Raw genomic sequence first — 211,925 nt, 5'->3', positions numbered from 1 at the left:
ATTAACTTAATCTAAAATACGCTTCTAGCTATCTGCAACTACAGTCAACGCTTGCCTAAAAAAAATGTGTGCCCCCCCTTCCCGCAAAAAACAGCTGGAGAGCTGAAAAATTAAGTTGAAGCTTCTGTGAGTTTGGAAACAAGAACACTTCAAACCAAGTGATTTGGGAAGCGCTGCTGGCCTAACTGAATGCAAAATGCTTTTGGTCAAAAGGCTTTTACAAAACAGCAACATCTCTCTCTCAACACCACGGAATGGATTCCCACCATGCTGAAAATTGCTATTTTAGTTTTGGTAAGAGTTGGCAATCAATTTTTCAAGCGACATTCAAGCCACCCAGAAGTCGTATTTTGGTCTTATCAAAACCTTTTACTAAATATCCAACACCCAGTAGAAAAAAAAATGACATGCTGAATTCCCAGAACGGGCTTTATTTTATACAGTTACTACATCAAGCTGCAAAGAAGAGAACCAGTCCAGAATAGTTAAGCTCAAGGGCAACACCCTTTACAAATCACAGCTCCTAGGCTTCAAGATGGAAACTCCTGAAGACAGGCAAGGAGTCTTCTGACAGTAGCATCAAATAGCAGGCCTTGTCTGGAAGTCGCCTTCCCAAGCTCCACCATTCCATGCTCTGTTCTGCAGCTTCAGTAGCACTGCAGGCGATGTCTACTTGGACCGCTGCCTCATCTTTCTCCTTTTGCGCTTCAGCCTACAAGATAACAGTATTTACTGTCAGTCTTACATATAAAATTGCTCCTATGTGCCAGTTTGATGGATGCTCTGGCCACTTTCACAAAAACGTGTGCAGTGTACATTCATTCACCCCCCCAGCAAATTCACCCCATCTACTTGTACACACCCCAGTCTTCATTTGAAGTGTACGAAGTTTGAGATACACAACAGCCAAATATCCACCAGTAAAAGAGAGGTGTCTATGATAAAAAACGGTAGTTCAAGAGGAAGCTATACGCCCTTTCTCATTCCTGCTATCCCACCCGCATTCTGCTCACCACCTCAATCGCTCTAATTTATAACTGGGGAAAGTTACATACAGTTGGAGACTTTTTGAAGGAAGGGAAACAAGGAGGGAACAGCAGTGATTTAATCCTCACTGAAATGTTCTACCACTGACAGTTTGGGATGGGGAAGGAACCACGAGCGCTGTTTAAACATAACAAGCCAGCTGGATCAGACCAGAGTCCATCTAGTCCAGCCCTCTGCTACTCACAGTGGCCCACCAGGTGCCTTTGGAAGCTCACATGCAGGATGTGAAAGCAATGGCTTTCTGCTGCTGCTGCTCCCAAGCACCTGGTCTGCTAAGGCATTTGCAATCTCAGATCAAGGAGGATCAAGATTGGTAGCCATAAATGTTGAAAGGTCCCATGGGAACAAATCTTTCCCCAAAGTTGCAGTTTCTTCCTTAGTTGGTGCCGTTGCTAATATCCAATGTGATGGGGTTCACGTGGCTTGCACTGAGCCACATCTGCACTTACCCTCAACCAAAAGAGCTACATTCATTTTCATCCCTGGCGGAGGCCTGTATCTGAGGGAGGCTCTCAGTTTACCTGTTCTTCCAGCAGCAGTTGTTTCAAGGTGGAAACTAACACCAGGTAAGAGCCTTGCCCACTTTCTTGAAACATGGGGCAGGTGCCACATGTGTCCCGAGCCACTGAGTGAACATCTCTGACCTAATGTTTCAACTACAGATGTCTGTGATCACATTTGATGCTTTGGAATCTATGACTCTTAAAAGTGCACAAAAACATGACCCTGTATGGAGCAAAAAGCTGTGGAAAATATGTCTAAAATTAGCAGAGAATCACAATTAAAGATGAAAATATTAAATGAATGCTTACTTGTTACTTGCTAGGGTATAATACTACCCTAGCTTACTTGCTAGGGTAGTATTCATACATTACAAGAGAGTATTCAGTGAGACTGCTCACTAGTATTCTTGTGCTTTGAATTTCTAAAGTCTTGCATAACTATCACTATTTTACATCCAAGATTTCACAAGCTCTTTACATTATTCAATGGAGTGGTCTGTTTTGCGCCAATGCAAGGTAGCATCAAACTGCCTTTTTATCTTGACCCCTCCAATCTTTGATTGGACTGTAGTCCACAGGGTTTACTACTATATAATTTCAAGATAGAGTCACAGTAGGGCAAAATTAGCACCATTTAAAAAGTTGGTTACTCTTAAGTGCACCACATTTTAGATATCACTGCAAAGCAAAACAAGCCCATATCCACATACCTGCGCATACGCTTCTTTCGCCACTGGGAAAGAAAGGGAAAGAAAGGGAAAGTCAGCATTTTTGGCAGCACCAATTCACATAAATCCAATTCCAGTCCCGATATGTTAAATTTAAAAAATACAAGGCACAAGCTACCCAATGGTCGGTTTTCTGAACTTCCTCAGTACGTATTGCCTGGAGAGCCAGCGTAATGTGCCTGGAGAGTCACCCGCCTCTATGATTGGCATTTTCAGAGGCATGTCGCAGTTTTGGACTGCGTGGCCATGCTCCCAACATTTCCCCTGGATCTTCAGAGGCAGGAAGAATGCATGACATTTCTGCAGCACCTTTACAACATTCACCCATGAAAAGTGAAAAAGAGGGAACACTGCCATTTCTGATGCGCAACACAATTCCTCTGAAGATGCGAGCCAAATTTGAGGAGCAAAAGCTACTAGAGCCTGGGAAACCCACAACAGCTCCTCAGTTTACCTAGCAAATTTCAGAGCGACCCCAAACAGACATAAACGTCAATTTTCCAGGGCAGTTTCGCCATTTGCACTGCCTCCATAACTCAAACTATTTGACCACCCATCCTTCAGCATCCCCAGTGCCCAACCTGGGCCTCTTGGAGAGGCTCCCTGCACGCCACGGGCCTTTGCGCACCGCTTCTTCCCAGAATCTCCATCCAGCCCTCGCAGCTCAACAGGCACACCCAACAACAGCTAGTAGGCCTACGCGACCAACGTTCACACCGAACCGCAACAACCGGCCCAATTGCCCGCTCACCTTGGCTCTCATCTCGGGCTAATCCCTCCCGGCTCAGTCCCCAAGCAAAGGGAGCAGAGCTGCAGTCGGATGGCCGCGGATGGATGAGGCCGCGCCGCACCACCCTCCACTCAAAATGGCGGTGGCAGCGAGAGTGGAAAGGCTCAGGAGGGCCGTTGGTCGGTATTTATAGGCTTCTTTGTGCGCGGGGAAATTACGTCACTGCCGGCCGCATTGAATTATGGGAGGTGTAGTTTATGGCTGCGGCGGAACGCCTACTTTTAGACGCCGCCGCCATTTTCAATGTTAAACTGGAGTGATCGGGGCGGTGCTTTTGCAACTTTTTGCCCAAAGTATAGGATACTGGCACGACATTCCTTACCAATTGTGTGTGTGGCTCCCAATATTCGCTAGATCTAGAAGTTGTTTTACTTTCAAACTCAATAGAGCCGTAAAGCTTTCCCCTGAACACACGTTCATGCGTAAAGCGGTTTACAAATATGCAAATACAGCCGTGTGTTTGCATATAGAAAACTAGGGATTAAAACGCCTAAATTCATCTGGGAGGTCACTTTTTACACATTGCAACGCCATTCTCTTTTGCATGCTAACCATTGCTCCTGATTTGTACAAAACAAATATAGGGCGGGGAATAATGAAATCAGAAAGAAATACTTTAATCATGATCCATTAAGGTGCAGAGAATTTACTTCCAATTGCCAGAAGGGCAGATAGATACTTTAGCATGCTGCAGCCAAAACAAAACCATTTTGACTGGATTAAAGACATTAGCACGCTGCAGCCAAAACAAAACCATTTTGACACTGGATTAAAGTCATACCACAAGATTCCAACAGCTAGCTGGAAAGTGGGATCGGAACATGGAGTTTCCTTAAGGAAAGGAAACCCTTTTCGGACTACCTGATGCAAACATATCCGAATAGAGAAATAATGGCATGATTTGAGATTTGAATGAAAACAACTGATTGAACTAAAGTAATTTTATAAGGATGAGAGTGAAAAAAATGTAGATATTAATCATAAGCATGAAACTAGATTTGCGTTTGGATCCATAATGAGATAGCTGGAATTCACCATATATATATGTACGGATGTGTATGTGTGTATGTTTTCTTTTTCTTTTATTACCATAGGTAGGGTGACCATCCGTCCCGATTTTCGCGGGACACTCACGCTTTTGCGTAGAGTGTCCCGCGTCCCGCTGGGCTTATGCCATTGTCCTGATTACGGACAATGGCCCGCAGCAGCACACTACCTTTTGCGGCGGCGCTCCCCAGTCAGGAAACAGGGAAGCGCCCCAGAAAGCACTGCGGCTGCCACAGTGCCTTCTGGGGCGCTTCCCTCCTGACCGGGGAGCGCCGCGCAAAAGGCTGCCTTTTGCTCCTGCGGCCTTTTGCTCCTGCGGCCGCCCGCGCGGGCTTCTGAAGCTTGCCGTTTACCGCCCTGTCACGCACACGGCCGCTTCCCCGTCCCGGGCCGGAAAGGTGACCATCTGGTCACCTTAACTATAGGGGAGAAGGGAGATCAGATTTGGGCTTTTTCTCTTAATGTATATGTTGTCTAGATGTGCAAAATAAATAAATTTTTATTTTAAAAAGTTGGATCAGATTGTCGGGCTACAGGAACAATCCAGATTTGCATTATTCTTGCTGTACCTTGTATTATGTACACCTCTGCACATCTTATTGTGCCACAAGTGCAGCATGATCAAGGATTATTAGGAAGTAACGGGGCACCGACCATTTCTAATACTTCCAGGGGAGAAAATAATTCAATGCCAATTTGAGAATGCCCAGTTTCTCAAAATCCAACACGACAATGGATACAAAAATAGCTGACTGGGTCGTATGTTAGTTCCTATATTCAAAGAGGTCAAATAAACTGAATAATCTACTTCTGTTGATAGTTATCTGACCATTGCACACAGCACAGGGACACAAATCCCAACGTTTTCCATCATCAAAGAACCGGATGGCTTTATTCATGCCTGGAAAGTTGAGTTCTCTACTTTTTGGAGGAAAACATGGGATTGACAGGTGGGAGGAGTGCTACAGGGAAAAGCAACATAGCGGGCAAGGTTTCAGATTTTATTTTGGGCTTCTAAAAACCTCAAAGACTCATGCTTATAAATTAATGCACTTTTCAGCACAGACCTGGCCCTAGCTTCATGGAAAAAAGTCCATGAGATTTCACAGACTATGCAATGATAAAACTGAGAATCTCCATTTAGGGCTGTGCTTCAAACCTCTAATGATATTCAAGTAATCACTTTCAACCCAAGGGCTTTTGAAAGAGAAGGTAAAGCTTTACTGGTACCTAAATCAACTCATGTGAGAATCTTGAAAATCATAGTTCAAGAAGAAGAGTTTGGATTTATATCCCTCCTTTCTCTCCTGTAGGAGACTCAAAGGGGCTTACAATCTCCTTGCCCTTCCCCCCTCACAACAAACACCCTGTGAGGTAGGTGAGGCTGAGAGAGCTCCGAAAAGCTGTGACTAGCCCAAGGTCACCCAGCTGGCATGTGTGGGAGTACAGGCTAATCTGAATTCCCCAGATAAGCCTCCACAGCTCAGGAGGTTGTGGCATAAGAAAACCCTGGAGTTAGTGTGGGTCTAATTTTCTTCACAAATTGGCTTAAAATGTGTTTGATATCTGAAATCATCAGGCAGTGAATACAGATAACCAACAGGCAACTTACCAATGAATGAATGAATGTGTATACATACACACACACACACACACACACACACACACATCCACCTAGGGCAGGGGTCAGCAACCTTTACCACCCAAAGAGCCATTTGGACCCGTTTTCCACGGCCCCGAAGATCTACTGAGCTGGAGAGGTTTGGCCGCTCCACTCACCTTTCCTTCCAGTGCTGGGAGTCAGCGGCACCGGGCAGGGAAACCCCCTCTGCCCGACAGAGCAGGCAGCCGCCTGCTCCATGGGGCAGAAGGGGGATGGTGGCAGGGGGATGGCGGCTGCGGCAGGAGGATGGAGGAATACGCCCACACTACCCTCCGACCTCCAGGGGTTGGTGGGCAGCATGGGCGTGTCCCTCCAGAGCAGCGCTGGAAGGAGAGGTGAGTGGAGGGGACGCGAAAAGTAGCACACTCAGGCATGGAGCTGCCTCGAGTTCGGCCCCTCCACTCACCTTTCCTTCCAACACTGCTCTGGAGGGACATGCCCACGCTACCCTCGGTCCTCCAGGCCATGCGGAGCCACAGTACAAAGCTGAAAGAGCCGCATGCGGCTCCGGAGCCGTGGGTTGCAGACCCCTGACCTAGGGTTACCAACTTAATCCTGGCAAAATAGCGGCAATTCTGGTGGGGGAAGGGAGGTTTGACCTGGGTGATGAGTTACCCCCTGCTCTGCATGGGGTTCTATAACCCTGAAGGCACAGGTTCATAGTTTGGGGAGCTCCTGTATCCCAATCTTTGTTGAATAAACAGGTGACAGTGATGGCCAGGGGTACCTGACACCGGTTTCAGATTACGAGCCAGCTGCAGCCCCTTCTAAACTCAAGAATGTTTTTTTTAACCTGTTTCAGGAGCTGTGGGGAAAGGGACTAAAAATTTTCCAAATGAACCAAAGTACTTGTTACCAAAAAAGATCTTGCCAGTCTGCTGAATGCCCCAGGTAACATTGAGATCAGATTACTGCAACGAACTCTACGTTGTGCTGACCTTGAAGCCTGTCCAGTAGTCACACAGTTGGTACCAAATACTATCGGTGTCTTTCATCAGCAGGTGAAGACCTTTTGGTTTCATCTGGCATAACTAAAAAAATTGTATTGGTCCTCCTCCATTTTTAACTGTATTTAATAGTTCAACATTAATATTTGCCGCCTTGTGGTCCTTGACTGGGTGGCACATGCTTTCAATAAATGAAAATAAATGCTGGACTAGAAATTTTCCTGGAATGACAGCTGTTCCCCAGGCTACGGAGGTCAGCTTTCCTACAGGAAATAGCAACTTCAGAAGGCAGACTATGACATCATATCCCCAGAGCTCCCTCCCAATCCCCAGCTCTAAATTTCCCAGGCTGAAATTGGCAATCGTACATCAACCTCTGAACTGAAATCGGGGAAGGTGAGTGCAGATTCTTCTTATTTCACCTACAGGCTGAATGTTACATAGTATTACTAACTAGTTCAACAGAAACCTATGCTTACAGGTTCACTACAGTCTCTGTCAAAACTTGCAAAGATAAGCATAAGAACATAAGAACAAGCCAGCTGGATCAGACCAAAGTCCATCTAGTCCAGCTCTCTGCTACTCGCAGTGGCCCACCAAGTGCCTTTGGGAGCTCACATGTAGGATGTGAACGCAATGGCCTTCTGCGGCTGTTGCTCCCGATCACCTGGTCTGTTAAGGCATTTGCAATCTCAGATCAAAGAGGATCAAGATTGGTAGCCATAAATCGACTTCTCCTCCATAAATCTGTCCAAGCCCCTTTTAAAGCTATCCAGGTTAGTGGCCATCACCACCTCCTGTGGCAGCATATTCCAAACACCAATCACACGTTGCGCGAAGAAGTGTTTCCTTTTATTAGTCCTAATTCTTCCCCCCAGCATTTTCAATGAATGCCCCCTGGTTCTAGTAGTATTGTGAGAAAGAGAGAAAATTCTCTCTGTCAACATTTTCTACCCCATGCATAATTTTGTAGACTTCAATCATATCCCCCCTCAGCCTCCTCTCCAAACTAAAGAGTCCCAAACGCTGCAGCCTCTCCTCATAGGAAGGTGCTCCAGTCCCCTCAATCATCCTTTTGTTGCCCTTCTCTGCACTTTTTTCTATCTCCTCAATATCCTTTTTTTTTGAGATGCGGCGACCAGAACTGGACACAGTACTCCAAGTGTGGTCGCACCACTGCTTTATATAAGGGCATGACAATCTTTGCAGTTTTATTATCAATTCCTTTTCTAATGATCCCCAGCATAGAGTTTGCCTTTTTCACAGCTGCCATGCATTGAGTTGACATTCCCATGGAACTATCAACTAAGACGCCTAAATCCCTTTCCTGGTCTGTGACTGATAGCACTGACCCCTGTAGCGTGTATGTGAAGTTTGGATTTTTTGCCCCTATGTGCATCACTTTACATTTTGCTACATTGAACTGCATTTGCCATTTCTGAGCCCACTCACCTAATTTATCAAGGTCCGCTTGGAGCTCTTCGCAATCCTTTGTGGTTCTCACCACCCTACATAATTTGGTATCATCTGCAAACTTGGCCACCACGCTACCCACCCCTACTTCCAGGTCATTTATGAATAGGTTGAAGAGCACTGGTCCCAAAACGGATCCTTGGGGGACACCACTCCCGACATCTCTCCATTGTGAGAACTTCCCAAGCAGAACTATTCCCCCTCCCCCCCCCACCCAATACAACTATCATCAATTTCACCGGGCCCTATGTAAGGAGGTGGTCCTCGTGGTTAGAAGAGAAACAGAGCAAGATGTTTCTGAACAGAAGTGTCAAGAAATAATACTAGAGCAGGAAAAATGTGAAGAGGGTTTCAGTTTCTAAAAGATGGTAAAGAGAACTCTCCAGCGTTTTGATAAGTACTGGGCTCATCCATGCTGAGGGATATTAATGAACAGGGTATTTTCTGTTAAAGTAGGAACTATAACTCAAAGTTCCTCATTATGGAAGACATACGAGGGACTCTTAGCAGAAAAGCAGCACTTCTGGAGAGGCGTAGCTCCAGGGGGGTGCACCCCCTGTGGGGTGTGGCAAGGGCATTCGGAGGCAGGGGCATAGGACGCACTGGTGCACTAGGCGCTTTCCCCCCTCACTACGCCTCTGCTTCCAGCTAGTATTAAAACCTTTTGTGATTCTCAGTGGGACTATTACATGCATATTACATGTACAGATTTCTTCACGCATACCAAGCTTCATATAAAAACATGTTAGACCTTCAGATCCCTCCACCTCCTTAACACAACAGACCCATTCATCTGTCCAGAGTTGTCACTAATCAATTTTTATTTGGAAAAAAAAATCAAATTACAGAACAGTTTGTGGGAATTTTGTTCCAAAATTTCCAACTGCCATTTTTTTTTAACCAAGAGATACAATTGCCTTAAAATTCCAAATAAAGATAGAAAAATTAAATAAACCGCCAGCAAGTCTTAGTGGTTTATAAACTGGTTAAGGTGGCTGAACTCAGCCTTCCCTTTATGGAAGGGCAATAAGAAAATGTATTACTTATAAATGCTAAAATGTTCCTTGGCAGGAACAAAGTATCCTTATCTCTCCCCCACCCTCTACCTTTCTCCCTTAAGTTCGCGGTTAACAATTGGGAGCCTTTAAAACTAAACTGGCAGTTAATTGCAGGTCTTGTGCATGATCTTTGAGCAAGCTCACTGTTTCTATGTGATTCAGCCTGTTCAACAGTCTTCATTTTACCTCCTAGACTCAGCACTGAAAGCAATCCTTACAAAAGAGCAAGAGAAATTAGAAATCAAAACAGAAAGTTTACAAAGAGTGATGGAAAAGTAGTTAAGAAAAAAAGAGATTCTGTTTTTAGTTTCTTTTAGAGGATTTAAACTTTGGTAGTAACTATATGCTTTTTTAAAATATTAAACTCCAGATATATTGGTCAAAAAGGACTTTTGCCTGCCAGAGCGCACGGGCAGTCCACCTCCACACAGGGCAGCTTTACAAGCATATATCTTTCCATTCGGCTACAATGAGTGCCTATACAGGACCTGGTTTGGAAAAAGGTAGAAAAAAACCCATACAATCATATACAATTCAGCTGGACAATTTAAAAAGACATACTATAGAAAAGAGATTTCCACAAATGGAGTCTATTCCAGGTCCAACCACTTCTGTAGCACTGCATTCATTCATGTAGAAAAGCCGTATAGAGGGAACTCCTCCGAAAAATCCTGCTTCACGCAACGTTAGGGCAGCAACAAGTTTCAGTACTTGGAAAAGCAAGTGCATGCAGGACAGGTGAAAGCAAAGGACCAGCTCCCTTGGGACTTGCAGGAAGCCTTAACCAAGAGCTGGTAGGCTCCTGTAGGTATGTGTCTCGGGAAGAGTTTTCAAAGGAAAGAAACGCATCGTTCGTGCTAGGATGATAATCAAAAGCCAACAAGTGACATGAACAGATTTTTAAAAATTAAAATGTCTATAGACACAAAGTGACAGAAAAAAATGAGCTTACAGCAATTTTGGGACAATGTTAAAAACAGAAATCAGGGTTCAAGACAAATGTGTGTATGTTCAAGGGGTAGGGGGATTAAAAAAATTTAAGCTGGGAAAAAAACAACTGAAGTTCAGAATAGAAAGGAGGCATGCAAGTTATACTAACTGCCAGTAATGTAGTTCTAAACTCAAGAATGTTTTTTTTACCTGTTTCAGGAGCTGTGGGGAAAGGGACTAAAGATTTTCCAAATGAACCAAAGTACTTGTTACAAAAAAAAAAAAAAAGACGGGGAAGGGGAAGCGAAAGAGCTAAAGGAAAGCTCACTCTCTTGCTCAAAACTGCATTCGTTCACCTCTAATGAGCACAAGTAGTATCAAATGTTAGAAAGATTGGATATGGACTAGTTTTGACTCCTGATTTTATTATTTCATACTTAGACTCCTCCCTCAGTGGCAAAGTCAGTCACAGCTGGCTGCACGCTGTGGGAAGTCCAGGCTGTTTGTCATTTGGTCCTATGAGACAAACAGCCGTTAAGGGATATTTGTTTCTCTTGTTTTGGGCAGAGGCATGTGAGAGAAAGAATCAGGTGCTAGGCAAAGGAAGTCAGAGTCAGTCGCCGGTTTCGTTCTCTTCTGCTGTATCTCCTGTTGTGGCGTTCTCGACGTTCTTAGAGGCCTGGAGAAATAAAAAAATTCCGCAACCTCACTTAGGCATCTGAAACTGTGGTTAAACATTTTAGCACAGAGGAAAACATATCACTTGTGGAACATGTGACCCTTTTTAGTCCCAACTCAAAAAACTTTTGAGCTATTAGGAGTTTTAAAAGGAGAACATTACCTAATGGCGTCCTAAACCTGATCCAGGATTGAAAAGTTAAATGGGATTTTTCCTTGTACGTCTACTAAACTTTGCAGATCAGCATCTGTTAAAGTTTTACCAGGATAACTCCACCCAAGATCACAAGGAAGTTTCTTTTTGGAGCAAAGACTCCAGAATCTAAAAGCGTTACATGTTCTTCCTTTAGCCCAATGACAACATGCCAGATGAGATCGCTCATCTACCCTACAGTGGCGAAGCTCCCAGCAGGCGGGGGTGCGCCACGCACCGGGCACATGGATTTGGGTCATGTGGGGGGGGGGCAAAATCCCCCCCACTTACTTTAGGAAACTGAGCAGGCTGGAGAACAGGCCTTGCTGTTCTGGTGGGAATTACATTTCCCAGGGTCTCCTGGGAAATGTAGTTCCCACACAGGCAGGCCTGTTTTGCAGCCTGCTCGGTTTCCTAAAGTAAGTGTGAGGGGGGCAGGGGGAGGGAGGCGGGCATGATTCCCCCCCTACAGCGCCCCCCCCCCCCACTTACTTTAGGAAACCAAGCAGGCTGGAGAACAGGCCTGGCTGTGTGGGAACTACATTTCCCAGAATACCCTGGGAAATGTAGATCCCACCAGAACAGGCCTCCAGCCTGCTCAGTTTCCTAAAGTAAGTGGTGGTGGTGGGGCGAAACTCTGGCCCAGCTACGCCTCTGCCTATGCATTAAATGATCTTGTCTAAGAGGCTGTTGAGATCAATGAAGGATTACATAGCACATTCATACACCTTTAGAACCCATATCCAAAAACTGCACCCAGTTTAGGGACACTATGAATATTAGTAATTTAGGGTCACACAGCCTTCAAAAGACATGCATTATGGTTTCACACTTCACATCCAAATTACCTTCTTTTTCTTCTTTTTCTGGGCCTTACGGCTTGCTGAGCTCTGTAAGAGTGCCTGAAAGAGAAGAAAAACATCAAGGACTAAGACATACCTAGAATGCAGTTTGACTGCCAGCCATTAAAAAACACAGCCAATCCTTGAATGCTTGGCACATATTGGAGCTAACACTTGGACTCACACAGAGCTGAGTTAGGCATTTTTAGAGCCAAACTACTTTGATTTTCACCTAATTGTACAAAATAACTTGACAGAGGAACCTCACAGTGCCTGCAGAGAGCTGTTCACAACCCAGTTATAAAATTGCATAACCTAACCCTGCCTACCTCCAAAAGTTGCTTTCTTATAACTGCTCTTTAAGTGGCCATCCATGCAATTACGTATGGGCTCTGCACAAGGTCCAAAGAAAACTCCAAAACAGTTTGCCCAAGAATTAGTGCTCAAATCCTCTCTTTGCAAGAACAGATTATCCTTCTAAAGGGGAAGAGTTGGGGGCCTTCTTGTTCAGTTCCTGGAGAAAAAAGGTGGGCAGGTTGTGTGACTATGTACATGTTCTCTCAAAGATCATCCATTTCTGGCAACCAGGTTTTCCTTATGTCTCTGGAACACATCCTGTCCCAATATTGTCATCTAAGCTACAACTTTGTACACCTCAATCATAGGTATACCTCTGAGAGAGGATAATGCAGAAAGGACTGGTGGGGGGCAGGGGAGGGCAGGGCGGGGGAGTCTGCCATCCCCAGCCTTGGAGAGCTTTTATAAGCGCTACGCCGGGGCGGGGCTTGGGGAGGCGTGGCCATGCCCTAGGGGTGGGTGGGGGCGTGGCCCCACCCGAACCCCCCCATAAAAAATCTATACCTATGTTTCTGCATGCTGGTTCCAGAGACTGAACTAAAGACTGACTGACTCACCTCTCAGCAGCCCCACCTCTCAGCAGCCCAGGACAAAGAGGAACAAGAGATAAACTCTGTTAACCCCTGTTAAGCCCCACTTCTCAGCAGCCTCAGCAGCCTCACCTCTCAGCAGCCTTACAAGGAGAAAAAGAGATAACCCCTGCTAACCCCTGTTAAAATACACTGTTTTAAAAGATGTGGCTTTGAGAAAAGCCCTCCAAAATGAACACCAGAGCTCACTCTGCTCTTCCTGGCCCAGTCCTCTTCTCCACTGCTACTCCTCTCTGCTGGTTCCAGAGACTGAACCAATGTTCAACTGTAGAAGCTGAGTGAACCAAGGTTGTCTTGACACTACAAGGGTTCATTGTATAGCTTGTTTCTCTTTAATACCTGGAAATAGAGGATGTAACTGTGGGGTAGATCCAGCTGCTATCCAACCTAAGCAGCCATTTCAATTGGAGGAAATTTTGCTGAGACAAGCGGCTGAATCAACTCCAGCATGCCTTATCTCAGACTAGGAGGATGTGTCATGTAGCTGGTGGAAGCTTGAAACAGGCTGTTCTGCCAAAAGGAGGCATGCATTTCTCATACTTGCCTATCGAGAAGTAGAGGGCTGGGATGCTGTGAAACATGATATTGGTAGTGAGACATGTGGGCTAAGTGTGTGGCAATCCATACAGCTATAGTTAGCATTTCCTACCCATGATGCTTAGTATTCTGTCTTCTATCAGTGACCTGCTGAATCTTTGTGGGGCAAATATGATGGGCATTACAACAAAAATAATGCCTTCTGTTTCCCTAGCTGAAATATATGTCATACAAGTTTCATCAGTGAGAATTGTTCAGCCATTCTCAGGGATAACAAAGATAGATTCTGAAGCAAGGACTTAAGCTTGAAAAAGCAATTTCCTCAACACTATCTGGTCAATTTAGCAGTGGGAGCAGGAATAAAGCTTTATGGTTTTCCCTTAAATACAGAGGATGTGGCGGCTGAAGACTGGCAGTTTCTCCACTGCCATTGCAGCACTTTCTAAAACTAGGATGATTTCCATATGTCCAAAAGATTGGGTGGAAGGAGAGGCTGAACACTGAGTTGCCGTCTGTGCCAGCATAGAACCTAATGGTGGGACTATATCAGACATTGCTAACAACAACAACTTGCCTTACCCAGATAAATGTTACTACTACCAGAATGTATATGTAATGCCCTCAAAATTACAGTTGGCTTGAATTCAGAACTACTTCTTTAAATTAATTCAGATTGTTCTACCAGATCATTACAAGTTTCAACTGAATAAAAACCTTCACTAACCCTGCAAGAAAGCTAGCCCTCACTACAGGAAGGAACAGCAAATAGCTAGAATTTGACATTCAATTTAATTAAGTTACTTCAAATATTTTTTTTAAATAAAAAGTTGTTCTCACTGTGAGAGGCGTGCACAAGCGTTTCCCAGAGATCAGGCCTTCCCCAAGTATCTCTTGATTGAGCCAAACAAAAGGAATACAGCTACATCAGTTCCTTTGCCCATCTAATGTAATATGCGGAGCTATTTATAGATTCTATATTTTTCCTAGCAGAGTCCAATTTTTAATAAGATTTTCTGGGCCATCCTCCAAACACCTTAGAGCATACCTTGGGTCCAAAACAGGGCCCAGCTCTCTATCTGCTTTCACAGGTTTCAAAGACACTTGGCCTCACACCGCAAGAAACTATTTTAATGGGACTTTTAAAATAGGGAAAGGATCCATAAAAGTTGTCATCACACTGACCTTCAGGTCTGCATCTTGCACCTCAAATTCAGATTTGTAGAGTTCAGGCTCAAAGGGGCCACTGGTTAGCCTCATGGGACCGTTGGGCATTAAAAGCACCGTAAACTTAAACTGGGCAACAAACTCTCCTGGAAAAGTCCAGCACAACATGAACATGTTAGGGGAATGGATAGAGAGACACACATGAAAATAAACAGCCTACAAAGTTAAGCAGCTTTGCTTCGGAGGCATTTGCTCCAAGAGGAAGTGCCCAGATATAACAGCACGCCCGACACATCACATTCTCAATTGATGCAAACCAAGATGTCGCGCCCTCCCTCTATCTTCCTTCAGCCCATCTAAATGTTTTGAGGCAGCATGACTGCGCAGGATCTCATCCAGGGAAAAGACGGCTACATACTTTGGCCCTTTCCGCACGGGCGAAATACGGCAGCCCAGGGATGGCAAAAACGCTGTCCTGGCTGCCCAGGAGGGGCATGAAGGCGCAGCTTTAAACCTCGCTCAACGAGTGAGGTTGTTGCAAAGCGGCGTCTGCCCGTCAGCGCGGTGCGAACCGCACCGCTGGGAAGACGCTGCTTTCCCCGTCGCCTCCACTGACCTTCATATCCAGCATCACTCTGGAGGGCTGCAGAGACCCACCCATGCTGCCCTCCAACCCCTGGAAGTTGGAGGACAGCCCTCCAGTTGCGATGCTGCCCTCCAACCCCTGGAAGTTGGAGCGACACTGCAGCCCTCCAGAGCGATGCTGGACATGAAGGTCAGTGGAGGGGGCTGACCGAGAGGCGGCTCCGTGCAAAGCCGCCTCTCCGGCTGGGGGTGAAGTGGGGGCTGCTCGTACGCTAGCGTGCGAACGTTCCCCGAGCCTCCACCGGCATAAATTATGCCGGTGGAGGCTCGTTTCCGCGTGTGTGCGGAAAGGGCCTTTCTCTTGCATTGCTGCAAATTTAAGCTGACCCCAGTAGCCATCAAGTCTGCTAAACCACACATTCTCCTTCTCGCCTCAGAGGCACTCCGAACAGTTTTATTTACTAGATTTATACCTTACCTTTCTCCCCAATAGGGCCCCAGAGTGGTTTACACCTTCCTCCTCAGCTCCATTTTATCCTAGCAGCAACCTTGTGAAGTATGGTTAATGTGTGCCATTGACCCAAAGTCATCCAGCAAGCTCCCGCGGCCAAGTGGAAATCTCAACATGGATCTCTCGGATCCTAGCCCAGCAATCTAACCATGACACCACAGTGCTGCTGCTCCAGAAAGCGGTCTCCTAAGCCCAGCGTGAGATCAGAGATGCACCCATCCTATGCTGTTTTTGCCACATTAAAAGATGCTCTCCCCCCTCGCTACAGGACCGCAGAGATCTAAGCAGCACAGCTAACCATTATGTTGTACATACATACAGTACGGTATTTTGTGTTGACATTTTGCACATTCATTTAAAACAGAAATACCAACACTCACATCTATGATATCTACCACAACTGGGTAGAGATATAAATTATAGAATACAATTTATAAAGGCTGAACATTATTTTGGATCAAAAAGCAGGATAAAAATACTGTGTTAATGATTTGCGCAATTCTGTTCTGAAATTCAGATAAGAGCTCCTGTAACCCAGGAGCCTTTTGGGCCAATCAGAAAGTGTATTAATGCTTTTTCTGTAATGGTAAGATAGAACTTGGCAAAGTAGTTCCTGGAACTACCAGGACAAACCGTGCTCTGACATTCAGTCACAGGCACTCACCTTCCTTCTCATAGAGGACATTGAAAGGCTGGAGCAGCTCATGTTTGGCGCATTCTACCACCCCCATCCTGGCCTTCTTTTCATCTTCAAATGCCCTGCATGGAAAACGACAGGAGATGAAGAACCAGAAAATACAATCTGGGAGAAAACTGTGACTTGCTACACTCACAGTATGTGCAAAACTACTTATGACTTATAATGGAGGGCCAGGAATTTATTTATTTATTTTTGGTTTTATATACCGCCCTATCCCCGAAGGGCTCCAGGTGGTGCACAACATAAAATTTCATCACAAATACAACCAAAACAAGGGGAGCAAGAACTAAATACAGATAGATAAAATAGAAATTACACAAGCTCCACTAGTTATAACATATAATTACTAAAATCCCTTTAAAAACAGCAATAAAATGGTGTCCAGCGAAAACCCTTTTTTAAAAAACCCTCCCCAAGAGGGAGGAACAGCGGGTCCCATCAATGTTAAGGGACCCCTGATGTAAGGGGATCAGAAGGGGTCCTTTCACTCAGCGGCTGGTCTCGCCAAAGGCCCGGTGGAACAACTCAGTCTTATAGGCCCTGCGGAATTCACCAAGATCCTGCAGGGCCCAGACAGTTGGAGGGAGAGTGTTCCATCAGGCCGGGGCCAGAATCTTTAAACAAGTACAGTAAGGCTATTTGGAACATACATAGTACACACCATTTCAACAGAAAGAATCTTGTAAGTAAACATCTCTCCTAGCAAAGGCAGAAGAGCTTAGAGAGCAAATGCACTGGGAGAAAAACAGAAAATACCTGAGAGTGAATGGCATAGCATCAAATCGTCTCTCCACCTCACTGAAAAAGGCACGGGAAGTTTTCATTTTCAAGCCATACTGCTTGGAAGGGTCCCTTTTGTAAATTGTAGTCCTCTGCCCAGCATCCTTGGCCTAAAGGCATACAATTATTCATGTTATTCATTTGCAGACCTTTCCCCTTTGAACTTGAGGTGGATTACACAGAGCGAGGCAAATAAATTAACAGGATGGGGTTCTCAATAAACAAGAAGTACAGTGAATGTATATTCTGGTTTTGTGTCTGTATACCGTACCCGTGTGGCTTTTTTATCCTTCAGATTAGACTGCACCTTTTGGATGCCACATATTTATGGAACAACTTACCAAAAAAGCACACTTACTTTTCCTTCCCCTGTGCTGATGAGAACATCAATGGCATAAACTTCATGGACCTCAAACTCTGCTTTTTCATGGTCCTTCCTAGACAGAGAAATGAAGCAGAAATCTACATCTGCTTGGAAACTGTAAGAAAGCCTACATGAAGCTAGCTAATTCGGAGACATGGTTTCCACTTCACAAGAGTCACATAGGGTGCTGTGTGGTTTCCAGGCTGTATGGCCGTGTTCTAGCAGCATTCTCTTCTGACGTTTCACCTGCATTCTGTGGCTGGCATCCTCTGAAGATCCTCTGAAGATGCCAGCCACAGATGCAGGCGGAATGTCAGGAGAGAATGCTGCTAGAACACGGCCATACAGCCCGGAAACCACACAGCACCCCAGTGATTCCGGCCGTGAAAGCCTTTGACAATATAAGAGTCACATACCTTTGCTGGTCTGTGGGATTCTGGATGATGGTCTTCTCACCATCTATCACATGCTGCTTCAGCTGGTGTGACAGCATTCCTACCGAGATAAAGACACCTATTAGCGCTTACCCCACACAGGGCCACGCTTGTTACTGACATTCCATAATTCCATATTTTGAAAAAAGAAGCCCTAATTTTTTTTAAATTGTCCTTTGCGAAATGGTTCCACATAAGCAGATAGTTTTGATGCTGTGGTTTCTGTTTGAATAATGAGGGGAAGAGGGATGTCACAGCAACTGAGCTTCTTCAAGAATTTCAGGGGTCGTCTTTAGACTTCAGAGGCCTGGAATGAAATTCAAATCCTCCTCCTGAAGGTCAATTTTATTCTAACTCCAAGCAGAAATATTACTGCATTAATTTTGGGAGAGTGCTGTGTCACATTTTTAACTCGGTACTTTTTTAGCTGACTGTTAACCCTGTTATTGTTTTGCACTCAGCAGCATACCATATATACTCATGTATAAGTCGACCCGCATATAAGTTGAGGCACCTAATTTTACCACAAAAAGCTGGGAAAACTTATTGACTAACGTATAAATTGAGGGTGGGAAATGCAGCGGCTACTGGTAAATTTCAAAAATAAAAATAGAAACCAATAAAATTACATTAATTGAGGCATCAGTAGGTTAAATTTTTTTGAATATTTATTTCAAAGAAAAACAGTAAACTAGCTCTGTAAGCCCTGAGCCCCCTACAAAGGGTCTTGTTCCTGGCCGACAAAGTAAAAACCCAAAAATATTTTTTAAAATACACCTCACTCGCATATAAGTCGAGAGGGGCTTTTTCAGCGCAAAAAATGTGCTGAAACTTTCGACTTATATGCGAGTATATATGGTGCTTGCCAATTTCTGCATTAGCACAAGCCACTGCACTCTCATTGCTGTTTTATTATCTGCAGCCTCATTTCGCATCCCTTTCCTTCCTTCAGTTCTTTTGTGTGTGTGTGTGTGTGTGTGTGTGTGTGCATGCGCGCTTTTGTGTGCTTGGTGTCTGCAGCCCTTCTACCTTGTTTTTTTTTCCACTCCTTCCTGCCGTTAGCAAAATCACACCAAAGGTCTACTGGGCAGTCCTAAGCAGTTATACCCTTCTAAATGCATCGAAGTCAACAGACTCAGAAGGGTGCTTAGGCTGGCATAGTAATTTCCCAACAGTTCACATTAAGGGCCTACCAACCAATTACACAGCACCATGGATTAGCTACTGAACGTATTCTTGACAGCAAGTTTCAGCTATGTTTTGCACTCCAATAAGAAGAAAAAGAAGAGTTCGATTTATATCCCCCCTTTCTCTCCTATAGGAGACTCAAAGGGGCTTACAAACTCCATTCCTTTCCCCCTTCACAACAGACACCCTGTGAGGTTGGTGAGAGCTCAGAAGAACTGTGACTAGCCTGAGGCCACCCAGCTGGCATGAGTTGGAGTGTGCAGGCTAATCTGAATTCCCCAGATAAGCCTCCGCAGCTCAGGTGGCAGAGCGGGGAATCAAACCCGGTTCCTCCAGATTAGAGTACACCTGCTCTTAAGGATACTAACATGCCATTATTCAGTAGCGTTTAAACTTTTTGATGTGGGAGACACTTCTAACCTTACTGAACATTTCAGGATCTATTCATAAAGTACTATTTTCCCCCTCCTCAACATAACAAGTTTATACTTTGTTTTTTCATGTGCTATCTCGGTTCACCCTCTAACTCTTTCTCCCTCTTTTCCTTGCAATCCCCTTCAGGTCCTGACACAGTTTAGTGAAGCTTTGCTCAACCACAGCATTAAAAAAAAAACCTTACATATGCACCTTAAAATGTAATGAGTAAATCAGCTCCAAGAATCTCATTCACAAAAAAAGCTGTGTAGCCCAGGGAGAGTTTAAGAGGCTAATCCCCAACTCTACAGCATGCTTCTAAATCCAAGGAGAAAAGCAGCAGAGAATGCAGCCATTCTTCCCACTGCTGACAGGCCTGTAGGAGTTGCACATATTTCTTCAGAGGTATGAATGGATTGCAATTATTAGTGGTATGGAATTCCCCCAGATTCAGAAAAAAGACCAGCAAGCTGCCCAAAGGCTTGAAACTGAAGAAACCTTTCTTAAAACCTAATTACGTCTGAAATTCAGACCCCAACAGTTGTGTTCAAGGATGCCTAGCACTCAGCGTCACTACACAAGACATTCTTTAACGTCACTACAGGAAAACCCCTCTCGATTTGAGCAGGTTTTCCCAGCTGTCCGTTCTCCTTCTCATACCACGCTCCGTGACACAGTCTAGTTCTATGCACAGTCAATCCCTTTTGCTCTGCTGCATATTTCCATTTTAAGATTCAATCCCAGAAAAGCCATTTTTTCATCTGCCCTTCAAATCACAAACGGGGAGTGACGAATCCACACCTTTCTGCTTGAGGGAGAGCAACTACTCATGCAGCACACACACAAAAAAAGGCTTGATACACAAAGAAAAGATCCCAGTTTAGTCTTATAAGCTGAGCTCTTATTCTGCTGTCAGCAACTGGATGATTGTGGCACTTGTGTGTTTTCAAAACAGTAGCTGCTTAGATTCACTGTACTGCTGCAATTTTTCCTCTATAGAAAGGAAAGCATCAAGTCTACAAAAGCATCACATTGGTACAAGAGCTTAGCCCTGAAACTTCAGTTCTTTGCAGTGAGCTGACAGGGTTGTCCAATGAACTTATATATGACAGTATGACTGGAGGCTAAGCACATTATAGTGAGACAGTCACATCCCTGAAGGAGCATATTTCTTTTATGTTGACATCACCACTACAGAATGGATGCCAAGATACATTCCCATGATCCCTTTTCAACACACATCTCCTCCTTGGCCTTGTTTGGCTGAATTAGTCCCTAAGGTGACTTACTGTTCCTCAGGGCCACAGCTAGGAAGGAAAACGATTCACAGTATCACTATACTTTATCTATTGCTGCTTCTGGCAAAGGTTCTCAACAGCATTTTATAAACGTCTCCAGCTCCAAAACTGTGATTCCCACACTAAACCATTTGCCCTCCTATCCAAGCGGGAAAGTTCCAAGCAGAGACATTTTGTGCTATGATTAAAAGAAGGCATCGTAAGAACTTAGAAGCAGGTGCGCCAAAAGCAGTTTGGGCGGTAGTTTACACTTCCAATCATTCAAGCTGCACAGGCCAAGGATCACTGCTTATGACTAAAGCTCTTCTATTACTGCTCTGGGTCGATTCATCCTTCAGTCAGCCAAACCCTACCTTCGATCGGTGTGCAGTTAAATGAATGAGCAATCTTGTTCCAAGCATCTGTCACTTGTGAGTTCTGTTGAAAGAGACAAAAGGCAGAACGTTTAACTTGAGCATATTCTACAGCAAAAACACCAAACCCTGTTTCTGTTTTAATGGATGTCACATCGGTTGTTATGGAGAACTGAAACAGTCACATGTTCTCCCCCACCCAACTATCAATGTTAAGGCTGTAAGAAAAAGTTATTCTGCATCACGAGTACTCAAAGGAAAAGCAACACAGGAGGCGGCTCTTTTCATACAGGACAGCAAAAGGCTAGTCAGGAATCAATTGGCTACCAAAAGAAAATCCTCAGTATGTTGGCATAAATGATACTGATTACATTGGGAGAAATAAATATACTTGGAAAGGCATGCTGTTTCACACAACCTGACACTTTACCATGGAAGCTTGGTGGGTGGCCCTGGGCCAGTCACACACATTCAGCTTGACCTACCTCACAAAGCTGTTGTGAGGATGAAGAGAATTATGCAGGCTGCTTTGGGGTCCACATTGTAAAGAAAGATAAGGTATACATTTAGTAAATAACTAATAGAACTGAAGATGGAAGGGCAGATACAATGTAGATTTGTAGGAAGGTGAGAAAGAAGCAGGGAGAGATGAGGATATGAGAGTTATCAGAATGAGGAAAAGAGAAAATGTGTGAGGGGTATGCAGGGGATAGTAAGGTGTGCGCCCCCCCCCCCCTCCATCATGCAACTGGGCCCAGACTGTCAGCCAGCACCATGCAACTAGGCCACAATTTTCCCAGGTAGATGCTCTCAGGGGCAAGGAAGAAGAGACAGCTGAAGACAGCAGGTGGGCAGATAAAGGTATGCCAGTTGGTAGGTTGGAAGGATAGAAGAAAGCAGGAAAAGGGGAGAGGCTAATAGGGCTTTTAGGCTACAGAAGCAGGTAACAATGAAGGAGGGGAAATTGAAATGCCCACCACAAGACCTTGTGGGACTTTGGCTTATTTATACTACTTCTGAAGAAACAAAGTAAGACGCATGGTAGCACTGGGCTCTCAACAGCGACCATCTTTTCACAAGTGAGACTGAGAGAATTCTGGGTAGCTAAAACCTGTTATAGTATAAAAGCCACAGCCAAACACTCCAACTGAAGGCTGCACTCATCCCAGAGAGCTTGCTTGGTCCAGCCATCCACAGATTCCTGGCATAATTTAATAGCTCCTCACAGAGCACAAATATGCATGTTTCTACATTCAGAACAAGAGGCTCATGGTCCTTGCCTGCCTCCAGCAACCTGATGAAAGAAAACACCTGTGAAGACTAGCCATGTAATCTCACCTGGTTTCCAGGCTTGACCAAACGCAGGGCAGCTTCAGCACAGAGGTGAGCAGCTTTAATGACATCAGCTTTGCGGCCGGCCACTGGAGTTTCCTAACGGTTTGGGAGGAAATTAGCTATTAATAGCTATACAATCACTGCCGGGAAGAAAAAAAGAACCCTAACCAGTCTCTGCACTGACCAACTTTAGGACACTGTACAGAACAATGAGGCCACAATTAGCTAAATCACCCTGTGCCATGAATTCCAATTAAATAGTTCAGCTAGTACTCTTTTCTTCCAAAGTTAATAAGACTTAAAAGCATCTTATTCTGGCCGGATTATACACTAAGTATTTTGCCTTGCTTTTAATTGAAAGGTGATTTAAAAGAAATGCCCACATAACTTCATCCTAACTGCTCAATTAGCACCAGCCGTGGTTGAAAAAGCCCAAGAGTCAAGTAGGAGAAACAGCAAACCATGCTGTCGTTTACTGGCACCAGATAGTGTGAGATACTAGGGCCGTTTCCGCACGGCCAAAAGCAGCGACGCGATGACGTCGCAAATTGCGACGCATCCCAAAAAAAGCGTTCACACAGACAGGCGGAGCTGCGGGCGTCCGCAGCCCCGCAGAAATGTGACGGTTCGCACGGAAGCGCTGCGGAAGCGGCGTCTCGCGATGTTGCGCCTGCGCACTTGCGAAGCCGTGCAGGCCCGACGCCATTTGTGACGACAGCTCCGTGGCGGCTGTTCGCGACGAAAAGGCAAGCGCCGATGCGGCCACATGGGGAAAAAAGAGTGGTTTTAAGCGCTTTCTGAATACACCGTCTTCGGCGCCGGTTTAGCGTTTTCACGGGCGCTGATCTGCGCAAGACCTCCGCCGCTGCGCGTGCGAACGCTCTCGCTCTGACGCTTCTTTTTCCGTTGCGACGACGTCATATTTTGCCCGTGCGGAAACGGCCTGAGTGAACTCAAAAAAAATAATCACTTGCCAGAAATACCACCTGAGTACAAATCCACAAAAACAGCTTAAAACAGGAACTACTTAGAATTTAATCTTCAATTTTGCTTACCTGACAACTTTGGACAAATTTAAGGGGACATGCCCTTTATACATTAACAGACAGCATCCACTCAAGTGTCTGATCAGCAGGGCTATCTACCATTCTTGGCAATAGTATTGCTGTTAATATCAGTAAACGCAGTCATTTACTGATATGGATATGGCAAATGTACCCAGGAAAAACATCTTCCGGACAAAGTAACATACAAGCATTCTGCTGCAGAAAATGACCTCAAATGGATACAAGAATTTGGCAAATCCAAATTGGAAGTCATTATTGAAATGCCCAGAAGAGTATTAACTTACTCACAGCAGCGTGACAGACGTCTGATTGATTTTGAACATGTTGTTTGCTCACATTTACCAATACGAAATGATATTTTTCAGAAAGAGCTAAATGATTCTTATGCACAAGAAAGAGCCAGTCTCTCAGGCATCGATCTTCCAATGGACACGCAGATGAAATAAAATATCCAAACATCATTCCTGCATTAAGTAGTCTTAAAAGGTTTGTGCACCCTCTTTTCTTTTAAAAGGTGCTCCTTTAAGACTTTATCGTCTCTTATACAGCTCCCTTAGCACTGACTCAATGTGATTTGTGCTACCAAGAATCATTCTCCAACTGTTTCTATGCAAGCAGGCAGCTCACATGAACAACTTCTACAGGCTTAGACCTAACTTGAAAGCGGCATATGCATATGATTTATTTTCAGAGAGACACAAAGGAGATTTACCTTTGAAGCATCAATGACAAAACTATGTGCTACATTTGCTATGAAGCCATCAACATGAACTCCCAGGTCACTGCAATGCACAAGAAGGAAAACCAGGTTGAAGCCTCATAAAGGACCAGAAAGTCTGTTTGACACCTCCGTCTTTAAACGCTTTGCTTACAAGCCACTTGACTGCAACTGGCCAACCTTATAAATCTACTTTATGGGCTATGCACAAGCATCAATTTGTGCTATGAAAGCGAAGGGACAATCTCTATTTGGCAGCTGAGACAGTATCACCCAGCTTTGTGCTGTTTGCAAAAAAAAATAAATCCATAACATAATGAAATAATTACCCCTGTGCAAACAGTGCAACTCTTAGCTGTGCGAAAGATTTTGGGAATGCCCGCATGCAGGACTACTGCTGGAGGCACTCCTCCCCAGGCTGCGGAAGGCACATTTTGACACACTTACTCCTAACTACATGGGTGTCAGTGGCTTCTGCAGAAGCAGCTTCTCTACCACTTGTTCACCAATGAGGACCACCACAAAAATATGTCAAGTCAACCTTTACAGACAGATCAGCATAAAAGACAGGCACTCCCCACCCCCCCTTTATATGACATAATAAATCTTGAGAATTGGCTACGGCACTATAAAAGTCTTACTCTACTTTTGTGGACGTGTCTCGATAGCGAGATACAGGAATTTGCCTGTTATCTCGGCTATATTTTCAACCTCATCTTGATGCCTAATAAAGGTCTTTGAATTGAATTGAAAATATTTTCAACCTCATCATTTAACAGGTATAAGATTTTTTGTTGTTGGTCCGAGAGAACCGGATGCAAAAGATTTAGTCTAGCTGTCTCACAGAGAGGGCAGCACAAAAGCACATGGTCAAGCGATTTGACACAGTTCATGGTACATATGCAAATTCTCTCGTGATGGGGAATTTTCAACTGCCCGCCTTGCAACGAAGCTGATGGCAGTACGTTTACATCTCGAACATGTAAAGGCTCGGCTCTGATTGGACTCTGTTAGTTGGCATAAGTATTTTGCCACATAAGCTACCTTGGGATAGATTCCAAAGGAGAGCAGGGAACAGAACTTGCTGCCTTCTCTGGTTAGATTCGGATAGGAGTTGGAGAGCTAGTTAGATGCACCACTGTAGTTTTATATGCTATCAACGTTTTCTTTATTTGATCATTCAGTTTATAACCCACCTACTTGCTGAAGCCCTCAAGGCAGCGTTGATGTAAAACCAGTACATCAAAAATAGTAAGACAAAACAATGCAAACCAATAAAAGCAAATACCAAAACAATTCAAGGACAGGTGGAGGGGATGGAGGAGACCCACAACTAAAACAGAGCTAGATAATAAAGCAGCTTCACAGTTTTCTCTCAAAGTCTGTAGGGAAGGCTTAGGTGGCTCTCTGGAATGCCCTACTTACTAGTTCAAAATGTGATGAAGAAATGTGATCAACTCTCTGCATTTTGTTTCACATATCAGCAATAAAAGGTGCGACAGAATGAAGCTGTGGTTTTTGATGGCTATTTTATTTTCATTCATTCAAACATTTGTGAATATCAATCCAAATTTATCTCAGCAACTTAGGATTCTTTTTGTTTTAAAATGAAGGCTCCCAATCTCAGCATTAATCAGAATTCTCAAGCCTCATGGACTGCACTCTATGAAAAGCTCTCTGCACTCTTACAGTAAGGCAGCTTAGAGCACACAGCTGCAAGCAATTCAGCAAGCCAAGAGATAACCCAAGGAAGTGAACTTAGATGCTTACATTTTGACCAAGTCACCATCTTTGAGGACATAATCCTGGTCACTCTTCAAAGGGGAGAAGTGACAGACACAGTTATTTACCGATATACTTGTGGGGAAGGCAATACCTATACAAAAAAGGGAGCAGCAGTGAGGTCATACCATTTACACAAGCCCCGAACACTTACCCACACTCACGTCAAATAAAATATGGGTTTTTAAAGCCGTTTTCTTTACCCCGTGTTACAAAAGCTGCAGTTTAGGCTGGGAGCGTGAGTAATTTAAACATTAGATATCATAACTACCAATCTGAATTTCTATCTCTTTTTTTTCTGCTGACACTGAGAGTGGTACAAGAACCACTACAGCTGAACCAACCTGTCTTGTAGCTTTAGTAGCTTCCCCAGGTTAAAATGAGATGGGTTTGGTTAATACTCAGGAGGAGACACCTAAGATGTCATCTAAAACAGCTGATGGGGGGGGGGGGGGGGAGTCACTTTTCCAGACAGCAATACGCTGTCTTTTCAAAAGACAGTTTTCAAAATATCACAATGCTGCAATATTTTGAAGGAGCCCATCCACCTTTTCAGTGACAAGGCAAAAAGCAAAATCACTTGAAAGAACTACAGAATACTGTGCGTCCAGAAAATTGTATCCAGCCATTAGAAACTCTACTTGCACTGGCAAAATATGCTACAGTGATAGAATTTATTACCAGCCTTTAACTACCATGACTACCAATAGGGCACAATGAGATCTTTTGGAACATTTTAAGAGAAACTTATAGCCTTAATTCAATCCCACAGCATTGTAAAAAACCAGAATTTCACTACTTCTGTAACCAGGATAACATTTAAAGTAATTTTGACCTTTTACAGCTTGACTATAATCCTGTCGGTTCATCAACTTTGTAAAGTATGAACCTGCACTACTTAACGGTAATATTGCTAAGCAAAATGAGAATGCACTCTTCTTTTCAAAATACTAACATAGATTCAGATGAGCCAACTATTGCTAATGACAAGAATTCATCCAAGGTGCCAGCAAGAGCCAAGAATTCTTGGATTCCATTTCCGCTTTCTACTAAATATTTAAGAACATACTACAAGACTCTAAACACCAATTTCCTTATGTCTTCCCAGAGACAGTAAGTCTAAGGCAATATTGTATACTTGCACTCTATTTTGAAATTCTAAGATAGGCTTCATTTTAGGCTGTGGGGGTCAGACTAATTTTTTTTAATTCTGCAAAAAATTATGGGTTGCCCAGCATCAGACCAGGTATACTGAGAATAAAACAACCTCAGTCTTCTCTGTCCAAGTTTGCCAGGTGCCACGAGCCCCAAGAAACACAAGCAGTATTTTATGTGACTCTTTCATGAAAGACAAGAGTTGCATAAAAATTCCAGTTCGGTAAAATTATGCCCTGAACCCTGAAATATAATCCCTCTGAATGAATAGAAGTTGTAAATTCAGCTCTGGAACACAAACTAACTGGTACAGAACAAGAAAAAGCTAGTGAGAACTTACACCAAGTAAAGTTAGGAGAACTGAATAAGGACAATAATGAATGCTACTTAAAAGAATTTCTGCTGTGCAAAGTCAAGTTTAAAAACTGTACGTTACCTTTCTTCATCTCTTTCTCCTTCTTAAAGATTTTGCCGGTCTCTTCCATGATCATGGCATCCCCTTTGTCGCATAAGCTGAGGACAGACACCCCTGATTTTGCTGCTTCTACCACGGTACGTAAGACCCCTATGGTTCAACATAAATATGTTCAGTACACTTTAAACCTGTGCAAAATTATACAACTCTATGAAACATAGAAAAGTGTACTATCAGCACAACAACATTAATTGTACCCCAGATTCTACTAACTTAAGAGACACATCCAATGAGGGGGGAGTGCTTTAGGGAGTAATGCGGCCGTGCACCACCACATTTGCCCTCCCTGAGGCACTTACCCTGGCAGAGGTGGCACCAGTGGCTATCCACCCCTCAGCCCCAAAAAACAACACCCGGAAGTCTGGGCTGTGGGGTGGGGGTGGCTAGTGTGTTCCTGAAGCAGAGCCGACCTTAGATGGCCCCCTCCCAGGGTTTAGGACTGGGAGTGCTATGCCCCGGCCCTTGGGCTTAAGCCACCTTTTTGTATCCCTATGGGGTTTTCGGCAGCGGGGGAGTTTTGGAGCTTTCTCTTGCTCCCCATGCCATCAGGAAGCCTCCTTGGAAGCGGCAGGCCAGCATGGCCACAGCCAGGTGGCCTGGTCTGTTAGATGGGGTTGTTAGTTTTCAACTACAGGCACAAGAAAGATCAACTTGAAGCAGTTCCTGCAATGTCAACCACCTGTCAAACATTTCCTCTTTCTTCACACATACTGAAGAGTCTGTTTAATAAAAAAATCACAGGTAGGTGAAGTTCCCCTCCTATCTGAAGGCCACAGATGTGCAGTAACACAAAGGATGCAATGTTAAGCATGCATGCTGGAAAGCACATCTTAATGAAATCAGCAGGACTTTCTTCTGAGCAAACATGGTGAAGAATTATCTGAATATTTTTTTAAAATTAACTGAAGGGAATAGCGGGACACTATAATTGATTTTAAACATTATAATGTATAATAAACTTATCTGGACAGAAGTTCATTGGAACTACGGTTTACATCAGTGTCAACTAAGGTATCACAACTGGAGTTTGTTTCTATGCTGTTCTATAGTTCTTCAAAATTAGTTCTTGGGTTCCTTCCACTGAAGGTAATGTAGTTTAACAAACAGAGCTTGCTTTTTTTTTAACTGTACTTGTTATTGTGCCATTCTAGAGTTTAGGAAATAGAATGTTCTGTATTTACAAAACTCAACAAATCTATTGGGATGAACTATAGCCAATGACAAACGTTAGGGTGCTAGAGAAATCGGAAGATATAAAATGTATTCTTTCTTCTATAAGTTGGTTTAAAGTTGAAATAACCACACAGTCTGAATTTGGGAACAATTTTTGGAGTATTTGAACAACAAAGATAAGCAGAATTTAGCCATCAACCAGCTGTTGAGGAATAGCTGGGGCTCAGTTTCAAAGGTTCAATTCCCAGATCTACTGCCTCTGTAATGTACATTTACTCTATAGATAAGCTGGTGATTGTCAAATAGGGACACTTTTACTGATCTCATCTAGGCATTATGACATAAATTCCTGAAATATCTATTTAAACTGCTTTATCACTTGGACTCAAAGCAAGTTACAGTAGCTTTGCAAAACGACACCTGTCTACAAGGTGGTCATGATCTAAAAAAATCATAGTCCGCCCATTAGAACATTCCTGAATGTCAAATACTCTCATATTTTTAAAAACTGAACATTTAAATAATCTATTAAATCACAGGTCCAACTCCATGACAAAATCAACTCTTCCTCCATAATGTGAAGAAAAACAAATAAAGTCACTTAACTCAGGAAAGTTTCATGACAGCTTAAAACTTTTATGCACAACTAAGGGGTTGTCCAACTACAAGCCCCATAAACTGTACATTCGACCATTCTTACATCTTACTTCACATAAAAACATAAATTCTGCTACTGCCTGTCTTATGCTTGCTATAAATTATTCATATGGGAACACCAAGGATTTTGTTTCATCTAATTATGGTGTCTTCCTTAGGACTATGGAAGTGCTGTGTCTGGAAAGCCATCCAAGCCAGAGAGTTTTGCAGACCTTTTCCTCTTCTGCTAGAAATATCCCATCCAAGTTACTTTCAGTTGCAAGCAAATTTGATTCCATTAACTTCACAAACAAGATGCAAACTGAGTTACAGACATAGTGCATGGATCTTCACCCAGATGATGGCCATATACACATTTTGTGTTCATTACTCTGTAACAGCCGTTTTGTTGGTTCTTAAGGGTATCAGTTTAACAATTCCATTGAAATTGGCATAGCAGGAAACAGCAATTTATTTTTATTTCACAGCTTCACTCCAAGTTCGCCATGTGAGTTCACGGTTAGGCCAGGATGTACACCTAAGTTCCCTGCATCTTCAAACTGTCGAATTTCACCAGGAAAAGACTTGATCCGAAAACTGTAAACGACCCTGCGCTGAATCCAAAACCTGGGCTTCAAAATTTAACCCTGAAACAACCTTAGGATTTCTCAATCCTGAAGCCTCCCATTACATCAACCCGCTCCAACAAGGGTTGTTTTCAGCAGGCCACTGGGCCTGCTTACCTTTAAACAAGCTGCCTTCTGGTGAAGCTCCCAGTCATCATAAGAACTTGAAAATTGTTAAGCCTGATGCAGGTTTTTGTCACCTGATACTGTGAGCCAAGGTGTTTGTTTTACTCAACCAGTAAGCTGTGTTTGCCCACTCTTGGTAACTTCTCGAGCCTGTAAGTCAGCTGGGCTATATATATACACACACACACCCAGGAAGGGGGTTTGCTAAAAGGAAAGCACGTGCGTACACACATGCACACCACACAAACACAGGCAAACAGAGCCTGAACTGTGAAAGAGGATTCCTATTACCCCTTTTTTCATTCTTCCTTGCATGCCTCATTATCCTGCAAGGAGGAGCATGCGTGAGTTCTGCTCTGGAGCAGAACTCGACGTTAAACAAAAGGGGAAACCTGGGAGGAAGCCAGGATGTAGGAAGCCAGTGAACGAGAGAGATCGAGAGCGCCAGCAGCACATGGCAAGTCGCAGACCATGTGCCTTTTTACCAGATCCCGGAGGAGGACGGCTCCATTCCCGGGAGGGGAGGGGAGGGGAGGGGAGGGGAGGGGAAAGACCCTGCAAAACCAGCTGACACCCCCTCCCTATGAGCGAACACGCGTTTAAAAACAAAAAGACGCGTATCTAGGAAGGGGCAATCAAGTTGGTCCTGAGTTCCTTCGCGCCACCCAAAATCTGGGGCAGAAACTGACGGGTCGGGTTAACACCAAGTTAAAAAGAACAGAGGAAAAGAAACCCATCGGGGGGGGGGGGGTCAGACTCCTGCATCGAGGCTCCCTCCCTCCGCAAGAATTGGAGGCAGGAAAAGAAAGTGGAATTTCGTTCTTCTGGCGCCAACCAGACCCCCTCTCCTCCTCCTCCTCCCCCCGCTCAAGCTACTACCCCCCCCCCCAAACCACCGCCGCCGGCCACCTGCCCTCACAGGGCTCTTGTTCAACGGCGGAATAGAGCCCTGACAGGTCGCCTCCCACGCCGGGCGGGCAAGACAGGCGGCCTCCTCCCCGCCCCCCCCCCCGGGCCCGGGCCCGGCCCCCACCACTGGGCCACACTCACGGTTGGCGATCTCTCCCCCCATCTTGTACTTGTTCACCACCACGTCTTCCGCGATCGTCAGCTCGGCCGTCTCCTCCTCGCCCGACATGGTCGGACTCAGCCGCCTCGCTCAAACCCTCGCCCTTCGCCCGTGCGCGCCCGGGCTGTGGTCGCTGCCCTGGCTGCCGCCGCCGCCGCCTCGCTGAGGAGACCGACTACGAGGCAGGCTGGCGAAGAGAGCGAGCGCGCGGGCTTTGCGCGCGGCACGCTGGGGAAGCGAGGCGGCCGCCCTCAGCCAACGGCGAACTACGACTCCCGGCAGGCGTCGGGAGGAGCCAGACCGCGGCGGGGCGTGAAGGACGACGGGAAAAAACGGGAGGGAGGCAGGGGGGCGGGGCCGGCACGGGTCCCATGCTTCCTTAACCAGTGTCGTCTAATGGCCCGCAGTTGAAATCGCAAGCGCGTGATACTGTGCGGATTTCTGGTGGGTCAGGCTTGTTGGGAGCAGAGGCGTTCCTCCCATTGGACAAAGTGGGCAGTTGCCCAGGGCGCCACCTGGGGGTGGGGGGGGGGGGACTGCAGGTTCGTTTGTGGGATTTTTTGTATTTTCAATGTTTTTCCATTTTCTGCCTGCAGAAGGTGCAGTTTATAGGCTAGCAGCACCAAAATTTCAGGGATGTTTTGGGAGACTCTCCTGATGCTATCACCCAGGTTTGGTGAGGTTTGGTTCAGAGAGTCCAAAGTTATGGACTCCCAAAGGGGGTGCCCCATCCCCCATTGTTTCCAATGGGAGCTAATAGGAGATGGGTCTACACCTTTGAGGGTCCATAACTTTGGACCCCCTGAACCAAGCTTCACCAAATCTGGGAGGTATCATCAGGAGAGTCTCTTACTGATACCACCTAGCCTTTGTGAAGGTACCTAATTCTAGTTTGTAGGGTTAAATCCAAACTCATCTTTAAAAAGACCAACAAAAGGAGCAAATACCATGGAACACTTGTTGGTGTTTTAGATGCTACTGGGTTTGAATTTTGCTGTTTTGCTGCTGACCAAGACAGGTACCCATTTGATATTGTTTATTTCTATACAACCTTTTGTGAATCACACTTTCTTCTTTAGATGTCTGGTTTGATCTCTGTCTGAAAAAGTGAGCGATTCAACTGATAGAAATAGATGTTTGCTAGGCGTCAAGGTGTTACTGGACTTCTGTTTTATTTTGCTACAAGAGGCTAACATTTGCTGTCCTTCATTCCAACATGTGCTTTTGTGAGTCAGAGCTTTGAGTGACAAAAGCTCATGTTGGAATAAATGTTAAAGTGACAACTGCATGCATGTTGCAAGTTGCTGCAATAGATTTAACCCAGCTACTTCTCTGCTCATATGTGGCCTTCTTGGTTCATGTGTTGGTGGCAAGTGGCAAATGTATATGTGCATAACCTAAAGTAAATGTCAGACTAGCAAAAATAACCCTTTTGCAGTATAGCTAGCTATCAACACAAAGATGACTTTTACTCAACAATCCCGAAGCTGGAATAACTGAAACCGTAGCCCAATTTTTGCTGCGTGTTTTGAACTAGAAGAAGAAGAGTTTGGATTTATATCCCCCCTTTCTCTCCTGCAGGAGACTCAAAGGGGCTGACAATCTCCATGCCCTTCCCCCCTCACAACAAACACCCTGTGAGGTGGGTGGGGCTGAGAGAGCTCCGAGAAGCTGTGATTAGCCCAAGGTCACCCAGCTGGCGTGTGTGGGAGTGCACAGGCTAATCTGAATTCCCCAGATAAGCCTCCACAGCTCAGGCGGCAGAGCGGGGAATCAAACCCGGTTCCTCCAGATTAGATACATGAGCTCTTAACCTCCTACGCCACTGCTGCTCCTAGGTTCCCTTGGCTTCTGTTCACATTATTTTCACTGTTATTTACTGGGTTTACTCTTCTTCTTTGTTCCTTTGTTGTATGTGCCTAATACAGGTCTCTGAATCTAATCAGTATAGCTAGATCAGGAATAACAGTTGCAGTCTGCTTCCATGCTTGCAAAATTCAGTAATGCAAGGCTGGAAGACACACCTAGCGACTAAACAGGTCTGAATCTGGGCAAGTGCCTGTTAGGGTTGCCAATCTCCAGGTAGTGGCTGGAGGGCTACCAGGAGTACAACTGATCTCCAGCCAACCGAGAGCAGTTCACCTGGAGAAAATGGTCATCTTGGAAAGGGGACTCTGTGGCATTATAAACCAAGCCCCACTTTTGTCAGGCTTCCTTGCCAAAATCTCCAGGTATTTCCCACACCTGCAACCCTAATGGAAGACTTCCTGGGAATCCTGGGTAAGAAGACTTGCAATACGTGATGGAAGAACACTGGAATAGGGGTCATAAATGAACATGAACGCTGACTAAAATCCTCAGGGAAGCTCAAAACATGAGAACAGGGACGTCCATTCCATTCTACTCTTTTACTTTAATTTATGAGTACATTCTTGGTGGTTAAAAAAGGTCAAAGAGAGGACAATTAAAATTATTTTCCAACGCTGAATAGTGGGTTCCAGTTGTAAATTATCTTAAACCTGTATCCTTTATGCTTTAAATGCATATTTGATGTTATAAATGTGTTAAGGGCATTGAATGAAAAATAAAACTTCTTTTTTGGGGTTGCCATGTCCTCTCCCTGGGCACTACTGGGGGCTAGAGGCAATAGTGGGATTCAGCAGGTACGGCAGAACCGGTTGTTAAAATGGTGCTTGTAAACAACCAGTTGTTAAATTATTTGAATCCCACCACTGGTTGGAGGGATAGGGTTGCCAGATCCAAGCTGGGAAATTCCTGGAGATTTTGGGATGGAGTCTGGGGAGGACAAGAACAAGAAGAAGAGTTTGGATTTATATCCCCCTTTTCTCTCCTGTAAGGAGACTCAAAGGGGTTTACAATCTCCTTCCCCCCCCCCCCCACAACAAACACTCTGTGAGGTGGGTGGGGCTGAGAGAGCTCTGAAGAACTGTGACTAGCCCAAAGTCACCCTGCTGGCGTGTGTGTTGAAGTGCACAAGCTAATCTGGTTCCCCAGATAAGCCTCCACAGCTCAGGCGGCAGAGCGGGGAATCAAACCTGGTTCTCCAGATTAGAGTGCACCTCCTCTTAACCACTACACCTCAGTGGGGTACAATACCACAGAATCCACTCTTCGAGGCATCCATTTTGTCCAGGGAAACTGGTCAATGTAGTCTGGAGATTAGTTGTAATTCCATGGTGTCCCTTGGTCCCACCCGGAAGCTGTTATCCCTACTTTTAAAGGAGGCTTAAGGGCTAATAAATCCATGTTGTGACTTTGAAGACACACCTCTGATGAGTCAGAAAGCTGCAAAAGCAAGTGGCAAGAGTCTGAGTTCTGCAAATCTGTTTAGACACATCAAACATGTATACAGTTGTTTCTTTGGATGGTATATTGTTTTTGCTAATCATGGGCAGGAGGAGAAAAGAACTATGCCTCTGTACTATTAACATCCTCCTCAAATGTATTGTTTGCTCTGTGGCAAGGTCCTTCCAAGTGTTGAGATGGACAGACCCCATGAAGCTGCCTGATGCCAAGTCCAGCCAGTGGTATACAAAATTCAGTGTGGTCTGCTCTGTCTGGGAGCTGCTCTCCAGCACCTCCAGTAAAGATCTTTCACATCACCCAGTCCCTGTTCCTTCTAATTGGGAGAAGCTGGGGGCTGAGCCTGGACATTTTCACATAGAAGCCATGTGTTTGACTACTGAGACACAGCCCCTTGTGTCCATAATTCTACACCTGTAAACACAGAGAAGGGTTGACCCTTCAGCATACAGCCCCCTGAATCTATCTTCTTGCACAGCCGTGGCCCTGGTACAGGGAAACATATGAATCTGTACCACCAGGGCCCCCAAATCTTGCACTGCTCCTTGGCTATAAGGGGTTGTGTGACAAGCAAGTGCTCCACATGCTTAGGGATGGAGGAAGCCTGCCAAGTTAGTACTGAAGAATCAGATCCTCTTGTCGATAGAACTCTGTATTTAAGCCATGTCTCCAACCTATATCAGCGTAAGGTCAGCTAACATCTAACTTTACAATACTGCTCAGATAACATTATGTAATGGGCACTAAGTATCTGAAACATGGCATATAAATGGTCTAAGCCTTATGTGGTATGAATTCCCTCACATATCCCTGCTAGGGTTGCCCTCTAACAGCAGATCTCCTGCCCCTGCCACTGATGTCCATTCAGAGAGGTAGGTGGTGGAAAGGAAATGGAGGGAAAAATCTGGGCCATGATTGACCTCTTGGTGTGATGATGCAAATTCCAGTTCTACACAGAAATGACATCATCACATCAGATTAAATCATAGAGCAGCAGTTCTCAACCTGTGGGTCGTGACCCCTTTGGGGGTCAAACGACCCTTTCACAGGGGTCACCTAAGACCATCGGAAAACAGTAGCAAAATTACAGTTATGAAGTAGCAATGAAAATAATTTTATGGTTGGGGGGTCACCACAACATGAGGAACTGTATTAAAGGGTCATGGCATTAGGAAGGTTGAGAACCACTGTCATAGAGTTTGGAGCAAATATTAGAGCATCAGCCCTAGCATGCTAAGGACACTTCTGGGCAATAAAGGAAGTTGCATATCATGCCACAAACGCTAACTGAAAACACACGGGCTTTCTAGGCCTCCCACTATAGCAGGAGAAATCCTGCTGGCAAGCTCAGTTGCAGGAGAAAATGTTTTCAAAAGAGCAATGTTGCTGCCATCACTACAAGGTTTAACCTGGAAGTGACAAAGGGTAGCTCTAGGAATAGCCAGAAACTCTGTGGTTTTTCCCAACCCTCCCACCAGCTGCTAGGCTCAGCTAAACAACTCTACGCACACTCCCCTCCACCCAACAATTCCCAGGTTGTGGCTGGCCACCGTAACCCCAGTCAAACCATCATTAGCCAAGATGACAAGGATATAAACACTGTTCTTTAATAACGTCACTTTTTATTTTGTTTTCAAAACACACACACTTTTTGAGGGCCTCGGCAACAAGGAGGCCCGTCAGTAAAAACTAGATTACCCTTACTTAGAAAGTAGTTCACAGCCTGTGCCTCTCCTGCAAGCAATTTCACCCTTTCCCTCAAAACATCCATGTGGTCATATTTTTGTGAGAAAGTACCTCGTTGACTTGCATATTAAGTTGAAGAAATTAACAGCCTAATCACACCGCCGGCACAAATCTGGTTTGACAATCATTTCCTTTTCCCGAGGAACCTGCAGTTCTGTTCAAAAGGAACTAGACATTTCAGACAATTTGTGTTCGTGCCACTCCAATCTACTGTTCTTTGGGATTCCTTAGGGTGAATAACACCCACGGGACTCTGTAGCGTAGCTAGCAAGGTTGCCAGTTTGCAGATGGGACCTAAAGATCAGATGTCACTGATCTCAAGATGACAGAGTTCAGTTCTCCTGAAGAAAATGACTGCTACATTTGAAATAACAAATTACTTGCCACAGAGCTTGTGTGTTAGCTGACCAGTAGCTATTTCTTATTTGTTCTAAGGAAGAGTTCTGAGTTACTTGAAAGCTTCCTTGTTTTAGCAGCAGAGGTGTCCCCATAACACATAAACTGATTTTGTTCCCTTTTATTGCGTCATAGAGCTTTATAATAATATTTAAGCACAGAATTATAGTTCTCCATGTGTTTTTTTAAACTTACTGTTCCTGTGTCTTTAACAACACCCACAGTCAGCAGAGAAAATGATGAGAAACTTATCTCCATGTGCTCAACAGGTATGCCTTAAAATGCTCGTAAAGGTATAGGACAGTGGTGGCGAACCTTTGGCACTCCAGATGTTATGGACTACAATTCCCATCAGCCCCTGCCAGCATGGCCAATTGACAGGGGCTGATGGGAATTGTAGTCCATAACATCTGGAGTGCCAAAGGTTCGCCACCACAGGTATAGGACTTGGTCCAAAGAAAGCCAGGTCTCCAGCCACAGTAAGGGACTATGGCCTAACCCAGTGGTTCTCAACCTGTGGGTCGTGACCCCTTTGGGGGTTGAACAACCCTTTCACAGGGGTCGCCTAAGACTCTCTGCATCAGTGTTCTCCATCTGTAAAATGGATAAATGTTAGGGTTGGGGGTCACCACAACATGAGGAACTGTATTAAAGGGTCGCGGCATTAGGAAGGTTGAGAACCACTGACCCTAACCCTACCCCATTCCCTACTGTCACTCAACAGGGGAAGGGGGGGTTCACTGTCACACCAACATGCAACATCATTTCTAGGATGTGAGTCCTAGAGCATCACATCACTTCCGGTTTTGTGCCCGAATTGACATCATGTATTAGTGTAACATCAAATCACAGTTCCTCCCCACCCCCAGGGTGCCAGCTAGGGCGGGCAACACGGAGCCTGAACCAGAACAGGCAGGTATCTTTTGTCTTCCCCATGAGAATTTAGTGACTGCTAGATTCTGCTTTCTTAACAAGAACGTCTCTTTGATTTGAGCCCCTAGGGGCAGTATTGATTGCATCTGTCCAAATACATCTCCTTACAAGACAAAGCTCCGTCATCTCATGCCCTAGGATAAGAGTACTCTCTTGTCTTAGCTAACGACAGGAGCGGCATCTCATTTTTGGTTTTTAAACACAACTATTTTTCTATGTTACACTGTAGCTAGAGTATCATACAAGGCAATTAAAAAATGTGTAAACATTTGGATTCCTTCCAGTCCAGATTTTTTTTAAAAAGATAAAAAGCCTTCATTTCACCAGTTTCAAAGCATGGCAAGAAAAAAAAATTGACAGTTAAAAGTAATATATACATCCAGTTTTGGGAGAACATATTCAATGTGACATCTTTAACCACCCAAAAAGAATCCCAGAGCTAAGCTGGTCAAATGAGGTTGTTTCCTGCTTTTTTGTTCAATTCGGTTGCTAACACTGGAGAATCATTAATTGCATCCAAATTTAATTAAAACAGATCTGATGTTTCTTAGTTGACATCCTCAGACCACTTACACAAAAGTGAGTCCAAACAGATGACCTCAGCAACAGTAATTGGAAATGAAATAAGAACAAAGAGGGAGCTTAGAAAAGTACCTTTCCATAATCTTATGAGTAAAGATCAATTTCCTTTTGCTTTCATCCTGAATTTTCACCTGTCCCACCTCCTCAGACTCTGGCTCAAGCATCTTTCCTAGAACTGAGGCTGTTTCCCCACTTTTCCTTCTACCACCTTCACTGCGCGCTACTCACGGCGCGCGTAATTTCTGGCGCGCTTCCGGGCTTCCCCACGACCCCCGCGCAGAAGTCATCAAAAGGCGCCGTTTTGAAGAGCGCCAGGAATGATGCGCGCTGAGGGGGCGCGAGAGCGGCAGCGGCAGGGCGGCTGCGTTGTCGCCGCCCCTGTAGTGGGGAGTCCCGCTGGACCCCGCGCTACTTGGCCAGAGTAGCGCGCAGCAGAAGGTAAGTGGGGAAAGGCCCTGAGTTAGGTTTATGTTGTTTTTCTGGGCCATTGGCAACCCTAAACTGGACTAATTTCCAGCAAGAGTATGGATTGCACCATTGTGAGACTTAGTCCAGATAACATCAGGCCTGCTGAAGCCCCACTCAAATGTGCATGGTTGCAACCAACCATTCTCCAGAATGTACCCATGGTATTCTGAAGTATTTTCTAGACATCTTGGACAATCAACTTGATGAAGAAAGTCTCGACACCACGCTAAACTTTGCTTGGGACAGATTTCGGTTCTATTTTATGGAACGGTGATGTTCTCAAGGTATGGGAAGAGACATCTTGGGAACTGGATTAGATTAAATGTTCCGGTTCTAAATTTAAACTAAGAACCATTTGAGTTTATTCCAATTTTAACCCAACTTTAGTTTAAGAACCGGACAGTTTTCCACCTACACAGGCTTTCTTAGCACTGTATTAAAATGATGCAGCAATTTAACTATGGTTGGCTTCCTCTGTGCCAAAAGATAACCAGCTCTTCTCTCCTTTTTCTGAAAGCTCTTTTCAGTCAATTTACCTTTGGTTGTTGCCTTGATGCTTTTTTTCCTGCAGGGGGCAGTAGAATAGCTCTAATCTCTAATATCCTTCTCACGTATTAGCCAAGGCCTCTCTGGCTGAAATTCTGCTCAACCTGTGCTGCTGAAAGGAACTAGGTAAATTTGGTTGCTTTTCAACTACACCCTGTGGAAGTCTGATCCAGGAAGGGAGATAATTTGCCACAGTATGAAAGGAGGGAGGCAGTACTCTGTGGCTAGAATATGTTCTAAACACAGAACCAAATAACTTGTCATTCTACATCTGATAGTTCCTTTATAGTACAATCCTGTGCAGTTATTCCAGTCTACATCCATTGGACTTAGAATGGAGGCAGCAGTGGCAAACCACCTCTTAACATCTCTCGCCTTGAAAATGTTACAGAGTTGCCATAAATCATCCATGACTTGACAGCCAGCAAGCCAGAAAGAAAAAGAACGAAAAAGAAAGAAGTAACTGCACATAGGAATGCACCATTCAGCACATGCAGAATAATGCACTTTCAATCCACTTTCACCATGGTTTGTAAGGGGATTTCGCTATCCTACACAGTAAAATTCAGCGGCAAAGTGCATTAAAAGTGGATTGAAAGTGCATTATTCTGCATGTGCGGAAGGGGCTTCAGTTGGCTTTTAAGCCGATTTCTAGTCCTTTCTCTTAAGGATTAAATTACCAGGCTGCAGCACCAACATTTAAACATTCAAAGGGGAGCCAGCGTAGTGTAGTGTTGGACTAGAATACGATAGATCCCGGTTCGAATCCTTACTCTGCCATGGAAACTGGGCGATTTTGGGCCAGTCACTCTCTTAGCCTAACATACCTCACAGGGTTATTGTTGTGATGATCAGGACGAGGGAAGAACACTGCTCTAAGCCATCCTGGGTCCATTTTAGGGAAAGCAGTGGGATACGTGTATCTAAACAGGCTATAAAGACTAACAGCATTTATTCCAACCTAAGATTTTGCCTATCAAAAATTGGGAGCAGTCTTTCCTCCAAGTGGATCGATAACACTTTTGACTGGCTCCTATCTGAAACTTGTCTCTCTCCTTATGTCTTCCCTCTTCCACCTTTCTGCTCTTTGTAGCTTTAAGTGTGGCATAAATATGGTATTAAGTTGCGCCAGAAGTGCTCTCCCTTTCCCCGTGGAAAATGAGAAGCGTGCACAGGGCAAGATGAAGCACGTCTGGACAAGAAATCTTGCCCCGACATGCCTCCTCTCTTGTCACACCACAAGGAGGAAGTGTGTCGGGACAAGATTTCTCGCCCCGATGCGCTTCCGGTCCCACAGCGTGCCAGAGCGCAAGTGGGTAACTGGCCTATGAGTCTGAGAAAGTGAGCTCTGAACCACAAAAGTGCCACTGGATTCTTGTTTGAGAGAGGAGGGAGGGAAATACAATTATATTTCATACAAATCTTGCTCTTTGCAGAACAATCGCTTTGCCTGTTGAGTACATGAACAGCGAAAACAAAAGATGCATTAATTTAAACACACACACACACACAAAACCCTCCATTTAAAATTCAGTCACATTTCCATAGCTGAAAGAAAAGGCTGGAGAACAATAGAAAGAGACCTCAGAATAATGTGGATTATTTTGCCACCATAACAGGGCTTGAAAACTAAAATTATGATCCAATCCAAGATGCAGATCCCGTTATGGAGGGATGTTTTTACAGAACTATAAACAAAATGAGGTCAAATGCAGAGATGCGGCATGAGAACAAACTTCTCTCCTTCTGATCAGATTTTATTTTCTTTCCCCACTCTCTATTTGATGCAAAGCAAAACTTGTGGGAACAAAATCAAGTAACGTTCGGTACTACTGGCCTTCAAAGTGGGGTGGTGAAAGGAAGACATTTGTTCCCAAATCATATTCTCCTGCAAATGAGACTGACTCAAGAGAATCATGAATAAAAAAGCCCAAGATGCAATTCTGCCCCTTTCAAACAGCAGCAGATGACTCCAAGTTTAATTTAATCAAAACAACCAGTGACTCCTGTATTGTTCGTGTATCACAGTGGGGGACTCCGTGACCAGGGTCCTCTTCAGTTGGCTTACATACTGAAAAGAATCCCGTATTACTTTTCATTGCTAAAGTGAATTTGGGGGATACGGCCTTTCATAAAGGTCAGTCGATCCCAACTCTTTCTGTACTAGAGGACTAAACAAGTTATTCGGTCCCTCAGGAGACTCTGTAGCCTCTCTACCATTCTTTCCATTCGGATGCTTGAAATTGCTACTGGATCTTAACGTTTAGCAGTACAATCAAAGCTGATTTCCTTCCCCTTTAGTCCCTTGGCTCCCAAAGGTGTTAACTCTGCTTAGGTTGGCGCTAGAAATTGTCTGCAACACTGGGTACAGGGGGATAGAAGTCTAGCTAGTTCATATCTACAGCACCTTCTGGCCTTTTGTTCTTAGCCACTTCCTCATTCTTGAGGGCGTCCGTTCAGATATGGAAACTACAAGGCACTATAATGAAGGAAAACTGAGCAACAGATGGGAAGCAAAACCCAGGAATTTTGAGTTCCGGTACCTGTTTTGTTTTTTACCCAATATCATTCTGAGAGGATTCAAAACCCACACAGTTGTCTCAGGGCAACACATTATCTCCCTAAATGAGGCTTTCTTGGGGTGGGAAGCACCATTTTCCTTCATATGTACCCATAAGTCCTGTCCTCCCCGCATTACAGATGTCAGAACCTGACACCAGCAGACAAGGTCCTCACTGCCTCTCTAGAGGAAGCCTGTTTTTCAGTCTTATGGCCTCATGCTCAAGCCCCCAATGCTATTGAAAGGCAAAGGGCTGTCTTTACAAGGGCTGTCAGAGACACCCCAAGACCCTCTGGCTGTTGCTGAGGGTTCTGGGCAGGGCCCAGAAGGATCAGTTTGGCCCAGACATAGAGGATTCTACCTTGTTTTCTCAACAAAAAAAACCCCGCTTCCTGAAGAAATTAGGTCCTCCACTGGACTGCAAGGCCCTCTGGCCCACAGAAACGGCCAGCACGTCTCCCGCAACTTCAGGCCCCGTGTCCCCGAAGTCTAGACAGCATCTTCCAACATGCGTCCGTGTTGCCCTCTAAGTTCAAGGGCACTTGAACTGACGAGACCAGATATGTAACAGGTCAAACTGCAGTGCAAGGTGTGGGGCTGAGATGCAGCCCATTGTTGGTGGTTGCCGTTGTGCCTGCCCGTCTTGGTCAACATCAGAGAGGATTAGGAGTTTCACAGAAGTTCCGCCTTTCAGTCCACAATCACAGGGTGTTTGTGGCTAAAATACAAGTGTTCGTTCCCCCTCCTGCTAAAGGGAAAATGAGACTGCCCGCCCCCAGCTAAGTCCTCTGGACGTTGGCCTTGGTGAACAACCGACTGTGCCAATAATCAGGGTTGTCGAAAGCACAGTCTGAGGCTTCCAGCGTGCGTAGGGGCTTCATGAACCCATTTTGGGGGCAGGGGGGACTCTGGCAGCCAGGACACTGGACAGGGGGCAAGACGGCGTCCATTTCCTCATAACCCTGCTCATCTGGGGAGCCCTGCGTGATGCCAGAGTCCATATCAGTATAGTCTCCCCGTGAACTGCGGATGCTGCTTAGGGACTTGCTGAGCTTGGGCTGTTTGTTCATGTACTCATAGTCTTCTTCCTCGTCTTCCTCGTCTCGACAGGGTGTGGTTAACTGGGAGCTCGGCACACTGCCAAGCGATGCACTCAGCTCAGAGCCCAGATCCATGTACTCATAGCCGAGCTCTTCCAGAGAGGCTGGCCGGGGCTGTGGGGTTTGCGGAGCGCGCCGGTTCATGTACTCGTACTCTTCATCCACTTGTGACACAAGGTGCGAGCCGCGGAGTAGGGAGGTGGCCGTGCGAGCAGCACGCTCTGTAGATGAGAGGAGAACAAGAGGGTCTTAGGGCCAAACTGCACAATACTTTTTGACACGAGTTTTGTTCAGATACCTCCAGAAGGGGGAGCTGCTCGTGCAGCTCCAAAATGAGGCATGTAACTCTCACATCAGGGCTGCTTCAACTCGGGAAACCAGCATGGGGAGGAAGACAGAAGCCCCCATGCGGTGGTCCTGGCTCACACTGGGCTTTAAAAACAATGTTCTCTACAGGTTCTGGTGGGTTTTCCGGGCTGTGTGGCTGTGGTCTGGTGGATCTTGTTCCTAACGTTTTGCCTGCATCTGTGGCTGGCATCTTCAGAGGTGTATCACATCCTGTGACTTCCCTCTGTGATACACCTCTGAAGATGCCAGCCACAGATGCAGGCGAAACGTTAGGAACAAGATCCACCAGACCACGGCCACACAGCTCAGAAAACCCTCCAGAACTAGTTGAATCCGGCCGTGAAAGCCTTCGACAATACAATGTTCTCTAATATTACTGTGTGGCTGCAGGGAAAGTGAGTTGGGTCCTGGGAACCCGTATCCAAAAACTTATCACATAGTTTGGCCTTCAGAGTCTTCTGACTTTGTGCTCATCTAGGGTGAGTAAGCAGGGTTGCCACTGGTTAGTATTTGGCTGGGAGACCACCAAGGAAGTCCAGGGTTGCTACGTGGAGGTAGGCAATGGCAAACTACCTCTGAAAGTCTCTTGCCTTGAAAACCCTCTGGGATCGTCATAACTCAGATGTGACTTGATGGCAAAAAAAGGGGGGGTGATTATTAATCTCCTCCAGGTGACCAGGACCCCCCCCCCCATACATTCTGGGACAGGAACTGAGCCAAACATCTGACGTAGCTAACTGAGCCATAAATTCTGAGCCCCCGGTTCAGATTTCAGCTCTGCCTTCAACTCGGTACACGATGCTGAGCTGAAATTGTTCTACCCTGGTTCTTCCACTCAGAGCCCCCTAAGCCTTCAGAACTTTTGGCTGGAGTTCTTCGCTGGCTAGTTCTATAAACAGCCTTTAGACTTCCTCCTAATGGTCGAATCAGGATGCAGTTCAGTTTACACCAGATCCTAGATTCCCTTTTCGACTTCAGAAGGGAGGGATCTCACTGAAGAAGTCAGTTGTCAGCATAACTAAGCCTGACAAAGAACTCACAGCTGCAGACACAAAGGCCAAAGAAGTGGAACAGGTGATGGTCAAGAAACAGTCAGAGCCAAGCTGCTATCTTCGCTTCTGTGAGCGGATTCGTTTCTACACAGCATTTTCCAATCTGGTGTTGGACCAACTAACCCAAGTAAAAAGAATGTGAGATGCACCTCACTCCCCCTGAGGGACTCAACTCTTACCTCTGCTGTTTCGATCCGGCATGACATAGCCATTGGCATCTTCTTCCCCATCAGCACTTCCAACTGGCAGCATCAGGCTGTCTCGCTGAGAGAGGTAGGCGCTATCTCTGCGGGATCGGTGGCTGCGGCACAGGCTCCCGGACAAAGACATATCCTCGGTGAGCTCGTAGTCAGAGGCCGTGCCCCGTCCCTCTGATGACTCTGACACTGTGCGGCCCAAGGATTCCTGCCGGATGCGCAAAGTCTGCCGAGAGCCTAGTCCAGTGCTCTGGATCACAAAGAGGCAAAGATGAAATGGTGGCAAGGTTTGGCTAGACCTGCATTTTAGGCAGAAGTCTGTCCCAAAGCTGCCTCCCCAAGGTCATTTAAGGACTGAGCATGCAATTCACGAGAGACCATGTTCGAATCCTCACTCAGCCATAACATTTATGTAGAACGTCATGGGTCGGTCACACATTCTCAGCCCAACCTACCTCACAGAGCTTCTGTGAGTATAAAACAGAGGACGGGGAAACAACGTAAGCTACCCTGAGCTCCTGAGAGGATGGGTGGGATAAAAATGTGATGGGCAGATGGAAGAAGCTCTACCACTCAATGCTTCCTCTCAGTATCAAACTCTCAACTAACAGGTCAGATGGACTACAACTGCGAACCCTGTTCCCACCCCAGCCCTAGCTGAGTTACCTGAATGGCCTGCGGTTAATCCTCATGAAGTGATCAACTTAATTAATGGTCTAAAAAGAGGTAAAGCTCCTGGCCCTGACGATATAATACCTGAAATTTTCAAATCCTCTCAAGAATGGTGGGTGGCCTCATTATTCACTTATGTTAACAACACAGGCCTTATACCAAGCGAGTGGTTAACTGCTATAATTGTCCCTATGTATAAAAAGGGTGACACTACCAAACCTTCAAATTACCGTCCCATCAGTCTCCTTTCAGTCACAGGTAAATTATATGCCAAATTTCTATGCCTGAAACTTGAGGAATGGATTAGACAAACAGGAACAATTGGTCCGGAGCAAATTGCCTTTACTAAAAATAAATCAACACTTGACCATTTATCACAAATCAACACTTGACCATTGACCAACACTTGATCACACCTTGCCAACAAATATGCAACTCATGCCAATCATAAACTTTTTGTTGCCTTCCTAGATTTAAAAGGGGCATTTGATTCAGTTTCAAGAGAATTACTTAGGAACAAACTTTCTATCCTGAATATTGACCCCAGATTACTGTTTTTAATTAAACAATTGCATACTGGCACCAGCTGCAAAATCAGAGGTGCCCCGAATGGGCCCCTTACACCTAATATCCCCACCACTAGGGGAGTCAAACAAGGCTGTATACTGGCCCACATTTTGTTTAACATCTTTCTCAGCGACTTAGTGCCAACTCTTTTAAAAGTCAACGGACATGCACCCAAACTGTGCCCTATACATGTCCCTGCTCTGCTCTATGCAGACGATACTGCTCTTCTCTCCTGCACCAAGGTTGGCCTTACCCGCCTTCTGAATCGCTGTGCGGAATACTGTAAGTCAAATGAACTGGAAATTAACTATGAGAAATCTACAATTTTGGTGTTCGCCAGACGATTCTCTAGACATGTATGGATTATCAATAAGAAACCTATAGAACAAGTCAAACAGTTTCAATATCTCGGCATTACCCTTACAAGCAATCTTAATTGGGCAGTACACAGGAAACCGCCACTTGCTGCAGCTAATAACAGCGCTTCAGCAATTTTGCGCTTTTTCCACAAATCGGGCCATCAATACATACCATCAGCGTTGAAAGTTTTCAATGCCAAATGTGGATCCAAGCTCCTTTATGGAGCACCTATTTGGATCGAAGCGGCCAACAAAATCTTAAATAGATCCCAGTCCTGTTTTTTTTATAAAATCATGGGCCTACCCTATTGTGCCCCATATGCAGCCCTATGCTTAAAACTTGAGCAAATATCCCATGCCACAATGGCCTGGCTGAGAACTGTCAAATATTGGCTCCGCATCCATTTTTCACAAGATCATTCTAGTTTAATTCACTTGATGCTCTCTGATTCGGTAATACCCAGATGGATGACATTGGTGGAAGAAAAAAATTAGCACCATCGGCCTCCCACTAGAGTCACTACACTCTCTCACTCTATTGGAGGCCTACAATTGCCTGAAAATCAAGCTGCTAGAACATGAGTATTGCAACATGATAGTTGAAGCGAGGAAAACGTGTTCTCCTCTAAACCTGCTTATTCCTCTTGAACGAAGACATACAGCCAACTATCTTTTCTGGCTTACTAATCCAAGGCAAAGAAGAGCAATAACCTTGGCCCATTTCAGTTTAATGCCCTCTATGCTCCTCAAAGGTAGATACCAATGTATAGATAAACAAAAGAGACTATGCCCATGCAACTCGGGCCAAGTTGAGACATTGCAGCACACTTTGTTTCATTGTGCAAGATCTGCCAAGATGAGAATGACCCAATCCACCATTACTCCACTTCTATACAATCGTTTCACTGACGCCCTTAGGATTCCCTTAATCTTAGATAATCTTGACCCTTATCTTTGCGAAAGCGTAGCAAAATACCTCTTAAAGATTATAGATGTAACCCTAGATGGGTACTAAGCATTAGATTGCTAGCCTTGTAATGACAATAATGTTGGTTTCACTAACCATTTGATACTGATATATAGTGCCTACCTCTGCCTGTGGGTGACTTATAGAAAAATATCATAGTTCTACTATTGGTTGACAGTTGGTATAATAATTGAATGCAGTGGCAACCTATTAGAGCCAGACCAACTATCCATCCATTTCCTTGTCCCCTTTCCTTTACCTTTTACCTGATGTCACCTCAATAATCCCTGTGTTTTATAGTAAAACTTTTAACATTGTATGTTATTATGATACCTAGGCTCTGTCGATAAGTCTTCTGTCTGGTCTGCAAAGAAGTATGTAGGAATGGCACCTTTGATGAGTCCGTTTGGACTATACTATTGATAAGAGTCTGAACTGCAAACGTTACACACGGGACTATCACTATGTGTATATGTTTGACGTATTTGTTTTTTATGGACAATTGTTTTATTGTAATATGGAATGCCAATAAAGGCCTAAATTATTATTATTATAGGTCAGATGGACTCCACAGTCTCTTTTAACCAGACACCTGTACCATCCTTTTGATACAACTTTTGATCTCCATAAAAATATAAGAATTTTGAGTAACTCAAATACCTGATGACTTCCGCTGAGGCTGCTTTGGTTCATGGGTATGTATCCAGCTGAGGGGCTCAAAAGTGTCGGGCTCTGAAGAATTTACAAAAACACAAATGCATTCATTGCTGTGAGTAGAGGCAAAGCTGTTTTGATGCTCTAGGCCAGAGATTCCCCAAAACATGCCCGGCTGATTTGTTTCCTGTTGCCCTCTTCCCATTTCCCCCAAAGCAAAGAGCCAGCCATGGCTTTCTTCTATCTCACTGGAGTAAGAGGTCCTTCAGAACCCAAAGGATTTTTGCAAGGAGCCCCATTTGGAAACCTCCATCCCAGGTTGACCCTTGGCTTGGAACCTCCCAACAGTTTGTGATTGGCCGTCCCTCATAGGACTCATTTGGTGGTGGACATCTGCTACCTGTTTTCAAACTTTGGGAAGTACCTGCAAGTTTAACAAGGGTGGGGACTTGGCAAATACTGAAATGGTGCAGCCCCTGACTGGCCCAAGCATCTTGGTATTCCTTAGCTCCTCTTCGTGTCCTGTGATGTCACTCTGCAGTGAAACTTCATTCTAATTCAGTGGTTCTCAACCTTCCTAATGCCGCGACCCTTTAATACAGTTCCTCATGTTGTGGTGACCCCCAACCCTAACATTTATCCATTTTACAGATGGAGAACACTGATGCAGAGAGTCTTAGGCGACCCCTGTGAAAGGGTCGTTCAACCCCCAAAGGGGTCGCGACCCCCAGGTTGAGAGCCGCTGTTCTAATGGATCCACAGACCGCCAGCCACTGTCCTATGGTTTCACCCTCTACATCACAAGAAGCAGCTGCCTCAGGCATTCATTCATTGCTCATCTTTGGCACTCTGCTCTGTTCTTTGTTTTGCTGTCTGGATCAGGGGACCCCAATATTTTTGAGCCTATGAGCACACCTGGGATTCCGGTAAGCTAGACATGGTGAGCGTGGCAACAAAATGGTGTCTGCAAGATGGCTGCCTCAGGAGGCAGAGCCAGCCACAAAGCGTAAAAATTGGAAAGTGGAAAAAGTTCCATCCAGAGAATCAATCTAGTGCATCTCCTATGGATGGAGATGCAGACGCTAGGCTAGGAGCTCAGAACAGTGAACTCATTCACCGTTAGTCCAAGGATCACTCCATCATTGCTTTGTGACCCGCCTGAGACTTTCGAGTATAGGACAGGCTAAAAATACATATGAATGAATAAATTAATGAATGAAATGACTGCCACAGCTTAACATCAACAACACAGTGCTGATCTTTGTGTGGTGGAGGCAGCTGCTGCCAGAGCAACATTTTTTTAATCTGCACAGCCAATCAAATCTCTAATAGCCAATCAGAAAGTTTTGTGAGGCAAAAGCCCTTCCTGACCTCACCCACTTCCTAGAAAAAAACTTGGTGGGGCCAAAAAAGATGCTGGTGAGCATTGGCATCTCGTTGGGGACCCCTGTTCTAGACCTTCCTTTAACAGTAGGGTCTTCATCGTCCCTTCATTCCTTTATCTTTCTTGAGCAGCAAAAACGCACGTGAAAAAAGAAAGTCCCATCTATCCACTGCAGCTGCAGAAATGCTGTCTGTCATGATATATACAATAAAGGTTCACAAAAGGTTCATCTTCTAGTCAGCAGAGGTTTGCCCAACACCGAGGCCAGAGACAGTCAGTCTAGGGCGAAGTATCTACAGTTAACCTTGCCGGGGCGGGGGAAAAGTATCCTGCTTGTTGGATGTATAAGATGCAATGCATTGTATCTGCTAAATTCAGAGTGTTAAGTTCAGTGTGTGTTCACTGTGTTCTTGCTGAAGAGTTCTGTATAGCTTTATAGACTTGTAATAGCATAGACTTGTGTAACCTTGCAACTGCTAAAGTAAAACCTTTCTATGGAAAGAACATCTTGCGTGGAGAGTATTCTTTTCCAAGTATGGTACCGTTAGGAGGCTGCAGTGAGTGCAAGAAGGCTCCATTTTAAACTCTGCTGATAGTCTTGTGGGTCACCTACAAAGCAAATCCGTAGCAATACTGCAAGTGGAAAAAATTCCATCCAGAGAAGGGATCCAGTGACTCCCCTCTAGATGGAGACACGCACGCTAGGATGGCAGCTCAGAATTGTGAATTCATTCACCGTTAGTCCAAGGGTAATTCCATCTTTCTGCAGGGACCAGGAAGCTTCCCATACTCAGTGGGCTGGGAGAGGAGGAGTCTCTTACCCGCGTGGAGTCCATCCACTGCCTGGAGGAAAAGAGGTTATTTAGTTCCTCCTCCTCCAGCTCCGTCTCCATTTCCAGTGTTTCCATCTCATCCAACTCCTTTTCGCTGATGGTCGGTGGCTCCATAAGGGGGAGCGTCCCACTCTCTCTCTGTGAGAAAGGAAGAGCACGAACACAATAAGATCATGTTTGTATATCACAGCTGCAAAGGTTGAGCACTGCCAAGTCATAATGGGAGTGTCTTAACAAGAGCAAATACTCTAGTTTCAAGGTGCGTCAGTCCTTTGGGCAGTGCCTGGTTTAGGAGGAGGAGAGACATCAGGCCTCAGGCCTTTCTGGAAGTTTAACAACACAGTCCTAGATATTTAGAGTCTGGCAATAGTGAGAGAAAAAGCCCAGTGCTCAGTGATATTCTTTTCAACTAGGCGGCATGTACACAAAAAAGTAACCCCACCTTACATAGTTTTAGACACTTGGGAGCCGACCAAAGGAAAGCAGCGCAATTAGTAAAAACGAGAAGGCAGGGCTGGGCTCATCAAAAACAGTTTCGGGGCCTGCCTCAGCATCTCTGATCTTAGTCCAATTACGCTCTCAGCGTAACCCACCTTGCAGGGTTGTTGTGAGGCTAAAATGCAGGAAATGAGACCAATGTACACCACACTGAGGAAGAAAGGGTGGGGAAAATGCACATAATAGCAACACACTTTTTTTAATAACCTGTCCAATATTCTGAAATTTAATCTTTTTTTAAAAGCCATGAATAAGATCTACAACAAGAAGAAGAGTTTGGATTTATATCCCCCCCTTTTTCTCCTGTAGGACACTCAAAGGGGCTTACAATCTCCTTGGCCTTCCCCCCTCACAACAAACACCCTATGAGGTGGGTGGGGCTGAGAGAGCTCCGAGAAGCTGTGACTAGCCCAAGGTCACCCAGCTGGCGTGTGTGGGAGCACACAGGCTAATCTGAATTCCCCAAATAAGCCTCCACAGCTCAAGCAGCAGAGCGGGGAATCAAACCCAGTTCCTCCAGATTAGAATGCACCTGCTCTTAACCACTACGGCACTACAAGTGACTGGCCAAATGGGAATGGCACGTAGCATCAGGGTTAGGGGTGATGGCACTGAGGAAGAGCATCATCAGTGGCCGCACTATGAAGTGCTTAGCATCTTCAGGGTCTCTGTAGAAGAGCCAGATCAAGCAGCACTAACCTTAATCACCAAGTAGCGAGGGGGATCGCGGGCCATGCGTGTGAACTCATTGGCTAGCTCTTTGAAGGTGGGACGAATGTTCTCGTCGATCATCCAGCCTGCAGGACGAGAAAAGGCAAAATGCTTAGCAGACAGACACCAACCCCAAGACCCTCTGTGGCCCAGGGTGAACACCCCAGTCTGTGCATTCGCTTGTATCCGGTTTGGAGAAACTTTACATTTTTGAAATACCTGCCCACTGTGCAAGGCCAACAGCGTTGCCAAAGGGTATCGAGGGGCAGGCTAGTTAAGTGGGAAAATGACTCAGGTCACTTACATTTTACCATCACCATGTAAACATCGATAGTGCAGATCTGGGGTTGTGAGAGGCGCTCCCCTTTCTCCAGGAGGTCGGGCACTTCTGAAAGATGGATACCTGTGTAGGGTTCACTTCCAAAGGTCATCATCTCCCACAAAGTTACCCCTGCACAGAAACATGGAGTGAATGGAATGGGTAAGACTTAGCATGCGTGGCTCATGAAAGAGCATGATGAAAAAAGTATGGATATGCGTACCCCCCCACAATAACAAGAGACAGAGGCGTAGCTAGGGAAAGTGGAGCCCAATGCAAAATCTGAGTTATGCTGCCCCCCTCCCACATGTTTGTGTATTTTGTATTTTTTAGTGTTTTTTCAGTTTTTGGCCTGCAGGGGGCGCAGCTTTTAGGCTAGCAGCATCAAAATTTCAGGGTTTCTTTAGGAGACTCTCCTGATGACACCAGCCAGGTTTGGTGAAGTTTGGTTCAGGGGGTCCAAAGTTATGGACTCTCAAAGGTGTAGACCCCATCTCCTATTAGCTCCCATTGGAAACAATGGGGAATGGAGGCACCCCCTTTGGGAGTCCATAACTTTGGACCCCCCGAACCAAACCTCACCTAACTTGGGTGGTATCATCAGGAGAGTCCCCCGAAAACTCCCTGAAATTTTGGTGCTGCTAGCCTAAAAACTGCGCTCCTGCAGGCCAAAAACTGAAAAACACTAAAAAAATACAAAAAACAAACCTGAAATTTTTGCTGCCCCCCCCCCCACGTGCGTGCCCAGTGCAACGCACACCCCCTGGCCCCCTTGTAGCTCCACCTCTGACAAGAGAAGAAGGAGCTTTGCACAGACATGGTGGCTGGCATTGGGGGGGGGAAGGTTGAGAGAACTAATAACTATCCATTAATATATATTAAATATATATTTTATTGCACTGTGCTATATTCTTAACAATAAAACACTATACATAAAAATCTCAATAGAAAACACACATTCATCTCTAAAAGCAGGTAGAATGTCACAATATCACAAAACATATCATAAGCAACTGCAAAGCCTCAATTGTAAAGATCAAAGACACAGTATCTCAGAATGTAACACAAAGCAGACCCAAAAAGACCAAACGTGATTCTATCCTACTGGATACTGAAAGATCCATTTGAATTTATTATTTTTAACATCTTGTTGTTTTTGTTTTTGTAGGACCTATATAAAACATACTGAGCTCAGCTGTAAATAAGATCGCATGGATTGATAGCAGTTCTATATATGTGTGAATTGTTTACTGACCTCTAAAGAAGATTCAGTAGGATCAAAACACGTCAGGTCTTTTAAGGCCTTCTTGTGTTGCATTCTGAGACACTGCGTATTTGATCTTTACAATTAAGGCTTTGTGGCTGTTTGTGATATTGTGATACTGTCAGGAGGCCTGTTGTTTAAGGGGTTTGCTTATGCTGCTTTCTGGATGTTGGGGGTGGAGGAATGGGTTAATTGCATTTCTAACTGACTTTTCTCTGTCTTCTGTATGATGTTATACTGTACCAGGTGCTGCCCAAGGTCAGTGCCTGGCCATCTTCACTGTTATCTTTTTTGCAGTTCTTTTGGGCGTGCATTCCCACGATGGGGGTGAGGGTGGGGTGCACTCTGCTTTAACTATAGGGGTTTGCCCGGGCAAACCCCAGTTCTGGCATTGACCAGAGAAGATCTCAATACTCAATAAACTACTGTTCTTTTACATGAGTTTGTTTCAGTTTTTGGGATTCTGACAGATACTCTGTGTGTTTTTAGGAGACCCTGGGAAATGTAGTTCCCACCTGGAAGGGAACAGGCAGGCCTGTTCTCCAGCCTGTTCAATTTGCTAAAGTAAGTGTGGGGGATGCCGTGGGAAGGGGGAGCTGTGTGTGTGTGTGTGTGTGGGGGCACATTGGGGGGGGGGGGCAAAAGGGCGCACTCTGGCCCAGCTACGCCTCTGATACCATGCTACCTTTCCCTCCCATCTCCCCTTTTTGGGACATGCTTATTACTAGGTTGATGACAAGAGCAAGGGCTCTAAAGGAAACTGTCTTACTCTTATGTCAGAGACACCTGGGGAGGGTTGAGCAGAAGTTCTCTGGACTTGTGGAGACTTGCTGTGATACCTACCGTAACTCCACACGTCACTTTGGTGTGTATATTTTCCGAAATGTATGCTCTCCAAAGCCATCCATTTTATTGGTGTCTGAAAAACAAGTCAGGACAGGGATGAAGCATCACCCACATTCACACAGACAAACACACGTGCAAACAAAAAGTGGGGAGCAGGACCTACCAGGCCTGTTTCAGAACAGTGTTCTGAATTTGATTCGACTCCCCTGGGATTCTTGGATTCAAATTTGATGTCTAGTGGCTTTTAGAAGCAAAGGTAATCTAGCGTGAAGTTTGCTCTCCTTTGCCACTAAAGGAGAACTCATCGAAGCTTCTATGTACATATGAGCTGCAAGTCCCAAGCAACTCATGGTGAGCGCAGCAAGGGGCTGTCAACACAAGTGAGAAGCAGAGGTGGTTTGCCATGGTCTTCTTCTGCAGTTTCCCGTCCTAGCATCAGCCCTGGTTATTTTCCAAAATCCAATGAGATCTATACCAGTGTGGAGAGCCAGCGTGGTGTAGTGGTTAAGAGCAGCTGGATTCTAATCTAGAGAACCTGGTTTGATTCCCCACTCCTCCCCATGAGTGGCAGAAGCTTATCTGCTTCCGCACTCCTACATTCCTGCTGGGTGACCTTGGGCTAGTCACAGTTCCTTCCGAACTCTCTCAGTCCCACCTACCTCACAAGGTGCCTGTTGTAGGGAGAGGAAGGGAAAGAAGCTTATAAGCCACCTTGAGTCTCCTTACAGGAGAGAAAGGTGGGGTATAAATCCAAACTCTTCTTCTTATTCAATGATGGCTCTACCATGCCACTTTCCCTTCACACCAAAGCGTGTACAAGAAAGTTCCCTCCTCAAAAATATATGTAGATGTCCATCATCTCTTGGTCCCAGTCTTCACCTCATCTCTTCCCCCTTCTAAAACCCTCAAGTGGTTTTCTTCTAGAATTGCCTCTGCAGCATCTCTTTCTCTCACACCTTGTTCCCTTGTCCACATGAACTGTAGTTTCCTTCTTTGTGTTCTACTAGCTGACATTTTGAATGCAGTAAGAGTCTTGCCATGTAGGCACGAGGAAGTGTCACTCACCACAAGGAAAAGTTAGAGGAGATGAACCATAAGCTGAGAGCCAGCATGGTGTAGTGGTTAAGAGCAGGTGGACTCCAATCTGGAGAACCGGGTTTGATTCCCAGTTCCTCCTCATGAAAGGCGGACTCTGATTTGGTGAACAAGATTTGTTTCCCCACTCCTACATTCCTGCTGATGACCTTCGGCTAGTCACAGTTTTCTTTGAACTCTCATCCCCACCTATCTCTCAAGGTGTTTGCTGTAGGGAGAGGAAGGGAAAGGAGCCTGGAAGCTCTTTGAGTCTCCTTACAGGAGAGAAAAGGGGAGCGGGTATAAATCCAAACTATCACCCACTTGAACTGTCTCAATCCAGAATCCACCAACCTTAATCTCATTGTAGAAGTATTTCTTATCATCTGGATACAGCAGGTCAGCAACGCCAAAATCTGCCACCTGTACCTGGCTGGGGGATTTCACCAAAACATTGCGGGCAGCAAGGTTGCGATGGACCATGCGATGCTCCTCCAGGTAGTACATACCCTGAACGTTGGAGAGATGGAAGGGATGAACTACCATTCAAAGCAGAATCCGCTTACTGGATTTATCTCCTTTTCAAACACCGTATTTACAAATGCAGCCAGAACATCCTTCTAAGACCCTCCCAGCAATAAGAGTTCTTCAGGACTATTGCAGAACACAGTTCTGTTCTCTGTCATTTTCTTTATTTTGTTTAGACTCTGGTACAACATGATTTTTACCCCTTCATTACTTAATATCTCTCTCTCTCTCTACTCCAACATAATTTAACTGCACTGTTTGCAGGTTTTTTAAAATCAGGACTCTTCAGCCTTTCTAACTATTCACTGTTGCAGTCAATTGCTTAGAGAATTCACATTTGGAATGATTTATGACAGGATTTACGTTCTCCAATCACAGAGAAGGAACAATTTTCCCTCCTTTTTTTATTTTCCTCACAGAAAATGAAGCGTCAATAAATGGCAGTTTGAAATAACTACATATGTCATGTCATTGTCTACATAAAAGTTTCAATCCAGCTCAGCCATGAAATCTTGGCCCAGCAGGCTCCCTCAGGCTAACCTACCTAGCAGGGCTGTTGGTGTGAGAGGAAAAACAGTGGTCACTGCCTTTGAGAAAAGATGAAAATATAATTAATGGATAGAGAAAATGGGGGAGAATGTTCCCTAGCCTACATTATCTGCTCAAAAGATTTACTTCTTGTCTCCCTACCTAAAGAGTAGGATACAGCTAATAGGGTTGATAACTCCAGGGTGAGAAATTCCTGTAGATTCGACGTGGGGACTGAATCTTAGCAGACAGGATTTACATCTTTTTGCCTCAATTCTTTCCTTTTCCCTTTACATAGAGAATTTACACTTAAAAGACTTGTGACAATTTCATACCAGCCCCTAGTGCTGATTGGAGGAGCATGACAAATGATTAATGGGGCACCACCCCATTTTGTCCCACCGTGGCTATGGGCCTGCCTCTCACACATGGACGTTTCTCCCACCATAATAAGAACCAAGTGTCTTTGGATCCTCCAAGAGACAAGTACCGGGTATCTCTAAAAGTAGTACTTATCCTGCATTCCTAGGAGGTGGGGAGGAACCAACACTAGCAGTACAGAAATAACATGTTGGGAAAGAGCAAAGCAGATGATGGTTGTTTAATGTAGTTAGCATTTGTCAGCTCAATAATGAGTTTGTGTTATCGGAATGTGGGCAACCCCAGTTCTAGACCAATGTTCTTCAGACATTCTGCCATCACAAAACATTTTGCATTTTCTAAGGAATAATCATACATCTGTTATGGAACTAGAGCATGCAACAGAAAACAGTAAAACATGGGTCATTTTGGGACTTAGACAGACCTACTGAACTACGCTGTTTGCCTTGCATACCCAATACTCTCCTCTGCTGTTCGCTGCAGAAGACCAGTCACATAAGACAAGGTGTCTTGGGCCTCTTCCGCACATGCTGAATAACGTACTTTCAATGCACTTTCAATGCACTTTGCAGCTGGATATTACTGTGCGAAGTAGCAAAATCCACTTGCAAAACAATTGTGAAAGTGGATTGAAAGTGCATTATGGGCGGAAGGGGCCTTGGTCTACTTCTACAGATCTTCATGTGAAGACTTGTGAATAAGTTTTATTAAGTCAGGCCACACTTCCACAGAACTTGAAAACCCCCATTCGAGACCCAATTCTAATGGTGATCTTCTCAAGGAAGGGCCGACTCCCCACATTCTTCTATGAGATGTTAAGCATTTGTTGCGTTGCCTTTTACATCAGTCGAGTTCTTATGTACATGAATAAGTAGACACCATGCCAAAAGCGAAAATGGTTTCTGGAACAAGCAACAATGATATATTACAAAACTAAATTAGCTGATCTAGATTGTTGCAATTATAATCATTTATATTAATCTAGAGGTTTATCCTAAAAACTCAGCTGCTGGTGCCAGCCACTGACTTGGCAGTCGAGAGCCTGCAACGTTCCCTTGACTTTTCTTAGGGGCAGAGGCGGAGCTACCAGGGGACCGGAGGAGGGTGCGTGTTGCACCAGGGCATGCCTGGGGGGATCGTCCCCCTCCCCACGGCACCCCACTCCTCCGCGGCATCCCCCTGCCCCCACACTTACCTTATTAAAACAGTGCAGGCTGGAGAAGCGACCTGTTCCATTCCGGCTGAAAACGGCCTGGACGTTTCCCAGGAGACCTTGCGAGCCCAAGGTCTCATGGGAAGTATAGTTCCCACCAGGCCGTTTTCAGCCTGAAGGGAACAGGCCGCTTTTCCAGGCTGAAGTAAAGTAAGTGGGGGGTGTGGGGAGGCGGGGTAGGGTGCCGTGGGGGGGGGGCGGGGGCAGAAAACACAGAGTTGTTCGCGACACCGGGCGCGCTCTGATCCATCTACGCCTCTGCTTAAGGGTCACAGAGCCATCATGGCACCCTGAAGCAAGGTCTGGAAATTGTAGATTCTACATACAAGAGGAGAGCATGGGGGAGAAAGTTCCTGGAAGGGGTGGGGTGGGGCATTATTTCAAGTCATCCAAACAAGCAGATTGTCGCCTCTTCAATCCTCCCTTGAACACATAAGAAATATTGTATGAGAGAAAAAGAAGAAAAGCATTGAAGCGTGGGTGTGTTAGTCTTAATATTAAGATAATCCAATTGGACTTTTTAAACTAACTGTCATTTTTATTACTATTTACAGAGCATGAGAGACCTGGATAGAGAACCCTCCCAAAAACCCAATCTGGGATAGATGATCTCTAGTTTCAGATGTTTTTGGAAAGGGCAATTCCTGTTCCTCTGAGCAAAGAGTGTACTTACTTACCCCTTTTGGCACCTCCCCCAGGCTACACACCTCAGCTTCAGTGCCACCTTCAGCGCTGCCGGACCATCCGGATAGCATCCTTGTTTTTACGGATGTACTCTAACAGCGAGCCCATTGGTAGAAGCTGGGTCACCAACTGGAGCTGGGTTCCAGGACAGATGCCAAGGAGCCGGACGATGTAAGCATGATCCAGGCTACCTATCGCCAACATGTGCTGCAAGTAGTCAAAACACGCAAGCAAAGGAATTACAATAATAATTACAATTGAAAGTCACGGAAAACAAGAAAGTCACAGAAAACAAAATCTTGTCGGACTTTTGAATTCAAACAGAAAAAGGATTGGCGTATAACACACCGGACATCACAGTGATTGAGCATAAGAAAGTGACCATCATCAACATAGCAATACCTGGGAACAGCAGAGTCAATGAAAAAGAACATGAGAAAGTCACTCAATATCATGATTTGAAAATCATGATTCAGCAACTATGGCACAAATGCACCCTGGGCGCCATTCCAAAAACACTAGGGCATTACTTGAAACATCTTCAAATCACAAGATTCAAATCACAAATCACAAAACTTGGGCTGCTGGGGCCGTCCGGGAATCAGATTCAAAAGTTAGCCCTGCTAGGATCTGCACGAATACTATGTCAATACAGTACAACATCCTAGGCCTCTGGGTAAGGCTTTAATTGTAATAAAAAGTCAATAACCAGTTAAAGAACTGGCAGCTATGATACCAAACAAAATAACAATAATAATCGCGGAGAAAAAAAATTGCCCAGACTGAGTATAAGCAGAAGCACAACTCAGTGGCCAAGATGATCCACTGGAACTTACTGGAATCCACTGGCAAGAATTACAACACTGGGACAGCTTAAAACTGGTGGGAATATTGTGCAGAGAAAGTCACAGAAAACAAGAGGGTCAAGATCTTGTGGGACTTTCAAACCAAACAGTGTTGGCATATAGCACAACTGACACAGCAGTGATCAAGGATAAGAAAGTGACTGTCATCAACATAGCAATACCTGGTGACAGCAGGGTTGATGAAAAAGAACATGAGAAGGTCACTAAATACCACGATTTGAAAACCGAGATCCAGCAGCTATGGCACAAGCCAGCTGAGGTCATCCCAGTGGTAATCAGCACCCTGGGTGCCATTCCCAAAACACTAGGGTGGCACTTGAAATATTTTCAAATTGACAAAATCAACATCTACCAGATTCAAAAGCCAACAGCCAGCTAGAGAACTTGCAGATGTGATATCAAACAAAATTAAATAATAATAATGTATGTATTTATTTATTAGTTCGATTTAATATACCGCCCTATCCCCTAGGGGCTCTGTTCTGTTCTGGATTTGTGTAATAATGTTATCAGGCCAAAAGTCACCCTTAACACTAAGTTATACCCAAAAGAGAAGGTACAGGCAGGCCCCCAAGAAAAGTACCATGGATTGCTGAGCATGGGCAGTGTCAGCTGTGATGCCAGTTAGGGATAGCGCCCGTTCAGGATAAAGAGGCAAGACCACCGTGGTAAAATGGATAAGGTAAAGAGACCAAGACAGGGAGGCTTGATTTCCCAAGACAGGGAGGCTTGACAGGGCTAGTGCACTATCCTTGGTCAACAGATGGCCACGATTTGAAAATAGGGGACCACTGTTTTCCCTGAGAAGGGAAGTTGGAGGAGCATAGGGTTTGGAAGGGCACTTACATCAGTGACTGCATGGAACGTCTGCCGACCGCTTGGATCCTGGATAACTTTGATACTGACAGGGATCTTGATGGAATCTCCATCCGGGATCCAGACACCCTGGTGGAAAAGAAAGCCAAAAGGAGATGAATCATATTCTTGCTGCAGTGAGCCATTAATAAATCCTGAGCTGATGAGGAAAGACCGGGAATCATGCTCTTCCAAGTCTCTACTCAAACTCTAGTGAAGCTATTTTGCATCCCCCTGTGTGGGAGCGATCTCTCTTACCAGCTTGTCCTTGCAGCTGGAGAAGGCAGTGGTTCTCCCTCATCACAAAAAGATGAAGGAAGATGGCAAAAGTTCACATTTGCTGAATTCATAACCATCCAGCAGTGACGGTCAACCAATGGTTCATATTTGGCCACCTTTCCAAAGGTGCAGACCCAGCATTGTTCCTTGTATAGTTACATTCAAGGGGTAGTGCTGGCGTGGAAAGGTCAAGTCAAGCTTCCAGACAAGTCAGCAGTCCTCCTAGCACAGTGGTTCTCAACCTTCCTAATGCCGCGACCCTTTAATACAGTTCCTCATGTTGTGGCGACTCCCAACCCTCATGTTGTGGTGATTCCCAACCCTAACATTTATCCATTTTACAGATGAAGAACCCTGATGCAGAGAGTCTTAGGCGACCCCTGTGAAAGGGTTGTTCGACCCCCAAAGGGGTTGCGACCCACAGGTTGAGAACCGCTGTCCTAGCACAAAATGGACGGTACCACAAAAGCTTATACAAGGGTATGGATCAATTGCTGTGTCTGTAAAATATACAGCAGTGCCTGAGATGCTATCTCTGACCCATCATGCAACTTGCATGAAAGATCAGACCCCCCCAGCATATTAGCGGAGGAGGATCTGGCCCTCCCGACTGAAGGAACTGTTTATCCCTATCTTAGAAAAATCAATTGGGGTGAAACAGACCAAATTCCCCTAGTCCAATATCATCACGCTCAAAAGACAAGGTCATCAATTTCACCAGTTTTCCCATCCTAGAGCCATCCATACTAGATCCTTACTCAGGCTCTGAGCCCATTTCCACTGATATCACATGGTTCTCTGCCACTGATTCCTGCTGTTTGAGATTATCAGATGTACAATTAAGGAAAGATACAATTTTCTTCCAGGTCTCAGACTTACTTTGTGCACCGTTCCGAACACTCCTGATCCCAGAACTTTCAATTTCTTCAACTCTGTCTCCTTGAAGATTCGAGCCAGAACTTTATTGGCTTTCTCGCTGGGATCCAGGGGCTCCAGACTCTACAGGAACAAATCAAAGAGAGGCAGATTTAATGCTCACCTCTGAAGAATCCCTATCCCTATGACAGGAGCTTCACATTCTACCTGCTTCTCAATGCCTTTTTCTTGATCTTTTCCCTCATGTTCCTGTTCTGAATTTGTTTACAGTTGTGTCCAGCGGCTACAAAGGGACCAGCATGGTGTCAACACCTGTCAAACCAACCTCACCATAGTTAAGAATGTCACACAGAAGAAACTTTCCGGTTCTATGAAGCTCCTTTGGAACAGGCGCTGTTGAACTCCCAAAGACGCTAAGGCCCAGTCCCTGATAATTATCTCTTCATTGTATATAATGTGATGGCACTTCAAAGTACTTCAAAATGTTTCACTAAGACCCAGGCAAACTATTTCACTCCCACTCACCATTTAACAACCTTAAGCCATGGTCTCCACTTTTGTAAAAAAGACCCAAAATAGCCAAACACACCCCATTTCAGACATTCAGTTGTCCCACCCTCTGCACTGGTGGGTCATGTGAACAAATGAAGCTGTCTTACACTGACTCTGACTATTGGTCCATCAGTGCCAATGTTGCGTATTCTGACTAGCTGTGACTCTCCAGGGTTTCAGGCAGAGATCTCTCACACAGTGGCGTACCGCCCATTGGGCAAAGTGAGCAGTTACCCAAGGTGCAGAAATTTTTCATCAAGTGGGGGTGTCTGATTTCCAAGCCCCGCCCACTCTGGCTAAGCCCCGCCCACTCTGTACAGTGGCCCACAAGCCACCAGAGGCAGAGCAGGAGGACGGGGAGCTCCGCCTCCGGTGAACTTGGGCTGCTGGGGCCGTCCGGGAAGGGTGAGTGCCGCAGCTGGGCTGCTCAGCCCATGGGGGGCATCAAACCAGTTTGCCTAGGTACGCCACTGATTTCACATCATCCACTGCCTGGTCCTTTTAATCTGGGATGCTGAAGATGGAATCCAGAACCTTCTGACTGTAAGCAGATGTTGTCCCGTGAAGCCACGGTCTCCTTATTCCTGGGACACATAATCAGGACAGACTAATGGCCTCAGCCTGCCCACCGCCCTGTTCCCTACATGAAGGCCAAGACTTGCCAAGACTCACCTCCCCTCTCTCCAAGTATCTGCGCATGGCTCGCTTCTTCTGAATCTTCTTGCCTCGGCAGTACAGGAAAGTCAGCAAGACAGAGGAGCAGAAGATGAAGAGGAAGCCCACGACCATCACAGCGATCAACGTTGGTGCTTTCCTGGCAGGCAAATGACAGGGGTTAAGTCAGGGCTGCCTGAAGGGCACAGCTTTGCTCAAGGTCAGAAAAGACATTGATTTCAGCACAGAATTCAGCATCTTGCGAATCTCAGCTTTACATTTTTAAACAGGACATTGATGGCCCTTGTGGTTAAAAACACTGGCTGGATTTGGGAAGGTGGAATCTCAGAAGCTGGGAAAAGGAGACAGGACTGAACAAGATTTTCGCAGGCCAGAAGGAGGACCATCAATAACTTGCATAGTTCTATGGCCCCTCCCATGACTAGAAGAGGCAGAACAAACAGTAAAAGTTGCTTATTTCACATAGATAGATAACCACGCTGGCCTGCCTTGCAGGGTCGATGCAAGGTTTATTGGAACAATGCCACAGAATAACTATGTACATTGCAAAATATTCTGCACACTGCTAAGTATTATCACTACTATACATATATATGGGTGACAGACCAGTATGGAAAGTATGGTGGTAGTGAAAATACAGACGGTATTTTCTTGGTATGAGAGCCAGCATGGTGCAATGGTTAAAGGGTCAGACTAGGATCTGGGAAACCCAGGTTCGAATCCCTGCTCTGCCATGGAAGCTTGCTGGGTGACCCTAGGTCAGTCACACACTCTCAGCCCTTACCCTGGCAAGTATTTGAAGGAGAGACCTCCAAGGAATACCAGGCAAAGGCAAAGCCACCTGTGAACATCTCTTGCCTTGAAAACCCTAAAGGGTTCCCATAAGTCATAAGTGCATCACTTTACATGTAAAATGTAAAGTGATGCACATAGGGGCAAAAAATCCAAACTTCACATACACGCTACAGGGGTCAGTGCTATCAGTCACAGACCAGGAAAGGGATTTGGGCATTTTAGTTGATAGTTCCATGGGAATGTCAACTCAATGCATGGCAGCTGTGAAAAAGGCAAACTCTATGCTGGGGATAATTAGGAAAGGAGTTGATAATAAAACTGCAAGGATTGTAATGCCCTTATATAAAGCCGTGGTGCGACTGCACTTGGAGTACTGTGTTCAGTTCTGGTCGCCACATCTCAAAAAGGATATCGAAGAGATAGAAAAAAGCAGAGAAGGGCAACGAGGATGATTGAAGGATTGGAGCACCTTCCTTATGAGGAGAGGCTGCAGCCGTGCTTGGGACTCTTTAGCCTGGGAGAGGCACGCCTGAGCCGGGATATGATTTGAAGTCTATGTACCATGCATGGGGTAGAAAATGTGGACAGAGATAAATTTCTCTCTCTTTCTCACAATACTAGAACCAGGGGGCATTCATTGAAAATGCTGGGGGGAAGAATTAGGACTAATAAAAGGAAACACTTCTTCACACAACATGTGATTGGTGTTTGGAATATGCTGCCACAGGAGGTGGTGATGGCCACTCACCTGGATAGCTTTAAAAAGGGCTTGGACAGATTTATGGAAGAGGTCAATCTATGGCTCCCAATCTTGATCCTCCTTGACCTGAGATTGCAAATGCCTTAGCAGACCAGGTGATCGGGAGCGGGAGCAGCAGCAGAAGGCCATTGCTTTCACATCCTGCATGTGAGCTCCCAAAGGCACCTGGTGGGCCACTGCGAGTAGCAGAGTGCTGGACTAGATGGACTCTGGTCTGATCCAGCAGGCTAGTTCTTATGTTCTTAAGTCCGCAGGGGCTTGATGGCAAAAAAAATTTCTTGGTGCAGAATCAGTATCCCTTTTTCAAAATTGTTCTGGTACAGAGTGCATGCAGCTCCTGTGTTGGGCAGGTGCCGAAAGAGGGAATCACCTTCATCTTTTCTTAACATATTGCAAAAATGTTGTTCACTAATCGGCAGGGTAGAGGTCTCGGCAGAGGTGGAGCTACCAGGCGGTGGGGGAGTGCATATTGCACCAGGTTCCACCCCTCCCCCTCAAACTTACCATAGTTCAACCTGAAAGTGCAGGCTGGAAAAGCGGCCTGTTCACTTGATGCTGAAAACTGCCTGGTGGGAACTACACTTCCCAGGAGAACTTGCAAGGCTCACGGTCTCCTGGGAACTGTGGTTCACATCAGGTCATTTTCAGCATCAAGTGAACAGGCCGCTTTTCCAGTCTGCACTTTCAGGTTGGACTAAGGTGGGGGTGGGGGAGAGACACAGAGTGCACACTGGGCGCAGAACGGCCCAGCTATGCCTCTGGGTCTCTGTTAGTGCACGCTCTTTAGAACCAGCTCTCCTCCAAGGGCTTCATGATCCTCACCTATTTCTGTGTTGCAGCCAACAAGCCTGGCTGTGTGATCTGTCCTTTTTAACAGAGGCTTAATGTGGGAGGCTGCCGGTTTCCAAATGATATTTAATTGCCTTGTGCCTTTAATCTCTACACATTAAGCCTCTATTAAAGGACTTTTTTTTTTCTCCAGGCCCGTTGGCAAGCCTAGTTGAATTCACAGGCCCAAAAATAAACCAGTATACTACAAATCAATCAGCATGGTGCAGTGGTTAAGAGTGGTGGGCTCCAGCCTGGAGAACTGGGTTTGATCAGGGTGTAACGAGGCAAACTGGAGCCCCCGGGCAAAACCGGAATTGGATGCCCCCCAATGGGCGGCCACCCCACCAGGACCAAAAATTTTTTTTTTTTGCACCAGGTCATTGGTGCCTGCAGGGGGTGCGTTTTTAAACGTATCGGCACCAAAATTTCAGCGTATCATCAGGAGACTGTCCTGACGCTACCCCTCAAGTTTGGTGTAGTTTGGTTCAGAGGGGCCAAAGTTATGGACCCTCAAGAGGGTAGCCCCCATCTCCTTAGCTCCCATTGGAAAGAATGGGGGATGTTGAGGGTCCATAACTTTGGCCCCTCTGACCCAAACTGCACCAAACCTGGGGGGTATCATCAGGGCAGTCTCCTGATGAGACCCTGAAACTTTTGAGACTGTGCCTTCATAAATGTGCCCCCCCCAGCCTACATCTCCCATTGACAGCAATGCAGAAAACTCAATGCAGAACAAAGATTCTTGGGCAAATTTCTGGGATGTTCCTGCAGGGGGCTGTATTTTTGAACGTATCTGAGACAAAATTTTAGCGTATCATCTGGAGACTGTCCTCAAGTGTGGTGCAGTTTGGTTCGGGGGGCCAAAGTTATGGACCCTCAAAAGGGTAGCCCCCATCTCCTTAGCTCCCATTGGAAAGAATGTGGGACGGGAGAACCCCCTTTGAGGATCCATAACTTTGGCCCCTCTGACAATCTCCTGATGATACCCTGAAATTTTGGTGCCGATACGTCCAAAAATGCACCCCCTGAAGGCCAAAATGTGAAAAAACAACAAAAAACAAAAACGGATTGCTCACATGCCCCCACGTGACTCAAAATTCTGATGCCCTGGGCAATGGCCCAAACTGCCCAATGGATGTTACGCCCCTGGGTTTGATTCCTGGCTCCTCCACATGAGAGCTAGACTCTAATCTGGAGAACCTGGTTAGTTTCCCCACTCCTCCACCTGCAGCCTGCCAGTTGACTTTGGGCCAGTCACAGTTCTCTCAGAGCTCTCTCAGCCCCACCTACCTCACAAGTTGTTTGTTGTGGGGAAGGGAAGGTGATTATAAGGCACTTTGAGCCTCCTTGAAACTTAGACAAAAGCAGGGAATAAAAACCAACTCTTCTTCTTCTTCATTTGGAGCAAATCCTTTCGCAGCCTTATAAAAATCTACTCTTTCCTACCTATCTTGCCCATGGAAATGCCAGCCAAGCTAAATCTGCCTGCTGGCCTAGTTGGGGAGCCCCCATAACTAAGGGACTTACTTCCCAAGCACGTGTCAAAAGCCCAGCATGACTATCCCTGAACATCCTTCACCTTCTGCCTGCCGTGCCTGTTAAAGATGCCTGCCGTTGTTTGCACTAAAACAGCATTAGGGTAGAGCGGGGTGGGGAATTAACTCTCTACATGTTGGTGGGAACATCCTGTAAGGGAGAAAACGAGGGTGGCAAGGAGATCAAAGTGTAATTACCCACTCCCTCCGGCGACAAGCAAGGGCCTGCAGTGACTCTGCCCTCCTTTCATGCCGCCTACGAGGACCTAAAGGCAAACTGGCATGGGTGCGAAAGAGCGGGCGGGAGTGAGATTTTCTGAATGGAATGGAAAAGAACACTGGGTCGAATTGGGGGGAGGGGGCAGGGGTTGGAAGGGTCAGGAGCAGGCCTCTATTCTACAGTTACCTTTTTTTGTCCTCTCAAGACCGGGTCTGGAAAAAGCGTGAGACCCTTTGTTGGCACGAGGGCTCGCTTTGAAGCAGCAAGGCAATTAAAAAAAAAAAACGCAACAAGATGCAACAAGCTTGTAGTGTGTAAAGGGAGAACGAGGAAGGTTTGTGAGCTGGGCCGTTTGCCCGGCCTCAGCCTGCAGAGGCTTTGGCAGGCAGGATCCTAAAAAAGCCAGCGCCTGAAGCAGGAAAAAGGCTGGAGAGGGCTCAAGCCCCAAGCGCAGTTAAAGGCTCGGAAGAGCAACGAGAAACAGGTGCCCCTTGGCTGGGAACTCGGAGGGGAGGAACAAGAGCAATCGTGCTGCGATTAAATCCCTCCATTTACCGGATGCAGATCTTAATTATTTTATTATTATTGTTATTATTTATTGCGTTTCTACGGCGCCCCTCCCCTTTTCAGTTCAGGGCGGCTCACATCATGGAAAAACAAACATGAATCTCTAAAAGCAATGCAAACCTTTAACATAACAAACAGCAACAAATACATCTAGTAATAACAACAAGATTAACAGTGAGGAGAGGGGAAGGGCTTTAACCCTTAGAACAGTGGTGGCGAACCTATGGCACGGGTGCCAGAGGTGGCACTCAGAGTCCGCTCTGTGGGCACACGCAAACAGAGTTCGTCATGGGGGGGGGGAATCATGCCCCCCCCCCCCCCACATCTAGGCTGGCCTGGGCCACTGGGCTCTATTATTAGCATTAAACCTAAGAGCTAGTTTTGGGGAAGCAGTGCAGGTAACCCTGTTAAGTGCTGTTACACCCCACTGATTTTCTTGTGAAGAACTAAAGCGCTATCCTTTACCTGGGAGTAAGCTCGGTTGCTGGCAATGGGGCTTGCTTCTGAGTAAACCCTCCTAGGGTCGTGATTCACCCGTTGGAAGAGTTGCACGGTTGCTTCAAAGCAAAGCCACCGACTACCACCTGCTTACTCTCTGAAAGTAAGTAACGCATTTTGCCCTCGGTTTCAACTTCGTTTTCCCTAAACTAAAACCTCAGTATTCAGGGCACCTTGCCGTGGTTGGCAATTTCTGGTGGATAAATATGTGGGTTCTTTGATTGCGGGTTTCAAGCACTCCAGTCCTTTAAAAAGGTTCGCCATCACTACCTTAGAAGAATTTTGCAGTCCCCCCGTAACTGGACACTAGCACATTGGCAGCTGTGCAGATCATCCATTAGATCACAGGTGTCAAACTTGTGGCCCTCCAGATGTTATGGACTACAGTTCCCATCATCCCTGCCAGCATCATGCTGGCAGGGGATGATGGGAACTGTAGTCCATAACATCTGGAAGGCTGCGAGTTTGACACCTGTGCATTAGATACTAGAGTACGGATGCCAGCCTCCAGGTGGGACCTGGGGATTCCCTGAAATTACTCCAGAGAAGTACATTGCACAGCACTGTAAAAGACTGAATGAGAGACATACTTTCCCATCTGAACAAAGGAATTAGTTTATAGTGAGGACATTTGAATCTCATTGAAAAAGCCACATGCCTTCACAAATATATTCGAAGCCAGGGACAATACCGTAAACTGGCCAGCTTGTGGATTTTCTATGTCATATTAGAGACTCTATGTTACACTAAGTCTTATTCGTATTGTACTGATGTAAGCACAGATTTGGTTCTTGGAACATGCAACCAGTCTAAGAGAATTGTGACTATGGAATTTGAACGAAGCTCCGATATGGAGCCCTATTGCACATGTTGTAAATACTAGTATACTCTGTCTCAAGGAAAGATGGCAGGAGAACGTGAATCAAAGTGCCACATCTTCCTGTATTGAAATGTTCCGGGAGGTCCTAGTGCCTACCAAGTTCTGTTCCCCCCACCCTTCAGATTCTTTTTCAGAACCTTATTTAAGTTTAAGGAGCAGCAGTGGCGTAGTGGTTAAGAGCAGGAGTACTCTAATCTGGATGAACCAGGTTTGATTCCCCGCTCTGCTGCCTGAGCTGTGGTGGCTTATCTGGGGAATTCAGATTAGCCTGTGCACTCCCACACACGCCAGCTGGGTGACCTTGGGCTAGTCACAGTTCTTCTGAGCTCTCTCAGCCCCACCTACCTCACAGGGAGTTTGTTGTGAGGTGGGAAGGGAAAGGAGTTTGTTAGCCCCTTTGAGTCTCCTTACAGGAGAGAAAGGGGGGATATAAATCCAACTCTTCTTCTTCTCTTCTTAAGCGCCACCTTCATGAAAACCATTATGGTGTGTAGTATCAAACACTGAACTTTGATAAAGGAGCATTTATATTGCTCCAGACAGCTAGCGGCAAGACTTGCCTTTTGGTAAAGTTGCGCCCACCCTTTTCTTCCCCGCGGCACTGAACTGTTTTTGACTGAAACACTTCATTTGTCCATGCAATGTGGACAAAAAAAGCAAAATGGTTCTTTTAAAAATATCTGCAAGATGTTTTACTTGTGTTGTGGGGTAAAAGCTGGATGAGAAGGCAGTAAGAAAGAGGCAGTAGACGCTGAATCCCTTCTCACTTCTGGTAAACACGTTTTGTAGGGCTGTGTATTATCTCAAAAATTAGTATAACCCATTTCAGGTTTTTTTAAATTTTATTTAAATGGTGTGCTTCCAGCTTCAGGTTACAACCATTTCCCATTCTCAACAAACCTTCTGGGGACAAGGCCTCTTTCTGGTATTTGTAATTTGGAAAAGCAAACTATCCGAGGAAGGGCCTTCCATTCGTAAGGAATTCTTTAAAAGGACTCTTCTACACTCAGACCTGTGACCTGGGCATTATATCGTACCCACGGGCCACATCCGGCCCGCCGGACGACCCTGACTGGCCCCCCTGCCTTGCTGGGGAGCGAGGCGCCTTTGAAAGCCCCGCAGAAGCTGGCAACCAAGGCAACTGGCTTCTGTGGGGCTTTCAAAAGCACCAGTCGATGAAAAAAGTAGGTCAAGGGACTTAAGTCTCCCCACTTGCTTGATTGTCACAGTGGACAACTATGAAGGTAGGTTAAGCCTGTGATTCTCTTTGTGCCAAATAGTGTTGTATGCAGAACTGTTGCCACTGGTTCCAAGTTGATCTGTGCACCTGTCTGTCACTTATCAGCCCCTATTATGCAGAATTGAGTTCAGCCTTTTGGCCCGGCCCTCCACAATATTTTCTGTTTCTTATGCGGCCCCATGGAAAAAATAATTGCCCACCCCTGCACTAGACGGATCCTGGCATATACCTGGCAACAGGCAGATGCTCCATGAAGCAGTCTTCAAGATGTGGACCATCACACCTATAGGGAAAAGAACCAGACAATTACCTTGGGAGATAGAGAAAACCCATTTCTTGTGTGGCTCCCAGAAGCCCTGAGAGATAATGACATCCTAAACAGAGTGAGACCCACCTTAACTTCAGGGCTTCAGTGACTTAAAAAGGTGGGGGTCTATGTAGGATGGGACTACAAGTTATCTCTTAGGCTCATTCCGCACATGCAGAATAATGCACTTTCAAACTGCTTTCAGTGCTCTTTGAAGCTGTGCGGAATAGCAAAATCCACTTGCAAACCGTTGTGAAAGTGGTTTGAAAACGCATCATTTTGTGTGTGCGGAAGGGGCCTTAGGGAATTTTGCAGGAAGGAGAAAAGCGACAGCCACAAGTACTAGTTTTCAACTGCTTCAGATAGACTGAATACTATAAAATTGACCCACAATTGGCAGCCACTTGTGATTTAGGCAGATGCGTAAACATTCAGTGTTGGAATTCAACTCCTTTAGCCCCAGAAGGCAACTACAACAGCAACTGCTTTCTTTGAATCTATAGAAACACAAATATACACACAACAACACAACAGATAAAGGGTGGGGGTGGGGGTTGAAAGGAAGGCAAAAAGACAAGAACTGGGCCCAGAGAAATCTCTTTTTCCCAAGTGTTCTTATCTCTAGAAAGTCCAACCAGATATACATTAGGCATGATCCAGCTGACAATATGGTGAGGCCCAATCTATTTTATATGTTTGGACAAGAACTTGGGTCCCATGATCACTGTGCCAATGCTCATTTCTGGCATTTAAAATCGCTTTTTGACATTTAGACTAGGTAGCTCCAAATCCTGTGGGTGGATTCTAGCGATTTCCTCCACCAATCTTTTGACCCATTCAGCAAAGTCCCCCTGAGAGTCCCATTTACCAGGCAGCAAAAAGCCGAACGTAGCTAAGGAAAATGGAGCCCAGTGCAAAATCTGAGGCATGGCTAAGGAAAATGGAGCACAGTGCAAAATCTTAGTTTTGCAACCCCCCACCCCGCCCCTGCATGGGCAGCCGCTGTGATGCTGAAATCTTCCCTCAAACAGCATCACTTTCAATGGTGATTAAACTAGGGAGCCCAGATTCTCCTTTTAAATCCACCTTAAAGGGAGAATCTGGGGTCCCCAGTTAAAACAACATTGAAAGTGATGCTGTTTTGGGGTGAATTCTCCCCCACCCTGAAACAGCATCACTTTCAATGTTTAAACTGGGGACATCAGATTCTGCCTTTAAGTCCATGCCGAAGGGGGTGGATTTAAAAGGAGAAACTGGGGAAATTTTGGGGGGTGCCTGCTGTCAAGCGTGCAATTGTTAAGCTAGCAGCACCAAAATTTCAGGGTTTCTTTAGGAGACTCGCCTGATGATACCACCCAGGTTTGGTGAAGTTTGGTTCAGGGGGTCCAAAGTTATGGAGCCTCAAAGGTGTGGCCCCCATCTCCTATTAGCTCCCATTGGAAACAATGGGGTAATCCATGTTCTACATGATATATAACAATGATCCTGTTTTTGTACTTGGAATGTATGGTACTTCTGGTTTATGCCTAATAAAGGTTTTTGGATTGGATTGGATTGGAAACAATGGGGGATGGGGCACCCCCTTTCGGAGTCCATAACTTTGGACTCCCTGAACCAAACCTCACCCAACTTGGGTGGTATCATCAGGAAAGTACTCTGAAAAATCCCTGAAATGTTGGTGCTGCTAGCCTAAAAACCGCTCCCCCTGCAGGCCAAAAACTGAAAAATACACTTTAAAATACCTAAAAAACCCCTACAAATGAACCTGCAAATTTTGCAGTCCCCCCCACAAGGGGGCGCTCAGTGCAACACGCACACCCTGGTCCCCTGGTAGATCCGCCTCTGCCAGTCATAACTGGAAGGGGGTGACTCTAAGCATGGGTTTGGTTCCCCTGAGGAACATTAGAATAATGGGAGATGTTCATCCCAGTTTTTCCTTGAGGCATTGCCTGAGAGCTTCCAGGATTGTTCCGTTTGTAAGTTCTACAAGGCCAGAGGACTGTGAACAACAGAAGCTGTACAACTGCTGAGACTGCTCCTTCATGACCTTTCCCATAATGTGGCCACCTGTATCCCGGAAGATTGCTTTAGCTATTCTGTGCCTTGTGAACACAATACCAAACGGTGGCTTCGTTGCAACTGCTGCGGCGTCGGTTTTGGTCATTATGGCTGATTTTGAACCTTACCCTCGCGTACAATTCTCGTGGCATGGCCAGCATTCCCTGCTGACGTCTGGGAACTTGAAGATGAGCCCCTTCTCCCCTAGGATGCCATCGGGACAGCTCTCCACACAGTGTGGTCCATCCTTGTAGTTAGCACACCTTACGCAGGCATCAGCGCCCTGAGGAGGGAAACAAGAGGCAGCTCAACCAGGAGTCCATGGCACTCCGTACAACATGTGACACTGGAGGAGAAAGGCCTAGGAGAAAATTCCTGGGATTCCATGAGCTTCTGGGATGATGTCTCCTCCGTGGTGTAGTAGTTTGGAGCAGTGGACTCTGATCTGGAGAACCAGGTTTGATTTCCCCACTCCTTCACATCAGCAGTGGACTCTTACCTGGTGAACTGGATTTGTTTCCCTGCTGCTACACACTCCTGATATCTCTTGATGTTGTGGCCAGCTTATCTCATGCTGTGGTCTCCAGCTGAACATCTGGCAACTGGAGTACTTCCAACTTTTGATATTTATTTAGGCTTATGCATGGCCAATTTATCTCTTTACATGGTGTCCAGGTGAGATCTGGCAACTGGAGCCCTTCAAGCCTCTATTATCAGAGCAACAAGCAGCCTGCTATTTGGATATCCCAATGTTTTGATGGAAGGACAAACATGCTTTTCATTTAAGTGGATTTGATTACTGGAGGTCTACATGATGCTTACAATTGAATTGCAAGGTTCTCACTGAAGGGATATTATTTATACAGAGACCCATTATCTTGTGTGTCTATTTTGGGCTCCCTTTTCTGTCTGTCAGTGTTGTTCATGAATTGCGTTATTGTTTCCATTGTTGATGTTTGGGTTATTGGATATAGTGTTTTTAATCATTTCTATTAAAGTTTATGGTTTTATTGTTGTCTGTTTGAGCCAGGCAGGTAACTGGCTCAAGTCGACCCAGCAAGCTTCCGTAGCAGAGTGAGGGATTCAAATCTGCGTCTCCTGGATCTTGAGCCAACACTTTTACTGCTACACCACATGTTTTCTCCCGTGGGGCAACTGCAGACATCAGAAACTTAAAACAGAATAAAAAGGTGACGCCCAAAAAGCCATGGCATGTGCCTGAGCTCTCATTGTGCCTGTTTGTGAGATTGCTTTTGCCAATGCAGTAATGGTCCACCAACATTTGCATTTGCCATGTGACTGGGAGCAGTGGGATTGCAGTGGGAAAGGCAGCACTATGTAAAATCAAGTACTATGTAGAAATCCCATTATAATTCCACTTCCAACTTACTGTGGAACAACCAGAGGCGCACCATGGGTAAATGGCTCCCGGAGACAAATTGTCTCCAGGATGCCCCCCCAGGCTCTGCCCCACCGCCCCCCGGCTCCGCCCCCTGATGCCCCCAGGGTCCACCCCCACTGACCTTGACCCCGCCCATGTCACCATGGACATGGGCAAGGTCTAGGGTGCCCACCTCCCCTCCCCCTGCCAGCTGGGCTCCTAGCCGGCAGCCTTGCAGTCTCTTCTGACTGGGGAGGGGAGGGAGGGAGGGGAGTCCAGCCGAGAAGGAGGTTGAGGATGCTGCTGGAGGCAGCAGGAAGTCCTGCACTGCCTCATGCGACCCTGGCGCACTGCCTCGACTGACACGGATAGGTTGAGGCACGCGAAAACGATGAGGCAGCAGGACTTCCTGGTCACATGGGGGGGGCCAATTTTGCGCCCCCATGTGACCAGAAGCGTGGCGCCCGGGGACAAGGGGTACCCCTTGTCCCTAGGTAGATACGCCACTGGGAACAACAAAGCTTCAGTCCTGACAAAGGGACAAAGTATGGAAGCAGTCAGAATCGGCCTTGCTTCAATGGCCTGGGACTTACACAGAAATGTGCAACACAGGCCCTGTTCTGTGTACCATTGCTACAGAGGCAAGACTGCATATTAAATACAAGGAGCTGGGCCTCTACTGCTATGTCCCCAGCGCTAGGGAATAGCCTCTCAGAGTGGATTCATTTGTTATCACATCTTTATTCTGCCGTCCCTCCAGCGAGATCTGAGTGTTGTACGTGATTCTCTCTTTCTCCACTTTTTCCTCACAACAACCCTGTTGTGTAGTTTAACAGAGCATGAGTGGTTGGCCCCAAGGGATCTGAACTCAGGCCTTCCCAGTTCCAATCTGAAACTCGGGAAAAGTGATAAGCTACATACCTTATATACTCGCGTATAAGTCTACTTTTTCAGCAGCTCCCAGGTAAGCCTTGGGCTGTCGCTTCGCTGCACTACAGGTGGCCAGTAGCTTCATTCACAGTGAATATTTAGTGAATAGGTGTGAATATCAATATTAAATTTATATGTTACAGAATTTTTGTTCAGGCCAGGAAGCTCCATGAATGCTAGGGAGCCATACTCATTGGGAAATCCGCACCATTGGAGCCCATGGTGGCAGGAATCCACCCCCCCCTCCCCACACACACACAGGGTGCCCTGGGGTGCAGCCACTGCCAGCACCTTTCTTGGCCCCCACCCAGTATTTTTGGAAAGCAGGTGGGACTTCTGTCCAGCTGAGCTTGCAGACCTGCAAAAAAGACTTGCTTTGGGGCAGCGGCTGCCATCACCACGCAAGCATCTTCACTGTGTCATGATAAGCTATCCGTGTTGAAGGAGAACCTGTAGGGACTTTTTAAAAGGGGGATCTTGTTGAGCCTCTTCCCTATGAAACTCTGAAGAGATACTGTCTGTGAGAGTTATATATTCCACCTCAGAACTTTTAAAGTTATTGTTGATATATTTAAAAAGCAAACCATATATTTAAAAAACAATTTTTATTGGTATTTATTTTTATTTTTGAAATTTACCAGTAGCTGCTGCATTTCCCACCCTAGACTTATACACGTCAAATGCTGCTGCATTTCCCTAGACTTATACACGTCCCAACTCGGCCCCTGCTCTCAGCAGAGGCCAATTTGCTGGAGGTCCCTGGCCCCTCCATGATGCGGCTGGCTTCCACCCGGGCCAGGGCTTTTTCGGCCCTGGCCCCTGCCTGGTGGAATGCTCTCCCTCCAGCTGTCTGGGCCCTGCGGGACCTTGGTGATTTCCGTAGGGCCTGCCAGACTGAGCTGTTCCGCCGGGCTTTTGGGGTTGCCAGCCGCTGATATGTGCACCCCTTTAAACATCGAGGCCTCTGCTGTTCCTCCTTTAGGGGAATTTTAAATTACGGGACGTCATTTGTATTTTTATCTACATTTTACTGTATTTAATGGAAAGGTTATAAATTGAGCGCTGCTTTTAAATTAAGGACCAGTACTATAAGTATGGAATTATCATGGTTTATTGTTTGTATTTCTGTTGTGAACCGCCCTGAGCCCTCCAGGGGAGGGCGGTATATAAACTGAATAAACAAACAAACAGACAGACAGGCAGACAGACAGACAGACAGACAGACAGACAGACAGACAGACAGACAGACAGACAGACAGACAGACAGACAGACAGACAGACAGACAGACAGACAGATAAGTTTTCCCAGTTTTTTGTAGTAAAATTAGATGCCTCGACTTATATGCGGGTCGACTTATACACGAGTATATACAGTAGCTGTTCTTTTGTCTCATTTTGGATGTTTATCACTATGAGTCTATGCAGAAGTGAGATATACAATATTTTTAAAAACACACAGAAAAAGTGATTGCCAAACCCCATCCCGCCCCAAGCTCCTTAGCACTGCCATACCGATCCGCTGCAGGTTAGGTTACGGTCGATCTTCTGGCACTGTGGATGGCAGGGGAAACAGGCACCATCTTGCAGAAATTCTCGAACATCCCTAAACAGAAGGGAGGAGACATGAAAACCCGGAGAACAGGATGGCACTGGAGGGAGAAGGAGATGTGAGCGCCCATGAAAGAGAGTCATTACCCTTCGTGGAAGCTACAGGAATCAACACAGGTTCCTTCACGACTGTAGTTACGGCAAGAGACACATTGGTCTGGGCCAGGCCCCCAACAGCCATCATCAGAGCAAAGAGGATCACAGATTTTTCCTTCTTGTACTAGTAGAAAAAGAGAGAATGGATCACAGTTGGGCCCCATTCTATATTGAAAACATTACTTCTTAGAAGCCTTACGCACATCCCCTGACCCATCTTCGGCAAAGTCACAAAAAGGGAAAAGTTCTTAGATTAAGTATTTTTATTCCCACAATTCCTTGGGAGCAGCAGGAATCCAGTTTCCTAGAATCACCTGCCCACTATCATATTTGTCGTAAATGACACTATTACCAATACTAATAAGAGAATGCACATAGTCTGCACGAATCATATAGGAACTGGTGAAACATCTGCTCTGAGTTCATTGTTGGGAAAGACAGATATGACATCCCCTTTGGTTTCTATTTGCTTCGTTGCTCTGATGTCACAGCAGGCAGCTTAGGCCAAGGCAACTGACTGGAGAGGAGAATTTGCATTCTAAACCAAGCTGGACATAGGATCTTATTGGAACACACAGAAATTCTTGGTAACTCTGACAGTTGCTATGTCAGACTACACAGGGAAGCCAGTGAAACCCAGGACAGTTTCAACAAAAAGGAAGAGAGTCTGCAAATCAACAAAACCTGAATACCAGCTCTAAAAAACACCAAAGCCAAAAACCAGAGACATTCAAAGGCAACTGCAAATGAACTCCACTGTTTTAGACACATGCTAATACAATTGCTAGTGCAATTGCAATTGCAAGTGCAAATACAGTTGTGAATGTGATTACAAATGCAACCGCAAATGCAATTGTAAATGAACTCCATTCAGACACATGAAAATGTGCCTCACCCCCCGCCCCAAGATGGAGAAAATACATACCCCATCAAACAATCACTCCACACAGTGCCACAGAGAGAAATACATCTCACCTCTTGACATACCTCTGAAAATGCCAGCTGTAGATGCGGGCAAAACATTAGGAGCAAAAACTACCAGACCACGGCCACACAGTCCAGAAAATCCACAACAGCCATAAAAGTACTGTCTAAATGCGACAGCATTTCAAGCAACATCTAGTTGGGGCTTAAGGGAAGGGCGCCAGTTGAATGGGGCTGGACTGGCCCACAAGGTTGGAACATTCATATACACTCTGCATTGCACCAAGGGAAATTATTCCTACACCATCTAATGTATTTGTGTTTGCACATGTGCACGGGGCAGACAGGAGTTCAAGCATGCAGGAAGAAACACCATGTGCCCCGAACAGTTTATGTGAACGTTATTAGATTAGGGTTCACTTTGCACCTTCCCTTAGTGATCCTGCTCTAGAAGGATCATTTTAATACCCAAGCATGAGTCGTCCTGTAAGGAAAAAAGGAGAATTCACTCCTTCAATGTCTTTGTGTGATGAATGCAGGAATTAACCATTCTCCCTAACAGCCTCTATGGAAACCCAAAAGCAATTCCCCTGAGAGGTAGAACTTTATGTGTGTGAATGTAATGGAGAACCAGGAAGCACCAAACTGCTGTTTCCCAGTATCCATCCCTTCCAACTGCCTCCACACTCACTGCATTCTGTGTGAGGTTTATTACTCCTGATGTCAAGGTCCAAGCGCCGGCGTGAGAGAACATCCCAATTGATGGTGTAGTGATAGCAAAGCTGCGGGTTCTCAGTGATGTAGACCTTGCCGGCGCTGATCCGTCGAAGGGAGCGGAAGCGCAACGAGGTCACATTCATGTTCTTCATGATCAGCAGTGAAAAACCACGACTAGGAAAAAACACAAGCGAAAGTCAGCCTCAGAAAAGAGAAACAAGGTTATACTGCATGGCTGGGAAGCAACACTTGTTTCTGCAGTTAAGAAGACTTTAGCAGTGCAAACCTCCCTGCCTCCGCAATTGGAATGGGCAGCTGCCAGACCAAGGCCAAGAACTGGTTCTGAAGCCCAATCCACATACAACGTATAAGAAAACTTCCATGCACGTGGGTGAGAAGCTAGATTTCAGATCACCCATTACTGCCCCTGTGGCTTTTCAGACCTCCATGGGACTTTGTGGCTCGCGTGCTGCTCTGCCGAAGGTGTTCTGAGTGAACAGGCCGTAGACATCACTAGGGAAACAGAAGGGACCACAAGGCCTTCCCTGACTTAAGAGCAAGGCAAAAGAGGCAGGACAAGGGTGAGACCCTTACTTGTAGAGGCTACGGCCGCCGATGGTGACCAGATTTGAAAAGATGCTGAAATCGTTCATGTGCTTGGGCCACGACTGGATGTTCAGGTAGCCTAGAAGCAAGAAAAGAAGGGCAACAGTTGAGGCAGCGCTGGTTTTAGTAGATCAGCCGACTTCCCTTCCTTTCTTCTCCTCCCCTCCCTCCTTTGCTCCCCTTTCAGCCCCTTTCCCTTTCCTTGTCTCTTTCTCTCCTGTGGGTTCCCTTTTTCCTGGTTTTTGCTTCCAGTCTCAACTCCTGGCAGACCTGAAAATTTTGGATCACTGTGGTCACCGGTCTATGAGCATTTACAAACCAACTCACCATTAAGGCCCCTTCCGCACATGCAGAATAAGGCACTTTCAATCCACTTTCACAATAGTTTGCAAGGGGATTTTGCTATTCCACACAGTAAAATCCAGCTGCAAAATGAATTGAAAGAGGACTGAAAGTGCATTATTCTGCATGTGTGGAAGGCGCCTAAGCAACATCAGTATTATATAGAGTGCCATCTTCCTAACTGAAGTTAGTGATTATAGTTTCAATTCTATGGTTTAACCAACATTATATATTTTTGTATGTATTGTCTGTTGGAAGCCTCCCTGAGCTAGAATTGCTGATGGGAACAAACATCTGGAGCACCATAGGTTGGCAGGCCCACTCAGCTATGAAACTGGGTGAACTTCAGGCCAGTCTCCCTTGGTCATCCTACCATGCAAGGTTGTTGTGAGAGTAAAATTGAATGGAGAACCATCTGCATGCAGTGCGGTCCTTGGGAGGCAGGATAGGGTAGGTATATGCCCTTTATTCATTTAAGTAAAAATGAATTCCACATTTTGTGGTTTTTCTCCCCACTGTGCTTGCACAGGATTATCAAATAAACACAATCCTGGGTTTCAGGAAGCCCTTCTATGGGCCATTTTGAAGACAGAAGTTGCTCGCATGAGGGACCCCACAGTGCAAGCCATAATGGGAAGACAATCTTAAGCAACAACTGTAGTTCTCTCTACCTCTCGAGGGAACTGCCCTATCAACGAGAAGATTCTAATCTCACACGCTGTTATTCAACACTCTCAGACCCACAAATCAGGTTTTACAGAGCAGCATCCCAAATGTATTGTCGAAGGCTTTCACGGCTGGAATCACTGGGGTGCTGTGTGGTTTCCGGGCTGTTTGGCCGTGTTCTAGCAGCATTCTCTCCTGGCGTTTCGCCTGCATCTGTGGCTGGCATCTTCAGAGGATCTGATGGATTGGCCATGCTGGCAGGGGCTGATGAGAATTGTAGTCCATGAACATCTGGAGAGCCACAGGTTGCAGACCCCTGCGCAATTGGCCATGCTGGCAGGGGCTGATGGGATCTGTAGTCCATCAGATCTGTAGTCCATCAGATCCTCTGAAGATGCCAGCCACAGATGCAGGCGAAAAGTCAGGAAAGAATGCTGCTAGAACACAGCCATACAGCCCGGAAACCACACGGCACCCCAGCACCCCAAATTTTCTGTTACACCGAGCTCCGCGTGTCCCAAGCTCACCTGTGATCTCTCGCACTGTCCGGAAGATGTTGAGCTTTTCTGGATCCAGTGCAGTTATATTATGCCACGGGTCTCTGTAGGTAGAAGGACAGAGCCAGGGAACTGGATTAAGACTGATCAACCCACGGAGGAGTCTGCCAGTGTTATTGCTCACATGACTAGCGGTGGGCACTTGGTAAAGCTGAGCTAAAAAAGCAGGGATTCAAACAACTGCCAGCAAATCCTGATTGGACTTCCCAGACCCAGTCTTCACCAAGCCGGCTGTCAATCCCTGTGAAGAGTGGGAGGGGGACCATCTCCCCCCAATCCTCGCAGAAATCAACAGCCAGCATCCCCCCCCAGCATCCAAAAAAAACCCCAATGAGAGCAGCTGGCACAATATCGATAAAAGGAATATTGTTAACACATCTAAAGGGCTTTAAAAAGGCTGGCAATCTTCAATCTTGTGTTGGGCGGGGCAGGCAGTTGGGGCCTCTCCTCCCGTGTAAACAAAGAAACACGAGAAGATTCTACTGCAAAGGCACCGCGAAGCAAAGAGTGTTGCAGGAAGAGCTCCATGCGTAACGGGCCTGGCTTTCTTTTGGCTATAGGGAAATACCGACTCCCATCTGGTGGGTACTTCAGCGTAGAGGGAGTACCATTGAGGCAAAAGAGACTTCTGGAGCATCGCTGCTTCATCAGCTAAATGGTAATCAAGGAGGGATAGAGGATGACGTGGCTGACAGCGGCGGAAAGAGAGTGAAATCAGTGGAGGGCCCAAGCAACTGACCTTACTGGCTTTCAAAAGGCTAACAGAGCCCTTCGGGGATGGGGCGGTATAGAAGCTCAAACTATAAAGAGTTGGCTATGAAGAAGAAGAAGAAGAAGAAGAAGAAGAGGAGGAGGAGGAGGAGGAGGAGGAGGAGGAGGAGGAGTTTGGATTTATATCCCCCCTATCTGTCCTGTAGGAGACTCAAAGGGGCTGACAATCTCCTTGCCCTTCCCCCCCTGGCAGCTTCCATGTGAGGGTGGGTGAGGAGCTGAGAGAGCTCACAGAAGAACTGGCAATGGCCCAAGGTCACCCAGCTGGCGTGTGTGGGAGTGCACAGGCTAATCTGAATTCCCCAGATAAGCCTCCACAGCTCAAGCGGCAGAGCAGGGAATCAAACGCGGTTCTTCCAGATTAGAATGCATTAGAAACCTGCTCTTAACCACTACGCCACCCTAACCCTAACCTTAACCTGGAGCAGGTTAACACCTGCTCCAGGGAGTGAACAGGGAGGATGTCCAAAAGAGCAGGACTTGGGGGGCAGATGATCTGAGGCCAGAGAAGATGATCAAGGGCTGGCCAAACTGGCAACCAAAAGGAATCTGGAACCTACTTGAGGTCTATGGGGATAGTAATCCTGCCCACTTCGTGGCTGCCGGCCACTAATCATACTTTCCCCCAGGGATATCCGCATCACAGCTGCATGAGGAATCCTACGTAGGGCTGACCTCTATGTGGCTGCCACCCAACTTTTCTGTCCTAGAGCACAAATAATTGCATTTTAATACCAGCCATCTCATTACTGCATGCCTACCCTTCCAGGCCAGTGATAAGAAAGTCCAAGTTGCCCAGGATCTTGGTGCAGTTGATAAAGCGGTCAATGTTGCTGGAATCCACGGTCTGAAACTTGCTCCCGGTTCCAGTTCCTTCACAGGCTGAAGAAGCGGGGCAAGAGGGTGAGTTCTTACGAGATGAATTATACCAGCTTATCCCCCCCCGCCCCCGAAAAAAATTCCCTAGGTTAATGTGAGAAGCAACAGTGACTATTCAATGCTCTGCTCTAGACAACTGGGATCAGCCCCCGGGTTGGAAGAAAAACAAGTTTCTAGCAAATTACAGTCTTTTCTCATTGAGGCTTGAATGATGTCTATAATTACCTTGGGTACAACGAAGGAGAACAAATTTTTGCCAGTTCCCCACTCCGGGCTATTGCTATGGGTCTGCTGTCCCTGAGGAACAGCATTTGGGGGGTATTTTGGAATGCTGCAGGAGAAGAGAATCTTTGAAGATTGCGCCCCCTGCTTCTTACATCTGCAGAATTTCTGGGTGGGATCCAAGCCATAGGAGGCATTCCCAAGTACAAAAAATTTATGAGAGCCCTGCGAAGCTTCAGTGTGAAATTTTGTAAAATTATAAAACTGTCTCTTTAAGAAAATTCAGAAGCAAGGGCCTAATACTCTCCCAGTCAACCTCAATGGAAGCCTTCCAGCAAAGACTGGGCTTCCATCCCTTGAGGATGTGTCAGTATGGATTTTGTGCACTGACGTGGGATAGAGGTGGCCTAGAGAGCCTTGTTGAGCCTTTGAGAACAGATACTGGTCACCACAAACAAAATGGCTGCTAGGGGGTAGGGCTGGGTCCCATCACTTAATGTTGGGAAACTCCACAACATGGGCAACTCGTTCAAAATTGGTGCTTCCCGCAGACACAATGGGACTACCTCCTGGGCTGTACGAAAGCACTTCCCACTCGAACAAAGTGGAGAAAAGCCAGGACTGGCTCTTAGCTTTAGGGAAGAGACGCATTAGGGAAGAAGCAAGTGGGCACCAGCAAACCCATCAGCAGATGCCACAACACACAAGGGACCATGTTGGGAACCACTGAGACTGCCTATAATGCCCCTTTCCAGCTACGTAATTCTATGAGCTTTTCTAAGATTGTTGGAAGTAACCAGTTTGATACGAATAAGTTCCTCACACCTAACAGGCACATGTGTTCTGTACTCAGGAATCAATATATATTAAAAAATCCAAAGCAAGAGTGATGCTCTCAGCCCAAGGAAATTTGTAGCATCATTTCCACTCATGGGTGGTTTTCCATTTCAGTTGCCAGACCAGGCCACGTTGAGTGTCACCCTTGCGGCTGTTTATTATCCGACGTACCTTTTGGACAGAGTCCCACACAGGGCTCGCATATCCTCAGGTCATTTTTTTCCACTTCCATTTTGTCGTTAGGGCACGTTCGGACACACGAGCTCTGATCCACCACAAAATTATCTGCAGAGAAAATGGAAACGAAGGAAGGGCAAGAAGATGAGAAACCAGGAGTGGCAAAGCCTTTGACTCCGCCTCCAGATTTGACAGAAAAGGAGCAGGAGAAATCTAAGGACAGGCTAGGAGCTAGGGTTGCTCTTCATGTTCCTGGACCCGAGTCCGAATATTCTGCATGGTAGCTCCTCCTGTGTACACTACTAGCCCATACATTGGGTTGCCTCTACCAGAGAGCCATAATGGCTGAACCTCCCCATGGGAAAACAGCAGACCGATCCACTGAACAGCTCCTATTTCAGTGTACATCTTGTCCCTTATTGCCATAAGCCCCCACCTGGTGGAATGAGCTCCTATCTAAGATCAGGGCCCTGCGATACACTGGGGAGTGCCACAGGGCCTGTAAGACCGAGATCTTCCACCAGGCCTTTTAGATCTTGCCAGGCGGCCTGATTGGAACATCGTGCCCTCCGATGGGTGTCTTTGAAGGGTTTTATTGCCATCTGTTTATCTTATTGCTTTTATTATTGTAAGTTTTAATTGCTGCGGCTGAATGTTTATATTGTTTTTATTGCACTGTTTTATCTGATCATGTCGTTCGCCGCCCTGAGCCCTGTTGGGAAAAGCGGGATATAAATTTTAAAATAAATTTAAAAATACGAAAAATAAATGCTATCTATGACTCACGTGGGCAGTTTTTCACACAGATGCCACCATACTGGTATTTGGTGTCAGGGTTGGGCTCCAGCTGGAATGTACGCTTATTGTAGATCAGTGGAAGGGGGCAGAGCGTTTCACAGGCCCCGCTGTCATTGAAGTTCCGGCAAGCCTGGGATTGAAGAAAGGGTGTTGGAGAAAGATGGACAAGACTTAGACCCCCAGCGTTCCAGGCCAAGATCCCAAAACACTCAATCCTGATCACAGGTTTCCTCTGATCATGACAGCGCATACAAAACGAGGTCGGATTGTAGAAATGTGAAGGACAGTTTAATATTAGGAATATATTATCGTCCCCCTGACCAAAGTGCACAAGAGGATTCTGAGATGGAAAAAGAAATTAGAGAGGCCAACAAAAACAAAAATGTAGTGGTAATGGGTGATTTTAACTATCCCCATATAAACTGGAAAAACGCATGTTCAGGTCATAGTAAGGAGAGAGCATTCCTGGATATGCTAAATGACTGTGGCTTAGAGCAGATGGTTGTGGAACCAACCAGGGGAGAGGTGATCCTAGATCTAATTCTATGTGGGACCCAGGACCTGGTGCAGGAAGTCAGTGTTGTTGAGCCGATAGGGAACAGCGACCACAATGCTGTCAGATTCAGTATCTCAGCATGCGAACAAGTGGCAACTACTAATGTAGTTACATTCGCCTTCAGAAAGGGAAATTTATCAAAGATGAGGGGGATAGTGCGCAAAAAGCTGAAAGGGAAAATCAAGAGAGTCAAAACTATCCAGGATGCTTGGAGGTTATTTAAAAACACAGTAATAAAAGCTCAGCTGGAATGTGTTCCACAGGTTAGAAAAGGCAGGACCCAGTCCAAAAGAAAGCCACCATGGTTAACAAGAGAGGGTTAGAGGAAATTATCAGAAAAAAAAGAAAATGTCTTTTAGAAAGGAAATGGAAGTCCAGTTTGGCTGAGTAGAAGAAGAAGGGAATATGAGAGGGAACACAAATGGTGGCAAAAGAGAAGCAAGTTAGCTTTTCGTAAAAGGGGAGGCAAAAAAAAAAAAGGATTAGCAGAGGAACGCGATGGCTATGAACCATCAAGACCAGCAACAAACAAGTTCTCCTTCTCAAGTACATCAAAAGCAGGGGAAGCCAGCAAGAGAAGCGGTAGGCCCCAAGTTAGATTGATCAAAGGAACAAAGGGTGTGCTAAAAGATGGCGGTGAGATTGCAGAGAAGCTGAATGAATCTCTTTTGCATCTGTCTTCACCCAAGAGGAGGTGAGGAACACTTCCTGCAGACCTGAACCAAGCTTCTTAGGAGGCCGAATCCGAGTGAACTAAAGCGAAGATAGTGGTAGACAAGGAGCTAGAAGTTCTTGGCAGCCATTGATAAACTAAATGTTACCAAATCCCCTGGCCCAGATTGCATTCACCCAAGAGTTCTTAAAGAGCTCAAGCATGAAATTGCTGATCTTCTCACTTTAATATGCAACTTATCCCACTGAAATCAGGCTCCATCCCTGAAGACTGGAAGATGGCCAATGTCACAACCAATCTTTAAGAAAGGATCTAGGGGGGACCCGAGGGAAATTACAGGCCAGTCAGTTTGACATCTGTTCCTGGTAGAAATTAGTAGAATCTATCATTAAAGATAAAAAAATTATTAAACATGTAGAAAAGCAAGACCTGCTGAGAAAGAGTCAGCATGGCTTTTGCAGAGGCAAATCCTGTCTTACAAACTTACTAGAATTCTTTGAGGGTGTAAACAGGCATGTGGACAGCAGGGTGAACCGGTGGACATTGTCTGCTTGGATTTCCAAAAGGCTTTTGACAAAGTTCCTCACCAGAGACTGTTGAGAAAACTCAGCAATGAAGGAATAAGAGGGGAAGTCCTCCTATGGATTAAAAACTGGTTGAGAAACAGGAAACAAAGAGTGGGTGTAAAATAGGAAGTTCTCACAATGGAGAGATGTAGCCGAGGAATTGGTGTCCCCCAAGGATCCGTTTTGGGACCAGTGCTCTTTAACCCTATTCATAAATGACCTGGAAGTAGGGGTGGGTAGCTGATGGTAGCCAAGTTTGCAGATGATACCAAATTAGGTAGGGTGGTGAGAACCACAAAGGGGATTGCGAAAGAGCTCCAAAACGGACCTTGATAAATTATATGAGTGGGCTCCAGAAATGGCAAATGCAGTTCAATGTAGCAAAATGTAAAGTGATGCACATAGGGGCAAAAAATCCAAACTTCACATACCACGCTACAGGGGTCAGTGCTATCAGTCACAGACCAGGAAAGGGATTTAAGGCGTCTTAGTTGATAGTTCCATGGGAATGTCAACTCAATGCATGACAGCTGTGAAAAAGGCAAACTCTATGCTGGGGATCATTAGGAAAGGAATTGATAATAAAACTGCAAAGATTGTCATGCCCTTATATAAAGCAGTGGGTCGCGACCGCGCCAGTACTGTGTCCAGTTCTGGTCGCCGCATCTCAAAAAGGATATTGAGAGGAGATAGAAAAAAGTGCAAGAGAAGGGGCAACAAGGATGATTGAGGGTTTGGAGCACCTTCCTTATGAGGAGAGGCTGCAGCGTTTGGGACTCTTTAGTTTGGAGAGGAGGCTGACTGAGGGGGGATATGATTGAAGTCTACAAAATTATGCATGGGGTAGAAAATGTTGACAGAGAGACATTTTTCTCTCTTTCTCACAATACGAGAACCAGGGGGCATTCATTGAAAATGCTGGGGGGAAGAATTAGGACTAATAAAAGGAAACACTTCTTCACGCAACGTGTGATTGGTGTTTGGAATATGCTGCCACAGGAGGTGGTGATGGCCACAAACCTTTATAGCTTTAAAAGGGGCTTGGACAGATTTATGGAGGAGAAGTCGATTTATGGCTACCAATCTTGATCCTCTTTGATCTTAGATTGCAAATGCCTTAACAGACCAGGTGATCGGGAGCAACAGCCGCAGAAGGCCATTGCTTTCACATCCTACATGTGAGCTCCCAAAGGTACCTGGTGGGCCACTGCGAGTAGCAGAGAGCTGGACTAGATGGACTTTGGTCTGATCCAGCTGGCTTGTTCTTATGTTCTTATGTTCTTAAATCTATTCCACAAAAGATAGAGCCTTTCTCCAGCACAAGGTCCCTTGTTCCAGTAGACAAGGCTCACCCATTGGAAACAGGCACCTCATGGCAGGGGAAAGCTCTGTCATCAACAGAATAGATACAAAGGATTCCAGTCCCTGCACTAATTCCATGAAGACACTCTTAGCAGGCTCAGCGGGAAAACAATGTTCTCATCACCATCTCTGTACTTGGAGATGACCTATTGAATAGCCATGACTCTTGAGAAGATGACATTGTAGCCGGATGCGGGAAGAAGTCAGCACAGGACGACAAGAAGAAGAAGAAGAAGAAGAAGAAGAAGAAGAAGAAGAAGAAGAAGAAGAAGAAGAAGAAGAAGAAGAAGAAGAAGAAGAAGAAGAAGAAGAAGAGGAGGAGGAGGAGGAGGAGGAGGAGGAGGAGGAGGAGGAGGAGTTTGGATTTATATCCCCCCTTTCTCTCCTGCAGGAGACTCAAAGGGGCTTACAAAGGGCCTTCCCCCCTCACAACAAACACCCTGTGAGGTAGGTGGGGCTGAGAGAGCTCCAAGAAGCTGCGACTTGCCCAAGGTCACCCAGCTGGCATGTGTGGGAGTGTACAGGCTAATCTGAATTCCCCAGATAAGCCTCCACAGCTCAGGTGGCAAAGCTGGGAATCAAACCCAGTTCCTCCAGATTAGATACACGAGCTCTTAACCTCCTATGCCACTGCTGCTCCTGCTGAGATAATGGTACACTTTGTTCTACAGAAAGGAAAGGTTAGGTAGTGGATGGACAGCATGACTGTACTGAAGGGTTCCAAAACATTTGGGGAATAGTATTATTATGCCAGCTGGCAGACAATCGGGGCTAATGAAAAACAGATTAAATATACAATTATCCCTTCCACATTGCTGGGGTCAGGGGCGCAATGCACTCCGCAATCTGGAAATCTATGTAAAAAAATTTGGCCCTCCCCTCTTACCAGAGAATGAGCCTAAATTTTGTCTTTTATGTTAACTTCAAAAAAAGAATGTGTGTATATTTATGGTATTAAAATATGTTTATACCATACATATACATATACTATACTTGTACTATATACTTGTACTATACTTGTACTATACTTGTACTATACTATACATATACTTGTACTATACTATACATATATTTTAGGAATTTCTGAGTTTCTAAACTTTTTTCTGTGTCATTTGCTGGCCTTCACATGTCATCTACACTTCTGCAAAACTCCCCCCCAAATTCCCATTTAATTTCTTATGGTGACCTGCGATGTATTAAAACTGCGATGGGGAAAGTTGCGATATGGAAGGGACAACTGGACAGGAAATAGTACAAAAGCAACCTGTCTTTAAAAATGCAAACATTGAGGTGCTGGGGAATTACAGGGAACACTGTGAGATTTGTGTAGAACAGTGTTGAGAAACGCAAGGCTCAGTACAGCAACTGTTTCCCTGCACAAACCTTGTGCATCTCTCCATTCAAGTACATCTCCTTTACGCTCCAACCCTTTCTTTGACCCATCCCGAACCCGCAACATTGTCCCCACAGAAAGCCAGACAAGGAGATAAGTTACATACAAAGCACTGTGTCTTGCTTGGCCCGGTGCATCCTCCTGCACATTCGCCGTGGCAACACTCATTGGGGTTAGGGCCAAAGCAACGTCCGTTACACTGAGGGGCGCAGATGCTCTTGGTCACTGTGGCAGAAGGAAAAATAAATTATTGGTGAGAAGGTGTTTGAGTCAGAATCTGGTCCTCCCTGCTGAAAAGGGCAGCTAACCCCCTCCCCACTTCCACCCTGGAAACTCCGGGCAAGTATATGACGTTCGGTACCCTGTTACATAGGCCCTATCCATTTATTGTGTAGACAGAGCCTGTATTATGGGATACTGAATGCCGTATACTTGCCCAGAGTTGAGTGTGTAAGTTGAGGCCATTTGATCAGGGATTTAGCTTTACTGAACGGTGCTCAAGGCTCACCCTGGGCACTACACCCCCCTCCCCCCGCAGCTACACCCTGACTCTCTCCTGGAGGTCAGGATCGAAGCACAGTTGAACACGGGTGAGCAGGGCTTGCCCTGACTCCAATATCCATATGGAGATCAGGAGGGCCAACCAGGTTCACCCCCTCTCCAATTTTCATGTGGAGATTGAGGGCGGGGTGAGCTGCCATCTCCTCCTCCTCCTCCTCCTCCTCCTAAACTGCACACAGAGTTCGGATCAGGAGCAGTTGCAAGAGGAAGCGTGGCCCTGCAATGCACTTCCAGGAACTGGAGCCCGGGGCTCCAGCCCCCCCCCCCCCCATTCCCCTAGCTATCCCACTGCATTTGATCCCTATCATGATCACCATTCCAACCCTATTCCAAGCGCAAGCCGCATTATGAATTCCACATAATTCTACAATTCATAATTCTAGAATTCACAATTGTGAATTCTACAATTCACAATTTTTGTTTTCAAGGGAAACCAGTTGAGGACTTCTGCACTCAGTTAACGCCAATCAGAACGTTGAAGATAGCAAATAAATATGCAACAAAAAAAATTTACAGTCAAGGAGACGTTCCTGGCATGCCAATATGGCACATGTATGTGTAGCTTTCTGACACTGGGTGAGAACTGTGGCATTGGGTACAGCAAGAAAGGATATTTAAACACAGGAAAGAGGCTGTGAGCCCTAACCTGGATGGCCCAGACTAGCCTCATTTCATGAGACCTCAGAAGCTAAGCAGGGTCCGCTCTGGTTAGTATTTGGATGGGAGACCTCCAAGGAATTCCAGCGTCGTTATGCAGGTGAAGGCATTGGCAAACCACAACTGAAGGTCTCTCGCCTTGAAAACCCTACTCGGTTGCCGTATGTTGGCTGAGCCTTGACAGCACTTTACACCCACACAAGAACATGAGAACTAGCCTGCTGGATCAGACCAGAGTCCATCTAGTCCAGCATTCTGCTACTCGCAGTGGCCCACCAGGTGCCTTTGGGAGCTCACAAGAGGCAGTGAGGAGTTATGCTGTCCTTCACAAATGAAGAACAGAAGGCAGACAAGTTTGCCCTTAATTCTCCTCCAACCACATTCCATGTAGCAATCAAAAATGCAGTGGAGCTGATATATGGGGGAAGAACCGCATGTCCCCGGAAACAAAATGCAGCAATAACTAATACTGGGAAAACGGGATCTCTCAGCAGCAGAGGAATTGGCTCAAAGAAAGATGCCTGAATCATGAGTCACCGAATGAGTAAGAACGGTGTGCCTAGATGGGATGGTACAATTCACAATTGTACCTATGTCTATCCATTCGTGTGTACAGCTGTGATCTACCTTCCATTTTTAACAAAAATAAAGCAGATGGGTAAAGGGAAGCCAGCCTGTATTTGCTCTGTTCTTCTGCTTTATTGATTTTTGTCTCCCAGCTTGGCTGCAATACGGGAAGTGGGTTAGGCTAGAACAGGGGTGGCTCTCCAGTTGTTCATGGACTACAATTCCCTTCAGGGATTTGTAGTCCATGAACATCTGGAGAGCCACAGGTTGCAGACCCCTGGGGTGGAAGGAAAGAACTGAAAATAAATGATGCACAGTGAGGTAAAGCCCAGAAGAGGACAGTTTAGGTCCCTTAACCCTAACCCCACCCCTGCCCTGAGATGTAAACAGGACAATCCCTCAATGCATTTCTCTCACTGCCAGCCAGACATATTTAATATGTCCAAAACTGTGCCATCATAAGCAAAAATTACATCCTTCTCAGTCCATTGATGTAATGGATTAAGAAAGGTGTGCAAGTCTGCTTTAGGATAGCAGCATAATTATGCTAAACGTTCGTAATGAGGAAGGTTTAACAGCAGGGGGAAAGCCACCTTCCCTTCCTATATACTTCCATTTAGGGCTGACATCTGGGAGACTTTTGGATGCAGGAGCATTTGGGGGGACAGAGATAGGTGGAAATGAAGGCACATGACACTCTGACGTCACTTCTAGAAGTGATGTCACAGTATCATGCAGCACCAAGGAAACCTCCGACCCTCCACGGTTTTTACTAGAGAGATGGGAAGCATTTTTAGAGCAGTGTGATGCCATGACATCACTCATCCAGAAGTGATATCACAGGATCATACAACATGACCCCTCCCTGGGTTTGCTCCCAATGCTCCACTGAGGTGGGAGGTTACTATGGCAAGTATGTCTGTTTCCAATGCATGTGTGGAGTAAAGATATAGTTGCCACCCTCCTTGTGAGGCCTGGAGTTCCCCTGGCATTACAAATTATCTCCGCACTAGAGGTCAGTCCCACTAAAGGAAATGGTCACTTCAGAGAACAGACTTTATGGCATACATCTCCAGTGAGTTACTACCCCAGACTCTGCCCTCCACAAGTACTACCCCCAAATCTGCAGGAATTTCCCCGGCCAGAACTGGCAACCCGACTTGAATGTCATAACTAAATTAATGATTCTGAGCAAAGGAGGTAAGATAATCTGGGAACTTGTGAACGAAGGTCTTGAATTTGAGGGGAAATCTTGATTTTGAAATGGTCTTATTTACAGCACAAACAATTCAGCTCCTGAGTCTCATTTCATCCCACTGGAGTTCTTTCTGCTCTACTGACCTCTGCACCACCACTTTGGCTGTTAAACGGGTAGTTACTTATTAACACACTACAATATCTAGTATCACCATGCAGACAGAACCACTAAAACAGGCACCACCCTTTTTTCTTTTCAATTTCTGAATTCTGGCCATTTAATACATGAAGACTTAGCTAGGGAAAACGGAGCCCAGCGCAAAATCTCAGTTTTGCTGCCCTCCAATGTTTGTTTTTGTTTTTTGTATTTTTTAGTGTTTTTTACCGTTTTCAGCCTGACAAGGGCGCAGTTTTTAGGCTAGCAGCATCACAATTTCAGGGTATCTTTAGGAGACTCTCCTGATGATACCAGCCAGGTGAAGTTTGGTTCAGGGGGTCCAAAGTTATGGACCCTCAAAGGTGTAGGCCCCCCATCTCCTATAAGCTCCCATTGGAAACAATGGGGATGGGGCACCCCCTTTGGGAGTCCATAACTTTGGACCCTCAGAACCAAAACTCAGCTAACTTGGGTGGCATCATCAGAGTCCCCTGAAAACTCCCTGAAATTCTGGTGCAGGCCAAAAACTGAAAAACACTAAAAAATACAAAAAACAAACCTGAAATTTTTGCGCCCCCCCCCCAGGCGCGAGCCCAGTGTGACGCGCACCCCCCATCCCTCTTGTAGCTACGCCTCTGAACACATGCCAAGTGTCAGATGATTCAGGCCCTTCTGAACTCTTTCCAGGGCCTTTTGACTCATAGACCACACACAAGATCACTGCGATGCTCACATTTTTGACAGTCATCAGGACCAGGACCCCAGCAGCGCCCATTGCAGTTCTCATGACAGGGAGGGCCTGTTGATGTGGGAAAAGAACAGTGCATTAGGCAGAGGTAACGAGTGCATTAGGTCAAAGTAAGCTTACCACGCATGACACCCTATTTGCTCTGTGATCTTCCCGTTTCTTAAAATGTCTCTCTGTCGCTCCACGCAAATACCATTTTAGAAAGTTTAGGTGTTGTTCAGTTTGAATTTGTGTGACCTTGTGGATAGAATATTGGAATTTTACAGAGAAGTCCTGGATTCTCATCGCTCCACAATGATGAAATTCTCTGAGTGGGCTTGGGCAAGTCATGCCTCCACTTAAGGTGATGTCCCTGGAATCCGCTCAAGCCCATGCCTTTTCCAACGTAGCTCCCACTTTGTGCTTTCTGCGGCACTGCTAGACCCGCAGTCCCTTCACAGTGGGTCTCCCTGCATTTCCCTGCTTAAACAAGAGGAAGAGCCCCACTGTCTGCCGTGCAGCCACTATCGTGGCTGACTGCCCCCATTCAAAAGGCAAGATGTTACCTTTTAAAGGTAATAATGATATTGCTGCTTTTCATTGCTTTTGCATTTTTTAGGGAGAAGTCAGCCGTGGATCCCTAAGGGAGGGGAAGGTTCCCCCTTCCCACTTCTCTCAGGAATTCATTGCCGACTTCTCCTTAAAAATGCAAACGTAATGAAAAGCAGCCTCAATAATATCAACATAATCAATATCGATATTAAAGAAATAAAACAGGCCGCCTTCACCTTGCTTTTTGACTGCAGCATCCCAGAAGGAGCTAAACACAACATTCACAAACTGCAGGGAGCCTAAGATGTCCGGTGATGCAGCTCTAATGGCATCAGAACAATATGTTCACTGTGGGGCAGAATGCCAACGTCTAATCAGTGAAGGTCTCTGAGGAGGGAACAGGAGTGCCAGCATTAGAAATCTTTGGGAGGCACCCATTCAGAAAGAGCGGCCTGCATCATCGGGGAAATTCTTGGTTTGCAGCCTCCCAATACTTGCTGACTGACCCCAGCAACCCCATGGTAGCCATTTTATGGTAGTACTGACTCCTTATTCTCAAAATTCCTGAAGAGTCTAAGCAGTGGTGGCCACCCTGTGGCACTCCAGATGTTCATGGACTGCAATTCCCATCAGCCCCTGCTAGCATGGCCAATTGGCCATGCTGGCAGGGGCTGATGGGAATTGCAGTCCATGAACATCTGGAGCGCCATAGGTTGGCCACCCCTGGTCTAAAGGCTCAACAAGACTGACAGAAGAAGCCACAAATTCGAGGCTCTTGAAGTGAGGTGGGATTGTCTAAAAGGGAAAAGAGATAAAGATTGGGAGGACATATATAGTCCCATTCGGCCTTTCCATGTCGCCAAAGGGACTGTCTCCCAAGCAAACTCCAAGCACAAAACCCACAGTCGTAAAAGCCGAAAACGCCGGAAGAGACCAGGCCAGTTTAAGCTTGTTGGGCACTGAAAGGTAAGTATTTTAGGCTGATTCTGCATGGGACAAAAACAGCGGTGTGAAAACGGTATAAACCCTTTTACACCGTTTTAAACCCTTTTACACCGTTTTCACACCGTTTTCACACTGCTGTTTTTGGCCCATGCGGAATCAGCCTTAGATTGCCAGCCTTCAGGTAGTGCCGACAGATGTCTGGGAATTACAACTGATCTACAAACCACAGCGATCAGTTCCCCTGGAGAAAATGGATGATTTGAAGGTGAACTCTATGATGTCGTATTCTGCTGAGGTCTCTCCTTTCTCCAAATTCAACTCTCCCCAGACTCTACCCCCAAATCTCCAGGAATTCCCCAACCTGGAGTTGGCAACATTATAGCCATGCAAACACACGCACACATGTCAGCACTCACAATAGTCCCCATTGTCTTTGACATCTGGCTCAAAAGCCGGGTCCCGGATGATGTCTCTCCAATTGATTGTATCCACATAGCAAAGCTGCTTGTTCCTCTCAATGTAGACACTCCCGGAAAGGATTTCTGAAAAGCAAAACAGGCAGCCACGATCACGTTCCAATATTTATGAGACACAAAATCATGTACCCGAAAAAGTGGGCTGTGCGCCTCATAAAAGCTTAAACTGAAATTCACTTATGAACCTGCCTTAACCCTTCCACGCTGTGACTTTATCACGGTTTTGATATACTGTGGGTTGGAGCAGCAGTGGCGTAGGAGGTTAAGAGCTCGTGTATCTAATCTGGAGGAACCGGGTTTGATTCCCAGCTCTGCCGCCTGAGCTGTGGAGGCTTATCTGGGGAATTCAGAGTAGCCTGTACACTCCCACACACGCCAGCTGGGTGACCTTGGGCTAGTCACAGCTTCTCGGAGCTCTCTCAGCCCCACCAACCTCACAGGGTGTTTGTTGTGAGAGGGGAAGGGCAAGGAGATTGTCAGCCCCTTTGAGTCTCCTGCAGGAGAGAAAGGGGGGATATAAATCCAAACTCTTCTTCTTCTTCTTCTTCTTCTTCTCCTTCTTAAGAAATTAAATGGGAATTTGGGGGAAGTTTTGCAGAAAATACAGACAACAGGGGAAAAGTTAAGAAACTCTGAAATGCACAAAATATATGTATAGCATTGTCAAAGGTTTTCTCGGCTGGAATCACTGGGGTGCTGTGTGGTTTCCAGGCTGTATGGCCGTGTTCTGGCAGCATTCTCTCCTGACGTTTTGCCTGCATCTGTGGCTGGCATCTTCAGAGGATCTCTGAAGATGCCAAAGCCACAGGCTCCCAAGCCGAAATGTTGAGGAGAAAATGCTACTATACTTCTGGCACCATACAATGTTCCACAGCACCCTATATGTATAGTATTGTATAACATTGACATATTTCTATCTTTTTAAACACCATAAATATACACCATTTCTTTTCAAAAGTTAAAAGGAAAGAAAAAGGAAATATTCAGACATATTCTCTGATACGGAGGGCCAATTTCTTTAACGCAGATTTCCAGTTTGCAGAGGGCACTGTGCCCCTAACCCCAGCAAAGTAGAAGGGGTAACTACTGAATCACATTAGTGGTCCATTAAGGTCTATACCCGTGGTGGCAAACCTTTGGCACTCCAGATGTTATGGATTACAATTCCCATCAGCCCCTGCCAGCAAAGGTTCGCCACCACTGGTCTATACTGTCTACTTAGACTGGTAGTGGCTGTGTAGGGTATCAAGCATAGATCATCACCTGCTGCCTGATTCTTTTAACTGGAGTGGCTATGGCTTGAAACTGGGACCAATAACAAAAAACCACCCAATGCACTCCAGCTGCAATGATCTAAAGTAGGTGATCATTCACAAACTCACAAACATACAATATGTTCTTTTTTGTCAATTCGCATTTCATAAATATCCATCCATAATAACAACTTCTTTGTTCATTCAACTTTTTGTTCCAAAGTCCATGCAAACGTAAATGTGAAAACCCTGTTGTATCTATTTTACATCCGTTCTGGTAAGTCAGTCAATATCAAATCAAATTATTTATAGCCCAAATTATTTATATCCCAAAGGTATAAACAAAGGTTTAGTGGACGCTGCACTCAATTGCTTTGTATATTGAAACTGGGACCAGCCACACTCCGCTCCTTAGGCACAGCAGTATCATAAAAGACCCATTTAACAACTTCCAAGGTCTTGTTTTCAAGTCTTTCTGTGGAATCATGAGAAGGAACAGGTATGCCTTCTTTGTGAAAACCAATGAACTCTCCTACAGATCGGATATATATTCCTCCCCACCATGAGGCTACTATTTATCCTCTTATTCATTCCCTCCCCCCTCCAACGTTAACACCCTATCTTCTCTTGTCCCACGGTCATTTCTGCGCCTTTATCAAGCAATCTTCTGCTTCTTTAATCTTCTCCACCAAATTCTGCCGCAAGAGGTACAGTGGAACCTCGGTTTTCGTTGGTAATCCGTCCGAAAAGAATCGATGAAAACCAAAACCGATGAAAACCGAGGCAAACTTTTCCATAGGAATCAATGTCAATCCAATTAATCTATTCTAGGCACTCCCAAAAACATACCAAAACTCATTTTTTTGGTGAATAAACATAGTGTTTAATGCTGAAAACAGTAACAAACAATAACACTAGGACCAGCTTCAGAGCCAGTGGACCAATGTCGCGCCAGAAAGCTGTCCAAAGAGGCCTGTTTCTGACGCCTCTTTAAGATTTGTCTGAAAGGGGGCAAGACATTGTCATTAAACAAGTGTTGCGAACCGCGATACTCACCACAGCTTTAATCCGGGTGAGTTTTTCTCCACACAAACCCCTGCACCTTACTGCAAAATCTGAGTGAAAACTTCCAGGCAACCGTCGATGAAAACTGAGACAAATTTCTCACTGAAAAAATCGATGAAAACCGAAACCGATGAAAACCGAAGGCAATAAAAACCGAGGTTCCACTGTATATTGAACCTGCTGCACGAGCAGGCTGCTTAGCCGTCAGAGTTAGAAGAACTTGCGAGTCTTCACCAGCAGAGGGCTTATTCTCATGGACTCATGGAGCCCCACTGAATTATCTGGGTCGTAAGGTCAGGTCTCTTAACCCTCTTCAAGAACAGAACAAGCCCAGGGACGATGTCAGTGTCTATAAATAGCAGATGCTAGGAAATCTCTAGTTTGGTCAGGCCAGGTATACATACTAGAAGCCTAGTCTTCTGACCTTGTAGGATCAACAAAGTAAAATCTTCCAGCCCTACTGCGGCCTCCACCCCACGCAACTAAGACTGGAAAACACTTGTCGTAAATCTAGGGGTGCAAACCTCCAAGTGTGACCTAGAGGCTCCTCAGAATGATAACTGATCAGCAAGCTACAGACATAAGTTCTATGCGTGAACCACAGACTCTAGAACTGGAAACCCTAGAGTGGCTAGAGAGAGTCCAGGCTCTGGTGTACCATGGAGAAATGATTGACAGTCACTAAAGGCTAGAAGCTGGCTGGGAGCTGGAGAGGATGAGACTGGTGTCGGCTGGCATCCTGCTATGGATCTTCAGACTGGACTTTTCACCTTGGCGTTGAGAAAAACCTGAATACAAGTCTGAGATGGATTTTTTTTTTTGGTTGAGTGATATGAGGCAGGAAATTGAAATATAAAAATAGAATTTTGGTGAGAGGAAAGAGATGGGGAAAGCGGACTTTTGATTCGAATATGACATCATATCCATGTGCCTTCCTCAAATGACATCACATCCCCAGCGCCTTCCTCGAACTCCATCAGCACTGCTCCCAAATCGCCAGAGATTTTCCCAGCCACTGTTGGCAATCCTAGATCTCGATTCAGGTATGACTGTCCCATTAGTTGGCCCTTACCTTTAGTTCCTCCTTGCTCCCCACTTCCTGCTCCCAGATCTGCTAGATCCGGGGGCTGCAACCTGCGGCTCCGGAGCCGCATGCGGCTCTTTCAGCCTTATACTGCGGCTCTGCGTGGCTGGAGGTTGGAGGGTAGAGTGGGCATGTCCCTCCAGCCCTCCAGAGCAGTGCTGGAAGGAAAGGTGAGTGGAGGGGCCGAACCGGAGGTGGCTCCATGCATGAGAGTGCCACTTTTCGTGTCCCCTCCACTCACCTCTCCTTCCAACACTGCTCTGGAGGGCTGGAGGGACACGCTCACGCTGCCCTCTGACCCCTGGAGGTCCTTCCAGAGCAGCCGCCATCCCCCCTCTGCCATCCCCTCAGCAGCCATCCCCCCTCTGCCCCACGGAGCAGGTGGCTGCCTGCTCCATCAGGCAGAGGGGGTTTCTCTGCCTGGTGTCTCCGCCTCCCAGCACTGGAAGGAAAGGTGAGTGGAGGGGCCGAACTGGAGGCGGCTCCGTTCGGAGCCACCTCTCCGGCTCGGTAGATCTTCGGGGCCGTGGAAAACAGGTCCAAATGGCAATTTGGGTGGTAAAGGTTGCCGCCCCCTGTGCTAGCTATTCTATAGGGGACTGGCAGTCAGTCTTGTATGCTGAGCAAAATATCCAGGGGCACTGCTATTTGGCCCTCCTCTTTTTTACTACTTGTTGTCAGTCCCTAACTTCTTCCCACAGTAGACTGGAAATCCTTCAGGCAAGGAGCTCAGCACGTCTGCATTCCAGCGCAGTATTTAACATACCACTAATGGCACGAAGCGCATTCCGAGTTCGAGGACGAGCAACGAGATGCCAAAGGCACGTTCACGTGGCGGGGGGTGTCACTCAGGCAATTCCGAAAAACCATTTCTCCCCAGCCAAGGATTGTTCTGTCAGCCAAAACAAAGATCAAGCGATAGGAAAGCTGATAAACAGGTGTTGTCTTTTGAGACCAGAGCAGTGCAACAACAACAGTGCTAGCAACCAAACAGGTTGGATGAGGCAGGAACCTGCGACGTGCTCAAACTTGACTCACGGGCTGGTTGCCTGCCTCCATTTTTACTCCACTGACAAGATCCTCGGGAACTCTAATCTACAAACATCCTTCAGGTCTCCTACCCATCACTCAGGAAGACTTCAGGCTTGATCCTGTGGCAATGCTGGCTAGGACAGTGAATACATGCCATGAATGGTTGTAAAGGGATAGAGGGTGGAGCCCGCTGGCCTCACTGTTAAGCTCCACACATTCAATGGAAAGTCTGCGCCGAGTAGCACGCGAGTCTTTGTAAACTTCCCGGAAAACAGGAATGCTGCAAAAAGCGGGGTCCTCAATTGCACATGCAGAAGAAGAAGAAGAGTTTGGATTTATATCCCACCTTTTTCTCCTGCAAGGAGACTCAAGGTGGCTTACCCACTCCTTTCCCTTCCTCTCCCCACAACAGACCCCTTGTGAGGTAGGTGGGGTTGAGAGAGTTCTGACAGAACTCTGACTAGCCGAAGGTCACCCAGCAGGAATGTAGGAGTGCGGAAACACATCTGGTTCACCAGATAAGCCTCTGCCACTCAGGTGGAGGAGTGGAGAATCAAAACCCGGTTCTCCAGATTAGAATCCACCTGTTCTTAACCACTATACCACACAGAACATATGCGCTGTAGATTTCCCTGTGGATGTTCTCTGAATGCACAAAGGTCACCACATCTCAAAAAGGATATAGAAGAGATAGAAAAAGTGCAGAGAAGGGCAACGAGTATGATTGAGGGATTGGAGCACCTTCCTTATTTATTTATTTATTTATATTTATTAGATTTTTATACCGCCCTATCCCCGAGGGGCTCCGGGCGGTGTACAACAATAAACATAATATAACATAAAATGGCTAAATCTTTAAAAGCAGTGATAAAACAGTAAAAGCTAAATCTTATAAATACAATACAATAAAATACAATAAAAATACAATAATAAATATAAATGGCGTCCAGCAGCTCCATATTCAAAATCCTCTCCCCAAGAGGGAGGAATGGCAGGTCCCAGATGTAGAGGGCCATGAGGTGAGGCCAGCCATGAAGGGGAAAGGGGCACCATCAGCGGCCGGTTCCTCAAAGGCCCGAAGTGGAGGACAGCGCTCCGTCTTACAGGCCCTGCGGAACTCACCAAGGTCCCGCAGGGCCCGGACAGTTGGAGGAAGAGCGTTCCACCAGGCCGGAGCCAGAGCTGTGAAGGCCCTGGCCCGTGTGGAGGCCAGCCGCATCACCGAGGGGCCAGGGACCACTAGTAGATTGGCCTCAACTGATCGAAGAGGCCGTACAGGGACATATGGGGTGATGCGGTCTCGAAGATACGATGGTCCCAGGCCGCGTAAGGCCTTAAAGGCGTAGCAGTGGCGTAGTGGCTAAGAGCAGTGGCTAAGAGCAGGTGCACTCTGACCTGGAGGAACTGGGTTTGATTCCCAGCTCTGCCGCTTGAGTTGTGGAGGCTTATCTGGGGAATTCAGATGAGCCTGTACACTCCTACACACGCCAGCTGGGTGACCTTGGGCTAGTCACAGCCCTACGGAGCTCTCTCAGCCCCACCCACCTCACAGGGTGTTTGTTGTGAAGGGGGAAGGGCAAGGAGATTGTAAGCCCCTTTGAGTCTCCTACAGGAGAGAAAGGGGGGATATAAATCCAAACTCCTCCTCCTCCTCCTCCATCATCATCATCATCATCATCATCATCATCATCATCATCATCATCATCATCATCATCATCATCATCATCACAAGGCCACACCATTCCCTGAAGTCCACTGGAGCATTCTACAGTTCTGGTCCAAAGAAAGGAATAGGATTTGGACCCAAGTCTGGCCTTGCTCTAATGTAAGGTTTCAGGTTGGGACTTGAGCTGAAATGCCGCCCAATTCAGGCCCGGTACTTTACGACCTGAACCTCAGTGCCAGCAACGACTGCATATAAAACAAGATCCAAGGAGCCAATCAGTAAGGTCAATTTGCCAGATAAGCCTTTATGTCTCGTAACTGCAACTGATCTCCAGACAACAGAGATCAATTTCCCTGGATGAAACGGCAGCTTCGGAGATTAACTCCAAAGGGGCCCCCGACATTGTACCTATGGGCTCTGTTGCACCCAAGTGTTTTCAGAAGAGTGGGCACTACCGTGCCCCAGTGTTTTCATTTAATAAGGCACCCTGTCCAAAGTGGAGCTTCTGCCTTAAAGGTTGAAGAGTTACTGTTATCCGTGCCATGGAGAGCAATACATCCTACCGTGACATGTGTCTGAAGATGCCAGCCATAGATGCGGATGAGACTTTTAGCGGCAAAAGTTACCAGACCATGGCCACACAGCCCGGAAAACCCACAACAGCCAGTAACTATTAAGGTTACGCTCTCTATGCTGTCACCCAGAGAGATTTTCCGAACCTTAAAAAGCAGACTTTTAGAACAGGAATACCATACCTTGTTGAGGCAAGCAAATAAATCATGTTCACCCCTCTGTCGGAATAATACCGGAACAGGGGCACATAGCCAAATATTTTGAATTATTAACGGAACCCCAACAGAGATGGATTATCACAAGGGCCAGATCCAATACTTTCCATCGGCCATTACAAAGGGTCGTTGCTTATCCATCCCTCTCCAGGATCGGGTTGGTCCACACTGTAAAAACCAAGTGGAGACTCTTGCTCACTTTATACTCGGTTGTCTGAGATATGTGGATATTAAGAATTTCTCTCCTTGGCTGGCCCTAGACAAATCTGAAAGAGACTCTGACTGTTCTGTTGTGGAGCTTCTGTTAAACAACACAGATGTCATGCTCTTGGAAAAAGTAGCAAAATTTCTTTTACAAGTGACAGAACTGTCTAAGTAATGTATACTGCTATATACAGTCTTTCTGTCTGAGTTTTGAATGTACTCTTGATTTGTACTTTATAAATGTCTGGTAACGCTCTATTTCAAATGCCTAATAAAGGTTGTGTGGTGATATTAAAGTTAAGCATAATCTCCCTCCCTTACATTTCGTTTTTTAAAATAATTTTTATTGTATCATTTGAATTTTACAGTTTATAGTAATTTCCTTCTTCATACATTTTCAAACAATACTTTCCCCCCCTTTTCTCCCTCCCCCCATTTCTTCTTCATAGTTTTGTCATACAAACAGCAGTAAGTTCATTCTCTGTAGCCTCTTCTCCCATATTTCTTCATTGACTCGACCTCCCTTACATTTCGTGGTCGGCCTGGCCTCCTGCAGCAGCAACTCTGTAGTTGTGCACACTGCCCACCACCCTGTGTCAGAAGTCCAACAGTGCGCACAGACTCAAAACGTTTGGGGAGCCAAGGGCACCACATCTTCAACAAACTCTCTTACCTCACCGCCTCAAGCTTTGCCCCCTGATCTCCTGGAATTTCCCCAACCCACCTGACGTACTTGACAGAAGCCATATGAGAGGTGGAAGACGCAATACCACTGTGACTCCCAGCTAAAGTTCCCAAGTCGTTTGAGAAACTCCTAAAGATTTTTGAGTGAAGCCCAGAAGGTCAGTGTTTGGCTGTGATTCCATAGAGTCCACTCTCCAGAGCAGCCTCATGGTAACTGATTTCTGGGGTTTGGACGCCAGTTAGAATTCTGGGAAAATTTCAGCTTCCTTCGGGAGGCTGGCAGCCTCAGAGATCAGTCTCAGAGGATTTAGTTGATGTTGGTTCTGCTGACAGCCCTATTTCATGTAGTCCAGAACTACAGGGTCCTCTCAGCTAATCCCGTTCTCCCCCTGGAAGCTGGATTTGACCTTGAACTAGAACCCCACCCCACACTGTTTACTAGCCTCTGCCCTGTCCTGCAACTTCAGACCCAGCCAATTACAGCGCAGAACGATATGACAGCCCATAAATCTGCTTCTTGGAACTGATAAAGTGGCAGTTAGAGAAATCATGAGGTCTAATTGGCTGAGGAGATCCATAAACTCTTTGTGTCGATTAGACTTTCACCGACAGATCTCTAGATCAAAGAGCAAAGATGTTCTCTCTGATACAGAGGGTCAGCAATAGCAGAAACAAAGCTGGGGAATGCCATTTGTAATCCCTGGCCCTTGAGTTTTATGCGAAACAGCTCACTATCAGCTAATTATTTTTGTTATAAGTGTACAGATATCCCAAGTTGTGTGACACATATATATTTAAATGCAGATTTGCATTCCTCACATACAGTTGGGAAGGACCAAAGCAGCATATAAAAGAAATGGGGGGATATTTTGTTGTCATTGTTAGATTGCATTATTAGATCATCTGTGGCCCAGTGATAGATGAACAACCATATACTGTGTCTTTGTTGAGATGCCTCATTTTTTACAACAGCCGTCATTCTGAATAGCCTCAACAAACATCCCCTCTCTAGATGCTGTGGACTGTGCTAGCTGGGCGACAGAGTCCTCTTCTAATTCTGTAACACTGAAAACTGCTTCTTGTGGGTTTTCTGTAATTCTGTACAAATAAGGAAATACGGCCACATGGTACTGGGTACTGAAGTTGGGGTGCCTTGACACAGTATTTCAAATTATAGTATACAAAGTCTGCACAGGGCATCTGTACCCATGGCCTCTTGGGGCTTTTCTACATGGGTTTTTTTTGTGGTCAGTTCGGACCCCAAACTGCTCCAGTTTATCTCCAGACTTCCACATGCAATTTTGTAGCTTAAGTTTACACTTGGTTTCTTAGGGGTGTTTTGTCTGTCTGTCTGTCTGTCCCACCCACCCCCCACCTCCATTTCCCCCCCCTGGTTCTTTTGAGACCTCTTTTACACAATGTTTTTCTGGAAGCCCATTCTCAGTCAGCTTTTTGGCTAGTGCATAATATGTACATTGGTTTTCACACACACACCGCCACCTCCAGCCCAGTTTTCAATTATTGGACTCTCGTCATTGTTAAATCACTCCCTCTTCCCCCCACCCCCCAGACGACTGCTTTCAATTTTTTAATGACCCTAAAATATTGATGTAACATTGCAGTGTTGTAATGATAGTTTAAGCAGGTTCTCTGAATTTCCAGGGTTCGTGTACAGAAAAAAAAAATTCTAGACTTTCCCCTCCAAGAGATTTGCCTTTTTCCTTACATCTCCATGACAAAAAAAGACTAGAGACTCACTTTTTTTGCAAATGAAAGCTAGGGGTTCAGAGAACCTGCTTAACTAACACTGCAACACTGCAGCATTATATTAAAATTTTAAGGCCTTTTAAAATATAAGGAGGTTCTCTGACGCCACTGATAATGCCACTGAAGGCGACAGCATGCTCCCTTTAAAAACTTCATTGTTTAAGTCAAGTGCAAAAGAAAATAAACTGAATTCACAACTGTAAAAATATACAGAGGATATACAGAGGATACACCAGAGGTGTACCGGGGGTAAATGGCGCCCACAGACAAATTGTCTCCGGGCACACACACACCCCCGTGCCTGGGGTGGGGCTCTGTCCCCCTCGCTGCCGCCCCCTTGCTGCCGCCCCACCCCTGCACCTGGGGCGGGGCTCCGACCCACTCCCAGCTAGCAGTCCTGGGGAGGCCAGAAGAGACTGCGGTCCCTGGCCTCGGAGAGCTGCTTTTATAAGCACTGAGGCCGGGGGGAGGGCCTCAGGGGGCGAAACCACGCCGCCACCCTGCCCCTGGGGGCATGGGCATGCCTCCCCAAGCCCCACCCCCCGGTCTCAGTGCTTATAAAAGCAGCTCTCAGAGGCCGGGGACCACCTCCCCACCCTGCCCAGCTCCCCACGCCCTACATATGGGAGTCAACAGGGAGGGCAGGGCTCAGGAGCAGCTCAGATGGGCACCGCAGAGGCAGAACGGCTTGCCCGCTACAGCACCCCGCCTTCCTTGCCTGCAGGGAAGGCAGGACAGCACAGTGGGCAGCCCAGGCAGGTGCTGCAGTTGACCACTGCCGAGTCCCACTCCCCCCCTACTTGCAGGGTGGCTCCCTCCCAAGGGCCTGGGGAGGGCAGGAGCCTGCCTGCAGGAATGCCAGGAGGGGGGCTGGGCTTTGCGGCAGGTGGCTCGGGCACATGCCGTTTTATCGTGGGGGTGCCCCCATGTGACAAAACGGCATGCATTTGGGGACATGGGATACCCCATGTCCCCATGAGCAGTACACTACTGGCTTTAGGTTACACTGGTCCTTATCCATCTTCCTTACTAACAAGGGCAACTCCAGGGCCAGCACAGGCTACACAGGTTGCAGGACTGAATGGCTGCCCAGGGTAAGTGAAAGAGACCTTTTCTGCACCTCTTGTCTCAAGCCAGTTTTACCACTGGCCAGGAGGAAGAGTAGCATATCCTGATGCTTATCAAAGGCAGCAAGTGGTCAATTATTCCTTCTATCAGTACTAGAGGGAGGGGGATTTTAGACCACACTCTAACCCAGGGGTCTGCAACCTGCGGCTCTCCAGATGTTCATGGACTACAGTTCCCATCAGCTCCTGCCAGCATGGCCAATTGGTCGTGCTGGGGCAGGGGCTGATGGAATTTGTAGTCCATGAACATCTGGAGAGCCGCAGGTTGCAGACCCCTGCTCTAACCCAAAGTAAGCTAGAAACAGACAACTGTGAAGTACCTCTGCCCAAAGAACAAATGCCTTGACATTTAAAATCAAAATTCTTGTGCCCAGACTTTGCACCAAGGTCAGCTGCAATCTGTGTAATTTATGCACACCAGACATGCATGGCTTATTTTGCACAACTATTTATCTAGCTAACCACGGAGAAAGAGAAAGAGTTAAAGCCTGACAATGAAGCTCGGCCACCTGGGAATCCGATCTTTCTTGTCATCGCCTGGATACTGGGACAATTCCTATATCTCCATGCTATGAGATGTCTTTATGGATGGCTTAGACAGCTCTCCTCTGAGGCTTTGCTCTCACTTTCAACGCTATCTCCTGCCACCTTAAAACTTTAATCCTGCTTGCTTGCTTGCTTAGGAGAAAAGACAGCTACAGTAACTCAGGATGCTACACTTTGTGCCTTGTTCCATGTTCTGCCCTTTCACTGTACATTTGCAGAAGATACAGAGCTCAGCCAGCCAGACTCATTCACCAGGAATATTGGATTGTCTCTTCTCTGACCAGAGGCATGTAAGCTGGGGCCAGAAGGCGGGCCCACAGTCGCGCACTCTGCCCCAGCCCTTACTTTAGGAAACCGAGCAGGCTGGAGGCCTGTTCTGGTGGGAACTACATTTCCCAGGGTAGTCTGGGAAATGTAGTTCCCACACAGGCAGGCCTGTTCTCCAGCCTGCTCGGTTTCCTGAAGTAAGTGTGGGGGGGCGCCGCAGGGGGGGGCACTGTGGGGGGGAATCACGCCTGCCCGCCTGCCCCCCGTGGCACCCCTCCCACACTTACTTTAGGAAACCGAGCAGGCTGCAGAACAGGCCTGCCTATGTGGGAACTACATTTCCCAGGGTCTCCTGGGAAATGTAGTTCCCACCAGAACAGGTAGGCCTGTTCTCCAGCCTGCTCGGTTTCCTAAAGTAAGTGTGTGGAGGGGGGGGGCGCCACGGGGGGGCATGGGGGGAAGGAGGAGGGCCCGGGGGATTTTGCGCCCCCCACGTGACCCAAATCCGAGCTCCTGGTGTGTGACGCACCCGCCTTCCCCCTGGGAGCTTCACCACTGTCTCTGACCTACTAAGAATTCCCACATCAGCAAGATAATGCAAATGTAATAGATGGTGGAGATGCAGCTGAGCAAGAGTCGTCTGTTTTACATAGAGGCAGCCACACTGACATCACCACTTGAGGAATCTCTAGCAAGGCAGAGAGAAATTTATTCAAGACTCAAAAGGGGCTGGGATTGAAACTAGACAGTCATAGAGTAGACAATATGGCTAAAGAGCAACTCAGCAGATTCCAGTTTGATATGGTGCGCTGCGGCTCGACACATGCTCTGTGTAGGATATCACTAAATCTAAAGTTCAATAAACAGCATTTTGATGCCTAATGCACATGTTTTGTACCTGTTTCATTTTCTGTTGTTCGAGATTTTAAACAATGATGATCAAGGATAAGGAATTTGAGCTGAGCTAACAAGTGAAGGTACCTCACACTCAATGTCAGGAGCCGCTGCCAAGCCTTTTTCTGGTTGTAACAGCCCACAGATTTAAATTTCAAATCCCGAGGGATAGAAACTTTTTTTTTTAAAAAAAAGATGCAAGTCTCAGAATTGTGAAGGAGCTACAAGGTTTTTGTTAGAAGACAAATTCCAAGTTTCAAGAGATCACAGCCAGGCGGGCTCCTAGACATTCTGCCCAAAGGGCTAATTGTATTTTGCAGTTCCAGTAAACTCAAATTGTTAAGTATGGAGATTAACAATGTGAAATCTGGTTTGGTCTGTATTTAATAGCAGGATTTTGTTATTGAAGGATAAAAGAGCAAACTTTAGAGAGCAGGATTCTGTGCACAACATATCAAACCCATAGATCTTTACACTACAACTGAAAGAGATCACTAGTACTTTTAATATGTTCTTTTAACTATAGGCGCTGCAAAATCCACCATGTCTGCCATTCTATTCCAGGCACTTACATTAAGCCTCCTGTCTCCTCGCCCTACAGAATATAATTTTGCTGGAAGGTCTAGAAATAGCTATGGATGCCAAGACAGACATTTAAAAAGTCATAAATAAGGGCACATCTACATGGCAAATTAATGTTATGTAATCGATACGGCTTCTCACAATGGAGTTAGGGAACTGTAGGTGGGAGTGCTGAGTTCTTTCTTAATAAGCATCCATATTTCCCTTGCAGAATTGTGACTCTAGGGAGGAAACAACTGATGGAATGTCAGCTGGTGCAAGCTTATAGTGTGGATATCACCTTAGTACAGGATAGCTAGTATAAGGATAATAGGGAAAATACTGGGGTGCTGTGTGGTTTCCGGGCTGTATGGCCGTGTTCTAGCAGCATTCTCTCCTGATGTTTCACCTGCATCTGTGGCTGCACAGATTCAGCAAAACATCAGGAGAGAATGCTGCTAGAACACGGCCATACAGCCCGGAAACCACACAGCACCCCAGGGGTTCTGGCTGTGAAAGCCTTCGATAATACAGGGAAAATACTGTTCCACAATCTTGCTTTAAGATCTTGAAGCGTGAAAAAAGCTCAGGAATCAGGAATGAAGGGACCCTACCAGATCATATGCAAAACTTTTTTTCATTAGTCTGAATCTCCTGCAGATGTTGTGCTACTGTGCCATTCCCATGAAAGTGGAGCCCACCAGCTGTGTGTCCTGGGAGCACATGATTATCGGCCATTCACCCAATTTGTCTGACCACCCCATGGGGTGAACTGGTCAACGTATGCATTCTCCACACAGGTGGAGCTTCCATTCATACCCAGGGTTCTGATCTGCATGAACGGAACTTCTAACCACACAGAAAATCCGTGTGTTTCCCAACTCATGTGTCACATGAGCATAAGAACCACATTCCTGAAGTAGCTGCCATGTATGAAACTCCAGAATACAGTGGAACCTTGGTTTTTGTTGGTAATCCATCCAAAAAGAATCGATGAAAACTGAAACAGATGAAAACCAAAGCAAATTTTTCCATAGGAATCAATGTAAATCCAATTAATCCGTTCTAGGCACTCCAAAAAACATACCAAAAACACATTTTTGGGTGAATAAACATAGTGCTTAATTCTGAAAACAGTAACAAACAATAACACTAGGACCAGCTTCACAGCCAGTGGACCAATGTCACACCAGAAAGCTGTCCAAAGTGGTCTGTTTTCTGACGCCTCTTTAAGATTGGTCTGAAATGGGGCAAGACATTGTCATTATACAAGTTGCAGAGACGGCTCGCAACAGCTTTGTCCGGGTGATTTTTCTCCACAAACCCCTGCACCTTACTGCAAATCGATGAAAACTGAGGCAAAGCGATGAAAACCGAGACAAATTTCTCACTGAAAAAATCGATGAAAACCGAAACCAGTGAAAACTGAAGGCAATGAAAACCGAGGTTCCACTGTTTTGTCTACAGGGGGCTGTAGGCTTTTGTTTACCTCATTTGTGTTAATCTTCCCAAAGGTCTCAGGGGTCACCTCATTTTATCCTTGCAGTAATCCTGTGAGGCAGGTTAGACTGAGTTATGACTAGCCCAAGGTCAACCCGTGAGCTTCATTGCTTAGCTGGGATTTGAACTTACATCCCCTTGGTTCAACATTATATACTAAACTGAGCTAGATTCCATCCCCACTCCTCCACATGAGTGGCAGACGCTTGTCTGGTGAACTGGATTTGTTTCCACATGAATCCTGCTACCCTGTTTCCCCGAATATAAGACATCCCTGGAAAATAAGATGTAGCAGAGGTTTTGCTAAAGTGTGAAATATAAGGCATCCCCCAAAAGTAAGACGTAGCAAAGTTTTTGTATTGTCGAAGGCTTTCACGGCCAGAATCACTGGGGTGCTGTGTGGTTTCCGGGCTGTATGGCCGTGTTCTAGCAGCATTCTCTCCTGACGTTTCGCCTGCATCTATGGCTGGCATCTTCAGAGGATCTGAGATGCCAGCCACAGATGCAGGCGAAACGTCAGGAGAGAATGCTGCTAGAACACGGCCATACAGCCCGGAAACCACACAGCACCCCAGCAAAGTTTTTGTTTGGAAGCATGTCTGACGAACAGAACACAGAAAAATAAGACATCCCCTGAAAATTAGCGCATCTTTGGGAGCAAAAATTAATATAAGACACTGTCTTATTTTCGGGGAAACACGGTAGGTGACCCTGGGCTAGTCAGAACTCTCTCAACCTCCCCAACTTCACAAGGTATCTGTTGTGGGGAGGGGAAGGGAAAAGAGTTTGTATGCCACCTCGAGTCTCCTTACAGGAGAGAAAAGCAGGTATAAATCCAAACTCTTCTCTTCTTCACTTAGCCATCACCGTTCGCAGAATCACACATGATACTTCTGAGGGCTCTTCCTCATAATTGTGGCTTTATTATGGTCTATAATCCAGTACTTTCATGATGAGCAACCTTTATATTTACTGGGTTATTTAATCTAGGGAAGAGAACTACACACAAAACAAACCCTGTACAGGGAAGTGAAAATTAGACAAATATAAATTAGGTAAAGGCATATTTTTGTTTGTTTTTAAAGGGAAGTTGATCAGCTAGTTCAGATCAAATTGCTGGGCATGCTTTTGAACAAAATTACAAGGTCACCTGTCCTATAAACTGAAGTCACTGTATTATCCAAAGAGCAATCATGCTTCCAACCAGTAACCAGTGACTCACATTCACCAACTCCCAGCCAACATGTAGCCCAGTCTTCCCTTCAGGAGATGAAACAAAATAATAGTCCTCAAGGATCAACTGTCCAGCCCCATAAATTGTCTGTAGACCAAACAAGTCATGACCCAGGAAAGCCCTGTCTTCCACTCCCAGAAACTTTTAGGAACTTAAAATAAGAGGGACAATCTGAACCATTACTGAACTGGCAGTGTGGAAAGATGCCCTACCTCTGAACCCTGACCAGTAGGGCGGAGTAGCAGTTTCCATGCAATGAGCTAAAGGCATCTGGGAAATAATCAAAGGCATCTTCTCTTGCATCCCTTCAAACAGTCCAGGAAGTGGTGGCGGCTTATAAGTCACAGCTGGCTTGTGGAGACCCAGTAGAGTTTTCAAGGCATGAGACAAACAGAGGTGGTTTGCCATTGTTTGCCTCTGCTTATTAACCGTGGACCTTCTTGGTGGCCTCCTGTCCCAATATCTCACCAGGGCCAACATTGATTAGCTTCTAAGATCTTACAAGAGCTGGCTCGCCTGGGCTACCTAGATCAATGCAGGTCCCGGACTCAGAAATAAATACAGGGCTGGATTGAGTCTATATCAGCAGGTTCCACTGATACTTCCTACCTGTTGCAGACCCCTCCCCCCTTCAAATTCTTCCTGTAGGTCCAGGACCCTGTGTCCCAGGAGCACCATTTCGTGGAGATTAGAAAGCTGCAGTAGAAAGGGGGACGAAGGAAAGTTCCATTCCACCTACAGAAAGTTTATTCTGAATCCAACCAACAGTATAGATGCTAACAAGCAGGGTTTTTTTTCACTGCATGCAAAAGTAGTAAGCACGTGCTGGCAAGGCACAGCCAACAGGGACCTCCCAGTGCATAGATACCCAACAACAAACACAACCACGCTTTTGAAAAAAGGAAAACCCTGCCTGAAACTGACACTCTCCCTTCTGAAATGACTTCCCCCCCCCCCAAATCTCAGGTGTGTGGCTGCTAGCTAGGATTAGTCGGGAGTGAAATAAGGCATTTTTGCACATGCTCAATTGTTTGTATGCCCCAAAGCTGAACCTCAGCACTGAAAACAGCTGCTAGGGCTGAATCCTAGAGGAAAGTGGCCAGCGTTGAATCTGGAAGAAGGCAGGAAATGACGACTGGGTTTGGGTGGCATGGCCAGGTCAGCAGAAGGAGAAAGGAGTGGGAGCTGTGGCACAGCCCAGAACCTGAGGGTTTGCAGTAAGAAAAACACATCCAGGTGTTCAAGACAAATTCTAGCAGCCTGACTTAAAGAAGAGGAGTTTGAATTCATATCCCGGTCTTCTCTATTGTAAAGTAAAAGGTAAAGTTTCCCCTTCAGTCGTGTCCAACCCTGGGGTACCACCAAGAAGTGATTTCATAGGCAAGCCATTGCTTTCCTCTGCTATTCTTTACCCCCTAGCTGTGTGCTAGTGTAACCCCCATGCTCAGAATGGGTTGACCCAGTAAGGGGTGGAGACTCAAAGCAGCAAGAGGCTGCAGCAGACCTCATGTAGTTTGGAGGAGACAAGGCTACCAGACTCGGACCTTGATTTCTATAAGACCTTAACACCTTGTTAAGGTAACTGCAATGTTGTTGGGAACTACTGGGAAGGTAGTTGTTTGTTTTTGCTATGTTGTAAATGTTGGAGTTTATTGTTTCAGGGATTCTTTTTGTGGTTGTAATGGGTGAGAGTTCTCTTGGAAACCTTCATCATGTTGAATCCTGTTCATCAAGCCCTTGGAGTCTTCAGGAGCCAACCCACTTGCAAAGAAGAATTGGACTTGGCAGTATCAGTAGACTGTAAATTAAGGACTTGAAAATGCAACCTGAACAGGACCTTGAAGTGTGATGTTAAATGTTGATGTTATATTTTATATGTTAAGAAAGTAAACCATTTTGTTTTTAAAAATTTGTTGTTGCAAACTCATTCCAAGTTCTGCCCCACAGAACCCACAAGCTGAGGTTACATAGGTACTCATCTACCGACCAAGGAATGGATGGATGGCTGAGTTGACCATGAGCCAGCTGCCAGGATATCTGATCCACAGGGGGCTTGAACTCCTCGCCATGTGAGTGGCAGTGCAAGAACTTAACCACTACGCCACGTGGCTCCTCTTCTCTATTGTAAGGAGTCTCAAAGCAGCTTACAAACTCCTTCCCTTCCCCTCCCCACAACAGACACCTTGTGAGGTAGGTGGGGCTGAGAGAGTTCAGGCAGAATCGTGACTAGCCCAAGGTCACCTCAGCAGCCTACATGTATAGGAACGGAGAAACAAATCCACTTCAGCAGATAAGAATCCATAGTGGGGAATCAAATCCAGTTCTCCAGATTAGAGTCCACCTGCTCTTAACCAATCCACCACACTGGCTCTCAAATTAACATAGTGCCCTTAATATAGCTGCCATTTCTGATTCAGGAGCCATGTTAATTTGAGTCATGGAGTGCTCTAAGAGACTTGCTGAGCTGTACTGAGGCTGTTTTACACAAGGAAGAAGGAAGCATTAAGCACTGGCTCTGTAAGACACTGGCAACACGGGAAGACCTGCGCTCCTTGTGCCATCCACTCACCTGTGAGCTGATTGAAGCCCACTTGGCGCAGGGCATGCGTGGCGTTTGCATAGTTGAGGAGGACGAAGAGAGCATACTTGTCTTCATAAAACTGGGTCCCTCGCACCATGCGTAGATTTTGCAGCGGCAGGTAGGTGAAGACATTCATGGCAATCAAAACATAGCCAGTCACTTCTCGGATAGTCTGGGAAGAGGAAAGTTGGAGACGCCGTCACATCCACCCATTCATTACCAAGTTGCATAGCAAGTCATTTGGTTAATGGTTAATCTCACAGTTCAAAACAGACTATAGGTCACAGAACTGTGGGACCAGAGGCAGAACGTTCACGGGGACATGTGGGGGTCACATGTCCACGGGAGCACACCAGCTGGTCATGTGGGGGCCGAGAATCGCCCCCCCCACACACACACACGCCCTCGAACCTGGCCTACCAGACTGCCCTTCAGCTGATGGAGCCTCCGCCGGCTGAAAGAGCAACCTGGCAGGGTCGAGGGGTGCCCGACAGCAGCCCAGCCAGGTAAGTGGGGCGCGGGGGGGGGGGGCTTGGGGGGCGCCCGGAGCAGATTTTACCCTGGGTGCCATTTTCTCCCCCTACACCTCTGTACGGGACTTAGTGCAAGAAGTGAACCAGAGCTCCTTTCGTGTAATGACTAGTTTTCTGCCTAGCCTCTTCCTCATTTAGTTGCAGATCCTGTTACTAGAATTCCCCAGAACTGCATCCCTGATACCGCTCCTTGTAGAGCACTTTGCTTCCTGCCTGTCACTACCACACAAATATTGCAGATATACTGAGACTACTTCAGTTAAGGGGTTGTGGGAGAAATGATTATGACAAACACCAATAAGGAACTGAATCCTAGAGGAGAGCAGCCATTTTTCTGTTCTCAGCCCTCAAAAGTTCATGCTACTAAGTGGTGGGATCCAGCAGGTTCTCACAGCTTCCCGAGAGTAGGTTACTAATTATTTGTGTGTGCCAAGAGGGGGTTACTAATTGGTGATTTTGCCACGTGATTTTTGCCTTAATTACGCCCCTTCTCCGCTCCTCAGCAGTAGCGCGCAGAACTTGAAACAGTCTAGCAGGAGGTGCACCGGCGTGCCTGCGCCTGCGTGCGTTCGTTTCCCACCCAAGGACCGGCGCAGTGGCTGCGTCCTTGCCACCGCCCCGCCCAGGAATGCCCCACCCCCGGAATGCCTGGACACGCCCGTCGTGCCCCGCCCTGCCCCATTGGCGCTACACCACAGTTTGAATCCCACCACCATGGGAACCTGTTACTAAAATTTTTGGATCCCACCACTGATGCTACTATAAAACTCAGTTTTGCATCAAGATGTTAGTAGATTGTATATTCCTCCACCACAGAACAAAGCATGTCTTCTTTGTTGTGGAATATTCTACCTGGGTTCTAGTGTCTACCTAGCCTGCTTCCCCCCCACCCCCTATCCATTTGAAAGTTTGAAATTAAAAACACATTTTGGCATAAATAGTCTTATATCAAACTACCATGTTCAACAAAGCACAAAATAATGGTTTTGACCAAGGCAGTGCATAAATATTCGTTCGGGACTATACTCTGATGCAAAGCACACCATTTTCTCAACTGCTGTACCTCAGCTGACCGAACTAACATGTTTATGTGAAACAGAGTATACAAATGTGTTGTTTTAAGGTGCTACAGGAATCCCCTCTTGTTTTTGCTTCAACAGACTGACGCAGCTAATACACCAGATGACGTTTATTTAATCCTTCTTTTTTTTACTACCTGACTAGAGGCAACACCCTGCAGTCACCGTGGGGTTTATGGGTTAATTATGTATCAGTATTTGAATCATGTAAGTTCTCCAGGGACAAGAGTTTAGCCCACAAGACACTTCCACTGATGTCAGGACTACAACTCCCAGCAGCCTTCAGCTCCCGCCATTTCGGCTGGAGGAGCGGGAACTAGAGCAGGGGCTGCAGCTAATAGGAACCACGCCACTCTGAAGGCACCAATGAGACAAGAGGGCCAGGGGGACACGAGAGAGCTGATTGGCTATTGGTCGTCTTAGACCTAGAAATAAATACTGGAACTGAGGACAAGAATCCTCAGTTCCAGCACCCTGTAGCTAGGGCGACAAAAATCATTAAAGTTTGTTCTTCTGATAAATTGACTTTGTTTGAGTGTGGTCAGCCTTACAACTACCCCTCTTGAATGAGAAAGCATGTAAATCTCCCAGAGTTTCACTACTATTTCAACTGTTTGAGGGTTGTGGAAAAACTCCACATGGCTACTGCCCACAGAGGGTAAATGTTACACACTCTCAAACTGAACAGAAATTATTCTAGAGGGAGTGTGAGTGGGCAGGGGAAAGGGCCAGCATGACTTCAGAGGTCATTCAATGAGGCATTTGTATAACGGAAGCCAAAAAAAGAGTCAATTCTGGGTCTGATGAGTTGGCCCCATTGGCACGAATCCCATCACAAAGAACCCTTCTTACTCATGATGGCATGGCTCCCATGTGCCGTGGGCAGGTTTGATCGAGGCTAATGCATCACATGGCAATTTGGCGCTGCTGTTCCCTTCTCTTTTGAGAGAGGGGAACAGTGGTAGCCTCCACTGCCTTCAGCTGTGAATTTAAGGAAGCTACCCTCAGCTCACCAGCGCTTGACAACATACAAGGGGAAGTTAATAGGCTCTACTCCTTCCCACAGGGCAAACTCCCTCCTCGGATTCCAACATGCCAATGGAAGCATCATTCTGTAAACTGCAGACTTGGCATGGAGTGTCTGCTCCCCACCTTCACATACAGGAAGCTGACAATGCACATTTCTGAACCTTGGCTGTTTGACAGGGCAGAGGCTAGGTGCCATAGGTACAGTCTACCTGCCTGCTTCCACAGAAGGCAAGTTGAGGCATAGCCCTGTCTGGCAGGAAACCTGGAAGCAGGTGAAATAAGAGGGGAGATGAAGTTTCCAACACAGTTCAGTGCTCTGGTGAAATATAGCAAGATTCAAGGGATCAGAGAGCACCTTAAATCCTGGCAATGTTGTCCGCTTACGGCCTCCAATACCCACTCACTGAGGGAGCTGGGATTCTCTGCCCTACCCTTTGCCACCTTGGAATACTGGGTGCATTTTGTATTGCTACCACCAATATTGCAGCCAAGTAACTCAGATCCTCCACTCAAACTAAGTGATGAAAGTCGTAGCTACAAGCCTACACAAGCGTAGTAGGTAATAAGGCGCATTGAGTTCAGTCAGGTTGGACTAAAAGATCCACGAGCACCAGTACTATGATTTGCAAACTGACTTCAGAGCAGTGCCATGGAGGGGACTGGTGTCTGGGGCAAAATGGTGCCTGCACCCCACCCCCCGTGCCCCTACCCCCCCAACACGCCCCACTTACCTTTAAAAGTTAAAAGAGCAGCCTGCTCCAGGAAGTGACGTACTGCCCATTGGGCAAAGTGGGCAGTTGCCCAAGGCGCAGAAATTTTTAGTCATGTGGGGGCGCCTGATTAGCAATCCCCGCCCACTCTGGATAAGCCCTGTCCCCTCTGGATAAGCCCTGCCCACAAGCCACCAGAGGCAGAGCAGGAGGACAGGGGAGCTCCACCTCCGGTGAACTTGGGCTACTGGGGCCGTCTGGGAAGGGTGATTGCCGCGGCTGGGCTGCTCCATCCATGATGGGGCATCAAATTCAGGTTTTGCCCAGGGCTCCAGTTTGCCTAGGTACACCACTGGATCCAGGCCACAGGCGCTGCTCCAGGCCGTGGGGGTGACCTGAGGGGAAGAGTGGGGGGAGCGATTCTCCACCCCCCACACCTGCACCCAGAGCATTTGTCCCCCCTGCCACGGTAGCTCCATCTATGCTTCAGAGCACAGTTTAAGGATAGAACCAGTTTGCAAAATTATGTTTAGCTTCGTAAAAGGAAGGCATGGAGGACACTGTTCCATGCAAGGAGCGCACATTCACAAAACTATACTTTGCAAATTTGTAAACTCAAGTTTGCAGGAAGACAGATTGGTAGGCACTAGGTATACCATTATCTATTTTGTCCAGCATCAATTTCCATTCCCTTCTCTATGCTGAGCACCCTGCTCCTTTCTTCTTTTTGCTCCAAAAATCAGGCAGAGAGTCTCAGCTATTCTGGGGTTCAGGGCAAATATTGAAGCTAGGACCCCAAAATCACAAAGCGGGCAGGCATACATGGCAGTAGCTATCAGTGTGGTCAGTTGAGGTGCAGCACTGCATGCTTCCACATTAGAATATAGTCCTGAACAAATATGAGGATTATAATTCATTTTGACATGCTGCCTTTGCCAAAATCACTATTTGTGCATTATTGAACATGGTACTTTGATATAAGAGCAGTTATAGTTCATTGAATGACTATCATCAAACTTTCAAATGGATGGGGGCCGCAGGACTAGGTAGGCACTTGGACCCAGGCAGAGCATTCTACAACAAAGAAGGTCCAGCATGTTGAGTTCCACGGCAGAGGACTATACAATCTACTAGCATCTTCTTGAGAGACAGAGTATAGTGAAAGTGGCAGCCACCCTAAGGGGGCCACAGCATGCACGCTTATCTTCTTATTTTCCCCTCTGTTGTGTGGGATGGTTGGGTCTTCCCAGCCCAGGGAAACTTCCCAGGATGCCCTATGGCTCAATCCACCCCAACTGCATCTGATGGACCATCATAACCTTGCTCCAGTTTCTTTCCCGCCCCCACCCTATACAAAACAATTCATCCCTTTCCTTTGCCTTGTTACCTGTAAGAACGAGAGGTCCTGATTTTGTTCAATAAGCACAATCTCAAGATTGCCCATGACAATTTCACAGTTGTTGTACATTTTATGCAGCGTCTGGTAGCGTTGCTGGTCATCACCGGTCACACTGAGCCCATTGAGAGTACCTGCACAGACTGGAACAAGAGACAGAAAAGAGGCCCATGAATATTTTAGAAAGGCATGTCAGTGGCCAGGTCTCAACAGAAAAAGTCTGCCTCGTGGACTTTGTCGGGGGGAGCTGGGGAGGGAAGGGTAAAAAAAATTAGTAAGTCAATCTCTCAAGTGAGATCATTTATATGTCATGCCATGGACCAACTCATTAAATCCTTTTTTATTATTTGCTTGTTGTTTCTTTGATTCATAAGCGTTGGACTTGTGCTCCATATTGATCTGCTGTTTTAAATTAGCCAGGCACTGCTATCAAAGGGGAGAAATAGTCCTCTACAATTCCTCAGAAGGGTAGCAACTATGACAGGAATTCATACACTCAGCCAATTCAGCTCAAACAGTTTTCCCACGCTGCTGGCTGAAAAGCCCAAACTTCCCTTTGTATAAGGTGACCAGATTTTCACCTTTTTAAACCGGGATCCGGGCGCGTGCGCATGCGGCCGCAGGAGCGCACTGCCTTTTGGGGCACTCCCCGGTTTCCCGCCCTGTCACAGGGGAGCGCCCCAAAAGGCAGTGCGCTCCTGCGGCCGCATGCGCAGGAGGCTGCCGCACTGCCTTCTGGGGCGCTCCCCTGTTTTCCACCCTGTGACAGGGCAGGGGCAGGGGAAGCGCCCCAAAGGCAATCGCGGCTCCTAGCGGCAAATCTTGCTTGGATAATACGCACAGCCTTCTGGGGTGCTCCCTGGCGGGAAAAGGGGAGCACCCCAGAAGGCAGTGCAACAGCCTTCCAAAAATCGGGACAGTTAAAAAACCCAGCGGGGCGCGGGACAAATTGGTTTAAGGTGGGACTGTCCCGCCAAAAGCGGGACGTCTGGTCACCTTGCCTTTGTATCAAGATCTGCAAATATCATCCACTAAAAATCTAGAAAGAGCTCTGTTATCACTCACCAAGAATCTGTTTTACAATAAAACTCAAAGTGTTGTAATCTGAATTTCACGGAAAACTGATAACCCTACAGTAAAATTACAAGAGCCAGGTTTTTACAGAGAACATGTTTTAAAAGTTTTAAAAATCAAATATTGTATAGTGAAATAACAAGGCTGGTTTTTTTAACAAAATGCTACTGAACAATTCAAACACAAACTAAGCGGCCTGTAATTGCTCTACTGGCAGATAAGCGGGCAGTTCTTCACTGTGGCACGTCTCTCGGCAGAGAGGAAGTTAGGATGAAAAACATAGTCGCTATGGTGCCCTGTTCTCTGGCTGCTTGCCACTGGCTAATCTTACCCAGCCCTGGGTGGCATTTTGCCAGGCAAATGACGGGCAACCACAAACACCACCTGCACACCCTTTACTCTGAAAGTAAATAAGCAATCAGCTTCTCCCCAAAGTCATAGTGGATCATAACAACATCTTTGTAACAGGAAACAGCTTGCTCAATAAACCTTTGAGGGTGGCTGTCTAAGTTCTGGACCATCCCTCCTATTGTGCTGTATCCTCCTTAAAGAAGATGACCAATCTAGCGTGGATGCGCTAGCCATTTAACACCTATCAACAATAGTGAATACGATATCGTACTGATTCCCATGCTAACAACTTTAGCTTCCATGCTGTTCATTCTTGTATTTTGTCATCCTAGGCAGAGTTACACCTTTCCAAACCAATGGGCTTAGAAGGGTATAACTCTGATTAAGATGGCCCTGGTGCTGTCTATCTTGATAGGAAGCATTCCCATCAGACAGCTAAAAGATGATAAATGAAATAAGCACTAGAAAAGAAGAAGAAGAAGAAGAAGAAGAAGAAGAAGAAGAAGAAGAAGAAGAAGAAGAAGAAGAAGAAGAAGAAGAAGAAGAAGAAGAAGAAGAAGAAGACGAGTTGGATTTATATCCCCCCTTTCTCTCCTGCAGGAGACTCAAAGGGACTTACAATCTCCTTGCCCTTCCCCCCTCACAACAAACACCCTGTGAGGTAGGTGGGGCTGAGAGAGCACTGAGAAGCTGTGACTAGCCCAAGGTCACCCAGCTGGCGGGTGTGGGAGTATACAGGCTAATCTGAATTCCCCAGATAAACCTCCACAGCTCAGGTGGCAGAGCTGGGAATCAAACCCGGTTCCTCCAGATTAGATACACGAGCTCTTAACCTCCAATGCCACTGCTGTACCAGGAGAGAGAAAAGGGACTCTTGACCATACCCACGCATGGAAATTTGCTGAATCTGGCAATGAGAGCAGCAGCATGAGAACTTAAGAGCCATAAAGGCCTATCAGGTCCAGAATTCTGTTTGTACAGCGCCCTATGGCTAAGTCCACCCCAACTGCACCTGATGGACCATCATAAGCTCCAGTTTCTTTCCCCCCACCCCCTAAACAAAACAATTAACCCCTTTCCTTTGCCTTGCTGCCTGTAAGAACGAGAGGTCCTGATTTTGTTCAATGAGCACTAGCCGTTTAACTCCTATCAACAATAGTGAGGACTGCGATGTCGTACTAATTTCCATGCTAACAACTTCATCCTGCTTCCTAGAAACAGTATCATCTCCTCTTTGCTCCCCAGCAACTCATATGTAAACAGGAACACACTATCTGGTATGGGAGGGACTAGATATCCAACAAGACAAGCAGTCATTGATAGCCCTGCCTCCCATTAATTTGTCCAGTGCCCTTCTAAAGACTTCCAATTTGGCAGCCATCAATACATCCCTTGGCAATTATTTTTCAGTTTAGCTATGTGTGAAGAACTATGTCCATTTTGTCTATCCTGAATCTCTCACCTTCAGAATTAGTGGTTGACTCTGGGCCATAATATTATGGGTGAGACCCTCTTCACCCCTCGCACAATATTATAGACCTTTATCATGACTCCTCTTATTTGCCTTTGTTTCTAAGCCAAACAGCTGATCCTCATAGAACAGTTGCTGTTTTCTGCACCTTTTAAAGCAGGGGTGTCCAACTCATGGCCTTCCAGATGTTCATGAACTACAATTTCCATGAGTCCCTCCCAACATCAGCATTGGCTATACTGGCAAGAGCTGATGGGAATTGTAGTTCGCTAACATCTGGAGGGCCACAAGTTTGACACTTGTGTTTTAAAGCTACAATATCCTTTTGAAGTGCAGTGCCCTGAACTGTACGCAGTATTCCTAGAGCGGTCTCACCATAGATTTCTACAATGGCAGTATGATAGGAACAGATGTATTCTTTATTCCTGTTCTAACTGCGACCAGCATAGAATTTATGTTTTTTCACAGCAGCCACACAGGGAGACCACATTTTCATGCTACCCACTACTGCTCCAAGTTACTTCTCAGTTAAACATCATGTAATAAAATTAGGAGAGTTCAGCTCACTTTCACAAGCAGATTCAAATTCAAGTTAGCAACTATGAGTGTGGAACATCCTTGACCAGTCTCACATATAGGGGTGTGATCTTCAGTATCTGGTATTTGCATAGCAAGTCTTGTTCACAAATCACAGTTCAGGGATACTCTGTTATTTGACCTGTGTGTAAACACTTAGCATAGCAAGCCTTTATTGGCATAGACAACAGTACAACAATAATAAAAAAAACGGATTAAAAAGCATATACAATACAGGAGATAAATGTTAGGTCAAAGGAAATCTACTGGCGTTTAGTAATTTCAAGGAGAAAGTCTGCCACTATCATACAGAGAGAAGGATCAGGATTTATTTATTTATTTTATTCGATTTTTATACCGCCCCATCCCCGGTGTGTGCAAACACTTGGTGAAGTAGGATTTATAAGTGAGAACCAGAAGAGGGTGCACCGCAAAGTTAGAACCACAATCAGTTTTTTAAATTTTTTATTTTGGATTAAATAACACAGAATAAACCACCATCTCATTGTTCCGTGAAGAATTGCAGGTGTGGGAAGGGACTGCGACTTTACTGCGGAGAAACTGAGGACATGAATGCTTAACCCTTTCCCTACAGGAAATTATTGTGATCAAAGTTCCCCTCTGCTATTTTTCCACTAGAGTCACTATTCTGGGGGTCCTTGTCAGGTTATGGACCCCATCTCCTATTAGCTCTCATTGGAAACAATGGGGGATGGAAGCACCCCCTTTGGGAGTCCATAACTTTGGACCTCCTGAACCAAACCTCACCAAACCTGGGTGGTATCATCAGGAGAGTCTCCTAAAGATACCCTGCAATTTTGGTGTTGCTAGCCTAAAATCTGCGCCCCCTGAAGGCCAAAAACTGAAAAAACACTAAAAATACAAAATACACCAACCTGAATTTTTGCCCCCCCCCCGGCATATGCTTGGTGCAACATGCACCCCCTGGCCTCCTTGTAGCTTCACCTCTGACAGAAACACACCTTTCCCTACTTTTTCCTTTCTCCCAGCAGCCTTAATGATCCTTAAGAGGGCATTTTCAGAGGTCAGAAGACCTTTGTAAACAAAAGCCACACAGTTCAAGGGGCTGCAGCGAGAAGGGTAATCGAGCAACACCACCCCGCTTCAATGTATTTATTTTTACCTTTTTATTTATGCAATTTTTATACCACCCTTCCCTTTCAGCTCAGGGCTGTTTCCAACATGCATAAAACATCAATAAGCAATATAAATAATTAAAATCTCATTTAAACTATAAAAAACTAGCAGTACATTCAATCTCGTCTCATCTAAATTCAGTAAGGAATACAGAGAAGGGAGGGAAATGGGAATGGAAAGGGGGACGGAAGTAGGAAGAAAAGGGGGAAGGCAGAGGCTTACAGGGAGGGAATGGGCCCAGGGGCAAGGCCTTGTTTTTGTGCCACCCACCTCTGGTAGAGGTGGGTGGGCGCAAAAACAAGCCCTTGCCCACAGTCGGCTACCGACCTAGTGCCCGCTGCTGCCCCCCCTCTTCCGGTGGCTGTGCCTGCTCGCGGTCTCCAATAGAGGTGGGAGGTGGCGGCAGCCGGCACTGGGCCAGGAGCCTGCTGCAGTCCCATTGGGTTAAGGTGACCAGATGGTCACCTTTGTGATCCGGGACGGGGGAGGCGGCCGCGCATGCGCATGCAGCCGCAGGAGCGCACAGCCTCCTGGGGCTTGCCGTTTGCCGCCCTGTCACAGGGCGGCAAACAGCAAGCCCCAGAAAGGCAATTACGCGTGACGCAGGGAGCATGCGGCCTTTTGGCACTTAAGCCGCTGTCCCTGCCACAGAGCGGCAAACGGCAAGCCCCAGAAGGCAGTGCGCTCCTGTGGCCGGGCGTGCGGGAGGCTGCCGCACTGCCTTGCACCCCAGAAGGCAGTGAGGCAGCCTCCCCAAAATCGGGACAATTTGAAGAACCCGCGGGACGAGGGACAAATTGTTTAAAGGCTTGGCGGTCCCGCCAAAAGCGGGACGTCTGGTCAGCCTACGCTGGGTGCTCCGATAGAGGTGGGTGGGAGCCCCTGGCAGCTTGACCATGTGATCAAATGGGTGGCGCCCAGGGTCATGGGGTACCCCATGTCTCCATGGGGAAAGGGAGAGGGGACAGTCATGTGGCGGGGGGGAGATGCATATTATCCCTGCCTCAGACAATGCTGAGGAAAGTAGCAATGCTACTGTTGGGCTAACAGAGGGCTAGTCACCTGCCATACTATAGCAACCATTTTGAAGCACTAGTAAGACCCGTGGCGCAGAGTGGTAAGCTGCAGTACTGCAGTCAGTGCTTTGCTCACAACCTGAGTTTGATCCCAACGGAAGCCAGTTTTGGGTTGACTCAGCCTTCTATCCTTCCGAGATTGGTGAAATGAGCAGGGGCGAATCTAGGCAAACTGGAGCCCAGGGACAAAATCTGAGTTTGGTGCCCCCCACCCCCACCCCAGGTATGGACGACCACCCTCCCCCACAACGACCAAACAATGATTTTTTTGCACCAGCTCACAAAACACCTCCCACCACCAGCAAAACATACATGGCTTTCTCCCCACCAACTCTCTTTCCTAATTGTGTCCTCACACCAACCCTATGAGGTAGGTTGTTAGCCTCAGAAAGAGCTCCAAGCCAGTGCAAGTGGGAATTAACTTTTAAGCATGAAAACCTCTCACAAATCCAAAGGTTTACCAAGCAAACCTTAGCATCATCGGCTCACAAATCAACCTCCTACCCCAGCAAAAGTATTGCCATGGCTCCTCCCCCATTCACTTTCCTGGTGTGTCCTCACACCTCAGTAGCCCTGTGAGGTAGGCTGCTAGCCTGAGAAACAGCCTCCAAAGAAGCCAGTGCAAGAGGGGAATTAACTTCTTTAAGCATGTAAATCTCTCACAAGTCACCCCCCCCCATCTGAAGGTTTACCAAGCCAAACATCAGCATCATCTCTCACAAATCACCTCCTTACCCCCCCAGCAAAGAGCAGGCCATGGCTCCCTCCCTCCACTTTCCTAATTGTAATATCCCTCACACCAACCCTGTGAGGTAGGCTGCTGGGGCCTAAGAAACAGCTCCAAGCCAGTGCAAGGGGAATTAACTTTTAAGCATGTAAAATCTCTCACAAGTCACCCCCCCATCTGAAGGTTTTACTTCAAGCAAACGCCAGCATCATCTCACAAAACTACCTCCTACCCCCAGCAAAGGCATATCAGGCATGGCTCTCTCCCCACCACTTTCCTAATTGTGTCCTCACACCAACCCTGTGAGGTAGGCTGCTAGCCTAAGAAACAGCTCCAAGCCAGTGCAAGGGGAATTAACTTTTAAGCATGTAAATCTCTCACAAGTCACCCCCCATCTGAAGGTTTACCAAGCAAACGTCAGCATCATCTCTCACAAAACACCTCCTACCCCCAGCAAAACAGGCATGGCTCCCTCCCCTCCACTTTCCTAATTGTGTCCTCACACCAACCCTGTGAGGTAGGCTGCTAGCCTAAGAAACAGCTCCAAGCCAGTGCAAGGGGAATTAACTTTTAAGCATGTAAATCTCTCACAAGTCACCCCATCTGAGAAGGTTTACCAAGCAAACGTCAGCATCATCTTCAGTTCTGCTCCTGCTTCTGGGCTCCCTGCTCAGCTTGCCTTTTCCTGTGCCTGCCGGCGGCCGGCTGCCGGGGAGAAGGCTTCTGAGTAATGCCACACTTAATTTAAAGGCTTAATAAGGCATGCTGGGTTAGAGGGAGGGGAGGCGGAGCTCCCCAGTCCTGCTCCTGGGAGCCCAGTGGGACCTCTCCCCCGCCCCCTGGACACTCCAGGCCACCTTACAGAGTGGGCGGGGCTACGACAGGCACTGGGAGCAGTCCACTGCTTCAGTGCCTGCTTTCTAGGGCTTGCTCAATCCCTCCCTGTGTAGGAGGATGTTTTGGCGCCCCCCACATGACCTCAATCGATGCGCCCGGGGACAAGGGGTACCCCATGTCCCTAGGCAGGAACGCCAGTGGAAATGAGTACTCAGTTTGCGCGGGATAAAGTGCAGACGACTGGGGAAGACAATGGCAAACCACCCCATGAACATAGTCTGCCTAGTAAACATCATGATGCAATATTGCCCCATAGGTCAGTGAGGACCTGGTGCTTACACAGAGAACTAATTTTACCTTTAGTAAACCAGTAGGTAGATTTCAAATGCAGAGAGAAACAATGCCAGTTATGGGCACTGGCGTAGTGCCAACAGGGTGGGAGGGCGTGATGCCTCAGGGGCACACTGCAGCGGGGGCGTGGTGGGGGCATTCTGGGGTGTGGGTGGACAGCACTGCAGCAGGGGCGCAGGGGGTGCTGGCGCCTCGGGCGCAGTTTCCCCTCACTCCACCCCTGGTTATGGGGATAGAGAAGGGGGGTGTTTCTTTGAACAAGCAGAGTGTTCCTCTTCCTGGTCACTGCATAATCATAGCCAGGCCCTTCAAAAATCTAGACAAAATTATAGAGTTGGATTTCTGGGTGAGAAAATGCAGCTTAGAGTTGCCAATTCCAGGTTCAGAAATATCTGGAGAATTGAGCCTGGGAGGGTGAGGTTTAGGGAAGGGAAGGAACTCTGTAGGGTATAATACCATACAGTCCACCTTCCAAAGAAGTTTATTTTCTCCAGAAGTGGAATTAATTTATTAATGGACAATCTATGTAGCCAGCAGATCAGCTGTAATTCCAGGAGAGCTCCAGTCCCTTCCTGGAGGTTGGCAACCTTAAATACAGCACCCATTTCACCTTTGTAGTTATTTCTCATCATTTCGTTGCAGAAACTCACTGCTGCATACATGGGATCACGCCATTTTTACTCCTCAGTCAAAAGATCGCATAGGGCTAGCAGGTTTCCTCAGTCCAGGGCCACCAAGTACACAACAAAAACTTTGTGTACCAGAACCAGCAGAACCAGCAGAAGAAGAAGAAGAAGAAGAAGAAGAAGAAGAAGAAGAAGAAGAAGAAGAAGAAGAAGAAGAAGAAGAAGAAGAAGAAGAAGAAGAAGAGAGAGAGAGAGAGGAGGGGAGGAGGAGGAGGAGGAGGAGGAGGAGGAGGAGTTTGGATTTATATCCCCCCTTTCTCTCCTGCAGGAGACTCAAAGGGGCTTACAATCTCCTTGCCCTTCCCCCCTCACAACAAACACCCTGTGAGGTGGGTGGGGCTGAGAGAGCTCCGAAGAACTGTGACTAGCCCAAGGTCACCCAGCTGGCGTGTGTGGGAGTGTGCAGGCTAATCTGAACAGGAGGAAAGAACGGTAGGTTGCAAGCCGTTTTCACCATGTCCACACCTTGCCGTCTAGGAGGCCCCATCTTGGGTGTGTACACTTCCTTCAAATACGTAAAGTTTACAGGGGTTAAACATGAAACTTCCTAAGCCCACAAACCTCCTACAATTGCCTCAGAAGAACTAACACACCAGCAAACTGGCTCGGCAGCTTCTTTTGCCAAATATGTAACAAACAAACAACCCAATCAACCAACAGTCTTAGCCAACCATCAGGCCCGAGGGATAAAGACACTCAAGGGTTTTTGGACCTGGAATACAGAAAGACGTTGGCTTTGCAAATGTACACGTTGCCGTGGTGTATAGCTGGGGTACAGGAGAAGGGAGTGACTGGGTTGAGTGAAGCATTTGTGGCTGGATGAGGAGACTCAAGGCTCCCAAATGTCCCAAGGACACAACTTCCAAAAGATATTCCCAGCGAAGCGGAGAGAGAGACCGTTCTCCTGGCACATCTGATAAAGTTCCAATCTTGTAACTCCCAACAGTCGACTTAAGTGTCCCAGCAGCCACAGAGGAATTCATTCTTTTGGGTGTGGAGATGGAAGACCCGGCCAGCTCTGAAGGGGAGGGGAGTCTGGACACAGGGACCTCATTGTGCCAAGACAGGGTTGCTCTGGCCCCCATGCCCCTTTGTGCCGAGATGGCCCTAGGCAATGTCCTGGCTGGACAACAATGGGGCGATTATCCATGGGGAAGCAAAGGAAATCGAGGCCTGGTTGGCTTCTCCACCCTAGCAGAGACATAAAAAGATTCGGCCACAAGAGGAGAGAGAACAAGAGCAGGCTTGCTGTTAGGACTGCTTGAGCCCTTGCAGTGGTGACTTGGCCTCCTCCTCCTTCCCTCATGCCTCGACTTCTGGAACATTCCATCCCTTTATCATATCCACCGAGGCAGCCAACAAAACACAAAAAATCCTACTTTATTGTTTCCGTTGTTTAAGACAGCACCTTTTAAACTTCAAGGAACCCTTGAGTTAGCTTTCAGTTGGGGACACACATATCCTACGGTACCTCTGCAATCATAACCAACCAGATGTGCTTAGAAAGAGCACTCGATTTGCAACGCCAGAGTATGCATCACTTCTCAGTCCAGGCAGTTGGCCATTTGCTCCCCAGAGAAAACCCACTTCTGCCCGTTTGAGCCAGGATCAGAACCAAAACCCTAGCTGCCAACCTCCATCTTACTCTAACTCTGATATTTGATTTCTTCTTTCCATTCAGCTCTGTTATCATACTTTGTACTGTGAAATTAAGTCAATGAGAACGCTGCTCTTTATTTTGCAGCGGACAGAAGTCGATGCCTCCATTCCAGCTGCAGGTTTGGCAACTTTTTTGCTCAGTGGTCAGAGGCAGGGGGCGAAGGGGGTGTTGACAGTCTGGCCTACTCCTCAGTCCAGACAGTGGCTCCAGCCCAGGAGGCCGGCTACAGCCAGACACATCAAGGCCTTTCCTGAAGAGATAGGAACGTGTGTGTTGGGGGGCGGGGACGACATGAAATGGTGGAAAAAAAGTCTCTACCTCCTCTCAGTCGTCGCCCTTGTCAGACTACAATTCCCCTCTCATTTTCCTGTAGTTCTGGGTCCTTGGAGCCTGGGGGTATCAATACAGATTGCAGCATACCAAGGGGGAAACTTTGATCACGGATTCTGGGCCCCCAGCTTGCTCAGCATGGGTGGCAAAGAGAAGGGTGGGGGAAGTGACAACCAGTGGGCTGGAAGAAGGAGAGGGCTATGAGCCAGGACCACTGGGCTTTGTCCCCCTGTCACAGTGACAAGTCTTTTGCGGAGCTGCTATTCAAGACCCAGACATGACTCAGAACTGAGAAGCTGAGGGGGTGGGGTGGGGGGGGAGACCTCTTTTGTCTCTGGCTGAGCTAAGAACCATTTCCCGCCTCCCCATAATCACATCCCCCATTAGAACACCTGACTGAGAGATTGATGTTTTGTGGGTTTTTGATATCATGGAACATTACTGGGCACATGGGATGTGCGATGCAATGCCCACTCATGGTCCTGATAAATGTCACTTGAATGGGAGAACATAACGGTAATGCAGGATATGCGCTTCTTGAAGACATGCACCCCTGCCGCTTATCTTCAGAATCCCTTTGTATACATCTCTCAGACACTCACCACAGAAAACACGAAGGTGAGAAGAATTTGTGCTTCTGCTGTCATTAAGAGGTCTAAGTTTCCTTATGAATTGGATGGCTTGGAAAGATATCCAGGATATCCCTTTCTTAAGACCCCATGGAAGGCTCTTGCACTCCATTTATCTTCATCGGATATTAGAAGCTTTGTAATGTAGATGTTGGATGAGATTGGGAAGAGTCAGGTTCAAATCCCAGGTCCCCAAAAAACTCACCTTGGATCAGCCATACTCTTAGAGACTAAACTATCTCACCAGGATAAATGGAAGAGGGGGAGAACTACGTGCTCCACTCTGAACTCCTGGGAGAAAGGGTGGTGGAAATAAACAAACTCCCCAGAAGATGCCAAATGCTTTAGGGCAACAAAAGGTTAAAAAAAATGCCAACTACACCCAGGACACGGGACTTTTTCCCTCGATGCTCCTTATCCACTACAAGGTGGCCCCATAGAGACGAAGAGAAATGAAGTACTACGTAAGCCAATATTGGGCTTACCCTGTTTCCCCGAATATAAGACATCCCCGAAAAATAAGACATAGTAGAGGTTTTGCTGAAGTGGGAAATATAAGGCATCCCCCGAAAGTAAGACATAGCAAAGTTTTTGTTTGGAAGCATGCCCGACGAACAGAACACAGAAAAATAAGACATCCCCTGAAAATAAGACATAGTGCATCTTTGGGAGCAAAAATTAATATAAGACACTGTCTTATATTCGGGGAAACACGGTATCTACAACACTAAATCAACTCATCTATAGTCTGGTTTGAATTCCATCTGCTACCATCCAATCATCTTTCCAAAAACCATCTCTGCACTGAATGACATCTGCCATGCATTGATGAAGACTGTTGTGTGAATAGGCCACACCACTGTACAACCACTGGGAAATCACGGACGTAGTGAGAGAGGACGGGAGGGGGCTGGAGCCCCGTACATTCCTTGAGCAGGGATGGAAGCAGAGTCCCCCACCCTGCCCAGAATCCAGTGCCCAAGTGTGGCCTCCACAGCCCTTCCCCACTGAGGATTCTGGGGGACAGGGGCTGCTGAGCAACCCTAGATATTAAGTAAAAGGACTTGGTTTGGCTCCTGAGGATGTTAACATTTTCATTCAGTTTCATGTACTTTCGTGATCAGTCCTTAGGCCCTGGCTTTCCTTCCTGTGGTTCCAGATAACCTAGTTTTTAATCCAGAAAACAATTACTTGCCGAGCCACCCAACCCATAATACAGGTACCTCCAAGAGTCCACATCCCATGACCAAAAAAAGAAAGTGAAGAAAACATCTCTGCTTGGCACCTAGTGGCTCCCTGGAACCCAAACAGCTGGTCCTGGCTGTGTTGTCATCATCTTATTGAATCAATTTCTTTAGAGCTGAGGTAACTCTCTATTTTGTCATAACAATAGAAGCTGACCTGAAGGTATCCAAGGCAGGAAGGTGGGAGAACCGTATTTTGAACACAACATTCCCTTGTCTAGATGAAATCACAGACTTGGGAAAGAGTTGAGATACAAGAATGTTTTGGGGGTGGAGGCAGGTTGCAAGTCTACACATGAACCCTGACAACTACTCCTTAAGACAGATAATCCCCACTCCCAATTTCAAAAGATGCCTCATAACTCCAATGGTGGACACACATTGGTCTATAATAAACAAGAGACTTAACACACATCATGTGGAAAGATACTTCATCTTGCCTCAGGTTTAGACAAACCAGATCCCTGAATTTCAGCTCTCCTTTTCCTCATTGTCCTTTTATGGGTTCAAAACAAACTCTTCATCAACAACACCTTCTGCAAACAATCAAAAGGGAATCCAGTAAAAAAGGAGTGGTGGCCTTGTAGACTGTGTAAAACATTTGGGCCAACAACCCCGAGCAATTCCAATTCACATACCTTGAGATTATGAAAGTTTTCTATATAGATAGGTAGATAGTTAACTGGCTTGGATCCAAATCTGCATTTACACTTCAGCAGAGGCGTATGAGGGGAAAATGGTGGCCAGAGACAAGCCTTCTACAGGTGCCCCCACACACCTGGGGTGGGGCTTGGGGGTGGGGCTTGGGGGTGGGGGCCCCACCCCATTACCCTTCCAGGCCCCCCCGCAGTCCGGCTTCTGCCCTCCCCAGAGCCTGGAGAGAGCAGAAGCCACTGCCAGCCTCGGGAGATGTACTTTTAAAAGCACGGAGTCTAGGGGCGGGGCTTGGGGGGCATGGCCAAGGGAGATTGATGATGATGAGGCAGCAGGATTTCCTGCTGCCTCATTGTCTTCACAAAGGCATCTGGTCACAAGGGGAGCCGATTTTGCGCCCCCATGTGACCAGATTAGCTGTGCCCAGCGACAAGGGTTATCCCTTGTCCCCGGGCAGATACGCCACTGCGCTTCAGTTTACACAAGACTGGTGCAGGTGATTTTTACTCATTCTTCTCTCCCCTCCTCCCCCGCACATCAAATTTTGTCATTCCTGAAGGCTCCTCAGGTCTCAAGAACAGCTTTCTGAAATCCCACCACCTCTGGGTTGGGAAATACTAGATTTGGGGAGCAGAGTCTAAAGAGGGAGGGGTTTGGGGAGGGCAGAACCTCAGTAGGGTAGAATGTCAGAGTGTCCACCTTCCAAAGCAGCCATTTTCTCCAGGGGAACTGATCTCTGTCACCTGGAGATCAGGTCTAGCTCTGAGAGATCTTCAAGCTCTCCCAGGAGGTTGGCAACCCTAAATCTACAGTGGGCTGTTACCAAAAGAAGGGAAGCAGGAAGTCACGCCACATGAGTGGAGGCCTGCTCATGGATCCAAGCCCATTGTGAGGCCAGCTGCCCACACTGCTCCAGAGGAAACATACAAGGGCTGAATCACTCTAAGTGAATAAAGAGATCTGAAGCCAGAGGAGTAGAAAACAAAGCAGAGTTGTCATCAGCCATAAAAATCTAATAGGGAGGGGAGAGGGGTCTCAGGGTGATCATTCATCCTGTTTTATATATGGCAGCTCTATTTTTAGTTGATCCAGTACCAATTCACAATACCAATACCAGACACCACAAATCCAGCCACCTGGGAAGGCAGCAAACGCTGACACAAAGCGGGCAGTGCCATGTTTAGATGAAGAAAGGCCTGAAGCTATTCCACTTGTGAGGCCCGTCCCAATCCCCCACCCTCACAGCTAGAGGAAGATGGGGACACAAAATGAGGTCACAAAATGACCTTCCCCTCAGTTACAAGATATTTGTAGGGTAGCAAATATAAAGGCTTTGCGTTTGCCCCTATGAGGTAGGTTTTGTAGAACACTGAGATCACTGAAGCCGGAGGTGTATGTAAATAATGAAGGAGATTTATTTACTGTATATACAAATCATTATTATAAAATTGACCAGCATATAAAGTCGAGGCACCTAATTTTACCACAAAAAACTGGGAAAACTTATTGACTCGTGTATAAGTCGAGGATGGGAAATGCAGCAGCTACTGGTAAATTTCAAAAATAAAAATAGATACCAATACATTAATTGAGGCATTAGGTTAAACGTTTTTGAATATTTATTTCAAAGAAAAACAGTAAACTAGCTCTGTAAGCCCTGATTCTCTCTTTAAATCCACACTCAGAGATGGAAGAAGTTAAAGGGAGAATCTGGGGAAAAAGAATTGAAGGAGTGCCACTGTCAGGGGAGGAATGTTTATGTTAGCAGTACCAACATTTCAGAGTATCTTTAGGAGACCCTCCTGATGATACCACCAAGGTTTGGCAAAGTTTGGTTCAGGGGGTCCAAAGTTATGGACCTTCAAAAGGGTAGCCCCATCTACTATTAGCCGCCATTGGAAACAATGGGGGATGGGGGCACCCCCTTTGGGGGTCCATAACTTTGGACCCCCTGAACCAAACTTCACCAAACCTGGCTGGTATCATCAGGAGTGTCACCTGATGATACCCTGAAATTTTGGTGCTGCTAGCCTAAAAACTGTGCCCCCTGGCGGCCGACAAAGTAAAAACCCTAAAATATTTTTTATTTTTTATTATTTATTTATTTGTTTCATTTTTATACCGCCCTCCCCCAAGGGGCTCAGGGCGGTTCACATCATAATATAAATACAGAATAAAATGCTAAAAATCATATCAATTAAAATGCGGCACTCCAGATTCAAACAGTTAAAACAGATGGCGTCCAACCATTGGCTCTTCAACTCCTCTAAGAAGGGGACAGCGGATCTTAGCTGTTAATGGGCACCTATCAGCAGCCGGCCTCCCCAAAAGCCCGGCGGAATAACTCGGTCTTACAGGCCCTGCAGAACTCATGTAGGTCCCGCAGGGCCCGGACAGCTGGAGGAAGAGCATTCCACCAGGCAGGGGCCAGGGCCGTAAAAGCCCTGGCCCTAGTGGAGGCCAGCCGCATCATAGAGGGGGCGGGGATCTCCAGTAAGCTGGCCTCTGCCGAGCGCAGAGACCGATGTGGGACATATGGGGCCAGACGGTCCCTAAGGTACGAGGTAAAATACACCTCACTCTCATACAAGTCGAGGTGAGCTTTTTCAGCACAAAAAATGTGCTGAAAAATTCGACTTATATGCGAGTATATACGGTATATTCTTTAACAAAACCCGTTCAATTATAGAAGCACCTGCTCACTTAAGAGTTCTCACTCAGACGATCCAGGTATACACAGGCTATCAATCCTAGCTGCCCTCTCTTGCTCTCTGTCTCCAACTAATTCCCGCAAACATAAGTGGATATGGTCTACTTAGGGGTGGAGCCTGGGAGGGTAGGGACATCAAAAGGGTATATTGCCTACAGGCTACCCTACAAGGCACCCATGTTTTCCAAGGGAACTGATCTCTCTAGTCTGCAGATCAGTTCAGCAACCGGAAATGAACAAGAATCTGAACCCAGGTCTCAGCTGAAGAAAAAACACTCAGCCTCCTGTTATGGAGGGGGAGAAGACACCTGATAGCCAGAATTCCTACATCTCCAGTCCTACTTCCAGATTAAGGAGGAACTGATTTCCTGTATCAGAAAACTACTAAGAAGAATAAAAATTCCTGAGTTCTATCGCAGCTCTGCCAGAGTTGCAACCAGTACATTTTATGCTAACTGAATCTTTGTGAGTAGCGGTGGCCTAGGTTACAGGACTCCACAGAGCAAATAATGACCTACGGCATTGTATTCCATTACAAATTAACACATAAGTAGGCCTGGCCCTGGACTCAATCTTTCTGCCAGAGAACGCTGATATTTACATAACCCCACTATATATCCACACTAATTCATCTCCATTCCAGCACACTGTACCCTATCCTAGCACTTGTTTTTGTTTCAAACCCCAGCTGACTCTTCAAAGGCATTTTAATGACCAGCATTGCACAATTATTAAGAGAATAGTGAGCCACAAAGTCTCTAGTTGATATTCTACCTAATCTTTGCTCCCTCGGTATGAGCACCTCCCCCCCCCCAAGAAACCCCTAACATCTGGGGTTGCCAACCTCCAAGAGCAGGGGTGTCCAACTCTGGTGCTTCAGATGTTCATGGACTACAATTCCCATCAGCCCCTGCTGGCATGGCCTGATGGGAATTGCAGTCCATGAACATCTGAAGCACCAGAGTTGGACACCTCTGGCCTAGAGATTTCTCATAATCACAATACAAAGACTACAGAAATTCGTTGCCCTGGAGAAAACGACGGCTCTGAAAGGTGGACTCTATGGCACTAAACCCCAAAGTGTGGCTCCCTAGGCTCCATCCTCAAATTTTCAGGTATTTCCAAACCCTACCTAGGTCGATAATAATAAAATTACAGGATTGTTGTGATGAAGACTCAGAACTGCTACATAAACACTAAGCCTTTCCCTTCCTCTGCCCGCAACAGACACCTTGTGAAGTATGCGGGGCTGAGAGAGTTCTGAGAGAACTGTGACTAGCCTAAGGTCACCCAACAGCCTTTGTGTGGAAGAGCTGGGAATCCAACCCAGTTCTCCAGATTAAAGTCCACCACTCTTAACCACTACATTCTAATTTGGCATAAGAGAGAAAGCATTTCCGCAGCGCAGCGCACTTTGTTCGTAGTTTTCAGTTTCTTTAGGTGAACTGAAATTTCCGTGCTTACTTTCTACAGCAGTGTCACTGAATCAAATTGTTTTGTGGGCCTGACCCACCAGAGGTGTAGCTACAAGGGGGCCAGGATGCGCACGTTGCACCGGACGTGCGCCTGGGGGCAGCAAAAATTTCAGGTTTCTTTTTTGTATTTTTTAGTGTTTTTTAGTTTTTGGCCTGCAGGGGGCGCAGTTTTTAGGCTAGCAGCACCAAAATTTGGGGGAGTTTTTGGGGGACTCTCCTGATGATACCACCCAAGTTTGGTGAAATCTGGTTCAGGGGGCCCAAAGTTATGGACTCCCAAAGGTGGTGCCCCCATCCCCCATTGTTTCCAATGGGAGCTAATTAGGAGATGAGGGCTACACTTTTGAGAGTGCATAACTTTGGACTCCCTGAACCAAACTTCACCAAACCTGGCTGTTATCATCAGGATAGTCTCCTAAAGATACCCTGAAATGTCGATGCTGCTAGCAAAAAAAAAACCCTGCGCCCCCTGCAGGCCTAAAACTGAAAAAACACTAAAAATACAAAAACCACAAACGAACAGGGGGGTGGGGCGGCGCAGCAAAACTCAGATTTTGCACCGGGCTCCATTTTCCCTAGCTATGCCTCTGTGACCTACATATATTCTGGAAGTTCAAGACATCAAAGTATTACTGCTCAGATCTGCAGAAGTCCTAGTTGCAGATAGCATGCTTCTTTATGGGACTGCACATACACATCACAATGTGAGGAAATGTGCCAGCTTGGAGTGTAGTTTGTTCATCATTCAGAATCAAGTAGTTTTTCAGAAACATCTAAAAATGGCATGTGTGCACTAGTGTAGAATACACCGAGATGTACTATTAACCATTTTGTATAGCCACTATATTCTCAACAATTGCACTGTACCTTAAAGATTGTATTTCTGCAGCTATAAGGTACAGTCTGAACAGCTGCTGTCCATCTGCAAACTAAAAATATATCTGCTGTCTCAAAAATGTAATTTGATAACTCCAAGACGTACAATTTCATTTATATGCGTCTAGAAATATTAAACACTGTAGTCATGATGTATAGACAATCTACTCCAGGGCCAATTATTTCTATTTGAGGGGATTCAAATAAGTTAACTGAAGACATGAAAACATCCTAGATGATGGCTAGGATTAAAATTGCAACTTTGGCCCTTTCATAGCACTATGAAATCTACACAAGCTAAACTAAAAAGGCTTAAATACACCCCAACCCCAGGGACAGAGACTTTTGACTTTTTCTCTTTGAACGATAGGACTCCTTGTCCAATATCACAAACAGGTTTTGCAATTCCACTCTGTTTCAAAAGACAGGTGGCACGGGGCACAGTTGTTTGGGAAACACAAGTCCAAAGCACCGTTTGATCCTCAGAACTAGCTACACATTGCTTTGGATCCACATTTGAAAATATCAAAAAAGCATATACCAGTAAGTTTGGATTTATAGAAGAAGAGTTTGGATTTATATCCCCCCTTTCTCTCCTGTAGGAGACTCAAAGGGGCTGACAATCCCCTTGCCCTTCCCCCCTCACAACAAACACCCTGTGAGGTAGGTGGGGCTGAGAGAGCTTCGAGAAGCTGTGACTAGCCCAAGGTCACCCAGTGGCATGTGTGGGAGTGCACAGGCTAATCTGAATTCCCCAGATAAGCCTCCACAGCTCAGGCGGCAGAGCTGGGAATCAAACCCGCTTCCTCCAGATTAGATACACAAGCTCTTAACCTCCTACGCCACTGCAGATGTTCAAGGTGTGCGTGGGGGGGGGGAGTTTGTCAACAAGGTAGGAAGAGCCCAGGATATGTTCTCCAGCTCTCCACCAGACAGACTCATCCTCTGTTCTGTTTGCTACCTTGCCTCTTCTGGGCTAAACCAATACGTTCCTGGGGGATCCGTAAGGCCTGTTGGGTGGAAGGAGAAGCGATCTTGCGCTCAGGAGAGCATTTGCTTCAGAGGAGGTCCGATCTGTCTCCATCTGCAGCATGAAAGGAAGACAAGCAGATTTTGGAACTGAAGGCCCTGAGAATGCAGCACCCGGAATATGCCACTGAGTGGACCATGAAATGGCAATAATACCGGTATGTCCACAGCGGCAATGATCCATCCACTAGGATTTCCAGAGTGGAGTATAAAAGTTACCAGTTTCGTACAAGAGCAAAGATATGAAATTATTATTCCTTTAACAGTGAACCAGTACATCTTGAGGGGAACTCTTTGAACGCTTCTAATTCTGCTGAGAATGGCTGTTCGTTTGTAAGGAACCATGAATAATGGTGCTGATAGGTAAAGGTATACCACAGATACTTTAAGTTTGGTGGCAAGGCTACATTTTGGAATATGCTATACAGTAGATCAGCGACCAACAACCGCCTCCACCATGCAGGCACCTTTGGAGTTCTGACACAGAGCTATGGGTGTAACCAAAAATAAACTGCTTCAGAAGGCAGGGCCCAACACAAAATGACAGAGAACTAAGCCATGCATAACTCTTTTGCTAACTCTCCAACATTTTAGGCAGAAGCTCTGTTTAACAGGATGTCTTTTTAAAGGAGAACATTGTTTAAAAATATTCTCCTGCATACACACAGCTTACCTGTAGCAACACTGTGAAGATTTTTGTGCTTTGGGGACAGCTGTGTGAAGCAACTTTTTAAAAATCTGCACAGCCGTTCAGATCTCCAGCAGCCAGTCAGAAGCCCTGCTGGGCCAAAAGCCCCATCTGGTCCCACCCACCTTCTAAAAGTTTCTGTGGCCGCCATTTTGAGGGCCCCGACAGTAGATGGGAAACCCTGGGCTCTCTAAACAGTTATGTGCAGCTGGGATATAAATAATTCATTTCCACATGGATAACCAAGTTAGTTTGCAGAGGGCACCGAAAAGGCCAGCAGATGGTTTATGGCTAGGATGGCCAATTTCCAGGTTGTGGCTGAAGGTTGTCTGCCATTACGTCTGATCTCCAGGCAAACAGAGATCAGTTCACCTGGAGAAAATGGCTGCTTTGGAAGATGGACTCTGTGGCACTGGCACTGTACCACATTGATGTCCTTTCCCAAATCCCACCCTCCTCAGACTCCACACACACACCCCCCAATTTGCCAGGTATTTCCCAACCTGGAGCTGGCAACTCCACAACTTCATGGCCAGAGGTTGGCCATGCTGGCAGGGGCTGATGGGAATTGTAGTCCATGAACATCTGGAAAGCTGCAGGTTGCAGACTACTGGATTAGACTCTTCAGATGGTGAGCTTGTCCATCAAAGTGTATGCCACACTAAACTGGTTTGTTTTTGTATACGACTCGTGTTTTGCATTGTATTCCCTTCATGAGTTGCCTACTAATCATTCAATTATAGTTTAGAACAGGGGTCTGCAACCTGCGGCTCTCCAGATGTTCATGGACTACAAATCCCATCAGCCTCTGCCAGCATGGTCAATTGGCCATGCTGGCAGGGGCTGATGGGATTTGTAGTCCACGAACATCTGGAGAGCCGCAGGTTGCAGACCCCTGGTTTAGAATGATCCCAATCAAATAACCACTACAGAAGTTACAGCACTGGGGGGAAAGGTACAAAATTAAGTTGAGATTCTGTTTGTAATTTAGCCCAAGAGAAAATTGCAGGAAATCATGCAGATAACTTTTAGCTGAAGGTGTGTGGGAGGGTTATTGCTAATGATGAACCAAAAGATTTATCTGCTGGATTTGTATAATTAAAAGCTCAAATATGTGATGACACTAAAATATATATCCTGTTATGTGATCCTCTTGCCCCATTAGCAGTCACAAGTTTTTACAGTAATGAATTAATGCAAAATGAATTACCATTCTTCATATAAAATTGGCAAAGGGGGGGAGAGTAGATTTGAGTTTACAGTAGCAACATTCCCAAGAAAGAAAGAAAGAAAGAAAGAAAGAAAGAAAGAAAGAAAGAAAGAAAGAAAGAAAGAAAGAAAGAAAGAAAGAAAGTGCAATTGCCATGAATGAAAAGTTCAAACATGGCAGAAAGAAAACCCACAAACTCTTCAAAACAGGTCTCTGCCTGCAAATACAGTTTTTAGAAAGGTCAAACTGGGAGCGTAATGAAGATAAGAAATAAGCCCAGTATTTGACTTCTTTCCATTTTAATCACCTCAAGGCTCCTTAGAAACACACAAGGGAGGGCCCACAAAGCTATTTTTAAACTGCCACTGTAACATTTTACAAAACTTGAATTGCAGCTTCTGTTTCTGACCACTCCTATGGGGATGGCCAAGGAGGGTTCTGGGGTTTTTTAAAAGCAAAATTTATCAAAGTCCAAGAAGGAAACTTCTGGGGAAAGTGCCAAGACTTCGAGGACCTGTCATTCCACAAAAGGGCTTGTTGTGAAACCCGCAGAACGTCGTGTCTCTTTCACGGTCCATCTTGTACTGTGAAATCAATTTCCCCACTTATGATCTCAGCAGTCCAAAGAAGGTGAAGTGGCTTTCTAACCCGCTGCTCTTTGGAGCCCAAAGTAGTTAGTCCCGTCTCCTACAGCATTAGACTTTCTTTTAGACCTTAACAACTACTGACATTTCAACAATGTGTTCCACTGTCCTTAACATCCATGCTTGTTTAGGGCTGATTCTAATTTCGTGTAGGTGGGAAAGGATCTGAGAAAACCATTACACTGGAATGCAACATGCTTGTTTGCGAGGAAGATATACAGGCAGGAATCAGGAAATTTGGTCTTTTTGCAGTCCATTGAGTGTAATGTATGCCTCCTAACATTCTTTCCAGGCATATTTACCAGACTCAGCATCTTGTTTCATAGAGTATTCTCCACAAATGAGGCTGTTGCAGTGTAAAAACAAAAAAGGGCCAAGAAAATTAGAAATATTAATTATTTCAAGGGTACCTCCTAAACTTCCAAACAAATACTTTCTTTCCTTCCAAGATTACCCAGAGTATTTTTGTATGAGACATCTCAGAAGAGGGAGAGAATCACTTTGGCCCCTTCCGCACATGCTGAATAATGCACTATCAATCCACTTTCACAATTGTTTGCAAGTGGATTTTGCTATTACTCGCAGTACAATCCAGTTTTTAAGTGCATTGAAAGTGGGTTGAAAGTGCATTATTATACATGAGCGGAAGGGGCCTTTTTTGTGTGCATCTATTAAGCAGAAAGAGCTTCTTTTTCTACCTGCCTCGTTCTCCACTTTGACCAGGTCATACTGATGGCTTAAACCTATGATGAAGATGCACTGATCCTTCATTTGGCGTGCTTCTGATATTCTTTTGCACATTCATTACAAGGTCCCAAGTCACACAGTAAGGCAGATACGCCTTACTGCAGGTGTGCTTTCTGTACTAGGTGACTCATGAAAGCGTTGATAAGATGGGAGTGCCAACAGCAGAAGTTGGCAACATACCAGTAGGTATGCATTTTGTAATTGGAAGGCTTGCAAAAACACTGCAGAGTGCAAGAACTCGCGTCCTAAATAAGTTTTAATGTTAATTTTGCTTCTTCAGAAAAAGCGATAATCTAAATTTTGAATATTGAAGAAGAAGAAGAAGAAGAGTTGGATTTATATTCCCCCCCTTTCTCTCCTGTAAGGAGACTCAAAGGGGCTTACAAACTCCTTTCCCTCCTCCCCCCCCACAACAAGCACCCTGTGAGGTAGGTGGGGCTGAGAGAGCTCAGAAGAACTGTGACTAGCCCAAGGTCACCCAGCTGGCGAGTGTTGGAGTGCACAAGCTAATCTGAATTCCCCAGATAAGCCTCCACAGCTCAAGTGGCACTGGTAGAGCAGGGAATCAAACCCAGTTCCTCCAGATTAGAGTACACCTGCTCTTAACCATTACGCCACTGCTGCTCTTGGGGTTCAAGATTCTGTTTCCCACCCCCACCTTGCCCCTTTCTTTTATGGATAAACAATTTTCTGTGTTTGCTGGGCTCTATTTGCACTTATAGTACCTTCTTCCTGTTAAATGGCCTCCATCAAGTTCTATTCAGAAGGAAAACATTCCAAGGGTGCAAAGAACAAAGATCGGGTGACGGAAGAAAGCAAGCACAGCTTCTTATGGTGAGGAACAAGATGAAGTCATCAGCATAGACATAGTCAAGCGCCTAAGGTCATCAGCATCTAAATGACTCAACCATTTGCTCCTAAGAACTCATGAAGGTGGAGATGGTTGTGAAGGCGCTGGAGTTTGTCCTTTAGAGACTCCCAGGTAATATGGAAATTAATTCAGGAAGAGGTGCGCCTGCAAGCAAGAACCTAATCTAAACCTGCCTGGGCTATGGTACCAGAAATGCTGCTACTTCCCTTTGTAATTCCTGTAATTAATCTGAAATCACTTCCTGGCTTCAGTGCATTCCTCAGGAACCTGGATTACAATCCTAACCAGCCAGTATTGCCACTGGGGAAATGTAGCGTAAAATCCACTGTTTTACTAAAAAAGGAGTCTAGTGGCACTTTAAAGACTCTCAGCTATAAAGAGATAGAATCATAGCTGGAAGAGACCCCAAGGGCCATCAAGTTCAGCCCCCTGCCTTGCAGGAATACACAACCAAAACACCCCTGACAGATTGCTATCCAGCCTCTGTTTAAAAATCTCCGAAGAAGACGACTCCACCATACTCCAAGGCAACATATTCCACTGCCTAACAGCCCTTACCGTTTCTCCTGTTTGGCGCATTTGAGGAAACGAGCTCGATCTTACAAAAATTTAGGCAGAATAAAATTTTGTTAGTCTTTAAAGTGACACTGGACTTATACTCTGCTGTGACAGAGTAATGATCCCTCTGGGATGATTAAAAGCTAATAGAATATATGCCTACCATGAACCATCAGTCCTGAATTGCCATGATTTTACTACTTTGAACTATCCTGTAATTATGAGGTGATAGTTAAAAGGGGTAACTGAGATCGGGCTACGTTGGGCCATCTATGGTTGCTGGCTATCATAAACTTATGGCTACATAAATGCTGGGTAACTTTACACAATACCTCAGTGTCAGAAATAAATAATAACTTGAACCGCTTGGAAAAAATGGCACTGGAGCTGGGAGAACTATATTCCGATACCCAATTATCCATGAATTTGGTAGATGGGAGATCCTTCCACAGGACAGCAAAAAGATATCCCCTTCACACACCATGTTTTACTGGCACTAGCAGTGGAGTGGAGTGGAAAGCAGCATATAATCACAGCAAACTTGTGGCAACCCTATGGGATTTGCAAATTAAGAGATCTTCACTGGTGGTTTACCTCTGCATACCTCCTTCGTGGTCATCCATCCAAGTACGAAACCAGGGCCAAACCTGCTTAACAGCTAAGATCTGACAAAATCAGCCCAGTTTGCACCATCCAGGTTAGGGCAAGCACTATTAGAATTCACTATTAATTGATTATCTTCTATTCCCAACACAGAAGACATTTGATTGTGTGTTCCTGCATTGCAGGGGGCTGGACTTGATGGCCCTTGGGGTCTCTTCCAACTCTATGATTCTATGACATATTTCATTCATGTATTTATTTACTTGTTTGTTTATTTATTTATCTATAATCCACCTTTCTCCCCAATGGGAAATTAAAAGCAGCTGACTTATTTGCTCTCCTCGACATTCAATTTTCTCTACTTGGTCCATGTAGATGGGTAGAGTTAAAGATATATTCCAGGGAAGAAAAAAAAAAAAGGTAATGCTTGGTGCTAATGCGTGATGAGACGACGAACCAAAAGGAATGAAGGTGGTACACCGAAGTAGACAGGAATGATGCTTTGAGATGCAGAAAACAGAATGGTAGAACAGAGCAGGCTGAAAATCACACCTCTGCACCCTACGAAACACTTAAGAGCTATAGCTGGTGCTCACTTGGAAGGGCCGTGCTGCAGTTTCAGTAGAGTTTACAAAACTCCAGCACTTGGGAAGAAAAAAATGGGAGGACAGCAGGGAAAACTGGGAATGCAACTGTTTGGGTTGCTCATTGTCTGAATTCTCCAGGATGTGCAAGTGAATGAATTATGGAATTTCAGAAGCCTGAAAGGGCATTTCAGGGCATCAGAAGGCATGGGGAAACTGCTCTGCAGGGTAAACAAAATATAAATTATGCAAGATAAACCCAATAAAAAATGTGCTTCATTTGCATAATATATTCTGCTTGCAGAACGCAATGCATCTCAGCACAGGCACCAGAGCAGAAGACGAAGCCACAAAGCTGCAGCAATAATAGATGAGCTTTGTGCGGAAAGGGCCAAAATTTCCCCTCCACCTTGATCTTGCCTCCTTCTCTTCCCCCTCCTGTTGCCACCCTGGTTTCTCCTCCTCCACCACTCCCAAACTCAACACTTTCTTGTGCTTTTTGTTCTATGCTCAGCAGAAGTCTCTGCCTTGTTTTCTCAGCAAACCCAAATAATCCAAGTCCCAGGGATCCGGGAGACCTGAGTTCAAGTCCTCAATCTGCCATAGAAGTTCACTGGGCGGTATTGGGCCAGTCACACATGCTCAGTCTACACTGCCTTACGGGTTCGCTGTGAAGTTAAAATGGACAGAGGACAATGATATAAGTCACTTTGGGTCTCCACTGGAGAGAAAAGTTGGTCATAAATTAATTAAAACCATATGCATAAAACAAAAATAAAACTGAATGGCGACCAAGATCTCATGATGCGTTTACACAAGTTCTCATGCGGCAAGAAATTCCTTGTCTTAAACCTGCGCATGCACTGGCGGCATACCACTTGTAGTTTCCCCCCATTCCTCCTCCCTCATGCTTATGATTTTTCTGCGAACCTGGGGTTTCCTCTGGGGTTTCATAGATCTATACTTTCCCCCCACGGTTGGGCTCCTAGGCTTTCAGATACTTCAGGTCCCCTCCAGCACTTCAATGTTTCACCCCACTACAGCTGACAGCTTGATCCTGGTTCTAGACCTCCCCACTGACTCAAAACAAACCTCAGTTGACTACAAGTGTGTCTTGCAACTTGCTCTCAACCACCTTGCATGCTCACTCAAGTCAACACCTGGCAGAAAGGCCGAAGCCCTAAATCACAGGTAATGGTGCCTCAGCAACACAAAATTGGCCCCTAGTCTCTGCAGGGCCCCTAGGCTTCAGCCTAGTCACCCTTATGGATCATACGGCCTTGCCTTTGCAGTCCCATTCTAGCAGCCGCTTACACTTTTTCTGAATGGGACTCCCAAATCCTTCATCAGAAACGTCTTCCACATGAGAGATCTCTGAAGAAGCCGAATGGTGCTGAAGGAGAGCCGATAAGGTTTTATTCATAAAACTCCAGGTGACTCGCTATTGCAATGCCCTCAGACTCCCGCTTCACCTTGCTGTAACAAAGAAAAGTTCAAACTGTCCAATGGTGGTCCCTGCACGTCTTCCAACGGCTGGGTGACCCTTGGGTGCTGGCAACAAATTCGATTAGCAAGTCCAAAGAGGGTCTTTGTCCTTATCAAAGAGTCGGCTGGGCGTTGGTCTAAGCTACATTCCAGAGCCAACTTCCTTGTCCCTTAATATCAGACCTTTACAAGCTATTGCTTTTACTATCAGACACAAATTTCAAAAATAACATTTTCTAACTTAAACATTAGGAAAACCTTAAAGGATAAACATACATACTTATACTTATGGGCAAGACTTTACAAATACTTATTGGCATGGCTTTCTTAAGCCTAACAAAACCTTAAGCTAACTGAAGAACCTAACTAAACTAAAATCCTAAACTGCAGGCACATACACAACTAAGGAGGGCTTTGGTACATCCTAGAATGAAAACTACAAACACAAAGGAAAATCATATGGCATTGGCACAAACATACATATACATTCTTTGTGAACCTTATGGAGGCTTCTGAAACACACAAGTCTCCGTGTCCGGGCATGGAGCAAGTGTAGCCAGGCAACCTGACTTCAGGAAAATATTTTGTTTATTTTCCTGGTGGTAACAATTTCTCTGGCATATCACTACTTGTCCTGTAGCTTGGTCAGTTTTCTTCTCCAATATTTTGCTAGCAGCTGAGAGAAGCCTGTCAGCAGGCACTGGTGGCTAGCAATGAACAGTAGTTCAAGCTGTCATCTGTTATCAGATGGAAGATCAGGGCTCCTTCAGCCATTGGTAGCGGAGGCATGTGTGGAATATGGCTGCTATCTGTGGCATGTTGTGCTGATAGGGTTGCAAGGGCAGGAAGGGGGATTTATTTCACTTGGGAAAGGGAGAGAAAACGCAGCTGCCTACGAAGGCTTGCCCTTTTCAGAGGCGGACAAGGGTGTACATCTTAGGGGGGGAGGAAGGTAGGGCAAAAGCAACAGGAAACACACAAGAAGGTTGTCTTTGACAGTTCCGGCAATAATCCCAGTTATATCAATGGCAATTGCATACCCCGCCCCCCCAACCAATTTTCTTTTGGGAAAAATTATTGCATGGATTATTATCATTATTTGCAATGTTGAGTGTCTGACTGGGAAGGAACTTTATCCCAAATCAGCTTCTCCTAAAATGGTCAACAATTGAATGAAAACAAACAAACAAAACAATACAACACTGGAGAAAAGGGATTGGATTACCAAAACCTGGAGAATGACTTTGCTGGATCTGGAATGGAGCCAAGCAGGGCAAATCACAGCCAGAAAGAGGAAGAATCAGTAGTTTGCTAGCTCCAGAGTTTTCCTGTACTAGTCAGACCAGCAAAACACCGATTGGTTGGCAACCTTACACACTCCTGAAGTATATGCATGATTCAAGCAGAGAGATCTGAGTGTTGAGCCAGTGCCCTTTGTGTCGTACACCCATTTCCTGTCCTGCATGTAGCCTAACACTGATGCCGCTCCCTGTAACGTTGGCACAACATCTAACTGCAACCAAAGGTAAAGGAGGTCACGAGGAGGTGTAGATTTTGTAGGACTGACATACTTCAGGGCTCATTCAACAGTATAGTATGGAGTTCCCACTGGAACTCATTTTTAAAAAATCAGTAGACAGCAAGATGTGGACTCAGAGAAACACAAACGGAGGTAGAGTAAGGGTGAGAAAAAGATCCTTGTTCCCAAAACTAAATCTTCTAGGGGACTACTGCTGTGAGGCCCTCTGCCATCATCCACCCACCCCCTAAAATACTGCAAGGGTTATTACACAAATTATTCTTGGTGCAGAAAAATCTGAACAACCCCCACCACCCCCCAACTGTATGTGTGTGGGTGGGAATGGACAGGAAGGGAAGAACTCGACACCCTGACGATTTCTGCTTTTGTTTAAACAAATAAATCTCAAGTTTCTAGTCCTTAAAGCTTGGGAGACAGAAGTGTTCTGTATAGGTATGGTAGTTTATATTTGTAGTCTTGTATATCTTGCAACTTATTAAGTAAAGGCCTTCCTATGGAAAGAAGAACATGTTTGAAGAGTGTTTATTTCCATGAGTGAAGAAGGCTCCTGTTGTGTGCAAGAAGACTGCACCACTCTCTCCTTGCCACGAGTACAACTGTTGCGTTAAATTACCTCTGCCGACAAAAGCTGTGCTCAGAAACACCCTCCCCCCCCCCCCACACACACACACACCCTTCCTTTAGGTGCCAAATGCCCACTTTCCTCCCACAAAAAGACTTTGGGCTTGAAAGCTCTCCGCTTCTCCCTCTGTATAATGCGTAGATGTTCAGCAAACTGCCCCGTCCATTCCCACTAGGTTCAACTGATCTGCCATCGACGGCTACCGGTGGGAGTACAGTGAGTGGGCAAGCGCTTTTGGAGTTGCAGGCTGCCCGGGGTCCCGACCCAGAGCCCCCTCTAATTAAATGGCTGTCATGGCTACACAATAGGGAGCCTTTATGCCTTGCTCGGAGTAAGGCTTGGAGCTGGCTTTCATTCCCCTGCTGCAGCCCATTAGGGGCCTTTCTGTAAGGCCTGCTTGTCAGAGCAGCTACTAGCTTGAAACAAAAGAGCTACAGAGACAGAAAGCACCACGTCCTGAGATTTTCTTTTTTTTCCGAGGGAGGCAGAGAAAGAGAAATCCATGTTCTCAGCAGGGAAGGCAGCTCGCTCAAAGTTTCCCCGCACATGACCGAGAGGCTGGCGTGGAGGCAGATGTTGGCTGCCCTGGGCGAAACGGGCATAAACAAACCCCAACTCTTCCCAGCCAATGGATGTCTTAAGTCACACACGCTACAGCTCAACCCATTCAAGAGCGTCTGATCAAGCAAAGAGTCCTGGCAACCAGCATGTACCACATAGGCTGCTTTGCCATTCCTGTCACTTGTTGCCCAGTTGCTTTGGGATACCACCTGCGGGGAGGTCTTTACGACCCAAACAAAATCAAGTATCAGTGCTCAATCAGTGCTCAATCCTAGAAAATGCAAACAGTGAAATCTGTGTGCACTTTGCGCCAAAGGGAAAGCATTTTGTACTGGATGCAGAACTTGAACATCCTAAGAACCAGTGGTGGGATTCAAACATTTTAGTAACAGTTTCCGATGGTGGTGGGATTCAAACAGTGGTGTAGCACCAATGGGGCTGGGGCAGAGACACGATGGGAAGCATTGGCCAGGCATTCTGGGGAGCTGCAGAGGAACACTCCTGGAAGTAGGGGCTGGCAAAGACGCAGGGAAGCGTCATGGCCCAGTTGCAGTTCCCCTTCGCCCCGCCTCTAGATTCAAATAATGACTGTTTAAAGTATTAAAAAAGCAATATTTATATAGGAGCAGCAGTGGTGTAGTGGCTAAGAGCAGGTGCACTCTGATCTGGAGGAACCGGGTTTCATTCCCTGCTCTGTCCCTTGAGCTGTGGGGGGGGACTTATCTGGGGAAGTCAGATTGAACCTGTACATTCAACAGCAATGCATGGAGTGGAGTGACCTTGGGCTAGTCACAGCACCCTTTTCGGAGACTCTCTCAGCCCACCCCACCTCACAGGGTGTTTCCATTGTGAGGGAGGAAAGGAGCAAAGTTGAGATTGTAAAGCTCCTTTGGAGTCTCCTACAGAGAGAAAGAGAAAGGGGGATATAAATCCAAAGCCTCTTCTTCTTAGCTTTTTAAACTAGGCGAGGACCTCAGATTTTCTCCCCTTTAAAATCCATGCGCCGAAGGGGTGGATTTAAAAGGGAGAATCTGGGGGGGGAAATTTGGGGTGCCTGCTGTCCAGGGGTGCAATTGTTAAGCTAGAAGCACCAGAACTTTCTTTGTAGAAGTTATCTTTAGGGAGTCTCTCCTAGCCAATGATACCACCCATGTTTAAGGTGAAGTTTGAGTTCACTAGGAGGTCCAAAGTGCTATACAGACCCTCAAAGATGTAACCCCATCTCCTATTAGCTCTCATTGGAAACAATGGGGGATGGGGCACCCCCTTTGGGAGTCCATAGCTTTGGACCCCCTGGACCAAACTTCACAAAACCTGGGTATTATCAATAAGAGACTTCTCCTGATATTACATCCCAGGTTTGAGTGGAATGTTTAAAATACTCTGCCAAGCTAGAGTGAAGAGCTGGAGCTATTGGACATGAAATGGGGGGGGGCGGTTGAACCAGAGGAAAAAAACCCTTACCCAGGTCCTTGGCCTGTGCACTTCCACACACGCCAGCTGGGTGACCTTGAGCTAGTCACAGCTTTCCCTTTATGACTCTCTCAGCTCCCACCCCTGCCCTCACAGGGATTGTTTGTTGTGAGGGGAAGGGCAAAAGGAAGATTGTCATGCCCCTGAGGTCTCCTACAGGAGGCAGTGGGGATATAAAATCAAACTCTTCTTCTTCTATACCAGAAGGTATGGAACCTGCGGCTCTGCAGATGTTCAGGAACTACAAATTCCCATCAGCCTCACTGTCAGCATGGGCCAATTGGCCATGCTGGTAGAAACGCTGGATGGGAATTGTAGTTCCTGAACATCTGAGAGCCGCATTAGTCTCTAGGCTATCTAAGGCTTAAATTCTATTCTATAGGCACACGTTTTAAGTGCATTTTCTGAGCTTTCTAAAACACCACCTTTTTCCTGTGTCATCTGGCGGCTTTTTTTTCAACGTGTCATGCCTGTGAAGTTTCCCACCAAGGCACTTGCCCCAAACTCCCATTTGAGGAATTGCTTACATACTTGCGATCCTGCAACATAATCAAAAGAGCTACAGAAGTGGGAAAGTCGCGATGTGGAAGGGATGACTGTACAAGCAATTCCTGGCAGAGCCCCGAAAAGCGGAGGGGGATCCAAGCAGCTTTTCAGCGTCCCACAAAGCTGTTGGTCTTCCACCACCCATTTAAAGAAGTAGAATAAATTGTGTTGAAAAAGAAGCCCATGCACACAAATGTTCCTGATTGGCAAGCATTTATACAAGGCGGCAAAACACAGCTTTTTATAGTTCAGTATGTGGGTCCCTGAGATGCACAATACATACCACCCACTCACTGTGGGAGAGAGCATGAATGTGCACATGAGGAAATCACTCCTTAACATGAAGGAAAAAAACGCTTTGAATCTGCCGCTAAGACTTTTTTTTTTACACCTGTAGTAGCTCAATTAAACATTTTCTACATTCAAAGCGAGCCTTGGCCAGTTCTGAATAAATACCACCAATTTCAAGTCGACATCAGAAGCAATATATACACATTCCTTCACTGAGCTGGTATTTGCCACATGAAACCAAGTACTACACCATCCACATTCCTACACGCCCAGCAACACGCATACACAATGCTTGCCGCTGGCTACACTGCTGTCGCAGCTTGTTTCCATCTTTGGGTTTGCACAGGACAGTGTTTTATCTCCCTCTTTCTGGGAAATGTCCCTGTTCCCCACTTCAGACCACCACAGTTCTCCCCCTTTATTGCAAAACCAAAAAGGTGAGATATAATGAATGACTCAGATAACAAAAGGAGGCTGTCAAGCTCAGCTAAGCCCTAAATAAAAAGCCAGCAGAAAGGAAAACCTTTTCTGTTTTTAACAGGGAGCATGAGGAGGCAAAGAAGCCGAATCCACAACATTAGCAAAGGCAACGTTCGTCAAATATGGCCTTGCAGAAGTAGCAAACTTTTCCGAAAGGTGTCAAGTCTTCGCAACCCAGGCGAGCAATTAGGAAGGGATTGAGCTGTCTCCTCTTCTCCTCTTATCCCTCAGAAACATCTTATCTGGCTATTATCAGGTGTTACCCCCCCCAAAAAGTCACCACAATAAAGTGTTTTAATCACACTGGGGTTCCCCCCCCCATCCCTGTTTAAGTGTGAATGTGCCCAAGAGCAAGCCTTTGAACCTTGACTCTCACATTGAATGTCTTTGTATCCTCCGAGACCACCATCCTGAACTGGCATTCCTTCACAACTAGCACTAGGAGCAGACAAAATAACATCCCACCAGGGTGAAAGAATATGAAGTTCCCCTAATACACACACACACTCAGAGTCAGAACTATAGCTTTCTTCTGAATCTGTTGGTGTCACCAGCAGAATACCGATCGCCAATCTCTTACAGTTCTTCTGTGCATTCTCTGCTGGAAGAAGGCGGGCAGAGTGGAATGCTATGAGATGTCTCCTGAAAGAAGGGGTGGGAAGAAAGGGAACGTGAAGGCTCCGTGGTTTTGGAAAGCAGCGGCCGGCAATGAAGGGGAAGAAAAATCCACATTTCCAGAAAGTGAGACACATTTGCTGGTCCACGCAGCACTCTGCTGTTTAGAAGTCCTTCACGGGTACCTTTCTGTGACTACAATACAGAATCCTAAACAAGTTTAAACACGAGTTCTACATTGCTGGGAAGATGGCAAAAAATCTAGCCATTGTAAAGTCACACTCAACACACAACCATTTGTTCTTCGGCATGACACGCTTGTTATCTGCAGAGGCCGAATTCACAGCTTGAGAATTCTCAGGGCTTAAACCAGTCCCCTGAAGGAAGTTGGCTTTTACAGAAAGATGCATTTCTGTCCAGCCGGGCTCTGAACTGTCTAAATCCGGGTTACTTCCCATCCCAAAAGCTAAAGCTCAGGTTTCTATAAATCATCAGCGGCCAATTGTGTTCTCATACCTGGCACCCGGCCATTTTCAACTGCCACAGAACCTGGTCGGTCCCCATCCACCCTTTCTGCTCTTGTTCTTGGTGCCAACTGGGGCCATGCCATCATTACATCAGAAGGAAGGAAGACAATCGACAGCTTATTCTGGATGGATATGGCAGAGGGTTCTGGTCCCGGGGAGTGCAGAATTAGGGGTGGGAGGGAATACTGGAGCAAGAGTCTGGAATGTGTTGGTTTCCATGTGGGAGAATAGAGACCCCCCCAAACCCCTAATCAATACGTCTTACTCCATGAATCACTGCAGAAGGGTATAGGAACAGACAGTGTGGTGTAGTGGTTAAGAACAGGTGGACTCTAATCTGGAGAACCAGGTTTGATTCCCCACTCCTCCACGTGAACAGCTGCTTTTATCTGGTGGACCAGATGTTTCCCCACTCCTACATTCCTGCTGGGTGACCTTGGGCCAGTCACATTTCTCTCAGAACTCTCTCAGCCCTACCTACCTCACAAGGAACGATTCCCCACTTTGCCGGCTTCAATCTGAGTTTGACCTAGGTTCGCTGAAAGAGTTGTACCTCCCTGGTGGAGTTGGAAATTTGACAGGAAGGGGCGAAGCTGGGACGGACCCACGTCAAACTCAGCGGCTGTGGGGAGTACCAAGGTCAAACCCAGGTTGAACCTAGGTTGATTCAGCAAGTGGGGAATCGACCAAGGTGTTTTTTTATGGGGAGAGGAAGTGAAAGGAGTTTGTAAGCTGCCTTGAGTCTCCTTACAGGAGAGAAAAGCAGAGTATGAATCCAAACTCTTCTTCTTCTGCTTGACCTGTCTTGGGTTCCAAATGGTAGAGCTAGGAAGTTATCTGATCTTATCTTGCTTCAGCCATGAGCTTTCTAGATGGCCTTATCATGGTTTGTTTAGATTTCAGCCTCCCGTATGCCAACAGGAATAGAAACAGTAGCTCACACTATAGATTTGTTGTGCAATAATGTATTTGAAGACCATTGAAATGTTTAAAAAGCACTGTATAAATGGCACATACAATATTGTCTACTGTCAATTCCTGTTTTACAATAACAACTAACTCCGGTTTGTCTGCCGGAGCAGCGGCCCTCAACCTTTTTGGAATTCTGACACAGCATGGCAGGCGCAGCCACAAAACGGCTTGAACAAAATGGCTGTCTCAGGAAGTGCAGCCAACCACAAAATGATTGCCGTAGCTTAATTTCAGTACCAGAGAAGATCTTCGTGCTGTTGTGACTGCTGCCGCCAAAGCAGCCTTTTAAAAAATCTGCACAGTCAACCAGATCTCCAGTAGTCAATCTGGCCTTGCCGGGCTTTTGATTTGCCCCACCTACTTCCCAAATATGCTTAGCAGGAGTCAGATGAAATGCTGGCAGGCACCATGTTGGGCACCGTTGCGCCAGACGGAGGTAGGAAATCCTGGTTTCAGTGTGAGTGCTGGTTTGTCACTTTCTTGCTCCCACTCCACCTCCTAGTAGAGTAGCCATCTTTCCCACTTTTCCATCTCTGTGGCCAGGCAGCTACAAAAAGTAGCATACTCAACAAGCAGAGCTTTGTGGATTCAAACTCCACAACAAACAAGGACCGCAAATGAAACCACCTGCAGTGGATTTGGGGGGCAGTAGCCACTTATCCTCCCCACCATCAGGTTTTCATCACCAGCTGGCCACCCTCCCCCAAATGCCTGCCAGTCCCTTGTGTGTGGAAACTGCAAGGAAATATCCTTCTTCGTCCTTCAGTTGTCTTTAAAAATGGGCAGGCAAGCCACGTGAACCAGTTTTCAAACTCCCGTAAACTCCATGAGAGTTCAGCCATCATTTTGGGTTAACTGTTGCTCAAAAATATTTTTGCTAAAGTACAGGAAGTCCCATAGGATACTTCAACTTGCTGCACTGTTTTTAAATAATACTAATGAAGCAAAGAGCAAAGGAGGACTTCCTCCTCCCACTCCCGGACAGGGCTGAGATGGGGGCAGAGGGGAAGGTAGCAGCCGCTGTGGCCAATGCCTGAGATGGCAAACATATCTTTAGCTGCCCATCAAAGCACAAATAGCTCAAAGAGTGGTGCACTATCCACTGAAACTGGCTAACAAGTACAGCGGAACCTCGGTTTTCGTTGGTAATCCGTCCGAAAAGAATCCATGAAAACCAAAACCGATGAAAACCAAGGCAAACTTTTCCACAGGAATCAATGTAAATCTAATTAATCCATTCTAGGCACTCCAAAAAACATAGCAAAAACACATTTTCGGGTGAATAAACATAGTGTTGAATGCTGAAAACAGTCACAAACAATAACACTAGGACCAGCTTCACAGCCAGTGGACCAATGTCGCACCAGAAAGCTGTCCAAAGAGGTCTGTTTCTGACGCCTCTTTAAGATTTGTCTGAAATGGGGCAAGACATTGTCATTAAATAAGTTGCAGACACGGCCCGCAACAGCTTTGTCCGGGTGATTTTTCTCCACAAATCCCTGCACCTTACTGCAAATCAATGAAAACCGAGACAAATTTTTCACTGAAAAAATAGATGAAATCATATTCAGCCTGTGTTGCGCCAGCTGCATTGGCTCCCAGTTGAATTCCGAATCATCTTCAAGGTGTGGGTGTTGACCTTTAAGGCCTTACACGGCCTGGGACTCTCGTACCTTCGGGACCGCATTACCCCATATGTCCCTGCTCAGCCTCTGCGTTTGGCAGAGGCCAATCTGCTGGAGGTCCCTGGCCCTTCCATGATGCGACTGGCCTCCACTCAAGCCAGGGCCTCCACTCGGGCCAGGGCACTCTTCCTCCAGCTTTCCGGGCCCTGCGGGATCTTGGTGAATTCCGTCGGGCCTGTAAGACTGAGTTGTTCCACAGGGCCTTTGGTGGGACCAGTCGCTGAATGGTGCCCCCTCTGTTCTCCTGTCTGAGGGTCCGTTCACATCTATGGGACCTCCTGTGTTCCCCTCCTCCTTGTTAGGGGGATTTTTAAGTAAGGTTTTTGCGGGACGCTGTTTTTATGTGTTAACTGCTTGCTTTAAATTAGTATTTTAAAGTCTATGGGGTTTTTCTTGCCCCTCTTGTTACTTGTATTTTAAAATGACTATGTTGCACACCGCCCAGAGCCCTCTGGGGATGGGGCGGTATACCAAAATCGAATTCATCATCATCATCATCATCATCATCATCATCATCATCATCATCATCATCATCATCATCATCTACAGGTGAGGAAAATGCAAAACACAGGTATCGAATAATTGGTGCAAGAAAACACCTTGAAAGACAGACTCCTCTCTTTGTTCTACTGAGAGTTTTTTCATCAAAAAGGACAAGCCTCGATTACAACAGCAAAATCACATTGTCGGGAGCCACCCAACAAAGAATGGAACTCCTTTCATCTTTATTTATTTATTTTATTATACTTGTATACCGCCCTCCCCCTCCAAACCTATTGAACTGATGGGCACTTTAGGGATTTTGAGAACAACAAGTAGTGGGTACCATCACAAACTGACTCCCACAACCAATCAAGCCATCTCGAACAGTTCTAAACCAATTATTATTCACTGATGAAGATACACTTTTCCAAACAAGTGCTCCCTATAAACATGAAAGCAGTGCCTCTTAAGTTCTTCTGAAGCATCACTGTTTGCAACAGTGAGGCGGGGGACTGACTTTTTGCTTTGGGGGAAGACAAGACAGGTGTACCAGGAAATAAACTAGGAGGAGCCATGGAGCCCATAAGTATCACATTACAGATCACTGCTCTGGAGTCTCATCAGAACATGAGTACCTTTGAAAGCATCTTAAAAAGCTTTGTATTTACCTTTTAATAAAAATGTTCTGACATTTCATAAGCTTTTTATATTTTACTTGAATTTACTTTTTAAGCTCATGTTCGCACTTGCACCATAGAGATTTGGGGAATAATTAGGGCGCTGTGGTCAGGTTTGCCAGCTCTCCTGCTTTGGAGGGAGAATTCTCACCACCCACCCCCACCCTCAACAGGAGAGGGGGAAAACTGGGAAGGAATGGGGGGGATCAGTATCACTCCAATTCCATAACATTACTCCTGATGCAACTTGGAAGTGACATCACTGCATGGGGCAATGTACTAATGACTTCACTTCCAGATCACACTGGAAGTGATGTCACCACTTCACTGGCAATATCACCACATCACTTCCAGGTCACACTGGGAGTGACATCACTGTCCCCAGCAACATTATAATGTTCCTGAAAAAAACCCACCCTCATATGGTAAGTCTCCCACCCTAAGCATGTATGACAGTCATCACTTCTGGGCTTTCACCCACAACTGACATCACAGTACCATCCACACAATTTTTCAAGGGCTCCACCCAGAGGTGGGATCCAGCAGGTTCTCACCAGTTCCCGAGAGTGGGTTACTAGTTATTTGTGTGTGCCAAGAGGGGGTTACTAATTACGTCTGATTTTCCGTTAGAAATTCCACTAGGTCCAAAAATCATGAAGTCCTGTTGTTTCCTATGTGGCTGGTTAGCGAAGGTAGAAAACGGGATAATTCTCCCTGTTGGGCTGTTTTAAACACATGTTTTAGTAATGTGGTAAAGTTCCTGGTTTAAGGAAAGTATCCTTCTTTTGACTTCTAGAAACAAAATTCAGTATTTGAAAGTATTAAGTATTTGACAGGCAGTCAATTAGAGGAGAAGTAGTTGTTTCTGTTGGCAGTAGATGATAGGACTTGCTAGAATGAGTTTAAATTATGGACAGAAAGATACCAGCTGGAAATTAGGAACTTTTTTTTTACAGTAAGAGTTTTTTACAGTAACAGAGAAATTATTAATGCCCTGCCCCCGTCGTGCCCGGCCACGCCCCCATCGTGCCCCGCCCAGCCCCATTGGCGCTACATCACTGTTTGAATCCCACCACCATGGGAGCCTGTTACTAAAATTTTTGGATCCCACCACTGGCTCCACCTCCAATAGCTGCAGACATTTGCCAGCCATAGTTCAGCAACCCTGCTCAGTATTGTTTACTCTGATCAGCAGTGGTTCTCTTTGTTCCAGCCAGGCACGGAAAGATCTTTCCCAACACCTATTACCTGAGATTCTTTTTCAATTGTGGACGCCAGAGACTGACTTAGCAGTTTTTCTACGCAAAGCACCAGCTGCGGGCTGAGTTGCAAAAGAGACTTTCAGTGCCATTGCCTGAGTTCTCCAAACCATCACAATCCACTTGGCCCACTGAGAATGTTGGCTTCCAGTTCCGCTTAAGTAAAACCAGGCATTTTCTTGCCTTTTACTGTATTTGGAGATTATACTGTAGCTACCTTGTCCCTTCCAGTGTGGAAAAACAGAGCTTGCCTTATATAGCGAAATTTCAAAGCACAAGGGAGAAAACTCAAATATCCTTTTTTAAAAACCCTCATAATGTAGAATCACTGCATTCATAATCTTTTCTAGCAGCATGGATCTTTTCTAGCAGCATGACAGAACTTTAACAGGTGAGGTTTTTCTTGACAAGAAGACCAGGGTCGATTCCCCAGTTACCATCTGCTGCACGGTACTCTTGCAAAGTAGCGTGGGGTCCAGCGGCACTCCCCACTACAGGGGTGGTGACAACGCAGCCGCCCGGACTCTGCCGCTCTCGCGCCCCCTCAGCGCGCGTCATTTCTGGCGCTCCTCAAAACGGCGCCTTTTGATGACCCAGCGTGGGGCAGTGGGGAAGCCTGGGGAATACGACCCCCGTGCCAGAAATGAGCGCGCTGAGAGTAGTGCGCAGCGAACGGTAAGTGGGGAATCGACCCAGCAGTAGGGAGAACAAACTTTATGTGAAGCAAGCCACTGTTAAAAGCAAAGGAGCAGAAGTGGCAGCTATACAGTAGTGGCCCTTGTTTCATTATGAGGTTTTAGTGAGGAACTCTGATGGATCTTCAGCTTGTTGAGAAAGCTGCTTTAACTGTGGAATCCGAAGAAGATTTCCCCTCTTCTAATTTAGGAAAGGGACAAGAACTGCCAGTCTAAAACAAAGATGTTGAGGATAAGACAAAGGACATTTTGACAATGGAGTTGCTCCATTCCAGTCTAGAATATTCCCCCAGGACCAATGCTTCTTAATGGATTGAGGAGTGGGATTCTTCTCCATGTCCCCCACTGTCCTTTTCCCATATTCAGCCACAGGTACAACAAAGGTGATGTGCATTGAGCACACATGAAACTGCCTTATTCTGAGTCAACCTACTGACTTGTTCCACACAAGTCACCAAAAATGTCTGCAAAACATTTGCAAAATGTTTTCAATTCTCCGTCCCCCTATTTGTCCATACCCCCCCTCGAAACAATTCCAGACTGCCATTTTGTGATTGGGGTGTGTGTTAAATTCTTCACAGATTTGATGTTCAGTGCTTCATGCTGCGTTCACTGAAGCTCATGTAATCGATATTTGTAGATTTTACACACACACACACCCCGGTGGGGAGATCGGGGAGTGGGTGGCGGGACAGAGAGATCAGGCAGCTGGGCGGGGAAAATAAACTGTTTCTGCTCCCATGGTGTTTGCACAGTAGCAGGTTCACCACGGGATTTTTGAAAAGAATCGCCAAATTGGCAATTTTTGAAAATCCCAGGATGAAGGAAATATCGCGGGGCAAACCCGCTTTAGAACCTGGAACTGTGCAAACTTCTTGGCCAAACCAGGATATTTCCCTCGCTCAACCCATAATATTTGGACCGTGCAGAAACGACTTCAGTGAACTAAAATAGATACATAAAGGTCATTGGCAGGATCAAAATGGGATAGCTTCCATCTATACTATCCTAAGCTCCTTGGAGAATGGTGAAGCTATAAAGTTGATGAAAAGGCTGCTGGATTTTGTAGTGTGCCAAATCAGTTGTGAACTTCCAAGATGTTCCGAGGGAAATATCTGCTTTCAAACAGCTTCTGGCAGAGCTGAAGCTATGTTCCAAATCAGTGCCTGTTCTGGAAAGGAGGCGGAAGAATGTCAGAGAAGGCAGGCTGTGAAAGGCATTTTTTTCCCAAAGGGGACAATGTCAAAGTTGAAAAGCCTAAAATTAGTTCGGGCAGCTGCACTGGAGGGCACAGGTGCCTCTGCACAGTGTTCACTCCCCGCCCCAATTCATCCTCTGCCATTTTAGCAAGGAAAGAGGGGCTTCCCCACAGTTGAGATCGTGTTCATTTCACCTAAATATTCAGGGGATTCACTTAATTTCAGTCTAAACCAGTACATCGTCATTTGGTCAAAGAATATGGATAGAGTGTAGTAGGAAAGCAGAGAGACCAGTGGATCAGAATTACGGAACCTCAGTGTGATCCACTGTTTAAGCCCATCAACAACAACAACAACAACAACAACAACAACTACTACTACTACTACTACTACTACTACTACTACTAGTAGTAGTAGTAGTAGTAGTAGTAGTAGTAGTACTTCATTAACCACTCAACCCCCAGAGAGCTCTGAGCAGTGTACAGGGCCCATAAACAAGGCTGATAAAACAATAAATACAAATATAAACATTAACATTAAAACCCTTAAATTTCCATAGCAGCATCTACATAAAATTGAATCGAAAATACACTGTTTATTTATATTTATGGCGTCCGATCCCAAGGCTGGGAGGGGGCCAGCAGTGCCGAAGATGATGGACTGCAGTACCGGCAATGCTGTAGATGGTGCAAATACAAAGCAGGGGCATCAAGAGGGGGCAGGCAATCCGCGGCCGGCCTCCCCAAATTAGACTGCAGTGACTCTATACAGGATTGTACCATGAGTGATTGCAACCTGTTGCTTTGTCATGTGCTCCATCTCCCACAGACCTGCTCCCTGCATTGAACTCTCCAAGTCTGATATCTTTGTCCCTGAGTTCTTGTCAGACCTATGAATCCACAGTTGTTTTCAGATCTGTCTGTAACTTTCGCTCTAACCTTGGGGTTACAGGAGTGATTCAGCTGACCCTTTTCACAGAAATCCTGCAAAGCCTGTAGGAAATGGCACAACCCAGTTGTCGGAAGACACCACTTGTCTAGAAACAATCCCTGGAGAAGATCACTTTTCTAGATGTCCTCCACGTTTTGCTGTTGGTTGGCATTGCTTCGTGGCTGAGCAGCAGTTCGTTTCCCCAAAGCCTACACCTGGTTTTTGTTGTTTTCTTTCTTCTTCTTTTTTGCACTTGTCACTATTTGTTCAGCAAGCACTACCTGTTACAAAAGGTTCTTCAGGAATTATTCAGAAAGGAGGGACAGTCCTGCCCAGCCTTGGTCATGCAAATCTCTGACAGCCTGACGCGGATGGAGCGATTAAGGCACAGCCCTTCAGCCTGACTGGAAAGTTGCACCACGTGTGGAGGCATTTGGACGTCTGCTCAAACAATGTCATGGAGCCGAGCTTTGGCTCTAGGGCAGAGGAAGGAATGTGAGTGACCCTGAACCAGATTCCGCTGCTTGGGCTGAGTGGCCCAAGACATCGAAAGTAGAATATCTGTGCATTAGTACAAGCTCCTCTGCCTCAAATGGTATAATCTCCCAAACATTGTGAGCACCAGCACTGAAATTCACAGGGCAGAATGTTATTCCACTTGTGGGTTTTTGAGGTTTATCATTTGCCTTTTCGTGAGACAGTTGGCTTGGATGACCTGGTTGACCCACCTGGGAGCTGGGCAGGTATCTTTTTGAATCTGCAGGGCACATGATTATGGGGCACTGTGGTCTGGACTGTATACAGGGGAGAATGAAGGAATGGATGTCGCTGCCTTTGAGTTCAGCAAAATGACCTTTGCTGTGTCTTCTGCAGCTCTTTCATTCTCGTTATCTTCAAAACACTCCCAGGAGGGTTAACCTCAGACTTAAAGATGCTCCCAAGGATGTAGGTGGGGGGGGGTCCCTCGGGTTCAAACCCCCCCCCCCCACTTCCATGTCCAAAGCTCCACCCCCCCATTTGTGGGTTTTTTTAATTTTTAAGTGTGTGTATTTTTGGCCTTCAGGGGGCGCAGTTTTTAGGCTAGCAGCACCAAACGTTCAGGGATTTGTTGGGAGACTCTCCTGATGATACCACCAAGGTTAGGTGAGGTTTGGTTCAGGGGGTCCAAAGTTATGGACTCCCAAAGGGGGTGCCCCCATTCTCCATTGTTTCCAATGGGAGGCACTAGAACAGGGGTCGGCAACCTTTACCACCCAAAGAGCCATTTGGACCCGTTTTCCATGGCCCCGAAGATCTACCGAGACGGAGAGGTGGCTCCGCACGGAGCCGCTTCCCGTTCGGCCCCTCCACTCACCTTTCCTTCCAGCGCTGCTCTGGAGGGCTGGAGGGACACGCCCACGCTACCCTCCGACCTCCAGGCTATGCGAAGCCACAGTGTAAGGCTGAAAGAGCCGCATGCAGCTCCGGAGCTGCAGGTTGCAGACCCCTGTACTAGAAGATGGGGGCTACACCTTTGAGGGTCCATAACTTTGAACCCCCTGAATCAAACTTCACCAAACCTGGTTGGTATCATCAGGAGAGTCTCCTAAAGATACCCTGAAAGTTTGGTGCTGCTATCTTAACAATTGCACCCCTGACAGCAGGCACCTCCCAAATTTCCCCAGATTCTCCTTTTAAATCCACCCCCTTCGGCATGGATTTAAAGGGAAAATCTGAGGTCCCCAGTTTAAACATTGAAAGTGATGCTGTTTCAGGGTGGGGGATAATCCACCCCAAAACAGTTTTAACTGGGGACCCCAGAGTCTCCCTTTAAGGTGGATTTAAAAGGAGAATCTGGGCTCCCTAGTTTAAACAACATTGAAAATGATGCTGTTTTGGGGTGGATTCCAGCATCACAGTGGCCGCGGGGGGAGGGGGGCTCCATTTTCCCTAAGAGTTGGGATTGATACCCTGCATTTCTGAACCTTAAGGAGTCTCAAAGTGGCTTACAAGCACATCCCCTTTCCCTCCCCACAATAGACCCCTTTGTGAGATAGGTGGGGCTGAGAGAACTCTGAGAGAACGGTGAGTAGCCCAAGAGGCTTTATGTGGAATGAGGAAACAAACCTGGTTCACCAGATTAGAGTTTTCCGCTCATGTGGAGGAGTGGGGAATCAAACCCTTTTTCCAGAACAGAGTCCACCACCCTTAACCACTATACCAGAAACAGCCAGTGGTACCTCCTTTTCATCCATCCCTATTGGGCATTTTAGCAAGGACCTCTTTCTTTGGATTTGAAAGATGTCTGGAGATAGGAAACATATAATATACATAGAATGCCTTTCCCAATCTGCTGACTAACTACAACCAACAAGCACGTATCTAGCCCTCAAAAGCTGACTCCAGGTTAAAACACATGGACTTTCAGGGGTCTGCAACCTGTGGCTCTCCAGATGTTCATGGACTACAATTCCCATCATCCCCTGCCAGCATGACCAATTGGCCATGCTGACAGGGGCTGATGGGAATTGTAGTTCATGAACATCTGAAGAGCCGCAGATTGCAGACCTCAGAATGCCAGTGTCCACTATCCAGTTCAAACACTGTGGTCACAAATCTGCTTCCAGATTAAATTGTGACCAAGAGATATCAGACGCTTAACTGATCAAACAAAAGAACACCAGTTACAAATATCAGGGAAAATGCAGGCTGAGATTCAAGCAATGGCACGAAACTGGACAAATTCCAAACAGGAAAACAAAAAGGCAGAGAAATTAGCTCCATTGGGTGTTGCCTAGTTATCATATCTATCTCAACCCCGCATATGCTTTGCCCTGAGTGGGATGGTACCAACTTCCCTTCCTCCAGCCACAGAAGACACCTCTATATAAAAGAATGTGTGTTGCGCCCTGAAATCCACCTTCACCCATGTATATCTGTGGTATCTCCTTTGCACACCCCTTCAACCATCAGCATCACTCAGATGTTTGCGTGGCAAATGCAGATGTACATGATGAAAAACAGTTTGGAGCAGTGGGCAGAACATCAATTAGGTGTGGAAAACCCAGTTTCGTTGGTGGGCCTTGTGCAAGTCACTGCCTCTTAGCCTAACTGACTTTACAAATCTGTTGCAAAGATCGGATGAAACAACTCTGGTGTATACTGCTCTACGTTCTTGAAACAAAAGATGAAATACAAATAAGTAATGATTTTTTTAAATGAATCACTCATGCCAGTAAGTCAAGTTGTGAGATACAGGCAGACACAAAGCTAAGACAAAAATCTTTTCATCGTTTTGTGTCTGCTTATAACATGTGGCTTGGCTTACACAATATGAAGCGCAGGCAATCAGAGCACTGCACTCTGTAGGCATTTTGGCTGCTTAGCTCTTTTCTCTCTATATTCCCGGGTAATCCCACAGTTTCGATGACAACACAAGTTAATTTTGCAGGGAGCCAATTTGTGGCTAGGGCTGCACTAGGCAGAGGGTGTCCCAACTTGATTACTTTTGTGTCCCACCCAATACAAATATTTCCTTCTGTAGCCTAGAAAAATCTATAGGATGAATACTATGTGCACAAAACAACTACTCCTTCCCCCATCTACAGAGCCTTGTTAAGCAGTGGAAGGGGAAGAATGGGTGGAAGAACGGGTGATTTCCTCTGATTCTAGGGCAGTGATGGCGAACCTTTTTGAGACCGAGTGCCCAAATTGCAACCCAAACCCCACTTATTAATAGCAAAGTGCCAACCCGGCAATTTAACCTGAATGCTGAGGTTTTAGTTTAGAAAAAACCGGTTGGCTCCCTCTTCCTCCGCCCCACCCACTCGAGCAGGGGCCAGCCTGCTCTAGCCTCCAGCAAGTCCCACGCACACTGCTCTGTGCCTCTCTAGCATCTCTGCCTCCTCTGCCCCCCCCCCCTTTCAGGCAACAGCCACCCGGAGCACAGGCACCGGGCCCGCCATCCGAGTCCTCCCTGCTCACCGTGGTGCCCGCACGTTGTGCTCAGTGGCCCAGGCCAGCCTAGATGTGTGTGTGTGGGGGGGGGGGGTTGGTTGGTGATTTTCCACCCCCACATGACAAACTCTGTGTGCGCATGCCCACAGAGAGGGCTCCGAGTGCCACCTCTGGCACCCGTGCCACAGGTTCGCCATCACTGTTCTAGGGCTTCCAGCCTCAAGAGCAAGGGTGTCGAACTCATTTGTTACAAGGTCTGGATAGGGAGCAATTGCTGAAGGACGTGGAGGGAGCGTGTGCAAGGTGATTGGTGTGGTTGTGTGTAGAGATACTGACACAAAAGAAGAGGGTTGTGTGTGGAGATGCTGACACAAAAGAAGAGGGTTGAAGAAGGGTGTCCAAAGAATTCTGGGTTGTTGAAAGGGTGGGCAAGATGGCCTTTTTCTCAGTTTCAGATCAAGAATGGCCCAATAATGTCCTTGTAGAAGATGCACTTTAACCTAGTATCTTGTACTCTGGGATTGTCCAACTATAAACTGAAGCAAAACGCCAGACCAAGGTTAACCTAAAAGACTGCCTGAGCTGCTCTATTGTTTTTAGGCAATAAGACAGTGAAAGACTAAACTCCAAATCTGGAATAGGATTCCCTCAGGGTTTAATTTCTAAAAACAAGAAGTGCTGGATGTCAAACGTTCCTTGGATTTCATTCCTGGCCCCCACCCATAGTTTCAAATGGGTTGGCTATGGGTATTCTGTGTCTATAGATTATTTATTCATCTTATTTATAACCCACCCCTCTCCCTAATGAGGACCCAAAGCAGTTTATGTCATTTATGCTCCACTTTATGCTCACAACGATGACAGTATGGGACTGGCTCAGGTCACCTAGCAAATTTCCATGGCAGAGTGGAGATTCGAACTTGGGTTTCTGAGCTCCTGACCTGACATATCACATTGCCTGTCTGGTGGGTGGGAAAGAGGCATTCTGTACATGCCTATATGTGTAGATATGGGTATATAGATACAGCGGACCCTCAGTTTAATGCTGAAAACAGTAACAAACAATAACACTAGGACCAGCTTCAGAGCCAGTGGACCAATGTCACACCAGAAGAGGTCTGTTTCTGATTTGTCTGAAATGGGGCAAGGCATTGTCATTAAACAAGTTGCAGGCACGGCCTACAACAGCTTTGTCCAGGTGATTTTTCTCCACAAACCCCTGCATCTTACTGCAAATTGATGAACACCAAGGCAAATTGATGTAAATGAGACAAATTTTTCACTGAAAAAAACGATGAAAACTGAAACTGATGAAAACCGAAGGCAATGAAAACCGAGGTTCCACTGTACATTCACACACACATATATACATTGACCTAGCTACCATCTAAAACTTACATTATTGGAGTGAACTTCTGCTGATAAAATTTTTTTTAATGTGACAGTAGAAAACTCACAAAGAATGACAACTCAGTGCAATGCAGCTAGGAAAAAGGCAAATTCAATGTTAGAAATTATGAAAGGGATTATGAGTTCAATCCCGATGGAAGTCTGTTTCAGGTAGCCAGTCCCCATGAAATGGGTGGAGATCTACTATTACAACTGATCTCCAAGGACAGAGAGATCAGTTCACCTGGAGAAAATGATGACTTTGGAAGGCGGAATCTTTGACATTATACCCCATTGAAGCCCCCCCCCCCATTTTTTTTACTGTCCTCAGGCTCCATTCCCAAATCTCCAGGTACTTCTCAATTCAGCCCTCATAACTCTACTGCAGGGGTAGGGAACCTGCGGCTCGAGAGCCACATGTGGCTCTTCTGCCCTTGCACTGTGGCTCCACGAGCCGAGCCGCCGGCCCCATCCTTGCCCGCCCTGCAGGCAGTAGGGCAGGCGCACCAACTGCCCACGGTCGGCCGCGCCGCGCCGCGGGCTTCCCCTCTCGCCCACCCCGTTGGAGCGGGGCGGGCGCTTTCCCGGTGGCCAGCGAGGCCAAGCCGCTGGCTTCATCCTTGCCCGCCCTGCAGGCAGCAGGGCGGGCGCATCCATGCGCTTCTCAGAATGAGCGGAGTAAAAGGTAAAAAAGCCCCTATATATATATATATATATATAGTGTTATCTTTATTTTAAATGTCAAAAATTATTTGCGGCTCCAAGTGTTTTCTTTTCCCATGGAAAACGGGTCCAAATGGCTCTTTGAGTGTTAAAGGTTCCCTACCCCTGCTCTACTGTATATGGCAGAAGTGTCCAACTCTGGCGCTTCAGATGTTCATGGACTATAATTTCCAATGGGAATGGTAGTTCATGAACATCTGAAGCGCCAGAGAACGATGTATTCTGCAAACACACGTTTCATGAGCATATGCTGCCAAATTAAGCCTTGACTCAAATATGTTTTGTGTTATACTAACGGCACATGGAACCATTCACACATTTGAATGTTCAGGCTAGTGGGAACTGGGGGGCGGGGGGGGGGCAGAAATCAGGAAAACCCTGAGGCCGTGGATTCAGGAAATCTTCACAAAGGAAAAAAATAATAATGGGAAATATTAGCTGATTTTAATGTTTATATTTTTGTATTGTTTTTACACGATTGTATTTTATTAAGTTTATATTGTAAGCCGCCTTCAGTCCTTTGGGAGACTGGCTGGGTAGAAATGCAAAATAGAAATATCAATAAAAATTGTATATCTGAATTTAGCTGTAGGCCAGCTAATAGAAAGGGTAGAACTGTGGTGGAAGGTCTCCAATGAAGGGATCAATTCTGCCCACCAAGATTAGGTATGTTGTAGTAGCTGGGGTTCGGTACAGCCGAGATCTGATGGACACTGTTTGTTTTTCTTTCCACTGACAACAACTACAGCATGAAAGGGGAAAGCAATTAGCAGAGGTCAAGAATGTCGACACAAAACTGGTTTCAACCAACCAGGAAAACCTGGTCTCAACTATGACCCAGGGAGGCGAGGAAAGCGGGCCTATTAGCCATTGTCCCCGGAACAAAAACATAAACAAGGCTTACAACAACATCCAGTCCTCCAGTGGCCACACCAATTTTATACATATATATAACCTCAGTGCCCCGGCAGGGAAAATGACTGTACCTTCAGGAAGGAGAAACAGTCACAGAAAAGCAAAGGATCTTTACTCATTGCTGATCCTTTGAGAAGGGATCACGGAGGCACTTCTGGGTAATATTGGTGGGGGGGTGGCGGGAATGGTACCATCTTGTTTAGTACAAACAGGAAGTGGTTTCGACAATGCATACGTTGCCACCGTTTCTGTTGACGGCAATGGAGGAGACTTCAAAATACGCCATGCTTCTGAAATCACAAAATCGTGAAGCAGGGTGACCGACAGACAGAATATGCCAGTGGCTAGGCTGGGTGTTGAGGACTGGCAGAATTGGCCATCGACAGAGACGCGCTGTCTGCCAGAGGGCCCACTGCCAACCAGACACGCTTGGCCCATCTGCTTGTACCAGGAATTGTATTGTTAACTGGGACATTGAACAATCTTCGCTTGAGGGGCAGCCGTCCCATTTTCTGCTGGAAGGAAGAGGAACCTGGTGGCAGTGAGGAGCTTCAGGCACAATTCACTCCCTCCTTGAGGAGTGACTGTTTGCACATATTAATGGATGTGTGCCAGATTAATTTACCACATTTGCATCTTGCCTTTCTCTCCAACGGAGAGCCGAAGCAGGTTTCATTGTTCCCGGTTCCTGCATTTTATCTTCACACCAACCCTGTGAGGTTGGTTCTGCTGAGGTAGGCCAACTGGCTCAAGGTCACCTTGCAAGAAGAGACCCTGGCAGCGTGAGGATTGGAACCCAGATCTCCCAAAGCCTCGTTCAGCACTCTTAACTATTACACCACAGTGCCGAGTCTTTCTGTTTTCCTCCGAAACCCAGTGTGAGATCAGGATGGGCCTGTCCATGCAGTGCTTGATACATTATACTTCCCGCTCATGAAAGTTCTCAGCGGCATAGCTAATCAGCGCAACGTACATGTACACAATACAGTATTTTGCGTAGGTATTCGTATTTCATGCAAAATATACACAGCAATACCCACAACTTCTATCGCAGCCAGATTTTGAAACAGATTGCAAGTCCCTTCATTCTTTAAAAAAAACACAGGATAAAAACATTGTTCATAAATTATGACCACACGTTCTGTTCTGAAATTCAATCAGATAAGACGTGGAACGCTCCCGTAACCAAGGAACATATTGGGCCATTCAGACAGCGCATTAACGCTCTTCTGTCATGGTAAAACAGCACTCAGTGACTAGTTCTCAGAGGCAAGATTCCTAGCCCAAACGCAGGATAAAAATTGCTCTGACATATTCACAAAAGTTTACCTTTCTTCTCGCAGGCCCCTTCTGCACTTGCAGAATCATTCACTTTCAATCCACTTTCAGTGCACTGTGCAGCTGTGCGGAATAGCAAAATCCACTTGCAAAACAATTGTGAAAGTGGATTGAAAGTGCATTATTCTGCAAGTGCGGAGGGGCCACAGAGAACATTAAAAGTCTGCAGCAGCTTAGAACACACTGCTACCTCCCATTCTGTGCATAAAGACAAAATCAAAAGTGGGGCTGAGAAAATTCAGAAAGAACTGTGACTAGCCCAAGGTCACCCCACCAGGCTTCATGTGCAGGAGCAGGGAAACAAATCCAGTTCACCAAAGTCTGCCGCTCATGTGGAGGAGCGAGAATCAAACTTGGTTGTCCAGGTTAGACTCCACCTGCCCTTAACCACTACACCACACTGGACTACACCACTATTGGACTAGGTCAGGTCTGCAACCTGCGGCTCTCCAGATGTTCATGAACTACAATTCCCATCAGACCCTGTCAGCATGGCCAATTGGCAGGGGCTGATGGGAATTGTAAGTTCATGAACATCTGGAGAGCTGCAGGTTGCAGACCCCTGGACTAGGATATGGAAGGGCGTTTCCCCACTTGCCACGCCCCCCGTATGCCCCGCGCTGCTCTCAGCGCGCGGCATTTCTGGCGTGCGCCCGGGCTTCCCCACAACCCCGCTCTGCGCGGGGTCATCCAAAGGCGCTGCGTTGTCGCCGCCCCTGTAGTGGGGAGTGCCGGGGGACCCCGCGCTACTTGCCTACAGTAGCGCGGGGCAGAAGGTAAGTGGGGAAACGCCCGAAGACCCAGCTTCAAATCCCCACTGTGCCATGGAAGTTAGTGGGGTGACTGCACCACTCACAGCCTAGCCTACCTCATGTTGGGGCTGTTGTGAGCATAAATTTGTGGAGAGGAGAATGATACTTGAATCCCACTTACTGGCCACTTGAATCCCATTGGGGAGATAAGACTAAATAAATAAATAAGCAAATAAGCAAATATATACAATGGGCAACTAATTGCTCTTTGACCTCACAAACAGGTTCTGCGTGTGGAGTGCAAAATATTTTCAACCACCATCTTCCTAGTGGGAGAAGCTTATCATTTGAACAGCACTCATTTAAGGAACTTCTCCCTTTATCAAAGTCTGCTGGATTAAAAAGCGACAAAACAAGATAGGGCTGGGTGGACTTGGCCCATTGCAAATCACATCCTTCATTCCCTTGCCCGGCATTTAATCTTTGCACTTGGGACCTTGCAGCCAAGGCGTAGAAGGAAATTTGCCAGGCTGCTGGAATGAAGGGGGACCAACCATTGGTAGAGAGCGTGCTTCCCCTTTCTGCTTCATTGCAGTAGTTCAGTAGCAGAAGGGAAGAAGGGCGACCTCCTCCATACTGGCCAAGTCAATCCCCAGAAACGAAGAAAACCAGATTCTATCAAACCCAGTGGTGGGATTCAGCAGGTTCGCACCACTTCGGCAGACCCGGTTGTGAAAGTGGTGCTTGTAAACAACCAGTTGTGAAATTATTTTCATTGCACCACTGGAACCAGTTGTTCAATTATTTGAATCCCACCCCTGATCAAACCCCTGGAGCCAATTGGCCATGCCAGCAGGGGCTGATGGGAATTGTAGTCCATGAACACCTGAAGCGCCAGAGTTGGACACCTCTGCCCTAGAGCGCTTCGAACACTGCAACACTATGCAAATGGCAGCCTTCTAACTCCATTGGCTTCAGTGGATTTAGGAAGGTTCAAACTCTGATTATGAATGCAGAAGCAGTGGATCGAAACAGTGTCATTTTCAATCCGAAAAGGATGTTAAAAGTTAATTGGGAATTCAACTTGGCATAAGCACTGCAAGCGTAAGACGACTTAAACCAGATCAAACAACCCCCTTTGGACACTTCGGTCACCCTTTCTGGTGGACAATTCGGGTTTAGAGCGGTGAAAGAGTTTTATTTTTTTTCCATTCCCCTGTTCTTTTGAAATGGGTGGAGTAAGGATTCTAATCTATATTAGCGGCTGGAGCGGCACGTAAACAAGATCACACCCTCTGGTTAATGAGGCCAGAATAGCTGGCGTTTTTGATTTTTGTCACAATTGATGAAACGGGATTCAAAACCCCATTCCACTCTTAAGCCTGCATCAGAAGGGTGGGATAAAAAACTACCCTTTTACCACGTCTTCAGGAGCTCATACAAAAGTGGATATCAGGGAGTTGAATGAATAGGATTATCTCACCTTGACTAAGTGCGCTGTGGCGGGAAGGCTCCAAAGGTAGCTTGTCTGACTCAAACAAGCCCAAATCCAAGGCCCCTGTTTGCATTCATGTGCCCTTTCCCCTATTTTCTCCAGATCCTCAGGTTGCTCCATTTTCTCAGGCGAGCCTGAGCACCCTAAATAGCTCTCTGGCCGGCTGAAAATCCACAAGGTCTGTTTCTCACAGCATGGCGATTTAATGAGGACAGCTTTCCCTGTTGAATTTCTGCCTGCCCGCAGCTATTCCTTTGGGATGGATCATTGGTGTCTGTTTGCCCAACGCAGGCTGACTTTGCAGTTCATTTTTATTTATCTCTTTAAAAAGATTTCTAACCCCCCCCCCTTCTCCCGGGCAAGAGGCTAGGAAAAGGGGACTCCTGCCCCCCACCATCTGTGCAAATATCATGAAAGGGCAGCCCTTCCTAGCCCTGTGGAATATGTGCCCCATCATACACACAGAAGGAAATGCCTGTTGTTTACTAAGTATGCTGTTTGCTTTACACATTATATGCTGTTTGCATTACACATAAAGTGCTATGGAGGATCCCTCTTAAAATTGGGTGGACTGGCTCTCCAATAAAACACCCGATGCACTCTGGCTTATGAAATGGTTTTTTCCAAACATTATTAAACATCAACTCATCTGTATTCCATGATATTGACGTTGCACTCAATTTGTGTATATGTTTAAAGGTGGACTGCCTCTCCCACAGGAGGAACACTTCCTCACTCTCAAGAACACCCTGAGGGGGAAGGGGGCGGGGCGCAGGTGCGGCGGGAGCAGGTGCCCTCTGCACATGGTCAGAGGCACTCGTTTATTTTCATTCCTCCTAGGCGCCGACCTCAGGGAAACGAGTCCCGGCTGCAGTGTGGCTCAGAGCAAACTCCTGATCCTAACAGCTGAACTTGGACCGTACCTTTAAAAAAAAAAAAAAAACGATTCCAACAGCCCAGCCGTTTCCTAGGCAGCTTAGCAGGAGAAACAACATTTCGTGGATTCCGTAAAAGTTTGACTTTCGGGAGGCGCACCCACCTCTTCGCCTTCCCAACCCCACAACCGGCGCGCTGGGCGCAGGCTGAAACCAGACGAGCATTGCGCAAAGAAACCGTCCCGCTTGGACCCGACGCGCACAAACGCACACAGCGACACACACACACACACTCTCTCTCTCCCTTTAAAACCGGGGGGCGGGGGGTGTCCAAACAGGTCCTGCCGCTCAGCAGCGGCGACGGCGCAACAGGTTCACGGGCGTCGTCCCCCAGTGCGAAACTACCGCGCGGTTTCCTTCCCCACGGCGGGCACAACAGGCGCAGGGATCGCCGGCAAGCAGCGCAAGGACGCCGGTTCCAAAGGGACCGTCCGTCTCCGCCTCATCAGAGCCCAACAGCCGACGTTTAAGGGCTTGTTTGGGGCTAAACAGGCTCTCGACTGTGTTATTGCATAGAGCAGTTCCTACTAGCTAGCGGGCGGGCGGGCGGGCGGGCGGGCGGGAGGAGGGGGGGGGGGAGAGAGAGAAATACTTCCCATCTCCAGAGCCACTTACCTGCTTGGGAAGCGGCGGTCTGGAAACCCCCCAGGAAAAAAACCAGCCAAGGCAAACCCGTCCGGAGCTGGAGAGGCTTCATCCTGGAAAGGTCTCTTTTTAAAAAACCCCAGATCTGGATCCCTCTGGCTGGCATGCGGCGCTGGCACCGACTGGCAGCCTATGCCATCCTAGTCCGGCGTGGGGAAAGGGGGTTGATCGATGGGCGCCACCTGACTCCCCTTCTCCTTCGCCCGGGCTGTGCGGGGGCCGATTTGATTAACAGCTTCCCAGTCCCGCTCGCTGCGTCTCCGGCTCAGCCGGCAGCCGCCCTGGCTTTCGCCCTCGGAGCGCCGAGTTCCCCCCTGGAGCCAAGATCGCCAGCCGGGCGCGCTTTGATCGCTTTCACTTACGCACAACAACTCCACAAGTTACACACACTTCATTCAAGGAGAAGCCCAGTTCGCCGCTCATTGGTCGGGGCTGCGCCCGGCTCGGGCCAATCACAGCTCGCTCCCAAACCCGGAGGACTGGGAAAGCGGCGATTTGTTTTCAGACCGGGGGAGGGAAGCGAGATAAAAGATCCCTGGAGGTCCAGGCGAGCGATTCTTTCCCCTGACCCAGCCTCAGACCACCAGGACGCCCTCGTTGCAAGGAACATCTTCCCTTTTTGACCAGCGCCCAGGATGATCCCCAACAGCACACAGGCTTCCTGGGCCAATTGGAAGGGCTCTAGAAAGTTGTAAACAGATCTTGCCAACATTTATTTATTTATTTATTTTATTTACTTATTTATTACATATTTACCTATTTATTACATATTTACTTATTTATTGCATTTTTATCCCGCCAATCTCCCGAAGGACTCAGGGCGGCTTAAAAGGAAAAGCATATTAAAACAATACAATGGAATAAATAATAGAAAAAATAGAAACATTCAAATCAGATTTCAACAGGTGGCTTTGCCCTGCTGTTCCCAATAATGCCACAGCTCGGGCCTTCCCGAGTTCACTGAGGCCTCCCTGATTTTCACCCCTACCCCTGCATTTGAAGTATTTATTTTTATTTATTTTTTAAAAAAAAATTATACCCAGCTCGTGTACAAGATCTCTAGGCGGTGACAGGATTGAAACCTCCCCGGATATAAAACTGTCTCATAAAACCATCTCTTAAAAGTTAGAAACTGGGCGAGCCATTTCTCCCCCTAGCCCCGATCTGGCCAATTTGCTCATTTGTGTGTGTGTTTTTTTTTTAAAAAAACCCTTAATTATGAAAAGAGCACTCTTTCCCCCAGTCCCGCTAAGGAGTTTGGGGGGGGGGGGTGTCACGCTATTTTTTGAGTGAGTGAAACGTGACTGAGCTTTTAAAATGAATTGATGTGTGTGCTGAGTCCGGCGGAGATGGAACCAGACAAGGGACAAAAATCAGGCCCGAGCAGGGGACAGAAAGCAGGCCTCAGTGAGCCTAAGGCATAGGTGTCAAACTCGCAGCCCTCCAGATGTTATGGACTACAGTTCCCATCATGCTGGCAGGGGATGATGGGAACTGTAGTCCATAACATCTGGAGGGCCGCGAGTTTGACACCTGTGGCCTAGGGAGCAGCAGAGCTGTCTTAAAGATGTGGGCAATGTCTGAATCAGAGAAAACTGTCACTTCTGAGTCTATCTCGGCTGCTCAAACCAGTTACTTGTCACAGTGATAAATAGGGAAGGGAGGGACAAGGAAGCAAAGTTCCAGCTTTTGGTGTGCGAAAGAAAAACATGGGAAAGCCAATGTACTGTCAAAGGCTTTCACGGGTGGATTCAGCTGGTTGTTGTGGGTTTTCTGGGCCGTGTGGCCGTGGTCTGGTAGATCTTGTTCCTAACGTTTCACCTGTAACCAATGGAGGCAAAACGTTAGGAACAAGATCTACCAGACCACAGCTACTCAGCCCGGAAAACCCCCAACAACCAATGGGAAAGTCAGTTTGGGAGCTGGGGTTAACTGTAGGATTGCCAAACTGCAGGTGGCGGCTGTAGAATTTCTGCAGGTACAACTGATCTCCAAGCGACAGAGACTGTGGCGGGATTCAGCCTATTCGCACCAGTTCAATAGAACTGGTAGCTAATTTTTTTGTCTAGTTCACACAACTGGTTGTAATCCCACCACTGAGTCCTATCGGAACCGGTTGTTAAATTATTTGGATCCTACCACTGGACAGAGATCAGTTCACCTGGATAAAACGGCTGCTTCGGAAGATGGATTCTATGGCATTATACCCCACTGAAGTTGCTCCCCAAACCCCACCCTTAAAAATCTCCCAGACCCAGTATTTCCTCACTTGGGGCTGCAAACAAGTTGAGGCAACCCTAGTTGAATGAGCTAGGCTAGTCTAACACTATGTGACTGGTGAACAAGTTTCCATGGCAGAGTAACAATTCAAACCTGAGATCCCCAGATCCAAATCTAATGACTACACCACCCTGGCTCCCAGTTTTCCCTCCATTCTCCTGGAGCAGACTTTCACTGGGAAAAGCCCAGCCAAGCTGTGGAAGTCATGGACTACTAGCAAGTCACTCCGATACATTGTGAGGTAGCTACAGCTAGGCCTGGTCAATTCCTCCTGTAGTGTGGTGGCTGCCACTGGGCTCATGAAAGTTGGGTGGCATCAACTCATCCCTTAGGTATTACTGGCATGGGGTCAGCCTTGCAAATCGTGTAGTTATACAGTTGTCCTGGCAACCGTGCAGTCACATAGTAGCAAGTCACCAGGTGGTCATGGCCAGACCTGGTTGAGCCATATATGTGGTGTGTAGTAGCAAGTCACCAGTGATTACTGCTGGGCCTTAGTGAGTCCCTCCTCTGGGGCAAGAGATCAGAAGTAGACTGGGAGGCCAAACCAGCCCCACCCAGTGGTGGGATCCAAAAATTTTAGTAACAGGTTCCCATGGTGGTGGGATTCAAACAGTGGCGTAGCGCCAATGGGGCTGGGTGGGGCACGACGGGGGCATGGCCGGGCATTCCAGAAGCGGGGCATTAATAATTTCTCTGTTACTGTAAAAAAACTCTTACTGTAAAAAACAGTTCCTAATTTCCAGCTGGTATCTTTCTGTCCATAATTTAAACTCATTATGGCAAGTCCTATCGTCTACTGCCAACAGAAACAACTACTTCTCCTCTAATTGACTGCCTGTCAAATACTTAATACTTTCAAATACTTAATTTTGTTTCTAGAAATCAAAAGAAGGATACTTTCCTTAAACAAGGAACTCTCCATATTTCTAAAACATGTTTTAAAAACAGCCCAACAGGGAGAATTATCCTGTTTTCTACCTTCGCTAACCAGCCACATAGGAAACAACAGGACTTTATGATTTTTTTGGACCTAATGGAATTTCTAACGGAAAAGCAGACCCAATTAGTAACCCCCTCTCGGCACACACAAATAATTAGTAACCCACTCTCGGGAACTGGTGAGAACCTGCTGGATCCCACCTCTGGCCCCAACCCATGCCCTTAGACTTCTACTATAAAAAACCAAGGTGGTAGAATAGCGATCCCAAGATAGGCCACTGAGATCTCAGGATATATTTCTTAAAGCTATATACACTGCTTCTAGTATTTGTGGAGGTTAGCCATCCCCACGTTGTTGTCGCCTGTTAAGATTTCGTGTTTTTCTACAACCCCAGGGCTTTTCTCAGGTTTGTAAAAATGTTTTGTCTGTTCATGATTCTAAGGATCCCTACTGGACAGATCGTTTCAGAATTAGATACAATTTATGAAGCTATAATTTGAGCAATGCGAATAGGCTAACATTTTCCTAAGCGGCCAGCAGAGATGCAAGGGCTTTTACAATGAAAAAATATGATGGAAAATATCTGTGAAATGTCCGCGTCCATTTCTTGTCTATCAGAAAAGTATATCCAGGAGTCTAGACTTTTATGTTGTTACCAACTGGGTCATTTCCATTACTTGATTTGAGCCCCTGATTCTCTGTGTGGTTTCAGTCTTGAACATGTGGTGAGCATTTAGGGATTTAATTTGGGGGAGGGGGCATTTAGAAGGAGAAGAAGGAGAAGGAGAAGGAGAAGGAGAAGAAGAAGTAGTAGTAGTTTGGATTTATATCCCCCCTTTCTCTCCTGTAGGAGACTCAAAGGGTCTTACAATCTCCTTGCCCTTCCCCCCTCACAACAAACACCCTGTGAGGTAGGTGGAGCTGAGAGAGCTCAGAGTGTTACCAGTGAACCCCCAGAATTTATTAGAAATATATTCTGTTGAACCCTGACTCCTATATATATATATACTAAAGGGAGTCTACACGCTGTGAATTGCTGTGGCAGTTGTCCCTTCTACTCACAGTCTCTAACCCAAGGCCACACAGATGTCCACATGCAGGTCCAATGATCCGCAGCATAAGCCTTTTGGGGTGGTCAAATGGAATCCTCTCTTTCCCTTTCTCAATGCACATCGTTATATGGGTGCTGTCTTGCTTTTTTTTAGTATAAGGTAACCCCTTTCCATTCCACAATGGAACTGTCCAGAGTGTGAATCCCACTGTCCATGAGGCTGGTTGACACACACAGTCACTGGCTTTGGGTAAGGCAGGGGAATTGGGGCCAAGGGGAGGCTGGTCCCAGTCAGGCAGCAGAGGCAGGGGTGAGGTGAGGCGCACTCCAGATCGAGGCTTTCAGCTCCTGGGTTCTTAAAAAGAGACCCGCGATGCAAGAAGGCCCGAGGAGGCCCTGGTAGTGTTGGTTCACCACCCTCACAGCCGGATTTTCTTAGAAAAAAGAAAGCCAAATTCCAGCTCACTTTTAGTAAAAAAGAGAGCTGTGGCAAATAAGGATGCAGGAAGTGGTGGTTGTTGGATGTGAGGGAGGGCAGAGTGAGGTGTGTGAGGATGAGCTGGATGTGTATTGTGTGGTAGCAGTGGAGTTGAGGCTCAGAGAGTGAAGGTTACCTGCGCAGGAGGGGGGAACCCCACCCTGGCGTCTCACTGACACGGTAAAGTGTGTATGTGTTTCACTTCCACTTTCGTGATACTCTGCAACAGTATTACCTGTTGTTTTACTGTTTTTCACTGCTCATCTCTGCCCATCTGCATAGAAGCATTCCTAAGCCCTCAAACCAACCCCTCAGGGCCACAGACCAGGCTGCCACTAACATCTCTTGCTGGTGACAGTTAAACCACAGCCAGCTTCATGGCCTGGTGCACCAGGAAAAGAGCGCTTTACTCCTGGCTCAGGTGATACATGGACTTTTCCGGGTGATTTGAAGGAATCCGATTACTCCGTCTGGCATAACAGGGAGGGGCGTCATGTGAAAATTCTCATAATCCGTCCAGCAGCTTCTGAGGGGAGACCATCAGGGACAAACACACGTTTAGATTTTTATATATATAGATGTGTGTGTGTGTTAGTACTAATAAAAGATTTGTTTAGGCCTTTAAACCCCCTATAAAGCAAGACCAAGCCTTTGCCTGGAAGAATGCAACTGTGTAAACCTTTAAAGAAGTAGGCCTAGAAATAAGGATACTACTTAAATAACTCCTTCCTTGTCTTTATTTTTGATATTGCTTTTGCTTGCTACCCATGTGTGTATGTAGTAAAAATGTATTACCAGTGTTATCCCCTCCCCCCCCCCTTCCAAGATATATAAGCATGTTGTTATAAAGGTTAAGAAGAGAGTCTATAGGAGTTACATTAAGTAATAGACTGAAGAAAAGAAATGGATTAGAAATATTCCTTTGACTTTATTATATTAGTAGAGTAAGTCCCATAGGATTACAGTAGTTTTGATTTAGGTAATATTAAGGTCTCCAGGAAGTAAGTTAGAAGATGCAAAGTGAGCCAACATCCTTCAGCCATCAGAGAAGACCCATCAACATACACAAAGACTTTTGTTCTTACAAGTGATAGGAGGAAAGGTGTGCCATGAGCCATTGGAGACAGCATCCTATATTTCTTATTGGACAATTTGAACCTTTCACTGAAGAGGAGATCTCAAGACCCATTGGACTGTTGGATTTCCACCTCTAGGATCTCAAGATTCATTGGCAGCCCTTTTCTTCTGGGACTTAGCAATCCCCATCAGCAAAAAACAAAGACTGGTCTTCCCTACTTTGTTTTTTTAGATTGTATTATGTGGCAGGGACTGCCCCTTTCCCCTCTGATTGGGTGAAAAACTGTATGTATGGCCAGCCAATTCTCTGTAGCCTGGAAAGAGCTTGAAATCACAATAAAGAACCTCTGCTCTGAAGGCAGCCTGCCTCTGCATCTGCTTACTGTTGAAGTAGCGGATTTACCAAGTTGTTTACCAAAGCAGATGTACAACAGTTGGAAAAAGCAGAAGTAAGATCACAAGTGCTTGACATGTGAGGATAGCTCACATAATATATAGATTTAGAATTGCTGAAGAGATGGAATAATAACTGCTGAATTGCTTAAGCTAACTGAAAAACAAGTTAAGGGGATTTTTGGCGAGGTCTAATGATATTCACAATTGTTATGTTTTGATAGGTAGATTGTGAGCCTCGGGCCAGCCTGGAGGGCCTTGTGGCAACTCAGGATTGGTCCGAGAGACAGCACAGGGTTGCCTTAAAATTGAGTTGGAATTCACCTACGATGCAAGACCCTCAGAGAGCCACACCTTTGGTGTGACTCCACTCCCACCTCCTGCAGGCCCGTGATTCCTGAATAAACCGCTTACTGCACTGACTGTTGGCGCTTTAGAGTAGGTATTATTTGGGAATATCTGAAAATATTCTATAACAGTGGCAGAGCGGGGAATCAAACCCGGTCCCTCCAGATCAGAATGCAGCTGCTCTTAACCTCCTACACCACTGCTGCTTAGGGTGTTCATTTCCCAAGTAACCATAAACACATTCTAACTTCTAGGATAAGGGCTCATGGGAGCAACTTAGTGGCTGTGAGGAGGGTTAAAGAGCTCATGTATCTAATCCTGGAGGAACTGGGAGTTTGATTCTATCCCCGACTAACTCGTCAGCCGAGCTGTGGAGGCTTATCTGGGGAATTCAGATTAGCCTGTACACTCCCAATACCTGCACCAGCTGGGTGACTTTTGGGCTAGTCACAGCTTCTGGGAGCTCTCTCAGCCCCACCTACCTCACCAGGGGTTTGTTGTGAGGGGAAGGAGGCATGGAGAGATCGTCAGCCCCTTTGAGTCTCCTGCAGGAGAGAAAGGGGGGATATAAATCCAAACTCTTCTTCTTCTTTTGTTCCTAATCATTAGTTTAAAATTGGATCCCAGTTTCTTCCCTCAATCAGAAATGTTCAGGAATTCCCATGCCAACATTCCGTATTCTTTCTTCTTTTTGTATAAAGTACCATTTAACTGGGTCAGCAAATGGGAGATAGCACGCTTGATACAAGATGATCCTCTGAAGATGCCAGCCACAGATGCAGGAGAAAATGCTACTAGAACATGGCCATACAGCCCGAAAACCACACAGCACCCCAGTGATTCTGGCCGGGAAAGCCTTTGGCAGTACATTGATACAGGATAGCTCACGAGAGTGTGTGAACGACACCTTCGTTTTCCTCCTTCAGTCGGTTCGTGGACGTTCACCGCTAACATACTCCGTTTGTCCTTCAGTTCTGTTTGTTCTTCCATTTTCCAAAAAAAGGAGAGAAGTTTTTAAAATAAAAGAGCGCCGCCTCCCACTGGCACCTTTAGCAGCTCACAGTCACAGCCTCCTCGCCAAGGGATGCTGCTGTCCGTTACTTCTGCGGCACCACTGGATCCTTGGCACAAGAGCACAACGGGGGAAGTACCGCCAGCAAGGTCATTTTGTCGCAGCACATGAGAGAGAGGCCGGGAGAAGATGGCAGCGAGTCAGGAGTGGGTGCCCGGAACAATGGGAACAGTCAGAAGCAGAGTGGGAGGAAATGAGATCAGAGATAAGGTCAGTAGAATAGTCCAGTTGATGGTGCTGGATGGCAGTGGCCTCCGGGCCAAGATAATAAACAGCATCCACCTGACCAGCTCTAATATTGTGAGCAGAATAGCCCTGTAGACAGATTGGCTTATCTGCAAGCTTTGGAGGCCAGGCATATCTATGGAATAATGGAAATATGAAGTCTGAAAAGGTGAGCCAGGCAGGCAATGTAAGTCTCCAGTGGTTTTAGAGCAGGGGTAGGGAACCTGCGGCTCTCCAGATGTTCAGGAACTACAATTCCCATCAGCCCCTACCAGCATGGCCAATTGGCCATGCTGACAGAGGCTGATGGGAATTGTAGTTCCTGAACATCTGGAGAGCCGCAGGTTCCCTACCCCTGTTTTAGAGGATGCACCCTTATAATTGCCCCAGGTCCAAGCCAACTGGTATCCCCTCCCACCCCAGATTTCCAGTATTCCCCCGAGAAATCGGCAAAACATTCTTGCACTTATATTAGGTCTTAAATATAACGTCTAATTATTTGGGGAGCATCTTCACTAGAGGATATTTGTGGTTGCCCAGCAACTTGAGGATATAATCTTCACTAGGTTCCTGGAAGCTGTAACCAAACCTGAAAGACAGCACCAAGGCACGTTTCTGGCCACAGTTTCTGAAGGGGAAAGTGTATGAGCCCACCCCCAAGGCGGGCAGCCCAGCCGAGCCAGCAGGGCAACGGTCCTTAAATCTAGACCAAATCCTGTTCCCTCAACCTTCTGATGGGACCCGATTCTTCCACAGATCCATCTCAAAAGTCTCACCTGGATGATTCAGGGGCAGCTCTCTACTTTGCCCACCTGTCCTGTCACTTTAGGCCATGTTGGGATTTTTTTTTACCCCAATTTCTTCTCCACCCCACCCAGAGGCTAAATCACACAGGAAATAAGCGACACCGGAGAGGAAATGGTTACCCTTGATCTAATTGGGACCTCCGGCTTTTTCTTGGCCTGGAATCCAACCAAGATTAGCCTCATAAAGTCTTGCAACAAATTGCCCAGAACTGGGCTCCAGTTTGAATGGCTGGTTTTCGACATCAAGCTACTAAGTGGTTCCCTCCTTTTCTTATTACTTCTAGCTTCTTTAAGGCCTTGAAATTGTAAGTGTCACAGTATCTGCTTTGATTCCTGCCTGGCTTTATTGTGAACCACTTTCCAGACTGTTCCTCTATTGTCTCTATTTTGCTCCTTTTTTGCGTTATTTCTCTGCTCCGCTTTTCGGCCTCTCTTTATTTTCGTGCAGAGCAACTAGAAAACAAAGGCACATTCTTTTGTTGATTAAAAAAAAAAAGCTCCACTTGGAATGCCCATGCAGATAAGGACTGTGAAAATGAAAAAGCGGCCGGGGAAACTACCTGCTCCTGCCCTCTGATGCCTCCACGTGGCTACTGAGGTAACTGCGCTGGGAAAAATCCCACCCTAACTACAAAGACCTGGATGGTCTCAGCTACCCCCATCTTCTCAGATCTCAGAAACTAAGCTGTTGCCCCTAGTAGTCCTTAGACAGGAGTTCAGGGTCATTATGCAAAGGGCAAAACACCTCTGTTTGTCCCTTGTCTTAAAAACCCTACAAGGTCACCATAAGTCGGCCGCGACTTGACAGCGCTTTCCAGACCCACCACCCGTAAATCGAAGCACTCAGCAAGGATTTCCAAGATGAAATTACTTCCTCAAGAAGGGACCCTTTACTGCTCAGCTATAGTGATGGAAACTCTTGGCTCATCTGTACATTTCACTGTGATATTTATAGTGCAGAGTTAACTCTTCTAAGTCCATCAAAGCGAACAGGCACAAAAAGAGGCAACTGTGTGGGATTGTCTTTGTGAAATGGAAACTAAATCACATGTGGTTAGGAAGACAAATTGTTGGAAAGGATCTTGAAGTGCTGTGCAGTGAATGTCGGTCACCGGAGTTCTTGCCTATATCTAAAGACATTTCTGCTGTGCCCTAACTGTGCATCTTTCTTTTGTTGCCTCTTATGCCTTTCACAGAGGTGGCTCATGTAAATGCTGGGGACAGAATTCACTCCAAATGACTCAACAGGTCAAATGTTGTCACTATCTGCCGGCTTTTTTCTAAGCAATACATTGCAGTACAACGTCCACTCCTATTTTTGCAAGGCAAATCGGTCTTGCGAGGGAAAAATCTTCAGATAGATGCATGATGTAAACAAGTGACGCCCCAGTAGGAGAGACTCCTTGCCCAGACTGCCAAGGGCAGGCATGAGCTCACCTACATCCGACATCATATTTGGACAAACATACATTTAGCAGCCGCACCTGCTCTTCCTGTTTTCATCACATAAGAGTGTGGCTGTACTGGAACACCCGGCAAGGATTTCTTTGACAGACGAACTCAACCAGTCTTTATATTGAGGGTTAGTCAGGACGAAGAAGTGGAACAGGATGTGTGCGCCTCTCCCTGGTGCCAGGTACTTCTGGGAGGACCGCATGAGTAGGCAGTTAAGTGCATTTTCCTCCTGCATTCTGTCATTCCCCATGTGTTAGCACAGAAAAATGTGTATGCAGATCAGCGTCGCTTATTAGGCAAACAAGTTGATCAGCAGCAAGCAGTTGATCAGCAGCAAGCAGTCAACTTTCCTTTCCGTACCAACACAGCTGATAAAATGATGTGCATTTCCTTAACTAAATAATATCCTGCTTTTCCAAAACAGGGGAATTAGCAACTGACATTATGCACTGCCCCATAGAGATTTATAAACGCCCATGCCATTATGCTCAAAACAGCATCAGCCGGCTGTGAACTGAGCTGCCACTTTGCTCTGGCCTGTGCCGACACCTTGGGATTCACGGAGAGGGACCTTCTGTTTCTGTGTAAAAAAAATGCAAGTTTTGCTGATAGTCATATAGGGCAACGGAACACTCTTTGCTTAAGTTATTTTAAAGCATGTCGGGAGGAGTTACGACCCCACCTGTTGACCATTATCAATTGCTCCCTTGAGCAAGGAGTTTGTCCGGGTGGGTTGAAGGAGGCAGTGGTCCGCCCACTCTTAAAAAGACCGTCGTTAGATCCTAGTGATCCGGCCAATTACCGCCCCGTCTCGAATCTTTCGTTTCTGGGGAAGGTAATTGAGAGAGTGGTGTTGGAGCAGCTTCAGGGTTTTCTGGATCCCTTCCAGTCCGACTTCCGTGCTGGGCATGGGACAGAGACTGTTCTCGTCGCCGTCACCTTGACCGAGGGTGGATCGGCGCTGCTGGTGTTGTTAGATCTCACAGCAGCGTTTGATGTGGTCGACCACGACCCTTTTGACCCACCGCCTGGCCGTTTCCGGGGTGCGGGGTACCGTCCTTCAATGGATTGCCTCGTTTCTCCGGGACCGGAGTCAACAACCGGAGGTGCCCGCTTCATTGCGGTGTGCCTCAGGGAGCCGCCATTGTCCCCGCTGTTATTTAACATCTATATGCGACCCTTTGCTCAGCTGGTAATGGGAGCTTTGGGCTGGAGTGCCATCAGTATGCTGATGATACCCAGCTCATTCTGTCGATGGAGGGGGGAGCAGGCACCGCCCCTGCAGCTCTACAGCATTGTTTGGAGGCGGTTGCTGGTTGGTTGATGCAGAGCAGGTTAAAACTGAATCCAGCAAAGACGGAAATCCTTTTCATTAGGTCGCCGGGGCGGAGGGTTTCCAGCCGGCGTGGGTCTCATTGGCACCGGCCCCCTCGGTTCAAGAAGCCTGAGGGGTCCACCTGGATTCGCTCTCTTTCTATGGAGACCCAGGTGGCCCATGTAACCTGGTTGCGTTTTCCATCTTCACCGCTGCTGGCCCTTCCTCTCCCAGGCAGACCTGGCCACAGTGATTCATGCAACGGTCACCTCCAGATTAGACTATTGCACCGGGCCTCACCTTGAGGCTGATCCGGAAATTGAAACTGGTCCAGCGTGCGGCGGCTCGTTTGCTCACGGCGGTGCCTCTAGAGATCACATCACTTCCGTGCCGTCTGCACTGGCTTCCCGGTTGAATTACGAATCGTCTTCAAGGTATTGGTGTTAAGTTTTAAGGCCTTACGTACGGGTCTGGGACCCTCGTACCTCAGGGACCGTCTGGCCCCATATGTCTCACGTCGGTCTCTGCGTTCGGCAGAGGCCAATTTACTGGAGATCCTGCCCCTCTATGATGCGGCTGGTTTCACCTTCAGGGCCAGGGCTTTTACGGCCCTGGCCCTGCCTGGTGGAATGCTCTCCCTCAAACCGGGCCCTGGATACATGAGTTCCGCGAGGGCCTGTAAGACTGAGTTATTCCGCTTTGGGCTTTTGGGGAGGCCGGCTGCTGATAAGTCTATTAACAACTAAGATCCTCATTGTCTCATAGGGAGTTGAGGGAGTTAATGGCTGAACGCCATCTGTTTTAACTGAGTATGAATTAGGAACGCTGCTTTTAACTGTTATGAATTTTTAGTATTTTATCCTGTTATCCGCTTTTATTGTGATGTAAACCGCCCTGAGCCCTTTGGGGGAGGGCGGTATAAAAGTGGAACCAATAAATAAATAAATAAATAAATAAATAAATAAATAAATTGCTGTGTTCCATAGTACACGGAATGTTTTGGGCCAGGGCAGCGCTTAGAAACAAATCCGTAATGTTCCTTCGAGGCTATTTTCTTAAGCGGAAGTATGCTACTTCCTCTTCCTGCAAACCACCATAGAACTTCAGTAACTAAAAAGGCATGCTATGTTTGGTTCAAGGAAGAGTACAGCTCTTATTTTAAGTACAGTGGAACCTCAGTTTTCATCGATTTTTTCAGTGAAAAATTTGTCTCGGTTTTCATCGATTTGCAGTAAGGTGCAGGGGTTTGTGGAGAAAAATCACCCGGACAAAGATGTTGCAGGCCCTGTCTGCAACTTGTTTAATGACAATGTCTTGCCCCATTTCAGACAAATCTTAAAGAGGCGTCAAAAACAGACCTCTTTGGACAGCTTTCTGGTGTGACATTGGTCCACTGGCTGTGAAGCTGGTCCTAGTGTTATTGTTTGTTACTGTTTTCAGCATGAGACACTATGTTTATTCACCCAAAAATGTGTTTTTGGTATGTTTTTTGGAGTGCCTAGAACGGATTAATTGGATTTACATTGATTCCTATGGAAAAGTTTGCCTCGGTTTTCATGGATTCTTTTCGGACGGTTTACCACCGAAAACCAAGGTTCCACTGTATAGAAAAGTTCAACTTGCATGACATTCGCCATAAGATGCATTATAAAAATCAGCACCGTAAGCAAGGATTTGTGCTTGTGCTGGTCTATTCCTAATGAGCTAAATTGAATACAAAAATCAAAGGTTCAACAGGTTTTATCGGCAACTGGGCCTCCTTATGATCTTTTGATTCATTAGAGTGACCAGCCCATCTCCCCCTGTCCTCAAGGATCTCAAGGCCATGAAAGAATTGCATTCACATCAGGCTATCAGCTTCTTTTATTAAGTGGAATCTCTGAACAAAGAGCTACAGAGGCTGCCTGGTCCCTTTAATGTTATTGGAAACAGACCAAAAGCAGAGACCAGAGTGAGGACAGACAAGCTGATTCCTTCTCCCCATGGAGTTTTCTCGTTTAATTTACCTGTAAGGAAAAATACACAGGAGTCTTGTGGCATTTTAAAAGCCATAAAGACTGTATATATTCCAGCCAAAGCGTTCATGAACAAAAGTCAGATGCAGGGTTTGGTGGGCATACATTTCACATAGACATTTTGCCCTGTGCTGCCTTCATTTCATGGCCTCCTGTCACTGGGTTTTTTTTTCCATATAAAATGTCTAGCGACAAAAGAAGTTGCCCGCCAAAATCAATGTTGGAACAAAATCTGGTTATTTAAAGTGACCAGACTGCTGCTTACTTCTGTGGCAACAAACAAGGGAACCCAAGAAGGCCCTAAGAATGAAGAACTTCTTCCATCCTATTTCAAGATATGCCAAGAAAGACTACGAGCTGGGAATGTGACAGTAATAAGTCACATGTTACTGACCCCTACTTGAAAATGCAGATTCAATCAGCATATTGCTGAACTGCGCCAGGCTTATCTGGAGGAAGCATTGGTCCTGGATCCCTTGAAATCCAGTTTCCGTGGGGGCCAAGGGGTAGAGATGGCTCTGACCACCCTCACAGAGGACATTCAGTCACCTGGACCAGGGTGGTGGTGCTGTTGTTGTAAGACTTAGCAGCGTTCGACTTGGTTAACCATGACATTCTGACCAACCGCCTTGTCTGTGCTGGGATTTCTGGGCCCTCCAGTGACTGTGCTCATTCCTTCAAGACGGAGGACAGAGAACCTCTGCCCACCACAAGCTGCTGTATGGCATCCCACAAGGGTCTATTTCAGGGGTCTGCAACCCACGGCTCTCCAGATGTTCATGAACTACAATTGGCCATGCTGGCAGGAGCTGATGGGATTCGTAGTCCATGAACATCTGGAGAGCCGTGGGTTGCAGACCCATGGTCTATTTCCTCACCAACATTAACATCTATATGCGCCCTCTTTCTGGGTTGATCCAGGGGTTTGGACTGGGATGTCATCAGTATGCTAACGACACCCAGTTATAGCTGATGATAGTTATCTGGATGCTGCTCAGATGAACTGATCAGTTGTTTAAGGACTGTGATGGATGAAAGAGAGCCAACTGGAGTTAAATCCAGCAAAGACACAAGCCCTATGGCTGAGCCAAGGAGGGCAGGTTGGAGTTAGTTGTGCCATCAACGGTGTAGGTATGTTCCTTGATATCTCCTTGTTGATGGAAGATCAGGTGAATCACACTTTCCGTGTGACATTTTACCATCTTCACCAAGTGAACCAATTGTCCCAAACCAACTTAACCACAGTGATCCACACAACGGCCACCTTACTAACTCCCTCCCAGGCAGGCCTCCCTTGGGCCTCCTCTGGAAACTTCATTTCGTCCAGAATGCAACTGTGAGGATCCTCATTGGAACCTCATAGCAGACATAACATTAAACCTGTGGTCCACCAGTTACATTGGCTGCAGGTAGAAGACTGGGTCAAGTTCAAGTGATAACAAAGCCCTAAACAGTTTAGGACTAGCATACCCATAGGACCTATTATGTCCTTGAAGGATGCTTTGAACATTGACTGAAAATTTGCTTGCGGTCCCTGGCCCAAAGGAAGTCCAGCTTGCCTCAACCAGAGTCAGGGCCAGGCCCCAACCTGCTGGAATACTCTTGTGGTATGAGACCAGGGCCCTGCAGGATCTTATGCAATCCACAGAGCTGCTCCACCGGGTGTATGGTTAAGGAAGCAACTGCTACCATCTTTGGCCTTCCCTTTCCTCTGATCCATCAAAGTAATTCTGGGCTTTTGTTGCCATTGGATAATTCTGTTACAGTTTTAATCTATTTAATAAACAATATCGCTATTGTTTTTATGTAGAATTGTAATGCTTGTATTTTGGCTCGTTGGAAACTGAGTCCAAAAGGGGAGGACCAGTATAGAAGTCAAATAAATAAATGTGCCAAGGTGCCTTGTGTTGCAATATCTTAAATTGCTAATTAATGTATTTTGAAGTTTTTGTCAGCTGCTTTGAGCACATTAAAAAGCAGCTTACTTACATAGCAAATAAATGAATAAATTTGTCTGGGGCCATTCCAAACAGGGCAACAAGCAGAAAGAACCACAGCATCTGTTTTGCAGACACTTGTACCTCAAGTCCAACCGTATTTTTAAGACTGTTGCTTTAAAAACAAAATATATCTGCTGAATCAGTACACACAAAAACCAGCTGTAAAGTTATTTATTGAGTCAATGTTAAACATTTACATCACTTTGGCAAATTCCTTACATAGGTTTGGGGGGTGGTCTCGGTGCAGCACCCTAGAAAGAAAAAAATAGGATGTGATTAGTTTAGCCTCTGACGTCTAGAAAAAACAACAGCAGCTTTATTAATGAAGGCAAAAAGCACTGAGTGCATAATACAAGGAAGGGGCAACCTGGAGAGTTGGCCTTGCCCTCTTGGAGTCACCTTGGCCTTCTGAGTCAGGCACTAACTAAATTTTGTGGATGTCACTTTATAAAAGCACCGTGTTGCATGACTGGCATTATAAGAACCACCACCCAAGCTACCTGTTCAGACATGACCTTTCTCAGGTTCAGTAATTCATTGAGAAGCAATTGTGTAACATCGAAGGGTCTACTTTCCAACGCTCAATCCAGCCTTTCTCCTTGTATACTATGGTTCTTTTTAGATTGATCACCAATTTGGGGTAGACGATACAAGTGTTAAGACTAGTATCGAGGAGACCTAGGTTCAAATCTCTATTCATGCCATGGAAGCTTGCTGGGTAATTCTGGGCCAGTCATACTTTCTCAGTCTAACCTACCTTGCAGGATTGTTGTGAAGATAAAAAGGAGTATGCTTTGAGTCCCCACTGGAGAGGAAGGCAATGTACAGATGAAGTACATAAATAAATAGGATTGGAATCCTGCAGACATCCATTTTGTCCTAACTGTAAAGCATCAAATCTAGAGATGTAATGGTTACCCCCAGGATTACTCCTTACACGATCTAAAATTATGTTGATCAAGGACAGGGGTAGGGAACCTTTAACACTCAAAGAGCCATTTGGACCCGTTTTCCACGGGAAAAGAAAACACTTGGAGCCGCAAATAATTTTTGACATTTAAAATAAAGATAACACTGTATATATTGGGCTTTTTAACCTTTTACTCCACTCATTCTGAGAAGCGCATGGATGCACCCACCCTGCTGCCTGCAGGGTGGACAAGGATGGGGCCAGCGGCTCGGCCTTGCTGGCCGCCGGGAAAGCGCCTGCCCTGCTCGAACAAGGCAGGCGAGAGGGGAAGCCCGCGGCGCTGCCCAGCCGGCTGCGGGCAATTGGTGCACCCGCCCTGCTGCCTGCAGGGCAGGCAAGGATGAAGCCGGCGGCTCGGCCTCACCAGCCACCGGGAAAGCACCCGCCCCGCTCCAACGGGGCGGGCGAGAGGGGAAGCGCGCGGCCCAGCCAGCTGCGGGCAATTGGTGAAAAGGATGAAGCCGGTGGCTCGGCCCATGGAGCCGCAGTGTAAAGGCAGAAGAGCCGCATGCGGCTCTCGAGCCGCAGGTTCCCTACCCCTGATCAAGGACATGGCCTTGGTGTATTGCGGCTTTGCTAATATGTTTAAATTTGAGACCACAATCAAGAGTTTCAGTGTTGATGGCTTTCCATCTGCTATATATATATATATTTAAAAAATGAATCTCAGATTTCAGTTTCCTCAGAATACTGGCTCCTTTTAGAAGTCATACGTGCTGTAGGACTGATTAAACTCGACAACTTCGTCCTTAGAGCACTGCATCTGCCCAAAACATAGTTCTCCAGTTAAGTGCAACCATGTGTATATTTTTGATGAGCAAGATGACAATATACTTACTGCAGGCCTGAACCGGGGTGGAGGGGTACGGTCCTTCCGGGCCTCCCGGGAACGGTTCCTCACTACCTTGCTGTGGATGGCACAGCTGACACAGTAATGAAGCTTCACATAGAGCTTGGGCAGAACATATGCTGAAAAGAAACGAAGAGGCACTTCTGTGAAACAAATCCTTCTTTCTATAGTATACCAGCAAAACTCAAGTCACACATATTTGGGTAGAATTTGGACAGCCTTGGATTCCTTTGAGCTCCCTTTCCAAAGGGAGAACAAGATATAGATGGAAAGAAACCCACAGGAAGAATAAAAGTAGGAGGCGGCCAGAGGCAACTGGTACATGGCTGAACAGTTAATTCTAGCAGAATACTGAACACATCTCACTTAGAAGCTTTCACAAATAATGGGATATATTCTTCTATCACAAAGACAATTTCAGAAGAAAAGTTTGGATTTATATCCTGCTTTTGTCAACTGTAAGAAGTCTTACAAATGGCTAACAAGCAGCTTACAAACGTCTTCCCTTCCTCTTCCCACAACAGACACTTAGTGAGGTAGACAGGGCTGAGAAAGTTCTGAAAGAACTGTGACTGACCCAAGGTCGCCCAGCAGGCTTCAAGTGGAGGAGTGAGGAATCAAACCAGGTTCACCAGATTAGTGTGGTGGCTCTTAACCACTACACCATGTTGGCTTCTCTAGAGTCTCTAAAAGTAAAAAAGGATCCCATTGCCCACAAAAACTGGGTATTCAGTGTTTGTTTATTGCTAGAATAAAACTTTTCAATCAAACACTGGCTTGAAGCTTTCATCTTTTCTGGCTTACATTTTGAATGCTGCTCTTTTCCTTCTCCTAGAAGCTGAATAAAGTGTTGACAGCATTATCGACCAATACAGCAGAGGGGACGACACACAGGATCAACATTTTAACTCAAAACCTCTCTGAAGAAAAATTCACCAACAAGAACACGAAGAATGATGAACAGAGCACTCATGTTTCTAGATTCTATTCTGAGAAAGACGTCAGTGAAATGGGCTAAAACCTCTTACATCATATTCCGGAGTTAGACTGTTTTAAAGATTCATTTCAGAGAAGAAAATGCAAGGGAGAACTAATGGCAACCTTCGCTTAATCCCTTCATTTTATAACCATAACCTTTCAGAAGAATTTCCAATGAATTAAAAGGCCTGGTAAAGTGGTATACCTATAAGACTTACAATCAAAGACACTGGCTTCAGAGATATCTCGGACTGCAGCTGCTTCAACAATGTTTCGGATGACAAACTTCTTAATGGCCTTGTCCTTTGGGACGCAGCGAGCACAATTGGTGCAGCGGATAGGTTGGACATGGCCCCTGCCCTTTTTGGCACGGCCGTTGTTCCTTCTCTTCTTGGTCTGTTTAGAGGAGCAAAAATTTACAAGGCACATGATGAACAAAGTTATTTTAATACTTTACCATGACATTTTGAGCCACCTGAAGAAAACTGTGCTACCTGACCATAATCACAGACATAAAATAAAAATGTTTCTATTCTGTCCATCAGCACAGGCACAAAATAAAAATGATTCTACTCCTAGAAGGCCTTCATTATGGCTGAAGAAATATGATTACAGCTTTCTAGGTTTAGGTAAGGTAGGTTTGCATCTAACAAACCTACCCGCAAAACCATTCAAAACTACACTGATCAGTATGCTTTCAGGTTTGCAAAAATATCCTGTTTTCTTTTGCCACTCAGTGATTGCTTACTTTAGTGGTTCCACAATGTGAAAAATCATATACCGTATATACTCGTGCATTAAGTCGAGTTTTTCGACCCTTTTTTTGGCTGAAAAATGCCCCCCTCGACTTATACGCAAGTCAGTGACTCCCCCCCCCTTACTTTAACAAATGGAGGAGACTTGAGAAGAGGCCTGCTTCCAGGCTGAAACGGCCTGCTGGGAACTACATTTCCTAGGAGACCCTGGGAAATGTAGTTCCCACCAAGTCGTTTGAAGCCTGGAAGGGAACACAGGCAGCAGGCCTTTTCTCAAGCCTCCTCCATTTGTTAAAGTTAGTGGGGGGCAGGGAACCCCCTCTGCCCCAGGGAAAAGGCGGCTGCCTTCTCCCTGGGGCAGAGGGGGAATGGCGGCGGCACCCTGCTCTGTGTCGCTGGCTGCTACATTTCCCACCCTTGACTTATACACAAGTCAATAAGTTTTCCCAGTTTTTTTGTGGTAAAACTAGGTGCCTCGACTTATACTCGGATCGACTTATACATGAGTATATACGGTATTTCTACAGGGTCATCAGCTAACATTGAAAGCAGAACCAAAGAGTAAATCTGGTATAATTTCAAAGTGCAATTTAACACCGTTTCTTTTTAGACTGATAACCAGTTTGGGGTAGAGGTTAAAAGCTTTTACTTCAGACAGTAGTAAAAGCAAAATGATGTCCACAGGAACCACACCACCCTGAGCCTTTGGGGAGGGCGGTATATAAATATAATAAATAAATAAACTTCCATGTAACTGCTAAACTAATAATTTGACCATGGCATTTTATGCACATTACCTTCCCAATAACTGTGCGCAGAAAGGTCAGCATTATCCCTGTTACATTGCCAAGGGGACAGCTCAGGCTTAGAAAATGGTTTGCTTAAAGCCACAAACTGAGATTGTGACAGAGGCAAGATTTCAAGGCACTGGGAAGACCATAGCTCATTCCCACTGTCACTACTCTTATACCAATTCTAATGAGTGAAAAAAAAACCCCTGAAGCTTCTATATACCTTTGCTAAAAACAACAGAAAACTGCCACCATCCTCCTGCCTGAGAGGTCCCTGAGCACAGACATTTACTATGCTACCAAACAAACGTGAACAGGCACAAGCGTAAATGGATTTTTGAATTCTATCAATGGCAATAAGCCTTTATGCCCTGCAACTTATGTAAGCAGCCACAACCCAAAACAGGAAACTAAGTGAGAGAACCTGCTTGAAATGCAGAAGATCGCAGGTTCAAGCCCCAGCATCTCCAATTAGGAAAGAACCAGGCAATAGGCCATGTGAAAGACCTTGGTCAGTATTATTCACTCTGACTGGCAGCAGCTTTCAAGGATCTCTGATTCAGTATAAGGCAGCTGTCTACATGTCCCTTTGCCTCACCCATTAGGGTTCTTATTATGCCTTAAGAAAATCTAGAACCCATTCACATGTGGATCATACTTCTTTGAAATCAAATTCTATTTGGGCATTATTTTTATCTTTACCCAGAAAAGAGATAAAGGGGTAAAGCAGATAACACATTACAAACTGATATATAAATACAAAGAACATTTCTGTTTTAAACAGAGCCAATTACATGCAAACTACCTAATTTGTTACATACATTGTTCAGAGGTTGGGGCAAGCAGGGAGAGGATGCATTTTTGTTTGGTATTATAAAGTAGAACAGTGGTTGTTTTTTTCTTTCTCTCCCCTCTGAAGTATATCACTGATTTTTTTTGAGGGGGGGTGTTATGGCCTTATAAAGCTATGAGTAAAACTGTCTTCATTGAGTCCCTTCATATTTGTCCAGGAATTATTTTACCTAAGTAGTAGCACACCTGCACTGAAAAATTATTACTGTGTCACAACAACTGACCAAATAAAATGGGAGACTGGCAGGATATAAAAGTAAAATTTAAATAAATAAATATAATGACTAAAAACAACCTTTATATGAGACAAGGAATGTACTGTGCTGGCCGTAAATATAAAAGTTTTGGGTAATTTAGTCCTAATGGAGAAGCAATCCTCCAGGGGGGCCCTACTCGCGAGTAAAGCTTTTCCTACAACCAGCTTTGCCTCAGTTTCTCTGACTGGGTTTGGGATCCAACGGCCACCTTTGTTCATCAATACGGAGATGAAGGGCGTGGTGGTTTTTTAAAACTGCTACAAGGTCGAGGCCTAGACGCAGGCACCTGGCCGGCCATTTTCAGGAAAGGAACTGCCGCGCCAGCCCTTTGACCTGACTGAGCGCCGTCGCCATTCGCCTGAATGGGCGATCACAGGACAGGGCAGGGCGAGGTTTACATCCGGGGCTTTAACCGATTGCCGCACTAAAAACCGCAGCAAAAGCTCGAGCAAAGCGGCATGCAATTACGAGGCCCGAGAAGGAACAGGTTTTCCTTTACAATTTCTAATGGTGGGAAGAAAAGGTGAATCGAGCCTATTTCACACACCCCACCCCACAAAATGAAATGATGCAGAAATTGAGACGGCCCCCCCCCCCCCCCCCCCCCCCGCAAGGCGCAATGGTTTCGCCCCCTCCCAGCCCCTTCGGAACGCCGCAGCCTCGCCCGCGCGATGCCCACCATTTCGACGCTGAGGAGTGGAAAAAAGATCCGGCTTCTGCATCTCCCTTGTTATATAGCTGTCCTCCGCCAGGCGGAACCGGTTTACCACATTTCCTGTCACACGGCGGTCGCTGTGCTGAAGAAAGAAACGCCGCAGCGCGAGGGGAGAGAGATCCATTTCGGTGTTTTGCTTTCCTTTGCATAGGATAAAAGACTGGGTTCGGGATTTTCTTCCCACACCGAGCATGCACAGGGGAGATGGTGTTCTTTTCAGAGGGGTTATTTTTCCTTCGCTGCGGAAGGTTTTTAAACAACAAAAGGGGTTATTCACCAGGTGTCTCCCAGAATGCACCGAGGAAGGCTTACGTTACGCAATTACGCCATGGAAGAGCTTGCTGGGAGTTGTGGTCTTTTTTATCAGCCGGAAGGAATTTGCTGCTGTCGTGTCTGTAGAGCACATGGCTGTGATATCACCTGCTCAGCAACAGGCCGCCGTCGATGTTTATTAGACCCCGGGGACTTTGAGCTTTAGATTTTTTTTTCATAGTTAAGCCTCACGACCTTTATAATGTTTGTCCTTCCTCTCTTCTTGCATACTCCCTACAGCAGCAGCAGCAGCAGCAGCGAGCTTTTGAAACCTAATAGTGCAACCCCAAAGTCTTTGGTGGCCTTACATAGTAGCTCCGACGTTTGCGCTGGAAGGTACTCAAGAACAGCATTTATTTATTTATTTATTTCTTAGACTTTTATACCGCCCTATCCCCGAGGGGCTCCGGGCGGTGTACAACATGTACACATAATACAACATAAGATGGCTAAAACCTTTAAAAGCAGCGATAAAAACAATGGAAGCTGAATCTAATAAATATAATACAATAAATACCAGTATAAATATGAGTGGCGTCCAGCAACTCCATTTTCAAAGTCCTCTCCCCAAGAGAGGGATGGCGAGTCCTGTTAGATGACAAGCGGCCCAGGTGTAAGGGGCCAAAAGAAGGGGGGGGGGCATTCTTGATTAATCTTTTCTGTATTGATTTTTCACCTGTAGATTTTCCATTCTTATGTGAACTTCCCAAGTATTACAAGAAGTGTGCGCAGCACATTGATTGACAAGTGATGCCAGTGACCTGTTATAAATTACTCTTCCCCCCAATAACAGTGCATCCTAGAACAAACTTTAGTCGCCTTGGTAAGCAGACTATAAATAATGTAAACAGATAAACAAACTAGAACATCAGTGGCAGTGTCTCAGCACCAAAACTCAGGGAGATTTGCCTGCTCCTTCTGTTGCCGTTTTCCACCAGCAAGCAAAGTTTTTTTTTCCAAGAGGCATTACCTCAGGGAACCACCCTTCCTGCCTGTCTTCAATTGTCTTTTTAATGTACATTTAAATAGTTCTTAATTGTTCAATTATGTGTTTTTGCTTCATTTTAATGGTTTTTAAGATTTATTTTTTAATCTATTAGCTGCCTTGGTGGCCCTGAGGAGAGAGAAAGGTGGTGTGTGTGTTTGTAAATAATAATAAAAACAAGTATCTGTATAAAAACCTAAAAGACTAAGTAAATTCCAGAAAGATAAACGTAATCCCCTGTGTATGCACCGGGTCAATACTGACCCATGGGATAAAATCACTAGGCAGACTGAGTTTACAGGGTGGACTAATTCAGGTCTAGGACTTCTGAGGAAATGATGGCCTGACCAGCAGCAACTGTGAAGTAGTCTGAAGCTTATCTCACCATAGGACAGTGATGGCGAACCTATGGCACGGGTGCCAGAGGTGGCACTCAGAGCCCTTTCTGTGGGCACGCGTGCACAAAGTTCATCATGTGGGGGGGGGGGTGGAAAATCACCCCCCCACACACAAACATCTAGGTTGGCCTGGGCATGATCCTTTACCTGGGAGTAAGCTCAGTTGCTGGCAATGGGGCTTGCTTCTGAGTAAACCCTCCTAGGGTCATGATTCACCCATTCGAAGCATTGCACGGTTGCTTTACCAAGCTAACTCCTGAGTAACACATGCCTTAGAGCCAACCATTTTTGCCATGTTGACACTTTGCAATAAATAAGTGGGTTTTGGGTTGCGATTTGGGCACTCGGTCTCGAAAAGGTTCGCCATCACTGCCATAGGACATGAGAACATCTGTATAGAAGGAATGTTTGGCTTTCTTCTCTCTCTCTGGAAGAGGGAGACCAGATTAGGCAGGTGAATCCCACAAATCTCATGAAGAGGGAACTGTGGGTTTCATTGTAAGAGCAACTTTTTAAGGCTAGCCTCCCTTTTTTATGTTTTTATTTTATTTCCTTTAACATTGACTTTCTCTTTTGATAACTGACAATTTGGCGGTGGATAAAACATTTTTAATTCTTCTTATTGGATTGTCTATCAGAGATAAGATTTAAAGACTTGCTTGACAATCTGATGATTTGCAATCGTTCTCAGCAATTATAACTATCTGCCAATTTGCAGAGATAAGAGAACAGAATTCTATAATGGCTTCCCAGGAAACATAAAGCTTTGTTTATAAAGAAGAGAAGAAACAAAGTGAGTAGAGCAGCCATATTTGCCTCCATATTGGGAAGGGAGTATCACGCTGGGGGCAAATACTTGTTTTTCAGAAACTCCAGTTAGCCTCAAACTAATTTTTCCAGTGCCTGCTTGAACAATGAACTAATTTTAGGCATAGAGCCTTTGACAAAAAACTAAAAAAGTTGAATTTATTATACTTCAAACAGCCTGAAGACATTCCCCCCACCCCACCCTTTCTGCAAACAAAATACTTTTCTTTCACTTTTTTCCCTTTTGCCTCGTAGGGCTCTTAAACAGGGTGTTTTAAATAAAGACTAAACAGAAGGACCCAAAAGAATCACTCAAGATATAATGTGATTTTTATGGATTATATAACTTTTAGAAGGGGGACCTTTAGTCGTGGCAGCTGAAGTGTAGTCAGTAAAACATACTTGAGAATGGAGGCCTACTGAAAATGACTGAACATGAGATGGGTGACATCTGCTGGTTCAATATTGCAACAGCAGGAAAATGGTAAAATTGGAAATTGAATATGATGATCTTTATCTTGGATGATCTTGAAAAGAACCTGCAGTTGTTGTTATTTGTTTTCTTCGTCATGTATTGCTTTTACACCTTTTCCTGGAGCACTGGCCCTTTTCCAAAATTTATTATTACTAATTTTTGTATTGTATATTAATACTAATACGTGAACATGCTATTTTTATCATTATTTTTCCTGTCCCTATTGTATTTGTTTTTATTATAGTTTTTATTTCAATGAACCCATATTTCCATGACTGTTTCCCTTCTCTTTATTGGCTTCTACTTACATTTTATATTCTTATTTTTTATGTTCCTCTGATAATTGTTAATTATTTAGGAAGTAATGGAACTGAGGAAACTAAGAAATTAGCCGTGCAATCCAAAGGGGAGGCTGAAGTTGCATTGGAAGCGGCATGACCCCAGTGCCGGTGACACTTCCACCAGAGGAGCAGCAGTGGCGTGGGAGGTTAAGAGCTCGTGTATCTAATCTGGAGGAACCGGGTTTGATTCCCAGCTCTGCCGCCTGAGCTGTGGAGGCTTATCTAGGGAATTCAGATTAGCCTGTAAACTCCCACACACACCAGCTGGGTGACCTTGGGCTAATCACAGCTCTTCGGAGCTCTCTCAGCCCCACCTACCTCACAGGGTGTTTGTTGTGAGGGGGGAAGGGCATGGAGATTGTGAGCCCCTTTGAGTCTCCTGCAGGAGAGAAAGGGGGGATATAAATCCAAACTCTTCTTCTTTTTCTTCAGTACCACACAAAGTTGCATGAACGGCAGCACAGAGGCACTTACCTCGGTGGCAGGGCGCCATGCAATTCCTCAGCACCTGAATCTGTATGTTTGCCCCCATGCTGTTGCTTTTGCACCACTGGGGTCCCTTCCGCACAACACAGGCAGAATGGGTTGCAGTTGGGATAAAGCAACCTGCTTTCCTGTTTTCCCGTTCGCATGCCTCGGTGCAGGCAGCGAACAGAGCCCGTGGAACCAATGCGGGTTGCCATTGCAGCTTCACATGGATGCATAGGTTTTTTTGTCACCTCCCTCCCTCTGCTGTGTAGCTGCGTGGTCAGGCAAGCATGGAGCCCCACAGCCATGCTGCTGTCCCTGGAACCCTGCGTGGCTACGCAGTGGAGAGGTGGGACCTCTACAAACACTGGGAAGCACAGCCTATTAAAGTGCTTCCCTGCCAGCTGTCTGCTCGCCAGTGGCTGCAACACGAGGTCAAACAAAAGAATCGCGGATAGCATGATTCTTGAAAAACCCGGGTTGGGGGGAAAACATGGGGCGGACTCGCATTAGGAGTGGGATCCATGTGAAGTTCCTCCCTCAAAAAAACACACACCCCCATTCCCTAGCCTGCATTTATTGGCCTGTGTGGAAGGGGCCTGAGACCTGTACCAGTGTAAAAGGGAATGTTACTGGGGTGGAGCTGACTTTCGTCTGCTCCCAATGTAGTTTTGGCCCAGGAACGCCCCTTTTTGCAGCACAGACTGTGCTGTTGATTACTTCTTTAGAAGCAGCACCTTGGCACCATTGCTAGCCGCCACTCTACTGCCCTCCCCTTTGGGTTGGGCTGTAAGTTGATAACTAATTAGTGGATTGTTTGAGTTAACTGGAATATTTGAACAATCTAGAGGAATTTCACAGCCTCTCTAAGAATTTCGGGGTGACATTCAGCATACTTCTTTACTGTTTGTGAACTTTGTGAACAGCATACTGTTTGTGAACTTTGGGGTGACATGCAGCATATTTTCTCACAGCCTGTCTGTGGACTGACAGGTTGGTTTTTGCATATTGTGCAGCAGCTTTCTGTAGTTGTCTTTTTCTAATGCAATGTGTAAATCGCTTTCTGTGTTTAATTCCTCTTCTCCCTTTAGCGGTTTCAGCAGAAGGAACAGGTTTGTATGCGTTGAAGGCGGTGTTAGAATACAGTTGGCGCACCATTGGATCAATTGTGCTTGTTGTTTGGTGGGCATTAGCAGAACTTGTCGATGCGACAAATGGAGTTAGGGCTTCAAAGTGCCCTTCATTAAAATGTCCTGTGAAACGAAGCTATATATATAAACGTGAAATACCACTCACTGACTGACTCATCAAAAGAACTCAAAAACTATTGAAAATACCATGTTGAAGGACATGAAACTAGTGGCTTGTAACTGTCACCCTTAGAATGTTTGTGCAGATGGCCAGAGTTGAATAGTAAATATCTAATAAGTCGAGTGGAAGTGAATATTTTGGAAAATCCTTTCTTAGCGAGCATCTGAAGCACATAACGAACCGGTGTGCCAAATTTCAGCTTTGTAGTTTCAGTGGTTTTTTAGTTCTTTTGATCAGTGAGTGAGTGAGTGAGTGGTATTTCGCGTTTATTTATACAGATACACAATGACAATGCCCATTCCAAGTGGCAGTGAAAGAAGTGCAGACATTCCAAGACCTACCAATGTTTGCTGAGGAAAAGGAGGGATTTTGATTTAAGACAAATTTTACAAAGGAAAATAAAGTATTGCTGGATAATTCCATTTACTTATGGAAGTTCCTTTATCCTAGGGCAAAAGAATAATCACCACAGTAGGACAAGCCAAAATACTAGTAAAAGAATTATTAACTAAGAACAAACCCAAGGAATTTGAGAGAGAACCTGACAGAACTAGAATTATTTATTTATTTATTATTTATATCACTATGAAGACGAAGAGGAGTTTGGATTTATATCCCCCCTTTCTCTCCTGTAGGGAGACTCAAAGGGGCTTACAAACTCCTTTCTCTCCCCCCTTCACAACAAACGCACTGTGAGGTAGGTGGGGCTGAGAGAGCTCTGAAGAACTGTGAGTAGCCCAAGGTCACCCAGCTGGCATGTGTGGGAGTGCACAGGCTAATCTGGTTCACCGGATAAGCTTCCACAGCTCAAAAGGCACAGCGGGGAAATCAAACCCAGTTCTGCAGATTAGAGTGCACCTGCTCTTAACCACGACACCACACCGACTCTGTGCTTAGATGCGCAGGTAGGATTTCTATGCTTGGAAAGCTGTAAGCTTATGTTTGTCAGGTAGAGAACACAGGGCAGGGACAGGCATGGTGATTTAGACTATGTGATAATTTAGATTTCCAAACTGCTCTGTCCTGAAGGTTCAGGGTGACTAACATCGCTCATGTCCATAGACATTCATCCCTTGAGAACAAGTCACAACTTCCATATACGAGCAAACAATTGCAGAACAAACACAACAGGAAGAACTCGCCCCAAATCACTCTGAATTCAAGACCTTTGACAAAACAAGTTCACGCATTCAAGAATCCTCAAGTGCTCTCTGATAGAACAAGTCCACATGTATGCCTTACCCACCCATACAAAATGCACAGATTATTTTGTTATTTGTTTGGTGCGCTTTCATCCCAGCCTTCCTTCAAGGAGCTTAGGATGCCATACATGGTTCTTCCCTCCGACACTGAGTGACAACCCCAATCCAAAAGCCCCCTCCAGGGCTTTCGTTTAGTGGTAGAGCGTGTACTTGGCATGCAAGAAGGTCCCAGGTTCAATTCCCAGCATCTCCAGTTAAAAGACTGAACTCACACAAAACATGAAAAATCACTGCCAGACAATTCTGTCTCGCAAAAAGATGTTGCACTGTGTTCCACATAAAGATGATAGTAGATTGCACATTTCTCCGCCATAGAACAAAGCACATTTATTTATTTATTTATTTATTTATACTTTGGGCTTCTAGACCGCCCTGTCCCCGAGGGGCTCTGGGCGGTGTACAGCAGATAATAGATACAATTTTAAAACATCATAAAAAACGTTGGGACCGTTTTTGTTGTAGAATGCTCTGCCTGGATCCTAGTGCCTACCTAGCCCTGCCCCCCCCCCCCCCAATCCATTTGGAAGTTTGAAAGTAAAAATGCATTTTGGCATGAATGCTCTTGTAGCAAACTACCATGTTCAATAATGCACAAAATAATGGTTTTGACAAAGGCAGTGTGTAAAAATGAATCATCATTCTCATATTTGTTCAGGACTATATTCTAATGCAGAAGTGAACAACTTTCTCAACCACTGTACCCAGTGGCGTACCTAGGCAAACTGGAGCCCTGGGCAAAACCTGAGTTTGATCCCCCCCCCATGGGCAGCCACCCTCCCCCACCGTGACCAAACAATGATTTTTTCCACCAGGTCGTTTCCAAGTCACCGTCACATTATAGAACATGCCCCAACTCACAAATCTGAACACAGAAATGGCCCATGCCACACAGCAGAAATATTTTTTTGAAAACATTTTCAAAATGCTTTCAAAATGTTTTATTACTGCTATGAAAACATTTTATGGTGTTGTATCCAGACCCCCCAATTGGAGGAAACAGCATCACTTTCAATGTTATTTAAACTGGGGAGCCCAGATTCTTTAAGGTGGATTTAAAAGGAGAATCTGGGCTCCCTTGTTTAAACAAGTGATGCTGGAATCCACCCCCAAACAGCATCATTTTCAATGGTGTTTAAACTAGGGAGCCCAGATTCTCCTTTTAAATCCATGCCAAAGGGGGGGGGGATTTAAAAGGAAAATCTGGGGAAATTTGGGGGGGGGTGGCCGCTGTCAGGGGTGCAATTGTTAAGCTAGCAGCACCAAACTTTCAGGGTATCTTTAGGAGACTCTCTTAATGATACCACCCAGGTTTGGTGAAGTTTGGTTCAGGGGGTTCAAAGTTATGGACCCTCAAAGGTGCAGCCCCCATCTTCAATTAGCTCCCATTGGAAACAATGGGGGATGGGGCACCCCATTTGGGAGTTCATAGCTTTGGACCCCCTGGACCAAACTTCACAAAATCTTGGTGGTATCAGTAAGAGACACTCCTGATGATACCTCCCAGGTTTGGTGAAGTTTTGTTCAGGGGGTCCAAAGTTATGGACCCTCAAAGGTGTAGCCCCCATCTCCTATTAGCTCCCATTGGAAACAATGGGGATGGGGCACCTCCTTTGGGAGTCCATAACTTTGGACTCCCTGAACCAAACCTCACCAAACATGGGTGATAGCATCAGAAGAGTCTCCAGAAACATCCCTGAAATTTTGGTGCTGCTAGCCTAAAAACTGCTCCCCTTGCAGGCCAAAAATGGAAAAAACACTGAAAATACAAAAAAATCCCACAAACGAACCTGCATTTTTGGCGCCCACCACAAGGTGGCGCCCTGGGCAACGGCCCACTTTGCGCAATGGGTGGAACGCCTCTGACTGTACCTCAACTGATCAAACTATCATCTTTCTGTGGAACAGGGTATAATCTTACCAACAGTAAAGCGCTAAGGGCTGGAATGTCCGACACGAATCCTCCACCAATGGGGGACCAGGACTCCATGAGTCCTTCTTCCTTGTTGTTGGAGGGTTCGTTGTCAGACATTCCATCTGTGTCATGGACCTTGCTGCCACTGCTCCGGAGTTTCAAAAGCCCCCTCGCCCTCCCTCCCCCCCAGCAAGCCCTCCTGACCCCTACTTGCCCTCATCCCTGTTCGTATCTAGGCCTGCTGTATTTCTTACTCTACAGTGGGTTTTACTGCTAGTAGATAATATATTCCTTTGCCACAAAACTCAGCATACCAGACCTTCTTTGTTGTAGAATGCTCTGAGTCCAAGTGCCTACCTAGTCCTGTTTCCCCCCAAATTGTTTGAAAGTCACTCAATTAACTATAAATGCTCTTGTATTAAAGTACCACGGTCAATAGCGCACAAAATAATGGTTTGGACAAAAGCAGCACGTAGCAATTAATTATGATTCTCATATTAATTTGGGACTATATTCTAACGCAGAAGCATACCATTTTCTCGATCACTGCAGCATAACTGACCATGCAAATATCTTTATCTGAGACAGAGTGTAGACAATACTGAGTTTGATAGATCTGTGTTCGGATTCAGTGTAAGTCATTCTTCAAAACTATCCCGTGAGGCTAGCTGAGGATGTATAACTGGCCCGAAATCATCTAGTAAGTTTCACGGCAAATACAATTTGAAGCCAGGTCACTTCAATCCCCTCCCAACCTTCCTATTACTACACCACATAGGTCAGCATGGTGTAGTTGGGTCAGTGTCAGACTAGGACCTGGGAAACCATGTTTGAGTCCCCATGCTTGCTGGGTGACTTCTCAACCTTCCTAATGCTGCAACCCTTTAATACAGTTCCTCATGTTGTGGCGACCCCAACCCTAACATTTATCCATTTTACAGATGGAGAACACTGATGCAGAGAGTCTTAGGCGACCCCTGTGAAAGGGTCGTTCGACCCCCAAAGGGGTCCCGACCCCCAGGTTGAGAACCACTGGATCTAAGGCCAATCACCAGTGATGAAGGGAGGGGAAACTGCGCTGGGGACATGAACTGCTCACGCACTCCCTGCTACCCCGAAATGTCCCTGACATGACTGCAATGGCAGCGCCCGGGGCAAGCCGCCCCAGATGTCCTCATTGCAGCTCTGCCTCTGCCAGTCACCCAGATTCAGTAGAGTCGTTGTGTGGATAAAATGGACAAGAATAATGGAATCTGCTTTGGATCTCCACTAGAGACGAAAGTAGCCAAATGAAATAAATAAACATGAGCCACCAAAATAAGACATTTACATTTACCATAGTACAAAGCAATCCTTAAACGAAAATGGATTCTGATTAAAAGACAACCCAAAGAGTGATTCTGTACAGCATATTCATGAGGAGCGCTGCAATCGTGATAAATGAACTCATTTATAACGATTGCAACTCCTTATAAATACGCTGTGTGGAATCCACTTTAGTCTTATGGCTTGTCCTTAAAATATAACCTCTTCAGGCTTCGGTGAATGACCTGGAAAAACGGAACCCCTCGCAGCAAAGGACGAGGAGAGAAATGGTAAGGAACAGAAGTTGTTGTCAGTCCTCATGAGTTGAAATCGGCACTGCCAATTACACGTTGAAGGTAGCAGAAAGCCAACCAAGCCATTAGCGTTGATCTTGACTTTCAACATTCAGTCTTTGGTATCCTCAACTCCGCAAGGCTGGCACAACTCCATTCCGGCAACTATATTTTGTCCAGACAAGCAAGTGACGCATAGAAGAAGAAGAAGAGGAGGAGGAGTAGTAGGAGTAGTAGTTTGGATTTATATCCCCCCTGTCTCTCCTGTAGGAGACTCAAAGTGGCTTACAATCTCCTTGCCCTTCCCCCGTCACAACAAACACCCTGTGAGGTGGGTGGGGCTGAGAGAGCTCCGAAAATCTGTGACTAGCCCAAGGTCACCCAGCTGGCGGGTGTGGGAATGTACAGGCTAATCAGAATTCCCCAGATAAGCCTCCACAACTCAAGCGGCAGAGCTGGGAATCAAACCCGGTTCCTCCAGATCAGAGTGTACCTGCTCTTAGCCACTGCTCTTAGCCACTACGCCACTGCTGCACAGGTCTCCAAAATGTGCACACTGACCCAGAAGGATCCTATCAGGCAGAAGGACATGCATTAAAAATCATTTCCCCATCCTGAACAATACTTGGCCTGACTCTGCTAGTTTTGAAGCTTTAGAACGAGCAGGTATCCAAGAAGCAGACAGCCTTGTACATGATTGTTTGGGGACTGTACTGTCGAAGGCCAGAATCACTGGGGTGTTGTGGGGTTTCCAGGCTGTATGGACGTGTTCCAGTAGCATTTCCTCCTGACGTTGTGCCTGCATCTGTGGCAGGCATGCTTGGGGACTGCTTTTCGATTCAGGCGCCCCTGCAAACCACACATTATTTTGCGCAGTGGGCATCCACTGACCGGTGCAAACCCTCGCAGCCCTTGGGTATCATCGCCAAGCCACCGCCAGCCCTGCCAAGAGAGAAAAGTCATATTTAACTCTCTCCCTGCTCCACCCCCCCCGCCCCCCACCCCCCACGGTCACTGCCGAGCCGCGTCAAGAGTTCAATTGAGTGGCAGCCCGATCCTCAAACCAGTTAAACAAGAGCCCTTGGAGTTAAGCCGGCTTAGTCTTATGGAGTGAGCGCTAAGCCGTGCAGAGGCCTAGGAACCCGAGAGGGGGGGGGGGGAGATTCAATAGTCAAGGCTCCCTCCTGCTCCGCCCTGGATTAAAAAGCTCGGGGTTTGAATTTTATTAAAGGGGTGGGGGGGATGTCTGCGGGGCTGGAGATCCTCGGGGGTCCGCGCGGAGGCAGGAGCCGCGGGGCGCGGTGAGTCCAGGGGGGGGCTCGCTCTCCCTGCTCCGCCCTGGATTAAAAAGCTCGGGGTTTGAATTTTATTAAAGGGGTGGGGGGGATGTCTGCGGGGCTGGAGATCCTCGGGGGTCCGCGCGGAGGCAGGAGCCGCGGGGCGCGGTGAGTCCAGGGGGGGGCATCTGGGCAAAGGGAAGCTGCTGCAGCAGCTGGCAGGGGAGGGCGAGGGAAGGAATCAGGCGGAGCCGGAGACCCAGATCTGGGTGGGGGAGAGGGCTGGCGGGCACAGCAGAGCCGCGGGTCTCTCTGCCTCTCTTCCCCATTTGTTCAGAGTTTGCATTTTGCAGGAGGGCTGGCATCTTCTCGGCAGAGTTGGGAAGCGGCGGGGCCGATCCACGCAGGCAGTGGAAAGGGTGGGGTGGGGTGGGGTGGGGTGGGGGGCGCCTCCACGGGGCCCTGTTCCGCCATCCCTTTGTCCGGCGTCCCCGACGCTTTGCAAGCCCTCCGCGCCCCTCCCCTCTCCCGCAAGCGAGGGGCATTTAAATAAAAGAGGCCATCATGGACTTTCCTTATCCCCCCCCCGCAACCCCCCCCCCCGTTATATCTATTTGCTCGTTGCTCTTTGGGCAAGATCTTCCTACTACGGCTTTACGCACGAACGATTTCAGGAATTTTTGGGGGGGGGGGGGTGAGAGACGAGACCCCTTTCAACGAGGACTGCAATATCTCTAAAGCGGGGCCACCAGACCCCTTTTTTACACGCCGAGAGTTTTCACACACACACACACCCCCCTCACACCTTTCCTGGTCTTTCCCCCCTTCCAGCTGCTGGCTGCAGACTGGGGAGGAAGGGAGAGACCATCAGGCGGCGTTGGTTTGGGGGAGTTCAGGCGGCTGCACCAGCAGGGCTGAATGGCAGGCGCCTTCCAGCTTGGCAAGCTGCTGGTTTTGTCTGCAGCTGGGTAATATTGCAATCTGGACAGACGCTGATGTTACAAGGACGTAGGTAAGGGGGGGGGGGTTTCTCAGGTTCAACCCCACCATTGCATGTCGGAAGCTCCGCCCCCCATTTGTGGGTTTTTTGTATTTTAAAGTGTTTTTTTCCGGTTTTTGGGCTGCAGGGGGCGCACTTTTTTGCTATTAGTTGTAACTCCCCAAATTTTGGTGGCTATTGTCAGATGACACTCCTGATGAGGGTATTGGCCAGCTGTTTAGTGAAGTTTACTCAGGGGGTCCAAAGTTATGGGACCCCCTCGTGTGGTACCCCATCCCCCATTGTTTCCAATGGGAGCTAATAGAAGATGGGCGCTACACATTTGAAGGTCCATAATTTTGGACCCCCTGAACCAAACTTCACCAAACCTGGGTGGTATCATCAGGAGAGTCTCCTAAAGATACCCTGAAAGTTTGGTGATGCTAGCTTAACAATTGACCCCTGACAGCAGGCACCCCCCAAATTTCCCCAGATTCTCCTTTTGAATCCAACCCCTTCAGCAAGGATGTGAAGGGAGAATCTGAGGTCTCCAGATTAAACCTTGAAAGTGATGCTGTTTCAGGGTGGGGGATAATCCACCCCAAAACAGCATCACTTTCAATGTTGTTTTACCCAGAATCTGGTGATTCTCCCTTTGGATGGATTTTAAAAGGAGGAATCTTTGGCCCCCCTAATTTAAACACCATTGAAAGTGATGCTGTTTGGGGGTGGATTTCAGCATCACAGCAGCCACCCATGGGGGGGGGGGGGCAAACCTCAGGTTTTGCACCAGGCTCCATTTTCCCTAGCTAGAGGGAGAAGGGACTGCCAGCTACCAGCTAGGAGCCCAGCTGGTGGGAGGGCAGGGCAAAGGAATCTGCCATCTCTGGCCTTGGAGAGCTGCTTTTATAAGCACTGAGGCCAGGGGTGGGGCTTGGGGAGATGTGGCCACGCCCCCAGGGGCAGGTGGGGCGTGGCCTTGCCCCTGACCCCCCCCCCCTAAAAAATCTATACCTACGTCACTGGATGATTAGCACTTCAAATAGCTGCAGCCTGATGTTGCTTCCCGTCCAATGCAGCCCATGAGCGCGGATGTTGGGGAGAAATGGGGCTGTTGAGAGAGCCCCCATGGGTCCCTGTTCCTCGTGGGGGGTGTCAAGGGGAAGCAAGCTCCCAATTGCAGCTGGTTGGCAGAAGCGCATTTAACTCCTGAGCCGATTAAGGAATCTGCGTGCTTAGCCTGCTCTTGGCCTCTTTCAGACAATAACAGCTCTGTTCTCCTCCAGCCCTGCTCCTCTCTGGGAGAGATCCTTCCTTGCAGAGTCCAAACAAACAGGCATAAGCCGCCCTCCGTCCTAAAGGCACCATCTCTTATTCAGGACTCAGTGGCCTGTCTCTGCATAGGCATCCAAGGAATCTGCCATCTGACGTGATTGAAGGCTGGCTTACAAAATCAAGAATGATTATCTTAGTACAGTGGAACCTCGGCTTTCATTGCCTTCGGTTTTCATCTGTTTCGGTTTTCATCGATTTTTTCAGTGAAAAATTTGTCTCGGTTTTCATCGATTTGCAGTAAGGTGCAGGGGTTTGTGGAGAAAAATCACCCGGACAAAGCTGTTGCAGGCTGTGTCTGCAACTAGTTTAATGACAATGTCTTGCCCCATTTCAGACAAATCTTAAAGAGGCATCAGAAACAGACCTCTTTGGACAGCTGGCTCTGGAGCTGGTCCCAGTGTTATTGTTTGTTACTGTTTTCAGCATTGAACACTATGTTTATTCACCAAAAATGTGTTTTTGGTATGTTTTTTGGAGTGCCTAGAACGGATTAATTGGATTTACATTGAATCCTATGGAAAAGTTTGCCTTTGTTTTCATCGGTTTCGGTTTTCATCGATTTTTTTCGGACGGATTACCAACGAAAACCGAGGTTCCACTGTATTCTCCATCATGTGTGCAGTTGGAATGAAGCGGGTAGAGAAAATACCCGCCTTTGCGTTTGTTTGGCAGATGCTTAATGCCATGTGTTGCTCCGAGAGCATGAAAAATGATCATCTAGCACAGTGATTTTCAACCAGGGTTCCGTGGTACCCTGGGGTACCGTGAGCATGTCCCAGGGGTACCGTGGCAATGCTACCCCACCCCACTTTTGAGGTGTCTCCTGCCAGCGCCAGCAAGGACATGGAGCTGGCTCGGGGCAGGGCCTGCCACAAGGTCAGCAGCCACTTCCTGCCCCCCCCCCCCAGTTCTTCCCTTCACCCTGGGAGCGGAAGGTGGGGGGTGGTGCAAGCAGGGGCACTGGAAGGGGAAGGTGGGGGGGATGGCAGGGGTACCATGAGATATGAAGAGTGAGGTCAAGTGTACCGTGACCTCGAAAAGGTTGGTAAACACTGGTCTAGCACATTGTCCAGCTCCTAACGCTTAGTATAGTACAAGGAAGCCTGTCATTGAGTAGTCAAATTCTGAATGGTCAAAAAGAGTTCAAACTGATCCTGCTCAAGCGGAGCTTCATTCGAACACATGTCTCACTAGGATTCAGCATGGAAGTTGTGACTGAATAAAGAACACTTATTAGCATGTATAAAGCGCATCACGTACCTGACGTGGGGAGGGCGAAGGGCAGAGCTTGCTGGTAAAAAGGTGCCTCTTTGAGAAAAGTGTTAGCGGGACTCACCCCCTCCCTTTTCGAGAAGGACACCCCTCTTGTCAGTTGTGCATCCAAGAAATGCATCCTGCCCCACTAAGCCAAATTTGCCCCAGGAAAGTGTCTTCAGGTTGGCCTTCTCTGGGCACTGGGCTCCCCATTCCCACCTACAGGCATGAGGTTGTTATGAAACCATGGTACAAAATCTGAGCACCATCAATCTCTCTGTAAGTATTTGGGAACAATTGATGATAAACCTCTACATAATTCTGATCAGTGGTCCTGGGACTACAGAACTGGCTGGAGTCATATGCTGCGGCATCTTTTAAACCAGTGGTGGCGAACCTGTTCAAGACCGAGTGCCCAAATTGCAACCCCAAACCCACTTATTTATCGCAAAGTGCCAACACGGCAATTTAACCTGGATACTGAGGTTTTAGTTTAGAAAAAATGGTTGGCTCTGAGGCGTGCGTTACTCAGGAGTAAGCTTGGTGGTAGTTGGTGGCTTTGCTTTGAAGCAACTGTGCAACTCTTCCAACGGGTGAATCACAACCCTAGGAGGGTTTACTCAGAAGCAAGCCCCATTGCCAGCAACTGAGCTTACTCCCAGGTAAAGGATCGCGCTTTAGTTCTTCGCATGAAAATCAGTGGGGTTTAACAGCGGTTAACAGGTAACCTACACAGCTTCCCCAAAACTAGGTCTTAGGTTTAATGCTAATAATTGAGCCCAGCAGCCCAGGCCAGCCTAGATGGGGGGGGGGGGGCGGATTCTGTTTGCATGTGCCCACAGAGAGAGCTCTGAGTGCCACCTCTGGCACCCATGCCATAAGTTTGCCATCACTGTCTTAAACAAAGTGCCACTGAAAACTCACTATGCATCCCGGGAAGTGTTTGCTCTGGAGGAGTGTTTGCTCTGGAGGAGTATATTAATTTAATAAATGAATAATGGAACTGCTTTAACACAAACTCCCAAATCCTATAACTGATTTATAACAGCAGTGAAATCCAAAAGCATTACTCACTTTAAACACAAAAGCTGGTCTCTTGAGCAGAGATGTCAAAACTGTAACTGTAGATTAAACGTAAGCTCATGGTCCATCATATTCTAACGTTAATGGCCTAAATAGAATCACAAACATCAGAAAAAGCAACCATAATCAAAATTAAAAGTTTCTTTGTATAAAAGATGGCATTGTTTATCTGCTGTTTTTAAAACTTAACAGTTTTTCTTATTTTTCTGTTATAGCAGAACGAGCTGTAGCTTTTAACAAATTTGCTACTACTGAGATAGCATATGCATAAATACCATCTCTCATTTTTGTATGGTCTAGTGTCTGTGCTATATTTTTTGACTTATCTATCTGCCAGCCTTTCCAGGGAATAAAAAGAATCCCATTATGGGGCAGAAATTTGGGATTCCATCACCCCACTGTCATTGCTGCCTAGTCATTAGTTCTAACATAATGTGGTATAGTGGTTAGAATGACAGACTAGATCTCAGAAACCTAGTCTGCTATGGTAGCTCAGAAGCGTATTGAGGGGAAATGGCGCCTGGCAACAACACCTCCTCCGGGCGCCCCCGCGCCCCGCATGCTCGGGGGCAGGGCTTGGAGATGGGGCTTGGGGGCCAGGGCTCGGACTGATCCCCATCCCCCGCCTCTCTGCAGGCTGGCACCCCCCCACACATGATAAAAGGCGTGTGCCCGGGTACATGGGTGACCCCATGTCCCTATAGGCTGTACGCCTCTGTGGCAGCTTGTTGGGTGACCTTGGACCAATCACATACTCTCAGTCTGACCACACATGGGTGTTGTGAGGATAAAACTGGGAAAAGGAGGATGTTGGAAACCATTTTGGGTTCCTACTGAGGAGATTGCCTCATGGTGCAGAGTGGTAAACTGCAGTACTGTAGCCAATGCTTTGCTCACCACCTGAGTTTGATCCCAACAGAAGTCAATTTCAGCTGGTTGGCTCAAGGTTGACTCAGCCTTCCATCTTTCCAAACGAGTACCCAGCTAGCAAGTGTAGAAGACCAAGGAAGAGAATGGCTAACCATCCCATAAACAATGTCTGCCTAGTCAACATTGTAATGTGACATAATTCCATGGGTCAATAACGACCCGGTGCTTGCAGAGAAGGGGAAAAAAGGCAGTGTGGAAATGAAGTTAAAATGTAAATTTCAGATCCTTCAGCTATTTTTCTACGTCATCTGTTCTGAGACATTTAGAATTACATGTGAATGCTGTGTCATTTCACAAATAAAATTATTACTGACTCAAAAATGATATTATTCATATTTGGCATATACATTATTTTAGTATTTATCATAGGTCTGTGTTATCCTGATGCCCTGGGGGCAAATACAGGTTGAGACTGAGCACAAGTAGCTTGCTGGAGCCATCTAGTGAGTTCATGTTAGTGGTGAGAAATAGAATCCTGGGACCTTCAGATTCGTAGTTCTTCCTCTTATGCAGTGTGGCACAGCAGTTCTACAAACTAAGTAAGGCCCCATCAGTTACCAAGATAATGTTATTATTTCATATGTTTTGGACAGTATGTTTCTGCTGATGCCAACTACATCATCATTCTTAATCAAGCAATTTCATGTGTTGTTGGTGGGCTAGAAGTAACTGACATGCTGAGTACAATGGGTTTGCTTTGGAACTACTCAGAGTTTAAAATGCTGTGGATTGGCTCTATTCCATATTCAAGTGGACATGAAATCTTTTATATTATTTTCTGGTTTTGGTGGGGAGGCTAGGATTGCGATCTCCATGTTGGGAAGTTCCTGTAGATTTGAGGTTCGTTCAGAGGAAAGGGTGCTCAGCCAAGATACAGTGTAACTCTAGGAAATTTATTTCTCTTAGACTCCATAGTGGCATTCCATGGTGTCGACCCTTTTCCGCTGCCATTTTCTTCAGGAAGCTAGTCGTCGTAGTTTGAAGATCGGTTGTAATTCCAGAACTCCAGGTCCCATCCAGAGATTTATAATCCTAAGGGAGGAGGAAGTAGCTTTGAAACCCAAGATTCATTCTCTAACTCACCCTGTGTAGAATTTTGGAGGCTAGGGAGAGCAGCGTTGCAGAATTTTCTGGAAGGGAAAAAGATCAAACGCTGACTTTAAATCCTTTATTTTTATTATACTTGAGTTTGGGGCGGTGGGAGAATAAGCCTTATAAAAATTCACATGTAAACAACCATGGTTTTTTGAACGCAGCATATTTATCCGAATGTTCTAGGTATGCCAGTATTCTTAGTGGAGAAATGAATTTGTGAGGAAATTCATTTTAAAATGTGCAAAATGTGTCAGGTTTTGAATATATGCCGACAGGTGTTTCAGTGCTGGGCCTGCGACAACAGTCTTATTAAGGTGGGCAGATGTTATGTCTGCTGCCGGGGTTCACAACCTTTTTGAGCCTGCGGGCACATTTGAAATCCTGACCCAGAACAGTGGGCGCAGCAACAAAATGGCTGACACAAAATGGCCCCCACAGGATGTGAACCCAGCTACCCAATGATTGCCACAGCTTAAGTTCAGTAACATAGGGTTGAGCCTTGAGCTATGGTGGCCAAAGCAACATTTTAAAAAATTTGCACAGCCAAGGAAATCTCCAGTTGTCAATCAGAAGCTCTGCTGGGCAAAAGCCCTCCTTGGCCCCGCCCACTTCCTAAAAACACTTGGTGGGCGCCATGGTACCCACAGGTCTACTGTTGGGGCCCCTGGGGTACTATTTATGTGGCACCATTATCCTATGTTATTCTTAACTTTAATAATGGTAGCATCGTTATTAAACAAAAATTTTAATTCAACTCCAGGAAGTTGTTACACTATTAGGTCGGTGTTTCATCTTAGGGGACTGGCAAATGTTCCTTTAAATAGACTGTGGCACTTGTGTTGACCTCATTATTTCTCCATTTCTTATAGGACTTACCACACAGAGGCAAGTTAGAGACCACCTTAGCCTTGTTTGTCCAAGCAGCACTTCGGATAGCAGGCCATAACTTTTAGCCCTATGCCATGAAATGACTCACTTGCATCAAACCTACATAAACCTCTGCTAAGAGCAGAAGAAGAAAAGAAAAGATTTTAATCCTCCCTTTCTTCTCAAAGGGGCTTACAAACCCCTTTCCCTTCCTTTCCCCACAACAGACACCTTCTGAAGTACCTGTTTTCCCGAAAATAAGACAGTGTCTTATATTAATTTTTGCTCCCAAAGATGCGCTATGTCTTATTTTCAGGGGATGTCTTATTTTTCCGCTCCACAGCTGCATGCTCTGGTCAACGGGCATGCTTCCAAACAAAAACTTTGCTACGTCTTGCTTTCAGGGGATGCTTTGTATTTAGCACTTCAGCAAAACCTCTACTACGTCTTATTTTCAGGGGATGTCTTATTTTGGGGGGAACAGGGTATGTGGGGCTGAGAGAGTTCTGAGAGAACTGTGACTAGCCCAAGGTTACCTAGCAAGCTTCATATGGAAGAGTGGGGAAATAAACCTGGTTCACCTGATGAGAATCTGTTGCTCAGGTGGAGGAGTAGAGAATCAAGCCTGGTTCTCCAGATTAGAGTCCACTGGTTCTTAACCACTACACCACATTGGCATATGAGCAGACCCTGACAGGATTTTTTTTCTCTGGCAAGTTGGCAGCCTTAGGTATAGGGGCTATGTAGCTTTGGGCCTTAAGTACACATTTCTGAGCCCTCTCTGTTTAAAAAAAAAGTGAAAAGTAGAAGATGCCATAGATACTAGCCATAGATGCCGAAAAACCATAGATTCCTTTTGGGAAACCTCTCAGCCTCCTCCTCAACCGGATAGATTCCTCAGGATATGTCAGGGCCTTTGTTATCTTTGCTTAAACTAAATCAAGCAATACTGTTGGAGTAAGTGTTTGAATAGACTGGGAAATCTGGGCTTAGATCTTTATTCAGACATGAAACTTAATGGGTGATATTTTGCTTGGAGCTAACTGTAAGTGCGCGTTACCTCACGAACACGTCATAAAGAAAAGAGGGATAACTACACTGCCTTGTTTGATGTCTTAGAGCAGTGGTGGCGAACCTTTGGCACTCCAGATGTTATGGACTACAATTCCCATCAGCTTCTGCCAGCATGGCCAATTGGCTGATGGGAAGGGCTGATGGGAATTGTAGTCCATATCATCTGGAGTGCCAAAGGTTCACCACCACTGTCTTAGAGGTATGTTAGGATACCAATGTAACACATGATATTTTGTCTCTTTATTTTCCTCTCAGGATCAAGAACGAAAATGCAAGCTAGGTACTGTACGCAGTGTTTAAACCCAAATGTACTGGGGAGCTAACTGTATGTGGGGATCTCATACTAATAGCAGGATCAAGGTACCCAGATGAAAACAAAGGAAGAGGAGACTTTGGGGTGAGAAAGCAATCGAAGAAAAGGGAAGTTGCGTCTCCTAAGAGAGAAAATGACTGAATAGCTGCGAGAGCTGGCCGTCCTGGGTCTCCAAGTTCAGGCAACACTTGGCAAGAGGGCGAGTCTGGCAGCGAAAATGGAGAAGCAGGCACCACAAAGCCTGGCTCCAGGAGGATTGGAGGGGACAAGAAGAGACAATTTTGTTATCCAGACTGGGATTAGGGAACTACCTCACTGGGTGGTGGCACGGCAGGAGGGCGTTCCTCACCGCCTGGAATCTCAGTGGCAGGATTTCCTGAGGACCATTCAGTCCCCTTCCGTGGGATGGGGAAGCCCACAGCTGCCAGAACTGGCATCCTGGGACGACCTGTTGCATTTTGAGAGAGTGTTT

At 46.3% G+C, this 211,925-nt stretch overlaps 3 protein-coding genes across 3 annotated transcripts; all 3 read right to left on the bottom strand.

Annotated features, from left to right (window-relative positions):
- Positions 1–8,996: 8,996 nt before the first annotated feature.
- PA2G4 (proliferation-associated 2G4) lies at positions 8,997–31,584 on the bottom strand. Its single transcript, XM_048489971.1, has 13 exons — positions 31,318–31,584; positions 27,668–27,796; positions 26,065–26,170; positions 24,289–24,358; positions 22,513–22,605; positions 21,175–21,238; positions 17,904–17,982; positions 17,482–17,560; positions 17,100–17,233; positions 16,308–16,402; positions 14,566–14,693; positions 11,906–11,959; positions 8,997–10,865 (listed from the first exon to the last, which is right to left on the bottom strand). The coding sequence occupies exons 1-13, from the start codon at positions 31,403–31,405 to the stop codon at positions 10,800–10,802; spliced, it is 1,185 nt and encodes a 394-aa protein (XP_048345928.1). The 5' UTR covers positions 31,406–31,584; the 3' UTR covers positions 8,997–10,799.
- A 5,651-nt stretch (positions 31,585–37,235) lies between these two features.
- Positions 37,236–170,099, bottom strand: ERBB3 (erb-b2 receptor tyrosine kinase 3). The gene is made up of 30 exons (XM_048490667.1): positions 169,722–170,099; positions 116,756–116,907; positions 112,006–112,189; positions 93,705–93,830; positions 91,798–91,863; positions 88,032–88,150; positions 83,364–83,505; positions 82,572–82,685; positions 81,224–81,344; positions 79,662–79,735; positions 78,115–78,205; positions 77,495–77,694; positions 75,871–76,003; positions 75,688–75,778; positions 71,993–72,147; positions 69,729–69,782; positions 62,171–62,312; positions 60,950–61,069; positions 59,783–59,881; positions 58,154–58,277; positions 57,326–57,352; positions 55,456–55,484; positions 55,091–55,252; positions 53,660–53,735; positions 51,538–51,684; positions 51,222–51,319; positions 50,013–50,162; positions 47,814–47,885; positions 44,571–44,838; positions 37,236–43,212 (listed from the first exon to the last, which is right to left on the bottom strand). Exons 1-30 carry the CDS (start codon positions 169,855–169,857, stop codon positions 42,671–42,673), a joined length of 4,014 nt encoding a protein of 1,337 aa, XP_048346624.1. The 5' UTR covers positions 169,858–170,099; the 3' UTR covers positions 37,236–42,670.
- Positions 170,100–185,364: 15,265 nt separating this feature from the next.
- Positions 185,365–191,464, bottom strand: RPS26 (ribosomal protein S26). Its single transcript, XM_048491745.1, has 4 exons — positions 191,342–191,464; positions 188,226–188,403; positions 187,018–187,148; positions 185,365–185,460 (listed from the first exon to the last, which is right to left on the bottom strand). Exons 1-4 carry the CDS (start codon positions 191,342–191,344, stop codon positions 185,425–185,427), a joined length of 348 nt encoding a protein of 115 aa, XP_048347702.1. The 5' UTR covers positions 191,345–191,464; the 3' UTR covers positions 185,365–185,424.
- Positions 191,465–211,925: the final 20,461 nt, after the last annotated feature.

The sequence above is a fragment of the Sphaerodactylus townsendi genome, linkage group LG03, assembly GCF_021028975.2.
Source record: "Sphaerodactylus townsendi isolate TG3544 linkage group LG03, MPM_Stown_v2.3, whole genome shotgun sequence".
Taxonomy (NCBI): Eukaryota; Metazoa; Chordata; class Lepidosauria; order Squamata; family Sphaerodactylidae; genus Sphaerodactylus; species Sphaerodactylus townsendi.
Note: the sequence above shows the minus strand (reverse complement) of the source record. Positions and strands in the feature narration are given on the sequence as shown.

Bases quoted from the DNA above. Each gene is read 5' to 3' on its own strand.
- PA2G4 (XM_048489971.1), bottom strand. From the start codon at position 31,405: ATGTCGGGCGAGGAGGAGACGGCCGAGCTGACGATCGCGGAAGACGTG. The intron at 17,561-17,903 runs GTATGTGACTCT...TTCTCTGTCTAG, and splicing joins AATCCCACAGACCAGCAAAG to GAAGGACCATGAAAAAGCAG. The intron at 10,866-11,905 runs GTAATTTGGATG...TTATTTCTCCAG, and splicing joins AGAAAAAGAAGAAAAAGAAG to GCCTCTAAGAACGTCGAGAA.
- ERBB3 (XM_048490667.1), bottom strand. From the start codon at position 169,857: ATGCCAGCCAGAGGGATCCAGATCTGGGGTTTTTTAAAAAGAGACCTT. The intron at 79,736-81,223 runs GTAGGCATGCAG...TTCTACCTACAG, and splicing joins CTTATCACTGGCCTGGAAGG to AGACCCGTGGCATAATATAA. The intron at 44,839-47,813 runs GTATTTGAGTTA...TTTGTGATCCAG, and splicing joins GCCTCAGCGGAAGTCATCAG to AGCACTGGACTAGGCTCTCG.
- RPS26 (XM_048491745.1), bottom strand. The intron at 187,149-188,225 runs GTAAGTCTTATA...GTTTCTTTTCAG, and splicing joins TGAAGCCAGTGTCTTTGATT to CATATGTTCTGCCCAAGCTC. The intron at 185,461-187,017 runs GTAAGTATATTG...TTTTCTTTCTAG, and splicing joins CACCCCGGTTCAGGCCTGCA to GGTGCTGCACCGAGACCACC.